The sequence below is a fragment of the Delphinapterus leucas genome, chromosome 8, assembly GCF_059928025.1.
Source record: "Delphinapterus leucas isolate spDelLeu-1000000601 "Yukka" chromosome 8, BTC_Dleu_Yukka2, whole genome shotgun sequence".
Classification (NCBI taxonomy): domain Eukaryota; kingdom Metazoa; phylum Chordata; class Mammalia; order Artiodactyla; family Monodontidae; genus Delphinapterus; species Delphinapterus leucas.
Window position 1 is genome coordinate 71,141,993 of NC_143136.1, and position 288,358 is coordinate 71,430,350.

The 288,358-nt window shown below is 41.1% G+C and overlaps 2 protein-coding genes across 13 annotated transcripts; one reads left to right on the plus strand and one right to left on the minus strand.

The window, feature by feature from the left end:
* The first annotated feature begins 6,141 nt into the window (after positions 1-6,141).
* Positions 6,142-219,825, plus strand: RBMS1 (RNA binding motif single stranded interacting protein 1). Of its 12 annotated transcripts, none has more exons than XM_089916779.1 (15): positions 6,142-6,644; positions 124,817-124,989; positions 176,624-176,682; positions 182,078-182,169; positions 191,800-191,957; positions 193,979-194,058; positions 205,445-205,560; positions 206,412-206,461; positions 206,588-206,681; positions 209,164-209,211; positions 210,112-210,162; positions 213,581-213,691; positions 214,695-214,808; positions 216,090-216,174; positions 217,205-219,825. In XM_089916779.1, exons 1-14 carry the CDS (start codon positions 6,570-6,572, stop codon positions 216,165-216,167), a joined length of 1,299 nt encoding a protein of 432 aa, XP_089772905.1. In that variant the 5' UTR covers positions 6,142-6,569; the 3' UTR covers positions 216,168-216,174; positions 217,205-219,825. The 12 variants fall into 12 exon arrangements, with proteins under 12 accessions (XP_089772905.1, XP_089772904.1, XP_089772906.1 ...); XM_089916778.1 differs by having other exon boundaries at positions 6,143-6,644; positions 124,814-124,989; XM_089916780.1 differs by lacking the exon at positions 6,142-6,644 and adding an exon at positions 88,668-89,100 and having other exon boundaries at positions 124,814-124,989.
* Positions 219,826-229,147: 9,322 nt separating this feature from the next.
* LOC111172950 (zinc finger protein 786-like) lies at positions 229,148-231,772 on the minus strand. Its single transcript, XM_089916775.1, is given in 5 exon segments — positions 229,148-229,255; positions 229,258-229,749; positions 229,752-230,348; positions 230,351-230,393; positions 230,395-231,772. Coding segments are annotated over 5 exon segments (2,091 nt in total). The 5' UTR covers positions 231,253-231,772; the 3' UTR covers positions 229,148-229,154.
* Positions 231,773-288,358: the final 56,586 nt, after the last annotated feature.

Genomic DNA, 288,358 nt, shown 5'->3' on the forward strand with positions numbered 1-288,358 from the left:
TGTTTTTTATAAATAAGTAGAGATCATAACTACAAGTTAAATATATAGCATAGTATGACTGTCAGCTAAAATCACCTTTTTCTTCCTTCCTTCCTTCTCTGTCATCCCATTAAAAAGAAATTTATCAGCATGAGTTCCTTTCAAGTTCACAGGCAATTTAGTTCATCACGCTAATGTTTCTGGTGAAGATGTTGGTGGCACTAGTGGTGGAACAGGTGGTGAGGGTGATGGTAGGGGTAGGAAAAGGAAGAGGGAGAGGAGAGGAAGGAGAAGCTGAGGGCGAAGAAAAAGATGAGAGAAAGAAAGCGATCAAAGGAGAGAGAAGAGAAGGAGCAGAGAAATATAAAGGAAACACAATCTAAGTAAGAAGATAGTACTGAACAATATTTAAAAATAGGGCTTTTAGCATCAGCAGTCCTGGGGTTTTACCCTAGATTTTTAACTTACCATAAAGAACTACCTTAGTTAGGCCAATTACTGAATATCTCTTTTTTTTTTAATATATAAAAGAATAGTAATTAATACTTTTATAGTGCTAATTGTGTGCCAGGCGCTAGTTTAAATGCTTTATGGATATCAACTCATTTAATCCTCTCATAAACCTCATTTTATACTTTTCTAGTCAGGGAGGGGAACAGCCAGCTTTAAACCTGGGCAGTCTGACTCTGGAGTCTGTGCCCTTAATAACATCATCTACCTGGAAGGATTTCAGTGAGGATCAAATGAGGTAACTTATGTGTGAGGTTTTTGTAAACTAAAAAGTAATTATGGGGAATTCTCTGGCGGTCTAGTGGTTAGGACTCCATGCTTTCACCGCTGAAGGAGGGTTCCATCCCTGGTCGGGGACCTGAAATCCTGCAAGCCACAGCCGTGGCCAAAAATAAACAAATAAACAAAAAGTATGATGTTAAAATAATTTCAAAATAACTGTGATGGCAATGATGCTGATAAAATGTAGGTAAGACTACAGGAAGTCTTAAGAACAAAAACAAAGTATTGCTAAAATTCAACTACAATTTAGATTCGGAAAATTTACAAGTGCTAAGGAAGCTAAAGATGATGCTTCCTTTATGTGTTTCCTTTCTTCCCCAGCTTTCTAATTCCACAGCACCATCAAACAAATAGAGTTACCAGTGCCTTCCCCCTTGACTTGGCTGATCACCTATAATGCCACAGAACCCATACCCTGGTAGATAAAAATTGATAGAATTTACAGTCTTAGGCTTCTATTTTTATGAAGTATTTCTATGTGGTCTTGAAACACATATTATATCTTTTCATTTCAGTACTGCATTGAAGAGTGTATGTATGTATAGACATATATGTATATACATATATAATATATATACACACTGCTTGGTTAAATCTCAGCTTTTAGGACACTGTATCACCTCATTTAAAATGCTTTTTAGGGCTTCCCTGGTGGCGCAGTGGTTGAGAGTCCGCCTGCCGATGCAGGGGACGTGGGTTCGTGCCCCGGTCCGGGAAGATCCCACATGCCGCGGAGCGGCTGGGCCCATGAGCCATGGCCGCTGAGCCTGCGCGTCCGGAGCCTGTGCTCCGCAACGGGAGAGGCCACAACAGTGAGAGGCCCGCGTACCGCAAAAAAAAAAAAAAAGAATATTTCATGAGCTCCTTCCCCCACATTTAATAAGGATAAAAAACACATTTTAAGGAATTTGTTATTGAAAAAGAAGTTTAAGAGCAAGCTGATGTGGGTTTCTTAGAACAATAGCTAATCCAGGTGCGAGCATGAGCTGTACAAGGACCCAGGACAATCTTACTATGCTAGAAAGCAAAACAATCTATCAAAGACTCTTGGGGTCTGGTAAAAAAAAAAAAAAAAAAAAAAAAGCCACAAGAAACAATTTGAAGGGTTTCTCATTAGCTGAAAATGGGACAGTTTGAGCATCAACAAGAATAATGATTGTGGTGGACTGGAATAAATCAAACATATAAAAATTCACAAGTTCAGGATGTTGTTACTTAAAGCTGGTTAGCTTTGGAGTTTCCTATGGCATCAACTCATTATTCTGAAACTTGGTAAATAGGGGAAAATTTATCCTGCTCTTCCTGTGCTAATTGTATTTCAAATTAACCAAAGAATTGAAGAGAGAAAAATTCTTCTCCATAGACAATTTCCAACTAATAAGTAAAGAAGGAATGAAGAAACTATGAAAACCACAATTTTGTAACCCCTAATGAAATAATGGATTGAGGTAAGTTATGAATATTAAAACCATGGAACTTTTTTAGGGGATAAATCGAACTGATAATACCTGAATTTCTGATCAATCTTAACATCACTAAAATGAGACAACCAGATATTATGTGTCTCTCTTGATATGATGTGATGGACATCACATCACCTATGTGTGTTCAGCACCATCTATGAAGCGTCCTTTGCTAAAAACAGTGAACCAGCATGTAATTAAACCTCTAGAGCTAACCATCAACTTTAAATGACACCATGAGGTTGCAGTCAGCCATGTGGGAAATTCTATAGGACAGATGATTTCTTTAACAACTAACATCAATTTAGAAAGTGAGTGGGGGTGAACGTTTATATATTAAAAGAGGCTTAAGAGATATATCAACCAAATTTAACATGCGGACATTGTTTCATCCTGATTTAAACAAATGAATTACAAAAAGCGATTTTTAGATAATTGGAGAAAAATGAACAAGAACTGGGTATTGATCTTAACAAACTGTCATCAACTTTGTTAGAGGTGATCATGATATTGTGTTTTAAAAAGTTCTTACTTGTTAGAGGTAGGTATCAAAAGTGATGCAGGTGAAATGATACAGTGTTTGGGATTTGTTTTAAAACACTCCAGAAAAATTAAAATGTGTGTGTGAGAGAGAGAGCGAGAGTGAGGGAGAGCGAGAGGAAGAGAGAGAGAAACAAGAATGACAAAATGTTGATAAATTTTGGAGCTGGGTATTAGGAACAGAGGAATCATTATTCTCTCTGCTTTGGTATATGTTTGAAAATGATCATGAATAAAATTAAAAGCTGAGTTTTGTTTTTAAAATGTTTTATTATGAAATACAGCAAACATACAAAAGTCTTGGAACCACTTAAAGGAAAGTATTGAAATATATTTTTATATATCCACAACCCAGTGCAAAACATGGAACATTACCATCTCTACAAGTCCCCTTCCAACCCTCCGTGAACATCTCACTCTTCTCCCTCAGAGATAAACCACTATTCTGAATTTTATGTTATAATCCCTTTGTTTTTCCTTATAGTTTTAAAACAATTACTCATGTAACTATTCTTACACAGCATACTGTTAAGACATTTTTTTTCTGTTTTTCAACTTCATGCAAATGGAATCATGCTTTATGTTGACTTGCTTCTTGCAACATCAATTTTGAAATGATCCGTGTTGCTGCTTTTACCTATAGTTTATTCATTTTCACTGCTGCAAAATGTTCCATTGTAGGCATATACCACAGCCTTTTTATCCATTCTACACTTGGTAGACATTTAAATTCTTTTCTGTATATTATGAACACTCCTGTACATTTCTCTTGGTACACAGATAGACGGAATTCTCTGAGGTAGATGCCTACAATTACTGTGCCATAGCATACATGCAAATAAATTGGGGAATAGCAAACTCTTTTCTAAAGTGGTGAATGTACCAATTTACATTTCCTCCAGTAAGCAGTGTTTTTGAGATTTTCCCCTTTTCTACATCTTCACCTACTCTTAATATTTTCAGAGTTCTTAATTTTTGCCAATCTGGTGAGTGTGAAACGGTATATTATTAGTATTTTAATTTACATTTCCTTTATTACTAATGAGTATGAGTATCTCTTCATATGTTATAGGGACATTTGTGTTTCCTCCTCTCTGAAATACACACGTTTAATCTTTTATTCATGTTTTAACATGTTGTTTTTCTTTTAAAATTGATTTCAGGGAGTTCTTTACATATTCTCTTAGGCTTTTGTAGTTATATGGATTACAAATAACTATTTTGTGGCTTGCTTTTTCACTTTCTTTATAGAATCCTTTGATGAATCAGTATTCTGAATTTTAATAGAGTCAAATTGATCAACCTTGTACTCTTGGTCACCTTATTAAAGAAATCTTTCCCTACTTCAATGCTATCAAGATATTTCCTATATTATCTCCTAACAGCTTTGTAGTTTTGTTTTTTTACATCTAGGTCTTTGATTCATTTGAAATTCTTTCCTCCCCTTTTGTGAAGCAGGGCTCCAATTTCATTTCTTCCATATGGATAGCCAATTTGACCCAGAATCATTTATTGAAAAGCTCATTCTTTCTCCACTGCTCTGCAATACCACCGCAGGCATAAATCAAGTGTCTACATAATTGTGGGTGTGCTTCTGGGCTCTGTAAAACAGACTGAATTTTCATCATCCAGAAAAAAGTAGAACAGTCTGAGTTTGGTAATTTCTTTTATCAACTCAGGCCTAGAACTCCTGAGATGGTTCTTAACTTGTTCTCTTCCTTCCGTCACTCCTGTAAACCATCATTCCTAGTCCTCCTAGGTTCTTAACACAGGTTAGTGCACTTGGTTCTCTTATCAAATGCATTCAAGAGTCCCACACTGAAACAGTATAAAGAACTATTTTTAGATCCCCTAGCTAGGCAATGGACCACCCCGACCTTCAGATTGACATTAACCTCAACAGGGCCCACCATACAGCAGAAGCTCAGCTGTAGGATTTCACATGGGTTAACTGTTAATTTTTTTAAAAGAACGTGATTTGCCTCCTGGCACATCCAAAATATTCTCATATGAACTTACATTTGTTTTTTCAAATTGTATAACCTAGAAATTTGTCTAAATCATATAAAGATGATAAAGGTTTCATTTCACTATTGCATCATTTTAAAGTATCTTACTAAATCTTTTGAAATGTAATCAAATAAAAATGTAACTGTTTGACAAAATCATGCATTCCATTTCATTTTGATTTACCTCTGTGCTATTATGAAAACAGACTCTCAGAAAACCAAAATGACAAAACAGAGTAATCAAGGTCTATTTAATAACAAATTAATTTTTCATTACATTTTATTAGATGCGCAACAACTCCAATTTGAAGGTGCTTTCTTACTTATTTGTACATTTTTGGTACTATCTCTTGTGGAGCTACAATATAAAAGTCTTCTACAGGCAGCTTCAGGGACCAATTAACTCCATTAAATTATATCCAGTTATGTAGTGAACTGAACCACTGCTGTCTGGGGCTGTCTGCAGCTGTGACAATTAGGAGATGGAGAGAGGCAGAAAGGGAGAGATTGATTTTAATATGTCACTGAAGCACACTGCAACAGCGTGTGTGACTTTCAAAATGGCCTTAAAATATTCCAAACTCAGGGAGTTTCCTTGTTCCTGAGTGGGAGTTGTCAGACTGTCTGGCAGCATTAGAAAGAGGCAGAGAAAAGCTGATGTCTATATTGTGTCCTCTAATAATAACATTCTGCCTCTTTGCGCCGTCTCCCCCTTAGAAAGATCCGTCTATTTGTTGTGAGGAGCGTGTGTGTTTGAGTGCTTTGCCTCCTCTTGTGCAGAGGGCATGATTTCACCTCTCATATCTCACCAAACTCACCAACCCGAAGGACACTAACCCTCCCAAGGTCACCTAGAAAATTAGTGTTGTGGCCTGGGGGGAACCGAACCCAGGTGTCCCCACTCCAGCCTTGTGGTTGGGCACTAAATCATTTTCCTTCTCTTGTGAAAAAAAAAAAAAATCATTGGGCGGGGGGGGCGGGGGGCGGGAAGTGAGAGATGAATCAGATTTCCTCCTCTTTCCCCCTTACCTCCCCTCCCCCTTAAGGAGATAAAAACTCATGAAAGCAAACAAGGTGTCCACTCTGCAGTTCTTAAGTGCGTCCCCCCAAAGAAGGTGTCCACTCTGCAGTTCTTAAGCTGGGTCCCCCCCCCCCCAGTCTACCCCCCAACCCTCCACCCCCAACACAAAGCGATTCGGGCTCCCAAGGCTTCTGCCCGTCAAGCCTGGGAGGTGAGGAGTGGTTAAAACTCAGCCCTCACCTCCAGCCGGTCCCGGCTCCGCGGCGCCCAAGCCCCGCCCCCGCCCGCCCTTCCCCCACGGCCTCGGCACGCCAGCCCCTCTCCCCTCTCCCAATCGGGCGCACCCACCCCAGATGCCGCCTGGCACCGAGCGCAGCCGCCGCCGCCGCCGCCGCAGCAGCAGCACTTTCCACTTGTATTGATCACCTCCCGGCCCCGCTGAGCCTGCTTGCCGCAGCGGAGCGCGGCCAGCGCGCCAGCCCTTGGCAGCCCCGGAGCACTCGGGCTCCGGGAGGCAACTCCTTGCGAGCGCCCTGTCCGGGGTGCCCTCTGCGCTCTGCAGTGTCTTTCTCTCTGTCTGGGAGCAGAAGAAGGAGGAGGAGGAGAGGGAGGAGGAGGAGGAGGAGGAGGAGGAGGACGTCTGGTCCGGGCTGAGAGGTGGAGCAGCGGCAGCAGCCGCCGCCGGAAAGGGAGAGGCAGGAGAGACCGAGACTTGGAAACCCCAAAGTACCCGCGACCCTGCACGGCAGGCTCCCTTCCAGCTTCATGGGCAAAGTGTGGAAACAGCAGATGTACCCTCAGTACGCCACCTACTACTACCCCCAGTATCTTCAAGCGAAGGTAAAGGGGCGCCGGGGGCGGGGGCGCCGGGGGCGCGCGCGGCTCCGGTCCGGGAGGGGCACGCGGCGAGCCCCCGCCGCCTCCGGTGGAGTTGATGGAAGGTTGCTAACTATAGCGCTGGCCTGGGCGAAGCCCGGCGGCGCGCGGGGCGGCGGCTGCCCGCGGAGCGGAGTGCTGGGATCGGGTTACAGAAAGCCGCGGGGGGAGAGACTAGACAGGAAAGAGCCGCCGGCCCCTTCCTGGCCCGGGAAGCGGGGAGGGTCGCGGGCCGAGCGGCGCCCCTCGCCGAGCCTTGGCTGCTCGGCCGCCGACGCCTGGGGCCCGCGGCAGCACCCGCTGGCGGCGCGGATCTTCGACCCCTTTTCCTGGGCCTCGCCCGGCGAGCAGTAACTCTCGGCTTCCCTCGGAGTGCCGCGGAGCCTCCCGCCCCCCGGGGACGCCCCTCAGCCTTCCGCGCGCGAGACAACTGGGGCTCGAGGCTGGGGACGGGACTTTTTCCTCCCCGCCTCCGGCCCTGCGCGCCCGCCCCTCGCCTTGATCTTTGTGCGGTGTGGCACTTCACCTGGTTACTGATTTCTACTTTTACGCTGTTGTTTTGGGTAGAAAAGTGGTCAAAGTTCACTCAGCGTTCATTGATGTCCCTTTTAATCTTCCCTGTAGCTTCCGCAAAGGAGGGACAATGGGCAGATTTCGATGCAGAGAAAGAAGTGACTTAGTATTTAGTTTAGAGACATACTACCGTATATGTTTACCACAGATCGATTTCCAGTGGTGCTTTCTCAAAAACGGCCTTGGAGCACGCTTAGGTAACACAGCGGATGACATGTAGTCATACAAATTGCGACTGGCTTTCCAGGGACCCTGGGTACGTTGTTAGTGGGCCTATCCTATTTTGACAATAAGAATTTGATGCCTCCTGAACTCAGGAAAAAAAATATTGGGTCCATGAAGAGTGAGGGTTTCACTGCTTTGGAAGCTTTTCCCCACAGTTTGGGAGGGCAAAAGTTGGATGCACCAGACTTCTTCAGCAATTAGCATCTCTTATCTTGACTCCTGGTGCCCTTCTAGATCACAAAAGATGCAGCCTCTGAACTTTCTTTGGGAGGTTGTAATCATGCCCTGCTTGCTGGCAGAGGGCATTTCTGGCCTGGTGCAGAGAATCTCTGATTCAACCTTGATAAGCTTTTCTTTCTCACAAGTGTGTGTGGCCCATGTTATGTACCTACATCATAGTTTTGTATGTGTCCATGTAAAAAGGACACTTGTTAGCATAGAGACCTGAAATTTCTTAGCCCTCAAGGGCCTCATTTTCACCCCCCTCCCCATTTTCATTTTACTTTGGGTCGCCACAAAGCGGCAAGATGGTAGCAGCAAGGGTACCCATCATTCATTCTTGTGTGGTCGCTGCTGTATTTGTTTTCAGGGAGTGGAGGGAGGTACCCGTGTTTTGGTGAGCTACACTGTAAATATAAGTTGTTCAAAGAAATTTTGAAGTGTAATCAATGCTCTACCTTTTAGATATCATATATGTTTAATGCACTTGTTTAAATTATGCAGCATTGGGTACCTAAAGGACAGCCTATTCAACACTTAACTATATGAATAATAAATAACATACACTCAGGTGAAAAAGAAAAAAAGGCCATGTTTCTACAGGCATATTCACCTTAGTAATTTTTATGTACCATTAGTAAGTTAGAAACCAAGTACATAGCATTTAATATAGCTAATGCAATGCCATTTGGCTCTTTTTGCCCCGTAAATAATTGAAGAGAGAGACAAACGGCAAGAGCCTGCTCTAGTAATTAGGGTCAGATCCCAGAAAGCTTTAGGGCCCATTTTCTGAAAGTGTGCTTCCTGCGTAAAGCATTTAATATTGATTTGTGTTACGGTAAATGACATTCTCAAAACATATCTTGCTGTTTCTACTATGAAATCTGAAATCCTATTATTCTGAATCTCTTTGTTTCCGGAGAAAGACACACATACTCACTTGACCTATATAACTTGGTATTAAAGTTTGATAATTAAATCTAAATTCCCTGTTGTAAAGTATCTTGATTATCTCAGGAAGAGGCACCTCCTAAAATGTAAAGCGACTAGATGCAGATTTTAGGTAGCATAGTTCAGGACACATAGCCCTTTTTGTCTCCCGTATCTCATCTATCTCTTGGTCACATGGTATTGTGAGTCATTAAAAAAAATAGAGACCTGATTTGATTTGTAGTCAGTTTAAAAACAAGTGTTACCTAATCTACCTAAAGAGTTAATAAACTGACGTAGAATCTGTTGTCTACAGTGATGATCCTTGCCTCTGTGTGTGTGTATTTTAACCTTCCTGAAATATGGGATAGAAAACATCACTGTTTAAAGTACAGTGATGTGTTTGCTAGACAGAGTTGTTTTGAAACTTCTGTGTGGAAGCTCTATCAAAAACTGAGGGATGGCACGATCGTTTACCAAGTGATATTTGACTTAAACTTGTGATCAAGAGATGGATGTGTTTTGAATTGAAAAAGAATAAACGGATGGGATTTCTTTTCATTAGAAGGAATAGATACCAATGAAAATGGCACTTGAAAATGAGTTTTGTTGCCATACCATAGAAAGTTAACGTATGTCAAATCATTCTTCGTATGTTAATCATCCAGAGTCTTTTCAGAAAAATTTAGTAATTTTTCTCTATAAAAATATATTAGTTACTTCTGCATTCTACTAACAGTCAACAACCAAAGGAGCCTGTGGAGCTGGATTACAGTGTGTTACCATATTGGTATGCTTTGTGCTTTGACAGAAAAAGATAATTATTAGAAAAAGTAATACAGCTGCATTAAACATAAAGTAAAGTTGAGGATGTTATAGAAAGGCAGGACATGGGTGGAAATGAAGGAGATTGCGAAATTTTTATAATGCCTTAGCGTAGAGTAACAGAGATTGCAAGTAACCTGATTTTACACGCTTGTTGAGTTTTTTTGTATTTCTCCGTTAAGGGTGGTCTTATCACAGCAGGGTTCTCTTTATCACCTGACACATTCATTCTAAGATACAGGTTGATGTAGCTTCATAAATATAAGCATGTATTGTTCTAAAGGATTTTCTAAATTATTAAGTGACTTATGCCGTATTACTAAAAATTAAATTTGGTATCTACTTTTCAGATACACAGGAAAAATTCTGGTAACGTAACATTTTAATTAACATTTTGTGTGTAGACATTTTCACTTATTGCAAGGCAACCCTTGAATTCTGTTTGTTTCAAAGATATCATGATGTACATTACTGCCAATATGTGTATGCAAATATTTATGGAAATCGAAATACTTATTCTAGTTCTTCTGAAGAAAGGGAAGTACAAAATGTTCTTTACATGGTTAGCTAATATTTCATACCAGCTACAAGCAGTTTGACACATTTCTGTCTTTATTCATAGTTATATTGTTTTGTGTACTAAAGAAATGTTCTACACTAGAGAAATGTTTGTTTCTAAAACAAATGTTTGTTTAAAAGCTATTTTTGTATAAGTGTATGCCAAAGAACATACCTGAACCTAGCTTCAAAATCTGAAAAATAATGAGTAATATAATTTGGTATTCTATTAATGAAGCTACTAGAAAAAAAGCAGCTTTTCTGAATTGAATTTTTGGGTGCATTAACATTTTGTTGAATTCCTTAACTTTTCCTTAGTCATAGTCAAATGAATATTGTATCAATCTGTTTCTCCAGGAATGAGAGATCATGATTTGATACGTGGAACTACTGAGTAGATTAAGGTGAATTGGAGGTACAGTGGCATGATATTAAAACTTGGGTTGCTCTGTGTCTTGAGAAGTAAGTACGTTTGTGAGATGAATAAAGTTTGCTTAAATGCATCCATACAGTAATACAATATTTTACGTGATGAATACACCTTATTTCCTTAAGTGAGCGGGGTATTGTGGCTATCTGGAAGTGGTGTTGGAAGGCTCAAGATCACGGAAATGCTAAAATCAAGATGCATTATGATGAAATATTGTAGCACCCTTCCCCTCAGATAGCCATTTCTTTTGAATTTCCATAATGCATCTTATTTTTTTATATGTTGGGAGACAAATCTTATGCTCCTAGAATGGAACAGGGAAAGATAAGTGAAGAGAAGTAGGAAAGTATTCAGCCATTTAGTATCAGTATAACTAGCTATACCTTACATGTTTGGCAATCTTGGCTTCGAATTTAAATTCAAATATGGGCAATTTCCATGTAATACACTTTCAGGAAAAACATTTTTTTAAGCTTTACTGATGTATCTCTCAGACTTTGTATTTTGCTTAACGGTTTTTCGGAACTTTTAAATTACCCCAGCTTACTTAATGAGTACTGAAATTTTAATAAGTCGTAGGTCTTTACACTAAAGACAAAAGGACCTTTTTCCCTTTTCTTTTTACTAAAGAGGGAGTTGCCAGGAAATAAAATTCTTTTTTTTCCCTATGTCTGCTTAACCAATAAAAATCATGTGAGGAAGATCTAGAATGGAGATAAAAATGATATGGACACCTAAATGTTGTTCATTCTTTTTAAAGATGAAGAATTTCTTGTCTAGTTTGTTTTTTATTGGATGCTCAGTTCCCTAAAGTTTATTTTCCCCAAGCATGGTGTCCTTATCCCACACCAAGTCTCTCTTCAAAGGCTATCAGCCCTCCCTATTTCCTTGCTTGATTTGCAGAACAGTAGGTGCTAAATAAATGCTTGTTAGTGACTATTATTATTCTGAATAAGTACATGCAAAATTTTTTTAGACCAGAAAAAAATTATAGACCAAAATCTATAAATATAATAACTCAGCCTGATTTTCTAATGAAATCTCAATATAGTTTGATTTGAATGTTAATTTATTTTGTTCCTATAATGAAAACTTCAAACATTTTATGAAGTGAGTAAGATCCCTAAGATGAATCACATATCAATTGATCCGTGTTTAATTTATGGAATCAAAAGTGCCTTTTTTTTTTGGCAGTCTTTATTAAAGAATATGGTGCCAGAAAAAACAACTCATAGTATTATATCAAAGAGGGAAATGTTACATGTGATGAATTGGTGACTCAGCCTGTCTTTGCCTCTTATTACTGGCCCCCACCAACAGGATTCAAACTTTTTTCTGCTTAATTTTCAAGAAAATCCTTATTTTTCAGAGTATTTCAGATGTGGTAAAAACATTTATTCATTTAATAGTTAATAACTAAAACATAAACTAGCCTTAAGGTGTTCAGAATTATAATTATCTCTGTTACTGAGTGTTGTATAACCCTAATATGACATTCAGCCACCTAGCTTTTTATCTCATTCATTGGGTATTATAGGAATATGCAGGAACATATCCAGTTGTTCTTACGTGGAAGTGTTTTATCCAATGTAGGACATTCAGCCACTTAGCTTTTTATCTCATTCATTGGGTATTATAGGAATAAGCAGGAACATATCCAGTTGTTCTTAAGTGGAAGTGTTTTATTCAATGTAACATCACTTATTTTAAAGAAAGTGTAGTAATGATATGTCAGTGATTTAAATGCAGTGCCATAATATTTGGTACAAAATTAAACCATATATTCAAAATTGAACATTGGGCTTGGGGATGTTATGTGGAATGAATGTAAATGTTCTGGTTTCTCTGCTGTATCATTTTAACGAGTAAGTAGTAAAACCTGGTGGAACTCGGCTATTCCTCGGGAGAAGCAGCACTTGGATGATACAGACATTTACCACCGGGAGTTTCGTCAGATGGTACACAGCAAAATGTCTTCTTACATTGTGTGTGTCAAACACACATGCAAATTTGAGCATGCACACAAATTTGATAACAGAAACCAAATAATTTCTTAATCAGGTAGAAATGTGGGGAAAAGTGTAAAGAGAATGGTGACAGCCAAGCCAACAAACTGAATGTGTATCTCACATATTTGAATTCCTTATTTTTGCTTAATGCATCTAGTCTCCATAATATAATTATATGAATATTTAAAATTTTCAAACAAACATTGGAAAATAAGTGTGTCAAAGATGGTGAGAGAGAAAAAGGGGGCAAAAATCAACATCTAGACCTCCTAGAGGAAAAAATGTTCAGTCTAAAACTGAACATTGTCATTCTCCATACATTGTCTTTTAGCTAATTCTTAAATGGATGCATTTACCATTTTAGAGGATGGAAAACAGTCTTCTGGATGACAGATATGAAAGCCTAGATTCTAAAAGAGAGATTAGATGCTTATATCAACAGCTAACTTACTTATAAAAACACACAAAATCAATGTCTGGTGGATGATTGCCTACAATGGCTGTAAATAACATCTGTATTCTGGAATTAGGCTAAATTTTAATCTGGTGTTTGTGGGAAATTGCTGAGGCTCATGAAGGGCTAAAATACTAACTAAGCGATCGTATTTCCTTAGTGACCCCAGAGCACCATTCTCTGCACTTGATATTAAGAAAGGTTAGGGAGTGTAATATCTGGTCCCTGCTCTCCAGCTGCCAGGGAAGACATAATAGACACAATTCAAGACATAAGCAAAGAATATCTACAAAACAGTACATCCAGGAAGGCAGCATACCAACCAAGGGTCTGAGTGACAGGAAGGCACTCAGATCTATATGTGGGATTAAAAACAGTGCCATGTGTACTGTGAGAAAAAGTAAAGTGCTAATAAAAGTTCCAGTAAACCTGGGAATTTTAGAAAGAATTCAGCTTTAGATGAATGAATGAAAATTTCTTGAAATGATAATCACTATTGTTTTGTATATTTTCTGCTCTATAATCCTTTTATGACTACTTAGAACTTTAAAGAATATCACCTTTTTGTACTTCATGTTAACTCCTTCTCCTCAAAGTTTCATATACAATTACCTTATTTTACATTATTATTTTTCCAGTTTTATGCTTATAAGTGTGCTATTAAACCCACCTATTAGGGTTGTGACAGGCCGAGAATATAATCCTTAAATGATGACATAATGGTTATATCGAAGTATTACATTTATTGTTTAAACCATTTGAAGTGATGTTTATTTCTCCTAATTTATTAGCCTTCTTTGGAGTTTTGTTATATTGCTAATTACATCTTTGTGTGCCTGCAATCTACATCTTGATAATGTGTCTATTGTGAGCTAGCATTTCTTCAGAAAAAAACAGATTTTTTTTATTATTCCTGATCTTTCATGGTTATAGCTTTTTATTCTCTTTATTTGGTCATTATCTAGCTTTCATTCTTTTAAAATAAGCTGTTTACTCTGCAATGGAGCTAAGTCCTTCAGGAGTCATATTATCCTCTGGCCTCAGTGTGAGACACAGAACCCATCCCTCTGGCTACCCATTGAACAACAAGTGCTATTGCGCTGCTGGGTCCAGAAAAAAAGAGCAATTTCAGGGAAGGTTTTCGTGCAACAAAACTAGATCACTTCATTGATATGATAAATAATTTTTACTGATCTTGAAGGAAAAATGCATCATCTTCCCAGCTGTGCAAGTGGGTGGGCCTTCTTTACATGATACTAGTTTTGTTTTTTATAAGTTGAAAAATTTACTAATAAGAATGGGCAGAATTAGATGGATACATCATGGAATTCTGTGCTTTTTCTAAACTTGAGTTTCTTGGGGCGGGGAATCAAAGTTGCCGAAAAAGAATTTTAGATTATAAACTTACATTTCCATTATACTTAAGCCCCTCAAATGACACTATGCTATTTCCCCTGTTTAACACTTTTTAAACATGATGATTTTGAGACTTATAATTGGGAGTATGTTTGTGCTGGAAAACCGCTTAAACCCTTCCTCACCTGTAGAATAGCAGTGAAATATTTTCGCAGTTTGAAATAAAGTCTCAGATAAAATATTTGGTTACAAGGAAAAGTAAATCATATCATAAATTTGTAATACCACCAACTTTACCCTTGTCTTCTCAACAATAACTTGGATTCATCACCAAACAGGTTTTTGACAAATGCAGACATTTACAGAAAGAAAAGTTTTTATTTTCAGGTCATTAACTGAAATACTCCCCAAACCCTCTCTGCTTCCTACAGAGCACAGCTTTGATTAATTGCATTGCTTTAAAAATGGAAGCCTTAAAAAAAAAAATTCCTAGTCTCAGTTCTTAGGTTTTATTCTACATGATTATTTGCATACCTTTATTAACAACAACAACACAGAAAGAACTGGCTAGCAGAGAAACTTATATAGCTGAAATTCTATAGCTGGGCAAATGATATTTTTTAGAGCGCTATGTGATTTGTTCTGTGACTGGGTATACCTTATCTTACAAGCGAATTGTGTTTCCAACAGGTTTTGTTCCAGAAAGTTCACTTATCAATTATTTAGAACTTGAAACTCATCTAGTATATTTCATATATAAATTGTTATCTTTAATGATAGGGTCCCCAGCCAACCCATAAGAGCTTGTGAAAGTAACCCAGTTTATAATTCACACACACTTGTTCTGTACTGGTCCTACCATAGAACCAAATCATCACACAGGGACAATGTTTCTTGGAGGAGGGGGGTGAGTATTCAGAGTTGGAATTCGGGGAACCCATCTTGGCCCCCTTTAGGGGACTGAGGAGTTTTCCCTAACTCACCTGAGGGGCAGTGAGAAGATGAGTTCCCTTAGTCCCTCAGAAGGGGCTTTGAGCTTCTAGGACTGGGGACCGGGTTTCAAGAAGAGATGGGAGGTGTGGCTTGTGGAGTCACGTGGGTCAGGGATTTGCGAAGCTGGGAGTTGTGGGTTCAGGAGCTTCTCGCTGAGTTAAGGCCCTGGGAGACGTCCTCGCTCCTCGCTCCTGAGACTAGCTCCCTGCTTACTTGTTTTCTTTCCCTGTGTTGGCCTCACTGATAATCTCTTGTTCCCTTTCCTCCTAGCCCACCCTCAATTTTCATAAAGCAGTCCCCGGCTATCTAAGAAGTAGGACTTTTCATCCCTAGCTCATCACTGACTAGATTACTACAGCCTCACAAGCTTTCCTTCTCTTCTCTAGCACGGAATCAAGCAAACAGCTCTTGAGACTGGTAACAAGAAGGATATCAAAAGACAAAGAAAACATTGTCCAATACCATCACTTCTCTTATTTTCACCAAGTCCTGGTCCAGCAATGGTTCATAACTCTTAGGGAAACCTCAAACCTTGAGAATCTGAAGATGGCACATTCCCATTAACCTCAGATTTTTACTGAGACTCAGCCTGTAGAGCACAGGTTAAGAATCCTACCCTGAAAGGAGGGCAAAAATGGAACCAGTCTATGCTTTAGAACACGGCTCAGACCATAGATCCCTTGGTATTTTGTTTCTGGATTGCGGCTTGACTCTGGGGTGAAGAGCTAGACAAAGCCCAAGGGCCTGCAAAGTAGGAATGGCAAGGGTCCAGGGGGTTGGGCAATCTCAAAGTGTGCTTCCTCTTTCCCGTCTCCTTTTCCGCCACTCCTTCCTTCCCCTTTCTCCTCCATTCCTGCTTCTACCTTTTCTTCTTGCGCAGTAACAGTAGTGCCACTGTGGACTGGCTTCTGGCCAGCTACACGTTTGTGTGCCCAGTGGTGAATCTGCCAGGGTGATGGCTGCATACAAGCTAGTCCCACTGCGTCTGCCCAAGTCAGGGACCAAGTGGGTCTGACTTAATTTGGCTAAAAAAAAATCTTTGCTACCTCTTAATGCTACAGATTATGATTAAGAATTTGCTAATTACAGTTCCCTCTTTGAATGGGATTTTCTTTCTGATTCCTTATCCAATTTTATATGGAAAATTTAAATAAAATTGTATTTGGTAATGTATAAGTGTTATAGAAGCACAGGCATGATGTAATACTTCGAACAAAAGAGAATATAATTAGCATAATAAAAAGTGTTTTGATGCCAAATGTGGGCTCTTAATGAGATTGGAACTTTAAATATGACATAGTGAAATGGTAAGCTGCATACAATTTTTCTGTACCCATAATAACATCTAAAATCATATGTAACCATTTTTTTCTGTTTCTTGAATATTTCACACAACTATTCTTTAAAAAGAACCACGATATATTGTGTTTTTCTGCTTGGCAAAAGACTAAAAAAAGGTGTGTTTCTTACTTGGTAGTAGTCCCTCAGATTTTAATTTTAATAGCAAAAATCTTAAATGTTGATTTCGATTGCTTTTTTTAAAGAGTAGATTATATCTTAACGTATAAATAGGATTTCAAATGACAGTGTTCTTTTCTACCCCTCTATCTCTGTCACCAAATTCAAATTCATGTCTCAGCAGTTCGGGATGTTCTTCGGTGCATATCCTTTGAGCCTTCAAAATTTGATTTGACTGTGTGTTCTGACGATAGCTTGTTCAGATAAGCACACGGTGATCGTCATCTGTGTGTCTGGGCCCTAATGAACATCTGCTTTCTAGGGCGCCACAGGAGCACCTTTCTTTGTTTCCTCTTCCTTTGCCTTTTTGATTTGAATCTTGTTAAACCCTGCAAATGGGGTTGTTTTTCAGTATGCAAATACTCCCATCTCCCTTTTTGGAAAAGAAAAAAAAAGCGCCAGATATTTTAAACATGAACGCGTTGGGAATTTAAAAGGAGTCTGCAGGAAGCAAGTGCCCAACTATAGTTCTACTCTTGACCACTCAGACATGTTGTACTAAAATCATCTAGCTGAGATCATAGAGTTGGAGCTACCTGGTGGGCAATTTAATTAAATTCAACAAACACTGAGCAGGCATTGTATTAGGCCCTGGAAGGTGCAAATATGTAAATGAGGCATGATTCCTGCCATTGTGGAGCGCGAGATAATTTTATTTACTTGTTTATTTAAAATTTTTATTTTAGGTAGAACATATATATAGTATAGCGCACACATTTTAAATATATAGATTGTTATGCTCATGTAATGGCCACCCAGGCCACTCTATGACATTTCCAGCACCCAGAAAGCACCCTCATGCCCCTTCTCACAGTTTCCTCCCCAAAGGTATCCGCTAGTCTTACTTCTATCTTTGTAGATTGGTTTTGCCTATTCTTGTACATCATAAAAATGAAGTCCTGGGCTTCCCTGGTGGCGCAGTGGTTGAGAGTCCGCCTGCCGATGCAGGGGACACGGGTTCGTGCCCCGGTCCGGGAAGATCCCACATGGCGCGGAGCGGCTGGGCCCGTGAGCCATGGCCGCTGAGCCTGCGCGTCCGGAGCCTGTGCTCCGCAGCGGGAGAGGCCACAACAGTGAGAGGCCCAAGTACCGCAAAAAAATAAATAAATAAAGTCCTGTCGTATGTATCCTTTTGTGTCTGGCCTCCTTAGCTCATCAACATTTTGGTTTGATTCATCCATGTTCTTATGTGTAGCAGTCGATTCTTTTTTTAATGCTATGTAGTATTCTATTAGAGAATATATCACGATTCATGTATCTGTTCTACTATTAATGGGCATTTGGATTATTTCAATTTGGAGCTGTTATGAATAAAATTGCTGTAATTATTCTTGTTCATACCATTTGGTCAACATATGCATTTAGTCATAAGAGAGGAACTGGTAGGTCACATGATATGTGCATGTTCATCTAAAATGGTAGATATTACCATTTTCTAGTCCTACTGACAAAGTGTGAGAAAGCTATTTGCTCTGTATGTCACTAACACTTGGTATTGTCGGTCTTTTTGATTTTAGCCCTTCTGGTGGGTGGTATCTCATTATGGTTTTAATTTGTATTTCCCTGATGATTAATGATGTTGAGCACTTTTTCATATATTTATTGGCCAATTGGATCTCCTCTTTCGTGAAGTGCCTTTCAGATATTTTGCTCACTTCTTAAACATAACAGCTTTATTGAATATAATTCACATAACATAAAACTCAACCTTTTGCTCGCTTTTTTTAAAAATATCTTTATTGGAGTATAATTGCTTTACAATGGTATGTTAGCTTCTGCTTTATAACAAAGTAAATCAGCTATGCATATACCTATAGCCCCATATCCCCTCCCTCTTGCATCTCCCTCCCACCCTCCCTATCCCACCCGTCTAGGTGGTCACAAAGCACCGAGCTGATCTTCCTTTGCTATGCGGCTGCTTCCCACTAGCTATCTATTTTACATATGGTAGTATATATAAGTCCATGCACTCTCTCACTTCGTCCCAGCTTACCCTTCCCCCTCCCCGTGTCCTCAAGTCTATTCTCTATGTCTGTGTCTTTATTCCTGTCCTGCCCCTAGGTTCTTCAGAACCTTTTTTTTTTTTTTTTAGATTCCATGTATATGTGTTAGCATACGGTATTTGTTTTTCTCTTTCTGACTTACTTCACTCTTTGTGACAGACTCTAGGTCCATCTACCTCACTACAAATAACTCAATTTCGTTTCTTTTTATGGCTGAGTAATATTCCATTGTATATGTGCCACATCTTCTTTATCCATTCATCTGTCAGTGGACACTTAGATTGCTTCCATGTCCTGGCTATTGTAAATAGAGCTGCAGTGAACGTTGTGGTACATGACTCTTTTTGAATTATGGTTTTCTCAGGGTATATGCCCAGTAGTGGGGTTGCTGGGTCATATGGTAGTTCTATTTTTAGTTTTTTAAGGAACCTCCATACTGTTCTCCATAGTGGCTGTATCAATTTACATTCCCACCAACAGTGCAAGAGGGTTCCCTTTCTTGCTTTTTATATGGGGTTGTCCTTTTTATTGGTTGTAGGTTTTTAAATAAAGTCTGGATACAAATCGTTCATCAGATATATATGTGTGAGAGTGTCTCCTCCCAATTTTCAGTTTTCCCTTTCATTATCTGATTACTCTCTTTTAATAAATAAAGTTCTTAATTTTAATGAAGTTCAGTTTATGATTTGTGTTCACCAGTTCTTGTGTCTGTTTTAGAAATCATTGCTTACTTTAAGGTCATGAAGTTATATTCCTATATTTTCTTCCAGGAGCTGTATTTTATCTTTCACATTTAGCTCTGCAATCCATTTCTAATTAATTTTTGTGTTTGTGGATAGGGTCAAGATTCATTTCCCTCCCATATGAATATCTAACTGATCCAGCAGCATTTATTGAAAAGACATTTTCATTTTCCCCTTTGAATTTCAGTGCCGCCTTTTTTGTAAATCAGGTGACCACATTTACGTGTTTCTTTTTCTGGACTTTTTGTTTGGCTCTCTATGTGTTCTTGTGTCAATACTACCTGGTATTAATTACCAGAGCAATATATTAACTGTGTATTCTTCAAAGTGGCCTTAACTATTCTAGATCTTCTACCTTTTAAAATAAATTTTAGAATAAGCTTATCAATTTTCATAAAAAAAGAAATCTGATAGAATTTTTATTGGACTGACATTGTCTATACATCAATATTGGGAGAAATGATATCTTCCAGTCCTTCTTAATCCTCAGCAATTAAGTCAAGTTTGGGGTTTGAGAGGGAGTGGTGGTGGTAATTATGACATCACAAGTACATTTGGCAAAATCAGTTCTGATTTTCGAAAGATTTATCCAAATATATCATCTTTTTAATGTTATACGAAAGATCCTTTATCCTATGATTTGTTTAAACCCTTAAATAAATTGCACTTTAAAGGATTATAAATAATCCATCTAAAAATTCAAGTTACACACCTCAGTGTTGGTTACTATGCAGAGAGAATGTTATTGTATATAGTTTCATGTAATCTGTAAGAAGGATATCTCTTATTTATTTATGAACTTACCACTTTTAAGTAACTGATAATAAAACACAATGGAAAATTATTGTTTTAAATGCTTATTTCTTAAATACAGCCAATGATTTCTTCAAAATTTATAGTATGATAGTTGGCATAGACTCTAAGAAAATAATTCTTTTGAAGGGCGAGAGAGAATATTCATTATCAGGTAAAAATTAATTTTGAAAAGTAGCTTATAACTGAAACTTCCCCCTTAAGAACAGATGACATGCTTTTTGATTTTTCTTGAATGCATCTCAAAATGTAACTGTTTCTCCTTTATATTCTTTATTCTCCCTTTGAGGCTTCATTTATTTGATGATGTGTCATCCAATCACCTTGTCTGATATAAGCATGATAATCAGCTGAAAATTAGTTTGTGTTTGGAGAATTTACTAACATCCCCTGTGATTTTTTTTTTTTTTTTAAATATACCCTGGATATTGTGAAAACAAAGTCTGGGAATAGCTGTGCTTAGAAAGCAATAGGACATGCTGCTCTATGGGCTTCTGTTCCTTCAAACTTTTTCTTAGATGCTCTAGAAATCTCATATATATTTTTTTCATGCTTTATATTTAAGGTTTTTAAGCTTTGATTACTGCCGACTTCAGCCAGCCAAAAACAACTACATAGAACTTTCAAAGCTTATTAGTTCTGGCTAGGTTAGCTTGGGTTGAGTAGGAGGTTGAATAGGTGACTTCTAAATTTTATGATTCTGGTAATGTATAACATCCAAGAATCACAGAATGTTAGAACTAGAAGGAACTTGAAGATAATCTGATCCAAGCCACTCACTTTCCAGGTGAGGAAAGCTACCCAAAGTGAAGAGACAGGAGTAGAGGTCCAGAGTCAGGGGGTGGGGAGTAGCGGGGGGTGGGGGGAAGGGGAGGGGGAGTGACAGGAGGGCCAGACCTCACATGACTGGCCAGTGCTGTGACCTGAAGGAGGGAAGGAAGGAAGAAGGCAGGCCACACACAGCTTTAGCAGCTATTCCAGGAAACTTATCAGAGGTTGGACTGGGGTGTGAATGGGGCCAGCGTCACCAGCTGGTTTCTGACTGGAAACCAATTGTGGTCACCCTGCCGGCCAGACTCCTGCGCTTCCTTCCCCGAGCGCGGCCCCTCCTCCTGGTTTGCCACAACAGTGTCCAGATCTGATTCTGCTTTGTTCTGTTTTTAACCCTACAGGTTAGCTGGGTAGTGCTACCGTAGCTGGGCCCTGCTCATCCTCCATGGCTTCTGGCCCATTCAAGGCCTTGTCTCCTTCTGGATTCTTCCTTTACCACATTGCTAAGGGTCTTTGTTTTCATAGCCCTGGGTCTGGGGCCAAAACCCTTTCACTTTTTCAGCACGCCTGGAGCCTTCCCACACTAGAAGGATACACTCCAATCTACTTCATTCTCGCTAAACTTTCTCCGTCCTGCCATCACTACCTGCTGTAACCTGTTTGGTCACCAAAACAACAACAGTACAACCCAGAGAGGCTCTGATTAAGCACCTCCTTTCGTTGTTGAAGCCAACCCTCTCATTCAGCACTCTGATGGGAACCACTTTCTTCCTAATGCCAAGCACTCCACGTTGGTCTCTAGTATCTTGTTTTTTTCATGAGTTGTTTGAACATAGTTGACAGCCTTCTGCATTTATATAGGATCAGGTTTCAGGAGCTCCGTTTTAGTCAATTACTGGAAGACCTCAGAGAAAGAAAACACACAGTAGGAGGCATCAACAGATCCACTGTGCTACTTGGATACAGCTTTTCCCTCATGCTGTTTGGATCATGTACTCATTAAATACATTAGCTGGAAAGAACATGCCTGGCCATATGCCTCACTTTAGGGAAATCAAATACAGGAGAAATTGGGATATAGTAAGCAAATAAGAGAGCATGATTTTCCTACAGTTTACAAAACGTTCTCCAGTGAAAATGCCTCCCTAAGTTCATTTACATATTTCTAAGTCTTTGACAGAAAGTATAATTTAAAGTTGAGCCATCAGGAGCCATGGCCTATTAAAGAGTAATTAGATATTAAGAGAAATAGTTTGTGAAATAATTTCTTAAGTCAGTTGGAAAGGGTGAGTTTATTTTGTCATATTAGATTTACAACCAACTTCTGAGGAATGCATGATTGAGCAGAGGTACAGCTGTAGTAGCCTTTTGTGTTTGTTTTGTTTTGTTTCTCACTGCTTCAAAAACCCTCAGTGCTGATTGGTTCAAACCTTTTGGTTTTCCTCCTACTAGTGTGTGTAATCATGACTGGTAAACTCTGGAAGCCATGCCATGCACAGAAGGAAATGACAGAAAGGCCTGTGGGTGATTTAAAATCATCATATTAGGGCCTCTACATTATCTGTAAGGAAAACAAATTGTTTGTGGACCATTATTAGTTGATAAGGGTCACAGTCAAGGTTTCCAGGGTGGTGGTGTTTTTAAAGATTGGGGAGAGACGTGCCTTTTTAAAACATCTTAGGGTGCCTCTTTTACAGAGCAGTTGATTTCTTGGACCAGAAAGTTCTCTCAGGTGGAGTGAGTGAATCATCTTTAAACAACATGTTGCAAAGCAAAACGAAACGAAACAAAAAAACACCATGTTGCTCCAACATATTTGGCTATTAATAATGCGTGTGTGTAAATTGCTCTGAGTCTCTCCCAAAACACAGCGGTAGCTTTGTGTTTGAATTTCCTTTACTTATTTAATTATTGCAGGAAAGATGGGCCTGCTTGACACTTTAGAAGTCATGTACATTGTTCGTCTAAGTTAAAAACATATGTATTCCATCAGAGTGACTTAAAAGAAAGTCAAGTTTCCAGTAAGCACAGGAGTAATTATTATCCTTAGAAACAGGGAATTTTTTTCTGATCCAAGTTTACTTCCTAAACTAAATGTTTCTGTTTTTAGTAACCTTTTATCTAACTTTTTCAATATGTCAGGAAGCTTTTGAGCAAAGTTTACTCACATTTTAAAGAATGTACAGGCCTATTAAGGCAGATATATCCAGTTCTGCATTGGTTATTATATGCTCACTCTTGGGCAGCTGATAAAATCTCATTTTTAGGATGTTTAAAATATGGGGACATAAGAGTTTACTAATTTGATCTTTCCTCATTCCTTATTATATGTTAACTTTCACTAAGTGGAATTTCATTCAGACTATATGTAATAAATTTACATTATAATGTAATATAATTTACATGTTGGGAGATAAGATGGAACAAGTCAGAGAATATCAGGAAAGAAAAAGCATAGCATGACGTTTTATGTGTATTTAAACTGAATTTAGTAACAGTTTAATGTATCATTTTGTTAACAGTAATTTGTGTGTATGTTGTCTCCTTTATAAGCATGTAAGACTCTTAAGACAAGAAATATACCTTGTTCATTTTTGTGCCTATTACAATGCTCTGCACATAGTAGGTAGTAAAATAAATGTTTATTAAATTGGATCCATGTCTATTGTTTACTAATACGCTAAAGAGAATTATGAAGCGCAGCCAGAATTCTTTAGGGGTGAAATGCTAATGCTTAAAATACACACGTGATTAGGATAAAAACGGGTTTTTAGTCTAAATGACCTAAATAATTTTCTCAATCTGTAGCTTTACTATTAGACTCCTTGTGTGTGCCTAGAAGGCCATCACTGCTATTAAGCTAGTTTGTCATTGTCATATAAGCATTTCATGAAGTACAAAAACAAAATATTCAAGTTAAATATAACAAATGTAATGTGTATAGAAATGAGAGGCCCGGGCTTCCCTGGTGGCGCAGTGGTTAAGAATCTGCCTGCCAATGCAGGGGACACGGGTTTGAGCCTTGGTCCGGGAAGATCCCACATGCCCGTGCGCCACAACTACTGAGCCTGTGCTCTAGAGCCTGCGAGCCACAACTATTGAAGCCCGTGAGCCGCAACTACTAAAGCCCGCGCGCCTAGAGCCCGTGCTCTGCAACAAGAGAAGCTATTGCAATGAGAAGCCCGTGCACCACAATGAAGAGTAGCCCCGCCTCGCCACAACTAGAGAAAGCCTGCGTGCAGCAACCAAGACCCAATGCAGCCAAAAATAATAAATAAATTAAATAAATAAATTAAAAAAAAAAGAAATGAGAGGCCCATTAAAATGAAAATTTTACTTGTAATTTTTTGAATAACATATGGATGGGGCATTATTGAAAAGCAATTAAATATTTTAAAAGGGCTACATTTCTAAGAACGATATTTTTTAGGATTAGCTGGAGGTCTCTAAGGGCCTAGAATTGTGTCTGGAAGGGTTTGTGATTATAGTTGTCAGGGTTTTGACAGGAAACATATCGCATACTCAAACTCGGTATTCAAGAGATGTTTAATAAACAAGGATATTTACAAATGTGTTGGCAGGACTTAGGGAAACCAAAAACGGATAATGACATGTTCTGAGGCCAGCAAAAGATGGGTATTTTTACTACACAGGGTCTGAAGGGCTAGAGGTGGGAGCAGTTCCCAGAAGCTAGAAGGGTAAACCTGCGAAGAGGGCTGCCTGAGAGGAGCGGTGACCTTAGCTGAGGACCAAGGCCAACCTAGGCTGGGCAGACATCCCTCACTTTCCTCCCATTTTTGGATCTCCTGAGAGTGCCTCCAATTGGAAACCGTAGGAAGCCAGAGGGAGGAGGATCCCTCTGATGCAGGGCATTATGGGTCAGCTTCTCAGGGCACAGAATAGGGTAGAGAAGGTGGAGAGGCAAATGGAGGAATGGGAATCGGTAAATATTTGTCAAATAAATAAATGGCTGCTTACTACTTAGTGAATAGCTTTCTTTTTCTTTCAATTAACAGTGCTACTTATTGCCTTCTTAAAAATCTGCATTATTCCTTGATTGAGATAAGCAGTGTTTAGTAGAGTGCCTACTATATGCAAAGCATTTTGCCAGGCCTGTTGCTATCAATAGCAGATAACTTTCTAAGAAAATTGTCTGCTAGTGGAGTTGTACCTTGCTTTACACAATAGATATTGAAAACAACTGAACAAGTGTTGACATTAAATACTTTGAAATGACATTATAAAGTAACCCAAAGCACCTCATTTCAAGTAAATTTGGGAAGCTTGCTCTTTAAAGCAGTCCTTTAGTGCAGCTCTGTCCAGTAGAACTTTCCACAATTATGGGAATGTTCTATATCTGCATTGTCTGATGCAGTGTCCACTGGCCCCGTGGAGGCTACTAAGCACTTAAAATTTGGCTTGTGTGACTGAGACGCTAAATTAAAAATGTTTAGCCACATGTGGCTAGTGGCTCTCATATTGGGCAATACAGCTGTAGTAAATTGTTAAGGAAGTATGGGCTACCTGATTTAATTTTTGTGGGAAATCCATTTTGAAGTAAGAAGTTGGATCCTGCATTTACAGATTTTCAGATTGCTAGTCTCCATGTATAGGAACCCTGCAAATACTGGTGACCAGAATGTAAAGGGAAAAGAAATCAAAAGCACCCAAGATGGAGTTGGTCCTAAAGCTTTTTGGCTAGTAAAAGTAAAGCAAAAGATGCAAAAACCCTTTTATGTTATATAGTATATGCTTTTACAAATGTAGGTTATGTTTATTTAGACTGAGTTATGTTTAAAAATAGACCATTGTGTCCAGGTTTCTCATCATTAAAAAATCTACTTCAATTACAAAACAATACATTTATTTCCATAATGTAGATATTTTGTACCATACTAGTTGCTTCCATTCTTAGCCAATTGGTTACAAAGAAGATATTCAAAGACTGAAGCTAGGAAGTCTAGTATGTATCCAGCTAGAAGAAAATATGACTAATGATATATTAAAAGTGTATATATCTCCTCTTTAAATCTTGATATTTAGAGTTTCATTTTTTGTTTATTTTCTTGGGTTTACTGTGTATATATATATATTATATACATATAATATATCATATATATTCAGCTTTATGATAAAATCTGAGATTTTTCTTGGCCATTTTTATAAAGTTTTCTTCTTTTTAGTCTGTCTTTAGAAACCTGCATTACACTAAGTCCAGAATCTGAAAAGACAATCACTTGAAGTTCATAATTATTCCATAAGGAAAAACAGGTGATTACATCATGGATATGACATATTACCTGTAATGCAACTGAAAATATTTTTCAGGGCATTAAGTTCATGGATATTTGTTTTCTGATTATTCTTATTCTATTCAAGCCTACCTTTCGCCTGCCTTTTCCACATTGTGCTTTATTTGATTGGTCTTTAGTAGTCCATAAGAATTATATATGAGACTGTGCCTTTTGAAATGAACAAGGTCTAAGGTCATTATGACAGATTTAAAAAATGACTCTTGCTGTACAAACTCAAGAATGTTTTTGTTTTGTTTATTGTGGTGACATATACATAACATAAAATTTACCATTTTAACTATTTTTAAGCATATAATTCCGTGGCACTAAGTCCATTCACATTGTTGTACAACTATCACCACTCAGGAACTTTTTTCAGTCCCTAATATTGAGAGGTGACGTTTCCAGTTTCATGGAGATTTTTTTTTTTTCTCTTCTAAAAAGAGCAACAAAATCATCCCCAAATTCTTGTTTGTGCCAGTAAGGAAACATCTGCTAAAATCCTATCAGATGGCATTGTGAAGTGGTATTAAATTAGCGTAGCTACTGTAAACTTGTTCATCAATATACAAAAAGAAGTTGTTGGAGTAACTTTTAAAATGAAACGGCACTTTAAATAGGAAAATGCAGTTATTTGGCCTCTTTCCATTTCAGTTTTTTTTTTTTTTTTTTTTTGCCGTATGCGGGCCTCTCACTGCTGTGGCCTCTCCCGTTGCGGAGCACAGGCTCCGGAGGCGCAGGCTCAGCGGCCATGGCTCATGGGCCCAGCCGCTCCGCGGCATGTGGGATCCTCCCGGACCGGGGCACGAACCCGTGTCACCTGCATCGGCAGGCGGACTCTCAACCACTGCGCCACCAGGGAAGCCCCCCCATTTCAGTTTTGAAGGAATTTTGTCAGAAACCCAACAAACACTATAGACCAATGATATGGTGTGTGCTGAAGAAAGGTGTGATTTAATGTATGGGATGTGTCACACTTTGTGACTCACCTTCCTTTAATGTATTTTTCAAGTTTGTATAATAACATCCATACTTAAGCTTCCTTTCTTTTATTCCTTTAATTGAGTTCTTGAGATGATACTAACACAGTAATGAAATTTTAACTCACTTTTATGTGTGATAAAACGCATAATTGACTCATAATATTTTGGGAAATTATAAAAGATAAAACCAGCTTTCTTCCACAACATGAGTTCTGCCTACTTATCTGTTGCCGTAGTTACCAGGTAAACACTAATAAAACCAAAGGGGCCTCAAAAAAGTTTCTCACATCATTTGCATTGAAAATTCTTCATAGGACCTTTTAAAAATATTATCTGGGTAGGGGAAGGAAAGATTTACATAATGGAAGAGAAGTCAAACTTTATTTGAATATAGAAAGAGAGTTGAAGGGGTAGAAATCTGTATTGCTGAGAAAGGAGTTTTCAGAGCAGACTGTTTCTGGTATTTTATACCAATTATGTGCAGCTATTGCTTTGAATAAATTTTGCTGCCCTGCTGAGATTTCCTTTTTACAAATCCTGGAGCAATTATAAGATGGAAGTCTGGAATGTATAAACAATGTCCTTTGAACAGTAAATGAGACTCGTTCTTATAAAACTCAAGGGTAGGAATGTACTACCTTTTATTCTGTTTCTCTGCCTTTCCTTCCTCCGTAATCATTGCACAGAAACTTGTGTCTACTTTGAGTGGACAAAAACAGGAATTTTGACTAGAAGTTCTTTTAAAGTATCATTTCTATCAAACTAACAAACTCTCTCCATTGCTATAACGCAATAAACAGTATACTTAATAACTGTTCAGTATAGCTATTGATTATATATTTCTATATCTCCAACCTTAGCCCAACAAAACTGTTAACAGGTTACCTTTTTCTATAGACCTGGAAAACAAAGTACTGCTCCAAGTCAGTTTCATGGGGAGAAAAATGACACCCTTAGAGCATAACATTAGGCTGAGTTTCCAAATGTTAGCTTGTTTTATGTGACAAAGCAATCTGCACTAATCATGGCAAACAATATATCAAATCCTAAAGAGAAGTCAACTGTCACTTGGAATTAACTGTAAAAAGCCTGAACTCCATTATTTTGCTGAACTTACAGACCTTATACAATGTTTACAATAAGGTTTGGAGAGTTGCCTAGCGTTGGAATATATACAATTAAACAACACAGTGGAACGGCCCTTTTATGTCAGCACTGCTAAAAGACCGCCATTATGCTCACATGATAGTCATTCTTGGAACTCTTAACATAAACAGGAGTAGAGAACATTCATTTGTAATTCTGTCTAAGTGCATGTGGGATTTTATTCACATAAACCCCCATGGAAACTAAAGATAGCAATAATAAAGAGATCACCGAGTGAGAATTATTTCTTTGTCAAAGAATGTCATACTTTTATTCTGTTGGCAACTGAGCCTAAGTACTTAGGTCTTTGGACTTTTATGTAAGCTTCTATAAACAAGGCAGATTGTGTTTAAATTGATTACAAAGTGAATTTATTTGTTTGAAGATACTTTTACACTAGAAATTAATACAAAATGCAGCTCCTGGTTCCCTCTTTCAGACATCTATCAAAAATAACAAATGTAAAGAGGCAACAGAATATCATAGATTAAAATGAAACCAAACACAGGCTGTGTTGAATCCACATCATGTTTCCTTGAAGTTAGATTAGGTCAATTTAATAGATAAAGCTAGACCAGAAGGGTTGATCCTTCAGTGCAACCACAGGAGGGAAAGATACACAACTGAAGCAATTTCTTGTTTTTGGAAAGTGGAAATATTTAAGATATTGATTTAAGTTCTGTCTTTCAGTAATATAAATATATATTTTTAATACATGTATTGGATTTTCCCTGTAGTATTTTTTTCCTATAGGCTTCCCAGGGATGTGTTTGGCTTTATAATTCTGGAAATTAGTTTACATTGATACCAGAATAAAGCATAGCTGTAATCACATGACTCAATATCAAGAGGAAGATTTTAGCTCAGTTTAGATGACTGGAGCCAGTGGCTCCAGCTGTTTTTGCCTCTGTTTTCTAGTCTGTTGTCTAAAATTTGGGAATTTGTTAAGCATGTTTCCAGAGAGGTTTGAACTGCTTGACAGAAACTTGACCTGTTAAATGGCCAAAGTAAAAAGGACTGTCAACTTGTATATGAAAAGTTTGCAGGATATTTGAATGACTGAGTGTTAAAGCACCTCAGAACATAAAAGGTTATCTGAAATATGATTTTTTCAGTAAAAAAGGAAATGTTTGCCTCTCCCTAATCCTGGCCTGAAATTTGTAGTTTAGAACCCTCAATACAGACCACTTTTTGTCCTTTACTTTCGCTTGTAGTATGAATCCTTCTCTCCACTTCTCTAAATACCTGGTGGGCCTCCACTTATAATTAGAATAAGTGAAAGATTATATTGAATTAGACTAAGGAGTTCCTAAACATGGTTTTGACCCTATTTGGACAGGGTCAACCAGATGCCCCAAGTATCCTTTAAATAACCAGTGAATCGATCATCTGTATGACTAGACTGTCCTTGCACCCATTTATGTGTTTAAGGACACTCAGAGCAATAGGACCCACATACATTTGTGCAGTACTACTGGACTCCTTTTTTTTTTTTTCAAGAAAATACACATTTCAAATGTTTCCTCTATTCCTTTCTTTTCATAATTTCAGGACTAAGTTTGGTTTTGATTTTATAAACTTTAAAACTATCTCTTTCAAATTAATATTTTTCCAGAATGAAGAATCCTAATTTTATATTTCTTTTCTTTGAATCATTTTAGTTGATAATGTAGTTTAGTTGTTTGGAAGGGCAATAATTACAACTTCACAGAGTGACCTAATGCACTTGAATTTTGTGCATAGTAACATTAGATTTTCGATTGTATTTCTATTAAATAACTCGCCATGCCCAATGTTAATTGCTCCTTGGGGTTACGGTTCATGTTGAGCTGCCACCTTTCAGGTGGTCCAAAATGACTCCCAGATACCGTTCCAGTTGCAGCTGGTAGTTTAGTGGGCTGTGTTAGTCTTACTCATGGATATTGAAGATCATCTGTCACCTTTTTGATTCACTTTCCCATTTTCTCAGCCTCATCAGCACAGTATGTGTCGTGATGAAAGGAAAGAGTGGTATATGCAGATGTGGCATTTCAATGCGTGCCACTTCTTTCAAATTTGATATAAAAATGTTAAGTTAAGCTGGACATGAGTCTGACAGAGACCATTCTTAGAACTTAAAAGAATTATGTCATGATTCTCATGTTGGTTTCTTGTTACATTTCCTTCCTTTCTAATGTTCATTGCACAGATACTCTTACTCAGGCATATGGAGGATTCACAGGTCGGAAGACATATCCCCACTCTTGGAGAGAGTACAGTACAACTCCGGGAAATAGTAGGTAATTAATAGCCATTAACAATTTGAGTTGAGGGCTGTGGATGGTATGAGGAGAGTGGTCTATGGGAAGGTGGAGAAATAGACTTCACTTCAGGATAAATCAAAAAAATCTCTGTGGATGGGGCAACGTCTGTGCTCAGCTTTTGATAGCAGGGTGATGATGATCAGTGGTGTCGGTGGCAGAATAACATTGGTATGTTTGGGGCGGACTAGAAGAGCAGTGCAGAGAGCCTAGCATCCATGTAGGAAGACAAGGCGAATGAAAAGGTCTTGCTTTATCCTTTGGGCAGTAGGGAGCGATTATAGGTTTTAAGCTGAGAAACAGCAACATTTCAGGGAAATTAATCCAGTAGATGCAAAACAAATGGGTTGGAAGTGAGGGGAACTCTAAGCATAATAAGGCTTTTTCTGTACATATTTTAAAGTGGATTCTGTGGCTACTGTGTCAGAGATTTCTTGAAAACCCCTAACTAAGAATATAGACAGTACCTAACGAAGGTACTGTCTATATTCTTTCAAATATTCTTTCAGTGTTAAACAGTTCTTTTCACTACTGACCACAAAAATATTTAAGTGCAAAGTCAAATGTGCCTGTGATATGTACAAAAGACATCTAGGCAAAGTGATTCTGTGTTTTTTCCTTAATTATTTGAATTTGGAATCCCACTTTATAAGACTCAAGTTCTATGTAAGTTCATCCTGCGCGACTGCAGGTATAGGCTATGAGAGAATTCATTGTAGTAAGGTAAATTGTTTTGAACAACAGTAACAAAAATAATAGTGATAATGATTACAGCTAACATTTTTTGAATATTTACTATATGCCAGGCACTGTTCCAAGAAGTTTATGTGTATGCAAATCACAATTGTTAAAATATAATATATAGTTAAGTATGAATGGGTCTCATATTAAACAATAGGAAAATGGGAAGAGAAAAACAAATTGGTGTGCTTGATAAATAGAACAAATTTAATCTATAAATATTGTCTCTTTTCATATAATCAAGAAAACACCCATGCACTAGGCCCTATGGGAAATGAATGATGTCACTGTTTTATACTGACAATTGAAAAAATCTATAATATAGTTAATTAACATATGCTAGAAAGTAAAAATAAATTGGGTGAACAAAATAATATTTGGGGAGTGTGATGTGGAGCTATTCCAAGCAGAATACCAGCTTGGATTTGTTTTTCTTTTACATCTACACCCGCACAACAGCCTTATGGATTTAAAAATAATTATGTGCAGTTTTATCGTCTTGGCTCTGGAGCACTGCACTCAGTGATCATAGTTATCTGCGTTAGGAGGCTGCCGATGCAGCCTGAGCATCTTTTATTAAGAATCTTGTCTCATTCTGCCTTTCAGAAATGTATAGCCCCGCCCCCTTCATTGTTTTATCTCTTCACCAAGAGGTCAGCTTTTTGTCTCCTTAACTTTATTCCTTTTTTTGAAATCTCTCTTTTACTCACTTGTGGAGTTACAGTACAGAATGTGTATCTCCTATAATTATATATCTTGTGACAACTCTCTTGATGCTTCCCAAGAATAATTTCTGAGTTGTTTGCATAATCCTGTGGCTTGAGTGAGAGTTAGTTATAGGGATACCAATAAGGTCCTGAGAGAAAACAGAGGGCCAGATATAAATGCTGAGATTAGTGGCTCCCTGAAGAAAAACACCCCGTGGGAAGGTGGGTACCAATGTGGGCAGTTAGAAAGCTTTGGATAGTGATTCTGGTGGAGGGTTGTCCAACGTGGAAGAAGCTGAAAACTACTAGAGAAATGACGAGCTTAGAAAATGCTGGACGTCCCCGGGGCCCCGAAGCCCTGAGTAGCCATCAGGGGCCACATAACTTGCATGGGCAGAGTCCAAGGAAGCCTGGAGTCAGGGCTATGGTGGGAGCAAGTACCCAGGGGATAAGAATCAGACCCAGGCAAGAACCTCTGGTTCTTTCACGTCCAGGGAGGTGGACAGAGAGGATTCTGGTTTAAGTTAAGGTTGAGAATGAGGGTAGATTTGGAAGAGAGACTGAAAATGCTATGGAAGAATGATCTGTCTCTGTAGATGTCACTTATATGTGGAATCTTAAAAAAATGATACAAATGAACTTATTTACAAAACAGACATAGATTCACAGACTTAGAAAACAAACTTATGGTTACCAAAGGGAAAAGCGGTGTTGGGGGGTGGGATTTGGGATTAACAGGTACACATTACAGTATATAAATAAACAACAAGGACCTATTGTATAGCGCAGCAAACTATACTCAGTATCTTGTAATAACCTGTAATGGAAAAGAATCTGAAAAAAATATATATAAGTATAACTGAATCACTTTGCTGTACACCTGAAGCATTGTAAATCAACTATACTTCAATTTAAAAAAAAAAGGAATGATCTAATGTGTAAACATGAGCCAGGCCACGTGGAATTTGAGAGTATGTATCTGTAATATGTCTAATTTGTATGTAGTTTATTCCCTGAGATTCTCTTTAATGTTTGCTTGTAAACAGTTACCAAGTCAATCATTTTGTCTATTTTAAATGACTTTCTGAACATGTGGTACTTCAGAGTGGGAACGGAGGGCATTGTAAGAAGAGTACAAAGGCATGAAATCAAGTGATTTTGTCTTAGGAGGAGAAACCTGTGTTCCTTCAAATGATGGTAACAGAACATTTCCCATGAAGTGGCATCAAACAGAGACCTTTTGTTTAAGGGTCCCCAGGGTCTGGGTTTTGGCATGTATACATGTAATAATCCCAACACAGGTAAATACTGACTGTATCATGGGTAAGGGCAGAACTAATGCTAACAAATAATTTTTTCAGTGGGCTGTCACTAAGCTAGCCCTGCTACCTCTTTTCATGCAAGAGTTCAAATTTCTCGTGGCCAATAAATTAGGTGTTCACTGTTCAAAGCTGAATTAATGAGTAATAGTTGCTTCAATGATTTCTTACAGTTTTTTTAAAAAGGCTTAAGGATAAAGTTCCCTCCAACTTTCCTGCCCAAGATAGAAGTTAATGTGCCACAGCGGGCTTCCCTGGTGGCGCAGTGGTTAAGAATCCGCCTGCCAATGCAGGGGACACGGGTTCGAGCCCTGGTCCAGGGAGATCCCATATGCTGTGGAGCAACTAAGCCCGTGCACCACAACTACTCAGCCTGCACTCCAGAGCCCACGAGCCACAACTACTGAAGCCCGCGCTCCTAGAGCCCGTGCTCTGCAACAGGAGAAGCCACCGCAATGAGAAGCCCACGCACTGCAATGAGGAGTAGCCCCTGCTCACCGCAACTAGAGAAAGCCCACGCGCAGCAACGAAGACCCAACACAGCCAAAAATAAATAAATAAAATAAATTTATATAAAAAAGAAGTTAATCATATTTACTTATGCTATATATTTTAACCAAATGATCAAAATTGCATGTCCCACATGCTGTACATAATACTGTTATTTTGTATGAGAGCTAATCAAAGTTATCAGGAAGTAGTTTATATATTTTTTGTTGAAATTGGAGGAATGAAAATAAGCTTACTTCTATTAAAGCTGTTTATTTGTTTGTTTGTTTTTTATTGAAGTATAGTTGATTTACAGTGTTTCAGGTGTATGGCAAAAAAGCAGACTAAAGACAACCTTTCAATGCTAGACCATAATAAAACAGACCCAAGAAGGGGGGGACCTGTGCATTTACTCCTCTAACCATTTGGGGACAGCACTCTAACCATTTTGGGACAGCACTCTCACCATTTTGGCAAAACAATCCCAAAGTAAATCAGATAGAAACATGAATCTTTGTTCCCAGAGAGACTGTTAGTAAGCCGCTTGCAAGCATGGGTCATGCCTTCAAATTGCTTTGAAACCTCTGTTATACATATAGTGGATACATACGAATAAATACTTGTCGAGTGACCCAGATCCATATATAATATCATCTTATTCTTTTTAAGAAAACAGCTACTGCATTTCCTTAATTCCAAGTGTACACATTTCCCCCCAATACTTAACCTTCCCTGAAATCAGAGTGCATTGTCTGGTTGGTGGCATGTTTGAGGGGTTGCCAGCCTGGGTGAAAGTCCAGTTCTGGAGGGGATTTGTGGATTTGGGTTTACTTGTGATAGCCACCTGGGGACACTACCAATCTGAGCCCACTTGAAATTAAATCTGCTTGAGGTTTTGTTGTGCCACACTGGTTGTGTGGATATCGTACCAGCTGGTACTTAAAATTCTTGGAGGAGGTTTTTTTTTCTTCTCTTCAGCTAGTCATGAGCTTGAGACATGCACATTTCCTTGCTGTATCTTTCAGTGCAGTTAAGTTTATTTCTTGTTTGCCCTACTCCAGATAATGGGACCCCCTTTCTCTCCCCATTTTCTATAGAGTTCTTCTATCAGATTCCTCAGTTTTTATTTCGAAGTGGTATGTAGAATAATGGTGTATCTTGTTGTTGATGGCATCTTAGGTTTCATGAAATACAGTATTTGTTCAGGTTGCAGTTATCCAGCTGATCCATGGCACTTGAAAGCCCAGACAGAGGTTCTGCCGATTGGCTGCTACTGGGGCCAGAAAGCTTATTTTGTGTAGAAGATGGTTACAATACCCTCGTGGATCTGAAGGTATGAGCCAATGTGGATGACAATTAATGTCTTAGTGTTAATTCTGCTAAGCCTCTTTGGGGTTTGGGAAACAAAGTCCCACTGTACTTCATCATGGTTCCTTGCAGGTGGCACTCAAGTGATACAGTCCAGAATCCAAGAGGTATTTAATCAAAAGCCCTCATTCTTCTCATTAGTTCTGACTACATACTCTTTCTTTTCCTTTATGGCTAAGTTTCCACTTTACAAACTTACTGGTCAGTTGCATCCTTTTGCATTTCTCATAGTAATTGATCCTTGCCCATTTTTCTGCTATCACATGTGCAGAGTGGAATGGCCTCCCAAATTGTAATCTCCACTTGTTAACAGACTATTCATTTCTCTCCTTCATGATTGTTGCCAACACTTTCTAAATGCTTCTTTCCCAGGTGATTCTCTTCCTCTTTGGGAAAAGAGACAGGAGGAAGAGAATGAATATTTATTTATTGCCTACTATTGTCAGGTACTCTATGAAATTATTTTCTTTAATCCTGACAACAACCTGTGGAAGATAATTATTATTATCCCATTTTACGTAAGAGAAGACTGAGGTTCACAGAGGTGAAGCACCTGCCCGAGGCAATGCAGGAGGTAAGGAGTTGAGCCGGGATTTGAAACCTGCGTCAGACTTCAAAGCCAAACTATTTTCACTCTACTTCATCTTTTCATTTGAGGGCAGAGCTTCATGTAGGTTTTTTTGTTTTGTTTTTTCAACTTCTCTTAGGCTCACTGAAGTGATTTATTCACAATAGAGATTGAATACACATATAGAATTCCACTAAAGCAGGTGCTGCATCTGACTGTATCATAGGTGTTGGCCCTGAAGCTCGATATTTGGGCTTTTGTTTTGTGTGTGTGTGTTGCATACTTGTTAGATTTTGGTTACTGTGCTAACATTTGAGAAATGAGTGCTTTTACCTCAGATAAAAATAAAACTGAGTGCTCGCTAATCTAATTCTCAAATTTAAAAATCTCAAAATTAGTCTGATATCTGCTTTGGTGTCTCATTCTTCATGTAGGTATCTAATTTAGAGTTTTTACTCTTTAGGATTTGGCAAAGCATCAATTGAAAGCAAATAATATTTTGTATTTACATTTAGTTATGTTCTGAGACGCTCTATAACTTACTACTGCATAATTTATTGAGTGAATTTAATGTCGTAAAAGAATGATTTTAGAAACTTTCATTTTTAAAGGTATGATTGACAGACATAATGTAACTCACTGGGGATGGCAATAAATTGCAATAAGATTATAATCAAAGCACTTTGAGTGTGTATGTACCATATGATAATAATACATGAATATGCTTTAGGCTAACACAGACTTTTCTGCTAAGTGTGAGAATTACCTAGAGAGGGAGGTTTTATGGAAGCTAGATGACATTCATAATTACTAGGTAAAGACAAATTCAGGAGTGTGTGTGTGTGTGTGTGTGTGTGTGTGTGTGTGTCCTCTTGTTTCCCACCGCTTGATCAGACCCAAGCATAACTTGGGTAATCTGAACTAGGCTTCTAATCTGATGGGTTCTACTGTGAACTTTGATGACTGATGAGCAGTCTCAGGAGAAGGCAATAGAGAGAGGAGAGAATTCTGTCCCACAGTCCTCACACTTGGTTCCTGAGGCAAGCCTGCTTTAATGATTTCTTGCTGGGATTCCTTATTTCTTTTTTTTGCGGTACGCGGGCCTCTCACTGTTGTGGCCTCTCCCGTTGCGGAGCACAGACTCTGGACGCACAGGCTCAGCGGCCATGGCCCACAGGCCCAGCCGCTCCGTGGCACGTGGGATCTTCCCGGACCGGGGCACGAACCCGTGTCCCCTGCATCGGCAGGCGGACTCTCAACCACTGCGCCACCAGAGAAGCCCGGGATTCCTTATTTCTGATACTGGCTATGATTGGTTAGTATCTGACTTTTTCTCACCCTTAGACCTGATCCCTCTTTGAAAGTAAATAATAGGGTTGCCTGACTACAGTTGTGAGGGCTGACAGGTGATGACTGAAAAAGTGGTACCTTTCTCATCTTTATCAAATAAAAAAGGTTGAATGAAAAATGTAGTATCGAGTTTGGCAGGAGTAATAATGTTGGAGTTAGGCCACAATATTGGGACCTGATTTTTTTCAGTGTAGGTAGGTGGTGATGTATGTTTGTTTTGCGAAGACTACGCAGCTACCTTAGAGAAAAACAGGAGAGACAAGACTTTGAGTTTTGAATTTCTACAGAGTTGAGTCATAAAATGTTGGACGTGCTGTTGTAGTGTTGCAATGACTATGCCAAAGTCAAGTTTTACTGCATCACATATTGTTGTCATTAGTAGTGACAGGCTGGCCAATTAATCTGTCTCTTTGGAGAAAGAAAGATTAACTTACTTGTCTTTTTGTCATTATGATTGTCTGTCTGATAATAACTCAACTTTGGAACATCTTCAAAACTCATTTGCTTCAATGCCCTTTGAAGAACTCTTGGCCAGAAGATAGTTAAAGATAAATATTGACAATTATATTTGTGGAACTGTAGTACTATGCTATTCTGTAAATAAGTACATTGCAATTACTCTTGGGAAAATTCAGACCTCATGGAGATCCTTCCTTATTGTACATAGCAACCTACGTTGTGGAATGTGACACAATTCCTATTAAATAGGATCAGTCCATTCATGTGGGCCTCACAAGGGCAAGGATCTTTTCTTGTTCTTCATATCCCAGAATTAATGACACGTTCAACAAATATTTGTTGAATGCATGAGTATATGGGCAATTGAATGATTTTAGAGAACGTGTATGACTTTTAAATAAAAGGTATTTAAAGCTATACTGTTTTAAAAAAACAACCTCCAGAAAGCTTCAGAGAATAAGAACCTGTATATCTACCTTAAAGTGTTAATAGTTATTAACATTTGCCATATATGCTTTACCTCCTTTTTTCTTCTTAATCAAAGAAATAAAATAGTGCCTTCACTCCTTCCTCAGAGGCACCTCTCACCATGAATGTTGAGACTATTCTTCATGTTTGTGTCCTTATACTTTTCCTACATTTATGTGTATCAATAAAACAATATATAGTAGAGGATTATTTTGAGTTTTTACATTTGCGATATCATACTATGTGTATGATAGCATATCATTCTGCAGTTTTGTTCATTCACAGGTTACATTTATGAGAACTGTCAATGTTGATTACATATAGATCAGTTTTATTCATTTTATTGCTTAGTAGTTTTCTGTCTTATACATTAATTTGTCTACTCACTTTTTGATGCATATTTAGATTGTTGCAGGTTTTTCCACTGTTCTGGAAATGTCTCCACGAATATCTCTCTATGGGTCCCTTTGCTGCGCATGTGTGGGAGCTCCTCTGAGGCCTGTTTCTGGCAAGGGGGTGGGAGGTCTTGGTGTGTCCTGTGCTCTCTGAAAGGGCTGTCTTAATATATCCTGACACCAGTGTGCAGGAGAGTACCTTTCCTCCATATTCTTTCAAACAGGCTTTAGTATTTAGTTAGTAAAATATGCAAAATGGGTTCTTTTAAAGTTCACGGTAGATGGCTTAACTGTTACTTAATTTCGCAAAATTCAAATTCTTTTTCATAACCTTAGAGGAGAAGGAAGACAACATAGTAAACAAAGCCTTGTGAATGAAAAAAGGGAATAGCCATGGAATAAAATAGGAGACATTAAGTTAAAAACCCTTTGGTTACCCTTCATTGAAGGTTTCTGTTGAACCACACTGAACTGCATCTCATTCTCAAAGGGGTGGTGACTAACCCCCTCCCCACTTCCCATGACAATCCTGGCTGAAAAGACTCCATAATAATCGTTTTTCAGCCCTAAACACTCGGTCTCGTAGCAGCCTGAACTGATGCTTTTGAGAGGCATATTATAAAATGAAAGTAGATATCTAATGAGAGGTTCTGGATTAAGTAGCTTAAGTGAGTAAGAATCAGCTTTTACAGTGATTGGATTAACCATCCTGACCAATCTGAACATCTTTTTGAACCTCTTTTTTCCAGAAAAGATATCATCTCTTTTATGTGGAAACTACTATTAGCAGAAATGAAACCCTGGTTTTGTCTGGAAAAAAAAAGCATTATGACTAATTTTATGGATCAAGTTTTTTTTCTCTCAGCTCCTGTGTTCTGTTTTCTTCTCATTTCTGCAGGAAGAGCCCATTTCCTTGCCACGCTTTTGCCTTTAATGTATAAATAGCAAGTGTTAGATGGCCTTTACCTCAAATCTCTTCCATTCATCTCAGGTTCTCATTCTTCAGTTGAAATGGCCCGCTAAATCTGGCAAATGACCATGATTAATATGTTCTTTACCTTTTGCCCAAATTCTCTGTTTCTCTTGCCAAATATTCTTATTGTTGAGAGTATCGTTTCCACTTACCCAGTTCTAGAGTCTCCAAAATCACCTGGTTGTGAAGTTTTCCTCCTGAGTACCGCTCACTGCCCTTGCCATCAGAAAATCAGCCTTTTGTCTTTTGTCCCTTTCTCTCCTACCCTCATCTGACCGGTGTGAGATGTTAAATTCTAGATTAAAAGAAGGTCTCCTCGGGCTTCCCTGGTGGCGCAGTGGTTGAGAGTCCGCCTGCCGATGCAGGGGACACGGGTTCGTGCCCAGGTCCGGGAAGATCCCACATGCCGCAGAGCGGCTGGGCCCGTGGGCCATGGCTGCTGAGCCTGCGCGTCCGGAGCCTGTGCTCCGCAATGGGAGAGGCCCGTGTACCACAAAAAAAAAAAAAAAAAAAGAAGGTCTCCTCAGGGCTACCTTGAGATGCCTGGGCAAAAGGCAGGCCTAAGAGTAGAGGGCAGGAGTCATGTGCTTGTTTTTCCTATATAGTACTTAGCACGTTGTGAACTCAGTAAGTCTTAAGCACAAACTCTTTAGTGTCTGCTTGCCAGTTATTGTGATAAATGGCACAGAACAGATTGGTTTTCCTCAAAACACAGTATGCTTTCAGGCCACTTGAATACCCTCCCCCAGATGAAGCTGGTGCACATCCAAGTTTGGGGCCCATTGGGCTAAGCAGAAGAGAGCTGGGGAAGGAAATTGGTGGGGGCAGAGCACATAAAACAATACTAATAGCTGAAACAATAATACTAACTGGTGTTATCTGTTGTTCAGGGTCATCTGCTCTGCTCCTTGCCTTCCGTTGCCATAGAAAACTGAAAATTGATTCAATTTATTAAATCAAGAAGATGACAATGGTGATTCCATTCAGCTGCCTATAAACCTGAGGGATTCTTTCACAGCTAAGCAAACAGCTACATGGCTAATGCCTAAAAGAAAATAAGCAGCAGGTCCAAGGGAAATTAAACTCTCTCCTTTCGCTGACTCCCTTTCTATTATATTCTACTGGAAACGTGTATCCGTGAAGAATTTCTGAGTCATTTGCTGTAGGCAAATACTTGTGTGGGCCTAATGGAGTATAGAGCAGTGAAAACAGAGGTCATAACTCAGGGAGGAGGGCGGGCAGTGGCGGTGATGGATGTGAACTAGGGCGGGGTGTCTTCTGCAGCCTTCGAGGCCCTGTTGCACTTGCCACGGTCCCAGAGCTCTTATAAAGCCACACCAGCCACAGGGGCTCTCCTTCCAGAGGTGATGGAGGTGCAGGCTCGGGCCCTTCAGCGACCACTGTGCTGACTTTACAGAAGTAAAAGGAAAGGGACAGGAAGTCACACCCTGCCCCACACATACTTGAATTGAGTGAAGTAAGTTCTAGAACTGCAGACGAGACCACAGCCACCCTGCCTCTCTCTGAGGTTTGTAATGTCACCATTTACACTTTGTTCCTTCCGTCAGAGCATTGTCTTTGGTTCAAAAAAGAAGCACATTTTCTGAGAGGGATAATATTAAGCTTCATTGCTCATCTCACTCTTATTGTAGCAGACTGGATGAAGAACAAAGAGCAAAGAGCATGTCTATAGAAGAGCTATGGTCACCAGAGCAGGGGATGGGGGATGATCATTCCTCAGGGAGCTTAGGGACCAGAGAGAAACCCACCCCCGCTCAGTGTGGTTGTCATATTAGTAAAATGAGGATAAGGTGAGTCAAGGGCAGCCTTCAAGGAGCAAAACAACCAAAGAGAAAAATAAAGAAAAAGCAGTGGGTTGTCTGATGACCAGAGCAGCAGCTCTGGGACTTCCTTCTCCTGGTACCTCACCAGCCCATGACCTGTGGCCAAACCCCAGTGACCTTAACCGAGACTCAGCCTCTCTGAGCTGCAGCGTCCTTATCAACGAGTTGTCCTTTCTGGAGCCTGGCTGTTGATTCCCTTACCTCCTGGTGACATGCTAAATGTTGAAGGCCCCCAGATCTGGTCACCACCTTCTCCTCTTACCCCTCTCACTTTGTGCTTCTCAGAGTCATTAAGTGGCCTCAACTTCTATCCCCACAGAAAAGCCAATGCATCCCCAAATTGATGACCAGAAGCAGGACATTCACCTTGATTGCCTCGCCACAGGTCAAAGATGGAACTTTTGGGGGTGGGGTAGGGTCATCACCTGCTTCAGGGAGATTCTACCTCCTTTGGGCCCAGAGATTTGTTTTAACTTATCTACAAGGTTAATGGATTTAATTGTGTGTTAGATTATAAGTAAGGATTCTTCCCAGTTAATGATGCTGGTGTAGGAAAAGCTATAAATTCTCCCATGGCTCAGCAAGCTTAGGCTTGAAGCAAAATAGTGTTTAGACCTTTTCTCCTAATATATGCTTCTGTGCACATTGGGTTCAATCAATATTGACGAACGGGTCTCTTAGAAAGAAGATGGGTGCATTAGACCTTATCTCATCTATCCAGTAAGTCAGTTGTTGCGCTTCAAGTATTAGTATCAAGCACTTTTCTGAAACTTTACTTTCAAAGTAATGGAAAAGTGGAATAAATTATTTATTGAGAACTTTGGTCATGAAATGCCCTGGTCTCTTGAGGCAGTAAGATTAACCGTATAGGGCTTCCCTGGTGGCGCAGTGGTTGAGCGTCCGCCTGCCGATGCAGAGGACACGGGTTCGTGCCCCCGTCCGGGAGGATCCCGCGTGCCGCGGAGCGGCTGGGCCCGTGAGCCATGGCAGCTGGGCCTGCGCGTCCGGAGCCTGTGCTCCGCAACGGGAGAGGCCGCAGCAGTGAGAGGCCCGCGTACCGCAAAAAAAAAAAAAAAAAAAAAAAAGATTAACCGTATAACACGTGAAATAATATACAAGCTGGTCCACAGTTAATAATGATTAATGAGTGGAAGAATGAGGAAAATGTTTTAAAATAGGTCAGAAATGTAGTGCTTATGTTGGTTCGTACTTCTGTTTGAAATTTTTAAAGATTGGTATATGTATCGTTTTCAGTTATTTGAAATATGCCATTAAGAATTATGGATATAGAGTTTCCCCCAAATGCATTTAATCTTTTAAGCATTTGTACTATTACAAAGATCGTGGAGGATCCAATGAAAGCATTTTAAATGGAAATCTTATAAGAAGGAAGAATGGCAGCACTTTGAGTGGTGTCCTGTTTACTTTTCTAAGATGAAATTAAATGTCATGTATTTGGGAAGCCCACTACAGTTTTTTTTTCTAAGGGAGACAACAACTTTGTAACCCTAAGAAAGTAGATGCTTATGGCAAATTGGAATAAACATGCCAGTGTTAGAAAGAAGACCAAGAAAGCTCGAATCTACATGAATGGTAACTATCTAAAGTGCCATAGACACTCTATTAACAGGATTGTTTGGGACATGAATGCAGACCAACTGTAGGTCAAACAATCTCAAAATGTAATTGCATCCAAAAGCAATTAGACATGGTGGGTGTTAGGTCTTGTCTCTGAAGCAGTCTCGTAAAGGTGCTGCCTGAATTTCTAAGGAACTATGTAAGCTGGTGCAGTTTTTGCCAGCGTGCCTCTGATTGGTGGTTAGAAAAGCATCACAGCAGCACACAAAGGCTGTGTGAGTCTAAAGTGAATGAGACTTACAGATCTGCCCCAGCCAAGAATCCCTTTCTTCACAACTGTGCACGTAGTGTATATTATGGACCTTGTGCTTAAAACATTTCTCTGGAGATTTCTCTCTGTCTGAGTGTTTTGAGTCCCAGGACCCCAAGATGTGGCCAGCAGTTCTTACTTCCTTGCTTCTAAGGAAGTTCTTGGGGTGTAGTTGCCATGTGAAGACCTCTCCACTTTGGGTAAAGACCCTGGTAACTTTAAATATTAGTAAATTGGGAAGAAAACGTTCTTTAGTGTAATTTCACGTGTGAAACAACTTCAATGGAAAATTTCTTGATCCACTTATTTTTTTTTTTTTATTTTGCGGTACGTGGGCCTCTCACTGTTGTGGCCTCTCCCGTTGCGGAGCACAGGCTCCAGACGCGCAGGCTCAGCGGACATGGCCCACGGGCCCAGCCGCTCCACGGTATGTGGGATCTTCCCGGACCGGGGCACGAACCCGTGTCCCCTGCATCAGCAGGTGGACTCTCAACCACTGCGCCACCGGGGAAGCCCTTGATCCACTTTTTAAATACTGATAATTTTAATGATCATTGTGAGTAAATGAAGGTACATGTTAATGCAATTACAATCACTGTACCTAAGTAAATATTCAGGCTTATGTACCATAGAAAGAGTCACTTCCACCCTGCCATCTAGTATAATATGTAGCACAGAGTATCTGTAGCAGAGTATCTACTTAATAAATATTGGTTAAAGAAATAAATGAATTGGGACAACCAGGCTGAAATAGAATTAGGTGTAAATAGGAGAGATAAGTGCCATTTATAGCATCCAAATAAGGTGTCTGAATATGGTCATCAGTAAAGCTTTAGTGTGATGATATGCAAAAATTAATGCTAACAATGTTTTTATTCTAAGAGATATTTAATGTGTATTAGAGAAACCTATATTTCTTTGCAAAGTTGTTTTACTCTTATGCAATTAATTGCTCGAAAGTGGTGGGTTGCACCCAGAAGTGTCAGGAAATCACTGAGGAAGTCACATGATGTGTCAAAGCGTGACATTCAGGCCGGTACTGATTAATGCGTAGGCAGCACTGCCCAGCTAGCTGATCAACTGTTGTATGTTGCCTACTTAGCAATCTCTGGTCTATGCTCTGAATCATGATTTCAATGTGTATTTGTGAAATTATTCAACACTTAGCACACCTTAAAGGCATAAAGCAAATTGTGGCTATTTCTTGAGGCCATCGGTGCTGCAAGAAATGTTGTGCTCCCCTCCCCACCCCACCCCGCCCCACTTCTGTTTGTGGCAGTGAAGCTTAGGAATAAGAAAGACCATGTTCACATCAAAGCTCTGTTACTTATTTGCTGTGAAAGCCTAATATTTCTAATATAAACATATAATAGTTGTTAGCCTCAGTTTACCTCTCTGTAAAATGGGGCTACTACTACTAATTCACAGGATTGTCAGTCTTCTCAACCTCTGTTAAGTTACACAAAGTCCCTTGGAACTGGCCAGCTGAGGGGTGCTGGAAAGGAAGTGTAGTTGTCTTGGTTTGGCTGAATATCTCTATTATTGTTGAGAAAATAGCCCATGGAGGACAACTGGAGGCTCAAGAGGAGGTTGGAGAAGCAAGAAGCAGCTGAGTTAGTGGAGAGGGAGTGTGAGAGGCAGATTCCTGCTAGAGCTCAGTACACTGACAGCAGCTAAACGTTACAGTTGGTAACTTGGCAATGAGGGACTAAACAGAACAGAAAAAACTGGAAAAACTCAAAGAGACTTCTGCTCCCATTTGGTATAGAAATGAATAGTCTTACATTTTTTAGTATCTCTTGAGGTTTGCTATTAAGGTAAAACATGATAGCTAATGTTCAAATTATGCTCAGTATATGGTGAATTATTAAGAGAACTTTATCTGTAGAGATGCTCAGGATATTGTGTTTAAGAAAGATAGAAAATCTAAACTATTGCTTAGAAAATTTTTCATTAAAAGAGTTAATATAAAAATCTATAGTGTATCTTATTTAAACTCTTGTCTAGATTAAAAGGAACACCAAAACTTACCTGGAATCCATTTGCAAAAAGCTCCAGTCAGTTGGAGGTGACCTCTCATTCACATTTTGGCTTCGTGATACTGGATTTAGCAACGGTTTCCTCATCTTTCAAATGGAAATAAAATTACCACCCACTTACAGCTGGTAAGAGGTTTAAAATCAGATAACCCCTGGAAAGCACTTAGCACAGTACCTAACACAAAGTATGTGCTAAACAGAGGTTAGCTTTTATGATTGGTGTTCTTACTATAAGTGTTACAATTACTATTTTACCATTTCAAGATTCTTTTTCTGAAACTATTAAGACCCACTTCTTTTACATTAGCTGAAAGTCTTTGCTTTCTACTCCTTTGCTTGGTCTGGATTTCCTTTTCTTTCATTGATTTTCCAAACATTGTTTTGATATTGGGTAAATCACTGCCCATTAAAAGCTTGGGAAAGGAGGTTATATTGCATTGTGTGTGCTGGTTATAATTTTTCCTGTGCTCTCTTTCTTTTCTTGTCTTGGCTGGATGTTGGATATTTCTTTGGTGTCCTCTGCAGGCATGTTCATAGTTTTCTTTCCCAAGCTCTAAGTAGTGCCCATGGGACATTGTGGCTTGCCAGCCAAAATCCATGTATTGAAGTGTGCACATGTGTGTTCCTGTTAGTCCTTGTTCACCCTGCAACTATATTTCTCTTCCTCCTTACTCTCCCTCTTTCTTTCTTTTTTTTTTTGCGGTACGCGGGCCTCTCGCTGTTGTGGCCTCTCCCGTTGTGGAGCACACAGGCTCCGGACGCGCAGGCTCAGCAGTCATGGCTCATGGGCCCAGCTGCTCCGCGGCACGTGGGATCTTCCCGGACCGGGGCACGAACCCACGTCCCCTGCATCGGCAGGCGGACTCCCAACCACTGCGCCACCAGGGAAACCCTCTCCCTCTTTCTGGTTGTAATATTTCTTTCGGTTTAACAAAATGTCACAAGAACATTCTAAAAATGATGCTGTGCATTATCTCCTTTTTGTGACATAACTGTAACTTGAGTGAATTTGTTCTCAACGGAGAGAAGGAGTGTGACAATTCTAAACAAACAAAAGTAACAGCCTTTACTGTTTCTTATATGCGATTCATGAGGCCGCAGCTTAGGTAGAAAAGGCCAAGTCTTCAACTGAAGTTAAAATGAAAAATTTGAGTTTCAATCAACATCAGATACTAGTCTTTATCTTGACAAGAGGCTTTAAACTCTTTGGAAAGATAGCTCTGATTAAACATTTGTTGGCATGGACAACGTGGCATTCCAGGAACCAGGATCTGTACTGTAACTTCGTATATGTGAAGTATATTTTCAGAGAAACAAGAGTTACAGGGGTGGCTTGGGTTTAACTTCTGAGTTTGATCAGAGACAAATATTTGACTGATGGATATAATATTTGATGGATGTTCAAATAACTATTATCCCAAATGTACTAGAAAATCAAATAAACTGAGAACTTTTCTTTCTCACTAGTAATTCTACCTAAAGGAATTTTAATTCCTCACTTCAGAGTGGTATTTTAAAAATGTAAATCTGATCCATTACCACGCATCCCTCCCAGCACTGCCCAAAATCTTTAATGGCTTTTGGGTGCCCTTAGAAGACAGTACAGTCTCTTTGATGGAACCACCACGTCTCAGAGGTTCTGGCCCACTGTGCTCCTGCTTCACTGGGTTCCTGGCTTACCGTCCTTCACTTTCTCAAATGCTCCACACTGCCTTCTGTCTCAGAGCCTTCCAGGACATTTCCCCTTTGGGAATTCTCTTTCTCCCATTCTTTACACGGTTTATTCCTCCTAAGCCTTCACTTCTCATTGTCACAATTACTTTCTTAGAGAGGGCTTTCCTGGTTCCCTGATTTAAATTAGAGCCTCAAAGTTGCTGTCTTACATGGCCTCCTGTTCTTTTCCGTTATGGCACTTATCACAGTCTGTAATTGTATATTTATTTGTGTTTCTTTAGCATCCATCTCACAAGTAGATTGTAAGCCGCATGAAGACAAGGATTCTGTTTTATTCACAGCTGTATACATGGTACCTAGCCCGGTACCTGGCAGATAATGAGCCCTGGATAACTGTGAGCTGAATTGTGAGCTCAATATGTAAGATTGCAAGAGAAGGATAAACAATTGAAATGGTTTGCATGTGTCATCTTTGCTTCTTTTCTACCTCTAGCTTGCTGTAAACAATCTGCCTCTCATGAGATTTCCTCAAAGAAACCATTATAATATTATTTTAATTTGAGTAGCAATGACGCAAACGTTTATTGAGTTACAAGCTGGGTGCTTCTGCATGCAAGGTAAATTAGACGTAGCTTCTACGTTAATGGAACTCATAATATAAACCGAGAGATAAACATTTATCTAGCTCTCTGGAGGGCAATATGGGGAGAGTTCCCAAGGGCTTGTGTTTGGGGGAGAGGTGGACAGGATGGAAAAAACTTTCATAAAGGAGATGACATTGAAGCTCACTGCGTTTGGAAGCAGTTGTAGAATGTTTCTAGATGGAGAATGTTGAAAGGCTTTTCTTGGTGGAAAACCTAAAATGGGCTAAGGCAGAGGGACATCAAAGTACATGCTGTGAGAGGTTCTATGTGGCTGGGAGTGGGTGTGGAGAAGGGTGAGTATTGGAGGAGAGTGGCAGGAAATGACGTCGGCAGGATAGATTGGATGTAGGTCCTGGATCATTGGGGTGATTTTGCTAAGAGGTTTGGATATTATTCTGTAGGCCATAAGAGGCCATGAAATGTTTAAAGCAGGTGAATGAGAGAGCAGATCTGTGTTTTAGAAACTTAATGCTGGAGTTCCTTCTGAAGACCTGTCCAAGAGAGCTGTTTTAATAGAGTGATGGCAATGTGTTACTGAGTGCGTGGGAAGGAACCGAAGGGGACAATGAATAATAACCAGGCTTTGCAGAAGCTAAGTTATAAGGGGAAGGAAAATAATGATGGGATCTCTTTTAAAAATCTTTCTTTTTAAAAAAATTATGAAAGTAATACGTGCTTAATAGAATTTGGAAAATACAGAAAGTTATAAAAAAAAAGAAAGCAAAGATTATAGCGTGGTTTTGGAAGGGAAAACAGAGTCTAGGGAAAATGTTCTTAGGGAAGCCTTTGGAAATGATCTGGAAGGATCTTCCCCTGTAGAGATGACTTAGTTTGTTTTTTTCTTTTCTTTTCTTTTTTCTTTGCAGGTTCTAATTCTGTCCATCTAGAGGGGCCTTTTGGGTCTCAGGGCTTTTGCATATACTTGTTCCTCTGTCTGGAATAGCTTCTCTTGCTGTCCTCCCTTCCCCCCTTTGACTTCGTTAACTTACTCCTTCAGGTAAATAATAGTAATAATGAGCATCATAATAATAGCCATAATTTAGAAACATATATTGATCACTTTTTAGATGCTGTTCAGTGGTTAGTGGTTTCATTTGTTATCTACTTTAATCCTCACAAGAGTTCTATATGGGTAGGTACTATTATTATCCCATTTTCTAAATGAAGATGCTAAGGCATGGCTAGATTAAGTGACTTGAACAAGTATAAATACCACTAGTTATTTCCTCAGGGAAGCTTTCCACACCCCCGACCGAGTTAGGAACCCCTAAATATGATCTCATAGCTCCTAATTTCTCCTGGGAGACTTTTATCACATTAGTACTCATTTGATAAATGTGGATCTTGCCTATTAGACTGTATGTCCCATGAGGGCACGTTCTATGTCTTGTTCCTGGCTGTACCCTCCAATGCTTAGCTCTGTGATTACGTGGCATATAGTAGGGTGCTCAGTTAACCAATCACTTGACACTAAAGATCGCTACTCTTGTAGTGAGGTCAGTCTAAGCCTGTGATGCTCTGACCTGGTAAAAGCACCTATACTGGAAAAGGGGCTGTTTCTTAGCTGGGCTCCATGACAGCCCTGGGGCCTTGAGATATGAGAACTTTGGAATTTCCTGGGGCTTAGATGCCTCTAGATCAAACTGTATATCTTTTTTTTCCATTTCCTCTCAGTTCCCTTTCTTCCATGGAGCAGTCTCGTAACTGATCTGATTTTCTAGGCCTTGAACTAGATCACGTCTTCATGCAAGTCTAGACAACAGGGACTCCTGGCCTAGGTTGATACTCAGATTCTCTGAGCAGTTTCCTTTAAGGGTTTGAGTTTGCTTTTATTCAGGTTTTATGCATCTGATTTTCACTGAACTTTTCAAGCTTTATAATTTAAAAAAATAATGAATTAGGTGGAGATTATAGAAAGATGATTTTTCAAGATAATGCATTAAAAGTTTCATTTTTATATTTTGTCGATGAATTGGCTTTAAATAGATTTGAAAATCACCAATAAAGAAACTGAGGTTTATTTAGTAAAAAAGGTAAATTATTGATTTTTTTACATTTTAATTCAAATGTAGGTTGCGCTGTACATTTTAAAGTAAATATATTTTTGGATTGATTTTGGACCTGCTGCTTTTTTATTCTATTTATCAAGCAATAAGAACCGTGAAGGCACTAGAATTTGAATACTCTCATTTCAGGAGGTTTTAACCTCTCAGGTATTTTGAGCACAGCAACCAACATCCACAGAGCAAATGTTTAAATTAGTTTTGACATAAATAAATTTAAGGATCCTGACTACTTCTTTAACAGTTAATACAAAGTGTCAAGAAAAGAAGCACACATTATGAATTTTTTTCCCTAGTTTTAGACAGTAGAGTTCTTTTTGTTTTGTTTTGTTTTTTCCCCCCTTAACAAAAAGTGGTCACAGTAAGGCATTTAAGGCAGGTCAAATTGTTTCAAAATATTGTCTTGGGAACTACTTTAGTCTTTATCTTTGTCTTCCTGTTTATTTATAGACTGGAAAAGGAACACAGCCTTTCCTGCTTTTTCAGTTTCCTCATGATGATATCTCAGTTTGTACTGAATTAATCCAGAGGAAGAAGGCATTCTTTCCACCTCTACAGAAGAAACCACCTCTGTGAAAAGCTGGGGTTAGGGCTGTCAAAGTCAAGTGGTTTAGCGATTTTCACTATTATACTTTATTTAAAAGGTAACACAACTTTCAAAAAATTTCTTAGCCCTAAAATGTATTAGAGCTGGTATTATAGAAAGAATATAAGAATTGACAGTATTATAAAAGGATATAAAGATAGTAAGCCAGAGTAAAACTAACTTTGTTGGCATTTCATGGCTGGTTGTGATATCAAATTTTGTTACTTTGGGTATGAAATGAAACTTAATAGGGCCTATGTTCTGATTACCCTATTAAAAAATATTTTACATTCATTCATTCAGCAGACACTTCCTAAGAGTGCTGAGTGTTAAGAATTCAGAGATAGGTACGACCTCATTATCAGACAGAGGGAGTCTGGGTCCATGAAGGATTGTGTGCAGTTCACTCACCCACCTTTAAACAATGCCCCCTCCAAAATAATACTGGACTGTAATATAAATGAGAAATAAATTTTCATTGTGTTAAATCCCTAAAATTTGAAGGTTACTTTTTATAGCAGTTAATCTATACTGATTAATGTACTCGCTGTCTACTGTCAGAATACCTCCCCCTAGTAAGCATTAGTTAGTGAGAAGGGGAGGAAGAGTGTCCCAAGTGGAGAGTGGCGTAGGAGAGAAAGAAAGGTTGGAACTTTCAGGAAGCAGTTAGGGGCTTCCCTGGTGGCACAGTGGTTGAGAGTCCGCCTGCCGACGCAGGGGACATGGGTTCGTGCCCCGGTCCGGGAAGATCCCACATGCCGCGGAGCGGCTGGACCCGTGAGCCATGGCCGCTGAGCTTGTGCGTCCGGACCCTGTGCTCCGCAACGGGAGAGGCCACAACAGTGAGAGGCCCGCGTACTGCAAAAAAAAAAAAAAAAAGAAAGAAAAAAAACCAGTTTCTCACAATAGAGATAATTTTTAGTCATGGTCGTGCTTAGTGGGTTTTCCAACATACAAGGTCTCCAAAAGTTTGTGATTATAGACCCCCTCTATTGATGGTAATGGACATTGATAGAACATGAGCCAAGTGAAGGAACTGAGAGTGTTTAGCCTGGAAGAGAGGGAACTTGAAAGACCATAATCATTGCCTTCAAGTGTGGATAGCAGATGCAAGAGGGTTATACTTGACTGAGTGGCCCCAAAGGCTACTTCAGACAAATAGGTGGAAGGGTAGGGAGACAGATTTGCGTTCAACGTAAGGAAGAACTTTCTGTTATAATTGCCTGAAGAGCAATCATTCAGTCCTGGAGAAGACAGCCACAAAGTTTTATGAACAGAAAGGATTGGCATAGACTGGCTTCACAGCTTGGAGGTATTGCCGTGCAGGTGGTTCAACTATTGGATGAGATTGAGACGAGATACCTTTTGAGGTCTTTGCTAATAGTCTCATGTTCTTTGATATTGATCTGAAGTTTAAAACTTTATGAAGGCTAACTACTTAGATTTGCCCTGATTTCAAGGTCAGGGAAATGTGTGATATAAGGGTTTAAAAACTTCCAAAGAGAGGGAAGACTATACTTGCACAAGTGTCTCTACCCAGAGCTAACCATTTGGCACTTAATACATACTTTTTGTTGGAGCTGATGAATAGGCATTTTGTCCAGTTCCCATGGCTAAATGACCTTGCCTTGATATCACTGAATCGTATCTCCAACAGAATGTCAACCCGCAACAACAAGGCAGTGGGGTGAAGGAAAAGACAGATACTATCTTCCTCTGAGATATTGGGGGAAGAAATTTTCCCTTAACTCCCTTATTTATCAGAGCCAGATAGCTCAGCTGTTCCTCTGAAACTGTCAGGCTTTCTCACATTGCTGCCTCTGAACTGATGGATGGGGATGGATGGATCTTGCTTACCAAATGTGCATTGTAGCAAGACACAACTTTATTTAAAATACCATTAAGATGCAAACATATTATAGCTACTCTGAAGGCCTTCTCTTACAACATGAATTATTCAAACAGCTTCTTAATAATTGCATTGATTTCCACAGTTAAAAACAGATCAGATTATGGAATCTGTTCAATACCACTTAAATGTTTATAGATGTTAGAGCTGACAAAGACCTTTTAGACACTGATAATTCCTTTCACTAGATCGGAATGCTAGAGATTTTGCTCTGTGATTATTTTTAATAAATCAGAAGCATTGTAACAGCAGCCATTAAGGTCTTCATTCTTATTCCATTTTATTCCCAGAGTCATTGCCTGAAAATCCAGTTATGCTAAAAATCTGAGCCAAAACTTTTACATTTATATTGATCAGAAGCTTTTATGTTTCTTTTGCAAAGATCAATATAGTAAACATGCCTTAACCTGCCTGTATTGATGCACGTATTTTAAAAATCTATGAATATTTATTGTGATAAAATCCAATGATTGCAGCTTCTCAGATGCTTTTAGTACCCTATGAAAGAGGGGCAAGTTAACTAGTATGAAAAGAAATTATAGGTGAAGCAAAAATTAGATCTTATGTTCTTTTTGATTTTCCCCTTATTTGGAAGTTTCTGGGAAGATGATTTCTGTAGTGTTTTAGTCTGTGCAGACTGCCACAACAAGATACCATAGACTGGGTGGCTTAAAAACCAGAAATTAATTTTCTCACAGTTCTTGGAGGCTGCAAGTCAGAGGTCAGGGTGCTAGCATGGTTGGGTTCTGGCGAGAGCTCTTCTCTTTTTCTTTTGAAAATTTATTTTATTGAAGTACAGTTGATTTACATTGTTGTGTTAGTTTGTGGTCTACAGCAAAGTGATTCAGTTTCATATATATATATATATATATATTCTTTTTCATATTATTTTCCATTGTGGTTTATTACAGGATATTGAATATAGTTCCCTGTGCTATACAGTAGGACCTTGTTGTTTATCCATTCTATATATAATAGTTTGCATCTGCTAATCCCAAACTCCCAATCCATTCCTCCCCCACCCCCCTCCCCCTTGGTAACCACAAATCTGTTTTCTATGGCTGTGAGTCTGTTTCTGTTTCATAGATAAGTTCATTTGTGTCATATTTTTAGGTTATACGTATAAGTGATAGCATATGGTATTTGTCTTTCTCTTTCTGACTTGCTTCACTTAGTATGATAATCTCTAGGTCCATCCATGTTGCTGCAAATGACATTATTTCATTCTTTCTTATGGCTGAGTAATAGTCCATTGTGTACGTGTACCACATATTTATTCATTCATCTGTCAATGGACATTTAGGTTGTTTCTATGTCTTGGCTATTGTGAACAGTAGAGTTCTTTTCTTGATGTGCAGATGACTGCCTTCTTGCTATGAGCTCTCATGGTCAATCCTTGGTGCTCACAAGGCATGGAGAATAAAGCCACCAATCCTATCGGATTAGGATCCCACCTTTATAACCTCATTTAACCTTAATTTCTCCCTAAAAGCCCTATCTCTGAATACAATCACATTGGAAGTTAGGGCTTAAATATAAGAATTTTGGGGGGACAAAATTCACTCCACAGCACATAGGCAGTGGACCCTGGAGTCAGATTGCTTGCGTTTAAATGTGACCTGGAGCAAGTTACTTAACCCTCTCTGTTTCTCAGTTTTGTATAAACTGAGGATAAAGAGTGATGATTTCATAGCTTTATCATGTTGAATAAATGAGTTAAAACATGAAAAGTACTTAGTGCGTGGCATATACTAAACATTCAATAAATGTTAGCTATTATTATTGAATATCTAACTAGGTATTTATGCTTCAGCTAATAAGACTTTTGTGATTTTATATATGTATTATACAAGTATTCATGTTTACATGTCAAATGATTACTAGCACTGGAAAGTCAAAGCATGCCTTGAAAATTTTCCCTCTGAAATTTGATAGATACTTAACTATAAGAGAATAAAGTATATTTTATTTTATAAAATTCTTATAAAGAAGTTGTTCCTATCAGTGTTGATCTAGTCACCCCCTTTCTCCCTGTCTTATCCTGTCTCCCAGCGCTGGAGAATGTCTGCTCTGCAAACAGACTCAGGACCTTCTCTGTCTATAACCTAAAGATTTCAAGATGACACTGTAAAAACAAATAGCAAGGGTGGAGTAACTTTCCTAGTGACTGAAAAAGGAATTCTCTACTTTTCCTATTTTTCCACTTAAATCTTTTACACACACACACACACACACACGTACTCACTCACTTTCGTACACGTACAATAAAAAACAGAACACATGGTTGTATACCTTATTGCTGTGGAAATCAAGAAACTTCATCCATAACAAGAAATTCGATAATCTTTGGACTACCCTAAAGGGAATTTGGGGTAAAAGCATCCCCATTTAGTTATTGTCTTGGAAAGCTAAACAGAAAACAATTGACAACTTACCAGTAGCTCTATAGGTAATATACGGTTGCCTAATTCATTGGCTAATATTCCATTCCCTGTGTTAGACTGAACACTGACTGGAATTTGAATTGAGTTAAAAGGGTAGAGAAAGTGCACTTAACTGATTCTCAAATAATAAATTATTTTTTAAGATTTGTAGCACATGCCATCAGACAGTCTCCAATCCTTCATGGCTCTTTCTGAGTCTAGAGAAGGAGCTATGTTTTCTGTCAGCATCAGTCATTTCTATTTGGCAGGTAGGCTTAAAAACAAAAAGGAAGGAGAAAAAGCATGAAAGACAATGCCCATGAGTTCTCTTTGCCCCCTTCCTAGCAAGCAGTTCTCTTTTCCTGCCTTCTGAGTCCATGTTGCAGGCATTGGACCTAGAGCTTCCCTCCCTCTCCCATTTTGAGTCCATGAACAAGTCATGGATATATTACACTTATAAACGTTTCGTTCTAGACAGTTGTACTTACGAGTCAAATTATAAGACTTTCACTAAAATTGGAAACCTAAGAGTCTTTTTATATCTGAGCTCCTGCTTTAAAAAAAATTAAAGTGAAATATTTATGTAGTGCAATCTCTAGCTGCTGTAGGATGTACAGTTTAAGTGATCTATCTTTGTAATACTTTTCAGTGTTAGGATGGCCAGTTCTACTAGAATGTTGAATGCAGTAGAAAATAAAATCAGCGTGGTATGGGCATGTACCACTTATATGCAAATTAAGGCATTTATAAATTATTTTTCATATGTACTGGGATGCAACTATTTCGCAAACTATGGTCAAATATAGTGTCAAGAAACAGTCCTTTTGGGGGAAGAAAGTGAACTTTCACAGCTATCTCTGTACTACAGAATTAATTTGAACTGAATCGTAGACCCAAATATAAACTCAGAACCATAAATCTTCTAGAAGACATGGGAGGATGTCTTTGTGACCTCAGAGTATGCAAAGGTTTCTTGGATACCACACAAAAAAGCACATCATAAACTTTAAAAAATTGATTAATTGGATATCATCAAAATTAAACATTTTTGTTCACCAAAATATACCTTTAAGAAAATGAATAGACAAATACCACCTGGGAGAATATTCGCAACACATATATCTGACAAAGGACTTAAAAATACAAAACACATAGAGAATTTGTACAAATCTATAAGAAAAAGACAACCCAATTAAAGACTCGAACAGGTATTGCACAAATTAAGATACATGAATGGCCAGTAAACTCAAAAAAGATGATCAGGATTGTCAGATGTTGGGGAAATACAAATTATAGCCACAATGAGATGCTATTTCACATCCACTGGAATAGCTGAAGTATAAAAGACTGCCAGTGCCAAATGTGGGGAAGGATATGGAGTACCTGGAATTCTCAGTCGATGGTGGGAGTATAAAAAGGTCTAACCACATTGGAGAAATGTTGGACAGTTTCTTACTCCTTTTTTTTTTTTTTTCTTTGCGGCATGCGGGCCTCTCACTGCTGTGGCCTCTCACAGGCTCCGGACGTGCAGGCTCAGCGGCCATGGCTCATGGGCCCAAGCCGCTCCGCGGCATGTGGGATTTTCCCAAACCGGGGCACGTACCCACGTCCCCTGCATTGCCAGGCGGACTCTCAACCACTGCGCCACCAGGGAAGCCCCACTTTCTTACTACTTTAAACAGACATTATATGACCTAGCAGTTCCACTCCTAGGTATTTACCAATGAGAAATAATAATATATGCCTACAGAAAGAATTGCATAAAAATCTTTGTAGCAGCCTGATTCATAAAGCCAAATGCTAGAAACAATCCAAATGTCCGTGGAAAATGGATAAACAAATTCCTTTATAATGGAATACTACTCATCAATAAAAAACACTACTGATTTAAGCAACAATACTGGTGAATCTCAAAAACATGCTGAATGAAAGAAGCCTTCCTGTTGCAAAAACAAAACCCTTATTCTATGATTTCATTTACATGAAATCCAAATACGGGCAAATCTAACCTATGGTGATAGACTTCAGATAGTGGATGGAGAGGGAGGTTGACGGGAAAGGGGCATGATGGAACTCCTGAGGGATGGAAATGACCTATGTCTTGTTTTGAATGGTGGTTACGCAACTGTATACAGTTGTCAGAACTCATGCACTAAACATTTAAGATCTGTGTATTATATCTCAATTTTGTTTAAAAAAAAAAGAAGAATCTGTCTTCCTCTGTCAAAACTTTTGCAGACAGACGAATAATCCAAGATGGGAGCCTAGAGAATGTGAGAAAAGTTATATGTGAGATTTCTTGGAAGAAGAAGAGGCATTTGGCTGCCTCCAAAGTGTACAAATATGTCTGTGCTACCAGAATCCCTCAAAAGAATGTTAGAAAGGAGGACCTGGAGTCAACAACCTACTGAGGAAATGGAAAGCGCAGCTTTCGGGTGCGAGCAGATGCTAGAGACATCACTGAAAAGGCCATTTTAGAGTGAACAGATTTTGGTGAGGGGGGGGAGTGGGGGAAGGGGGGGTTGCCAGCAGTAAAGATGGCGACTTTTGTGCTTCACCTAGAGGGGAAGGTGGTACATGGGGATCCTTCCAAGGATACTTCAGGTGTTCCTCGGCTTGGGAGTCGACTGACCGAAAGACCAGTTAGTCAGTCTGCCTTGAAGGTGGAGCTGAGGCATCCATCCTAAAGCCAGGGAAGCCGGATTGGTTTTAGGTGTCAGAACTGTCCCTTAGACGTGGTTTCTTAAGGCCAGGAATGTTGGGTTCTGTCCCAGGGAGGAGACCAGATCCATCTGGTCAACCTTCCTGACGGAGAACGTGAATCCATTTATGTTCCCAGTTACCAGAGAGCATTGATCCTCCAAAGATTGCCTTTCGTCTGCATAAACAATGGGCTTTATATAACTTGATTCCCCTGCGGAATCCCTTAAAATGATCTCAAAGAGTATTCTTGACTTCTGAATGCTTTGACTGCTGCTGAAAAGCAAAAAGGACTTGATGGAGATTCAGAGAGGGCATCAACATCAAAGTAACTTCTTCTTTTCCTGCAATGGTAGGAACAGCAGGAACCTAAGGCATTTCTTATCTCTTGTCCAGGTCCTGTCAAAAATCTCATCTGATCACAGTAGTAAAAGTGGTATGAACAGGGTGATTCTCCTGCGTTTTTGGAGTCAGGCTCTTGAAAACTGTTTTAGAGAAGTTTATCCTTAATCCCTTAAATAGAGAAGTATGTCATATTGCTATTATTGGAAGTTTGTTTTAGAAAAACTGGGAAGTATGACTTGAGTCCCTTAATAATCACTGCCTCTGATTTTTCCTGAATGACAGAAATGTATATTGCATGTGATACAGACTGTTCCTTTGTACCCACAGCCCTCACAGTTTGAATACTTCTTATGTTGTGTGTTCTAAAGATGCAAAAATGTTGTGAGATGATGTCCATCAAACACTTGGGAGATTGACTCAGAAGGAAGCATCATATTCATGAACTGCCTTCATATGGTTATAGGCATTTCAAGATTCGCTTTGTCAGCCACAAAATTGGTCATATTTCAGCATCTGTAACTCCTGCACTTACTGATAGAAAGATGAAGATTCTGTGCAGTGAGTACTGCATTGGAGTGTTGGCATTTCTGACAGAACTGACAGTTTTTCACATTGACTGAGGCATTAGGTAGAGTTTGCTTTCTGGATTATATTTCACTTTATTATGGATTATATACCATTCTTGCTAATTGTGCTAAACTGGGAGCAACTGCAAGAGAAATGAGAATAGTCCATGCTTTGCACCCATCCCTCACCCAGAGGACTTTTAGAAGGGCTCAGGTGGGAGCCACAAACTAGACAAAAAACTAAGGAGGTGGCAGTGGTAGAGCTGAATCAGGTGTCACTAAGGGTAACCATGAAGGTCTGGGATGATGGCCTTTAGGATAGTAGTTGCCAGTGTGCTGTTCTATTTTTGTGTAATTTCTTTTCCCCCTTAACATCACTCAGGGTTCAGTCTCAGTGGATTGGGAATGCTAAAGCAGGTTTTCCCTTGGAGAGTGTCCCCTTTAACATTTTAGACTCCTCCAGCTATTCAGGGTTTTTTTTCATGTCACTCATATTTATTTTGTCTATTAAAAATATTTTCCGGGCTTCCCTGGTGGCGCAGTGGTTGAGAGTCCGCCTGCCGATGCAGGGGACACAGGTTCGTGCCCCAGTCTGGGAGGATCCCACATGCCGCAGAGCGGCTAGGCCCGTGAGCCATGGCCGCTGACCCTGCGCGTCCGGAGCCTGTGCTCCGCAACGGGAGAGGCCACAACAGTGAGAGGCCCGCGTACCGCAAAAAAAAAAAAAAAAAATTTTCCCAGCATCATTTCATTCCAGGGAAACGAAGCAGTCTCCTCCACAATCGAACAAGATTAATGTGCAAACTTAGCACTTATCTACTTATGCTTTGCAATGATTTAAAGTTCTTATCCTATCGTTGAATTAAATATTCATGGTAAAAAAGAAGAGACAAGAAATAGAGTGGCGGCGGGGTGAAATTCTAGGTTGTACTTCAGAGACAGACAGCCGGCTGCTTGATTTCAGTTAATCTGGCTGTTTTTCTTCATTACCCTTCAAAGTTCAGTTGAAAGGCCTTAGCTGAGGATTCTTTTGCTAAACACATTCTTTCAGATCAGTGTAAAAATGTATGCTATAGTTTTCCAGGAACCCAATACTCTGTTAGCTCCCATTTTATTTTACCTTCTTTTTGTTAGTGTTGGTAATAAGTATGAGACCAATGTAGCAGGAAACCATGGGGATAAGCTTTCTCTTTGGGTGAGCCTTTTCCATGGTAGTAATACCCTTAGAGATGCTCACATTCAGTCACATTTGAGCTTGGGTGAAAATGGTCAACTCTACTTCCGAGTTATTCCCTTTATTCAGAATAAAAAGTAGAGGAAGGAAGTTTAGCAATGAAGTATGGAAGAGATAACTTAATAACTCAGCCCAAAACTGCAAAGCTTAAAACAACAGTAATTTATTTTTTCTCATGATTCTGTGGCACAGGAATTTGGACAGGGTTGGCGGCTCTACGTGCTGTCAGCTGAGGTGGGGCACTGGGCTATACGCAGCTGGTGGCTGCGATGGGCTGGAAGGTTGTGAAGGTTTCACTTTTAAGAGCCAGCGCCTCTTGCTTTGCTCTTATTCTTTCTTCTCCACCTGGGTAGCTTGGCCTTTCTCACAGGACATAGTCTCAAGGCAATTGGACTTCGCTCACATGGAGGCTCGCTTCCAAGAGGCAAGGTGGAAGCTGCCAGGAACAGCATCACTTCCACCACATTTTGCTGGTCAAGTTACATGTCAGCCCAGATTCTATATGAAGCGAGACAGACTGCACCTCTTGATGGGTGGAGTGGCACTTGAGTACAGGAAGGCGAAGAATTGATGGTGGCTGTTTGGAGATTATCTGTACAGTTATTTACCTGTGTAACTTAAAGAGAAGGGACAATGTTAGAAAAATTGCTAATTTTATTTGTTCCAGTAAGGTGGACTGCTACGATGAAGATTATGAAAGCTTTCTTGACGGGTTGTTTCATAGAGATGACTTTATAAATCCAAAAATGTTGATCGAAACTCCTCCCCCACTCCTGCATCCCCCTTAATTTGTCAGTGCTCATTAAGTAATAACTTGACTGTGTGATGGAACCTTTATTTACACACTGTAACTAAAACCTTGGGATGCTGTAATGAATGAATTCTTGATTCTCAGGAAATTTGGACAAAGAAGTTCAACTTAGTCTAGATCTGAAAATAATTCCAGATTTCCCATTATTGTACTCCAATGGACCTTAACTCTTCTTGGTTTTCCTCCTACTTCTGGAGGAGTAGCGTATGTCCATTTGTTCACAGCCAGAGATGATCTTGAAAGTAAGTGCCTTTTTTAGAAGAAAAACTAAGGCTACACTTCTAATATTAAAATCCTCCCAAATATAAAGGTTAGTCTACAGCTTGGTGAATGTTAAAATCTGTTCCCGTTGCACTCCAATTATTAGACAGTAAAATGTATCGCATGATTATTGTATACTAAATATTCTGAAGAAAGGGTCATAGAGTCGGCGTAAGAAGATTGATGTTCTCCTCACCTTTGGCAAGTCACTCAACTTGGAGCCTTTTTCTTTTAATCCCAGTTCTTTCTTTTATTTTTTATGATTTAAAAAAATTGAAGTATAGTTAATCTACAATATTGTGTTAGTTTCAGGTGTATATTATTTTTCAGATTCTTTTCCATTATGGGTTATTATAGTATATTGAATATAGTTCCCTGTGCTATATAGGAGGACCTTGTTGTTCATCTGTTTCATATATAGTAGTGTGTATATGTTAATCCCAAACTCCTAATTTATCTCTCCCCCCCACCATCCCCACTATCCCCTTTGGTAACCATAAGTTTGTTTTCTATTTCTGTGAGTCTATTTCTGTTTTGTAAATAAGTTGACTTATATCATTTTTTAAGGTCCACATATAAGTGATATCATATGATATTTGTCTTCCTCTGTCTGACTTATTTCACTTAATATGATAATCTCTAGGTCCACCCATGTTGCTGCAAATGGCATTATTGCATTCTTTTTTTAATGGCTGCGTAATATTCCATTGTGTATATATACCACATCTTCTTTATCCATTCACCTGTTGATGGACATTTAGGTTGCTTCCATGTCTTGGCTATTGTAAATAGTGCTGCAGTGAACATTGGGGTGCATGTATCTTTTAGAATTAGAGTTTTCTCCAGATATGTAAGGCCTTTTCTTAATCTATAAAATGAGGAGAATAATTCCTACTCTGCCTTCCTCAGAGAGTGTGAGATTTAAATGAATAAGAGTATTCAGGGCCACACATAAGGTATGATAACTGGTGATAAAAGAAGTGTTGGGATACCAAAAAATGAGAAAGAACTCAATTTAGAAAATATATGTATATATATGTGTATTCCCTCCAAGGGGCTCAAGTCTCATTAGAGAGCATTTCCAGTAGAGTATCTAGTTAAAGCATAGAAATAGTTTAAGGTAATCCCAATGATTTCCAGAGAGAGTTAGCAAGACCCTTTTTTTTTTTTTCATTCTGTCTCACTCTTCTAGCTATGTAGAAAGTTTGGGTCAGGCTAAACTGCCCTAGCCAGAATACCAGTCCCTTTAAATGTTTAATTCCTTTTAAAAGCTGGGTAACATGGCAGAACATTAACTACAGGAATCAGGACTGCGCTTGTCCTTTCTGCCCTGACATTCTGTGATTTCTGCCCTTCCTTGACAGTACTTTTACTTATCTATGGTTAAAGATCCTTTTCATGATCAATTTAATAAGGATTTTAAAAGATCATCAGATAATCATCAGATAAAAATAATTCTAGATTCCTGCTGGCCATAAAATAGTTGCCACATTTAACTGATGGTATATAGGCATACTTCATTTTGTTGCACTTGTTTTTATTGCACTCTACAGATATTGTGCTTTTTACAACTCGAAGGTTTGTGGCACCTCTGCATCGAGCAAGCCAATTTTCCAACAGCATTTTTCTCACTTCGTGTCTCTGTGTCACATTCTGGTAATTCTTGCAATATTTCTAACTTTTTCATTATTATTATATTTGTTATGGTGACCTGTGATGTGTGATCTTTGATGTTATTATTATAATTGTTTTGGGGCACCAAGAACCATGCCCATGTAAGATGGCGAACTTAATCGTGTGTGTGATCTGCCTGCCCCACCAAGATAAAACAATAACCTGAGATGAAACAATTTTGAAATTAGGCCAATTAATAACCCTGCAATGACCTCTAAGTGTTCAAGTGAAAGAAAGTGTCACACATCTCTTATATTAAGTCAAAAACTGGAAATGATTAAGCTTAGTGAGGAAGGCATGTCATAAGCCAAGATAGGGCAAAAGTTGGCCTCTTGTGCCAAACAGCCACATTGTGAATGTAAAAGAAAAGTTCTTGAAGGAAATTAAAAGTGCTACTGCAGTTAACACATAGATTATAAGAAAGCAAACATCCTTATTGCAGATGTAGTGAAAGTTTTAGTGGTCTGGACAGAAGATCAAACCAGCAGCACCATTCCCTTAAGCCAAAGACTAATGCAGAGCAAGGCTAACTCTCTTCAATTCTGTGAAGGCTGAGAGAGGTAAGGCAGCTGCTGAAGAAAATTTGAAGCTGGCGGAGGTTGTTTCATGAGGTTGAAGGAAAGAAGCCGTCTCCATAACATCAAAGTGCAAGGTGAAGCAGAAAGTGCTAATGTAGAAGTTGTGGCAAGTTATCCAGAAGGTCTAGCTAAGATAATTAATGAAGATGGCTACACTAAACAGATTTTTCAATGTACACAAAACAGCCTTTTATTGGAAAAAGATGCCATCTAGGACTTTCATAGCTAGAAAGGAGAAGTCAATGCCTGGCTTCAAAGCTTCAAAAGACAGCCTGACTCTGTTGTTAGGAGCTAATGCAGCTGGTGATTTTAAGTTGAAGCCAGTGCTCATTTACCATTTTGAAAATCCTCTCATAAGAATTATGCTGTATCTACTCTGCATATGCTCTATAAATGGAACAACAAAGCCTGGATGACAGCACATCTGTTTAAAACATGGTCTACTGAATATTTTAAGCCCACTGTTGAGACCTACTGCTCAGAAGAAAAGACTCCTTTCAAAGTAGTACTACTCATTGACAGTGTCCCTGTCACCCAAGAGCTCTGATGGAGATGTACAATGAAGTTAATGTTGTTTTCTTGCCTGCTAGCACAACATCCATTCTGCAGCCCATGGATCAAGGAGTAATTACTTAAGAAAAACATTTTGTAAGGCTATAGCTGCCATAGTGATTTTTCTGATGGATATGGGCAAAGTCAATTGAAAACCTTCTGGAAAAGATTCACCATTCTAGCTACCATTAAGAACATTTGTGGTTCATGGGAAGAGGTCAAAATATCCACATTAACAGGAGGTTGGAAAAAGTTGATTCTAACTCTCATGGATGACTTGGAGGGGCTCAAGACCTCAGTAGAGGAAGTAACTGCAAATGTGGTAGAAGTAGAAAGAAAACCAGAAGTGGAGCCTGAAGATGTGTCTGAATTGCTGCAATCCCATGATAAAATTTTAATTGATAAAGAGTTGTTTCTTATAGATGAGCAAGGAAAGTGGTTTCTTGAGATGGCATCTACTCCTGGTGAAGATGCTATAAAGATTGTTGAAACGACAACAAAGAATTTAGAATATTACTATTTGATAAAGCAGCAGGGTTTGGGAGTGTTGACTCCCATTTTGGAGGAAGTTCTACTATGGGTAAAGTGCTATCAAACAGCATTGCATGCTATAGAGAAGTCCTTTGTGAAAGGAAGAGCCAACCAATGTGGCAAACTTCATTGTTATCTTATTTTAAGAAATTGCCACAGTCACCCCAGCCTTCAGCAACCACCACCCTGATCAGTCAGCAGCCATCAACATCGAGGCAAGACCCTCCACCAGCAAAAAGATTATGACTCACTGAAGGCTCAGACGATGGTTAGCATTTGTTAGCAATGGAGCGTTTTTTGTTCTTTTTTTTTTTTTTTTTTGCGGTACGCGGGCCTCTCATTGTTGTGGCCTCTCCCGTTGTGGAGCACAGGCTCCGGACGCGCAGGCTCAGCGGCCATGGCTCACGGGCCCAGCCGCTCCGCGGCATGTGGGATCTTCCCGAACCGGGGCACGAACCCCTGTTCCCTGCATCGGCAGGCAGACTCTCAACCACTGCGCCGCCAGGGAAGCCCAATGGAGCGTTTTTAAAATAAGGTATGTACACTGGTGTTTTAGACATAATGATATTGCACATTTAATGGACTACTGGATAGTGTAAATATAACCTTTATATGCACTGGAATATTTGCTTTATTGTGGTGGTCTGGAGCCAAACTTGCAGTATCTCCAAGGTACGCGTGTACAATAGTTTGCTTCTTCTTTTTTCAGGGATCCAGTAAATTATAGGCCTGTGCTGTCGAATATGGTAGTCACTAGCCACATGGGACTATTTAAATTTAAGTTAATTAAAATAAAAAATTCAGCTCCTCAGTCAACACTCAGCCGTATTTCAAGTGCTCACCAGCTACCGTATTGGACAGTACAGATGTAGAACATTTTCATCCTTACAGAAGATTCTAATGGATGGCTCTATTAGAGACTATTTTCTAACCCATTTGTTGCTGTTTTTTCTTCCTGCTATCTCCCTCAAAGTCTTGCTCTTTCATGCTTGTTTGTTTCGAGTGAGCAATGGGAAAAAAAGAGATCAAACTCCTGTCCAATGTTTCTGTGTTTTAGTAGTGTTGATGAAATAGCTGGTAACTGAATGAGCTGAAACTATTGACTAGAGTAAGATTTTAGAAATACCTTTGAATTTAATTTATATGTAGCACCCAAAGAAGTGGTATAGAGGTGGCTATATTTGGTTTTTAAATGGACTAGTATCATGTCTTTGCTAAACACTTCTCATGAGCTAGTGACTACACTTTTCCTATTGAGTGTTGTTTCATTATCTGTAAAACTTTTGTTTTATTACAGACTCCTTTAGTAAGTGAAAATTAGGCCACTATGCTCATATCTAGGCCATTTCTCAGTTTAAACAAAATTTCTGATCCGAGATATGTTCGGATATTGATATATGCCAGTTAAAATATTGACTTTAAACAAAGAGGTCATAAAAAATATGTGATTAAAATGATTAGGAGTTGAGTCCTTATCATATAACACAAAGTAAATGAGGGTTGCATAATTCTGTACTTAAGAGGTGCAGCTCCATTGCACAGGCATGTTCCTGGATATTCCAGACTGCTTTTAAATTATAGTGCTTCGTGTTGAGAGATTGATATTAAAATATACGTGGGAATTAAAATTCACTTTTGTTTAAAAAGCTTTAAGATAACACCGTGGAGAGCTTCCCTGGTGGTGCAGTGGTTGAGAGTCTGCCTGCCGATGCAGGGGACTCGGGTTTGTGCCCCGGTCCGGGAAGATCCCACATGCCGCGGAGCGGCTGGGCCCGTGAGCCATGGCCGCTGAGCCTGCGCGTCCGGAGCCTGTGCTCCGCAACGGGAGAGACCACAACAGGGAGAGGCCCGCGTACTGCAAAAAAAAAAAAAAAAAAAGATAACACCATGGAGACATGGTGTTAAAAAAGAAGTCTTCAAAGCCAAGCCACATTTCTTCGGATCAGAACCAGAAACATTTGTGTAAGCAGTATATTTACCAAATGGATCTCCAGTAATGGAAGCCCATTTTTCACTTTAACATTGATGTAATTTATGCAAAGACAGGCAACAAAATTATATCTTCTTGTTGCTTAATGTTTCCTACATGGACCAAATTTCGGTCATTTTTTTATTGTGAAACCAAAAATAAAGTTTGCTGCTGAAAACTTGAATTCTGTGAACAGGCTCGTTTTAAGCATATTTTCCTATCTTCATATCCAGACCAGTGAGAATAGGTACTTACCCAGGAGATTCAGTCAGTTAGCCCGTAGCCATGAACCCCAGAAGGGAAGAGTAGTTTATCGCTCATCTAGTTGGACTTCCTACATGATGTGAATTGCTTGAGGATCGGGCAATGAGGGTGATGTCCCAGGTGTGAACCGGCTTTGTTCTAGGCAGCTGGGCAGGCTCCTTAGTAGCATATCTTTCCAGAATTCCAACTCATTAAATGAGATGCTTGTTTCCCAGTCGCTGTGTCATGACACACCAGTGAGTCACAAAGATTTCCCTGCAGTGTTGCAGCAAGCCTAGCTTTCCCCAAATCTCTGCTTCCTTCTTGGACACATTGCCACTAGGCTACCAGCATGGCCTGCACATTCTGTCCCCAGTCCCAAGGGTTTTACATTCTTTATGTCTGGATTTAGCTAAAGTCTTTTCTTGGCTAGGGTTGGTTTGCAGTTCCTAATCTGAATTCCTCCACCCATGCCAAGTTGTTTTTGCAAGGGGTTAAGCCAGTCTCTACACATAGGTCTAACAGTTTATCGTTCAAAATGACATTTCTTTGAGTTACTCATTGCCAGTGTCCTATGAAACCGCCATTTCTTTTATTTCCTAGAACTGGGAAGGAATTTGAGACACCAGGTGAAAAGGAAGAGTGAAGAAAGAAAATTGTGGGGATGACAAACGCTTGTGAACTTGGCTGTTTCTTATGGGCCAGAAAAACATTTGTGTCAGCCTTGCCCATTCTTAGAAGCCCTTTCAGAATGTTTTCCTCAAAGTTTTCTGTAGTCACTATGTGGTCAGTCTCCTTCTCCCTGTTCTCCTACTGTGTATTGTTTAGATCTCCGCCATATTGCTACTGATCAGGTTCTGCTTTGTCACTTGGTCATTTGTGCATGTCTCTTATTGAAATAGTCACATTCTTCTTTTTATCATCAGAAGCATCTATAATATAGTATGATATAATATAGTATAATATACAACGTAAAATAACAATATATAAGTTTATACATAGATAAATATTTTTTAAGTTCCTTAAATATAACAGATTCATATTCAATACATAGTATTGAGTACTTACTCTACATTGTACAAGACACACTGGTGAAAAAACAATGAACAAAACAGGTATGACCCCTTCTCTCAAGGAGCTTCCATCAGAGCATGGACATTAAATAATAATTTAAATTGCAACTTGATGAGTCCAGAAAAGGAGATGTACAGTGTGCTCTATGTAAGATGATGTAACAGGAGGGCCTAGCCTCTTCCGGGGGTTGCAAGGGGGGATTTTCTGGTAGAAGTGCCTTGTGTGTTGTAAGCTGACACTTGAAGGATAAGTGGGAGTTAACCAGGCAGAGGTAGAGGAAGAGCATTCCATGCAGAGGGAACAGCATGTGTAAAGCACGTTGCTGGATAGGTTGCCTTGCAGATGTGAAGAACTGAAAGACCAGTATACCTGGAACATAGTGGGTGAGGAAGAGAGTGGTGCTAGAGGGGTGGATAGGTATCAAATCTTGCAAGTATTTGTGGGCCATGTGTGGAGGGTTTGGTTCTTTACCCTAAAATCAAGAAATCACCACTGAAGGGTATAAAGCAGAAGATGCTTAATCCGCATATTTATTCAATTAAATCCTAACAGCCTTCAGCTTCCGGAACTTACACTGGCACTCGTTGTTCTCATTTGCACTTTTACTATCTGGGGAAAAGAGGAAGTAGTATGACATACAGGTAATTGGAACCTCTCTACCAAAAGATAATAAGATGCCTCCTCGAAAAGAAAGAACTACCAGTCTGGATCTAAAGCTTTTGAAATTTGAATTTTATTCTATCTTAGACGTGGACCACTCAGTTTATTCTGAAAACCTGATTTCTAGCAATCATCTTCTTCCCAGTTTATTCTTGGACTCTTGTCTCAGTGAATTAGACCATTCTTGAGTCCTGAGACCGTTCCCCCTGCCGCAATCCCCTGCCCCACCCTGCCCAAACACTTAGCCATTGAAGGGGAAAATCTCAACGGTTTTTCTCTTGCTGGAGCCGTGTGTCCATATCAATTATAAGCAGTCTCATGGAAAAGCAGTCTCATGGAAAGCTTGGAGGAAGGAAAGGAGGGGAAGAGGCATCAAAGGACCTGGGGCTAGGTGCCCAATCATTATTTTGCTGAACTGGAGCTCAAACAGATATGAGAATTGCAAAATTTGTGAATGTAGTGAGAATAAGGAAGGCAAGAACTTTTACTTTTTTTTTTTTTTTTTGGAGGTATAATTGACCCACAGCACTATGTTAGTTCCAGGTACACAACACAGTGATTCAGTAATTCTATACATGACAAAATGATCACCACAGAAGGTAAGAATTTTTAATGCGTGTTCTCAAATTTTAAAATCCAGTTTATTATATTGCTTGAAGATGCCAGTACTTTGTGCATAGAACCTTTAAATGATTAACGGTTCTTAAACATCACAACAAAACTAGAGGTGTGCATAAAGAGGCATAGGTTCCGAAAGGTTATTTTTTGCTTTTTGAATCCTTAAGACTAGTCGAAATGAAAAAAAAAAAGTTCGGATTAATCAGTTCTTACTAAAAAGAAGCACTGGAGAGAGTAGTTTTTAGTCAATTGCTTGATTATTTGATGATCACTACTATACTAGATACAAAATAGAAAAATAGAGATACAGTGTTTTCTTATGAGAAACATATCTCTGAAATAATTTTGTATTTGCTTTTAAGCACTCTCAACTCTTGGACAGAGTATTTCACCTCTGACCCAGTTTCCCACTGCATGGTAGGGCTATAGGAGCCTATGGTTGTGAAAAGGCTTTTAAAAACTATAGAGCACATACAAATGTATATACTAGTATTATTGTTCCAGTTATCTATTACTGAAGAACAAACCATCCTAAACTTAAAACAATGATTTATTGTTTTGCACAATACCCTGGGTTGGCTGGGATCTGCTGGGTGGCTCCAGGTGACTTTGGGTCACTCATGCAGCTGCATGCAGTTGGGAACTGAGCTGTGGATAGAAGGTCTAAGATGAGTGCATTCACGTGCCCCCCAGGTGTCTGGCTCTTGGCTGGAGTGCCTCTGTGCCCTTCACCTGGCTTCCCATTCTGCAAGACCTCTCTCTCCATGTGGTCTCTCTACCTGGGTGCAGACCAGCCCAGACTTATTTACGTGGCATTTTGGCTGAAGTCTTGTTAAGTTACTCAGCAATGCTTTTACATTCTTCTGGTCCATTACAGGGCCAACCCACATTCAGTGGGAGGAAAAATAGATTCCAACTCTTGACGGAGGAGAGCAAACTCACATTGGGAAAGCATACACAGACTGGGAGGGATTGTGGCAGCCATCTTTGGAAAATTCTATGACAATTATTAGGTAAAGCTTGATAAGTTAAAATATTCTACTCTCAGTGAGTAAGCAATTAGAAACAATCTCTTGACCTACACTACTTCCAGAGATTAAAAAATTTTGTCATTTTTAATATGTATGCATAATAACCATCAAATATATTCACAGTAGTTATTCTAGTTGAAGGGGAAAATGTATCCCCTAAAAACCCAATTCCTGATTTAGTCTCATTGTTTAATAACAAAGAAATATACTACAATCATACTTTTTATTGTTTCAGAAGGTAAACGCACTCTACCCATTTATTGATACAAAGGGAATTTGGATCTCCCTCTAGTGGCAATAGGTTTTCTTTTCTTTTTTTCAGAGCTTGCTTGAAACAGTAAGATGGCTGACATATATAACAGAACACAGTTTCAAAAATGACTGGTTTTAAAAAAAAAAAAAAAAAAAAAAAGACTGGTTTTCACCGAGATGGATGCTTTCTCCTGTGTGAGTTATGGTAGATTCTTTCATTTCTTATGAGAAATGTTCACCTTCCTAAGAAACAATCATCATATTATATGACAAAAAAAATTGAAAGGAGACTTCCTGTTAACTTTTAAAGTATAAAAACTGTTCCCGTCAATCAAGGTCTTAAGTGAAAATGATTATATTTTGACAACTAAAATAGCTTGATCCTTCACTGAAAAAATAAATTGGATTTTTAGTTTTTGTCTGAAGAATTATTTTTGGAGCAGATAAATGTATTTAATTGCAAAGATCTTTAGAAAGAGAGCAATAGGTAGTTATTGAAACGTGAAGCTTGAGAAACACTAATAGCCAAACCAAAAATAAATAAATAAAAATAAAAATAGAAGTGCCAAAGCCAAGTTCGGATAGCTATCTCTATCATTGTATAAAAGGAAGCACCACGTCAAAGGGTGGGAATAGAAAAACAGCTACAGCGGAATTTGTAAATGAGGCTTTCCTATCCTCACCCCACCACCCAGGAGAGTTAATAATGTTCATTAAGTTAGTCTCTTATCTGTCCATTTACAGGCAGAGCTATTCTGATTCTTTAAGAAAGGACATTTTCTGTAATGCTATCAGAAAAGCCATTCTTACAAAATGCTGTTTTCTCAACTATTTGCTGAAGCTGATCCAAGTTACTTATACTGCATTGTCTTGTGTGGCAGGCTGAAGCCCTCATCCCTCTCTTCTCCTTCCCACAAAGATAGCAGGATGGACAGGGATGGTAGATAAGAATCCAGAGATTTTTCTTTTTCTTTTTTAATTTCCAGAAAGTAGAACCTAGGATTATGAGAAGAATTCCAGGATATTTTTTGTTTGGGAGTAAACTATGAACCAGTAAGGTTTCATGAAAATAATTAAACCATCCAATGAAAATTTAGTGTTTCGTTCCAATACCTCTTTTCAGTTCTATGTGTATAGCCAAGTATGTGTCTCTTGTGGTCTCGATTACATCCGGTGTTTTTAGCTGGCAGCATTTCCTCTGTTGAGGCCCCACTTGATTTGCCAGGCTTCATTTCTGTGAATATAAAGAGAGAAAACCAAGTTGTATGAAAGAGTGAAATTTAAGAAAAAATTAAGTGTTAGGATAACATTGATTTTTGAAACAAAAAATGAGACACTAAATCTGTTATAAACAAACTGGTCCTCTGATTATGAAAAATATATAGGCTACAAAAGTACTTGGAAAGTCTTATAGCCATCTTTTAACCACGCTGTATGTTTTCTTTTGAATATTTATAAAAACCTGATTCAACTAACAAACAGAGACCAAAGAAGCCCCTCCTATGTAGTTAGTTGCACACATCTGGAATAATGAAAGTGAATTTGCAATTCTTAAAATGGTGTTTTCTTCCAGTTCTCATAGAAGTGTTTTTGGAGCAGTGGTCTATACTAACAGCTGTATTCAATCTTGAGTAAAAGTCACTTCCTGAAGAGAATGAAATTCAACTTAACATTCGAGCTTGCCCAGAACGTAATCCTGTGGGGCGAGTGTACTATGTGATTATGAAACTGGACGTGGGTACCCTGCTGAGGTGATTTCTTGTAAATAGTACCCAACAGAAACCGTTAATCAGTGCCAGTGCTTTTAACTGAAGATTTAATCATCTAAAAGCATTGCTTATTCATTGTCAATTAAGACAAAACCATCTTAATTTTCAAGAATTTTATTCTTTGGTGTTTTGAAAATATGATTCCCTTCTGAAATTGTATTTGTATGGAATCTGTATCTTTATCTATCTACACATACTCATATATATAGATATGCACACCTACATATGTTTATATATATTTAGACTTCTCAGGTTTTTTAAATTGCTGTGTCATACTTGAGTTTCAGGCAAAGTTTATTTTCGATTTTTAAAATTCATTCATTCATTCACTTACTGTAGTGAACCTAATTTAAATAGAATTTTTGTTCCTGGCCTCATAAGGTTAGTTGATTTCATATATAGATATGAGAGGTACAGTTTTAGCTATTTAATATCGAGTTTAAAAATATCTTTTAGGTAGGTAGTACTGACTTTCACTCTCCTAAATATTGTACTTATTTAAAAGAAAGAAAATGTTGTATAACTTGGATATTGCTAAATCCTAATGGAATCATGGTTTAGATGGAAAAGTTTTTACTGAATCAGTTGTTTTCTTTATGGATCACTCTTTTGTTGTCTAAACAACGAATGCATAGTTTTCAATCAAGACTACCAAATTGAAATAAAGTCTAACACATTAAGCCAGAATTAACAAACAAACATATATAAAACTTCCAGCCTTCTCAATTTGTAGAAATCAAAACCATTTCCCATTTTACTTTGGTAACAAAGAAGGAGCTAGGCTTTTTTCATTCCTTGACGAAATCTCTGAGTTGCTTTGAAGACCTTTGTTTATAATGGCTTAGTGCATTCTTTTCTTCTTGACATGCTCCCCTCCCTCCAGTGAGATACTAATTAAAGAGAGGCCACTGTGACCCTAGATTGTTTAAAAGTCACCAGGAATGAGGCAGCAGCACAAATCTGGACAGGAAGTGCTCATTCCTAAAATACAACACAACCCTTAAGACCATCTTATCAAAAATCTGTTGGCTTCTAATAGCAAAAGAAAAAAAAATGCTTCCTTTGATTTAAAACATACACATTTAAAACCAAAATAGAATCTCTAAAACTTATTTAGACAAGACATCATATATACAGTTTTTAGAAAAATTTGCAAAAAATAACATTATCTCATATATTAGATGATAGTTTAGTTTAGAGACATTGAAATAGATAAACATTAAAAACATATTTTGAGGGCTTCCCTGGTGGCGCAGTGGTTGAGAGTCCGCCTGCCGATGCAGGTGACACGGGTTCGTGCCCCGGTCCGGGAAGATCCCACATGCCGCGGAGCGGCTGGGCCCGTGAGCTATGGCCGCTGAGCCTGCGCGTCCGGAGCCTGTGCTCCGCAACGGGAGAGGCCACAACAGTGAGAGGCCCGCGTACAGCAAAAAAAAAAAAACAACAAAAAACATACTTTGAGTTTGATGGAGAATAGTCTAATTTGTATGTGGTGTTTTGGGGGGGGCAGGGAGAGGAGCCTATATCTTGTCATTCCTTTGAAAGAATTTGAGACAGCTCAGATTGTATATGAGAAGCTTGGCTTTCTCATATGCAGAAAATGGCAACACTTTAATTGGGATGATAAGAAAGATGAATATAGTACCAGCTGATCATGTAGGCAATTTTGTTAATACTAATGATTTGAAAGAAATGGAAATAATTTAGTAACTTGAATAAGCAGGTGGTACTGCCTGACATCAAATTATTTCCCTCTTGAAATGACTTGCTGTTGTTAAGTGCTAACTTTCAAGAAGAGTTTCTTATACAACTGTTAGTATTTGTTTAGCAAGATGCTTTTGATTGCACGTAATAGAGACCCACTACTGTTTGTGTTCATTAATGGGAGTGGGATTGTTTTGAGAATATATAGGGGAATCAGAATCTCTGTTATGAGACCAGACCTCAAGGGAACCCAGGAAAGCTGCCTTACCAGGCCTCGGGATTGGCAGGACCATAGTGGCCATGGGCCTTGTGGAGGCCAACTGGATGATTGTTCTCAGTTCAAGGCACAAATTAAACAGCAGGAGTTTTGAATTTTCCCTCTTGAGCTTTCATCATTTCTGTCTCCCAGTTGCTCTTTGTTTAGCTGCTGAGTCTAGCTCCTTTGTTTCTTGCTGTCTACTGGCAGCTCATTCCTCCACTCCTGTGAGTCTCAGTGTTGAGAATCCTTGCCCTGTGAGTCACTATTACAAGTGATGATTCCTCTGTCTCATTGTTTCTGTGTCTTCCCAACTTCAGCTTAGTCATGGCCCCTCAGCTGCCTCATGGCCTCCCTCTCTGTGCATAGTACCTGACTGTTTGACTACAGTAGGCTCTCTGTAAGTATTGGTTGAATGAATAGATGAGGACTGTTAGGGAATTACCATCATCTTCTCTTTTAATCAAACTTTTAAGGAACTAATAAGATAGAAAATAACTAAAAGGCAGGTGGAAGAGAAAAGTTATTTTGAGAATTTTTAGAGACCTGATTGCGTTAAAAAGAATTCACTGTAGTAGTAGTAAGAAATTATTTGTTTATGCAGGCACTGAAGAAGTGAATGTGTTTAAACTTGAAAGTCCAGACTATCCCATTGAAAGAAAGAAGTACCTTTAAAAATCTCCCACTTCATGCTGCGCATTCAAGCAGCTATAGGTACTATCAGGAATGGAGATAATTTAACTTCAGGTGTCAGGAGATGAAGTACTCATTTTCTTGACCATATTCCACCCAGGAACCAAGATTAAGGTCTCTAATGTAGGTCTGAAGGCTTCTTTTGGCCTTCAGATCTGAATCTTTATTATTTGTCTGTGAAGAGACGATCAATTCCTGATTTTCTCAAGGCAACCGTTGTCCCCTTTTATGCTTGTTTTTTAAGTCCTCTACCTTCCAATAGCTGCTCATCTTTTAGCTTTTGGTTGCTCAGGGTAAAAAAATAAACACCAGGACAGAGTTCTCAATTCTTTATTTCTTTGCTTGCTTTTTTTTTTTTAATATGAAATTGAAGTTCTGAAGTTTATTTTATAAAATCTTTCCTAGATTTTGCCATTTGTATAATAGTATATGAGTAGATGGTAGGCATAATTAGACCCAAATGGGTAATTATGTTTTTCATTTAAAAGTTTTCCTCTAACAACTGGGTTGAAGAAGAACCTGAAGAGCAGCTTAAGATTCAATAAAATAAATTTAAAAAGAAAAAAAAAAGATTCAGTTGCTCAGCTTTCCCTGTTAGAGCGTGGCTATCCAAAGTTGCCAGTTAATGGGGCTTTCATTCCTCCTGCACTCTGCAAATGATCAGCATTCCCAAACACATTTGAGAGTATTTTCCCTCATTAGAGAATAAGTGCTTTTCAGATTCTGAGGACTTTCTGTGTGAAAACAAAAACAAAATAGATAATAAAAGTGCTACATGAGTATAGGGAAAATTTTCTCTTTAATTTTATGAAAATGATATATTTTTTCTTGGACTCATATGCCAATACATTTAAAATAACTTTTGTTTGTGGAGTTGCAACTGTGTGCAAGGCATTGAGCTAGACCCCTAGCTTTTAACAAGCGTACATATTCCAGTGAAATGCACAGATGGATATAACCAAAGTACACTACAAGTGGCCATAGTAGGGAGCATATAGATTTCAGTGGTAACACGAGAGAGAGAGAGAGAGAGAGAGAGAGAGAGAGAGAGAGAGAGAGGGAGAGGGAGAGTGGGAGAGAGGGAAAGTGAGCACAGTGAATGCTGAGCAGGGAAGCAGAGGCTCGAGGCAGTTTGGACTATGGGTCTGGATCCCTGGAGAAAGAAAGAAGAATGCCAAGAAGAAATATATATATTTGAGAAAGAACTGAGGAAAGTTCGTATAAATAATTTCAGATGATCTCTATGTTATCATTTAGCAGTGAAGAGTGAGATTTAGAGTTTCAGGAAAAAAAAATTAAAGGTTTGGAATTAATTCTGGGGAGGATGGGGTAAGGAGCCACTTGGAAACAAGTAAAGTGAACATTAAGCTTAAGTGATTTTTTGGTGAAGCCAATGAGCATGGTTATGATTTGCAGTCATTAGCAATGCAAGAGGAGGAACAGAAAAGTCTGATGGTGGAAAGTGCTTGTCTGTAAGACAGGACGAAAGGCTGTGGATACTGGATACTGGAAAGAACAAACTTGGTGTCCCTGATTCGGGGCTCTAGATTAGTTAGGAAGTGAACTGTGGGGAGGAGGTGCTGTTGGTAATGGTGGTGATGGTGTGGCCTGATGGAACAGAGGAATGGAAGGATAAAGAGAATGAAGGGGAATCTTACATTTTCACATCTGGAATGGGAAGAATAATGGCGGTGTGGGGATTAATGAAACAATGCCTATAAAGTACTTATAACAATGTCTGGCATATATTATGCACTCAAAAATGCTAATACTGTTATCTTTATTAATGAGTGCAGAAGTGATGGAAGAATGGGCATTTCAGGACTTGATGGCATGTAATGGTGTTAGTCATTGAAGTCAAACAAATATGCAAGTTTTCTTGAAGTGGAGTTCAAGGACCTACCTCTAAGGTTGGGGTTTTAGGTTACATGATATCACCTAGGAAAAGCTCTTAGCTATGTGCAAAATTATCTTTATGTTGAAGGTAAATAAATGATAATAACTGATCTTTGTAATTTAACAAACTGAACTGTCTTATTTTCTTCTTCCCAAAACTCCATAATGGAGGTATTGTTACCTTTTCCCTTTTTACAGTTAAACAGATTTAGCTGAAGATTGCTAAGTTATCAAGTGGTAGAATTGTCTTTCAAACCTGGAAGTTTTATTGAAAGCCCCTGCCTTGTCCTCTACTCCATACTATAAACGGCAATGGCAATCTGTAGGTGATATAACGAGATAGAGAGCATTTCTAGGGCTGTACTGTTTAACATTGAAGAGGAACAAGGAAGAGGCAGATGCCTCTTGGTGTGCGGAAGACAGAAGAATCAACCATTGGAGTTTCACAAGAAGTCGTGTCATGAGGAGAAAGTAATTTTCAGCTGTGTTAGTCATTCTAAAATACATTTTGGTACCATGATGGGTTTTAATAAAATACATCCTTACCTGGAAGACATTTCATCCATCCCAAGCCCTCTTAGATCAGAGGCTGTAATTTTTATGTATCTTATAGTAAACCTTTTTTTTAATAGCAAAGCATTATATTCTATAATATATGTTATATAGACATATCTCTTATATCTATATAAATAGAGCTGAAGTTAAATGTGTATTTTTTCTGGGTTCTTGTAACTACTCTCTGGTTCATTCTTTATAACAGTGTTTTTCAGATAAGGACGGGAGTGTGTGTCCTCCTCATTTCTGACCTAGAATCATGTAGAAGTAAGCTGCAATGACTGATGGGAATATATAGTATTCCTCAGGTATGCTGGACTGGAAAAGAGACTGAGAACAACTGATTTATGGTGAAGCCAGGCCAATAAGTTCTTGCTGAGCTCTTACAGGATGCCTTTCGATGTAGTAAATAGTGGAGAGTACATGGTAAATCTTGACCATGGTTTCATCAGTAGAGGAGTTTACAATGTAAAGACATTAGGTTGACCTAATTTAGGCATTAATACAGTCCTTAGAAAATGTAGTGAGAGGTCTTGGAGAATAGATGAAAGTAGGAAAAACTCAGAGGGGGTGGACCATGAGTTGTGATTTCAACAGAGTAAACAGAGGGAGGGATGAATGTGGTTTGGCTGATGGAAAAACAGAGGCTGTTTCCTGGCAAAACTCAGAGCCAGAAAAGAGTGAGTTCATCTGTAGCCAAAACACAAGTAGTAGCCGGAAGAGAGGTAAAGGGGGAAAGGAGTTAGAAAGAGTGCTTTACAAGTGGTGTTCAGAAATTTGCACTTGATGTGGGAGTTTTAGGAAGCACGGTGATACGGCCAAAGAAGTCATAACAAATTATTTTAGAAGCAATGTACACAACAATTTGGAATAAATAAGGACTGGTTAGAGGGAGAAACAGAAGAGGTTCCAGCAGTTCCAGTTTAAGGAAACTAATACATAAAAAATATGGAAAAAGAAAAGTCAGTAAGGAACATAGAGGTGCTGCTAATTTAGAAATAGTGCATTTTCACTGTCGATTGTAGAAATTGGCTAAATCCTATGTTTAATCACTTGAAATTATATAGCATTTTCCAACAGATTTGCTGTCACCCTTGTACTGTTCAGACTGTAGCCTCATATCTCAACTATTTAAATGTTTTTCTTTTTCTTTTTTTAGAAGAAAAGAATAAAATGGACAAAGTAGTTATTTAAAAGAAAACTTTCTAGATGTTGGAGCACCAAGAATCAATTTGCCTTGGTTTCTGGAATCCTCTGAAAACCAACCTCACAAGGCTTTTAGTACACTGTATCATTTAAAAATTCTTTAATTATGAAAATTTTCATATATACACTAAAGTAGAAAGAAGTAGCGTCAACAATTATGAACAATTTTCCCATTCTTATGTACTGATAGAATTTTTTTAAGTGTTATGTGATGGAATGAAACAATCTATATGATTTTCAGTTACAAGAGTTTGTACATCCAGTTTTGAAAAATATGGTAGTAATCAAAACTTAAATTACGATTTTTTTTAAATAAAGGAGACAGATATAGAGATGGGAAAAAGTTTCTACAATGATTTGCAATATTTTGTAGCCTTCTTTACCTAAATGATATCTATGGTAAACAGCTTAAATGAATTCTAAATCTTCTTAAAAGAGCCCCTAGATAGAATATATTTTCAAATCACTCAAGAAATTATGAATTACAGAAGCTGGAAGGATATTCTTTAATACTGAAGAAGTTTGGCTACTCAATTTGAATTTATAATTTGTCATTGAATTAACATATCAAACTAATAAGCTTGTTTTACTTCTAGGACAGAATAATATCTGTTTCAATAGGACTTGCATGCATTTTGAAGGTATTGTTTATTTATTCATTAAACCAATATTTGAATGCCTAGTGTGTGCCATGCCCTGAGTTGGGGCTTGAGATATATTGGTGGTTTGACATGTTAATAATTTCTATAAGATAATATTCAGTGTGAAGTCAATTATAATTTTCTCTTATAACAAGGGAAACATTACAGATAAATGAAATTCATAGATAATTTCCAACCTTCAGTTTGACCAACCTCGAGTCAGTTAATAAATTGACCAGTTTGTTTCACTTTTTCCTATCGGTTTTATCTTCACATCAGCAATGAATAAAAGGAAAGCTGCATAAGGAAGGAGGAGGAAAAGAGACCAGTCAGTTCCTGAACAAATATGAACCCTCAGATACCAACAAGTACTAACCATTTACATCTTTTTCTGTAACTGGGTCATCTCACCTGCTAAGTTATTGCTTTTGATTCACTTTGTCATTTCATATCAATTTTAAGGGTTGTGATAACCATTTTAGATATATGTCTTTTTATCTGACTTCACATAAAAAAACTTTTATGATTCACATAAAAATTACTTTTCCGATTGGAAGTCCTAGGAAGACTGAGAACTGGTACTCCAGGCCCTGCAAAAAGGTAGAAATCTGTAAGACTCATAGGTTGGAATTGATGCTGTGTGCCAGAACAACACTGAGTGATCTTTTGAGAGTGCGTGTGTCCATGTGCATGCATTTGTGTGACTTAAAACTTGATAAAGAAGTAACAGTCCAGGATGAATGTTCTCAAGTTATGTTCGTAACTGGCAACTTTAAAGCACTAATAACAGGAAGTGTGGAGTGGAGAGGTCTGATAAATATCTACAGATTTAGGCTCCTCTCCCTGTAACCTTTCTTATCATATAAATGCACTGTATATCTAAAACACCACGGGTGTAACTTGAGGTGACTGTGAGGAAATGGCTGAGGAGGGAAGCTGACAGCTCAGTTTGCTCCTTTGTGAGATTACGGTAGAGTTTCTCATTCTGCCTTGTGGAGACTGCGCACTGGTATGATACAGTCAGATCTTGGAAGAACTGAGTGTGTGTCATTTACTTGTAATCACTCAGTAGCTCTGGGTTCTTTAGAAGATTAAAAATGAGTGTTTGAAAAATATATTTCTGGAGCCTAGGCTATGAATAAAAAGAACATGTGTGTGCATTTGTATGCACTGTGCTCATGTACCTGTGTGCCATACTACACAGATGCCAAGATTCACTTTTTTCACATTTCAGCATTGCTGAAATCAGAATGCATCTTTTAATTTATGATGTCCTATAATTACTGTTGTCCATTTTTTCAAATGTTAACATCTCAGTAATTGTCAAGCATATTATAATCAGTGGCATCTTAGATTGCACGACATACAGTTTATATCCAAATATTTACAGGAGACTGATCTCAGAGAGATTTGTAGGACATTTCTCTTTTCCCCAAAAAGTAAAGCAAGAAGATTTATTCTGACAGTAATAGTTGAGGTCAAGAGAGAGAAACCATTTGATTGTGGAATACCATTTCCTTAATAAGTAACATACAAATGCAAAATGCAACATTCATTACAACACCTCTTAGGATCCCAAGTGATCTAAAGATTAGGACGCAAATTCACCATGTTTAATATAATCTGTAAAATGTAGTCTTTAAGATTTGATCACTCCATTTCTTACATTCAACTCTTTCTAATTTCAAGTAATCATCATTTTGAAAAGAGGATGCAAATCATCATTTCTGTCATTTGTGTGTGTGTGTGTGTGTCTGTGTAAGAAAGCTACCATTCCTCATCCATTCATGCCTCCAAAAAAATTTACTGTGTGTAAGACAGTAGGTTAAGTAACTCATTAGAGATTTACAGACTGTTTAAGCACTCTTACAAGGTTGTTAAGGCTCAAAATAAGATGACTCCACCCTCACTTTTATGGGTTGGACAGTGTAGAATACAGACGAAAGCTGTATACAATCTATAGAAGGCATAGACTCTAGTCCTGGGGTAGGAATATAATGAGTAGGTTCAGATTTGGAGGCTGTTTAACAAAGAACCTTCTAATAGAAATGACTAAATATGGATAGATTGAATTTATTGTCCGTTGTGGTGTCCAAGGAGAGACAGTAGCATTCATTCTATTATTGTATTATTTCTTGAGTGATTATTATACGTCAGGCACGGGAACTGGCTTTTAATAATTCTTTCCAACCTTGAGGTTCAGCTTCATGACTCAGGTCAAGTCGTTTAACCTACCTGAGGCCCACTCTCCTGTTTAAAAAAAGTGGAGGATACCTGCCCTGCCTCCTTCCCTGAGACTTTAATGAGATGTACAATAAAGCCTTTTATAAATTGTAACATTTTATAATATGCTATGATATAATATAATATGATATATATGATAGGTCTGAAAAATGTCTTCAGCTATTATCTATTGCTTCCTTCTAGTGCTTCCTCCAACTTAGAAGAATTTAATAGATTTTAACATTCAATAATCCTTTAGTTGAAACTTCATCACATCTGCCACTAGATCAAATATTAGATTGGGAGGTGAAGGAAGGGTGGTTCTGGGAGGATCTGTTTAATGTGCTGTCAGCATTCTCGGAGTGTTCTTCATAGTTTGGAATTAGGAATTGCTGATGTCATGATCAGTCACATTGTCATGACAATATCAGAATTTCCTCATTTGCCTTCTCTTCTCTTGGGGAGTATCAATTTGCCACAGGTCTGTCATCAGTTTGTCCCATGTGTTAAGTGTATTAGATAACCCAGAACTAGTCATTCTTAAAGACACTTCGGGTGGAGAATTTTTAAAAGCTCCTTATGTAGCCCACTGCAGTACTCTTAACTAAATATTCTACTGCTGGAAAGTTTGCCTTCATGTATCCCCAACTGAATAGAAATTTACTTCTAATTCTGTATTTTGTTGTGTGAACCTTCACATTTATAATTCAGGGGAGAATAGAAAGCTTTTCAGCATCCTCATTTACTTAAAGGATGTTATTAATTATTCTGTTATCCTCCTCTTCAGGTGAAATAAACTAATGTAATGGTCAGCTTAGCAGCTAAAGAGAAAGGAAACTGTTTTATTGGGGTTTTTTCTCTGTATTTTGAATGCTTTAAATCCTAATTTGTGCTCTGGATCCCAGGTTTTGCATAGACCTTAGTTATGTCTCCCAGACATTTAGGAATGTCTTATACCTTTTATCATTCTTGGCTTATACGAGGTTTTTGTTTGTCCAAGGTATAGTTAGTTGTTCAGTCTGTACTATCCAAATTTTCTAACAGTTGAATTTTACTCATGGAAAGGACGCAGTTTTTCCAGGTTTGAATTTTGTTTTTCATGATTTAGAGGTTTGGTTTTTTTTTTTGGCTCTAGTTTTCCAAAAATTATGTTGATTTCCTAAGTATTTTCTGTCTCTTCCCAAGTCATGTAGCCAGAGGTGGATGTGATTAGCTGTTTCCACAGCACATCAGCCCCTCCCTTCTTTATCTCAGCTCTTATCCTTTATACATAGTTTGATCACTACAGTAGATGATTATGTTACTTCCATCTCTTTAGATAAGCTGTAATTGCAAAAATCACTTAATATCTTTCATAATTTGTAATTTTACTGTAATTCATGGAAAACTCATTGAATTATCTCAAAGTATTTTGAAAAGAAGCACTTATTTTCTTATAGGCTTGCTAAAGGATGGAGAATAACAGTTCTAATACTAGATTCCCACAGTCAAAGAATGTAGAGGATTGAGGCATCCATCCAGGTAAATTAGGAAAACAGTAATCCACAATAAATGCAAAATGGAGCTTCTCTTTCTCCTGGCTTCCCAGATAGTTGACTCTCCTTTATTTTGTTATAGAATTTGATCTACAGATACAAATTCAATATAGTGTACACCAAACGAAAACAAAAATCTTGAATTTTTAATTCATATAGCTACCCCCAAGATTTTGGTTTTTGGAAAGAATAAGGACCCAAGTACTTATTTTTATAGAAAAACATAGGAAAAGAAGTTTAACGTACAGAGAACCACTATGCCAGAAATTTGAGTGAGCTTTGAATTTTATTAACTATTTTGCAAGAACAAGGCTGTAGCTAATTTATGAATAGATGACATCCAAAATTTTTTGAGTGTAAATTATTTGTTTGGAATTTAGAGGATGTTTTGCCACAGAGAGAAATATCCTAAATGATGAATAGGATGTTAGTTGTCCGATAAGCATGTATGAATCCCATAATGAAACTAATCTCTAATACGATTTTCCACTATTTTTTGAGTGAAATTATATTCTCAGTTTCAGTTCAGGATTCTGGAAATACCTTTCATCTAATCACCATCCCAGCTTTTAGAAGATAGTTCTTTCTGCTTCTCTCCCAACTTCATCCCACCAACTATCCCAGAAAATAAAACTGGTGGTTGTAAGAGAGGAGTTATATTTTAGCAACCATCAGTTAAATGAGATTTAGGAGCTAGGTTGGGTCAGAATATGTATTTGTACTATTAACTATATGTTCTAATATTGGAAATTTTGCCTTTATAATCAACTGAATGGAAATTCAATGTAATTTCATATCTTTTTAAAAGTGACTTGCCCAGGGTCATATTCATGGTAATTGAAGCTCAGATACACACCCAGGATTGAGCTCTTATGTTTTTCCCTATGGGGTTTGGACTTGAACCATAGATCATAGTAATAATAACGATCACGAGTGTCATTGGAGCTTAGAGACTTGGAGTCAGAGAGACCTACGTTCAAACCTCAGCTCCATTATGTATTGGATCTGTGGCCTTGGAAAGGTTGCTTAAGCCTCTGAGCCTCAGTTTTCTCTTCTATAAAATGGGCTAATCGTTCTCTCATGGTGGGTGTGTGTGTCTGTGTGTTGTGAGTGAATGGGGGGCGGGGGAGAGGAACCTGCTGAGAAATTGCCTAGAATATAGTAGTTACTCAATAAATGACAGGTATTTATTAGTCCATTCAGAGAAGCAGCAGCAGGGCAAAGCCTATTTCTTCTGTTTTGTTCACCAGGATAGGTTTAAGAATCATTAGAATGTTGCTTTTGGTAAGACTCATCAGAATTTGGCTTTGTTTATGTTGTTCTATATGCCTTCTAGGATTATAGCTATAGAGCTATAGTTTTATTACAGTGGTTTCATTTTTATATACATGTGATTTTATATGTATCCAGGGAGACTTTAGGTCTAGAACAAGAATTATAAAATTTAAAAAAAGCAAAATAGTAAATAATAGAAAATATTGCTGCTCCTTTAGAAACAAGACACTTTATCAACTCTATTTTGTACCAGGAAAGAATAGAAATTTAAAGAATCTGCTGACCTCATAATTTTTTTTTTCTTTTTCTGTTTTGCTGGGAGCTAGAGGCTTGCGAGCTTTTAAACATAGGTACTCTCAAATGTAAACAATTTTTTTAGCGTGAACTGTTTACACTAACCAATACTATTTGGTTGTATTTTATTCCTTAAAGATTGTAATGTGAAGTAATGTTGGATGAATTCTTCCTCTTCATTCTTTTCTGTTTTTAATGTGATCCAAATAAAAATGGGTGCTTGAAATTATTTAGCAGTGATAGAGGGATAGACCCTGCTACAGGTCTATTCTTTTGCTGATAGAGGTGTTCTATTTTTATCTCATTGGACATCTTCTCTCCCCCTATTTTTTTCCCTTCTTTCAAAGCTTAGCTTTCCCACCACACTTTCTTTGTAGTAATTTTACTCAAAGGCTTCTCTCTTATATGAGGTTCAGTAATGCATGTGTTGGAATGGGGGCTCTCCTAGCCTTTTGATTTTGCTGCTGCCTTCAAGGAGCTCATTGATTAGTGATGATTTCAGCAGCAATCACCCCAAATCTACATCCTCTCTCATACCATCCATCTCTCTCCCGCTCTTTTTGTTTTTCTTCTCATCTTCACAGTGCTTCTTTCTGAATGTCCCTCAAACAAAACATTTATACAGCTGAGCTCCCCACACCCATGTTACATCCTGTATTGATCTCTCCCTGCAGTGGACTGGCATAGCACATGATTGTCTAGACCACTTGGCTGGCACTTATCACTTAATGCCTTGCATTTTTCGTGTCCAGCAACTCGGTGCTGTACAGGTTACGAGTACTCACCTGGGAATTGTAGCATTATTTATAAGGCTTTTTTGAGTCCACAGCATTATAGTGTTGAAGGAGCACAGGACAGGTCTTTTAACCCTAGCTAAGCCTAGGTTTAAACATTTACTTGCTACTTCCTTGCTCTATGGTTAAGTCAGTCAGTCTTAACTTGTTTTCCTCTCATCTGTAAATGAAGCCTAATAACCCTTCCAACCTCATAGCGTTGCTGTGAAAGTGAAATGAGATGTGAAATTTATAAATGAAAGTCTCATTTTCAGAATGTTTCTGTGGGACAAATATCTTCTCAATTCAAGAGTCTCAGATTGCAGTTATACAAACACTTGGGAGTAGCCAAGTCTCATCTGCTCTACAAGGCTGCAGGCTCCTGCATGTACTGATGGCTCCATCTTTATTATCCTCGTTCATAGCCCCCTCCTGCCTCACAGTGTGATCTCTGATACCACTCACAGTCTTCCCATTCATACAGAAATGGCTCTGGTCCAACACACAACCTCTTTAAAGGAAACAGGACAAAAACAAATGTGGGAGAGAAACTTGAGTTCACCTAGCTCTTGAAACAGACCTTCTGTCAGACTTTTTTTTTCTTAAACCTCTTAGAGTTAAGCCTTAGAAAGCATCTTCATTCAGCCATTCAACACACAGTTCTCCTTACCTAAATTTGCTCTCTTTTTTACTTGTCAATTCCAACTACACCCTTGCTCCTGCTCTTGGATGGTCAGCCAGCCTTACTAACATCAGTTATTTACACAGTATACCCACTTCAGTCTACAAACCACCACTCTGAAACCTGGAGACGCAATAATAACAGCTGTCATTTATTGAGTTTGGTACTTTTGTTGGAGTACCATAGATACACTTAAGACCGTCAGGGAGGAGTCTGGGACTCAGGTTAACTGACTTGCCCAAAGCCATGTGGCTAGTAAGTGGAAAGCTGAAATGTGCAGCCAAATCTGTTGGGCTGTTTTAATTTTGTTCCTTAGATTGCAAAGTCCAGATTCACTTAAGCTCTCTGAAAAAGAGGGGTGGGGCTGGTTAAGTGTACACACGGAGAGGCCGTTGTCAGTCGTAAGAGCCAAAGCAGCTTCAGGGACTCCATCTCACGGCCAAGTGCTCACCCGCTCCTGGCATCTGCTTGCCTCTCCGCTTGCTGCCAGTCAGCTTCCTGTTACTCATAGTTTCTGCTTCCTCATAACCTTGGCTTGCATATGGTTTTGGGCTTTTTGTGGCCTCAACTCTACCCCCTGGCACTCTTGCAGTTTCTGCCCCTTTCCTAACTGGAGTTTTCTGAATTAAATTCCCAAGGGTGAGGATCTGATTGGCTCTGCTCATTTTTTCAGTCCCAGCCATGTCATAGGTCACTGGCCTATCTGTGGATTGGCTGCCCCTGGGTCAGATTCCCACAACTTTACCCACCAGCTGAGCTGCGGGAGGAGGATGTTGTCTGACCGCCCAGGCAGCAGTCTCAGTTTCCCTTGCAGGAAGATGAGCATCTACAGGGCAGATTCCAAAGCCCTAATTCTTACCATGATAACTTCCAGTTTCTCTGGAATGTTTCCTTACTTTGTCTTAAAACATATTTGTTTCAAAGGTCAATAAACTTTCCCAGATGAATCTCACTAGGATCTATTCCTATAATCACTTATAACTAAGCACTTGTGAATATCTATAATTGAGTATATATACATATATGGTTTCATGTTTCTGTTATTTCTCTTAGGTTGGAATTATTTGGGCTTTAGTGACTTTGTTACATTTTATATTTTATAGTCTTTGAGGGTGGAAAATCTATCTTCTCCTTTCTTTGCAATGCTTTACCTAGTTAAGTGCGTAGTAGCTACCTAACTCTGGAACTTCTGAACCCTGGCTTGTAGAATTGTTTTTAAAAATATACACCTTGAGTTATCTCCTTTTATGTCATACACTATATAGAACACTTTGTTTTGTTGCTATTTAGATATCCTTTTTATTCTTAAAAATAGTCCTTTTAATATTTTTAGTATTCTTAGTATATTTTAGTATCTAGTATTAGAATTGCTTTTGTATTCCAATTTAAATTTTATTATCACTTAAAATCATGTCTTATCCCTGTAAAACAATTGCAGGGTATCAAATCAAGTCTTCCCATTCTAGAATAGCACAATATCCAAAGTATCATGACCTTAGAGAAGAGCCATAGAAAAATTAATCTATGCTGTTCTTTTGTGGTTTAGACTGTGGTTTCCTAAGAGACCAGTCATGACAAGTGAGGTTGTACATGGAATTTTTTCCATAGATGACAGGTTTGAACTGCTGGGGTCTTGGGCATTAAGTTCTCAGGAAAAGGCATCTATGACTTGAACAGTTCTACTTAAAACCTTATATTTTATACCTGTGGTTGATAACTTGTGGTAAAAGGTCCCTGTGAGAGGAGACAGCAAAGGGGCAGCCCAAACAATCGTAAATGCATGCAGTAGCCCGAAATAGCATATATATTAACACAGAACTGAATGTTAGTTGTATTGTTTCTATTAAATCATTTTAAAGAACAAATACGTTTCTGTGAATGTTATCTAGCAAGTTCGTACTTGCCCATTGTGCACCTAGTACTGCACTTAAAGTTTGCTGCTGCTTTTTTTTTAAAGAGTTAAGAATTATATATATATATATATAGTTTGTGTATATAGTTGTTTTCAATCAGGTGTGCTTGAGAATGTTGGGAGCCCTTCATCATATGGAGGTGGCTCCCTAGGTCAGCAGTAGGAAGGATATCTAGGATGGATATTTTTTAGTTCCTTGTTGCTGGAAACACCCTTGAATGGTCACAGCTTTGCTAGAAGACTCGGTTTCCATAGGGGACACTTTGTTTTCCTTATGGCAGCCAGAAGTTGAGAGCTTTCACTTCTTAGCCGAGTTAGGATTTTTCATTATCATGGCAGATGGCCCTTTCCAGGAAGGCGTTAGAGGCCAGAGGCCAAGGAAGAACGCTGTAATATTGACCGCTTAGTGCGGTAATATAACCCTGTAATAGTCACTGCTGAACAGGCCAGCTGTCCCAGTGGCCCATCCACAGACCGCGGGGCTCTTGCCGGTGGGACTTGCTGTAGAGGACGTCTGCCTTGCACAGGTTCTAGGCTAGATACGCTAACGAACGCAAAGGCGATCCAGAAAAAAAGGCGGGGGGCATCTTGAGTCGCCTTAATTTCAATTGAAAAACAAAGGAAACTACCTCCTCACTTTGTCCCTGTTTTGCTGTTTCTGTGTCCCTTCAATAGAACACATTTGTGTCGCATCTCATAATTAACATATAGAAGGATCACACACTTCCAGTTTTCGGGAAGGCTTACTAAACCGATGGATTGAAATGATTTTCGCTATATGACTTTGGCATCTTGAAGGTAAGCTTGCCAACTCTGGCATAGGAATGAAGTACGAACTTTACCGTGCGTTTTTGCGGTTAGGGGGTGGGGAGTGGAGACATTTTCTCTGCTAAAATTTTAGCGTGCGAATTGGGGGAACGGGGATTTGCAGAGGTTTGATGGAAGGCTGGTTTGTTCGTTGAAGTAGGAGTGATTGCCCGCACCTTTTCTGGGAGAGTGGACGGTCGGGGGGATAGTTTGGAAGGGTGAAAGAGAAAAAGACTTGGGACCAGTTGGCTTCCTACCCAGGTGTTAGCGTGATCCCCGGCGCGGTGCCCTGAAAAGGGGCTTCGAGCCCGGGTGCAAAGCTGCCGCGGGTGCTGAAGCCAAGAGCCGAGGGGGAAAAAAGAAAAGACGAGGGGGGTGGGTACTCCAAAGAATGTGCGGCATGCGGGGAGCCAGACCCAACCATTGCACCAGAGCGGGGGCGCCGGTGGCTCCCCGGGCCGCGCGGCCCCCGCTCCGGCCCCGAGCCCGGGAGGGAGCGCCCGGGGGCCAGCCGGCCGGCTGGGCGGCGGGCGCGGCGCCGGGCGGGAGGGCGGGGAGGCGCGGGTGGGCCTGGGCGCGGCGTGAGGCGGTGCGCGGCCGCCTCCCCGCCCCCGGCCGGCGCGCTCTCGGGGCGGTGGTTGAGGCCGCGGGAGGTGGGGACGCGGCGGCGCTGCTCCTCCGCTGCCGCCGGGAGAGTCCGCGGCGCCGCCAGCTCCGCGCGCGAACTCCCGTCCATGGCACGCAGGGCGGCGGCCGCCGGAGCTGCCAGAGTCCTGCCCGCCGCCGCCGCGCCGCACTTTTAGGAGAGTCCGGAGGTCGAGGGCGGAGAAGTCAGCCCGGAGCTGCAGCCCCCGCCGGCCGCCGCCGCGCGGCGAGAGGGAGTTCCCAGAGCGGCCGCGGCCCCGGCCGGCCCCCTCCCTGCGCCCTCCCCCTCGCAGCGAGGCTGCCCCGCGCCCGCGCCCGCCGCCCGCGCCCGCCGCGATGATCTTCCCCAGCAGCAGCGGCAACCCTGGGGGCAGCAGCAGCTGCAGGACGCCCTATCGCAAGCAGGTGAGGCGGCGGCGGGGATGCCGCGGGGAGGCCGGCCGCCCCGCTCTACAAAGGGTGGCAGCGCTCGGCCGGACTCCGCGGTCGTCCTCGGAGGGACCGGGCCGGGCGGTGACCTTGTTTCGCAGGAGGCGGCCCGCGGGGACGGCTCGGGCCGGTGACCTTAGCCGGGGAGATGCCCTCGCCCCCTCCGGCTGGGCCGGGCGGGACGCGGAGGAAGGGGAAGGGGCGGCGGCGCGGCGAGAGCAGGAGCGCGCCGGGGGCTTCGCCCAGCTCTGCAACAAGTTTGGGTTTTTTTCCGGAAACCTTTGTGTGTGGAAGAGTACGATAATAAGTCTTAAGATTGGGATACAACAATCTTCACTTGGAACCTCAAAGAACCTGCCCGATTCGTACGAAACCCGGAAGACCTGTGTGTGTGTGTGTGTGTGTGTGTGTGTGTGTGTGTGTGTGTGTTCGCGCTCGCTCCCCCTCCCATTTATATATTAAAAAAAAAGAAAAGAAAGAAAAAGAAACAGGAACTTCTACTGTCACTTTCTCAAGGTTTTCAGTTTTCAGCAGCACAGGGAAATCCTGTGACATCCTAGTTGCAGAGATACTTGGATAAGCCTGAGTCATACACATGCCTTTTCCTATTTTAATACCGTTTCATACATTTTTTAACAGATTGAACTCCAAAGGCACTTTAGTGGTTAGATCAAAATCCCCTGCCGGGAAAAGGAGTGGAGCTGGAAGCTTATAGTCATGGCCTTTTGTTTTGTTTTTCATCTTTGTTTTTAAAAGAAGGTTACTGAAGCCATGTTGTGGTAAATCTCACGGAGGCTTTCAGCAGCAGCATTAACAAGACCTAGCTTTAAATTATGTAAAAAATGTGCAGGTCTGTTTAGAAAAGGTTAAACTGATTTAGAGGTCAGTGGCAAGATGCTTGTTGAGAAAACAAAAACACGATTGCAGATATTTTTCTTCCATAATCTCTTGTCTACATCCTTAGCCACTGAGACAAATCAATTAAGTTATTATCCCAATAATGATTCAATCAAATTGTATCCTTCCATGCAGACCATGGCTCTGTTAGGATCACGACAGATGACAGTGATGCCTGGTGGCTTTCCTAAAGGCGTTCACAGGATTATTGATTATGTTTAGTCCTTTTTGTTCTCAAAGTCATTTTGGGGGGTGGGGTAGGGAGGGCACTCTTACTATAAGTATATCTGAAAATGATGCTAATTTTCTGATACGATGACTGTCAAAAAGTATTGTTTTCTGGTGTTTGGTTCTTTCACTTGTTAGCTTTCCCTTACAAAGACAGTAAACACACCTGGTCTGTGTGCCCTTGCTTTCCAAGTCAATGGAACTTTTACCTGGTTTAAGAAAAGCCCCTTCCTTTAATTAAAAAAAAAAAAAATCTGCATTTGTGACTTGGCTGAAGTATATACTAAAATTTGTCAAGATTCAGAAGCTGGCATCTCTAAAATCTCTTCATGTGGCCTCATTTAAAATAAATGCCCTCAGATCCAGTACATTTTCATCAACTTCATAAATGAAGCAAATTTACAATAAATATTCTCCTGAATCCTCCCCCCACCCCACCTCCCTCTACCTGAAAAGATGGCTAATTATGTAAGGGCCTTGTGTATTCATTTATTTGTTGTCGGAACCCGGTGGGGTGTTAGCTCTGAAATGGGGAAAAGGCTCTGAGGGCGAGGCCTTTTGCTGTGAGGGGCTGGAGGTTTTGTGTGTGGAGGGGGACAGCCTGCTGGTCTGGAGCACGCTGATAAGATGCTCTTCTTTTCACTAGGCTCTCCTTAGATTCAGAGACTAAAAGGGCTGACTGAATCAGAAAAACAAACAGACTTTCTTTTTTCTATAGGCAAAGAAAGAAATGAATGTGTAGGCATTATACAGACACAAGACCCCGGGTACCAGTGGTATTTGAGTCAAAGGTTTCTTTTGTTAGTATTTAGCCATTCACTGGGAAAGCACACTTCCAGCAAGGGGACCTGGTTACCATGAGTGACTTTGTGATCTCATCCTGGCTTAGTCTAAATGGGAAGTCTAATTAATGCTTTTTATAAGATTTTGTGACATTAAGCTTGCACCTTTCAGTTCACATTAGTTTGTTCATTTTGATGAAAGAATAGGTCCATTTTAGGTGTATAAGGCAGTTTGATTTTAATCTAGAAATATATGATCAGCTGTTAGAGCTGATTTCAGATAGTTTGCCTGAGGAAAACACTGAATGTGAGGAATACTTAAAAATCACCTTTGGAAAAAAAAATAAGCTGGAGTCACACTTGTATTATACATATATATTACTAGTGGCAAACCATCACTGAGCATCTTATAGCCTGTGGTTTGCTGAGAACCACCCAGCTGTAGGTGGGTTAACTCATTTAGTCATCTTGACAGTCCTGTGAGGTAAGTAATGGTAATATCTCCATTTTACAGTTAAGAAAACTGAGGCATAGATTAAGTACCGTACTCAGTCTGTATGACCCAAAGTGCAGAGCCAGGCTTTGGCAGTCAAGCTCTTAAGACAACCACGCTACGGCAGCTTGCTTATTACGTGCACATCTCAATGAAAACTCATACAGAGCTTCTCTGCATCACTGCCCGTCACCCTTCTAGTCTCAAAAGTCTGGTTTAGGGATTCCTCCCACCTATCTGGGCCATGGACAGGTGCAGGGAGGTGGTGGTGAGGAAGGAGTTGCAGGTGAAGGAGGATGCTGTGAATGACATGGACGGTGGGTTCGTGATATTTGGGATCGGCATTGATGTTAAAGGATTGCTTTACAGAGTGATTGTACGATTTCTTCTTAAAACTTTACAAATATAGGAGTCAGCCAGTTTCAGTTAAACAGAGGTGGGTGGTGCTCATTCCCCTCCTGCCCCACGTTGTGTATGGAGGACGTCAAGCAGCACTGATCTCCGGCATCATTTAGGATTTTCCTGCATCACAGGCCCATGAGCATGTTAGAAATACATCTGCTTGGCTCAGGTCAGAGTAAGATGCTTTGAGTGGGTGATAACCCAGGAGGCAATATCTAGACAAAGATTGTTGGTTCTAGTCTCAGTGGAGAAACGTGTATGGCCTATGGTTGTTGACTGTGACGTGCAGATACAGGATATTCGTTAAGCAAATCCAGTCTGTATGAGAACACCGCCACAAGCAAAATGAAAGCCCTTTAGTAGGACTTCTGTAGTTGTGAAAATATTTTTAGTATGTCTCAAAAGAAAAAGTGCTTTCCTTTAATTAGAGAAGATAAATATTTCCATTTTATTTTGAATTCTTTTATTAGCTACTTTCCCCTTCCTGTTTCCTTACTTCCATTTCGGAACTGCTTTTCTTGAAGTAGTTGATTCAGTGATGTCATATACTTGGTTTTTACAAATTGAGGTGTGTAGCAAGTACTTTTTTGCCTAGTGGTTTGCAGTGGGGTCTTTGGGGTAGGGGAGTGCATATAAGAATTTTCGTGTGTGTGTGTGTGTGTGTGTGTGTTTTCTTTTCAAACGATCTTGCCAACCAATAGCTGTACTTGTTAAGTGTTGCTAAAACTTTTGATGAGTGAAGTACTTATCTCCCCAGTTTAAATAGATTTACGTAGTTTGCTGCTTTCTTGAAGATTAACTGGGTGTAGCTGCACGTGAAGAATTCAACAGTGATTCAGTGTTTGGCCTTGTTAGAGGATGACATACAAAGCTGTTGATTAATCCTCTTCAAGCAGTTTCTGTTCACAGCAATTTATGTGTAGTAGATTGGGTTTTGTTAAAGTTTGAAGATTAAAGTGTTCAGAGAAATGTTTAAATGAACACTGTCTGAGCCAGTCCCAATTTGTTGTCGTTTTAAAAGAAGGTAAACCTACTCAAGCCACGGAAATTGGAGGTTTAGGGGAAATGAGCAGAAAATTAAATTGGTATACATAAAAAGGTCTTGTCCTGTTTTGGGATTAGGCTATTTCAGTGTGTTTGTGATTCAGTAGTGCTTGTGCGTCAAGGTAACCGTTTGAAATATGTAACCATGGCCGTTTGAAAAGTACGGAATTCGCCATCATCAATGATCATCCAGTTTTTCCGCTAGGCGTCCCTTTTGGCATCTCACTACATTTTCCATAGTTCGCTTCAGGTTTTGAACACGTTTCTCGTTTTTGTTCTTTCCTTCCTTTTAGAGGCTGCTGTCAGCTGGGCTCATCATATATTGGTAATACTTTCTGAGCCCTTTCTTGGGGTGGGCGGGGACAGGGGGAGTCAGTCTTTCCAAGTTTCTGAGAATATATTTCCAAAGCACTCTGCCAATAAATAAATATTTAAAGATGTATATGATATCCCTTCCCAACCTCAGCTATATTTAATCTTCACAACATCCATATAAAGTGGGAAAAGGTCAGGAATTTTGAGGCAGTGAATTTAAATGGCCTAGTTGGTGAAAGCTCAGGTCTCTGGAGTCAAGGGTTCTGTCAGCTACCAGAAAAAAGAGAAGGAAGCTCAGTCAAGAACAGCTGTAGCCCCACTACACTTCCCTTTACTTGGCCTCCCAAAGACATGTGGCACACAGAGCATCCCAGATTTCAGCTTTGGGAATTGTAGCTTTGTAATTTATTAGTGTTTTTTGTTTGTTTCATAAAGGCCTTTGCTCTAGGGTTCTCAGATAGCGTACGGGACACCAACTTAAATTGGAATTTCAGATAAACAATGAATAATATTTTAGTATAAGCACGTCCCAAATATTGTGCGGTACTGTGTGTTTTTATTTGCGAAATCCAGCAATCCTATCTGTGGGGAACCCAACTCACTTTTTAAAACGAGTTATAAAAGAAATCGTAATTATAAACCATATTATTCCCATGTTTTCCTCCAAAAATCTTGCCTCTTAGCATATTCCTTGAGCCCTGGTAACGCCGATTTCACATCTTAACTTCTTTAACCATCACTCAACCTAATTGAAAGGGACCCCATCTTAAGTTCTGGCTCTGTGTCTTGCATGCTTTTTCACTTAACCTCCCAAAGCCTCACTTTCTGTTAAATAAAGATAATAGTGCCCACTCCACAGGGTTGTTGTTGTTAATCCTTCTAAGGTGTTGTTATTATTAATGTCCCAACAGAGCAAGCAACAGCGGGTGGTCCTGGGAGGCTCTGTGTGATCCTGGGAGACCTTGACACAGCCTCTAAGAATGGACTTTGTTTAGAAAGTGGGGGCAGCCCCCAAAAGGGTAAGGATCTGGAGCTTGAAAACGAGACTGTCAACCACATATAAAAAAAAAAAATCCAAAAAGAAATAGAAAAGAGCATCCCACCATATTTCAGAACAGTTGTTCCTGTATTATGCTCTTGTTAGCAGAGTTTGCCTTCCCTTTGGGGAAAGAAAGCCTTTCAACCCTCTGTTCTTTATTTTATGCAAATATATGATTGGAGAAGGAAAAAAAGAGCATTAATCACTCTTGTTGATGAAAAATGCTACCTTTTAATTTGCTCGAAAATGGACGGATTTGATTATTAGTATATGCGTGATGATTTCCTGAATTCTTTCCTTTGTCTTGTTGGTTTTCAAAGATGCCATCTTCGCCTTTCTCAGAAAAATAAACATTGTTTTTCTCCTTGGACATCTGTAGGTGTTTGGTGGGTGTTTGTTTTTAAACTCGCATCTGTAGAGAATGCTTTGCTTTAATACATTCTAAAAGCTTAGTAAATTTTAAAATAGGATAGACATACCATGAGGAAGGAAGTAATAAGCTTTTCCTGAAATTAGGACAAGGTGAAAAAATTAAATGGAGCAAACTAAATTCTGTATTAAAATAATGAATCAATGTAGCTATTGTTGTTTAACACTTATTAAATGGCAGCAGCCACAACAGAACTTGGTGTTAAACATAGCAGTGCTCTAATAAATAGAAATGTACTTTGACTCCACTTTATTCATTTAAACATACGGACTTACAAAGCAGTGTAACGTAAACTGGGGAAAATTGTATTTGCATTTGTTAATTGTGCACCCAATACAACCTCAAAAAATGCATGAATAAAAAAAGACTGGAAGGAAATATGCCAAAATATTAAAAAGTGTTTTCCTCTGTTGGTAGATGGAATCATGAATGACTTATTTTTCATGATTCTCTTTACATTTATTTTTCGGCCTTCCAGTCCCCCTTGTTCCCCACCTGAACATGCAGTCCCTTCGGTTATCAAGAAAAAGATAAAGTGAAAAGAATATAGAAAATTGTATTATTTTTAATGTTTAAAAATTGCAGTGAAAACCCAATTCTCATGTCATTGAGAATTTCAGCGTAGCATGTAGGTGTTACTTGTTTCTGTGCCTGAGCTTTGAGATACAGTCCTTTACTATTCTTTATGAATTTCTGTTTTTATTTTTACTGCCAATTCCTGTATCACATTTTTGGAAATCACCTAGTTCTGACAGATAGTTTTTGTATTTATGAACTTAGTATTTTCCCATTTTATACATACTCGACAGAACTTCTGTACTTTTTAAAAAACATTTTTAAGACACCAACTTATATGAGTCAGCAAGGAGAAAATGTAGCTATATGTATGGAATTTCATATGCTAAAGTATTTTTCACGGAAGGAGTTATTTTAAATATTGAAGAATTACCGCTGTTTTCTCTGTTGTCATTTGACTTACACGTGCATTTAAATACAGCTGTTTGGTGGACAAATTCCCCCTCATATAATTTCTGTATTGAACGTGAAAAACCGAGACTGTTCTACCACTCATGTCATAATCCTTTGGATTTATTTTATTATGAATACCCATAGCTGCCTTCGTCACACACGTCCTTTTCATTGTAGCTTTTTGAAAGGGCAGTGGGGTGAGAGGTGTGGCTTCCTTACAGGCAGCTGTAACTTATAATGGGACAGTTTCTGTAAGAAACACACAGTACAGATCATGTCTGCACTTTAGAAGCTGTTGTTACTGTGTAACCCAGGGGGGATTTTCAGTATATCAGGGAGTTTTGGGTGTGCTCTGTAGAGGCTACAAGACTTCAGAGTGAAAGGAGAGAGCACTGAAGGGAGGAAGAAAGAGGTGGGGGGGGTCTGAGGGAGAGAGAGAGAGAGAAGGAAAGCAGTATTGCTTTGTTAGCTTCTTACTTTATTAGTTGACGCGCCACTTTACAAAATCTGTTTGTTTCATTGTTTTGATGCCCTGTAGGTTGGGTGCCGATATGTAGCCTCATTGTTTTGTATTATCTGAGATTCTTAGATCCCATTTTTTTCTGCATAGTATTCCCATCACCTAGAATTTCCTTTCAGCTCTGTTCTAAAACAAGATCTCTGTCTCTCCACTTCCAGGAACTGCCTAAAAAAACATCACCCTTTTGGAAGACCATTAATGATCAACCCAACCCTATGTATTCAGATATTCTAGAAACAATGTTGTCTCCACTTTCTCTGTATTCTCAGTTTTATAAGTCAAATGCCCAACAGGCCAGCTCCAAGGGAGTGAATATGTCCTTTTGTTTAACTGAAAGTTTAACAGTGACTCAGAAGCATTGAGTCAAATAATTACTGATTGTGTAGCATAAGTTAAGTTGGGAATGTCATTCTGGAGGAGGTAAACGGGTGACACGCAGAAGGTACACTGTTGCTCGTTAAGGGAGAGGCTGGGTGGGGGGAAGCCAGTTTAGCTAGCACCTCAAACAGCTGAGAGATGGTGAGGACCCAAAAGAAGGCAGTTACATTGTGGACAGGAGGAACAACCAAATTTTATAGACATTGGAGGACATAAAGCCCCTAAAATTGTATGTAAAATGTGGCGTACATCCGTTGTTTCCTGAGGAGACGTTCGTAGCTTTCATCAGTTTGCCAAAGGGATTTGCGCCCTCCAAAAGAATTTATGACTGCATGTGGAAATGGAGGAGGACAACTTAAAGATGGTGCCAAGATTTCTAACTCAGGAGGCAGGTTGCATCATGGAAGGTGACGTTTCAGGTGGAAGGAACATTACAGCAAAGATTTGAAGATAGAAGACATGGGCTTTTCTAGGGGAAGATTGAGAAATTCAGGTGAGCTGTACTGCAGGGTAGAGGTTGGAGGACAGAGCAGGGATAGGGTCAAGCTTGCTGAAGTGGATGCAAGGAGAGCCTGAGTTTAAAGGTGTTGTAATAGTTGAAGTAAAGCTGTGAAATGGAGTAACGGCAGTGTGAATGTATTAGATGGGGTGGATTCAAGTTATGTACAGAGTTGGCGATTGATTGGGTGGGGAGTGGACAGTGTTCGTAAAAAAAGAGTCCTAGGTCTCTTGTCTGAAATGATTTGAAAAATAAAACGTTTCTGCAAAATTACTTGCTCTGGTCTCAGTGATTAGGTAGAATCCAGCCATTCTCCTACAGGGATCGTCTACATTTTTTTAGGCGTTAAATTGGGGGCAGGGGAGTGCTAAATTCTACTGGTATTCAAAGTCCAGACACCAAGAATACAAAGGGTCCTTCTGTATCCATATTAGTCTCATAAGGAAGAATCGTCCAGCCCTGAAAGGCTAGTAGCACCCAGTGCGAACCACATTAAATACTCTTTTTGGATCCAGGAGATGGTTGTAAATATTTTTTTTACTGCTGCCCTGGGATTGTCTTAAAGTCAGTATAGAGGCTGTGTCACATGGGTGTGTAGATTTCCATGTTTGGCCTGGATCCTCACATTCTTTGGAGTGGAGTACTTATCCAGCAGATCTTTTTCTTGATAGTATATGTCATCGATAACATCTGTAGTATAACAAGTGCATTGGTTATATTAAATACTCCCACCTCAACAGGAGTATGAAAGATGGCAGGTTGGATGGTGAACGGGTTAGAGAATTCACCCTACCACAATAAATTAGTTTCTGAGGAAAAGCCATAAGCTTGGTTTGGCCATTTTAATTTGGCCACGTGAATCACACGTTACCACCCTTCCTACCAACCAAGTGCAGGCAGGAACTTCCAGCAAGAAATACAGAACTAGAGTTTTGGGCAAGAAGCTCAGGACCTCCTGCAACTTAATAGGTGGCACATTGGGAACAGGTTAAAGCAGTTCAGGAAGAGAAGGTGTCCAGAAGAATCTGGAGAGACCTGGGGAGCATAGATTCTATAGTGGGAAGGAGGAAGAGCCTTAGGCAAAGACGGGGAAAGAAATGGCAAAATGCTGGGAGAATCAAGAGAGTATCACAGAAGCCCAAGAAGAGCAGAGTTTCTAGCAGAGCTGGTCAGCTCTGTTAAGTGTTGCCTAGAGGTTAAGGAAGGTAAAGGCGGAGTAGAGGCCATTGGAAATGTCCGTTGGGAGGTCTTTGAAAGTCTTTGAGACAGAAGTTTCAGTAGAGTAGTCTGTGTGTGGTGGGCAGGGAAGGGAGCAGGGGTGAACGTGGTAGAAAGTACATTCCAAAGGGTTTAGGGAATGCATGAGTGAAGAGGGTGTGTCTTTAGAAAAACTGGGTGTCAAAGGAAAGAGTCCCTTCAGACAATCTTGAGGCAAGATTATCTTAGCATCTGACTGGTTGTAGGTAGAGCAAGGTGATAGAAAACAGGGACTAGTTGGAACTAGGTCTTTTTTTTTTAAAGAAAGATTGAGGTTAGTCTTACAGGAAAGGAGAGAGTTTCCTGACAGTGATACAGGAAGGAGGAGATTGATTATGCTAGAGATGTTAGGAGGAGTAAGGAGGCCAGTGAAGCTCAACCTTTTAAAAGCCTACATTTCAGTAAAGAGGTTAGGTCGTCTGTTATGATTAAAAAAAAAAAAAGAAAAGATTCTAGGCCTAAAGAGTGTGACAAAAGATTTGGAGTAATCGCTCTTGGGAATTTGGTGAGCATTCAAATAGAGACGAGTAAAAGGATGCCTAAGCCGTAGCGAGGGCCCCTGGGAGTGCAGGGGTCTGAGTTGGCAGGGTATTTTGACCCTTCTCCCACAAGAAATGAGGGAAAGCATCTGAGTAATGAATTTATGTAGGGTTTGGCATTGGTAAAGGGATTAGGTATGAAAATCGAGAGTATCCTGATGAACATTAAGGAGACAGGTGAATATTACTCAGCCATAAAAAGAAACGAAATTGAGTTATTTGTAGTGAGGTGGATGGACCTAGAGTCTGTCATACGGAGTGAAGTAAGTCAGAAAGAGGAAAACAAATACAGTATGCTAACACATATAGGGAATCTAAAAAAAAATAAGGTTCTGATGAACCTAGGGGCAGGACAGGAATAAAGATGAAGACATAGAGAATGGACCTGAGGACACGGGGAGGGGGAAGGGTAAGAGAGTGGCACTGACATATATACACTACCAAGGTAAAATAGATAGTTAGTGGGAAGCAGCCGCATAGCACAGGGAGATCAGCTCGGTGCTTTGTGACCACCTAGAGGGGTGGGATAGGGAGGGTGGGAGGGAGACGCAGAGGGAGGGGATATGGGGATATATGTATACATAGAGTTGATTCACTTTGTTATACAGAAGAAACTAACACAACATTGTAAAGCAAGTATACTCCCATAAAGATGTTAAAAAAAAGACAGGTGAAATCAAGAGAGACACTGAACTTTGAGAACAGGGAGGGTCCTGGAGATTCTGATAAGATAAAAAGGAAAGTCCCTGGGAGTGAGGGAAGGAGAGTGATCAGAGAGGAAACTCCATGGTCAAGATCTTGAAGGTGTAGTCGTTCCAGGATCTTAACCTTTTAGAGTTATTGGGATGATTAAATGAGATGATACGGATGTGTCTGCCTGGTATGCCAGAAATGCTCAAGTGGTGATAATTATTAAGATGTGGCCCTCATGTAATTTATACCTCCCTATAACCATTGTTCAAATATTCGTGTAAATCAAATCATATTTCAAGCAGACTTCAACCACGAACCAAAATAATATATATTTTTTAACTGCACCACAAGCCCAAATTAAGTTTTAAAATATACTATCAAACTATTTCAAAACATCTTAAGTTGCTTTTCAAGAAAAAAAAGGTGGACAGGGGTGTGGATCCCAGCTTCATCATTTATTAGTTCTATTACTGTGAACACATTTCTTAAATTTCCTGCGTCTTGATTTCCTCAGTGACAAAACGAGATAAAATAATTAATGTTATTGAGATGATTGGATGAAGCCCTATATGTGACAGCACTTGACGCATCATCTGTCACAGGTGCTCTGTCTGCTTCCCTTCTTCCTTGCGGTGTCGCCTAACAAGTCAGTTCACACAAGAGGGTCTCGGCGGATGGGTCACCAAATGATAATAGTGGCAGAAGATTGTGATCATTCTGTTCCTGAGCAGAAAATACTTTGTTACTTCCTCTCGAAGGGAAACTCAGTTCTCATTGATAAATGGAAATGATTCTTCCATTGTCCTTGACTTCCTAGAGTAAAAGATCGAGGAGTTAAAGTAAGATAAAGTGCTTTGTGACAGACAAACACTACAGAGATGTTGTTGTGGATTCTGAAATGGGTGCCCTTAAACTATTACATGAGTATTTTGTTTCCTTCAGCGTGTGATTTTAAGTTTATGAAGTCTATTGTGCAAAGCCAGTTTTCCCAAATTGTGTTCACTAAGATCCTGGGATTCTATTAAATGTTAAAAGCGTTCCAGGAATTGAAATATTCGGTGTTCACAGAAACTTGGGAAACACTACAAACTATATAGTATTGTTGTCTTAGAGAGTAACAGTGGAAATCGCATTTAAAAGTCTGAGAAATCCTGCAGTACAGACATTTGTCCAACTTTGTGTATCTCATTGTTTCCTAGAATTATTTGATCATGGTACCTAGAATATTTACTAGCTATATTCTGTGGAACAGTTTGGGAAACACTTATTTAAAGGAACCTTTTGCATTTTAGAGTTGGAAGGGACCTTAGAGATCATCTAGTCCAGCCCTTGTAATTTACCCCTAAGGAAATTATAATCCAGAGACATCGAATGATTTGTTCAAAATCTCACAGCTCAAAAAGCCTAGGTCTTCTGACCCTGAATCCTCCATCATTCTACCTTCAGAGTCTTGGCTTTTCCAAGTGTGGCACACCCTTGCACCAGTGTTTTCAGAATTGCTTTCATATGAGGTGTTTTATTATTCTCTGAATAACTAAGTCCTTAGGGATGGTATGTTGCATGTTACTTTCAGACAAAATAAATTATCTGCCAACTGTCATATGTTTTGTTTTTAACTTCTCCTCTTTTAAGGTTAGTTTTCCCACCTATTTTATTGTTTCTTAAAGCATTTATGAAATCTAGATTACTGACTTGGAAGTCAATCTAGTTTAAAATATCAGTGATCTAGAAAACCCACAGGTTCTAATTATTAATGGACATTCTTTTGCCCTCTAAATTTGTTTTGTCTTTTTCACCTAATTGGCTGTGGGTAGACAAATTTACATATGTTTAGCCCCTTCCTGCCTGACTTACTACAGCATGCAAAATTTGCTCTGTGGTTTCTAGAGTAAGTTCCTGTATAGAAGAAACCACAGTTTAGACTTTACATCCCTGCTGTGTGCTAAAGGCCCCTCTAGGACACACTGAAATGTGCTCTTAAAAAATCTGAATGACCAGTTCCTTGCCCTTTGTTACCATTAAGATATTTCAGGTACTAATAGTTCACTTGGATACTTTCTCTTTTTATGTATCTTAAGGTTCGTAGTTGCTTAGTCTCAAGAAAAGTGGGTGGGTCCCTGTCAGAGACTCTCACTGATTCTTTCTGGTGTCTACAACATGAAAATTTATTCTGAATGAATCCTGTGATGTGATAACTAGTGCTCTTTATGAAGTGATATGAAATAATGTCATGTGTATCACAAAAGAAGCATAGAATATTAGTGCTGAAAGGACCCTAAGAGATACACTTTTGTAAGTACTCATTTTAGAGTTGAGGATGTTTCAACATCACACAGCTTATTTGTAACAAAGCCAGGACTAGAACACATGTATCCAGGCCATAGTGCAGTTTGAACCTTTTCAAACAAATCCAGCTTGGATTATTATTCATTCCATCAATATTTTAGAGACCAGTATGGGCCAAGCACTGTGTTAGGCCCTGAAGGGAATAAGAAATTGATGATTTTATTTCTCAATGTTATAGTGAAATAGGGGCTGTGGAGCAGGTGTGTAAATAACTATACAAGGTAGAAATGAATCAGTGGCTTAAGAGGTGTAGCTATTTAAGAAGTGCATGGTGTAAGAACATGTCTAACCTATAGCTATCATGCTCCGATTGACCTTAATTTAGATGATTTGACTTTTAGGTGCATTTGATTTGATTCCAGATAGAAACAACGTTCTCAATTGGCTGATCCATTTTGTCACTGTGTTGATTGTCACATTAGAGTTACCCTACCCTTTAATTGACTCTATTAAGCTGCTTATTAGGGCATAAAGCAGAGAAGAAACGGAAGTATGTCTTCCACATTCTTGGCGTTAATTCATTGCCAAATTTAGTTTAGTTCTCTAAGAGGTGTGGAAGAGCTAGAGAGCACAAAGAGAAATTCAGGCAAAAATGGTACTATTTCAGTTTCTAAGAGGCTCTTCTTTTCATTGTTCACAAGTCAAAGGTATGAAGTAGGGTTGGAAAACATCACTTGTGGAGCTGGGATTGTTGACAATCAAGGGAAACAACAGATAAAGGTTTACCTAAAAATTGCTCGTATATTTCACAGACCACCTACAACTGGGGCCAGCATACGGTTGTCTGTGAAGGGCCCGATAGTAAATATTTTAGGCTTTGCAGGCCACAAGGGCTCTGTCACAATTACTTAGCACTACCTGTGGCTTCAAAGCTGCCATAGATAATGCATTCGGATAGGCTGTGTTCCAGTAAACTTTGTTTACAAAAGCAAGTGGCAAATGGGATTTGGCCTCTGGACAGTAGTTTGCTGTCCAGACCACCCCTGTTTTATGGAATCCTTTATTCGTTGTCTCTTTTACCAAAAGGTGCACAGAACCAACTGAAAGAAAGTGATACTCAAACCAGATAGTAATGATACTTATTAGCACCATCAAAATAGAGTAGACAGAGAGTAAAACCAAGTGAGTGTAGGTTTGATTCTTAGCTTTGATCAGAAGGTTTTGGATTAAAGGTTCAATCTTTTTTTTTGTTTTAAATAAATTCATTTATTTTTGGCTGAGTTGGGTCTTTGTTGTTGGGCGCGGGCTTTCTCTAGTTGTGTCGAGCGGGGGCTACTCTTCGTTGTGGTGCACGGGCTTCTCATTGCAGTGGCTTCTCTTGTTGCAGAGCACGGGCTCTAGGCACGCGGGCTCAGTAGTTGTGGCACGCGAGCTTCAGTAGTTGTGGCTCACAGGCTCTAGAGTGCAGGCTCCGTAGTTGTGGCACATGGGCTTAGTTGCTCCTCAGCATGTGGGATCTTCCCGGACCGGGGCTCGAACCCGTGTCCCCTGCATTGGCCACTGCACCACCAGAGAAGTCCTAAAGGCTCAGTCTTGACCAGATATTTTGTTTGGTTGTATTCGGGGAGGCTTCCTTCGTGTATCTATGTAATCAATACTACCTTGGTCTTTTTTTTTTTTTTTTTTTTTTGTATTTTGAATCCCTAAATCTTGGTCATAATTCTGAAATGGTGAGACAAGAGAGCCGTGATAAAATAGAAATAGCATCCTAGGAGTAAAATGTTAATTTTTTTTTCTTTAAAAATATGTTTGGCGTAGTTTGCTAGGGCTGCCATAACAAAGTTCCACAAGCTGAGTTCTTAAACAGTAGAAATTCATTTTCTCACAGTTCTGGAAGATAGAAGTCGAAGACCAAGGTGTTGGCAGGGCCGTACTCCCTCTGAAGGTGTTAGGGAAGAACCTATTGAGGCCTCTCTCCTAACTCCCGTCTTCACATGACATTCTCCCTGTGTGGATGTCTGTCTCTGTGTCCAGATTTTGCCTTGTAATAAGGACACCAGCCATGTTAAGAGTCCACCCTAATGAACTCATCTTAACTCCATTACCTTTGTAAAGACTCTATCTCGAAATAAGGTCACGTTCTAAGATACTGGGGGTTAGGACTTCAGTGTATGTGGGGTTTTTTGGGGGGCGGGTGGGGGAGGACAAAATTCAACCCACAACAACCTGGTACCAGACATTCCTTCATCTTGAGTGAAGCTCATCAGTTGGGTACCCTGGTGGACCCCAAATAAAGCTAAAATGCTTCGTGACTCACTCGTGGTCACTTTGGCTTTCATAACACAAGTGTTACACTGGTGGCCCTCTTGTGCATAGCATATAAGGAAATGTTTTATTTTGTTGTTGTTTTTCACCTGTAAGATAAAAGATACTTCTTTACAGAAATAGCTTAAACATGTAAATAGCTATGGATGCGTCCATTTCCAACCATAATCGTCAAGGACCTTGAGGAACTAACTGCTCTGTCCCTGATCTGCTTTGCTCAAGTCCATACCTGCCATTCCAGTCAAAAGTACTTTCCTTGCTTCTTGAAGTCTGTTTTTCCTTCCTCTCCTCCAGTCTTTTGTTAGGCTATCACAGGTGGCCATGAAACTCCACCCTCTCATCAGCAAAGCTCACTTTCCTTTCTTCTGGAAGTTGAAGTTCAAGGTCTCCCTCTTCCAGGAAGATAATCTCTGTCATCTCCCTTTTCTGCAGTTCCTGCTATTACATTAGAGCAGAATTTTGATGTGATGGTTTTCCATTGACCGCATCTCAGCTGGGATGTGTATGTGGTGGTGTGGAGAAGCAGTAATGCCCTTTATACTCAGAAAGGGATGAATCGCACCGTTACCCATTAAGGCATCAGGTTACCTCTAGGGACTTGGAATGGAAGTGAGTTCCTGAAGTTATTAGGTAAGTCCTTCGGAAGAGGGAGATTCTTGCCATTTTTAAGTTTGTTTTGAAAGCTATCATAGAGCTGTAGTTCTGTAAGAATGTGAAGCCGTATCAAAGCTTCTTGAGTCTTATACAAAAAATTTAAAGCTATTCATACATTCCATTAGAGGTGCCTCACTTTTGTTATTCTTTCTTTCACTTTTTCTTTCTTTCTCTGCCTCCCCTTTTTTTGACAGATACTAAGGGCACATCTTGATAGCACCAATTTAAAAAAAAAACAACTAAATTAGTTATTTCTCTTTACCAAAGTATTCTTCATTATATATAATTGTTGCTTATTTGCTGAATTGGTCTTTTTGTTTGGGTGTGTTTCTCATCACCAGCTAGGTTGTTTTAAGGTCTGAGCACTTGGAAACTGTATTTCTTTGCAGCATAGTATTTATGGAGCATAGCGTTTTACATGCATATCTGGGGCACAGTATTTGCTGCTTTCATTTTCAGGTTTTCTTTAAAAATCCTATTTCCTTACTGCATCCAGGACATGGATTTGCTCATGCAGAATTTTTCAGAACTACCTCAGCGTGTGAAGTTAGGCATACTTATCAGTTATTATTTCGGCAAGAATTTATCAGTGACTGGCAGTGCTATGTGCCGGGGAAGGTACATTTCTGCCCAGAATGAGGTCATTGGATTTATAAAAGCAGCCACTTTCTGAAGTTTGTTTGTTTTTCTGCAAATAGTCACATAAAGCAAAGTAAGGATTGAGACAATTTGTAAAATGAACACGTGTGGAATTGACTCCCTGACTCCGAATGGGAACAGAAAGATGTTGTCTTGTAACTGTGTAGGAGACGCACTGTGGAAGGCCTCGTCCCAGGGGGTATCCTCTGAGCCGATGAGTTGACATTTCTTTGTACCCAGTGAAGTGTATGTAGAGCTGGGCATTCAGCTCTCTATATGACTGTTGGTGAGAAGCCACGAAAACCTCTCACATCTGAGGGAGGGTTAGTAAGAAGTGTCAGATCAGGGAACCAGAAATTGCTTGGATCAGCTGATGGAAAAGAGAATCTAGAGGGTGTGACTAGAGAGTGTGCAGTTTTAGAACCGGAGACGCCTCTTCCTGCCGGCAAGTCCAAGGATCCAGTGTCATTTGGAAGAGCTGAAAGATAAACCCTGTGGGGAGCAAGGGGACAAGATGGCGGCTGCTCTGCGAGTAGGATGGTCACAGCCAGGGTGCTGGGGCGTAAGTGGGTAGGGGCCTCAGTGCCCTGAAGACTCAGATTAGCTGTAGAGGCCATAGCGTAAACCTTCCAGAGTAGGAGGGACACCAAGGTCTCTGAGTCTCAGAGATGTGCTCTCTTTGTTCTACTGTTTATGTAGGCATTTCCTGAAGTGTGGTCCCTGGCATCAGAATCTCCTGGGGTGCTTATTAAAAAAGGTAAATTATTGGGTCCCACTACCTCACTTTCTCAAACACTACAGGGGCATTTTAAGGTCTCTAGGTGACTTAGAAGCTCACTGAAATCTGAGGACCACTGGGTGAAATATTCCTCAGAAAAGCTCTGCCTGTGGGCATCTTCAGTGACAAAGAATGAGCTAGCTTATAAAGCAGTGATCTTTTAAGTCCAGGGGTGATGTAGGCAGGAAATGTAAATGGGTACCAAGTAAGAGAATGACAGATGTATGAGAAACTGAGTCAAAACTGGGTCCAAAGAAAAACTGGGATATATCTCCCAAGGCTGACATCAGAAAAGCTGACAGCACGTGTCCCTTGCAACCTTGGTTGGCCAGAGCACTGGACCGGCTGGGCTGATGCATTTGAGCCATTCTCCCTTCCTATAGAAAACTGGAAACGGTTTCAGAGGTCAGTCTGTAGAAGTGCTGAGCCAGCTAAGATGCCAGGGCCAGCCGTGAACCTCAGGGACCAGATGAAAATCTTCAAAATGTAGTACACAGAAAGCTGTTTCTTTTTTTCCCCCGGTAAAATTTTTGCCAGGCATGTTTTTTAAGCAGCTGCCTAGGGTGTATATGTGTGTTGGGGGGGTGGGAGGAGGTGCATATGCTGCTAGTTCTGTGTACTTGTTGGGGGAGAAGACATGGCAGGGAGGAGAGATCCCTGAGCATCTCATAGTCTACCTAACTGTATGTGTATGATGAGAGTGGGTTTCCATTTTATTTGCTTTGTTGACCCTTTTTCTCAGCATCTCTCCCCTATGCACTGAGTGGGCAAGACTGCCATTGGCAGCAGGGATGAGAAAGGTTCCAGGTCTCCCACCATTGCTGAGACACTCCCTTCCTCCACAGCTAGACAGCTGTCTAATCAGAAGCAAGCAAAGGACCAGCTCATCAGACAGTGGCACCTGGCTCCTTGCACTTCCACGTGCATCTTTCCTGCTTGCTCAGCCACAGCCCACAAACCTTGGCAGTTATTGTTAATTTTAGGAAACGACATTTGGTAATTAAAAGCTCTTGCTAATAAAATTTAGAGATCTACCCGATTTTTATTCAGCCCTCTTAAGGGAATAGGGCAAAAAGAACCATTAAGAGAAAAAGAGTAGTAGTGTAATCTCACTTGCCTCAGTGTTTTCCCCATCATGGCCGCCTCCCCAGCCCCATTTCCTAAAGCCACGATTGGCAGTCTTTTGATATTTGTAACTTTGATATTGACAATCAGACATAGCTCTGTCTCTAGCTAAGAGGGAAAAAGCAGCCCGGAAAGTCAAGAGGTGGGGGTAGCCTTAGGATTTGAAAAACCAGACAGTAAATATCCTGAGATAAAACTTGTTGAAAGCAGCAACTTGTACACCACGTAGAAAACATGCTTCTCAATTCTTCAGGTGACGTCCAGCTGGGAGGAATGGTGCACTACAGAGAATATCAATTAGCAGAAGGATACCAGTATACTGGAAGATAGGCACCAGTTAACAAAAAGAGGGTTAATGGGAATAATCATAAAATCGTGCCGCTCAGTTAAAAAAAAATTCTGAGGGAAGTCGAATACGTCCAGCTAGGTATGTGAAAAGGGCTGTGTGGTTGGTTTGACCCCACATGAATTAGCCAGCTGATTAAGCTGCTTAGACTGTTGGTGTCGTTTTACCTACAGTTAATAAAATTTGAGTATTTAGATTAAGAAATGAAGTCATCCTACTGCATGAGCATTAAAAGTTCTCATCCAAAAGTTCATCTGTAAGTTGAAATTTTAAAAATCAGAACACTTTTTTTTTTTCTCATAGAAACATCGTATTTGGTGAACTGGTTCCTAGGTTTGCCAGTCGAAATGTTATTAATAATAGCTAGATTCCTCGGTTAGCCCCAAAGCCCATGGTCTTCTAATGGAATTTTAGAAATGACATTGCCACCTTCAGTTCTGAGTCTCTGTTGAGCAAAGGGTTATCGTATAGTACGTTCAGTAGAGGAAGAGAATGCCTTTCTCACTTCTAATAATCATAGTGAAAAACGTAAATTGAGTGGCCTTTTGCACTCTGCCTCCTCTCTCTCTGAAGGTTGAAGATAACAAAAGTTAGGCACCTCTAATGGAACATATGCACATCTTTAAGTTCCCTTGTGACGCTCATCTCAACTGTTTTAGGTGATGACTGTTTTACCACATCAGATTCAAGAAGTTTGGGGATTTTAAAAGAGGGGCCCTAACCCAGATGCACCTCTAGTTGGAATTTTAAGTGTAAAACTCACCCAAATGAAAAGGCCCAGGGAATAGGAAAATTTTGGTTAGCCAGCCTTTCCAGGGAGCCTTTCCTGGGGAATCAGTTCCTCCAGTTTCCCTTGCCTTTCGCAGCATCTTCCACTTTTGAACCCACAGGGTCATTTTCATTTTCAGTTTTCTCCATTTTCTTCTTTACTGTGGCTTTGCAAAGGAGCCTCAGAGTAGGAGGAAGGGGGATTGAGAAGCTACTTACCTGTATAAGTCAGTTTCAAGCTTAGGACTGGTGGTGTCTGTACTGACCAGAGCCCTCTTGGCCATCTGGGTACCAAGTTGCGAGAGGAACACTGAGAAGGATGGACTCAAGTGTAGCTGGCAGTCACTAAGCGCTTCTTCCAAGCTTTGCATTTCACTAGGGGCCCAGCAGTGATTAGCTTGTGCTGCCTTCACAGCTACTCTGTGAGCTAGCATAGACAGTGTCATCCTTACTTTACAGATGAAGAGATGAGATTCAGAGATAATTTGCCTTAGGTCAAGTTCAGTGGTAGATCTGAACTTGAGGCAGTCTGATTTCAGAATGCATCCTTTCAACCGTAATTGCTTTACTACCTCCTTAGGAGTTGTCTAGGTCAAAGAAGTTGTTCGGTTATTGTTGCTTGTCGGGAGGTTTAAAGGAATAACTTTGGGGGGGTGATAGTTATCATTAAAGATTTAAATTTGGATAAAAGAAGGGGAGACTAGACTTGTATGCTGTGGCAACTAGAAGTGGTTTAGAAATAAACTGGGGCATCTGCTGTCTTGTAATGGCCCCCCACCTTCACCCCCCATCTCTATGCCATAGAGAGAAATCTTCCTTTGGATATGAGGTTGGACAAGATGACACATAAGTTTCTTTCTGGATATAATTATGGTTAAAGAATTAATCGGTGTTATAGTGGGTACAGATGTAAAGTAATTCTCTGTACATGTTCTGATTACATAAGTAAGTTTAGGAGAAGTAAGGTTAGGAGGGTCAAAATCGGCCTTCAGAGAAAGTCACTGTAGTGGGTTGAATAGCGTGTCCCAAAATTCGTGTCTAACCAGAACTTCAGAATGTGACTTAATTTGGAAATAAGACCTTTGCAGATGTAATTAGTTAAGGGTCTTGAGATACAATCAGAGCAGAATTAGAGTGGGCCCTAAGTCCAATGACTGGTGTCCTTCTAAGAAGAGGAGAGACACAGAGAGTTGACCACGTGAAGGCAGAGGCAGATTGAAATTACACTACCTCGAGGCAAGAACTGCAGGAGCTGCCAGAAATTAGGAGAGCAGGAAGCAGTCTCCCTTAGAGCCGTCGGGGGAGCATTGCCCTGCTGACACCTGGATTGCCGACTTCTGGCCTCCCGGACTGTGAGGCAATAAACGTCTGCTGTTGTAAGCCACTAGGTTTGTGGTGATTTGTTACAGCAGCCTTAGGAAACTAATCCAGCCATTTCCCACTTTCTCCCCATTTATATTTTAACTTCGGTATAGCTTAATATACAAATGTAACATTATAGTTACTATACAAATCTAAGTTTTAAATTTCCTGACAGAAACTAGTGACATTTGAATTGTATTAGGGTGGTGATACTTATATTTAATTAACTTTTTTAAAGCAATGCAGTTCATTTCAAGGAGTAGCATTTTCTCTGTTCTTCTAAAGCCATGCTGCAGTTGAGGGGGCGGTGGGTGTGATTTGTGGTTCATCCGAGAGAATTTTCTCAAAATACTCAGATGGCTCCATTAAGAAGTTAGTCCTCTAAATAACTCTCTGTCGTACACTTCTCTAAGGTTAAAAATCAATTAAAAGGATTGGAGTGAAGGTGTCATTTTTCAATTGAGAGTCTACTAAAGCAACTCCTGGCAAGAATGAATAACAACTGCCTGACCAGATGTGGCCGTTACCAAAGGCAGGAGGATCCCAGAGTGATTATATCTTCTTGAAGGTTTATAGTAATTCTGATTAATCTGTTTTGAAAAGACAGATACCCACATATCTCAGGTATCCAAAGGCAATACGATTAAGATTATTAGGACTCATCTTTTTCTCTGAATTATAATTCTCACTATCAATCATAATTTGTCCAGCATCCCTGGTGTTTTTGAAGTCTTAAACTAGGAATTTTAAAAGTCCACCTGTCATAGAGTTGGGAGATTGTTCCAGAGATGCTACAAGTCTGGAGAGGAAATATAATAGATTTCAGTGAAAATAGAGATCTTGTTTCAGCTACGAAAAGGGTATGATTGATTCATTTTGCCCCAGATATCAAACTCCTCTCTAAGAAAGACTCTGCCATCATCCAGCCCTGGCCAACTCCTCTCACCTCTTTATACCCCAGAGCTGTTCAACATACAGCAGTTAAAGCCCTGCAACAGTTGCATGATTTCTAACATATGTCAGTCCATGTTTTTTCCCTCACCACGTACATAAAGTGCTTGGTCCAAGCTCTGTGCTGTACAGGGTGGGATAGTCAGGCAGGATGTGGTTACATGTCCTCAAGGGGCTTACAGGCCAGGGAAGCAGATTTATTCCTTAATTCAAATGTAGAAATAACCATGTTAGTAAGTGTTAAACTTTTGTTTAGATTAAAATACCATGTACTGAGAAGATCTAAAGGAAAGCATGTTGCCTGAGTGTTTTCTAGAGATATTCCTACACAGTCATGCTGTACTGTTGGGATCGGGGTAAAAGGGAACTTATCACTAAGTTCCACTGTTTTGCAACCAGTTTCTTGAGCCAAAAACCTTTTGGTTATGTTTTATTGATGGGTATTAGGAAGATTTTTAGTAACCATGACATAGGCAGAATATTCACGGCAAAGGTCATTTTTTTAAAAAAAGAGTCTTTAGGTAAAGCAACTGTGTATCAAATAAGGCCCCCAATTCAGTGAAACTCAATGGCATACCCCTCCCTTAACGCCTACTTTCTCTTCCGCTTAGCTCCTGAAGAGGTTGTCAGGCAGACCGTATTTCACATCCAGACGGCCACCTCCTCAGTGATGTTGGGAAAATCTCTTAACTTCTGTATTCTCAGCTGTAAAATGGTGAAAATTATACCTCCCTTATTGTGATTAAATGAAAGAATACATATAAAGCACCTAGCTTGGTACCAAAAGACACAATAAATGCTCAACAATGTTAGCGATCAGTACGGTGAATAACACTCAGTTCTCTAGAAAAAAATGTTTGCAGTAAGCTGTCACAGTTTAAAATGGTGTTCTCCCTTTAGCTGTTGCTTATTTCGCTCTTTTTAAAGATTGTCTAGGTAAATTTGCTAGTAAAACAATCACAGATTACAGCCCCAACTAAAACAGGTAAACAAATGGCTAAGCCTACTCCCCTCAATTAAGAGAAAAGTATTATTCTTGACATCTTGTCTCTTTCTAGAAAGATAACTGCTAGCGAGCATTTGCACATCAGCTATTATCGCAAGGTATGTTTGGATTTTACAGTAAGAAAGAACGAAGATGAAGTTAGAGTCTCCGATGTAGGTGATGCAGGCAAAGTTTCCATGTGTATTTCTGGGGACAGCGGAGTGAGATAACCTGTCTAAGATTTTAATTGATAAATTCTGGCTTCAGTATTTACAATTTACATACTACCTTTCGAAAAATGTATTCAGGCAGGATTAAATTGTTTTTTAGAACTGCATCTCTTCCTAATTTGCTTGGTACTGGAAGTTCTCCTAAAACTAGGATGATGGTGTAATTTGAATAATTCTTATGTAACTGGGAGCAGCTACTGGGTTGCAGAGACAAGCAGAGCAGGGGCTGACTGGCACCCTCCGTGCCTCGAGGTGAGGACCTCCTTCTCCAGCTTCCCTGGCTGGAGTGTAGAAAAGGCAGTTTGCCCATTCATTCCTAATTTTTCCCCCCATACTAGAAGTTACAGTGCCTGGTTCTGGTCTTTAAAAAAAAAAATCTACAATTCTTCTTAGTTCATTCTTTTGTTCTGTGTCCCGAGTTTTAAATTGGGCAGAGAGTACTGTTTTGAGATTAAATCTAGTCCAAAATGTAAAGGAAATATCCAAAGACTTGAATTTTAGGATTTTTTTTTGAATTTTAGGATTTTTGATGTCTGTATGGAGAAATAGAAATTTTAAAACTGTTTTTGTCCGCCTCCTGCATTTTTTCTGTTTCAGCAAAATGATTTGGTAATGCACAGGTTCCCTGAAGTATCCTTGCTGCTACTTTACATTCACACAATCCGGAGAGCTGCTACTTCACATTCACACAATCCAGAGAGCGTAGGAGATCCTAGGTGGCTTGCAGGCCACACCTGGACCATTCCCGTCTGCTCTGTCAGGACAGGGGTTCACAGCAGTGTTTTTCCCTTTCCTGTGCCGGCAGTGCTCGTTGGCTGCTTTGGTTTAGGTGGGGTGGGTGCAGAGAGCTGGCCCCTCATCACTGGTCATTGAGTGTAGAGTCTCCTGAAGCCAGTTTCCATTTAGGTACAATTGTCTTCACCACTGTGTTTCTTTGTCGATGGGTGGGAAGAGATGATGTCATTTTCTTGTGCATTTAGAAGGACAGAGATTTATGAAATCCAGTTTGGGTACCTGTCACTAATAAATTAGGTTAATCTGGGATCATGATTGAGAGTGAAAGATTGCATGTTTGATTTCATGAAGCAAAGGTAAAGGATATTTTATATGTTACATAGTGAAACTAAATATAAGGAGAGGAAAAGGGGATGGACAGGCTCAATGGAGCTGTGCTGCTGTGGGGTGTGTGACCCCCATACCCGACCCCCCAAATTCACAGAGGTTCCGGGTCTCCTTTCTACCGAGAGCTAGAACTTGAATCACACTGTCCCAGGTTTCTTGGAAAAGAAGGTCCCTCTGAAATTTTCAACTTTCAATCAGTTTCAAATGAAACTGATGCTTTGTGATTAACTTGAGCAACAGAAAATAAAAGGTCTTCAGGAAGATGAATAGCTTCACTTTTTTTCTTCTTGAGCAACAATCCCTACTTTAAACAAAGAGTATTGTGAAATAATTTTTCTTTTGAAAAAGAAGTCCTGTCTGGCTTACATAAATACTGAAACTGTTTCCCAGATTCCACTTACTGCAGAATGAAGTTGTACGTTAGTTTATCTACTTCAGAAAAGATGAAGAGAGGAGTGAACCTTGCCAGCACTTGGGTTGGTTACCTTCCAAGGCACCCAGGTACTCCAAGGCTGATACCATCAGTCCTGAAGTGATTAGACAGCAGTAGTGCATGGGCTGGCTCCACAAGAGAGAGGAGAGTCTCTGGGCTGCTCTAAGCAGTGGATATTCAGTCTATATATACAAGAGAAATCCCACAGGGAAGAAAACTTGTTCCTGCAAAAAAAAAAAAAAAAAAATGAAGAAATGCTTACTCAGGTCAAAAGAGGAACAGTTCTTTAAGTATACTGGTGAGCTACTTGGGAGCAGCGTTCTCATAATTTTGGGGATTTCTGAAGGAAAACCAGCTCGTCTTAGAGAATGAATATGAGTATAGCCACTGTGAAGCTTTAGGATAAAACCAGACACTGGAATACATGAAAGGAAAATCTTCCAAGTCTCTAAGTTTCTTTGTAAGGAAACTGAGGGTTGAAGTTTCTTGGTTTAAGTGAGTGAATGTGTGACATACATAGGGAGACTAGAGAGTGGGTGGACAATTCTAGAGACTTTTCAAAGGTTTCTAACCTAAGCTTATTAAATTGCCATTTGACCCTGAATGTACTTCTCTGACAGAAAGGCAACGAACTGCTATAATTAATCTGTTTGATTTATGTATCTTCTTGTAGATGGTACAGATAATGATTGTATTATTCACAAATTTTTAATATAAACACAAAAATAGAGTGGTGGCATTCACAAGGAGTTTTTAGGAAGTTTGAATTGTAAATTTAATAGATGGTGTGAGTTTCCTTTTTTTTTTTTTTCGGTAAGCAGGAAATTGGATGTCTAGCATACACTTGGACATCCAAGTAAGCAATCTAAAATATGAGGTGTAAAAGAGGCAGTACAAAATACATACTTTTTCTATGATACCTTAACAAGACTAGCACATCAGTTTTCCTTTTTAAGACTCATTGAGAAAACTTGGCATGTACCATTATAAGTGCTACAATCCTTGTAGCAAATAAGGGCTGGTGCCTTTTGACAGCACTGGTGGGAAGGGAGACCTAGTCCTGCCTTGAATTAGCTGTACAACATTGGACATATACATGCTTTGACTTCTTTGGGCCTCACAGGGATTTCCTGAAAAGTAAGGTATTGAATTAGATCAGTGTTTATCAACATCTTAAAAGTCAAGCCTTCTTGAGTAAAAATAAAAATACTGCCCCTATCTCCACTCCCCACCCATCTCTTAATATTCTTTTATACTTCCAGTTGAGAATTACTAGACTGCATGATCTCTGATGTCTCTCTCAGCTCTGGAAAGCAGATGAACAGAGGTTTTCATTTCATTTTATGGATAGATGCACCTTGCTCCTTCTTAAAGTTGGAAAGGGCCCTTTCCAGAATTCATTGTCACTCACCAAGAGTATTTATTGCCTTGAGTCCTTCCTGCCTTATGCATGGGCAACACCCAGAAGCTTGCTAGAACTGCAGAATCTTGGCTCTACCCAAGTGGCTGAGTCAAAATCTGCATTTTAACAATGCAAGTGATTCCTGTGCGCATCAAAGTTTGAGAAATGCAGCAGAGCACTGTTTTGTAACCTGCAAGTGGCAGTATTAGTGGGGTGTGGAATCAATTTAGTAGGCCGCTACTAAGTCGCTACCAGCATTTCTTATTTAAGGAAATAGGCAAGAAAAGGTACTGTTAGGGTACATTGCATAGGGTAAAGGAAAATAACTTCTAAGTCTTTGCCTGTATGTGTATACAGTGTTTCAATCTCAGGCAAAAAATTAATTTTTTAGGTGGATCTCAGGCAAAAAAAAAAAAGCCACTGTGCTTTGTGTCTCAGAGACAGTGTGTCTCAGAGACAACCATCTGCTTAATCCCTTCTACTTGCTCACAGACATTTACGTAGAAATACATACACAGAGATACATAATAAAAAAGCTGTCCTACACTAATTATCCATATTGTGTCAGATGTAAACTGCTAAATTGTACCATGAAAAAGCAATAAATGTGATTATTAATTTTTTTGAGTTGTAGTAACTCAAAAATTTTTCCTGTTGATGTTTTACTTTGGCTATATACAAATCGCAACACGGTCAGATACGATTTCATTTTTTGTATTATTATTATGGGAAGATTTCAAATACTTGTTCAGTTTCCCGAAAGTACAGATAATGCTTTTTTCTCCAGGGACTGATTTGTGAAACCCATAATGCTGCAAGCTTATTCACATGTCCTTTTGCATCTTGGGGAAAAAAAAAAAATTGAATAAATCCATTTGGGGTTTTTTGGGGGTAAGCTGGCTCATGTTTTTCTAACTTTATGTTTAGTTAATCACTTTACAGTACTTTCAATAAGTGTTGTGTAGTGTAAAGAAAGTATATTTTTAAATAGGTGATTTCCACCCTGAGGACTTTGCAATCTCAGCAATAATTCTTTACTTACAAAAAATGCTAGAAGATACAAACTGTACTATACATAGAGTTTCAAAAACAGCTCATTAGAGAAATGCAAATCAAAACTACAATGAGATATCATCTCACACCGGTCAGAATGGCCATCATCAAAAAATCTAGAAACAATAAATGCTGGAGAGGGTGTGGAGAAAAGGGAACACTCTTGCACTGTTGGTGGGAATGTAAATTGATACAGCCACTGTGGAGAACAGTATGGAGGCTCCTTAAGAAACTACAAATAGAACTACCATACGACCCAGCAGTCCCAGTACTGGGCATATATACCCTGAGCAAACCATAATTCAAAAAGAGTCATGTACCAAAATGTTCATTGCAGCTCTATTTACAATAGCCAGGAGATGGAAGCAACCCAAGTGTCCATCATCGGCTGAATGGATAAAGAAGATGTGGCACATGTATACAATGGAATATTACTCAGCCATAAAAGAAACGAAATTGAGTTATTTGGAGTGAGGTGGATGGACCTAGAGTCTGTCATACAGAGTGAAGTAACTCAGAAAGAGGAAAACAAATACCGTATGCTAACACATAATGGAATCTAAGAAAAAAAAAAGTCATGAAGAACCTAGGGGCAAGATGGGAATAAAGACACAGACCTACTAGAGAATGGACTTGAGGATATGGGGAGGGGGAAGGGTAAGCTGGGACGAAGTGAGAGAGAGGCATGGACATATATACACTACCAAACATAAAACAGATAGCTAGTGGGAAGCTGCCGCATAGCACAGGGAGATCAGCTCTGTGCCTTGTGATCGCCTGGAGGGGTGGGATAGGGCAGGTGGGAGGGAGGGAGATGCAAGAGGGAAGAGATATGGGAACATATGTATATGTATAACTGATTCACTTTGTTATAAAGCAGAAACTAACACACCATTGTAAAGCAATTATACTCCAATAAAGATGTTAAAAAAACAAAAACAGCTGGAAGGAGGTTGACCCTGCTGGTATCCTAACTCCATTGGGGTGAGGCAGGAAATTCAGGCTTTGCAGAGGTGTTCTGAGCTGTCATGATAAAGGTAATGCTGCACTTCCCTTAGGAAATTTCCTTTTTTCAATTTATTTTGAGTAAAAAGGAAGAGTTTGTTCTTGTCCCTTTGCAGGGCTCTGTGTCAAGGAACAAAACAGGTGTGGATTTGAAAATTCTTCATTTGAGACCCAAAAAGAGAATAAAAACACTCTCTATGCACCTGCATTCAGAATCCAGGAGAGTAATCAATTTTGTACCAGGAGTTTGGCAGGATTTTCTGTTTACCGTGTTCCAATAGCTGGTTGTTATGAACTTTCTTTTAAGGTGGTTTTGGAGCTATTACATGGTCTTTTGATGTATAAGAGATTAAATAGAATGTGAAATGCAACTTTTTACTGATTACATGTTGAAACAGAAAGATGTGAGGCTGTTAACCAACAAAAAGTCTCAATAGGTCCAAGTTATTCAGCTATAATATTTTCATCTGAAGACCACTCTGGCTATAAGAACTCTGAATATTATATCTTAAAAAAATTTTTTTTTAATTTGTTTCTTTAAACTTTAGTTGTAGTTTTAGTATAGCTTCTGTATTTACTGTATTTCCTCATAAACATCTGTGGCTAAATAGAGACTCTGTGCTTGGCTTAAGTGGTGTAGGGAGGTGAGACCACAGCGCAACTCCTGTCTTCTAGCTGCGCATGTAGTTGGGTGAGTCTTCTTTCTCGGGTCTGCTGATTCAACCTCTTACTCCATTTCTCTGGCTGTTGGTGCAGGTAGATAAGAGTACCCAGGAGCCTGGCTGGGTTCTGTCGTGATATGCCTTAGCTGGAGACAGCCAGAAGCATTATCCAGCCTTAGAATTCGGAAATGGAAGGGAGCTTAGAAATCACCCAGTCTAACCTGCTCATTGCCCAGGCGAGGACCTTGTGCTGCCCAGAAATGATGCTCCAGGTACTGGCCAAGGCAAGACTGGACTCCAGATATGCAGATTTTTCCATTCAGTCATTTTTCTTTTGTATGTAGAGAGGAGGGGGGAGAATTTCCTTAGGTTTATGTCCTCCACAAGCTACGCTCTTCATTTATCATCTTAAAATTTTCTATTCTCCCTGTGAGACTCTGAACAGTCATGTGTGACATTATATCCATATTCTATATCGATTTCTAGGTACTCCTCCTACCTTTCTAGTGTCATCCCCCCACACACACCTTCTCCTCCCCAAACATCAGCTTGTCCTAGCATACCCTTGAGCCAACCAAGGGAAAAGACAAAGGAAAAGAGGTTGGTCTTTTCCCTGGCTTCATGAAGAATGATGCTTCCTGTCTGTATCTTGGTCGGCTCTTCTCCTCTGCCCACACACCCACCCCTTTCAGGACTGCCTTTCCTCTGTTTTTAATGACTTGCCGTTAATATCCAGCTCCCTCAGCCATCTACTCCCTCAGTGAAGCCGCCTTCAACCTTTCTGTTCCAGGCCCTCTCATCCCTCTCATCTCATCTCAGGGATGAGCACTTGGTTGAACTCTTACTACTTTTAGAAACCATACCACACCATTTTACGTGATGCAATTAAGGGTAGATAAGGCCAGGAGCCCACTGTTAAAAGCTTTTCCTTCCTAATGAATGTGCTTTCTGGTAAGGAAGTTTTGAACCCGTTGCCTTAAGCCCCTCACTTACTTTCTTGGCCTTCCAGTTTTCCGGTGAATAACATACTTAATGCCTTCAGTGCGGAATCTTTATGTTGTTTTTTGTTTTGCTTTTAAAGATTTTTTTTTTTTGACGTGGACCAATTTTAAAGTCCTTATTGAATTTGTTACGGTATTGCTTCTGTTTTATGTTTTGGTTTTTTTGGCCGCGAGACGTGGGACCTTAGCTCTCCCACCAGGGATCGAGCCCGCACCCCCTGCATTGGAAGGCGAAGTCTTAACCACTGGACTGCCAGGGAGGTCCCTGTTGTTTTGTTTTTTAAAGGCTTTTTTTAAAGAGGAGTTTTAGGTTTACAACAAAACTGCGAGGGAGATACAGATTTCTCACCAACCCCGGGTCCCACACACTTATTCGCTTCCTCCGTTATCCGCATCACTCACCGGAATGGTACATTTTAAAATTTCAGTGCACGTCTGAAATTTATTTTTTTTTATCTGATGGACTTAGGTAAAGAGATTTCTATGTAGAGATTGCAACTTTACATTTAAGGATGAGATTTGATAACTATCTTAGTGAATATTAATTACGAAGCCTTGGGAATTTTTAGTTTTAGATTTTTAAAATAGCCAACATAACAACATGGACCTCTCCGCTTCGACAGACAGAATCCAGCAAAAGAATGCTGAATAACCTATTGCTCAGTTTCATAGTTTGAGGCTACAAAGTTTGTTTCCAAACAAGGAACAGTGACAATATGAGACCCAGTTCATTAACTAATTAGCTATGTGATTTTAAGCTTTGATATCCTGGCATCCAATGGGATTACCTGATATCTGCCCATTTGTCCTCCTTCCCACATGATGGGTGAGTAAGACTCTGCATGTGTGAAGGGGCACCATTGTTCTGGGCTAATGTCGGTGCTGTCCTTTCGCCTCCTGGCCTACCCGGAAGAACATCTGCTTCCTGGCCAGCTTCTCATCTCTCACTAACTCACCTCCCACTTCTCAGCTGTGTACTTTCCCAGCTCCCTGTGCCAGGAACTTTATCTTTCTCAGTTATTATTCCTAGCCCTTTTGGAGCCACTCAGATGTCTAAATGGAAACAAACCAACAAAAATGTTCTGACTGTGACAAAATTGGCCTATTCAGATGATCTGCCCCCCCCCACCCCCGTTCCATAATTCCCCTAAATTATTAAATTTCCTTTGTATCTTGAAAGCTTTGGGAGAAGAACCAGTATATGGCATTAGTTTGGTAGACAGTGCTTTTGTATAGTACTCAGTTCACGCCAGGCTTGATACTATACTATTTCCTGGAGAAATGATGATGCCCATGACTTCTGTCTGCTCTCAGGAGCAACTGTAGTGATTATTTTGCTTCTGGATAAAGGAAATAGTTGATGTGGTAAACCTCCCTGCTGTTTGGTGGTGGGGTGTATGTGTGTGTGTGTGTGTGTGTGTGTGTGTGTGTGTGTGTGTAGGGGGTGGCAGGGTGGGGACAGGGATTATGGATTATAACCTTAACTATGAGGATGACAGCCTTAAAGAAGACTTGAGGGTAATTAAAAGGCAGATACTAGGTTTCCCTTCCCTTCAAAGTATATTCTTAGGAAAGTTACTAAGTGAGGGGGTGAGGGAAGAACAGCTTCAGCTATAAGATTGGTCAGAGCACTATTCTTGAGCCTATTAGAAATAGGAAGGAAATAGGACAATAGAATTTATAGTGACAGGTCTTTGTTTTTTAATTGTTCATTGCTGAATAGAAATCTACAACAATGTACATGATTACTAATATATTTTTAGTTCACACGTGGTTAATCCCGTTTTTAAAAGAGACTTAGATTTGCATTTATATAGAAGAGACTTCTTAATGTGCATTGGGGTGAGGGGTGATGTGATGGGGAGGGAAATAGATTTACCGTACGTGTAGTTGCTGCGTGTCTGTCTTTTGGTGTAGGAGGTGAGTGGGCTTTCCTGGTGGGATGGAGGCATCAGAGCTGTCCACACAGGAAGTCTTCCCTGAGTGCTGTCCACACAGGAAGTCCTCCCTGATTGTGGTCCACACAGGAAGTCCTCCCTGAGTGTTGACAAGCCCTCTTCCTGCTGGTGCCCACACCCACTCCTGCAGGGAGTGCAGAGAGGCTCTGCTAACAGAGCCACCCATTTATTCACCACCAACTTTATTTTTCTATCACTTTAGGCATGCGAATTCAGCCTAGTTAAATGTTATTGTGAAAACTGAATTAGCTTGTTTTCCCTGCCCTTGGATAGATAACTTGATAGGTATCTTGTTTACCTGACCTGAAGCAGTGAGATTAGGCCAAAGAAGGCTGAGCTACAGACTCCTAGGCTCTTGTGGGATGGGTCAGTACTTAGCTGTGGTCATTCAGCCACGCAGTTCCTTAAATAAATAGGTTGAATTTGTGAAAATTGTCCACATGCTTCATCCAAGGGGTGGAAGGTGGGGAGTGTCTTTTCAAATTCTAGGGCAGCTTAGGGGTTTTTCAGAGGCAAAATGTAAAAGGACAACCAGTGATGAAAATGGAGTTTGTTAAAATATCGTCCACTTGTGAGCTTTTTTTTTCTTTCTTGTTTTTTTTTTTAAGTTTGCGGTTCATGCTGTTGAGGCACTTGACTACAAAGTGTAATTGCTTTAAATTGATCAGGGTTCTGAAGTTGTAGATAAAGACTTGCCAGTGTTTGTGTTTCAATCTGGGAGTGAGGGTTTCATTCTTCACTGGTTAAGTGGAGCCTTCCTAAAATGGTGACTCTGATGTTCGGCTGTAACGTGCTGTAGCTTTCCAAAATTGTTTGCAGAATTCTTTTAATGAAAAGATTTATAAGGTCGAATTTTAAAAACTGAACTTTTTAAGGGTTTTGTTAAAAAAAAAAGCACAAGTTGACTGTTGCTCATTAAATTAACTTAAAGGCACCTTGGAATTTTTTTTCTTAAAAACACTTAGCCACCAATGGTATTAAGTGTCATATTTCAGAAAAACTTCAGTTTCATAATTTAAGTTGCAGGAAGAATGGGCACAGAAAAATGAAATAATATTAATAGTTCATTTAGGATATAGACAGTGTTTTGGGTGCCATTTAGAGTACAGATTAAGGGCTCTGGCTTTGTTGTCCAGCAGATCTGAGTTCAAATTGCAGCCCTGCCGCCTACTAAAAGTGTGACCATGGCACATTACTTAACATCTCCTGAGACTCAGTTTCCTGATCTGCAAAATGGGAGAACAATAATGCATCTGTCTCGTTTGGATTAAGTAAGATGATGCATGGCACTGTGACGCATGGCACAGTGTCTGGCACATATGAAACATGCAGGATATGACAATAATTATTACCCTGCTCTTAACAATTATCATTAACCCATCCTGAATATTTTGGAATAAACTCCTTTATTGTGTTTGCATTTTCTTCTTTGAACATGAGGAAGTCTTTATCAGGATTTAAATTTTTAATTTCAATGAGTTCTAAAAACTCAATCTTTGATCTAAAATTTTCTGTACCAGAAAATGGAATATGGACAACTTGGACTAATTTAATGCTTCTTGTCTTTAGTCATCAACTATTTCTGAGAGTTGATAATAGGATTCATTTGAATTTAACCTTGGTCACCAGGACTCACCAGAGACCAGTCACCCTCCTCAGGATGCATTCGGGACCTCCCTTCTCCCAGGTGGGATCGGAATACTAGGAGATTTCTTTCCCCAAAAGAGTAGGTTAGAGAGAAAGTGGGGAGGCACAGACTGTATATGCTCCCCACCTACTTCCAGCATGGGAAAATATTGCTGTCATAAATATGGAGGCCGGTCAAAGATGCATTCCATCAGCTATGTAGATCACGGCTCTGCTTCTGCCAAATATAGATACATAAATAAAAGCCTGCTCCTTCATGTCCAGGAGATCTCCAGATAACTCACACATCCACATGTTTCTTTTCATTGTGTTAAGTCTATGCCCGACACTCCACTTTCCACCCCAGAGAAGAGCAGAGGTGAGAGCTGAGGCAGACTTGGGATGCAGTCTTTCAGATGCCTGCTGGTTCACTTTCTTTGGGTGGTGTCATCCCACTGCAAGGTGGGCATGGACCCAATCCACAGCTTCTGTCAGACCCCTGCAAGGCTTACCCAGGTGACCACGTTTCATCCGCCGACTGCAGCGCTGAACACACCAGGTCCTATGGTGAAAAGCTGTGTTTGAGGCAAGCACAGGCTCTCGGATGTGAATCAGAGGCGATTTAAGAAAAACTACAGTCTTGCCTAGATGTCTACAACTGTCAGTTCTTTGTGTAAATCGAAGGCTAGGGACAGGGTGGCGATGTATGTGTTAACTTCCCAGCCCCTCTGTTCTTCACTGAAGTGAGAAATAGAGGGTGCCTGGCTGATTGGAGGTTGCAGCTAGCAGTTATATTGAGTGACTTTGGAGAAGGGACATAGACCTCTGTGTGGCACAGCTGAGGGGTCTGAGGTGCCAACAGTGGCAGAGCGGGAGAAGGGCTTAGTTTATACCTGGAAAGCTGTTTTTATCCCTTAGAGACAAACAGGGATGAGAGGAAAGGATTTGAGTTCAACTGCTTATTAAGGGCATAAATCAGATAGACTTGATAGGATATGATCTCAGACAGGTTTTGTTTGGATTAAGCTGTGCTGATGTTCCTGGTTCAAGTTCAGCCTTCATTTATACATTGACTGTTGTTAACCCTTCTTGCACCTCTCCTTTCTGAAAAAGAATCCCTTGAGATAAAGTGGTGTTTGGACTCTGATTTTAATTTAGCAAGGGCGCTGGGCAGTGAGAAGAGCAATCTTCATAGTATAGGCCATGAAGAAATGGTTACATGTCTAGATTCATGAGGTGCCCAGCGCCTCAGGATACTGTGGAGTTAGGGTGGCCGTGGCAGAAACTGGGTGCAGAGCCAGATAATCTGTCCTGGAAAGTTGAGTTTGCTGACAAGGTCAGCAAGGTTATATTTATTGCAGGGGGTCTACGTTTTGAACTTTCTAAAGTGGAATTTAATTGTGTCCTAGAGATGCCTCATTTTCTTGTTTATGGTAGTAAAAATCAAGCTGTAAGATTTGAAAATTTTGTTGAATGTCTAGTGACTAATTTTACATCTTCAAACTGTTACTCAGTGTCAGTGATGCCCTTGGTTAGTCTACTTATTATTTAGAAGATGTGAAGTAAAAAAAATTCCTGTCCTGGTGTGAAACTGCAGAGCATTTGCTGTGAGGACACTTTGGGGTGTGCTGACTTCCATGTCAAACTGAACCATTTAACTTCCTCAAAGGTCATGTGTGTGGCATAGGGACAGAGAACTGTGGTTTCTTTCGATTGGTTAACAATTATCTGATGTGAGTACATTTTCAGACATTCTTCCTAGGTGGCTGCCGACTGAAACCACACTGAGCCTGGCTTGCAGGCTTTGTAAAAGTTACCTTGGTTGCTGCCAGGCCTGGGAAGGTTTCCAGCTTCTACACCATTCTCACAGGGGTTAAATTTCACAAGGTTAGCCAGAGCGAAAGGTAGCCGACCTGTGAATCTTATCCAGATGTCTCAAGGAAGCCATGGGCCTGTCTTAGAACTAGGTGAAGTCTTCCTTATTTGAGCCTCTTGACTGAACTCTAACCTTCTTACAGTTGAAGAGTAATCTTTTTTTTTTTTTAATCCCTAAGAATCATCTCAATAAAATTGTCAGCAAGTTTCAATCAAGTGTCCTTCAGAATTTGAAAACCTTTTCAAAAGTCCAGTGATTTCTAAATGACTGTAGATTAAAATGATATTATCAATAACTTTATGCAAGTTCGTTTTGAGTGTCAGATGTGTTCCTTAAAGTATTTGAATAAAATCTTACAAAAACTTAGTCCTGTTTCAGGTGTAGGTAGAGAATATTCTGCTGAGTAAAATCCTATTATTCATGTTGAAGGAGAGGGTGTTTTTGTAGAATGAACAGATCTTTTTTAAGGTGTAAATTAAAATCTGCGGTAAAGTAGCTGAAGATAAATCTGTATGCATATCTTGGTAACTTCGTCTTGGTTGGGAGGTCATACAGCCTCTGAATGGTGCCGAATCGGTTCTGTCTGGCGTTCTAACGCTGCCGTCTTTGTTTTCCAGCAGTCTCTGGTCCCAGCCCACCCCATGGCCCCTCCCAGCCCCAGCACCACCAGCAGTAATAACAACAGTAGTAGCAGTAGCAGCTCAGGATGGGATCAGCTAAGCAAAACGAACCTCTATATCCGGGGGCTGCCTCCCAACACCACAGACCAGGACCTGGTGAAGCTGTGTCAGCCGTAAGTAGAAGTCGTTCTTGTGTTTAGCTCCTAAATATCTCCTTGATCATATTACAGAGTGAGATAAATTGTGTTATAAGAGAGGTTTAGTACAAGACAAATCTGTGAATGCTCATTCTGGTCACAGTTGACAGGGTTTCTAAGTTTTGAGTCCCTGGATGCTTTTTCAGTCAGCATGACGATCAACAGAGTGCCTATATAATAAGATAAATTGGAGCATTTGCTCAGTAGAATTTGACTTTATTGGTGCATGAGAAGCAGGCTATGAATTGTTTAAAAACACGGCTGGTTCCTTTTTGAGGAGTGCTCATATTTTGTGGAAGCACCTCTCGGGGCCATTCTGTCTCATAAGAGAAACTTTCGTCGTCACCGTTTGTCAGAAAGGTAGTTACCGTCTAACTTAATCCTAAATGGGTATAAACGCTAATGCCAGGGGGGCAAAGGTAGTCTGTCTTCACTCACACCTGTAGTTTTGTGGTCCGGGTTGTTCACGCTCAGCTCTGGGCATTCTTTTTTTTTTTTTTTTAATTTATTTATTTATTTATTTATTTTTAGCTGTGTTGGGTCTTTGTTGCAGACTTTCTCTAGTTGCGGCGAGCGGGGGCTACTCTTCGTTGCAGTGCGCGGGCTTCTCGTTGCAGTGACTTCTCTTGTTGTGCAGCACGGGCTCTAGCGCGCGGGCTTCAGTAGTTGTGGCACGCGGGCTCAGTAGTTGTGGCATGCGGGCTCTAGAGTGCAGGATCAGTAGTTGTGGCACACGGGCTTAGCTGCTCTGCGGCATGTGGGATCTTCCCGGACCAGGGCTCGAACCTGTGTCCCCTGCATTGGCAGGTGGATTCTCAACCACTGCACCACCAGGGAAGTCCTCAGTTCTGGGCATTCTTATGCCCAAAGTTCCTATTCCTCTTCTCACTGCCCCCCGTGCTGTGTCCTGAGATGAAATGTGCATACATGTATAACTTTGTTCCAAAGGAAATTTGCATTATATGCTTGTCGATAAATAGAATATAAGTATGCTACTTTGCTGCAATCACATTAACTAAGGAAGAAAGCACCAGTTTAAACCAAGGAGCCAGAAGCACTGCACATTGCGAAGATCACAGTGTAAAGACTAAAAGCCTCCAATCACTTTAAGCTATAAAAGCCTACACGTACAACAGCCTCTTTTATTTTTCCAAAGACAATCATGGTCCCTCACAAACAGAACTTTATATAACTGTGGAAAAGGACGTCCACTAAAGAATGTTTCCTGTTCCCTGAAAAGTATTTCCATTTCTAAACATATGATTAATAGCATCTTATTTTTGTTTTACTGGGTAAAGTATAAATTTATTACTTCTTGCTTTAAGAAAAAAATTTTTTTCAAAACTTACTTGGGCAGCGTTTGCAAACTGGAACTAAAAGTAACATCTGGCCTTCCATCAGGAGCACTGGTGGTTTTGCTCTGTTGTGTTTTTAGGAGGGTAGGACACTGGGAGGTGGTTCGTCAGCATCTGGAGAGCCTTCGGAAGGCCGCCACCCTCAGGACCCTCCCTCCGCCTTTCCCGTGTTACCCTTCTGATCAGCCCCTTTGGACTTTGTCTGCAGCCTTTGCTCCCAGGGCAGTGAAATAATGTCCTGTGCTAGGGATGACTTTGAAAGCAAGTCCAGCTCTTGGGGTTTGTCATGCCTGACCAGAGTCGGATGGAATTTTACCAGGCACGCCCTGCCCTGTTGCAGCTGTTCAAGACCACAAATAGGCCTTTTTGCTATCTTGTCTGCTGTTGACCTCTACAGGCATCTCCCTCTGCTTTTGCAACATAATTACAGGTAGATAGAGCACCTGAAGTCTAAGGAGCTAAAAATATAACTTTGTAGGACACAAAAGAATGAAATGAACCCTCACATCCTTGAGGTGTAAGAGAAGGGGAAAGGATTTCAGAAGACAAATTGTTCCTCAGCTAGTTTTGAATCCTGTAAGGTGAGTTGTAACATTAAGGGGATAGAGTTAAACAACCATAAAATACTAGAGTAATACCATGTTTTATATGCAGTAAATACGTATTTGAAAAATTAAACCAGCAGTTTTTTTTACTGAGTCAAATCATATTCCAAATGCAGCAGAAGAGCATTTGATCATCTTTCCTGAAAAATTCATCGCTTTGTTGTTGTTGGTGTCTTTGACATACGTGGATTTTCTCAGCATGTGTAGACATCGGTCTCTTTGCTGTTATCAATAGCAGCAAATAATGCTTTGCTACTCACTGTCTCCCATCATTTGCAGAACCCCAGGTTTGATATTTAGCTCTGATGATATAGTTTTCTTTATGTATTATACAGAGGCAAGACGTACAGTAATAGAGAACTCTATGTCAGTATCTGCTGAAAGCTTTGTTCCATTTAACACAGAGCATCTAATAAGTACCAGATTTGTCTGGTTGACACTTCTGTGTCTCAAAATGTGGAGAGAGCAAAAAGGAGCATTCCTGTTCCGGACTTAATTGTTTCCAGTAAAGAATAGCTAGTTGGCCACATGGAAGTGACAAGAACCTTATGGAAAAGTGACTCATCCTAGAGCTTAAAAAACTGGACATAATTAGAGATTTTTTAGAAAAGTTTCAGAAGCTTCTCAGCAAAGATAGGTGTAAATTCATAGCTCTAAAAATATATATATATTTTAGAAATAAAAATTTAGCACTGTAATTTACAAATTAACGTGAATTGTAGGAGGGGCAACAATTGAAACAAGTAATTTGGGTCTCTAGGGGACTTGGATATTTTAGAGGGTTATGTAACAGAAAAATGGAAAAAGATACCTAAGAATGTTTGCAGCAGGGACTTGATAACATACAAACAATGCGTGAAACCTGAAGGCAAGAATGACATGAGGATTGTGAAAACCGGAGAGGGAGACAGAAAGTATTTTTAAAAAGCTATGTTTGGAGTAGAACATACAGATGCTATAATGTTAGAAGAAATGACAGTGAAAAAGCAGATGTCAACACAAGAGATGGCAGTGAAAAAGCAGCCTTAGCCCAAGTCAGAGAGGGACTTGGGACACTGGAAAGTGTAGGTCAACATGGCTGAGGGAAAGGGGGCTCACACTGGAGGGTGGTCAGTTTCGGTGACTTGAAGGACACTGGTCTGAAGGACTGGGCAGGGATGTGACAGTGGTGATGGTGGTCAGGTGATAGGGAGTGAAAGGAGATCAATTTTCTAAGCGGATTTGATGAAAGAAGCTGACCAGCTCTAGCGAACTTCCGCACTGTGATGTGTGTATATATAGGAAGTCTTGTTGGGACCTCGTGACCACTCTGGCTGCTGCAGCTCTGCGCCCTATTTCTAAAGTGTTATCTGCTCAAAAAGAAGACATCAGTCCAGTTAACCAGCACATTTAGGAAATGGAATGAGCTGGGTGACAGAAAGGACTCATCTTTTACCCCCTGACCTTTAGATAATCTTCATTCTCCGCCTTCTCTAAAAGCAAGCCAAACCAAAAATTTTGCCTGACTGTGTTGCCCTTCCAACTTCTCTGGCAGATTTTCTAGGCAGATGAGCCGACGGCTGTTGGTGCTGCCATTTTCTCACTACCTTAACCCTTTGCATTTTCCTTTCAAGTTTCAGCTGAAACTGCATGGCATCTTCCATCTCCCTTATTTCCTCTGGCTTGTTTTCACTGTTGTCCACATCTCCTCAACTCCTTGCTCTTTTTTTTTTTTTTTTTTTTTTGCAGTACGCGGGCCTCTCACTGTTGTGGCCTCTCCCGTTGCGGAGCACAGGCTCCGGACGCGCAGGCTCAGCGGCCATGGCTCACGGGCCCAGCCGCTCCGCGGCATGTGGGATCTTCCCGGACCGGGGCACGAACCCGCGTCCCCCACATCCGCAGGCGGACTCCCAACCACTGCGCCACCAGGGAAGCCCAACTCCTTGTTCTTTTGATTTAAGTTTTTTTGGCTTGTTCCTCTGCAGCCCCATCCTCTCAGAGGGTTAGTCTCCACTCTTTCCAATTTTCTGCAGATTTTTCCACTTGAATATCTTACTCGCACCTCAGATTCAACACTATCTCCTTCCTCTCCAAACCGTCATTTTTCCACATTTACTCTCCCCAGGTTGAAGCTTTGGAGCAGTGTTGGCTATTTCCCATTATCCTCTTAGTCACCAAGCCCTGCGGCTTCTTCTTTGGCCTGTCTTCATTCTCAGAGCCGGAAGAATTGGGTGGTTCCTCCCTCCCTCCCTCCCTGAGGGGTGACAAGCAAGAACCGTTTGTTCCTGCTGCTGCCTCCCCTCGGGCCTCTCCGTTGCCCTTTCTTTTTTTTTTTTTTTTTTCCTGCGGTACGTGGGCCTCTCACTGCTGTGGCCTCTCCCGTTGCGGAGCACAGGCTCTGGATGTGCAGGCTCATGGGCCCAGCCGCTCCGCGGCATGTGGGATCCTCCCGGACCGGGGCACGAACCCGCGTCCCCTGCATCGGCAGGCGGACTCTCAACCACTGCACCACCAGGGAAGCCCCGTTGCCCTTTCTTGATTTTCCAAGGTCGAGTCTAAGCTCCCCCTGCCTCCTTCATGCGTGGACGACGCTAACCTCTCCATATTTATTTTTATGCATCCCCACCTCCCAGTCAGCATCTTACTTCCATACATTTCTGTTCTCCAAGGGCTTGTTATGTAGCAGCATGTCTGTGACTGTGTGTAATGCTGACAGCATATCATCTTCACAGATTTCTTACCTACAGTATAAACTCATGGTGGTCAGGGTGGCAAGATTTTGGTGCCCCAGAGTTACCTACCACAGTGCTAGGCAAGTGCCTTATTCTCAGTCAGTAGCCTGTAAAAGGGGTCAAATAATGCTTATATCATGAGGTTGTGATTCAAATTAAATCAAGTAATATAAGGAGAGGAGCTGGTGCACAGTCCAGGTCATTGAGCAAATATTAGTCTCCCCATGCCTGAGCCTTTACTCCTCAAAATCCTCACTACTAGAATAAATTTAAGTTATATGTAATCCTACATTTTAAATTAAGGAGAAAATACCAGATTCTGATCCTGAAAGCTGGGAAAGCCAGAGAATAGGTTATATTAACATGAACCACCAACCTTCTCTCCCTGAGGCGTTTTTTGGGGGGGACAAGGGGGGAGGGCCGGGGGGTGGGAGGAGAAGCACTTCACTCACAAAAGACTAGTTTTATCCTCATGCCACTCACCCCTGATTTATTCCTTGTCATAATACTGTAAAATCTTTTGTTGTGTCGCAACTAATTTTTCTGAAAATTTAAAAACAACTTTTGGTCCAATAAAAACAAACAAACAAAAACAGTATCTGGGCGCAAGGTTTGGTCCATAGTTCTTCCTGGTTTGCAGTAGGAGCAAATATGTGGGTCTCTGTTGGCCAAGGATGGACATTTCTGTGATACTGACATCACATGAAAAGGTCTGCATAACTCAGTGTATCAACAGCTTATTTTAAAGGAAAAAGTCTTATTGATATTAAAACAAGATGAGGTATTTCTACTCCTCCCACCTTCTACAACCTTTTTCTCATTCCCAAACCAATCCTTGGTCAACCAGTTTTTTGGGTTTTTTTTTCCCCTTTCATTCAATAGATATCTGATTCATTTCAAAGTACAGTAAAACATGATTTTTATATAAATGTGAAATTAAATCTAGCCTATAATATTATAGCCTATTACTAATTAAAAGGAAATATTTTTGATATAGAATGTTTCCTTGGTTGTAATATCCAGTATATTTTCATTTCCTAGTGCTTTGTTTTCTGTTTTCTGCAAGTTTTCCTTATTCTTTTGAATATAAAGCAACTCTTAAAAAGGTGAAGCGGAAAAGCAACACAGATCAACAGAGGCAGACATAAACAGCCAACCCTAATTTAAGACAGAATAAAGTAAATGTTATAATCAGTGCAGTGTTCTGGGAGGGGTCGGAGAAAGTCTTCGTTAACCTCGATACCAGGGGATAGCTTTTGGGGAGGAGATGATTCTCAACCTTAAAGGACAAGGTAGATTTCATGTGGGGTGGAAATGATAGTGTCCTCCAGGCCTCCAAAAGGGCCCAAGAGATGTGAGCGTGCTTGGATGTTTAAGAAAGCACAAAGAACACTTCTTGGTGCGAAGCTGCCATTCAGCAGTTGTTCGTTAGCCAGGGCTCCTGGTGCCCGGAGTGGAGAGTGTGGATGTAGAGCAAAGAGAGGCTGAGATGCAGTTTGGGAGCATATCGTTAGCACTTTGAATAATAAGCTGAAAAGTTTGGAGTCTGTTCTTTAGTTACAGAAAAGTTGGCCCATGGAGTGGAAGAGAAGCATAATTCAGTGTTTTCTTTTTTTCTCAGAATGGTAATTACAACAGAAGTCAGAAGGTTGGCTTGGAGAAGAGGGCTGTCATAGGCTGAGCTGACGCGACCCTGAACCAGGGTGGTGATAGACGATGGAGGGGAGAGGCACTGGGACGGCAGGGCGCCTTAGAGATAGGAATGCGGGGACTGAAGCATGATTAAAAATGACTGTAAGGTTTTAGCTTTGAATAAAGTGAAAATGTGAGTTTTCACTAACTGAGAGAGAGTGCACAGGAAGGGCACAGACTCTCACTGATTCTCAAACCCTAAACTCCAGCCTCTCCCTGTGTTCCCCAGATGTGGCCATCCTTTTATTCATTCATATAAGCCATAAACAGGGCCCACTGAACTAAATATTTTTCTGAAACCACTAGTTGTTTTGTTGAACGCTGACTTTAAAAGAATAATATAAGTTCTGACTATAGTAAAAAGTCAGGGCAACTGTTAGGAAAATGGACAACTTGAAATGATAAGGAATAATTCTTTATACATTTCCATTTATCTCTGTAACTCTAAAATTTCTTAAGCAGTTTATCTGCTGAAAGTTCTTTTTTCTCTACCCTGGAATAAAATGATCATCCCTTTTATTTCAAAATCATTAGGCTACTTTTAAGGTAAATTTGAAAGTGAAGGCATTCTAGTAAGATAAATACAGTTTTTTATGCTTAATTAATCAACCTTTAACCCTAATAGGAAGTTAAACCTTAAGTGTTTACCCTGAAAGTAACAAGGGCCTGACAGATCCACTATTAGGAAATCCCAGGTATATATGAAATCCTTTGGAATTTATATAAAGTTCAAGAAATGAGAGTACCTGAAATTGAAAACAAAACAATGATCCTGGGATGAAGTAGGAAAAATCACTCCACCCAAAAGTGATCTGATTCTCACTTTCAAATTGAAGAGAGACTTTAAAGCCAGGTAACCCAAGGCCATTCAGGTATCCCCAAATGACTCAGTCCAAGAAGACTGAACATACCCTAAGTTATTAATACATTTACTTTAGGAAAGAAACACAGCCCACATGGATGTATGCTGGAGTATTCAGACAGCTGTACAAACATGAAAGACATGGACCAAAAGATTTTATTGCCTACATTCAGTATTATTCTAAAGTCAGACTTGTGAATCTTACAGACCCATAGCTCTTGATATAGTGTTAAATTAGAAGCTGACATATCTCTTTGAGGCATACTTTACCCTTCAATTGACGTTTCTGGGCAAGTTGAAGTAGTGTCTTAGTGGTAGCGGCGGTGGTGGTCATGGTGTATTTAACTCACACACATCAACAATGAAAGACCCACAGATTGTTTTTTCTTTGGTATCCACCACCTCTAGGATAATTGAAATTTGGACATACTGAGTTGTATTGTATTCCAAAGCCATTTGAGCTTTTAGGTTTTTTAAAATTGCATTTTACAAGGGTACTGAAAACTGTATCTAGCAAAATTTTATTAGGTTCCTTTGAAAGACAGTCAGAAAAAGAAAAGTTAACAGAAACATAGAGTGATAAAAAAAGAGTTCTCTCATTAAATGTGTGCCTTAACAAAAATGTTTTATTGACTGGAGTACTTAAAAAAAGCTCTCCCCAAAAGTGAAATTGAGTTAAGATGATGTTTGCCATAGATAATCATAGCAAATGCATGCCATTTTTCTTTCTGTTGCTATTATATAGCTCCTTGCGCATATATGCATTTTATTTATATGGTAAATAATAGGATTTCTTTTAAGTTCCAAATGTTTTTGTTCTGTAAAGCAGCTAATTTTTATCCTCTCAATAATTCTTTCTTCATCGATCTAGAAGATTCTCAGAATATAAAATACTATTAGCAATAGTTTCTCGGACTTGGCTTCTTTTATTATTACTAGCATAAGAGGGTGACACATAATAATTCAAAGCGGGCTTAGACCAAGAAAATTGGGCATTTTCTGAAAAGTGTGATCTAAGATGTGAAGTTTTCAGACTTTATCTCACTCTTTTAAAAAGGTGTGCCAATCTATTGCATCAAAATATTGAGTCATTAATTGTAATTTAACACTTTCTTCATGGACAGTATTCCAGTCAGGGTCTATATAGTCAAAGAGTAAAACAGGATGCATTAGACACTGAGCAAGATATATATCATCTTTGTGATCTTTTTTTTCCTCTAAAAATGGAAGTCAAAGCAGATTTCAGAGTTGAGGAGCAACAGTGTGTATTTAACAGTGTGTATCTCCCTAGTCATCTCTTGGATAAGCTATATAAAATCATTTATTTTCTTGTTCACGTTAATTGCTTCCTTTTCCTTCTTGGTATGAAAGAATTCTGGCACTTTAAGAAATACTTTGTGTGCAATAGATCTTTGACGTACCAAGATATAGTCTGAAGACTTTTGGAAATCCCAGAATTTCACAAAAATAATTTCAGCATCAAAAAAATTCTCCACAACTACCTGCTTTCCAGTAGAGAACCAGCTCTTTCTTAGACCTCTCTTTGCTCTTTATTTTTATCATTAGAACTATCAGTTGGCTTTTTTTAGGGGGTGGGCAATTTTCAAAAATTAACACAACATTTAATCCCTTCTTGAGAGTTACTGCTACACAATTAGAGCAAAACCTTCTTGAAATATGGACCCTGGGTGATGGGCTACGCTTCTTCACTGGCTGCATGACTCACTTCCCTCTGTCTGAGTGCCCATGATTCAAATACATACCGCAGCAAAATTTTAAATTACTCCAGGTCAGAGACTTTCAGTGTCATCACAAGTAGTTGAAACCTCAAACATTAGTTATTGCCAAGTACCTACTGCATGTATGCATTTGATATTTTGGCAGAAAACCTCAATTATGTCTATTTTCTAATTTATTCTCTGTGTAAAATCTGCTGGTAAGCATGGATATTTAGAGATTTAGCCAAGCCTCCTTACTGTCAGTTGACCTTTTTCTTAAGGGTTTCGTTTTGTTATTCCTAGACATGATTAAGAGCCTTCTTCCCTGTATTGCCCAAATACTGCACACACTGTTGGCAAACCAATTTCAATGTTAGCCTTAGCAGAAGTTAATTGGGAACCCAACACTGAAGATAATGGCCAGAATCAGAAGAATTTTTTCAAGAGCATCCTCTCCTTCTCTGTGAGAGCAGATGGAGTTTACTTTATGTTCATCCCCTGTTCCTCTGTCTGAACCTTAGGTTTCTGTGGCAGCAGCTTGGGGGTGTTTAACCATTAAATGAAGTTGAAGGTATCATCAGGAATAAAAGCCTTAAGTCTATATTTGGCAATTGTGCTTGGTTTGACTTAGAATTTCCTTAATGGGATAGCATGAATATTAGAAATTTACAACCTCTCCCTTCATCTTTCCCCATCTTCATTTTATAATAAATATATGGAAAACATTTCTGCATAATGTGTAAACACCTGAATAATGCCAGCAGCTAACCTTTGACAGATATTTCCTGTGTGCCAGGGACTGTGCCAGATGTTTTATTATTTAATCCTAAGAACAACTTTATGAGCAGTATTGTTATCCCCATTTTATTCTTTTAACTTCTTTTAAAAAATTAATTGATTAAAGTTAATTTTAATTAATTTTTTAAGTTAATAAATTAAAAAAATTTTAATTTAAATTATTTAAAATTTTGGAAAATATATATTCTTTTTTTCAGATTCTTTTCCATTATAGGTTATTACAAGATATTGACTATAGTTCCCTGTGCTATGCAGTAGGACCTTGTTGTTTATCTATTTTATATATGGTAGTGTGTATCTGTTAATTCCAAATTCCCAATTTATCCCTCCCCCTCAGTTTCCCCTTTGGTAACCATAAGCTTGCTTTCTATGTCTGTGAGTCTATTTCTGTTTTGTAAATAAGTTCATTTGTATCGTTTGTTTAGATTCCACCTGTAAGTGTTATCAGTCTTCTCTGACTGTTATCCTTATTTTAAAGATGGAGTTGAGAGAGGTTTCCTTCTCTTATTGCTCAGGATAATTCAGCTGATGATGGTAGAGCTGGGACTTGAGCTTGGACAGTCTGACTCTAGAGCCCATACTCCGAACCACTGTGCTTTCTACTTCCCCAAACATACTCTGAATGCCAGTTCATTATCTTCATCCTCCCTTCATCAGTGCCCACGTTCCTCTGTTTACCACAAGCTATAAAAAGACTCATTTCTCCGGGATCCTAAAAGAGATATTCAGCCATGATAGATTTAACAAGATTTTGTTAGAAAAATCAGCTTTCTTTAAGTCCCCTTGAGTAGCCAGCAGAATCAAAAGCTCAAGGTAAAGGCGGGAGGATAGAGGAGGAACTCATCTTTCCTGACACCTAACAAAGTAATCCCTTCTAATGTAGCTGGTTATACACAACTCAGCTCCTGGTTAGCTGTCTAGTGTGCCGCTCCCCTGAGATTACACAGCACAGAGAAGGTATGTCATTTGCTTGATGCCTGAGGGGCTTAGTGCATTACAAAGAGAAACATTCTTTTAGGGATCCCCATCTAACAAATCCAAACAACAGTGCTTTACAGAATGGCCTAACATAGCATTCTAATTTTACTAGAAGTATAAATCTGATTAAAACATAAGACCAAACCTCTTCTGAGGAGAAATTAAAGTAGAAGTAAGTGAGTTGTTAAGCATCGTGCCTTTGATTTTGCTAGATACTGCACTGGGTAAGGCACATTTCCTGCCCTCAGGGAGGTTCTTGTCTTATATGGAAAATAAACTTCACACATCATGTAGACCAGAATGTGGTGTTGTCACGTGAGAGACAGAAAGTGCTATGGAGATTAGAAGATAGGGCGTGATTGCATATGATTGGGTGGGCATCAAGAAAAGCTTGGCATTTGAATGAGTCTTCAGGAATGGGTGAGCAGCTCAAGCCCAGGTTTAAAGCCAGTACTAGCCTGGCTGCCTGCCTTGTCTGGTCTTCTCTAGGACCATATCATGGGGTTCTCTAATCCCAGAAGAAGGCTTGTACTTCACTGGGAGGAGAGTAGGTCCAAAGAGGAAGATGATTTGGTGAGTGTAAGATTTTGAGTGTAGGAAACTGGGAGTTTGGTACCATTAACAGATATAAGGATCAGGAGGAAGAGCTTGGTTTTTATTCTTGCCGGCAAATTCTCATCTACTCTCTGCGAATTCAAATTGAGTACCTGTCTGCTTTATGAATTTGTGTGCTTTTGATATGGCTATTAAGTGGAAAGAAACAACACGTCAGTTCCAGACTGATGCCTCTTCAGTGCAGAAGAGAGACTAGTAATTAAACCTGATTATTTGTCAGCTGGAATACTGTATATTGGAAACTTTCTGCCGATGTAGCCCTTATGGTCAACCCTTCGATCTATATATTCCTCCAACATGTCATTATTTTCATAAATTTTTATAGTTCAGTTTTAGGGGCTTACACTTTTTAAAACGTTGCTTTTTGTTTAATAACATGCTCTGCAACTCCCTTGATAGGACCGTTTGGCTTCAGACTGGAGACTTTTGAGAAGAGATTTTGTAAGAGAGCCATGGGACTGAGTGGGAGGAGAGGAGGACAAGTTTCCCTAAATGGGGTATCTAGAATTAGAGAGGAAGTGCACTCATAACACAAACAAACCTGGCCAAGTTCATGGCTGTGCCAGGGGACGTGGACTCTTGCTCCTCCTGGCCGTCCTGGCCGTCTGTGTCCTCACTGACCTGGCCACACCAGGCTTAAACTTGTCTAAATTGGTTAAACTTGCTTATGGAACCAGGATCACTTGTCTTCCTCGTTTTCTCTTAATGCCATAACATCTTTCTATTACTCAGACGTCTGTGAGGGAATCTGTATGAAAAACTAAGATTTTCTGAATGACAGTAAGTCCCCTACATACGAGCCTTCAAGTTGCAAACTTTCAAAGATGCGAATGTGCCCCGGTACGCCAGCTGTTGTACCGTACCTTTCAAGGTACTGTACTGTAAGATTAAACATGTTTTACTTTTTGTGTTTGTTTTTTATGTATTATTTGTGTGAAAAGTGTTATAAACCTATTACAGTACAGTACTATATAGCTGATTGTGTTAGTTGGGTACCTAGGCTAACTTTGTTGGACTTACAAACGTGCTGTCAGAACGGAACTCATTCGTATGTAGGGGACTTACTGTATCAGCACGTACGTGCAGAGTTCCATCTTTCCAAAGGCCACTCTGGTAGTGTAAGGATTGTTTCTTTAAAGATGAAACAAAGAGGCAGTTATCTGTGATCCTAGGAACAAAGAGACCTCTGGCCCATTTGGATGGGAGCACTGATACTTTCCAAGGGTTTTTCCAAAATGTTTCATCTTCACCCCCAAATCTAAGCCAAAAATTATGAAAATATTATTGTTACTGCCCATTTATAGGCTTAGGTTTTACTCCATTACGTAATCTACTTAAGTAACCCTGTGTAGTCTGTCTACTTAACTAGCTAGATAACATTTTGTTTCCTAAATTTTTCCTACTCTCTCTTTATTCATTATCTTTTTTGTTGTTGTTTGATACCATGGAATTTAGCTGTTAAAAGCCAAACCCATTTAATTTTGACTGAGATCTTTGAGGCCAAAGAATTTGAGCATTTATTTAACTAAAAAGTCTGTGGCACTTTTTTCATCTCCAGGCTGAATTACATTTCTTCTAGTTCAAGTGGCTGTGAATAAGGAGTGCTCACCAGAATCAAAATTTGCATGTCCAGGCCCTTCACAGTAGATTCTGAGTCAGAAGATTCAGAGATACATACATATGGAGAGAGTCAGTGTAACCTGCAGTTGTACTAAAGAGCACAGGCTCTGGGTCCTTCCACCTGGCTCTGCCACTTAATTGGGCAAATTTCTCAACCTTTCTGTGCCGCAGTTTCCTCACCTGTTATAGCACCTACAACACAGAGTTCTTTTGGGGACTAAACGGGTTAATACATGTGGAGTGCTCAGAACATTTCCTGGCACGTATGAATGTTACTGCTGTCATTATGTATTTTTTAAAGCTCTCAGGAGGTTCTGATGTTCAATCTCTGTTAACGAGCTACTGATTTAGTCCCTTCATGTTATAATTGAGAAAGCTGCGGTTCAGAGAGGGTTCAGTGACCTTCTTGGAGTCAAAATTAGGAAGTGGCAGGCCTGGGAAAACATCCCATCGTCTCCCCCACCACCCATATCTTGATTTCTCTCTTTACTTTTCAGGAGTGAATGAAACTCTACACTCATCTCTGCCCTTAATCATGAGTATGAAATATCTGTACTTCAGTTTCTTGCCAAAGAACTCAACTTTGTCCTCTCCACTGCAGCTCTTGTCAAAAGCTGTTGGAAGAAATCAGATTTATGAAAACTTGCCAGAAGGATTTGTAGTTCCTTTGTTCATCACAGGGCTTCCCAACCTTGTCATGGCACACACAGGAGAGGATAGTGTTTGTATTCGATTATATTGGTATCGTATTAGATTAGACTGGTGTATCATCACCTGGCAAGTCTGCTCAATGCTGGAAATGATGAGCCCCACCCAATCTCCAAAGGTTGACGGGATCAGTATCCCCCTATCTATAATAGGACTACCCTAGCCAGAGGGGGTTTTGAAATTTTTTAGTAGAAAAGGCCTTCGGTCAAATGAAATTTTAAACAGAACTACCTATACAAATACTTCCAACCAGTATTTTTTTTAGTATGTATTTTATAAATGCAGATTTGTAACATTTATAAAATTCGTCAGGAAGAATGATGAGGCAGTTTTGATGAACTCAAAAATTTGAGATTGGGACTTCTGACGGTTGCAGAACAGTATCAGCAGCTTCACAGCTAGAATATTTCTGTTTTCCATTTTGGTGGTATAGTATTAGGGAAAAATACTTAACATCCATAAGTATTAGGGAAAAATATTTAACATCCATAGTGTTAGGGAAAAATACTTAACATCCATAAGCAGTTGCAGAGGTATCAATCTTCTAATAGCTCATTTTATCTTCTTAGTATCGTCTTGAATTAGTCTGATCCAAAAGCTAGAAAGAACCAGAAGTTTTTTTGTCTTGACATTGAATTGTAATACAGCTATTCGCATGCCTCATGATAGGTATAAAGGTCAGACCAGGGGCACCTCAAAGTACGGTTGGGACCAGTCTTAATGATGTTACCTTGTTGTGATTCAGTGCTTATTATTGTACAGGTGGCTTAATAGCCATGGTCATGGTGAGGGTGTATGCCAACTAGTTGTACCTGCTCCTGGCCTGTCATTTGTTTGAATGTGATGTATGTGTAGGTTATTTGTACAATTTTATATGAATGGACGTGTGCAGGCTTGAATTTCCAGAATACCAACGCAAAATTAGAACTTTCCTAATCAGTGACTCATTTTTAAGAAGTTCAAATGCACAAGAAGAGATGGCAGGAGACACATTGACCCAGAGTCTGCCCTTGAGGAGACTTAATGTGTGAGGGTGGTTATTGGTGTGATAAAATGTGTTGTGCTGTATATTTGCTTGTGTTTCCTGTTTGGTTTTCTTGGTGGGGTTTTTGTGGGGGTTGTCTGGTGTTTTGTTTTTGTGTATTTAAAGGCTAAGAAATGGAATTCCAAGAGAAAATTGGTAGAACTCCGAAAGCACCTCTTTAGAGCGCAACTTGATAACCACTGTTCCAGGGAGTGTGGATTTTATCTCTGGATGCTGCAGAGTCAGCAGAGAGTGTAGTATGGTAACCACAGGGCCGTTTGCCCTGGTAGAATTGCACACGCCACCGGGGTCCTCGGGCGCCGTGCTGTCATCTGACCTGGCTTTGCACCTAACTTGTGGCCTCAGGAAGACCTACAGGAGGAGGCTTCTTTTGGCCTCAGAGCTGGAACACACAGGACTTCTCCTGAGCCCTGGACTTGCTTTTACTGACAAACACTAGTTTTGTAACTGTTGTATTTCTTCTCATTTTGACTGCTGGGAAGTTCTAGGCCAAATTTGCATCCCCTGTTGGCAGTTCTGTGGGACTTCACTTTCTGGTTCGCATGTCTGTGTAGTAACTCTCCTCCTGGGTTTATTTTCCCTTCACCTTGAATTCCATATCTATTTCTATCTTGTGGTGTTACTTATATTTCTGCCAGCAGTCTCAAGCTTTTATGGAAAGAAATATAAATAAATGTTTCTCGTGCTCTCTATTTGACTACCCCTTTTAAAATCACAGTAGGTGAGACTTTGCTGGGTCATCTTCTTTTATCAGTTTGTACCGCAATCATTCTTATCAAAGTGGCTCTCTCTAGAACGCTGGTATTTTTGACTATCCAATGGCATTTCCATTGGAAAGGAAAACCTCTTCATGGCCCTATAAAGACATAAAGACATAAGTGGATGCACAGCTGTTCCCTGATTGTCAGTAAACATTAAAATCAGCAAATACTCAAAATCCTGATTCCCAGCAACTCTTAGCTTGGTTGACATCTTTAAGGAAAAGGAAGGCTCTTTTTTTTTGGCTGCGTTGGGTCTTCGTTGTGGTGCACAGGCTTCTCATTGCGGTGGCTTCTCTTGTTGCGGAGCACGGGCTCCAGGCATACGGACTTCAGTAGTTGTGGCTCGTGGGCTCTAGCGTGCAGGCTCAGTAATTGTGGCGCACGGGCTTAGTTGCTCCACAGCATGTGGGATCTTCCTGGGGCAGGGCTCGAATCCGTGTCCCCCTGCACTGGCAGGTGGATTCTTTTTTTTTTTTTTTTTAATTTTAGAATTTTATTTATTTTTCTATACAGCAGGTCCTTATTAGTTATCCATTTTATACACATCAGTGTATACATGTCAATCCCAATTCATCCCGCCACCACCCCCCGCCGCTTTCCCCCTTTGGCATCCATACATTTGTTCTCTACATCTGTGTCTCTATTTCTGCCCTGCACGCCAGTTCATCTGTACCATTTTTCTAGATTCCACATACATGCGTTAATATACGATATTTGTTTTTCTCTTTCTGACTTACTTCACTCTGTATGACAGCCTCTAGGTCCATCCATGTCTCTAGAAATGACCCAGTTTAGTTCCTTTTTGTGGCTGAGTAATATTCCATTGTATATATGTACCACATCTTCTTTATCCATTTATCTGCCGATGGGTATTTAGGTTGCTTCCACGACCTGTCTATTGTAAATAGTGCTGCAGTGAACATTGGGGTGCATGTGTCTTTTTGAAATATGGTTTTCTCTGGGTATATGCCCAGTAGTGGGATTGCTGGGTCATACGGTAATTCTATTTTTAGTTTTTTAAGGAAACTCCATAGTGGCTGTATCAATTTACATTCCCACCAACAGTGAAAGAGGGCCCTCTTTTCTCCACACCCTCTCCAGCATTTGTTGTTCGTAGATTTTCTGATGATGCCCATTGTAACTGGTGTAAGGTGGTACCTCATTGTAGTTTTGATTTGCATTTCTGTAATAATTAGAGATGTTGAGCAGCTTTTCATGTGCTTCTTGGCCATCTGTATGTCTTCTTTGGAGAAATGTCTATTTAGGTCTTCTGGCAGGCGATTCTTAACCACTGCGCCACCAGGGAAGTCACAGGAAGGCTTTTTTAAACTGTGCTTTTCTTATACCCATTCTCACTTAGAATTCACTTTGGCCTTGAATTAATTGTCCCTCTTTTTAATGTTTGCAAACAGGAAGCATTCAGAAACTTTACTGGATATGGATTTGAGCTATAGAAGTTTATTTCACCTGTGTTTTGGTGGCTCAACAAATCACAGTTTAAAATACTTGATTCTGGCTTCTAAACCTCCTGTGGGCTATACAACTGCTTTATTCTCTATCTACTACAAGTTCCTGATAAATTCCTAGGCTTGAGCTTGAAGGAACATTCTTCTTTCAGAAGTAGGCCATCATGCCACAGTTAGTTTCCTGTCTCCCTCCCCTCTGCTTTCCTCTCTTTTTGGATGTCTCTTCTGACAGCACCGGCCTTTACTGGGCTTGCATAGACAGTAATGATATGTCGGTTGTGAGTTTTTCAGGATTGGTTTTATTTCTTCATAGGGTTCATTTATACCCCAGTCTTACAACAGATGTTCCTCAACATGCAGTGTGGGATTATGTCCTGATAAACCCATTGTAAATTGAACATATCCTGAGTCAAAAGCATTTGATACACCTAACCTACTGAGCATCATAGGTGAGCCCAGCTTACCTTAAATGTGCTCAGAACACTTACATTAGCCTACAGTTGGGCAAACTCATTTAACACAAAGCCTGTTTTATAATAAAGTGCTGAATATCTCATGTAATTTATTGAATACTGCACTGAAAGTGCAAAACAGAATGGTTATAAGTGTATTGGGTGTTTACCCTTGTGATCGCGTGGCTGACCTGGAGCTTCAGCTGCTGCCCTGCATCATGAGACGGTATCATACCACATATTGCTAGCCTGGGAAAAGATCAAAACTCATAATCCAAAGTACAGTTTCTGCTGAATGCATATACCCCTTTTGCACCAGTCAAAAAAGTGTAAGTCGAGGGCTTCCCTGGTGGCGCAGTGGTTGAGGGTCCACCTGCCGGGTTCGTGCCCCAGGCCGGAAAGATCCCACATGCCGTGGAGCAGCTGGGCCCGTGAGCCATGGCCGCTGAGCCTGTGCTCCGCAACGGGAGAGGCCACAACAGTGAGAGGCCCGCGAACCGCCAAAAAAAAAAAAAAAAAGTGTAAGTCGAACCACTGTCAAGTCGAGGACTGTCTATATATAGATTCAGTGGTTTTCTGACCTCTGATACTTGCCAGACCAAGGTTTCCTCTGTGGGTCCACCACTTACAAATGTCCAGGAAGAATTTTAATACCACGTTGAAGAGAAATGACGAGATGACACTTCATAAATGACCTCAGACTCCAGCGAATCAGGCAACCCCTCACTCTCCATTTGTCTTGCTCTTGCTTTCTAAACTTTCCCAGCAGTACGATCTCAGGAGCACTGCTGCCACACGGGCACAGTTGCCAGGATGTGTCACAGTCCGAGCATGTCTTTTCACGTTATGGACCGATATGAGCCATAAAGATAAATATCTTTGGGCACGTTCCTAAAATCTGTGTACCCTGCTGCTGTCCACATGTGCACAAAATGTACAGGTCGGCCCTGTCTCCAAAGACACGGAACTCAGTCATCCTGGCTTGCTGACCCCAAGTGGCTTTTTCACTTTACTCATCATTTACAAGTCTTATGATGGCTGCAGGATCCTGTACTACCTGCCTCCCTCCCCCATTATTTTTCTGACCTTATCTCCCCTTATTCTCCTCTGCTGCTTTCCTCCAGCCATGGTGGACTCCTTGGTATTTCTAAAACGTACCAGGCCTGCTTCTGCCTTCCAGCCCTTCATTGGTTTTTCCTCCTCACATAACTGCCTTGCTCCTCCCCAGATCCTCCTGACTCACCTCCTTCAGGACTTTGCTCAGATGTCACCTTCTCAACAAGCCTACCCTGGCCACCTTTTTAAAAATTGTAACCTGCCTCCACTTTACCTTGGCATTTGATATCTCAATCCCCCTTGCCTTGTGCTATCTAATTGTTATAATACCACCCTCTAACATACTGTGTAATTTGCTTATTTTTGTTTATTTCTTACAAGCAAATATCAGTGAATATTTCTGAATGAATGAATAAAATGCTCCTTTATATGGCACAAAGGAAAGCTGAGGTATGAGTCCAAATCTCAGAGGCCTTGTTTTCTTTTCTTTTTTTAAATTTTACTTCTGTTTTTTTATTATCAGAGAAAAATATTTATTTCTTCCAGATAGCTATGACAGAACTAATAACTTTTACTGTACATGAATTCATTAAAAATCTCCTTTTGAAGCATATTATTGCCAGTAATTCAAAGTACAGTAGCAAAATAAATGGGCATTGGTTCTTAGAGGCCTTGTTTTCTTGATAGTCAAACTCAGGACCTATTCCTGGGGTGCATATTTGTCACACACACACTCACATTCATACTCACATTCGCTGGGATGAGCAACTAAAATATCAATTAATCTGGATTACCCAGTGCTGGGAAAGGCCATGGTGAAAATGAAGGCTTTAGAATTTGCCACAGGGACAAATTTTATCCTCCCCGTGATATATATATATATTTATGTCTCATCCTGTTTTTCACATCTCTTTATTATGTGTATTTCTGTAGCATGTCAAATAGTTTTTATAATAAGGCTAAAATAAAGAGAAATGGCAAATAAGTAGCCCAGCACTTTAAGTCTCCAGTTGCTCACTGGTAACGTCAACAAATTGAACTGAGATGAGGAATAAAGCAAGTAAGCAGCAATGTACTGCCTCATTTCCTCTTCCCTGGCAGGATTTCTAATAAATAGATGAGAACACTCTTTCCTGATGGGCCTGGCTGGTCCTCAGAATCCTTCCCTACACGACACAACCACTAGCAACTCTTCAGTGTTGGCATGTGAGATGAAAGCTATTTGAAACCCTTGACAGATTCCTTCCAGCTCTGTGATCTAAGAAAAGGGAGAAATAAAGGGTTATTCTTTGTCTTTCTAGGGACCTGGAACCTTGCTTGTTTCCATTTTTTGGGGTATTTAATATCCCTGCATAAAACACATTAATAAGGCGGGAGCTTGTATCTCCCAAGTAATCAATAACTGGGCTCTCTTCCAGTTTAGTCAGGAAATAGATTATATTAATTAAATTTTCTGATTATAGAGTTTTATATATTTTATCTGAATTGTCAATTTTCAACGCAACAGGATACAAGGAAAGAAGTACATTTTCTTATCATGATGCAGGTTACACTTAACAGTTGCATTTCAGAGTTATCATTAGGGCCAATTATCATTGAAGTATGCTTGTGCCGAAGAGCTGCTTATGATAGATTTCTTGTCAGTCAGGTGCTTGATCTCCAGGTAATTTGCTGTGTTTGATCAGTGCTGGTTGATAGTCATTAGACAAGCTCTTCAGGCTTAACCACTGATGAGAAGTCGGGCACTTGAAACAATTGACCTCTCTCAGTTAGCCATTTTGCTCCTGCCTCATTTTCCCTTTGTCCTGTGTTCCTTGCTGTTGATTTTGACCTTTATCTTGTAAGGTATGCCTTTTTATTAACTTCCTGAAGGCCTTTCTAGAACAGGACAGCCAGTACACATATTATACATATATGTATAGATGTATATGCATATATATACACATATATACACACAAGCATCTTATATGTTTGGATGCATAAATAGATGGATAAATGTCATTTTTACTCTTGTGAGTAAAATAATGAGAAACATCAACTAGAAATCTTTTTATTCCTCTGGTGAAGAGGATATTTTGAGTGAGTCACCTTTTGAAATGTCTTGTAGGAAACATTTGAGTGTCAAATGCATATACACCCTATTATAAAGAAAAAACGTACCTAGTATTGATTTTGGGTAGATTTATGTAATGATTTCCTTTCACCTTACATTTTCAATGCGATAGATGGTATTCTTTAATTGGATCACATTTAGGAAAACGTGCTAAAGGTAATAAAATTAGAGAAAAGGACTGTGCAGGCCATTGTTCTGTTCTAGAATGGTCAAAGCTCAGGAATACTGCCCCTGACCATTCTCCACGCAATGGATGGTGTCTAATTTGTTACCATTTATTTTAGCCTCCTTTCTCAATGATGAACTCTAAATTATGATTAAGGTAATGAATATGAAAGCACTTTGTCAAGGATAAAACAGTCTACTCAAACATAAGATCAGGGATATCAGGACCTCTGCTGGTGTCCTGTTGGGCTAATTTGAGACATTGCCATGAAATGCAGCAAAATTCCTTAGTTTAGAAATGTTATGATTCATGTGATAATGTAGGTGACAGTGCTTTCATATGGTGTTAAAGAGCAAGAAAAATGTTATTCTCAAAATTGTGTATTCTATGTACAAAATTAGTGGACAGACCTCTGAGGTGTATTCAGGGTTGGTTATTTATACTGTTAACTTGATGACCTCCAGTGAGGAAACAGATTAGCCCTTCTGCTGTCTTGGGTTCACCACCATTCTATTCCAAATAATTTTCCAGTTCTATAGTTTAAATTGGTCTCCTGCATCACGAAGTCCATTATTGTGACTATCCTCTTTTATCACTGGATAGCACATGGATGCTAAAAATGGGGATAAAAATAAGGTTTAAAAATGGTGTTTAAATAAAGAAGCGCACAGCGTGGCATTATAACTATTATGTGAAAATTATTGTTCAAGAATCTTACATTTTTGCAGGGTTGTGTTCACTGTGGTGGTTATGTGTTTGAAATATCTTGTGAGCACCATGCCGGGTTGTTCATTGAATTTTTAAACCATTTGAATTATTACAGCTACAGAGGCAATAGAATATTGCTTGAGTATTCTAAACAATTAATTGCTGGGCCTTAGACAGGTAAAAGGTATCCATGGTCCCACCTCTGCATTAATAGTAAAAGTGATTTTATTCCTCTAGTTCAAAGTCATTCGTGTCTCTGATGTTCACTTCTTACATTTAAGTTAAAGCACAGACATTCTCTGAGAGCCGTTTTGCTCTTATTTTTTCACCGATGATAAGAAAAGATCTCTTTCTCATAGTACTTACAGAAAAAGAAGCAATGAATTTCCTTTTGTAACCATTATTTTGCAAAGTTTGCTTTAAAAAAGAAAAAGTAGTTCTGCATAATAATTACATTTAGTTTGAATTGATTAAGGGACCTAAATAAAAAATAAGAGTTCTCTGGTGTTTTTTGAAGGTAGCTTTAAGAAATTTTATTCAGAACTCTGTAGTGTTTAGAGGATTTTATTATTGGACACAAGACTATTAATTTCTGTTCCTTGGTTCTTCCATCGCATTGTATTGCCTTTGAAGTCTTCACTTTTTTTTTTTTTCATTTTAATGAAACATTTAATACTCTGTTAAACATGTAAGTTTGCTTAGTTTGATATCTTATCCCTGTGGTTTCATTTCCACAGGCTAGCCCCTCTCTAACAATGACACACATTTGATTAGCACCTACATTTTACAAAACATTTTCATATATATGGTCTCAAATTTATTCTCCTCTTTTCCCCCAGTTTGCTGTTAAGGGATTTTCCTTGAGTCAGTTAGTTGGTAAGAATTAGAACATGGTTCTGTTTCCAAAACTTAGCTTTATTCATTGCCATTTATCTGTCCTAAACAGTGTGCTTGTGCAAACACATACACTGACTGTCACTCTCTATTCTTGAAGTCTTCACTTTTAAGAATGGCTTAAAACAAAGGAAGTTTCAGTCACACCATTTATCATGGAGAGAGTTAATGTGTAACATCTCTTGCTTGCTGGCTGCTTTCACCCTAACCCCATTCCTGTGTTGGTTAATACAACTTTAGGAGGAAGGGACAGAGAACGGAAGCTAGCTCAAGCCAGTTTTACAACAGGTCAACTTAGGTTAAATTTAGAAATAGACATAAAGGAGTTTTGGGTATTTTCTCTGATTTGTCTGTATTTTAAGGATATGATCTGATTCTCATTTTATATAACTTTGACCAACAAAGTTTTCATCTTAGGAAGACAGGAAAGCAGGGTCACTATTCTGAAAGAATGAATGATCAGGGTGTCTGAGGGCTGCGTTCAGCACCTGGAGGGCCCCCTGGCTGCTGCCCGTTCTGATTGGTCAGTGCCTGTGTCATACCAGCAGTTAAATATTTTTAGCATCACATCCGTGCTGGCATATCTGAGTTAAGGACTACATTCTTTTGTGTGTGTGTGTGCGGTACGCGGGCCTCTCACTGTTGTGGCCTCTCCCGTTACGGAGCACAGGCTCCGGACGCGCAGGCTCAACGGCCATGGCTCACGGGCCCAGCCGCTCCACAGCATGTGGGATCTTCCCAGACCGGGGCACGAACCCGTGTCGCCTGCATCGGCAGGTGGACTCTCAACCACTGAGCCACCAGGGAAGCCCTAAAGACTACATTTTGATGGTGAATAATGTTGTAGCTCATCTCTGACAAGAAGTGTAAAGACCCACACCAAAAGAGGTCAAAAGCTGCAGCTCTAATTAAATGTTTTTTCAGAATGGGCAGGCATGGGAGATATTCCATGATTGAGAAGACTCTGAAGACTGGAGAAGGCTTCCCAGATTTGGGGAAATTTGTTTATCAAGTAATTCAGCAAATATCTATTGAGAGTGCTTGCCATGCTGGGTTCTGGGAGATCCAAGGTAAAGTTAATAACACAGTCCTTTACTCTGAACAGTCACTGTCTGCTCAGGATGCTAATTATGGCACCATATTTGACATAGCCTGGACTGTTAACGTGATGTCCATCCTTAAAGTTTTACACATGGCATTATGAGGGAAGATTATCCCTACCACCCACCACCTTCTTCTGGAGTGAGAGTCAAAATATTTAACAATTGAAGCAGACTCTAACCAATCAGAATAAGCACTGGCAAACTGATTTATTTATGTTCTGCCCACCCATGGGGAACTTCTCTAATTTTCTAAGGGGATTTTGAGGACACGATATACCTGGGCTGTGTTCTCAAAGTATAAGTAAAAGACAGAAGACCTGATTTCAGGCCCTGGTCCTACCCGTTCCTAACAAGGGTTGGTTATAAGTCAGCCCTTAGGAATGCACTAAATATTTGAGTTTCAGTTTCTTCACCTTTAAAATGGAAATGATGTCATATGGAATGTGAATTTCTAACCCCTACTCCAAGTTTCCTAACTTTCCACAGGAATGAGCAATTTCAGTTCTCCCTTAAGAAACCTCCACAGTGTCCCCTAAAACAGGACTAGCTTCTCCATATGGGCTACTCTTCCTGCCTTTAAATGCTTATAACTCACTCTTCCCTCCCTCTTCCATATTTTTACCTGCTCTCTGTAAACTGATCATTTCTGGTGTAGCCCTCTTTTCTGAGCTGCTTGCTATCTTATGTTTCTGTTTACCAGCCTGTAAGACCTGACTGTCCTACAGGTTACTCAATTTAGCATTGTGGGTTTTACAAACTGAAGGGAAAGTTCAGTTCTTCTGAAATTACTGTGTAAACTTAGACGACTTTGCCTGAAACTTAGTGTCCCTTTTTGTAAAATAGGGGTAGAATACTAACACTCTAAGCTTATTTTTAGGAGAGAGAGAGAGAGATTACCAAAGCTGTTATATAGACCATCTAACCCATGGACACTCACAAATGGAAGTTTCTATTCATATGATCATTGTCATCATATTGTAAGGTAAGGATCAACGATGTATCACTAACCCAGTCAAGGGAATCTCTGCGTACTAGGTTCAGTTTAATGAAGTTTTATTTGAGCATCTGCTGTGTGTCAGACACAGTGTTGAATGATAGGATACAAAGACGATGCTAAGCCGAACAAGCAGAGACCCCTGTAGCCCACTGCACCTAACACATACCCACCTGTATTATTATTATACCTCTCTAGTCTAGCAGCTGGGCTGAATGCTAACACATAGTAGGCACTCAGTAAATAGTTGTGAAATGTCATAGCTGTGAAACATTTTGCCATTGCAATCTGATCTCTTCCTTTTGAATAGATTATGTTGCATCTTCCTAGTACCCATCAGTGTTTCCATATATTGTTAAGAGTCATAAATTAAAGTGCTCCTCAAGTCAGGCAAAGCATCATAGATATGGAAAGGAATACGAAAGCCTATCTGCCCCTGTTCTGCCTTTGAGTAAGGATTCATTGAACTTATCTCAGAAAGGTAAGTGTGTGATCTTAAGTTACAATTTCTAGAGGAACAAACTGTTATCTTTTTAGTAATACCCGCTGCTCCACCCAGTATTTCTGCTTACAAGTTCCCCATTTTACCTACTTTATTGCCTATTGTGAGGACTGTGAGATCATTAGTAATGAAAATATCAGAAATAGTTCAATTTCACTGATTTCATTGACTTTTTGAAAATATAATTTTCAGGTTAAAAAAAAAAGACAATGTGCATTTAAATGGTAATAACTGGTTCCTTAATTCCAAGTTGTTCAAAGCATTTGGCCAATAAAGCATAGGACAGGAAATAGATATGTAGTTTTAAAACATACATCAGCAAGTCCTATAATATTGTTTTAAATGTCCATCTAATTTCAGTCAGTGAATCCAGTTTCTTTAGCTCATGTTCTTGTACGTTGAAAAATATATAAAGAATTTGCTGAAAAAAAGAAAAAAAAAGAATTCGCTGAATTAATAGCACACGGGAAAATTAGTATAGATACACCGTGGTCTCACCTTCCGGATGAATTATTTTTAGGCTTTAGAAAGGGGATGAGTTATTATTTTTCTAATGTCAAAGCAAAAACTATAAGATAGTATTTTGCAATCACAGATGCCTCACAAGAAGCCATTTTATATCATCCTTACTCATATATTCTCTGGTTGGTAATTAAATTTTACTCCAGGTGACACACAGCAGAGGTCAGAACTTCCTATAATGACAATAATGCACATTAATAACTGTGTGGTAGCCAGTAACACAACCCTTAATTAGAACCAGTAATCCGATAGGCTTCCTAATGAAACAGGAGGCCCCACTGAACTTGTTCTATTTCCATACTCAGACCTAGGACAGAGCCACTGCTAGGATTTGGCTATAATAAGCCAGTAAAATGTGGCCTAATGCTAACTAAAGTCAGATTGTTATTTTAATGTGGATTTTACTTTTTTTTTTTTAATGTATGACATTCAAAGAGCATTTCTGAAGTGCTGAACAGCTATTTTTTGAAGGTACAAGTAATGAAAACTCTTGATTTTACTTTTAAGAATATTCACTAGAAATAAGGATCTGTCTTGCCTAAAATTCCACAAAAAGAGAAATTCCTGGGCTTCCCTGGTGGCGCAGTGGTTGAGAGTCCGCCTGCCGATGCGGGGGACACAGGTTCGTGCCCCGGTCCGGGAAGATCCCACATGCCGCGGAGCGGCTGGGCCCGTGAGCCATGGCCGCTGGGCCTGCGCGTCCGGAGCCTGTGCTCCACAACGGGAGAGGCCACAACAGTGAGACGCCCGTGTATCGCAAAAAAAAAAATGAGAGAAATTCCTCTAACCCTGTAAGAACTGTGCTATGTCCCTCCTTGGATATAGCACTTGACTAAAGTGAGCATTTTTAACCCAGGCAGTAATAGCCTTCTTCCTGACGTGGTGTATAATGGGAAAGTCACCGAGGATCATAGTTTGGTTTGGTCAGTAAGTTTCCACGAGGTGTGTTTTGTGCCATGATGGCTTCTTAGGTCCCTTATTTCAGTTCTTAGGAAATAATCATTTTTTCGTATATCACTTGAAGATCCCCAGTTTGGATTGTAATAGGGTGATAACAATATAAAATTTTTCCTTAAAAATTTTTTTCTTCTGCACCAATAACTTGATATGTGCCCCTGAAGGACTCTGATACGAGCAGATGATATGGATGCTTCAGGGTGGAAGGAGTGTCTGACCCCTAAGAATATGCTCTATTCCTGCTCTAATGCTGATTTAACAATCTTAAGAGGAAACTTTATTGTGTGAGCATTGAAGTAAATAGGCAGCTGGAGCTATTAGAAAATGAATGTTATGGGTTTAAAAGAAACCTTTTTGGTTGGGTTTTCTTACTTTACGTTACACATTTTGTAACTTTAACTATGAGGGATGTCTATTTAGATGTTTAAAACATATATAGGAACACAGCTCTCAGGTTAGTTTTAAAAATTGAGATACAAATTGCATATAACATTGTATTACTTTTAAGTGTACAATATAACGATTTTATATATGTGTACATTGCAAAATGATTACCACAGTAAAAACGTTAATCACCACACAGTTATAATTTTTTTCTTAGGACAGAACTTTGATGATCTACTCTCTTAGTAGCTTTCAGATATACAATATTATTAACTATAGTCACCATGCTGTCTGCACATTATATCACCAGGACTTATTTGTCTCATAACTGGAAGTTTGTACCTTTTAACCACTTTCAGAAGAAGATTTTGCCTCCCAGTGTTTCATGATACTATGCCAAGCATTAATAGAAGTCATTTTCTTCGAGGAGAAGTGGTCAGATGTTTAAGACAAATTTCTGTAAATGACAGTAATAAAACAGCTGCTCAGAACTCAGGATGTCTTAATTAGCCCTTTGAATAATTTGCTACTGTCACTTGATTTCAGAGGCAGTTTTATCAGGTTCAAGATCAAACATTAGGATTGTGAAGTGAAACTTATTTATAAATGATTTAAGAGCAGTCTCACCAGGTTTACTGAGCTTTTCTTTTGGAGAATAAGTTTTTTATTGAGTTTTCTCAATATTATTAGTGGACCATATTAAGTGTTTTAATTTAGTTGTAAATGTTTGAAAACGTATAACTATATTGGAGGTAAAAGTTCAGCTTCAGGCCTTGCTCAAATTCATCTATCCTCTGAAATACTTATTGTGAGATTTGGAATGGAAGGGAAATTAAGATGGGAGATAAAATTATTTGGACATTTTAATGTATCTTGCTGGTTTAATTTAAAACAGAAAACAGATGGCGGTATAGCTCAACTTTCCTATACCCTCTGCATTTAGCGATACCCTTTTCTAGGCATCCCTTAGAACAGGGAAAATGTTCCCACATACATCTAACTAATATGTCTCTTCTTGTGGCAGTGTCACTAGATTTATGGTTTGTGGGGTTTTTGTGGGGTTTTTTTCCTGGTTTCTTTCTCCACCCTTAACACTCCCCACCTCATAGTAAACATGGGGTTCGCCTGACACTTTGGGGGTGTCAAGAGGGAGACTTTCTCTTCTTGACAGTGGTAACAAGTTATCAGCTTCAGTGTCAGAGCACTGGGCCTCAGGGCTCCCTGCTGGACAGAGAGAAGGTAATTTACGGCACTGAAGATATCAGTAAGAGAGTATTTATCACGGTGCCATTTGTAATATTAAAAATTGGAAACAACTTGAATGTTCCAAAGTAATTAATGAATTTATAGTGTATCCATTAAAACATGTTATAATCACTGTAGATCTTGTTTTTTGTTTGTTTGTTTTTTAAACATCTTTATTGGAGTATAATTGCTTTACAATGGTGTGTTAGTTTCTGCTGTATAACAAAGTGAATCAGCTATACATATACATATATCCCCATTTCTCCTCCCTCTTGCGTCTCCCTCCAGATCTTGTTTTTGAAGAATATTTAATGGCATGCACAAAACTCACAGAATATATTAAGTGAAAAAGATTTAATAGTTATATATTCAATATGATCTCAGTATTGTTAAAAAATTTTAATTTTCTATCCAGCCACTCACATACATTCATCTTTTAAAACTCTTCTAAGACAATTAACAATGTTTCCAATTTTATAAGAGCATCTGCCAGTTTTATAACCAAAAAAAGGCTGAAGACTTCACAGAAGGATAAAAAATGACAAAAATGAGAGTAGACTATGAAAATGTTCCTGATCATTGGATTAAGGATCATCATTCAGGGTGTGACACTCTCTGTGATAATAGTTGGGTAGTTGGGTATTTAATCACTCCTCTAACACTCGTATGTTGTAAAATAGCAAGTTTTTAAAAATTTATGTATTTTCTGACATACCTATGAATATCCTAGTTTTCTAAAACATTAAATTGGAAATTTCACGGTTTCATTAAGGGATGGACATGTACTACTAATTTCTTTAGCTCTGAGTTAGAAGTGTTTTGCTTTGTTTTCTGAATGGTGGTAACAGCCTACTTTTGTAACTTGGATCAGAAAATTCTGGCTGTCTCCATTTTTCACTGTTGATTTTTCACCTGCTTCAGATCTTTTCCAAGAGCTGTTCACTCCTCACACTCTCAAGCCTCCTATAATTTCTATCCTTGTTTCCGTAGAGAGCTTTCTTTCTTCCTTTTCCCTTATGTACCCTGAGGTCAGTTGGTGTGTTTTTGCTCTTAAACAGATTACTCCTTGGGAAACCAGAAGTCAGTGTTGGGCCTCAGCGGACTATGTTTTGAGAAATTCTTCCTTCCAGTGTCTTCCAGAGTCTCATATCCACTATAGCAACACAGCCCAAAGATGTCCGTGTTTAAAGCTGTCAGTGGGATTCAGCAGAATTGGAGCTCGTTTCAGATGATTACTTCATGTGGCTATTTTACTATTTTGGCTGACATGCTTTAAATAGTGTTGGTCCATTAATAAATCACAGCAAAGGAAATGGCCTTTTTTAGTATTTTCTTAAAAATAGTATTTGATCATAAAGAAATGAAAAAGTATACAAAAGTTTAGAGAAGAAACTAAGAATCAAAAGTTAATCCCTCTGCTAAAGAACCCCTCTCCACAGTTTATTGGTTGATGCTTAAAATATGTCTGTGTAGTTAACCTAAACTGGTTCATTAAGTTCTGCACGACAGAGTACCAAATTTACGTGGGCGAGAGAACGAGGGAGAGAATGATTGATTGAAACATGACTCTTCTGAAGGACGGGATGTGGGGTTATGGGGCACCCTGAATAGTGTTGTGAACATTAGATGAGCACTAATGATGGTCCAGACATCACCAATCCCAGGATAAGATAAACACCTTTAAATATATTCATGTGTCATAAGAAAATACCTACAAACTAAGAACTAATCTAACATTTACAAACTATACCTTATTACAGTTTACTTTAGTTACAAAGGCTATTTCACACACACACACACACATTTTGTAAATTGCATCACACACAGACACACACATATGTATAAAGACATGTGCATATTTGTGACCACCCAGAGGGGCGGGATAGGGAGGGTGGGAGGGAGATGCAAGAGGGAGGGGATATGGGGATATATGTAAACATATAGCTGATTCACTTTGTTATACAGCAGAAACTAACATACCATTGTAAAACAATTATACTCCAATAAAGATGTTAAAAAAAAAAAGATGTGTGCGTACACTGGGCATTATATATATATATATTCATTTTGTTGTTTTGGGCACTTTACTAAGAACCTTATTTTAGGACAGTCCACAGTATGTAATAAAACACCCTTGTGTTTCAGTTCCTGGCACTGTGGGGAAAATTAATTTACAGATACTGTTCCCAGAACTTGTAAATCACCACAAATAATTTTAGAGCATCAACATAGCTTTGACATCTGTTTGTTTCCAACTACACCAGAAACGCAGGAAAAACAATGGGTAACAAAATCATTGTTACCATAAACTTCAAAGGCTTAAAATAATTTGTTCTCCTGGAATTTTATGTTGAATATGATTAAAGTAACTTGGCCATCAATTTAGAATTTATGCTCAGATTGTAATGTTATTCATAACGAAAGTAAACTTATTTCAGTAGACTACAGTGAGATGTGTAATCAATAGAGGAAAAAGGAGAAAGATAACTACCCACTTGGATAACGTAGCACAGAATTTTCCTCCAGAGTCTGCACAGCTGGCATCTTAGCCTTTTCTTTAACAGGTCCTCCCCTTGCGCTGAGGGCACAGGCAGGCCTAGTTCACTCCTGGCTTCCTATGTTATAGCTGGGTGATCCTGGGCAAGTTACTCTCTCTCCTTTCTGGCCTCAGTGTTCTCAGTCATAAAGTCAGGGAATTAAGTGAGATAACATATGAAATGTCCTCCCCCAGGACTTGGCACAAATAGGGTGTGGAACAAATATGGTTTCTTTGGTTCTTTCCCTTGCCTTCCCTTTTCTAAGTATGGAGTGGTTATTGGATATTCTTTGGTGCTCGCCCTATTGTCTGTGCCTTATGGCCACTACCTCTTCTTCTCTTTTTTCTTTTCTTTTCACAGTTAATTCATGTTAAATTAGTTCAAGCACTGCTTATTGAGCACCTACTATATGAAAGGCACTCGGGGTAGATAGTATAGGACATATGAATGAGTAAGGCATGGTTCCAAAAATAATAATAATAATAAGGCATGGTTCCTATCCTAAGCAAGGTTATAATATATATGAGAGAAAAAAGATGGATGGGTGGATGGATGGATAGGTGGGTGGATGGATGGATGGATGGATGGATATATAAGATGTGTTAACTGCTTTCCCAAAGTAGAAGGAATATCCGGTTTGGTTGGGGCAATGAATGAGTTTAGTTTGAAGTTATTACACATTTTCATTTAGATCCTGTTTAGATGGAAAATAGAATGTACTGGAACTTTTTTTGTAGCACATTTATAAAATTAAATTGAGTATTCGATATTGTTACAGTCATGTTATTGTAGCAAAGGAGAAAGGAAAAAGTGTGTGATTAATAAGTTCCAGTTATATCATTAGGTGGATTCTCTCAGCATTATCTATTATGTATCTTAAAAAGATTTATAGAAAACATTTTATTAAATTTACCATGTATTTCTTCATATTAAGAACTGCCTTAACCTTGGAAACTTTAATTTCTAAGTTGTATATATATAACAATTTCAGTTTTTGAAAATTTGGATTTCTCCATATTTTCTGCCTCACCTGTCTGTAAGGAGGGCTGTCACCATTTTGCAGTATTTAAAAAGGATGGAGTTTTGGGTACTGATGCATTGAGCTCCTTGCTCTCTCCAGAGCTTGCTATCCATGTCTGCTATTGTGTGCCAAGCTGGGAAATTGTTCCCAGGACTCCCATACAATTGGGGATATTGGCATCTACATAAGAAACGCCTAGTTAGTGTGGGTATGGGACTGAAATCCATCTCAAAGTCGGTCACCAAGTTCTGTACCTGAGGGATTTCCTCCTCCCACAGAGGGTACCTTTTTTCAATTTGTGAGAAAGGTGTCTTCAAGGCTGGTGGTTGCCCTGGTTGCTCCCCTAACCTCGTGGTAGTAAATGGTTAAAATGTGATACCTGAGATAAGTAAGACCGACTGATGTCAGATTTAGTCGGTTCCTTGTTTCTAGACTGTGAGTAAATATGTGGTTCCCCCCCCGCCTTCTTTCTTAAAATGAGGCTCATCAAACAAATGTACCATTCTGACATGCGATCCTGTCGTATGTTATTCATTCCACCCAAAGGACATGACTAGAGGTCATTCAAAGCCCCAGGAGTTGGGCATGATGAGGGAAGAATTATAGAATGTTCTGCTGTGTATGTGCCACAGGACTTAATTTATATGGTGAGAGTAACTATAAAACCTTACCAAGTAAGTCAAAAAGACAGTGCTGTCAGGGCTTTTGAAGTATACCTTGCTGTTCATATATTCTCAAAGATTAGCCCCAAAAGGTGAATGCATATTATCTCCCTTACAGCCAAGGTTAGAAAAATAACATTAGCAGTGCAAAAGTTGTATGATTGCCCTAATTTGTGCACACTCTAAAGCAACTACCGGGACTTCCCTGGTGGTCCAGTGGTTAAGTCTTTGCCTTCCAATGCAGGGGGTGTGGGTTCAATCCCTGGTAGGGGAGCTAAAATCCCCATGCCTCACAGCCAAAAAAAACCAAAACATAAAACGGAAGCAATATTGTAACAAATTCAATACTCTAAAAAAAAATAAATGAATAAAGCAGCTACCATAAGCAATCTAAAATAGTAGTTGCCAACTGCTGTAGCCATGATTTAAATGGTGCCAGGCTACCATTTCCCATAGCAAGGGAAATCTTAAACTGCAGAAGACACAGCAGCCCATGAACATCTAGGTCTGCACAAACAACACGAAGACCAGCAGCCACATGTGAATCTTGAGTGCTTGTAACATGCCTAGTCCAAATTGAGGTGGCTGGAGTGTAAAATACAAATGGGATTTCAGATACTTAGGAGAAAAATATATTAAACATCTCACCATTTTTATATTGATTATATGCTGAATTGATGATATTTTGGATATGTAGGGTTAAAGAAAATATTAAAATTAATTTTCCTGTTTCTTTTTACTTTTTAATGTGGTTACTACAAATTTAAGGTTACATATATGGGTCACATTTGTGGTTTGCATTCCACATATTTCTATTGGACAGTGCTGGTCTAGGTATTTCAAGAGAAAAGATGGGGGGATGTGTCTATGATTTCTTCATAGTCTGTATCTCACAAAATACTGGCTCTCTTGTTCGCTCTGTCCCACAGGCATGGGCTGTCTCTGTAACAAGGACATACAGTATCATTGGTTACATGTCTTTTTCATCCCATGGCTGTTCTGCAGTTTACTTAGTATGTAGATTATTTACAATCATTCTGTGTAACCTCTGCCGCAGAATCTTTGTGCACAATCTTAGTAGTTTCCTTAGGAGAAATGGTTTTCAGCTTTTGCTCCACATTACCCTCCAAGTATTGGGTTTGGCCAAAAGGTTCATTTGGGTTTTTCCGTAACATCCTACAGGAAAACCCGAACGAACTTTTGGCCAACCCAATATGACCAGTTTGCTCTTAGCAGAGGTACATGCCTCTTTTGCCATTTTTCTCTCCAACCTGGGGATTTTCTTTTTTGTTGTTGTTATCTTTGCCAGTGTGACAGAGAGTGTGTGTTATCTCTATTAGAAAAGGAAAAACAACTAAATTTTACACTCTGACATGAGCTGCTCAGTGTAAAGTAACAGGAGAGTATGAGAAAGGACAGTGTATCCTTACCTGCTTTAGATAGAGGTTTGAGTTAATTTGTAGTCTCTGCAGAAGTGTATCAGACTGGGTGACCATTCCAAATTATATTTTTCATGACTATCCGGTCCTCTTTGCCAGCATGAAGACCTTAAGAAATAAATCATTTAACCTGGCAGCATGAGTCAGCCCATACATGTGCCCTCGAAATGAAAGAACACCAAGAGCAGTTAACATCACACATAGCTGTCCAAGTACATAATGAAGATCCTGGGGGAAAGCATCCTTCTTGACTGGGAAGTTTTTAATTGGCCTGGCTACCTGGGATACAGTTACATCAGGACTGCAAGTCCAATTAGCCAAGAGTTTACAAAAATCCATCCTGTGCCTTCTGCACTTGAGGAGAACAAATGAAAAAGAGCCCTGAACACACACACTCTTTTGCTTTCCTTCTTTTCATTTGCTAAGTGTAGAACTGGTTTATGTCAAGAAATTGATCGTCACTGTTGTCTCTGGCACATTACCATTTTTCACACACAACAAGTGGATGGAATAGTTCCCTAGGAGGCTGCTGTCCTGTAATTGTCATGTCTCAGGTTTGCTACGTGGTTGTAACAATAAGAGAGGCTCAGCCACTTGATGAATGGATGCTCCTAGACATTTGTGCTGCTTTCTTTCTCCCTGCTACTTTATATTCTGAGAAAAGCTTGACAGTACTGCAAATCCTTATATGCCTTTGTTTTTTTTCCCTTGGTTGATTAGTTTGATAATAAAATACCTACATTAAAAAATATTTTTTAACGCTCCACACATTCTCTTATCCCCTTTGCAGGTGATGATAGGCCACATGCCATTTGCTGAGCTTATGTGTGTAAATCATATGCTTTACATTCTAGACATTTCTTCCTCCTTCTTCTGCACAGGGGATTGGGATAGAATTTAGTCCTCATTACTCTGCTTTTTGTTATCTGATTAGCTGAAAGAATCTGGCCCTTTCTTTCTGAGATAAATATCTTTTTGTTTTCCCCATTTCAGGATAAAGTCTTCAATATACATTATAGCTTTTTCATTTGGCTGAAAGACTATAATTTGGGGTTGTTTCCCACCACACACCCCCCAATCATCTCAAATCTCTACTTTTATTAGTATAAATTTTTGATTTGTGTTTTAAACTTAGCCTGGAAGGGTGACTAAAAAGATGAATTTTGGATTTAAGTGTTTGTGTTTCATTTCCCTAAAAGAAGATTGTGCTGCGTTATTTCCTTGGCCCAACACACTCTTCATGGCTCAGGTCCAATCCTGGCTTTCTTTAGTAACGATCTCTTCCTGCTTTAGCCAACAAATTTCCTTAACACACATTTTCACTGAAGTGGCTGCTTAGCTGCAGGAGGAGCCTGACTCAGATTCATTTTAACTAAGCATCTACCAAAGAGCCTGGTTTCCTTTTCTGATTCCTTTGTATTGGCTTGTCCTGGAAAGATGAGTCGCTTTCCCCCTCAGTCTCAGTTTCCTACCTCTGTAGCATAAGACTGGTCTCCTTTGCCGGGTTGTCATGAGGCTTGGATGAGATATATGTGTGAAAGCCCTTAGAAAATGTCAAATGTGACAATTCTTTAAATGTTTATCCTGGAAATCAAGCACTTGTCCTAGCTTCTCTCCTGGTTCTTATCTTAACTGTCTACATGTTCATTGTACACTCGTTAGAAATACAAATTCTCCATTCATTAGCTAATTGTTCACTCAGAAATATTTTGTTGTGGACCTGAAGTACATTACTACATCTTCTTCTCCTTTTCTACAAAATCTCCTTGCGTAATGTTGTGTCAGAGAAATGGAAATCTTTAGGTACTGTAGATAAGTGCTCTGTGAGTAGTAATGGAGGATTCCTCATTGAACAGGATGAAAATATTTTTAGAAGTGAGCCCACACAGTAATCATCATTGCCAAAATGGATTTACAAATGTGGGCATCTCATTACACGTGGTGCTGGAATAGGTGCTTTACTCTTCAAGTTTTCATCTGTTTAAAATGAATGTACTTTCTATCTCTGTTTTCCTTAAGGTTCACCATTCAGGGTTCATGCTCGAGTTGCATGGTTTTCTTGTCGGTTTTAAAAATACTGGTTTGTTACTGTCTCCTGAATTTCCATTGCAGCTTCTAATTCTTCTGATTATTTCTTGTGTTTCACGTCCAGACACTAGAAGGAAATGTAATTTTTCATTTACTGGACCTAAAAGTGCTTATTCCTGTCCACCAGTCATCCCCTGCTTCACTTGCCCTGCCTTCCGTCCCCATCGCCTTTGTAAATGAGGTGCATGGTTTGGGAAGGGCCTGGAGTCAGTTCTAGAAAGTGAGCTGCAGCTTCAAGCCATTCCCTGCTTCTTTCTGATCTCGGCTGTTTGTAAGAGGAAACAAGCAGGGGCTTGGAGCAATTAGTGAGCCCAGTGTAGGCCTGGGTGTCAAGGGGGCAATTATCACCTTCCTCTGGATACAGTTTGGAACTGGCTCTGGCCTGGTGGGGGCCACCCAGGTAAAAGAAAAACAAATATTTTGATAAGCTGAGCTTTGAACAGTTAAGTAGTGGGAAAGGGTACTTAATATTTACTAAGGACTTTGTCTTTATTCTACCTATGTGCTAAAGCAGATACCATGTTCCTTACAAGAGAGTGGGAGTGTGGATTATTAGGATCATAATATAGATTATATGTAACGTGTATTTGGCAAATAAGCACAGGAGAGATAATCATGTCATATCCCTCACCTCTCCCGTACTCTCTCGTATTCCCTATTTTCATTCTCAGCTCAGAAAAAGCCCACCTGTCCTTCCCATCCCACCCACACCCAGTGGCGCCTGGGATGGGGCCTGGGAAGAGGGATTTCATCTCCATCCGGTTGCCTTTTATTTGCATCTCATGTTAATGCCAGAGATGTTGCACTTTAAAATATAAAGAGCTTTACACTTACCTAGAAAGAACTCTGTGGGGGGGGGGTGCGTGCGCACGTGCACACATAATGTATGTGTTTATAGATGTAAAACTGTGTTATGTGATAAACTTTCTGGTTACTTTCTTTAACACCATGTCTTCAGTGATTCTCTAATATCACTAGGATCTCAGCTAGTACCGCGATTTATTTATTTATTTTGCGGTACGCGGGCCTCTCACTGTTGTGGCCTCTCCCGTTGCGGAGCACAGGCTTCGGACGCGCAGACTCAGCGGCCGTGGCTCACGGGCCCAGCCGCTCCGCGGCTTGTGGGATCTTCCCAGACCGGGGCACGAACCCGTGTCCCCTGCATCGGCAGGCGGACTCTCAACCACTGCGCCTCCAGGGAAGCCCGTGATTTATTTTAATACCACTATTTATTTAATAGCAAAAGTGTGAGAAGTCCACTTTTGAGGATCCCTTGCAGATTGTATGAGGCCTTTCTAAGGATCTATAAAGTGCTGCGTTTGTGTTCAGGACCCATTTTATCTTGACTGTTTAAGCATACAAGTTTAATTTAAGTACGCCCTGAATGAAGCAGGAAGTCAGGGGAGCTGAGGGCTCATTTAGCAGGAGAGTTAGCAGAAGTGTAAAGAGACACCATTCCTGGTGACGACGCCCATGTCAGCTGCATCCTAGAGAGAACTAGAGGGAGGTAAGCTAATCAGAAGGCTTCTCCCTGTTCTCACTTTTTTCTTATGTGTATTTTTATTGGGGGCATGGTCAGTTCGTACACAGTTTTATAGAATTTTATTGGGCTGTTTTGACCCAGTCTGTAACTTGACATTAAAGTAAATGGAATGCTGTGTGGTATTGGTTTTTTTGGTGTTGTTTTTTTTTGTTTTTTGTTTTGCGTTTCGCGGGCCTCTCACTGTTGTGGCCTCTCCTGTTGCGGAGCACAGGCTCCGGACGCGCAGACTCAGCGGCCGTGGCTCACGGGCCCAGCTGCTCCGCGGCATGTGGGATCTTCCCGGACCGGGGCACGAACCTGTGTCCCCTGCATCGGCAGGCGGACTCTCAACCACTGCGCCACCAGGGAAGCCCAGTTTTTTGAAAGATGTTTTTGCCTTTATTCTTTTCGCTAATGATTCTGTGCATGTAACCATTATCCTTATTGACATTAATCTAACTGATCACCCAGGCCAGTCTTCTTTTCAAAGCAGGGGTACCAACCTCCCACTCACCAAACTCCCTGTATTTTAGTGGTTCCCCAGATTTTTGGATTTTAAGGACCAATACACTAAACAAAAGTAATTAGGGTTAGGGATCTAGTATCTTCTTAAATTTTTATTTTGTCAGAAAGGACACAAACTAAAACAACGACCACCTTTCATCACTATTTCATAAAAATACCCAGGGGCTTCCCTGGTGGATCAGTGGTTAGGATTCCACCTGCCAGTGCAGGGGGACATGGGTTGGAGCCCAGGTCCGGGAAGATCCCACATGCCGCAGAGCAACTAAGCCCGTGTGCCACAACTACTGAGCCTGCTCTTTAGAGCCTGTGAGCCACAACTACTGAGCCCACGTGCCACAACTACTGAAGCCCACACGCCTAGAGCCAATGCTCCATAACAAGAGAAGCCACCACAATGAGAAGCCTGCACACCTCAACAAAGAGTAGCCCCCACTCGCCACAACTAGAGGAAGCCCGTGCGCAGCAACGAAGACCCAACACAGCCAAAAGTTAATTAATTAATTTTTTTTAAATACCCAAAGTGTTTTATTTATTTATTTTAATACCAGTATTTATCTAATACCACTACTTATACAATACCAAAAGTGTGAGAAGTACATAATTTTAGATTAAAGCTAACTCTTTGAAAAATTCACTGCACTTGTTTTTCTGTTTACCGATTGGCGATCATCTCTTCCTGAGTTGGTTTTTGTGAACACCTCCTATGCAGCCGTATCCCTGACCCAGGTCGCCTCCCAGCCCTGCTTGAACACTGCTAGTGGTGGCAAGCTCTCTACGATAGTTTTTAGACAGGATTTCTTTATAGTTTTTTCTTTTCCAGATGAGCATCTGCAAGGCTGTCAGCCATTCCTTCCTTGGAGGATATGATTTCTAGACCTTTGTCTACCATTCTCACTCTTCTTCAAAAGCGCTCAGACTAGGTAAAAGGAGATGTTTAGAACAAATGCGTTTAATGTAGAAAGCACTCAATGAAAGCAGGCTGTTGTTATTCATCTATTCCTCCACTCCTTTCTCCTGAATTTTGGCTGTTTATCATTTGTCAGGCACTATGCTGGGGCCTGACAAAGAGGAAGCAGTCCAAGGACGCATATCTAATGGGGCCGCAGATATGGAGGTGATGCAGCAGCGCGCTGAGGGCTGCACAGAGAGGCGGTGTTGACACGCCGCCATGGGCAAGTGCAGAGGGAGCCCTTAGCTTGGTCAGGGAAGGTCAGAGAAGCCTTGCTCCTGCTGGAGAGGAGCATTAAACTGAGGCTTGCAGAATGACACTGAGTTTCCCAGGTGAAGTAACATCTTACAGGTCAGAAAATAAAGATGGATCAGGGCAGATGCAGGGACCTATATAGGATCTACAGGCAAGCCGGAGCCCTATGAGTTGCCTAGGGCTGCTGTTACAGAGTACCACAAACTGGGTAGCTTAAGATGACAAAATTTCACAGTTCTCAGGGCTAGAAATCCAAATTAAGGTGTCAACACAGCCATGTTCCCTGTGAAAGTTGTAGGGAGGATCCTTCCCAACCTCTTCCAGCTTGTGGTGGTTTGCCAGCAGTTCTGAGTGTTCTGACTTACAGCTGCATCTCTCTCCCCCACCCCTCCCCGCACTCTGTCTCAGTGTTCACATGGCGTTTGCCCTGTATCTCTATCTGTGTCCAGATTTTCCTCTTGTAAGGACAACTGTCACATTGGATGTAGGCCTACGCTAATGACCTTATCTTAATTTGATTATATCTGCAAAGACCCTATTTCCAAATCAGATCCCATGCATGGGTACTGGAGCTTAGGACTTGGACATGTCTTTGCTGTGGCAGGGGAGCACAGCTCAAGCCATAGCAGTGGGTATCAGGGAATGGTGAGCCAGGGGGCCGAAAAGCATAATTTCTTTCTATAGTCAGGATCATATATTTTCCTCAGTACAAACCTAAATCATTCAGAGAACTTGAATTTGTTCCTAATCAAAAAATCCAGGTATTTTCATGGCTTTCCCTAAATTAATACAGTCGATTTTTCCGCCCTTGTAACTTATATGTAAAACTTTTCCCTATTAAATATTATAGTGTTGGCTTTGGCCAAGAATTCATGCTGGCCTATTGAAATAATTTCAAGTATTAATTCTGAATCTTACATTCACCATCCCCCCCTAGCTTTGGGACATTTATGTATTTAATAAGTGAGCTATCAGTGACCTGATTTATGGCATTTTTAAGTGTTGAAAACGTGCTGGCCAAGAACAGGGCCCTGTGGCACATCACTAGATGCTTCCTTCGTGCTGACTGTGACCCTGACCATCTGACTAACTCAGTCACTTGTTTAGCTAGCTACCCACTCATCCAAACCACATTTCCTCTTCCCAGATATCCTCGTCTAATCCATGAGCAAATAATGATTTTTATTTAGCTCAAATCAAAATATACTATGTAGCATTTCCAAGCAACCTGACTTCCTCACCAACCCCCAAAGGAAAAAGGGCAAACGTTAATGTGCATGACTTGCCCTGAAGGACTTCACTGGTGCCTATTCTTTTCACCAGTCTTGCTAACCTTCTATTTCACCAATCCATTCTGGAAATTTCACTTCAGATCAGCATTAGCCTTACTGCCTTTCATTTCTAGAATCTAGTTTTCTGTTCTTTTAAAGAATCAGAATGGTATTTTTCCTTTCCATTAGCACCTCTCCTATTATGCAGGTTTTCTCAAAACAACCAAGATTGGAAAATCCTTACTGATTAGGTCATGTAAATAAGAAGCACTTTTAGCCCCAGTCTTCATTCACAGCCCCCTTACTTGCATCTTCTGGAAAATGCAGTAAATTCAAGCTATCTTGAGAGTGAGGCATATTACCTTCATTTGAAATACGGTAATATTGTAAAACTGATACTAAAGTAACTTACAGCACGTGACTCTTTGGTTCCCTTCTTTCTCATAAAGATAATTCCTCTCTGATTTTCTTAAATTTTAAGACTGTAAATTTTTAGAGCCATACTACTCTGTCTTTGGAATGACTGGTTATCTGCAGTGTCTAAGGACAGTCTTATTCAGAAGCAAACCAGTAGGAAGCCAGTGTGGGAGCCCTGTTTATCCTTTTCCATCAGATCCGCTCTTCAGAGACGTGACCACTGTCACAAGTGACCCTTGAACGAAATATCTAAGTTTAGAAACATCAACTGTGCTGGCAGGCTACATTAACATTCCCTTGCCTATCAGCTCAAGTGTATTTTTTTACTAACAATACATTTATATTATATCCCCAGATTTCTTAAGAGCTGAAGTGAGTAAAATAGATATCATTTTCCTTTTCATTCTGTTCTTCAGGCGGGCTTTTCAAGGTCATGGGGCAGTCAGGATTTGTTACTTAAAAAAAGGATGGCCTGACAGCATTTGGAAATTGATATGCTGGTGCCGTGTTCTGGATCAAAGCCAACATTAGTGTTCAGTCTAGGAAATGTCCAATTTGACGCTGTCCTTTTTTAGCTTGTGTCAGAATCAAGAGAAAGTTCTAGGTAATTTGCACACTCTGTTTTAATAGTTTCAGATAACTCTGTTTTGCTTCAGAGAGCATGTTTACTTTTACTCTCTGTCATGCTGTTCTTGTTTTGAATGAAGCAATCATTTATGGTTTTTGGTGTTGAAGTTTAGTGCATTCAGTTTCTACAGACTCTGAAACAGTTCTCTGGTACTGTGTGTGTGTGTGTGTGTGTGTGTGTGTGTGTGTGTGTGTGTAAAAGCTTTCTAGTTTTGATTTCTTTTAAAGAGAGCAGAAATTTAGAGATAGTCGCAACAGGTCTGGGAACCAAAACTCTTCTCGGTGTTTTGGTTTTTTCCCCCCAGCAACCTTTTACAGTTTCCTTTTTGGTAGCAATTTTTAATTCCATGTTAAACACCTAAATTACCTTGCTTCCCTCATTTGTTTTTATAAGCTAAATTGGGATAAAATACAAGGCGCCATGTTCATTTTCCAAGGCAAAATGTAGTATTTCCCTGCTCCCTGCAACTGCCAACCTCCCTGAATTCCCCACACCAAACACTTTAAGGGGAAAAAATGTGTACTCCATGTTTATGTTTCATTCACTGAACCAATATATATTGAGGGGTTTCATTATGCAAAGATCTGTACTGAAAAGTAACCATAAAAATGGTAGGCCTGGGCTTCCCTGGTGGCGCAGTGGTTGAGAGTCCACCTGCAGATGCAGGGGACACGGATTCGTGCCCCGGTCCGGGAAGACCCCACATGCCGCGGAGCAGCTGGGCCCGTGAGCCATGGCCACTGAGCCTGCGCGTCCGGAGCCTGTGCTCCGCAACGGGAGAGGCCACAGCAGTGAGGCCCGCGTACCGCAAAAAAAAAAAAAAATCGTAGGCCTACAGTTTCTCAACATTTTGTGGCTTAGGACCATGTCATTATGAAGGTGAGGAGAGTAGTCTAGTGCTCTCCAGTGGTTAGAATTGGAAGTGCTGTTATTCCAAAGAATTCTGGGGCCGGGGTGAGGGGGCATGGGGAGAAAAGGTTAACATTTATTTGTTACCAGACATCTGTTATGTGCCAGCACTGTGCTGGCCCCCTAATAACGGTGCCGTGAGTTAGATGTTATCACGCCCTAGGTGATAGGTATGGTACAGATGGGGATGCTGAGGCCAGACACCCACACCAGAAGCACAGAGCTGGTTATTGGCCGAATGAACACTTGAAAAGAGCGCTCTCTCTCTCTCTCTCTCTCTCTCTCTCTCTCTCTCTCTCGACAACTCCATCTGCTTCCCAATATAATATTGTCTTCCTTCTCGTAAAGTACTAGATCGTCCTGAAGGTGAGATTGTTAAAGCAAAGAAAATACATTACAGGTTTTGTTGGGAGAGGAAGAAAATTTTTTAAATGCTCTATCATTGTCAGTTCGTAAATTCAACTCAGAACGAAAAGACCACTTTATATAGTTAAATTACCTTTGTTTTAAAAGTTAGACATTTATCAGTGTTTTGAGACTTTTCAGGACTCATTTTTATGTTAGATAATCTACGTTTTACTTGCAAAATTCTGGGTTCCATTTTCAGCAAGTATTATTTTCCTCTGACATATTAGTACTTGGGAGCACTAATTTGGTCCTGACCATCTGTGACTGCATCTGTAAGTGCTGCAGTACAGTGACTTGTGGCAAAAATACTGTCAGAAGATAGTGTCAGTGACCCTTTGTGTGCTGTGTGCTCTTAAAAAACCAGAAAATACTGTAAAGCTACTTTACCTTGATTGCAGATCATAATAGACTGGATACTAAGCTATAATAGCAGATTTGTATAATAAATCGAATGCTTTATAGTGTTCTTTTCGTTTAGAAGAGAGGTATAAGTTTTTCATAGAATATGGCAAAAAGTGCATCTTAGCCATTTCTAATGAGGTAGTTTTAATATTCATTCTATATGAATTATTTAGTTCAAGCCATACATGCAGTACACAGCATCAATTGTTACTTGTGTATAGCATTTATAATAGATTAGCTGTGCCAGCAGGAATGTTGAAAAGGCAGGGTAGCAGGAGTGGTTCTGCATTTAGCCAGAAGAGGTTATATTCATCCCCAAATCTGGGTGTAAATTACCAATTTTATTTGTGTTCTGAAAGAATGTGTTTATCTTAAAATTTCAGTGTTTTGAAAAACTAGATACGTAGATGTATATGTTTTCTCTTGAAAAACATGATACTTTGTCCCAAAGCTTCTGTCATTTATTCTCCAGCAGCTCACATGTCGTAACGCAGCCCGTCTGGCCGAGGGCTGGACCACCTGAGGATGGTGTGCACTTCTGCTAAATTAATCTGCAGGCTCCAGGTCTGGGACTGGGGCTGAAATTCACTGTCCTTTCCAGGGTGGTTCAGAAAAGTGAACCATGGTGATTCCTCTTCTCCGTCTCCTCTGCCTTCACAGAGGCAAGCCACTAGCTTTCTATAACACAGATACAAATAACATAGGTTATTCTTCTCAGATGTTAAGTTAGAGCATTTGAGGCTAGTTAGAAGAAGTCCTCTGTCTTAAAAACTTTCCTGTCTTCTAGAACCTTTCCATTCTTCTCCTAGCTCTCCTCAGCCCTCCATGGTAACTTCTTGAACTTGAGTGTTACTGCTTGAGTACGGAGAGCCAAAAAAATTAAATAGTAATAATAAACCAAAAATGTGACATCTCTCTTTGCTAATTCTAGCCACAAGATTTTCATTAATCTTACTAAAATCCTGCTTTCACCATATCATTCCGCAGTTGCGAAACCTCCAGCCACGTTCTGTTCCCTGACTCCTCTTCCTAGAACCCGAGGCCCTCTAGGACCTTTTCAGACTTGATATCCGATCTTTCCCACACAGCTCGCATTAGACACATTCTTCTGTTTATTGTCTTCCGTGGCCTACCTGAATTTCTGTTTTCCCCAAAGTCTTTCTTGCTGAACTTGACCTTCATCCTACGTTTATGCTCCTTTTATTTAGCATTCATCATACAGGATCTCAATATTCTTAATTATTTTTTAATATTAAAAATTTCTTACATTCCCCCCACACACACAGTTATCCCCCTCAGTGGCAGGAATGGCATCTTACATACTTTTCATAGGCCTTGGATGGTGAAGGGCATGCTGGAGACGTGCTGTAAATATGTGAGGCTAGATTTGATTTCTTGGTCTGGCCTCCTTCTTGACTGTACTTGTCTTTCCTGCATTCCATTCACCTTCAGCACCAGGTTGGGTTTTGACCTTTAGGGCTGTAGCAGCTTTTCCTGCCAAGCATTTTCCTTCTTCCAACCCTGACTTCCATTCCAGCCGCATCAGGTGCAGCTTCCTGTTCCATTCCATATACCAGGAGTCCTGTATGCACAAAGCACATCCAGCCGTACCGCACGAGTGGAAGGGGCAGTTAACGAATGTTAGGACAAATACCGTATGCTAACACATATATATGGAATTTAAGAAAAAAAAATGTCATGAAGAACCTAGGGGTAAGACAGGAATAAAGACACAGACCTACTAGAGCATGGACTTGAGGATATGGGGAGGGGGAAGGGTAAGCTGTGACAAAGCGAGAAAGAGGCATGGACATATATACACTACCAAACGTAAGGTAGATAGCTAGTGGGAAGCAGCCGCATAGCACAGGGAGATCAGCTCTGTGCTTTGTGATTGCCTGGAGGGGTGGGATAGGGAGGGTGGGAGGGAGGGAGATGCAAGAGGGAAGAGATATGGGAACATATGTATATGTATAACTGATTCACTTTGTTATAAAGCAGAAACTAACACACCATTGTAAAGCAATTATACTCCAATAAAGATGTAAAAAAAAAAAAAGAGTTAAGCCAAAATGACTGGAATTAAAAATGGAATATCTTTCTGTACCTTTAATTTTTGTACATCTTAGAAGTCTTACAGAAACAGTGAAACTCTTCAAGGCCAAAAAGGTGAAGTCTTAGAAAATCTGTCTGATATTGATTGCCTAATTTTAAAATTTCACATACATATACCTCATCCTCAAATGCTTACCACTTCCTGTACCAAGTAGATAAAGAAAATAGAATGAGCTGAATTATTCAAGGTACTGAGGATTCAGGATAACATGGGTAAATGACTCCTTCTGCTAGAAAGCAGAACTGGAGAGCTCTTTTAGGCCTCATTGTGCAGCAAACTTTTCTATTAGCAAAATGAATGTAATTTATACTTTCTTTTCCTTCCCCTATTCAACCACTGTTAGAAGACCTAAAGCAAATTGTAGGAAATCCCCCTTTCCTGGGAGGCCACTGGAAAGATAAAGCAGCAAAAAAAAGCAAGTTAGAAAATGCATGTACAGTATCATCCGGGTGTGGGTGTATGTCTGTGAATTATTTTCCCTTTTCCCCCCACAAGTCCACAATAACAAAGGGCTCCTAGTTCCCAAATCCATTCCCACCAAATAGATCCCTGCATTACTCCTTCTAAGCTTTAAAGCCAGCCATGCCTCCTCTTCACTGATACATTTGTTCTCTTGGGCCTCTTATTCCAAATAGAACAATGTTGTCTACCCAGGAAGTCAGGGAACAACTTTCTGAATGCTGTCAGCATCTGTGTTAGAGGCTTTAGCAGTTCCAGGGTCTGCCCTCATCCTCATGCCACTTGTTTGGAACTGTGCAGATTCACAGTGGGAGCAGCTTTGAACCTCTGGAACAGTCTGTGGTTGGCGACCAAAGTTTCCACACTTGTCAGCATGATTGGCCAAGCAAACTTCTGTCTCCCTTCTTTGCTGCTGTGTAACGTTTAGTGGGTCCCTTACTCACTCCGCTCCTTCGTTTCACAACTGCAAAGTGGGAATAAAACTTCACCTACTCAAAAGGTCATTGTGAAGATTAAAATAATTGACCTAAATCGCATAGAACTGTGCCTGACATAACATAAAAGCTGTATAAATGTAATCTGTTAACTTCTGTTATTCCCCTGAGTTAACTCACTAGGTCATAGGCTTTCCCTTGTGGATACTGATTTGATAGCCCATAGAGGTTTTGTTTTTTTCTCATTTCAGTCCCCTCTCCCTCCTTCTTGCTAATTATTGTCATTTGCACGGGCACAGCCTCTCTCACGGTGGTAAGTTTCTTTGTCCTTCAAAGGCAGTTCAGCTATTAAAGCAAACAAAAGCAATCATCCTATATGCATGAGCAATATCCCACCCTTTTTCACATCGTTTTTTGTTTACATTATAGGTGTACACTTTTTCTTTCTGTTTTTTTCCCACACACCCATTGCTTTTTTCAGTTTAATAACGTTTGTAAAATAAACTAACGTAAACCTTGCCAATGACCCTATGGTGCCTTAATTGAGTTTCCAACTGGGATGACCAATACTAAAATAACTCGTCAACCCTTACCGCCATCTGTTGGTGGTGGGTGGAATGGACTCTATTCTCCAGAGCCTTGGCTTGTAACTGGCCATGTTCAAAAGTTCCAAGTTCCCTAGTAGATGAGAGAGAGGAGAAAGAGACTATGTGTGTGCGCCTGAGTGCCATGTGCAGGCACTTGTACGTGCACACTGGACAAAATCTGTAAGGATGGGCTTCCCTGGTGGCGCAGTGGTTGAGAATCTGCCTGCCAATTCAGGGGACATGGGTTCAAGCCCTGGTCTGGGAAGATCCCACATGCCGCGGAGCAACTAGGCCCGTGAGCCACAACTACTGAGCCTGTGCGTCTGGAGCCTGTGCTCCGCAACAAGAGAGGCCGTGATAGTGAGAGGCCCATGCACCACGATGAAGAGTGGCCCCCGCTCGCCACAACTGGAGAAAGCCCTCACACAGAAATGAAGACCCAACACAGCCATAAATAAATAAATAAATAAATAAATTTAAATTAAAAAAAAATCTATAAGGATATGCATCAATCCATTTAACATTTCGTATTCAGGACTTTATGTGATTCTAATATTTCAGTCTGCTTTTCTGTGTCTTCTAATAACAAATACGCATTTCTTTTGTAATTATGGTAAATTTTCAAAAAGGTAGAATTAACGAAGGACTAAGTGGTGGGGGGCAGGGGAGAAAATGAAGCTTTATTTTAGTAAGTGCAAACTAAAATATGCTTAGATTTTATATTATAGCAGATGAAAGAAGAAATGGAAATGGGGAAGAAATGACAAAAGCTGTGGTACAAACAAAAGAAACTTGGGTAGCTTGTAAGCGAAAGGTTTTATTAGCCAATAGGTTTAAATGTGAGATTTTTACTTGTTATCCTCTCCCTTTGAAATTCTCATTATTCTGTAGTCATGTCTCTTAATTACTCTTTATCCTTTTACTGTCAGAGCTTCCTCTGGAGTGGATTAATCTACTCTCAGCAAAGAATATTATATTCTGGGTAGCCAGGACTGTGCGTCTGAGCCTTGTTACTTTGAAGCTGGGTAAAACCCACAGAATCTTCATATTCACATTTTCCCCATTAAATTCTGCAGCTTGCTTTCTTGGGCATGCATCTCCTTGGTGTCCTTGGAGTGTGAATCCTGCCAGTGAGGAGGCCTGTTTTCTCCTCATAAATCCTATGTCCCTGTTACTTGACTTTTTTTTTTTTTTTTTTTTTTTTTACAAATTAAGTTGCAGATAGGAACAAGGGGAGGTGAAAATCTAGTTGCTTTATGAATTTCTATCCAGATACCTGTTACTCTTGCAGGCACTGCTGATCAACAATAGAATTAGACTAAATGTTAATCATCTATAATGACTTCTCCCCCCCCATCCCTTCCCTGCCTCACATTATTAAATCTTACTACAGATAAGACTAGCAGAGGGGAATTGCTCTGAACCCTGCTGCCCCCTTTCCTGTTCCTTGAGGTGCCATTTGCCAGACGGCTCGTCCCCATATTGTAGATCCTTTCTCATGTCATCAGAAGAACTTGTTCTGTACTCCATTCCCACAACATGGTGACTGCATCAGCCCCTGAGAAGCTAACTGAGTGAACAGCTCACAGAAAAAGATATTGTAGGAGAGGAAAAGGCTTCAAAACCCTGCCCCACCACCACCCCGGGTAACTCCAGAGAAGCGTCTCACTGACCCTCTGATTGCATGGAGGCTAGTATGCAGTAGTACCACAGAGTGAAAACTGTTTTGACTTTCTGGGAAGTCATGGGCTTTCAGTGTTAACCCACAAATCATAATGAAAACCACAATAGAAAGTAAAACCGATAAATTTCAGACATATTTCTTCTCCTACACACACCCCGCATCCCTCCTTCAACCATGAACCACATACTTATTTCTTGTGTCTAAAACAAACAAACAAAAAACTTGCTTTGGTTTGAAAGATAAATCTATTCCAATCCCTTAATAGATCTTCCCCTTTTTTCCTCACCTTCCATACTCTGAGTATGTAAAGGAAACATTGTTTCTCAAAATTATGTCATAGATAAATTGCAGTGAAAACTTAAATTTAACTGTTTTTGAGCTTTGAGGTTTTAGGCGAGATCTTAGTCTCAAAATTTCTATGAGCTTTTGTTTTCCCATTAGCAAAAATGGGAATAATAACAGCTACCTCATAAGACTGTTGTGAAGTTAAATAAGACCATACATACAAAGTGCCTAGAAATTTAGGAACTGAGTAAATGTTATTCCCTTTCTGGTTTCTTATAAAATCGCCCCCTAAATGGTTGAGGAGATTAGGGAGAGTTTCGTGGAAAAGTTAGTGTTACAACAGGTTCTTTAAGTCCAAGCATGGATAGAAGGGGGCAATGGAGAGAGAAGAGAACCGTGTTCAAAGTGGTGTTTAAGGCAGAGTAATGCAGCAGACTGGGTTGGAAGGACCAGAGGCTAGAGGCAAGAGCTATGATATGCCTTTTGTATAGGTGTAGGCACAGTGAAGGGAAGGAGTGAATATTACACACAACTCAGAAGAGTCATTGACTGACTGGATTCAGGAATGGCTGAGTTGAAGGTGTCTCAAGGACCACAAGCTTGGGAATGGGATGATGCTATTGAATGAAATGAGATATGAAGAGGAGACAAGGAAAATGCGTTTGAGGTTCTTTGGGGATGGGATTTAGAAAATAGTGGACATGAGGTAACATCTAACTAGATATTTAAGTATCTTAGTAAGATACTAAGATAGTTAAGTAAAAAGAAGACAAAAACTAAAGCTTTGGTTAGATTAAAAAAAAAAAAACAGGAAGAAATGGGCTTCATCAAAGAAGATGTATAAATGAAATCTGTGGCACTGGATACATTTCCTAGGAAAAGGAAGGGTTAAGGGGCTGATTATCAAATGTGATGAAAGTACTTGGTTAAGGAGAGAGAGGAGGAAGCTGAATGGGCCAAAAAACGCCACTGAAAGAGTGCCCGGAAAGGTAGGATGAGGTCCTGAGAGTGAAGGTCCTAGAAGCATAGGTGTGGAAATAAGGAGAAATGTCAGGTGTAGCAAAGATCAAAGAGAACCCAAACCAGAGTGGAGTGTGGCATGGATTGAGTCTAGTGCTCTCAGGAGCCTCTTCACTTTTCCTGCTTCCCACATCTTCCTCTCTCCATGTCTTCTTCCCCATTATTAATGTGGAGAGCAGAACCAGAAGGGTAGAAGGCCAGCCCCTGACCTTCTCTAAATTTGCTTTCTTCTGTTTGGTTTACAAAAGACCCTGAACTCTGTGACCGCAAGCAAAGTCTCTTAATCTCTATGACTCCCAATCCCCTTATCCTACATTGGAGTCATACCAGTTTTCTTCCCTACTTTTGCAAAGGGCTGTGATAGGGATACAGTCTAAAAGCGTTTTCAGCTAAAACTTGTGCAAAGGAGAGAGTGCTGGTACATATCAAGCTGTCCGTAACCTAGGTAGATAAATGGTTGCTATAAGGTGGTCTTTAAATCACTTATTGTTTCTGTTTTGCAGAGTTTAAAAAAAAATTTTTTTTGTAAGCTTAGTGACCTGTGTTAAGGTTGTTATAAATACTCAGAATCTCTACAGGGAATTGAAGGTGTTTGTGTAGCCTTATGCCTCTTGGATGTAATTGTCATTTGAACCTTAAATTATCTTTACTTTCATGTGCCCAGTTAGTAATCATTTGATTACATGATTACACAGAGTGAAGATTAACTGAGGGAGAGAGGTGGCCCAAGCCATTTGTTTCCTCTAGATAAGTGTCTTTCAGCTTGTTCAATACATAAAATAGAAACCTGCAACATTTAAAATGTTTTAAAGTGCTGCACAGATACTTCCATTTTCTAAAACTTTTAAGAGTCTTTTTAGTCCTCAGCAGAAATCACGAGAAAGTAGTATTAGAGAAAATGTGAAATTTTTGAAGTAAATACATAGGAAAGTAAAATTTTGGAATTTGCCACATCTAAATGGGGAAATGTCTCAGATACCTCAAGTATGTTATGTGCATTCCCCAAAAACCTAGTAATTTTTAAGAGTTATTTTTCAAAGGTTTTTCTTCTCCGTTTTTAGAAGACAAACATAGCGGTGCTTTGCATTGTGGTCTGGTCACTGTGAAAGGATGTAGGTAGTACATATATTTAAACTCTGCTGCCCCTTTGTTTCTGATAGCAGTGCCCTCAATTTTAATATTCTGAATTTTTTTCCTGCTTCTCCCAACTTCTGTTGTACATTAAGGAATTTGAACACATTTTTCATACAAACCCTCATAAAAGTAATGCTTAATTCCTGATTCATTGGTTTATATTTTTGCATTGCCTATTTCTTGCACACACGTGCCCACACACACATTAGTGAGTACACTGTATAACTATTATTACAGCATTAAAAGAGGTCTTAATAAAGGTATTTATAAACAGTTGTCAAAATCTTAGGTAAAAAAGACCTGTTTTAAATAACACATCAGGTGTGTTAAAGATATATACACATACGCACCTTTCTGTGGTGATCTACAGCCATGCAGAGCTGCCTGCAAAAGCAAAATGGATAGATATGATCCAGGCAGCTTTCCCACCATGATTAGTTCATAAAGGCTATGTTGATCTTAGTACTTTCCATTAACACTTCTGTAGCCTTGCCTTTGGGTTTGTATTTGACCACAGACATGGTGTTACTAGACGAAACTATTTTTATAGAGCTCACATTCCATTTTTTTGGTCCCAAGATCATCAGGTAAGTACCTGATTCCTCAAAGCTAAACATCAAACTGTAATCCAGAGATTCAAATGAGAGGCCTAGCTGTTCCCCGTTTTTAGTTTAGTTTGTGTTTAGAATTCTCATTTCCCGTCCCCTAGTAAAGAACATTTTGTACTTGAAAGTTTGCAGTTGTTTGATAAGTGTGTGTGTTCTCTGGACTTAGACATTAATAAAGGTTCCTCAGTTATAACTTCTTTTTTTCTCTTTTTTTTCTTAGATATGGGAAAATTGTTTCCACGAAGGCAATTTTGGATAAGACAACGAACAAATGCAAAGGTATGTTTCCTTGGCTGTTGATTTGCTAAATCAGGGCTTTAGAAAAATAATGGAATTTTAAACTTGATCTTTGGTTTCAAAACTACCTCCATTTATTAAAATCCAAATCTTACATGTCACCCAGTTTCTGTCTTGCACAATGTCAGCATATTGCTTGCGTTTGTCCCTGGTTGAGTTTTGGCTGGAAACCCAACAGCAGCTAGCCCTTTGCCAGAATCCCAGATTTGATGCCAGTAGAGTTAACATGCAAAATACCGGCTGGCATTTATCCCCTGCTCTTAAAAGGGGAGTAGAGTTAGAAAATAGCTTTTCTTTGCTGAGCCTGAGGAGATTAGAGCTGCTTACTGAAGACCATTGGACTGCACTAAAGAACTGAAAAGATTACATATTGTGCAAATTGGCTCTATTAATTAGAGTAGTTTTAAGCAGTACTTAATTACATGTTTCAATACTCCCAATTGTTCTCTGCTGAATGCCTGTTGACAATATTGGCAGCGGGGAGGAGAGAACCATTTTCACTGACCGAATTGTAATAGGGAGGGGAGGTCATACGCCCCTTTGAAATATGCTGCTGCATTAATTTGATGCACTGACCTTCAGTTTTCCGTGTAATTAGGATGAGCTCATGCGGCTCCATGAGCTGGAAGAGGAGGCGTCTGGAGTAGGCAGCACTGATGCTCTGTGGTTCTGACTTTTAATGATCCGGCATCTTAACAATAGGCATGTGATTTCTAGGAAAGGGGAAGAATGGAGTCAGCTGACTTTGAGTCTAACGACTGACCCCGTGAATTGAAATAAGGTTGACAGGAATAGGCAGAGAAGGCAAATCTCCTCATTAATTAGACCCCAGTTTTTCAAGTAGTGGTGATGGCTGTGGCTTAGCACAATCTGAAAAAGGCAGAGAACATAAATGAAGCCTCTGGATGGTATGGTAGGGCCTCGCCATAGAAGCCAGCCGTTTCCTTTAATCTAGACTTGAAGTGATTCATTGTATTTCTGTCTCTTCTTCAAAGCTCCTGAATTTAAAGGAGCTATTGTGGCAAATATCTAAGCCCATGTTTAGTCAACATGGCACATTCAGGCAGTTTTGCCTTAGGACGGTGAACAGAGCAATGCTTTCCGTAGAGTGGTACTCAATTAATATTTTCAGTGAATTAAACTGGAGAGAGTCAAATTGTAGACTGAAATGTCTACCCAGTTACCAGATTAGTCTTGTTTACCATATTTTTAAATGATTTGGGTGAGCAGGGACACAGAAAAAAACCTTTCGGTTTTATAACAAAAAAAAACGGACTCTTGCAGGTATAAAACAGGAAGCTGATCTCAGCATTTGTTTCAAACCAAGAGAGAAATCACAGTAGACAAGTCGTTTTATAACCTTACCCTTCCTTTCTTCCTCCTCACCTCCCCAACCCCCTTACCCCCCAAAAAGAAGTCTTCGCAGCAGATCAGTGTGTTAAAAAAAGCACAGCTGCCCTAGTTACGTGAGAGAGAGGACCCAGAGGCCTCCCTGGGTGAATTCTCTGCCACACCTCTACACTGGACACGCTACTGTTATACACTCTTTTCCAGCAAGACCCTATTGCCTGGAAGCCAAAACTCCACAAAATGCTTAGCATGATCTGGAAAAGGTACAAGTAAAGAAATACTAAAGCTAAACTGAACATCATAATACAAACCCATGATATTTGGGAAGGGTCTGAAGATAAGTGGAGAGATTTTGGGGGCTTCTAAATAAGGATAAGAATAATTCAGCACTGGTTTTCAATACATGTCTCCTGTAGATGTTCTCCTAAATTGAGTCTCAGGAGAGACTGCCTTATGTCGGGGAAGGGGGGCGATGAGAGAAACCTTCTGAGTCTCTTTGTGTCACACAGGCCTCTCAGGAAGAAATAGCAACAGATATCTGGGGTGTGGGTGAGTGAGTGAGGGCGAGAGAGTAAGCAAGAATGGGTTTATAAAATTCTGGGAGGGAGAATGAAAGAGCTCCTGAAAAATAGTAATTTTAGGACAAATGAGAAAAAATAACACAGCATAGCTCATAATAAAGACAGATAACATGTTAGCCATGTTACAGATAACTTGAGAAGGTGGGTAGGTGGATGGATGGATGAATATAGGTAATGCTTAAGAGGTTATTCGTATAAATGGAAAGTGCTTGTGTTGTATACAGTTTTTTGAGCATTGAACAGATCAAAGAATTTTATACCTGGAAATTAGAGACCTTATAGGTCATAGAACATTTTTTGGCACAAAACTTTTTTTTTTTTTTTTTTTGCGGTACGCGGGCCTCTCACCGTTGTGGCCTCTCCCACTGCAGAGCAGAGGCTCCGGACACGCAGGCTCAGCGGCCATGGCTCACGGGCCTAGCCGCACCGCGGTATGTGGGATCTTCCCAGACTGCGGCACGAACCCTTGTCCCCTGCATCGGCAGGCGGACTCTCAACCACTGCGCCACCAGGGAAGCCCCACAAAACATATTTTGAAGCCTCTCTCCAGAAGACAGAATTAAGCTGAAGGAAATATTGCTCTGAATAACATGTTATCTTAGTTATTAAATTTAAAAATTCACTATTCAGTTGCTCTTCTACCTTTCAATTTTTGTCAGTTTTTGGCCAAGAAAAGGTATTTAAATGCTTTTCAGCACTGGAATGTATGGTAGTTCAGGACCAAAAAAAAAAAAAAGAAGCTTACGACGGATTGATTGTGACACCCAACTGGTTAATTATCAATGTTTACAGAGTTGCATATAAGACCAGAAAACACACACACACACAGACATAAAATGGGTGAGGATAAGTCAGACCAAAGGGAAAATAGGGGTAAGAGCAGGAAACTTCATGTTACTATAGAAATAGCCCTGTATTTCTTAGTTGCCAAAGCAAAAATAAACATACGTATTCCCATGATTCAGTAATCACAATGTAGAATAAAATCCAAGAAGCAGGAATACCATAACTGTTCCTGAGACCTGAGAAGAATCCTCTTGGGGGTCCAGTGAGAGGATGCTTTGTTACTTAATTTATCCCACCTTCAGAAATATCTGTGTACATATTTATGTAATGAAACCCATGGAACCTGTGAAACTCATTTATATACTCTTATACTTACTTGAAAGTAGTATAATAAAGGAAATGAAAGAGCCCAGGGTTGCATGCTTACCTGTTATATTTGTTTTTCAGCAAATATTTATGAAACAGCTATGTAGTAGACATCGGGCAAGGCCAGAAAAGGTTATAAACAGTTAACTAAAAATGCAACCATTATGGATTTTTCCTAATAAGGAAATAACAGATAAAATAATACTAATATTACCTGAATGAATAGCAATTTCCACTACATGAATATCAAACCTGAGATCTTCTATTTATTGTAATTTATTGACAACAGCAACATTAAGGAGGGTGTCTTAACTATCCATCAGTAGAAGTTGCATCATTTCAGTGTAGTTGGGTGTTCATTTATGACCTGCTTAAATTGTATTTGGTTGTAAAATACGTATGAGAGTGAGAGAGTGAGTATGTGTGTGCCTGTGTGTACCTTCATAACGGGCTGCATGTTAGCATTAACAGCAGATTTCTAAAAAAATTCCAAAATACGTTTAACCTGGCTGTTGAGTAGCGTTCTTTGCTTTTACTTGGGTCAGCCTCTTCTTTTTCTTTCCAACCTGGCTATTTCTCCATTCACTGTCAAAATCAAATTAGGCCTTATTCCAACCCAATTCCAAGTACTCGAAGGAAGCTGCTGCTTGTTTCAGCTTTGACACTTCTGTCTCCTAAAACATCTATTTCTGTAATCCATAGTCTAGTTCACTAGTTTTGTTACCAGGCAATATTTTTGGTATTAATACTGCACACTCACCTTTGGACTACTTCTGAAGTTTCTGTTTGGTCTTGCTGATGCATATATTTGCCTATTTTGACACTTAGTTTCTTCCTGTCTAAATGACTGTAGCTTTATAATATCTGCAACTAAATGATAGGGCTGGCCCCTCTTCTCTGCAACCTCCAAACAGGGCTTTTCTTTTTCAAAATATTCTTCCTCATTTAAAATTAATTTGATGGGCTTCCCTGGTGGCGCAGTGGTTGAGAGTCCGCCTGCCGATGCAGGGGACACGGGTTCGTGCCCCAGTCCGGGAAGATCCCACATGCCACGGAGCAGCTGGGCCCGTGAGCCATGGCCGCTGAGCCTGCGCGTCCGGAGCCTGTGCTCCACGACGGGAGAGGCCACAACAGTGAGAGGCCCGCGTACCGCAAAAAAAAATAAATAAATTAAGAAAATAAAACTAATTTGATAATAGGTTTGAATTCCAAGGAAATCTCTGTTGGTATTTTTGCCTGGTACCCTGATCTTTTAAACAGTGCGCTAAATAGAATTGGACCTTTTCTCAGTAACTTAAGAGTTATAGTGACAAATCAGTGGCTGCCTGATTTAATACAGTGATGCTTATGGATCAGTGAAGTTCATGGAGCTGTTTGCTCATATGCTGCTTTAAGGCCTGTTCTTTGTATAGTTTTCCTCTTTTCTTGATTGCTATTCATTTTCACTAATAATTAGCATATGGATACCATCCATGTGATTATTTTGTAGCAGCTCTACCCTCAACCCGACCCTTTTTCCCCATTATTTCTTGCTTTTGATTTGTCGTGGCCAGGCAGAATAGCTGACCAGCTTATTTAAAATGTTTGAAAAGCTGTGGATAAATAAGCTTTGAACCAGGACCTCTCTTAGGAGGTTATTTATTTATTTGTTTTATTATGTTTTGTTTTTAGACTTTAGGACATGAACTGTTAAAACAGCTATTTTGGGTTTCTGGAGCCATCCCCCCCCCTTTATTTATTTTGAAGAGCTCATGAGCTCTGTTTTAGATAAATAATGATACTTTTAACCAAGTTCTAACATTTAGATTATTTTATATTTGGGGTATCCAGTGGTTGTACTTAACTTATTTGAAAAATGTAGTCTGCAGAATAAACATACACTTGTAAACTCTGTAGGATAGCACAATCTTTCTTACCAAATTATTAAAAATGCTACTTTTCTGAAGTTGATTTTTTTTTCCTTTTTTTTTTTAAATCTTGGTATAACTCAGATGTCTTTTTTTTTCTGCCAGTAAGTACAGGACACCTGAGAAAAAGATCTGGAAAAGGAAAAAAACTGTTTGTTTGTTTCTTCCTTTTTTTTTTAAACTTTGAAGGGAAAGTTGCCTAGCCCGTGATAGATGGGGAAGGACAGCTCGAGGAGGATGTTGCATTGCGGCTGTAAAGCTTGAGACATGTCAGAACGTCAGGGCTTTCATTTCTGCTGCCTGCATCAGAGACCAGATGGAGTCATCCTTTTCCTCTATGTAATCATAAAATAATGGCTTAAACACTAAGTGTTTTTTGCATTTCAGGTTATGGTTTTGTCGACTTTGACAGTCCTGCAGCAGCTCAGAAGGCTGTGTCTGCCCTGAAGGCAAGTGGGGTTCAAGCTCAAATGGCAAAGGTGAGTTGAGAGCCAGTACTCACTTCTGTGGTCTCTGGCTTTGGTTCTGAAGCTAGATTCGTGGCTTTTCCTGTCACCATCCAAGTTCTTCCTTCCATCCCAGTGAGCCACAGTTACCTGTGGACACTTGTCCCATGCCTTCGCATCCTCAATGGTAGCTATTTTGCCAAAGACTGTTCCTCATAAATTTATATGTGAAGAAGGGTTTTATAACTGTATAAAATTTTACATAGCAGATTATGTAACCCCCTAAGTAAATGGAGAAATAGCACCAGATTTTCTCAGGTAAGTGGGTACTTGTGGGCTGAAGCTCTGTACTGTATTTTTTTAAATAATTTTAAAATATCAATGCTTAAGGAATTAATACATTTTAGAAACACTTCCGAAGGTAATTGTGTATAGAATGTCATATTATGAAAGAATAACAAAATACAATCACATATGTATGCGTTGTACAAATATACTAGTAGTTTTAATGCAATGTAAGCTACAGATACTATTTCCCCTGTGTAAAAGTCAGTGATTTTTAGACATTGGTTATTTATGGATTATAAATCTTCTCTTTAGTAGTTCTGCAGTAGCTTTATTCAGGACTTGTTTTGATGAACTCTTAATCACTGAGGTGGCATTTATGCTCCAGTCTTATTGCCTAAATGTAAACTTGGGTTATATCATACCTAGTGCCTAAAGTGCATTTATTAAGATACTCATACAATTATGTACATATTTTTTTACTTGTGGTTTTTGAATTGCTACAGAACATATTTTCAAGTTTGAAACTTGACAGTTTGATATCTTGTATATTCTTTTCAAAAGATCGATAATTTTATATTATCTAGTGTCTTGCAGTACGGAGGAAAGTAATTTTGTGCTGTCCTCTGCTGCTTCTGAAGAGTAGCATGTGGTCATTCCCTGAAGGGTATTCCCATTTCCATAAGGAAAGAAGATTTATGGAAGTTAAAGAACCCTGGTTGAGATAAGTTACCTGCTAAGACCGTAAAACTGTTGAAGGACATATATGCAGCTACCAGGATAGAGATTTACCTTGACTAAAAGATCAGCATGGGGCTTCCCTGGTGGCGCAGTGGTTGAGAGTCCGCCTGCCGACGCAGGGGACAAGGGTTCGTGCCCCGGTCCGGGAAGATCCCACATGCCGCGGAGCGGCTGGGCCCGTGAGCCATGGCCGCTGAGCCTGCGCGTCCGGAGCCTGTGCTCCGCAACGGGAGAGGCCACAACGGTGAGAGGCCCGCGTACCGCAAAAAAAAAAAAAAAAAAAAAAAAAGCATGAATAAAGATTTCAGGAATTGATGAAAGGGATCACCTTTCTAAAGTAATCCTTGACTTTTAATATTTTTAGACCTTTGGATTGAGTTGGACTTATTTCAGATGTTTTTAAACTCCAGAGGAAGAAGCTAAAATAAACAAACTGTAAATACTAAGCCATGATTTTTAGATTACTTGTGCATAATATACAGCAGTTTCCTGTGGTATTGTTGAAAGACGGTGATTATGAGGCTTGAAATATATTTAATTGTGAGTATGCAATACCTAAGTTGTATATGATTTACAGAATGTTTAATACGCCTATGTAAACAATGGGTAACCATACATTTTCTAAGCAGGACTTTTAAGGCACAATTGGAAAAGGGCTCTATTTTTCCCTCTGTTCTGTCCATTTCCTCTACTCTGTGAAGCTCCTGTTTCTTCTTCTCATGGATAAAATCTAGGGCAGGTCCCATGACTTTTCTGGCTACTCTCGCAATTTTGAAAAGTTCCTTCAGTTGCTTCTTTCATTTCAGGTCTTTCTGGTTAATTTTTTTCAGTAGAATGCCCCTTAATTGTTTTCATATCCAAATTTCAGGGAACATAATTGTCTTTCAGTACATTTTCAGCCTTTCTATATGTATTTACACCAATCTCAATACAATATTTTAAGCAAGATTGAGTTAAGGGGAAATCTCAGGTTATATTCCAAATACAGTTTGTAAATGTCAGAATTGTGTAGAGGTTTCGAAAACTCTGCTGAGAGTCAGCAAAAGGGATGTGTGTCTTGGATGCCGCTGGTGCTAAGAGAAATGACAACTTACAAAGCAGTTGTCTGCTAACAACCATATGGATAATTTGGTGATCAAGAAGTGATATTTTAGGGCTTCCCTGGTGGCGCAGTCGTTGAGAGTCCGCCTGCCGATGCAGGGGACATGGGTTCGTGCCCCGGTCCGGGAGGATCCCACGTGCCATGGCCTCTGGGCCTGCGCGTCTGGAGCCTGGGCTCCGCGACAGGAGAGGCCACAGCAGTGAGAGGCCCGCGTACCGCAAAAAACAAAAACAAACTGATATTTTAAAAGTTTACATCCCAATATAACCAGGTATTACGTGTATACAGACACACGTACAGATGTGTAACAAATGTATTTAGTTGCATTTTAGGAAATTGGGGGTTGTGATTAATGGTAATACATTATATACTTCTTACTTGAAATAATATGAAATAGGCTCCTGGTTGACATTTTGATGCTGAATGTCTGATTTTTTTTTTAAGAACACATTTCCAATGCTAAGTGTGTGATACCTATAATTAAAATGTCCAATCCTGTTTATTTGACAAAATTTTGAGTGCCTTATAATATTAAAACTTCTCCCTTCCCCCAGCTCTGGTCTGCTCTAAGTAGTAAGCTTGTCCTGGGATGGGAGCATGGTTAGTTTCTTTCCTGTTTCCCAAATGTGTGTCTTTCCCACTCTTCCATAGCTAGCTGTGGTTTCTAACCCCTCCAAGGTTGGAGCAGTGGCAAAGGATGGGAAAGTTTCTTGACCTGACAATTATGCGATATGGTGTTGATTTCTCTGGGCAGACAGAGAACTGATGCTTTCCTTAGTAGTATGCTTTGCTCTCTCCCCTGTAGTTCCTTCAAGCTAGAGAAGACGTGTCCTCAGGCTGTTAGCCTCAGCTCCTGAGAATCTAAGGGTCAGCCTTCAGCCCCTTTCTTCTAGGACCTTCTTATCCTTCAAGACAGCCTTCCTGGAAGGCTCTAACACAACCCTGGGCCAACTCTACCTGTGTGGCCCACATTGATGTGTTTGCCAGCTGTCTGTGGGAGACTAGTTACCCCCCAATTGCACTTATAGGCCCCTTCAACCAGCCTTTGCCTTTTAGATTCCTCAGGCGTAAGTCAGACATTGATTCATTGTATCCACCGAGCTCCAGAGGTCACAGACCATGCCTCCTGAGGGGTCTGTTGAAGCCCCCCTTGCTGGACTGGCAGCGATGGGGGAAGCAGCCCCTGTGGCGGGACTCAGAACACATCAGCGGTTCTCTCCACATGCGTGTTCATTCCACACTCTCCAGTCCCTCCCCCAGGCAGACGAGAGGTGGGTGGTCAGCTGAGCCTCTCAAGCCAGATCTCAGCCACTCCTATGCAGACTTTGTGTAGGTGGTCTGGTTTCTCACTCTGGAACGTGGGCATGCCTGAAACCCATTTTTTGGTGACTTCTGCTGAAACAAAGTTAGAAAGAGGGCTATTTTAACAACGTGCTCCAGGTAATACAGAGGCCTTTTTTAGAGCGGCCCCATGAGCACTTACCTAGGCATCTTTTCAGTGCCAGTGATATTGAGTAGCATAATATATTAAATATATCCTGTCTGAAGAAGTCTTTACAATGCATTTAGTCAGAACCGGACTGGGCATAGATTGGCACTGTACGTTGTGTCAACAGTGCACTTTGAATGCCAGCTTTCCCGTGGACTGTTAATGAGCACTGTTCAAAGACCTCCTTAGGTGGCTTGGACTGTAAATTGGCTAGGAAAAGTGATCCCTTCCTACATCATCTGTAGGGAGGGAACAATGCACGGGTTCAGAGATGCTGGCAGTGTGCCAACATTCTGCACGGTGTGAATTTCTTCGGGTCTCTGTAGGATGACTGAGTTTCCTGGACCTGATTTCTTTTTTATTATATCATTAAAGTTACAAAAGGTATTTTAAATGCTAGAGGGTCCATTGTTCTGTGCCACGGAACCATGGGTTTGAGTATCAGGAGTTGACTTATCCCCTTTATGCTGACTGGATAAAGGAGCATCTGGCATGTACCTTTTGTGGAGACAGTTTATAAAAGTTTAGGTCTGGCTCCCATGTTTGGGTGATAAGGGACCTGTCACTGTCCACTTTCCTCTAGTGAATTAATCTGGACACTATAAAGTTTTGAAAATTCACATTGCCACATACTAAAGGCTTGCTTTCTTACATAATCAGAAAAAATTAAGGGACATTCCACTAGGCGAGTCTGGGGAGTGGGGGAGAATATAATATTGTTTGACACTTTGACTATCTGAGTTGAAAAAGAACTCCACAAATATTCAAAACTGAACTATAAAGCTACAATTGGAGAACGTTGGACAACAATGGTTGTTTCTTATTCGTGTTTTAATTTCAGTGCCTTGCTTGGTACTTGGCCTATGGTAGATATCAAATGTTTGTTTTATTGATGATCAATGAAGCCAATTAAGCAAGAGAAAAACTTCCCAGTTTGGGCAGATATGGAGAGATAGCAATGGGACATTTAAAAATTATATTTATTGAGTCTATCGAGTACCCTGATGAAATTTACCAAAGGTTTTCCAAAAGGCTCAAGGTTAAACTTGAGCCATGTATGTTAAACTTGGCATTTGTTTCAAATGTGTGCACTTTTCAAAATAAAAGACTCAATCTATGAAAAGAAGAAAAAAAACTCAGATAACGAGCTGAAAAGATATAAAACTCAAGTCAACATTGGTGATATCTGTTAATAGAGTGACTTCTGTAGGCCTTTCCGCAATACCTCTTAAGACCTGCTGGGGGTCGGCGGATCGCCCTGTGTTATTTGCCTAGCGGTATGCTCGCACTTTTTTCAGTAAATAGGCAGTCAAAGGAGCAGGAATTTAATCGCCCTTCCATACAGAGGTCTACCATGCTTCAAGCAGTTTGCATTCACATGCCCATAAGCAGCTATCTGCTGGTTGGTGAACCTACTCAGTACAAGAGAAAACAGATGTCTGGTCTTCCTGCCAGGTCCCTTTCTTGAATTTTAGGAACCATTCCACACGCATAGGGAGGTTTTTGTTAATTTCTTTCAGATGATGACTGAGTGCTTTACACCATGAGGGACCTCCAAGCCCCACTTTTCTACTCAAGTGAGCATGAGTGGCCATTTATCCCTCTCATGGCCAATGTGGGATCCAAGTGTTCTACCTGTTAAAGAAGCCATTGAACACTTTCCATGCCTAGGGATATAAAGAGGCCTGTTAGCCCCATTTTTATGTCTGACCACCCATGATTTACAGAAAAATTGTTTTTTGACATAGCATTGTATGTAATAAAACAGAGTTACGGTTGTCCCTGATTTTAAAGGGGCGAAATTACCCTTATTCAAGAACCACTCTCACGTAGTACAAGTACCGTATGTTCCGTTACTAAGAATGTATGGTGATAAGAATGCATGGACCCTTTGGTGATCAGATATTCTTGCGGCCATTGCTGCCAGCTTGGAGTTGCTTCTCTTTTTTGTTTTTGTTTTTTTTTTTTACTTGCAACTTTGTATGCAATGTGTGCAGGATCAGTTGACCATTTGAAAAGAAGGATAAATAATGTTAGCCCTATAGGTCATTCCAAATGAAGAGAGCTAGTTGACTGTTTGCTATTGAAAAAAAATGCGTTAAAATCACAGGAAATATCTACCTGTATTTAGTCTATCTTATCTCACTATTCATCATAGAGTGGATTAGCTCAATTTCCTGATTCTGATTTAGCACTTTTTATTATTTTTTTTCTTCATTGGTAAACATTCAAGTTGAATTAACATTTTAAAGAATAACTTTTTTTTTTTTTTTGCTGCATTGGGTCTTCATGCAGGCTTTTTCTAGTTGTGGCGAGCGGGGGCTACTCTTCATTGCGGTGCACGGGCTCCTCATTGCGGTGGCTTCTCTTGTTGTGGAGCACATCGTCTAGGCACAGGGGCTTCAGTAGTTGTGGCACGCGGGCTCTAGAGCGCAGGCTCAGTAGTTGTGGCACACGGGCTTAATTGCTCCTCAGCATGTGGGATCTTCCCGGACCAGGGCTCGAACCCGTGTCCTCTGCATTGGCAGGCAGATTATTAACCACTGTGCCACCAGGGAAGACCCAAGAATAACATTTTTATTAATAGTTTAATAGCAACTAAACCACAGATTTAGAAAGTACTTAGTTACCTACATAGTCAGCCCTTTTGAAAATACTTCACAGATGACAAAGTCTATGAACATTCTTAAATATTCTTAAATGTTAGTCATTTAGATTTTAATAATTGTAACTCAAAAGGAAAGCTCACGGGCTTCCCTGGTGGCGCAGTGGTTGAGAATCCGCCTGCCAATGCAGGGGACACGGGTTCGAGCCCTGGTCTGGGAAGATCCCTCATGCTGCGGAGCAACTAAGCCCGTGCGCCGCAACTACTGAAGCCCATGAGCCTAGAGCCCGTGCTCCGCAACAGGAGAAGCCACCGTAATGAGAAGCCTGCGCACCGCAACAAAGAGCCCCCGCTCTCTGCAACTAGAGAAAGCCCATGTGCAGCAACGAAGACTCAACGCAGCCAAAAATAAAATAAATAAATTTATTTTAAAAAAAAGAAAGCTCACAATATTTATGATACATGTTCCTTATGTAACATTTTTTATGCCACATCTTTGTCCAAGGTGTGTTTTAATGCTCTTTAATTAGGGAGTTCCCAGCTTTATTCTGAATCTGACTAAGCATGATTCAGAAATCTTTCTAATAAGATAGACTTGATCACATCACTCCCTTGCTTCTGTGCCTCCAGAGGCTGCAGATTTTTTAGGGCGTGGCTTTCTAGCTGCAGCACAGGGACAAGGCTCCCCCTTCCTCCTCCTCCCCTCACCCAACAAAGTATAACGCCTGAAATCACAGGATAAACATGGCTTATCTTAAGACTGCAGTGTCAGTATGACTCGAAAGTATTAATTCAGAAATACTGTTTCCATATGAAACAAACTCAAATAGTTAGGGAGTAGATTGCAACATTTACGTGATACTTTTTTTTTTTAGATAAAATACAAGCCTTCAAGGAAATGTTGCAGCTCTGGCAAGGCTACTTTATCCTTTGTCCACACACTCTTCAGGATACATAGTCATTCTCTTTCGTGCTAGCATTGCTTAAGTGGAAAAGTTTAAGCAGTGATAACTGACAAATAAAGTCATACTCCTTGGATAGCTTTTCACAATCTGGTTTTCAGCCTCATGCCTTATGCTTGTTTCTCAAGTCTCAACTCAATGTCATGCCCTCTGTAAAGTGTTCCCTAATAAAGACAAGCTCCCCTATCTGTCCTCCCATTGTGATTTGTATACATCTCTGTTACAGCATTCATTACATGTGTTTTTATCTCCCCAACTCACCTATAAACGGCTAGAAGACAGACCTGGAGTCACAATTATTGTATAAGAGGGTCTGGGATGTACAGGATGCACTATAAATGTCATTGGACTGTATTAGGCTACAGGACCCCTCAGTGTACCCACCTTCAGAGAGAAATAACCCTATCTGTGTTCACCAACTAAGGACCAGACTTCCACAGGAACAAATACAGTCTTGTGCACTCCAGGAAAGCTTCAGGGACTTGGGAGGTTAGAGCCAACATGAGATAGTTAATTGAGGAGCTGTGGATTAATTGGGTGAAGTCAGGGAAGGTAGTGAATAAAGTGGAAATAAGGAATTAAAATTTTAGCTTGTAGTCCACCTGAGAAGAAATTGAAAAATTTAATACCAAAGACCATTTTGTTTTTCCCTTTATTCTGAAGCATTTTATCTGTTACTGTCATGCATTTATTAAATCGCTTTACAATTTTTGTACATTAAAGATATGCTTTATGTAATTTTCAGTGGGAGGTTTTGCCCGGCACAAGGTAATCAGTGGTACCACACTGACTTTATCTACTTTCAGACAGAAGCAAAGGTAGTTGCCATTTTTGTTTAGTCTGTCAAGGGTTAATGAAGTTAAGTTTCTGGCTTGCTACTGAGCACTTGAAATTTTTTAATTGTTTTCCTGGACACAACCGCACTGACACCCCTGAGAGTCTGGGTCACCCAGGTTGGGAGCTTCTGCTCCATACCTTTGGGACTGGCCTGGTAACAGGCTGCCTTCTGTCAGAACCAGGAAGTCATAGGGACAGTACTTTCTGCCCATAGTTTCTCAGTCTTTGGTAACTTTAATTCTTGGGACTACCAGGGTATTTGCCATTCCCTAGGATACCAGATTGTTGTTTTAAAGCTTAAAGGTCAGTTACTTTTACTTGCAGATCATCTGAAAGGAAAGGTTTTATTTCAGGTTTAATTAATGCCAGGATACATTTGAAAGTAGAGACTTTGTACAAATATGCGTATGTTTCACATATATTTTTAAAGTACTGTGCATTTTGGAAATTTAAATATGATGAGTGCGCTGTTCTGTTGCCTAAGGCTAAGACATCGGTTAATGACTTTGCTAATAGTGCTTGTTAAAGAAAAATCATAAACTTGCATAGTTCAATATGTAAAGATACAAGTGGTAGTAAGATCAAAGGAAAGCCTGTTTTAAAGTTAAGATCATCCTGATCTCACAGTTGCCGAGATGACTTTTTACTTGGTCAGAAAATATTCCAGATAGCATATAAGCTTATTTCCTGATGATTTAACACCAGACTCAGTAAATATACATAGCTGTTACTGGTTCTCAGAAAACTCAGTTGCTATCTTTGGTTTCAGCTGATTTTACCTCAGCAGTGCAAAGGTGGGTGGGAAATGATCTAATTGCTGCTTTTTGAACTTTCATATGCATTTGTACTGCCTGGAGATCTTATTAAAATGCAGTTTCTGATTCTGTAGGTCTGGGATGGGGCCTGGAATTCTACATTTCTAGTAAGCTTGCAGGTAATTCCATCCCTGCTGGCCCCTGGATCACTCTTAGAGTAGCAAAGATTTAGCAAAACTCCCTTCCCCCATCTACATTTGAGTTCAGCTTTATCCAGATTCTAAAACTTGTACTGCCTTGAGTCTGTCATTTTGTATGACTTTGTGGGGTTTAGTTTTTGTTAATTTAGGAAGTTCTCTATTTCCCATTGGTGATCACAACTCAGAGGTAGTAATGACTCTGCTGTAGAGCAAAAGAAGGGAATTTGGGCAAAATCCCACTGGACTTTAGTTGACTTAGTCCAGAATCCGTCGTGTGTTTCTGGATTGAATTATTAGCAGTGACAGCCATTTGTGCAATAGTGTGCCCAAAATGGGCTCCTAAAAATAGTAGTGGAGGAGAGGTTAGTCATTTTGTAGAACACTGCAAACAGCTGAGAGTTTTGCTTCCATGAGGGCATCCTCTCCAACCCAGCGACTCCTGCCAGCGCTTCTGCTTCCAAACCTGCCAAGAATGGTTTGGTGGGATCGTGTCTGACCTGCACAGATTGTCCAAGCTTCAGACACTGTTTTCAAGTGTTCATGGTGACTCGGGTGTTCTGTAGTTCCCATGATCTCACTTGTTAGTACTTTCAAAGGAACTGAGCTAAGAGAGTGGCCAAGTAAAAGTGTGTTCACATATCTCACCTTCTGCTGGAAATTAATAGACAGTTCTGTGTTCGGTTTTAGCAACAGGAACAAGATCCTACCAACTTGTATATTTCTAATTTGCCACTGTCCATGGATGAGCAAGAACTTGAAAATATGCTGAAACCATTTGGACAAGTTATTTCTACAAGGATACTACGCGATTCCAGTGGGACAAGTCGTGGTGTTGGCTTTGCTAGGTAAGCACGCTGCCTGTCTTCTTGTCAACAACAGTAGCTCTGCTATATCTCCTGGAAAATAAAAATTGAGCAAGGAGAGAGAATTTAAGCCAGGGTTCTAGGAGCCAGTTGTACCATGAACTTAAATTATGCATAAAAAATCGTTTGCATTTTTCCAAATCTTTTGGAAGCTCATTAGGATTCTTGAACCTGAGGACACTAAATATTTGGTGACCTAGGGGAAGGAAATACCACATGAGCAGTAGTTCTGCAAGTATGTTTCCTTAATAATTTGACTAATTAGATCAAGATGCCTAAACTTCTTAAAAACAACAATCTCAGGCTCCTAAATTTTGTAAATAAATTGGTATTTTTGTCTCATTAGATGGAACTTTGGTTCATCATCAGTAAGGCCAGTGAATTAGATGTTTAAGTGAAATATTTCAAACGCTCAGAAAAGTACAACAGACACCTGTCTAACCCCCCCAAGTGTTACACAAATTGTAACATTTTACAGTTTTTGCCTAGATTTTTTTTTTTAAGAAGTAAAATGTTGCAGATATCTAAACTACCCTCATTCCTTCCATCTTATTTTTATCCCTTCCTCCCCAGAAAGGATACTTCCGTGTAATGGTTAGTTTGCTTCCTTTAAAAACCTTAAACAAAAGAAGCTTTGGCTTTTGACGTAGTTGCAATCTGAAAGCCTGCGTACAAAAACTGATTTTACATCATTTAGCAACCTATTAATACTGTGCAGTAACCGATAACGTCTACACGTCTTAAGGTATTGACTTTGGTTTTGGAGGGGAAATTGCTGACGTTTTACTTTCCTATACATTATCCTATTTGATGACAATCGCATCTACCTCAGGCCTGTGAGACCAACAAAGCAAGCACTTTCCACTCTTTCACATATAAGAAAATTGAGTTAAAGAAAGGACTTTACCATTGTCACAGGGCTGCCAAGCAATGAAGCAAGGTCTAGTACCTGGTTCTTCTGACTTTCAGTCCATTACTCTTTCTGTTAGGCCAGACAATTTTATAATAAAACGAAGGTATTCTACAGGTGGAAAGCCACCAAGGCCAGCATCCCCAGTGTGCACTTCATGGGTTAAGAGGACCCAGGTGAAACAGTGAAAGGCCCAGCGCCATCTGAAAATCGTTCCTCTGTGGGTGTTCCTCTGAAAGCAGATCAAGGACTTTCATTTCTGTATCCAAAGATAGAACCCAATTAAATTCTATTGCTTTTAAAAACTATTAAAAACCACCCATTAAAACCAAGGTGCAACTCTTCTGGGCAGTCCAGGAGTGTAGTGCATTTTGAGCAGATTATTCAGTGTTTTTTCCATTAAAGAAAAATAAATCAAAATGATTTAATTCCCCTGAAAGGTTTCTCAGGCGTTCTTAGCCACCTGCAGATGTGGAATAAGTTGTTAGGCTCCATCCTTTAATTCCTCCTCTAAAGCCAAGATGACAAAGAAGGTACATAATTGACTTCACTAATTTAATTTTAAACTTCAAGCTAATGAGAAAAACCGGTAAGACACATCCTCTGATTAACACCAGTTCTTATCATGACTTTTGAGTCTGTCATTTTTTTGAATATGTAAAAGGAAAGACCATCTTTAAAATGACCAATATCCCAGCAGCACTAAATACACTAGTATTTTAAACTGGTATTTTTTATTTTTAATTCACTATCATGACTAACAAAGCTATTGTGTATTGATTATCAGTTTTTCTACAAGTGGGAAAAAATTATACATTTCCTATGCTTGATATTAAATACTCTTTGTATAATTTATTTCTTTTATGATTCTGTGAATGTAGTGTGTGGTTATCAAGTTTTTATTTTACTATGGAAGCACACAAACAACAGTTAAATAAAAGATAGAATAAACCCACTTTTTCCTATCATTCACATTTTTGTTAGTTTTCATTTGTATCCAATAAACCTATAGGATTGTATTCATGTGTACAGGACAAAATGAAAACTAAGATATCTCTGACTATTTACGTGTTTTATTTTTATGTATAAATAGGATGGAGTCAACAGAAAAGTGCGAAGCCGTTATTGGTCATTTTAATGGAAAATTCATTAAGACACCACCCGGAGTTTCTGGTATGTTGCTTGTCTAAAATTGTATCAGTAGTCTTTTGTTTAGGATGTGGTGCCTCTTATATCAGGAACAAAACCCTCCTCATTTAGCTCTTTAAAATTTATTTCTTTGGATCTACAAATAAGACTTCAAAATTCACTTCTCCCAACTGTTTAAATATGAATGGAAGCATAGAGAAACAAACTTATGGTTACGGGGTGGGAGGGGGCATAAATTGGGAGACTGGGACTGACATATACACACTACTATATATAAAATAGATAACTAGTAAGGACGTACTCTATAGCACAGGGAACTCTTCTCAATACCCTGTAATGACCTATATGGGAAGAGAATCTAAAAAATAGTGGATATATGTATATCTATAACTAATACAATTTTCTGTACAGCAGACACTAACAGCATTGTAAAGCAACTATACTCTAATAAAAAATTCTTCTAAAATTCAAAAAAAAATGAAATGTAAGCTTAAGGGAAAAAAAAAAACTATATATATATATATATATATACACACATATGAATGGAAGCAGACCCAGTGGTAAGGAGGTGTGTGACTTGCAGAGCATTCAGAAGCCACTCCTCCTTGGATGAGGAAGCCGTCCTCTAACTCACCTCATCACCATCCTCAATAAATATCCTGTCAGTCCTATCCGTTGAGGACTGTGGTACTTTCCACCCCAGCTCGCGCCTTCTTTCTGGAAGATGTCAGCATGTGTTACCCCTCCCCCTTACAGTGCCTGGACTCAGCTTCTGTGGCCCCTCCATCCACTCCTCTGTGGACACTTCCTCCCATTTGCTCTGCCCCGTGTTGTCTTGACCAAGAAAACACCGCACCTCAGGAGCTTTTCATTCCAACATTACAGCCCCTCTAACTCCCACTAAACCTCGTCTGAAATACAGTGGGCTCCAGCGTGATCAGACCCTCAGCATCACTGGTCCTCACTCAGCCTCTCACCGTTACCTAGATAGCGATTCTCAGTTTTCACCAGCCTGCTCAGCCCTCTCCCTAAACTGCCCCCACACCCCAATCCTAAGGAGATGACTTCACTTCCCTTTAATCAGGCTGTCCCGTCTTGCCCTTTCAACAGCTTCCTCTGCTGCCATTGGGTTACTGTCTGCATAGCGCCCTGAGGACACCCACCTGTGCGGCAGCATTTAACATGTTTACACGTGTCAGTGCACTAAACTAAGCTCCTCGAAGGCAGAGGCTGTTTTCTTATCTTTCTGTTTTCATGCCTAGCTCAGTACTTGAACCATACTGTTCAAGCACCAGTAACTGTTTGTTGGTTTTGCATAAATTTCACTTCACTATTCACCAAGACAACACTACCTATTTGCAAGCTAGCGTGCAAGCGGCTGACCACAAACTAGAAGACGTTTCCATTTGTGCATGTGTAACTAGTGTTCAGTATTTATTCTTCTGTAGCTCCAAGGTTCCATCTTTAACTGGATGGCTGATGATTGTGATTAGGGATCCACTTTACTTTTCTGTGTCCAGGTGAGTCTCACTTCATAGAGAATCTATTTATAAGTGTGTGCGATACCACGGACTAACTGCCTCCTTTAATACCAAAATCTGACAGCATACAGTTTGCATGGCTGTATGTGAGCTTGAGCTAAAGCATAAAATACAAGGCCCAGAAGTACGCTCTTCCAAGGAACTCAGCCCTGTGAAAGAGCTTCCTTTTCTGTTTTTTAAGTCAGTTTTGTTGTTCCATCCACAACACTTGAGTTGAAAGAAAAAAAAGAAAGAAACGAGAGGGGAATATTTTTACCTTCCAACCAAGTAAAGACAAGGGAGAAATTTCATACGTGGGAGGCTTCTGCCAGCCTTGCCCCGCGGGGCCTTCCAAGGCCCCTGCACACAGCTGCCCCCCGTGTTCTCCTCGCTTTCCATGCCATCCTCAGCATGGGCAGAACCCCGGAGTATTATATTAGTCCCTTCGAAGGGCTGCTCACCCAGCCCACCTGTGACCTCGTTACTTTCTCAGCTCATTCTTACATGCAACAAGGAGATTTCGAGAAGGAAAAACACCCCAGCACACATTTGTTTTGATGTTGTATCAAAGATAAGATCTACCGGCTCCCTGAATGAAATAGATCTCAGGGTGTCACGAATTGAGGTTGGACAGTTTCCTTTTTTCTCCAAAGGACTTCGTGGTTGTGTCATTTAACTGTTTCCTTTGAAGTAGGTTTGAAGACTCTTGGTCACACCCATTCTAGGAAGAAAAAGACCTTGTTTTCCAAACCACACGCAAATAATTGTAGGATTCTCTGCACCTTTGCAATGAATAGTTTCTTCCAAGTAGTGCTAAGGGTCAAAGCGAGCGTAAGAACCAGATGGGTTCCTTCTCCATGGAGAGCATCCGGGCAGGGAAGACAACCAGGACTTAACTTTATGCCATTTTCTGATGTTTGATGATCTCTCACATGTTTTAGTCTTGGTTCCCAACTAGACTGCATGTACTTATCGGCAAGGGCTGTGTTTTATATTTTAATTTTGTGGTAGGCACCAAAAACCTGTGCATCACCCTATACCAGCAGAAGTCACCAAGCGGTTTCCAAGAGCATTTTTCACATAGAGCTCATCACAAGAATCGTGGCTATTTTGATGGCCTTTTTGTATAGCTTTTGCCTTTAAGTGAGGTCGAGCTACTTTTTGGCAAGAGTTTGAAACATACAATGCAGGATTGGGAAGCATGCTATTCCAGTGAACCCAACCTTTCCCCAAAACAAGTCTCCAGTGGACTTGAGAGCCCACAACAGAATTTGAAACCATTTTCAACTTCTCTGGATTGTTTTTTGTGCACACGATACAAGAATTATCCTTGACTACCTGTCTGTCTATTAGATGCTGCTGTCTCCCTTCCAATTACCTGAATGGCTGCTGTGACATGGGTCTCCCCGTGGAATGCATATGATCATTGTCAGTAGAACCAGGTGAAAAACAAAAATATTGTCAGGCAAGGGTAAATTGAATGGGCCTCCACTTTAACTGTTTAAATAATGTAGGCTCATTGCTAGGCAGACATGACATTTCATAAATACAGTCAGAGGATGGTTTATTTAATGATGCAAGTTGTTCAGCGGGCATAAGCAGAATTATCCAGGATGGTTTGTGTCAGAGTACTCCGATTCTTGCACGACTGGCGATTTGCCTGTGACACTGGAGCCAAGTATAGGAAAGAAACCTACATTAGACACAGTCCCCCAATGACACTTTCTTTTGAGGACTGAAAAGAAAACGCATCGCGTGAACAGTGCGATGAACGGTAAACTGAACGTAAACTCATCGCATGACACTCTTAAGAAAGTCTCTAGATGGCAAAGCAGAGAGGTCAGCTGTGCACATGAGTTGTCACTTCTCAGATGCCACCCATCCATCTGCCAACACACTCTTTTCATACCAGGGTGATGTGGCTGGCTTCCCCCATGCCTGGCATACCCCACCCTGGCCTGGGGCCTGGTGCATAATGTAGTATACGTTTAGAGTTCCGTAAAGATCCACTATACCACATCACGATTTTTTATACAATCTTCTTTCTGAAATCACTTTTTAAAAATCTTGTGCTTTTGTGTCTGATGCTACCACATTTTCAAAAAGGCTTTATCTTATGGCAGATTCTTCAAGTGTACATTATAGTTGTGTTAAAAAAAAAAAAAAGTTGCTCAGAAGGCCGTTCCTTCTGTCCTTCCTCCCACTCAGTCTCTCATTTTTCCCTGAAAATGTTGAAATACTGTCCTTTGCTTGGATTTACCTTGATTTCGAGTGCTAGCTGGTTTGCAGAAAGTCAGATTTGCTTGGAAGGACCCCAACAAGGGTAAAAGAAGCAATGACTTCTTTGTGAGACAATCTAGGTGAATTCCACAGAGGTTTAAAATAAGTACGTCCCATTTGCTTGATAAAAATTCCATTATGGAGAAATAGGATGGTGGTGGTTTCCCGCACAGTGAACATTAGAAACAAGAGATGGGTAGAACTGATGTCCAAATTAGGAGACGTGCCCAAGGCAAAAACACTGTCACTCATGGCCATGATTCAGGGATTTGTCTGAAAAATATTCTTCCAGTACCTTCCTGGAAGAGAGTACAGTCTCCAAGAAGACTCATGCACATGGCATGTTAGCTGGAACTCTCCTAGGGCTGCTTGCCCTGCACCCGTTGTTTCTGCCTCTGTGGGAGATGCACACGACACACACACCCCATGGATAAAGGCCACGTGTATGTTCAGTGCTGCAGGAAGCAGTATGGCCACATCTCTCTTTCTGGACCGCTCCATGATGTGAATGGAGTCTGCCCTTGTGTGCTAAGGGCAGAGAGTTTTTAAAGAAAAGAAAGAAGTGTCTTTTCACTGGATATGTGAGCGCCTTTGAGATGCCCAGTATGGTGCGGACATCATTCTGCCACATTGCCCAAAGCTTTGCCTGTGTCGTGGAGGAGCTCTGTCGTGTTGTGAAGTGCATATGTGACTGCTGGCCTACTCCATCCAAAGACCTCAGCTTGTTTTACATCTACTTTCTGTGTTGCTTTGACTTTTCAGATTGGGTACATGCCCAGTAGGGCTTGAAAACCGCTCTTACATTCTGGAACGTTCTGTGTATAGGTAAAATTATTAGAGCCTTGTCCTATGCCAGGAGGCAGAAAAGGTAATGTTTAGGGGAAAAGTTACAAACCTAGTAAAAAACCTGGAAATCTTTCAAGGGTTTTTATTGCCCGTTTCATTTCCCGAATGTTTGGCTTAAGCATTATTAACTCTGTTAAAAACAGAAACGTTTGGCAACCCTAGGACAAAAGAAATACATGTGGAATGTTCCTGACCTTTAAGACAATGTGATCATACCTTTGGGATCGTGATGTGTTCATGTCTGTCTCACCCAGTATGTACAGTAGAGCAGAGTCTGAATGCATGTATTGTTGAGATGTTCCAGCCAAGGGCTGGAATCTTATGAGTAAATCCTTGCCATGAAAGCAGAAGTGCTGGAACCATCCTGGGAGGCCAGTGGGGTGAGGGCTGTCTTGCAGATCCCAAACTCCAACTCGTTCTCTACCAAGGAGGGGGAAGTCTGGTTTTTAAAAAGTGACAAGGGACCTCAACTAGAAGTGACAAGGGGCCTCAACTAGAAGTGTGCCAGTGTTTGTTCTGGCTGAAGATCCGTTGAGTGCCCTGCCAGGCTTAGGAGGAGGCTACCTTCAGACAGCTGTTACCACCATGGATCACACCCAGCCTACAGCAGGCCCCTTCCAATCAGTTTTACACCTTTCCACTCTCAGGTTCTGCCAGAGAGGAACAATAAATAGTGGAGTAAGATTTTATAAAAGCATAAGGATCTTGGGTGGAAGATGTAGGTGTTACTATGAAAACAGTTTTCTAAAAGGCATTTGCCAGTAACTTCATCCTTAACTACAGCTTGAACATTTCTTTATCCTATGTGAAGCCAAGGCAGCAACTATAGCCAGCTCTTAAATCTCACAGAATCAAATTCCAGGGAAAACAGGCCGGTCCCTAAAAATGTTTATAACTTCTGAACCAGAAGTTCCTCTCCTGAGAATTTATCTTGATAAGTCAAAGGTAAGAGGAGGGGCCACAGCTCAAAATTTGAGCTCCTCCTGTTGTCATAGTGATAAAATAATAGTAACTAATATTCACTGAACTGTTCTAGGCACTTTATATATGTTTATGTATGTTAATTGTAACAATCTTTTGTACAATCTTAAGTACTCTTATTATCCCCATTTCCCAGATTATGAAACCAGAGACGTGCCTGGAGTCACTAACTAGTAAATGGCAAAACCAAATTTCAAACCCAGGGAGACTAATCTAGAGCCAGTATTCTAACCACCATAGAATCTGACTGCCAATATCGCGTGGGCACTGGAATCAAAGAGATAAAAAAGATAACACACACAGATGTTCATACGGTGTTACAAGAACAAAGAAACTATACATAATCCCTTTTCAAATAGAACATTATGTAACCATTAAAGAAAAGAAAAAATTCTATAACAAGGTAGAGAAAGGTCCACAATGTAAATGGTAGAAGAAAAGGCCCTATCATTGCAAAAATGAAAAATATAGACTTAGAAGAGTAGTAAATATAGAATATTAAAATATTTATGTTGGAGTGATGGGGAAGTATTGCGTTTTTGTTTTCTATTTAACCTGGCTTGAATGTTGTTTAACCATTATTTTACTGATAAGTAAAGCTGAGTGGGAGATGGAACTACTCTATCAGGGTCAGGAAAGGAGGAGAGATAGAACCTAACAGAGCAAGCGTGGGAGGGTAGGCATCTGCAGAGAGAAGCCGGAGCTCTGCCCTGTGGTAAGAGGACCGCAGGGTTTGGTTAGAAACAAATAGGGGGCTGAAACAGGAAATGATGTCGTGCACACAAAGAAGGGATAGTATTTATTAGATCCTTGGGTTGAAATTTTTAAAAGAGCCCTGGATAGTTTCTTGCATGTCCTTAGTTGAGGGGTCTTGAAAGTAGCCAACAGTTTCAGAAAGGAAGCTAATTACAGTTGCTGAGTGGACTACTTTTCTACAACTGATAGAAAAGCTTCTCTCAAGGGCAGTTTATGTGTTAGAGACTGTTGATTGGGATAAAATACTGCATAGCTAGAAAAATGGGAGTTGGGGAGTAGCAGTTTCTCCAGCTGTTAGAACTTGGTGAGGAAAAGTTCCACTTCGTTACAAATACAAAGAACTCATAGCCCTCTGAGTGGTTGGATTAGATAAGTGGGGAGGATGTCTGGGAGGTCTAGTCATGAACTACAGTGCTTAGTCAAAGCAGGCATTCTAGAAGTGATGCTTCACGTGGGTGTCCAGGGAAGACAGTTGAGCGCAAATTACTGTAGAGTTTGAGCTTCAGAAGATGGGTAGGGACACGACTTGGTAGAGATGTGCAGTGAGGCATCGTGGGCATCACCCCTATGGCTCACAGTCCCTTAGGAGGGACTGTTAGTGCCACCAATCAGGCACTGGTAAAAGATCGTCCCTGTCGAGGGCACATTGGAGAATCCAGTAATGCAGTTACCTTAGATGGCTCTTAAGAGATGCCGCCCCAAAATATCAGATCAGTGCTTGCATGTGGCACTGCCTACTGAAGGCTCTACCACAGTAGTTAAGTTTCTGGAGGTACATGTTCTTGTTGGTTCTGATGAACAAGAAAGTAACTTCTCTGTCTTGGCTAGTAAGGACGAGAATCTGACCTGAGAGATTTCACAAGACATCTGAGGCACACCCTTTACAAACCCCAAAGATCCTGATTCGTTAAGGGAAATTCAGCCTAGAATACTTTGCATATTTGGCAGAATCAATCAATAAGGGGTAATTTTATGAAACATTATATCATAAATGTTTTTGTTAGAACTCTTTGCAATTATTGTTTTGCTCAATAAGGTGAAGAGGTAGTAATCTAGAAAATTACCATATAGAGGATATAGGTTGACGGTTAGAAACTAATTTTTTTTTAAGGTTAATATACCCAAACTTACCTGTCGATCACACTCATATTACTAGTATTCAGGGCACGTCCTTCTCTGCGTGTCAGGCCTCCTCAATACCTCCCTTCTACAAAGAACAATCAAGGAGGCCACCTGAAGGATCTGTTCTGTAGAAAAAGCTGACATCACATAGCATCTCCCAGTCTTTAACCTGGAACCCTGGATATTAGGCTCCAAATGCAAACTAGAGACTATTCCCTGGTCGAGTAAGCCGCAGCATATGCCAGTCGAATAAGGAACTCTCATTTTGTAACAATCTTGTGCTCACTTAAAAATAAGTGGGCCATGACACAGATCTGGGTATGTAAGTTTGGTTTTCGATTCAAAAATCTAACTGAAGTCCTCTGACTCTTTCTCAATCTAATGGTAACATAAATGTCTTAAAGAAATCTTCACATAGTTGCTTTCATCGCACACATGATACAGTCTTTGTAATAAATAGGTTATCAAGAATGCTTAGGAATGAGCTGTGTCTCATGTCATCCAAGTTCAAGGAGCGGCAGTGTAAAAGAAATATAGCCGTTCCTGTATCAGAAGTGTTTCACTTCTGCTGGCATTCTTATTAAAAACAAACATTTCAGTAAACAGTGCTCTGTCCCATAAATGGCTAAATGGCCTTATAAGATTGGGGATGCTCTCGTCCCCATTAGACTGCAAGAACTATGAAGTAAGACCCTGTTTTATTCGCCACTGCATCCCTAGCTCTTCACACTATATCTGGCACATAGTAGGCACTCAGTAAAACTTTCAACTGCTAAACAGACCAGAGAAAATTGTAATAGAGGGAAGAAGCTGTTAGAATTTTATATTTCGTCACACACACAGAATACTGGGGTATTCCTGTTCCCCAGAAGCAAGGAACCAACAACTATCTAAAGACTGTGTCATTTCTACTGGTTATAATTCTTTAAAATAAGAAATTGATTTTCCTAAGATACGGGACACCTGCTAGTAGACAAACTGTCGTAACTACTTACCTTTTTGGTTTTAGAGGAAGGAAAGTATCTTAATGACAGCACAAAATCAGGTAGCAAATGTAATTCATTTTTGAAAGATTCAACTACATTCCGTTCCATTTGTTTCATTTTAAATGATATATTTGCAAACATGTCATCGCTCACTTTATGTTTACCTCCTCATTACACCGTTTTTAGCAGGCTTGATTGTTGCCTGAAATTGCTTTTTCTTTGACGGAGCTTAGTGTAGATGAATGAAAATGTGTTGGAAGCACCTTCCCACGGATAGGGAAGGCCTGTTTGGCCTCTCAGCAAATGTGCAGCCCTGGCACTCGCCAGGGATGGCTACCCAGCTGCTTCCATTCACGCCTGCCTGGGCAGCCCCGGTGAACTTCCAGAATGAGTCCGACCTGGTCGCCTTCTTTCTCTGCTAATAGAGGAAAATGGTGCATTGGCATCACTTGCTGTGCCAAGTAAACTTTTTTTTATTCGAATTTCAGTCTAGGAGCTCGTCTTTATATTGCCTCTAGATAGAAGCAGTTCCCCAAAGTGAAGCCCCACAAAGTGTCAGCACCACAGAGTTTAATCTCTCTCTCTTGTTCCACAAGGTTAGGCAGATACCTAAAACCTCAGACATCATTGGAGAAAACATTTGATGCCATAAGGACCTTTCTAGGTCGGTGGAGAGTGAGATCTTGTTTCCAAGTTCTCAGTTTGTCCTTAGAAGTCAAGGATGAGGCATCCCCGGCCACGGCAGACAGGCATTCTCCTTCCTTCCACTTGAATGCTGTCTTCTCTCGGCCTTCATTTCCATCTGGCCCTGAACGGCCCACTTGTAGAGTTAAAAGCATCTTCAGGGGTTAGAAGGCTCTCTTGTTTCACTGCATCCATTTACTTTACCTTCTGTGATTGTTAGTGAAGGTGGAAATTTCCAAAAGTCAGTATCTTTTTTTGAAAAGACAGAGAATGTAGGATTTGGCCCCTGTCCATCTTCCATCACACCCGGTTTGCCTTAAATGGAAGAATGGAAGTTCCTTGTTCTGGAAATCGGTGGGTGGGGGAGGTGTAGGAGTCAGAAGGGAAGCCCGGGGCATCTCACCAGACACATGACAGTTTTGCTCTCACCTCCTGGCACCCGTAGTACCACAGCTGCCATTCAGAGAGCTCACATGCCAGCCCATCCCTCTGGAGCGGTTCACACCAGGGAGAGGAAAAAGGAGTGCCAAACCATGGCCCCGACAGCCTCGAGGAGGAATTGCAGTTGGGTTTTGGGTGCATTTTGTGTTTCGTCAGAGGAGTACTGAGAGGCACTGTTACTCCCACCCTGTCATTAGCGGGTGGGTAATAGTGATATAAAATAAGAGGTGAATTAGGATAATAAGAGGCAAAGGAGAAAGGAATAAATTTTCCACAAGTAATATTTTTCTTTTCATGGTTATTGAACTTTGAAACAGAACTTGAAAGTAGTAATCATGGTTCCACGGTAGACAAAGGACAGAATGTGAGAGTCAGACAGGAAGGTGTGATTGTCTTTATTACATTAACTAGAAACATACAGAAACAAGCACAGCTTTGAGGAATACACTGCTATTTTCATTCAAGAAAAATTTTTTTAAAAAAAGGAAAAGTCATGGGTGGCCTACTATGTCATCGCCTTTTCTTTTCTTTTCTTTTCTTTTTTTAACTAATGAATATGTATCCCTGGTAAGAGAGTCTGTGCATCTTATACATCTTTTGCTTTTCTTTGTTAGTTTCTTGGGATCATTTTTTTGAGGCAGATGCATAGTAAAGCAACACCAAGTGGGATGATTAAAGGCCCAGAAAAACCTTTAGATAGGGTGGGCAGGTGTTTTCAGCTTTCTCACAACAGCTGTCTTCCATGTTGTATCCCCAAAATAAACAAATAAGACCTATTTGTATTCATTCATTGATTCAGCCAAGATGTAGAGAGCGCTTGCAACATGCCAGACACTTACTTGGGCACTGGGAATAACAGGGATGAACAGAAGCCACTGCTCCCACGGAGCTTCCACTCTAGAGGGGAAACAGACACCAAACAAATAGCCACACTCACAAAGTGTGATAAATGCTCTGAATAAAAATACAGTGTGAGCAGTATAAAGGGGGGCTTGTTTTCTACTGGAGGAAGTGAAGACTGCTCTGAGGAATCGTAATGGAAAGCTATGGGAGCATTTTTAAGTGGCGGAGGGGAGGGTGACATAATCCTGTTCACATTTGAAGATTTACTGAAATGGAATTGGAGAGGGCCAGAGTGAAAAGAAGAGTATCTGCACCTAAAGAAGTACAGAAGTGAATCCAAAAATGCCTTTGCTTCCTCGAAATAGCTCTTGAAATGTTTCATTACATTCTGGTTTGAACACCATAACTAATATATTTTCTGTACAGTATTTTTCACCAGTGGATCATCTCCTAAGGGTCTGAGTAAACTTTTGCCTTGAAGTATTCTATCCATTCCCTTAGAGCACCAACACTGCTCCTATTAAAAAAGAAATTCAGGGACTTCCTGGTGGCGCAGTGGTTAAGAATCTGCCTGCCAATGCAGGGGACATAGGTTCGAGCCCTGGTCCGGGAAGATCCCACATGCCGCGGAGCAACTAAGCCCGTGCGCCACAACTACTGAGCCTGCGGTCTAGAGCCCGCAAGCCACAGCTACTGAGCCCGCGTGCCCCAGAGCCTGTGCTCTGCAACGAGGGAAGCCACCGCAATGAGAAGCCTGTGCACCGCGGAGAACAGTAGCCCCACTTGCCACAACTAGAGAAAGCCTGCACACAGCAACGAAGACCCAGCGCAGCCAAAAATAAACACACACACACACACGTATATTTTTTTTTAAAAAAAAATTCAGTTACGTTTTGTCACTCGTACACACGTAAAGTTTTGGTTTCCTGTTATTTTTCCCTGTTTACTCAGCTCCTACAGAACCTTTATTGTGTAAGTTTGCGGATGGAGGACAGAAGAAGAGACAGAACCCAAACAAATACATCCCTAATGGACGACCGTGGCATAGAGAAGGAGAGGTGAGACTTGTAAGTCCTCTCTTGAAACTTCCGTGGGGGTGTATGATCATGAAAGCTACGTGAATGGTTACACAAGCAGCATCTTGACTTGGCCGCCACGCTTCTAGAATAGGTGCCAGGATTAAAACTTTATAATGTCACATAAAACTCTTCCCGGTGGATACCGTGCTAAGAGTGGTGATTCTCCCGATGGACACATAGATGATGGAAGCAGCTGTGTTTACCAGTTAGCTACATAAAAAGTAAAAGAGCATTTTAAATTGCTGTAAGAAATGCACGAGTGTTTTTTTCCTCTAATGTCGTGGTTTCTTAGGTTTACGTTTTAAATTATTCAGAAATTACTTGAAATATTATTAAAATAAACAGTACATTTGTCATTGAGGATTTTTTGCCTAATAATAATGGTCTTTAGGAAACAAAGCTCAATTTCTTAATAAAAATGTTGGCCCATCATTCCCCCATATTTATCATAAATGGATTGTTCTTTTTGTTTTTTTAAGTAACATACTGGTTCAAGAATGTCTAGGGAAGTGCCGTCCAGTAGAAATGTTCTAGAACCTGTACTGTCCAGTGATGATCACTAGCCACTTAAGGCTATTTATTTGAGCACTTGGAATGTAGCTTGTGTGGTAAAGGGACTCAACTTTTCATTTAATTTTAAATATAACAGCTACCATATGGGACAGTGCCGATCTACAGCTTAATTCTCGTGTTGAGTTTATAATTACATTTGTCTAACGGAAGCTCTCAATTTTATCAAATACTACTAAACTATCACTGTTTTATGTTGCCATGACTCTGAGAAATGGAATTTTTAATTTGTGCCTTTGCAGATGAATGTTTCTTTTTCTTTCCCATAGGCTGGAATGACACTTACTTATGACCCAACCACGGCTGCTATACAGAACGGGTATGTCATTAAGATAAATACATAATGGCTAGAGGGAAAATGTGAAAGTGGAAAATATCAGATGTTTGTTCCGTGAATGATTCTATTTAAAGGATTACTTAATAAAGGCTTTTGTGTTTGTTCTAGATTTTATCCTTCACCATACAGTATTGCTACCAACCGAATGATCACTCAGACTTCTATTACACCCTATATTGCATCTCCTGTATCTGCCTACCAGGTTTGTACCTTTAGGATTCATCAAGAGTACGACAACTTGCCGACCTTGAATCACTGCTACATTTTTATGTGTCTTAAAATTTTGAACATGTATAATGAAATTTTAAGTCAAATGTTATGCAGCTTGGATACCCAATTTAGAATCAGGTGCTTTTTATTGGACAGAGATTTACTTTTATGTTTAGGAGAATGTGCAACGAGGGGAAATGCTTGTCAGTTGTCACTCCTTGAAACGATAGCATTTTAGAATTGGGATGAACCCAAATACTTCCTCCACAACAGGCCCTGCTGCTGGACACCATGTGTCCCAGAAATTGAAACGGAAAGAGAATTGCCGTTAGGTAAAATACAGACTAGGTGTGCACCCTTGCCTTTGTTAATTTGTCAGCAGGAACCAACAAAAGAGCAAGTAAACATGTTAATAAATAAAGACGTGTCTCTGTTAGGTAACATGAAATGAGCAATGCAGTGAGATTTGAGGCCAAAAAAGAGAGGTGACTCCCTGTTTATGTTATTTTGTGAAGAGGCTTTACCCTAAACTCCCAACTTAGAACCAAGATCTCATTAAGCACCTTATTGTCATGTTGATTTGGTTTTATTGCAGGGGTAGCTCCTGTTCTCCATGAACCCCATGGTGGTGCACATGTACTTGTCCTCCCGTATCAGAGTGCCTCTCACAGGGTTGCCGCCTTGGCCCAGACAGGGGCACTCTAACGGAGTCAGTTACAGACATGGGAATACACTTCTGTTGACTGTTGAGATCCTGTGTGACTAAACTAAACTTCTGTGTATTCTTGTTTTTAAAATAATTGAGTTAGTTATCAGAGCCCTGGTTTCTGGGGGTAGGGGACGACAATAATAACTGTGTTATTTCACTTCTGTAAGCCTCAGTTTCCTCATCTTTAAAATGGGGATAATAATAGTTTCTGTCTCATAGGCTTATGATAAGAACGAAATGAGATTATCTATGTAAAGGGCTCACCACAGTACCTGGCATATCGTTAGCACTCAGTAAATGTTAGCTATGATTATTATTATCATCCTTTACATCCAAGATTAACTGGCTGGTAAGAGTATATCCATTCTGCTTTTTTAAAATAATGGATTGGTCAATGTAAGCAATATCATAAAGGTGGTTCTGTCGAAAAGCATAAAAGTAGCTCTGGATAACAAAGAGACGAGATTAAATGCACTAAAACTGAAGTTGTAAAGTAGCATTCACAGCCTCCCTCAGCTTCTAGGTTCTTTTCACTTCCTTTCTTTGAGTCGTCACTCATTTCCTTTTATCTCTCTGGGTTGTTAAGTTACTTAACGCTGGTGCTTCAGTTTGCTAGGCATAGCACTCACTCATTTAATGCCTTTTTAATGATTTTGAACTTAAGATTTCTATGTTTTCCTTTCCTGTATGAGATTCAATGAGATCTGCTCTAGTGCATTTTCCCTAATTAACAATTCCTATATCTGATGTTGAAAAGTAGTCTTCTTTCTTAACTATCTGAACTTGGAAACCTCTTTATGTATACCACTAAAAATAGAGACAAGTAAGCTTTTCCTCAGACAAATGAAAGATTGTGCATATTAACTTGGATGTACGCAGCTATAGATATTTACAGCTATGAATGCTTCTCCTCACCACCTCTTTTTCTCTCTTTAGTCTAAAAGCAGTGAGCATTTTGGCCACAGAATTATTTCATAGAATAGAAAAAAATTAGGAGACCAGGGTTGTTAATAGATTTGATAGACTTAACTGGAAACAACTTTTCATTACAAAGGCCTGATTTCTTCTCCTAGGCAATCTGTGTTTCCCTAAAATACATGTGGAAATTCATTCCAGTTGCCTGGCACTCAGTGCCATTACCTTTTAGACTGATTCTTAACCCTGTAAGTTCAGGAACCCAGTGGGGTCAGCAAATAGGCTTTAAGTGGTCTGTGATCCTCTTAAATTGTTTGCAGAATGTTGCTTGTATGTGTGCAGTCAGTTGGGGGGAAAAGGTCTATTTCCTTCATCAGGTTTTCAGAAGGATTCATGATCCGAAAGAGGACAAAGAACCAATGGTAAAGAATTCACAGAACATAGATTATTATTCCCATTTTATAGTTAGGGAAAATTGAGGAATAGAAAGTAACAGCAGCATGTTTGTTGCTTAAGAAAGAAAATTGTATTAGATGTCATGGCTTCCTAACCCCGTAATGATATAAGCTATTAGGTTATTAGGACCACTGGAATTATACCCAAAATGGGTGCATCTGGCCCCAATTGGGGTCTATAACGGGAGCTTCTCGCCTCCCCGTGATTTATTCAGTGAAGGCCTTGCACTCCTGTTGGAGCAAGCCTTTCTCTGCTAAACCACTATATGCTCATACAATTGGATTTGAGAAATTGGCATCTGCAAGAAACCACCAATATCCCGCTGGGGAAAGGCTGCAGTCCAGATAACTGAAATGTTAACAAGGCAGAAGCACTTAACTTTGGTCTGCCTTAGGTGGCAAAGGAAACCAGAGAAAACAAGTATCGGGGCTCTGCTATCAAGGTAAATCATAATACATTCTTCCCCCATGACTCTTCCCCATATCCTCTCTGTAGAACCTCTGAAGTTAACAGTAGCGGATGAGATACAGGAGGGGTTTGTTCTCAAGAATTAGAGGCAAACTTATTTTGAAATCACATAGTCTCAGGAAAGCTCTGGGCATCAAGAAACGGGCTGATAGTCTTTCTCTGGGGTGGCAGAGACTACACATGCTTTCTTTCCTGCCAAAGAACCTGACTCTCACGTCTTAGACTTCTCGATCCAGAGGGTCTACTGTATAGATGCCCTTTTGACTGTAGATGTCAGGATCTAGTTACTGAAGTTTAATTTCCTAAATCTGGATTTCAGATTTTTTTGTTTCACACACTAACTAGAAATTGTTGACTGCCAGACAAGATTTCTGAAATTTAATGTCCTGGGTATAAAAAGGGGGTTGAATTTGATTATTCTTTTTAAATAAGCACATACTTTAAGGATTAGTTTCTGATAAGATGTGCTGGAATTCTCATTCCTCTGTATTCCTAAAGCACCTACCGTTCATATCTTGATTGTAATACTTTTCACTATTTCTTTGAGTTGTTTACTTGTTTATCTCCCTTGCTTAGACAGTAAATTTCTTGAGGGTGGGACCTATGTCTTCCTTTTTCTCTTTGGTGCTTGATACTCAGTAAATACTTTTTGAGTGGGCAAATGGAACTTGGTTTTAAATAATCATTTCATCCTATTCAGAGTGACCAGTTTGTCAAGAACTCTTAACTGCCTTAATCTTAATCTTTTTAATCATTGATAGTATTGTTTCCTTATTTTCCTTCTGTAGATCTTAACATGATTAAAAGAGCTCTAGAGAAATAGGTAGCACTCTAATGGAAATCAATGTTTCTTCCAAAATCCTTCCTTTTCCAGGTGCAAAGCCCTTCTTGGATGCAACCGCAACCGTATATCCTACAGCACCCCGTAAGTTTTTCATCTTAACGGCTTTGTAGTTTATAAGTAAGCTATGTATACGTTAAAAACCATTCTCTGGGTTTAAACCATTTGCCCAAAGATGGTGTAGGATTTGGGAGATTTTAAATATCAAATATGAAAATGAGTTCATTATAAAACTTTCACTCACCTTGTGTTAAAATAAATCGGTGGTTGACCTTAAGTCAAATTCGCAATCCATGAGAATTTAAACATAGGAGATTGTTCCATTGAATTTTTAAATTTTAAAGTTTTAAAATTGCTAAATTTTTAACCATACTTAGGATGAAATAGCTCTCATTTTTTACATTCTGTTTAATGCAAATATAAAGTGTTCAAAATTGACCTAGAGTTTTTCATTAGCGTTAGCCTCTCCATGGAAATTATAAAAAAAACTAAAGTAGTAACACCGACCTTGGTGAATAACAAAGGTGATTTCTTTAGTGACACGAGCGTGTGTTGTACTTATGTATATATTACATGTTTTTTAATTGAGTTACACTTCACCTTGTTAGGTAGTATAGTTAATGTATTTTTCAGAGATACATAAAATCCAGTTTGTGGAATTAAAACATGGGTTTAAAAGTTGAAAAATAAAGGTGGAGAACAAAATCACAAAAGAGACTAAGAATGCCTAATGAAATAATCTAGATGCTTGCCATGAGGCGGCCACAAATTTGGCCTAACCTTTCTAGTAACCAATGCAAAATGGGAACCTTAATAAGCAATACAGTTCACAGTACTTATAAAACCGATCAGTTGCTTAGGAAAAGCACACTGTTCTTGGCCTTAAAATGAGATAGGAATTTCTCTCAGGACAACTTCCTAAAGAGGACACTGTGCAGTGTTAGACCAGGCATGTGAAACAGCAGAACAGGGACACGTTCTGAACAGGAAGTTGCTGAGATGACTTTGAAGAAGCAGACAAAACATGTTTAGTTGATGACACAGGAGAAGAGCTCTCTGATGATATAGGTGTGTGTGTTGTGTGTCTGTATAAACATACACACCTGTGTTTCTACACACACACATCTGCACACGTACACCCACAAAGCCACACAAACGCCTATGGCAGTCTGCATCCCGGGTACTCTATGCTGTCCTATTGGAGAATGCTGGAAATCAGCTCACTTTTCATTTGGGGGCTTCCTAGTGCAGTAGCTCCTACAGATGAATGAGGGAGAGGAGCAGGAAGCTCCTTCTGCATATTCTGGGCTTTTGAGTCATTTCCATAATACCACACACTTTTGTGTGTGTGTGTGTGTGTGGTACGCGGGACTCTCACTGTTGTGGCCTCTCCCGTTGCGGAGCACAGGCTCCGGACGCGCAGGCTCAGCGGCCATGGTTCACGGGCGCAGCCGCTCCGCGGCATGGGGGATCCTCCCGGACCGGGGCATGAACCCACGTCCCCTGCATCGGCAGGCAGACCCTCAACCACTGCGCCACCAGGGAAGCCCACCACACACTTTTTGATGATGCACATTAAAAATTTTAAAGGAAAAAATTTCTTAGGAAATATATTAATAACAAACTACTTCTGACATGAATCCATATCCTTTGTGGGGGGAGGGAGGGGTCAACTATTAGAGACAGAGGCAGGCACATCTCTGAGTTGAACGACTTTGAGACAGTAGTGGTGTGTGCAGAAGGCTCCTACCTGAGGATTCATTCCTTCTCCCCACCCAGATTTAGACTGCCTGCAACCAGCATGAACGCACCTGCACACCAATCTTTGCCCTCAATTGTGTATCAATTTATCAGTAAATAACAGTGTATTTAAGGGATGAGTCAGGTACACTGATACCAAAAACCTAACATTAATATTTGTAGGGTGTATCAGAATAATTGCATCCTCAGGTAATCGGGTGATAGCAAAAGTGAGAGGAATGCTATAATCCATAAGAATATTACAATTGGATAAATTAGAGAAAATGCAAAAATCCAGAAATAGAACTAATTGAGTTTCATACACAATTAATGTACCATTAAGTAATCATTAAAAATGATGGGCTTCCCTAGTGGCGCAGTGGTTGAGAGTCCGCCTGCCGATGCAGGGGACATGGGTTCGAGCCCTGGTCCGGGAAGATCCCACATACCACCGAACAACTAAGCCCGTGAGCCACAACTGCTGAGCCCATATGCCACAACTACTGAAGCCCATGCGTGCGCCTAGAGCCTGTGCTCCGCAGCAAGAGAAGCCACCACAGTGAGAAGCCCACGCACTGCAACAAAGAGTAGCCCCCCGCTCGCTGCAACTAGAGGAAGTCCGAGTGCAGCAACACAGCCAAAAATAAATAATTAATTAATTTAAAAAGGAAAAAAAAAAAGAATCCGCCTGCCAGTGCACGGGTTCAGGCCCTGGTCCGGGAAGATCCCACATGCCGCAGAGCAGCTAAGCCCATGCGCCACAACTGCTGAGCCCGCGTGCCACAACTACTGAAGCCCGCATGCCTAGAGCCTGTGCTGTACAACAAGGGAAGCCACTGCAATGAGAAACCTGCGCACAACGGAAGAGTAGCCTCTGCTTGCCACAAGCAGAGAAAGCCCGTGTGCAGCAACGAAGACGCAACGAAGACCCAATGCAACCAGAAATAAATAAATAAATAAATAAATAAATAGAAGCAAAACCCAGGATATGAAATAGTTCATGTGCCCTGGTTGCAACTCTGTAAAAACATGCAGAGGCCAGAATCTGGACAGTGCTACCCTGACCATGCTAACAGCTGTGTATTAGAGACAGGCTGGGTTATACGGGTGATTTTTTTCACCCCTCCTCTCTGTTTTTAACTATATTTAATTTTATTTTTGATGACCAGAATTTTTTCAAATGAAATCAAAGATTCTAAAATTGGATTATTAACCATATCTGAATCTGCTTCCCTCCCCTGGCACCAAATTGCAGTTGAAAGTTCTGAGAAACACTGAGTGAATGAAGAATGTGATCTTGATACTAGCAGCCTGAACCTTGAATCAAATGACTATTTTTTTAACATTTTTGAACAAAACACTGTATTTATAATATTCAATATAGTATATTGTTTTGTGGCTGCATGAAACATCAACTGTCATTTACTTTAAAAAAAAAAAGTAAGCATTTTGTAACCTTGGCCAGCCAAAAGTAGTTTGCGTTTCCTGTCCCACCCCATAGTTCTCCTGCGGACTAGCTTGCTTTACAGTTAAGTGAAAGGAAAGGGAGAGGTATTTAATAGAAGGATTTCTGTGAAGTGGGTGCTCTTTTAAAAGGTCTCAGGAAACACAATCTAGACCATTTATAAGAAATCATGACACCATTTGCAATTTTAGCTTCATGTTCCTCAGTAAACTAAGGCATTTCCTTTGCAAAAGGTTGTTCCAGAATCTGCACTCCCTCCCTAAGTTTGTCTCACTTCCTCTGTCTCCGACTCCCCAGGGTGCCGTGTTAACTCCCTCAATGGAGCACACCATGTCACTACAGCCCGCATCTATGATCAGCCCTCTGGCCCAGCAGATGAGTCATCTGTCACTAGGCAGCACCGGAACAGTAGGTGGCAAATTAATATCATGTGTCTCAGCAAACAGAGGAGGGTAAATGAATGCAGCCTGTGTCTTCCTTATCAATTATAGACTCTGTAATGTCAGAGATTATGTCTGATCCCCTCTCTCCTCCCACATTGCCTTTCACATAGTAAGTACTCAGATATTTCTTGATTAATTGATGAACTAAAAGTCCTCCCACATTGCCTTTCACATAGTAAGTACTCAGATATTTCTTGATTAATTGATGAACTAAAAGTCTGTCCTCTGGGTATCTATCTATCTCCCCTTTATCAGAATATAGTATCCGTACAAGACCACTTTTAGCCCTAATGACGAGTATCGTTCATTCACACTGGCAGACCTGGTCTCATGAAGCAAAAGATGAAGGTGATTCATGGTAGTCAAGGCAGGGAATTTTTACTTACTTATTTCTTCTTGTATGGATTTCGGGGGCACTGAATCACAATCTTAGTATTGACTTATTTCCTCCAAATCCAGGGACTCGGGAATTGGGGTTGAACTAATCCCAGATTCACTTCCAGGGTTGATATGTGTAGTGTTTAGATGGTCAGATGGCCAAAGGCTTTTAACTGAGACCATATCTATGGTAGCTTAAAAGAACAAAGGGTAGTATTTTCCTGGCTTACATTCCCAGCCAGCAGAAGCAGCCTGTAAAGGCTAAGCCAGGGCCACACACATCCAGTGAGAAACCTCTCCTGCCTTCAGAGAAGGATGGCTGTCGGCATCAGGAAAGCAAGGGTCCATTTCCCATTTTTCAGTGACGTGCTAAAGATGTAATAAGTCATTTACTTCTTGGGGCTCCACCTATGGAAACAATTCTAGATACTGGTTCAAGGGGCTGCTGGAAACTCATGAGGTCCTTTGAGGGAGAGACCTTCTAGAATAAAATAGCACGTTAGTGATGCTGAATTACCAAGGACGAGAAACTGTAGTGACCATCACCCATGGCTCGTCGTTGGCCACGCTGACTGTATTTTTCTTTCCAGTACATGCCTGCCACGTCAGCTGTGCAGGGGGCCTACCTGCCACAGTATACCCACGTGCAGACGCCGGCGGTTCCTGTGGAGGTTGGTATAGACTGTCCAGTGGCCGTTCTGGCAGTGAGTAATTTCAGAAATGGGTTAACTAGAACTCAAAGAAGAATCAATCGAAAGTCAAACATTTGCATGAAGAATCGAGTTGAGAGGGAGTCTATGCCTAGACTTGTTTTCAACTGTGAAATATTCTCTGCATACAAGTTAGTAAACAGCATCCAAGCCACACCCCCAAGACTCCCAGAAATACTGATATTTTCTAGGCTGGTAGCACATTTCATACCCCTTCAAGGCTCTGTCTTGTCTCCTGTAAAATGACGCTTACAGGCAAATTAAAACACAGGTTCTTGATAAAGCTGGAATTTGCAATACTAGTACCAAAGATTATATCAGTAATAATAATTACAAAAATTAACTTGTTATCACTAAGATACTTGAAAAAAAAAGTTTCAGAACTGTAACAGGGATGAGGAACACACCATACCTGTTTTTATAGAGACTTAGTAGAGCTAAATAACTCTTAGTTCTTGTTACGGAAGATACTGTTATGATATTGATATGGAAGTCTGACATTTGAATTCAAGTTGGGCAGAAAGCATAGTGTTTTCCTGCAAAGTACCCTTGAAATTCCAAGGAAATTCATCAACCCAGTCGATCCCCCCCTGCTAGGCAGATCCCATAGGTACCAATTCCAGAAACAACCCTAGGACTGTGGCTGGATTACAGGGGAGGTGGGATGTGTTTTGTTTGCTTCTAAATGATTGAAATTTGTGCAGTTATTGATAGCCACAGTTACCAGAACCCCTTATCTGCAATGCTGGAACAAACAAATCTGAAATGAAAAATTTTCCTTGTAACTACTTTAGCAAAACACCTGACCTGTGACAGAACCCAAGCTGAACTGATGTAAGACAAGATCTTTACCCCATTTACACTGCATATTCATACCTTTCAGCACAGACCTATTCATGTGTTTGATTATGAGGTACAGCCCTAGACCCCACTGGGTATAGTCTCTGATATACAGCATATGCATACCATGTTTCAGATTCTAAAATCTGAAAATACTGAATTCCAAGTCACATCTGGCCCCCAAAGGGTAAGAGATTTGTTTGGTAAATTGCAGCTTGATATGAAGAGGCAACTCATAAAAGTTAAAGGAGGTTCTTTGGGTCTATCAGACATTTTAACTTCTTAGGGAAATAATTAACTTTGAAGGCTCTATATGACATTAAGAAAATCACTTTTAAGGAGTGCTTGTTTTTAAGATGTGGGACTCAGTCCAACCTGGGTAACAGAGTTTGGATTTCTTTGCTCACATGTCTCATCTGTTCTGCTTTGTTGTAGGAGGCGAGTGGTCAGCAGCAGGTGGCTGTAGAGACGTCTAATGACCATTCTCCATATACCTTTCAACCCAATAAGTAACTGTGAGGTATGAGAGAAAGGTCTCCATCACTATAGGGCTCAAGTCAAGAAAAGTCTATGATTCTTGTATCAAAATGGTACTTTAAACAACTCAGGTCTGGTCACACTGCTTCAGTCATGGCCAGGGAATCCAATGTTACTGGAGTGTTAAAATCAGTGATTTTGGGCTTCCCTGGTGGCGCAGTGGTTGAGAGTCTGCCTGCCGATGCAGGGGACCCGGGTTTGTGCCCCGGTCCGGGAAGATCCCACATGCCGCGGAGCAGCTGGGCCCGTGAGCCATGGCCGCTGGGCCTGCGCGTCCGGAGCCTGTGCTCCGCAACGGGAGAGGCCAAACAGTGAGAGGCCCGCGTACTGCCAAAAAAAAAAAAAAAAAAAATCAGTGATTTTGTGGATTTGTAGATGAGTATTCTGTCCAAAAAGAACAGTGCCTTATATTGAAGTCAAATGTATATTTATACTCTCTTCCTCCCTACCCACCCCCTGCCAAAAGATTGGTAACATAATCAGACAATGCCAGGTACCAAATTTGTCCTACAATACATTTATATATTTTTTTATATTATATATATATATATATAAAATATGTAATATATATATATTGTTTTAATGCTCACAAACTAAAGGAAATATAGCATAAGATTTTGCTTAATCTAGCATTACAAGATTAGCAGTATCTTGACTATGAATCTAATATGACTATCCTTAGATTGAGAGATTGCTCTCCCAGCTCCCACTTGGACCACGGATCTCAAAACTAGTCACTCTGCCATGCAGATTGCAGTAAAACAGCTCTGTGGAACTTACAACACCTGGGTTTCTGGATTGCTCTGGTGAAGTATGTTGCAGGTCCCAGATTTGAAAGGTGGACTCGGGGCATAAAAAGTGACCTCAGTTCCAGAGTTTGCATTTACTGGCCTACCACCAGCGATGAGCAGAGCCTTTCTCAAACACATATCTTTAAAACAAGAAAGAGATGACAAATCTCTGGTATATTACACCAAATGTACAAAAGCATTTTTTTTTTTTCTCTCTTCCAGATGTACAGAAGGGTGTGCTTAAATGAAGAAGGTTGTGAAGGCTGAACAATCATGGATTTTTCTGATCAATTGTGCTTTAGGAAATTATTGACAGTTTTGCACAGGTTCTTGAAAACGTTATTTATAATGAAATCAACTAAAACTATTTTTGCTATAAGTTCTATAAGGTGCATAAAACCCTTAAATTCATCTAGTAGCTGTTCCCCTGAACAGGTTTATTTTAGTAAAAAAAAAAAAAAAAAAAAAAAGAAAAAGAAAAAAAAACCAACAAAATACAAAAAGATTTTTATCAAATGTTATGATGCAAAAAAGAAAAAAAAAAAGAAAAAGAAAACTTCAATTCTCTGGGTATGCACAAAGACCATGAAGACTTACCCAAGTGCATGACCAGATTCTTGTGGTTTTGTCCATTTTGTGTTTTCGTTTGTGTTTTTTTCAGCTGTATGCAATGGGCTTTCTGATGTTTAAATAGTCCAACTTCACCCCTGGTGTCCTGTGCTCGCAGTGTGAGTGTTGCAGCCAGCGTCTCTTTTCTTAGCTTTCCTTTTTCCTTTCCACGTAGTGTGAAGTGTCTTATCCTTTTCTATGAATTCCAATTTGCCTTAACTCTTTTGATGCTGTAGCTGTTTCAGTAAAAGTTAGTTCAAACTAATGATGTAGAATGCTTTGACCAAATGGGCTGGTCTATTATGCCTTGTTAAACAGCAGCATAGGGCTTTTAAAAGGTAGTCAATAAAAGTTGCTGAAATTTTGGCTTTTTTAAATATGTAGTAGGTGTTTTTAATGATTTTTCACATAATGTGTAAGGTAGTGAAATGCAAGAAGGGAAAACTGTTTTGTGTGAAACACATTTTCTGACTGGGGAACTTTTAATAGGGTAAATCGTTTGTAAGGCTGTATGCCAAGAGTTTCCTCTGATAGTTTGACTGATTTAGGATATCTGCTGTATGATGCAATGTAAAGTCTTTTTTGCCTTTTTTCAGGAAAAAAAAAAAAAACAACTAACTTGATGTTCTAGATTTAGTGTAGGTAGCGTAGGGGCAGGGGGTGGGGGGAGGGAAGGGAGTCACCGAATGTTTTGTCCTTCCTTTATACTAACGATAGTGCTTTAGAATGAGAATGACGCCTGAGATCTGGCAAACCGAAAAAAACCACAAATGTTGCTATTGCAACGAAATGGCAAAAGCTAAAAGTAAGGATTTATCTTCAAACATAAGCTGAGATATGAATAGAAGCGAAACGATTGGCTACTAGCTCTCTCTATCACGTAAATTTGAGAAACAAAAATTACTTGGCACTTTTAAAGGTAACTTCACCAAAGACCGAAGAGCCAGTAACCAGTAGCTCCAGCTTGTCTCAGCATCACATCTTCTGTGCTCTTTATTTTTGCCGGACCAGTTTGCGGTTAGGAGAATGTGCCTTTTTTGTACCTTTGGATTTAGGTTTTATAATTTTAATTGATGTATGGACACACACAAACAAAAAAGCATGAAGGAAGATTTGGATCCAAGCAGTGCCACACTTTACATCATCACTACAAGTGTTAAGTGTAAAGAAAAACCAATTTTGAAACTATGAAATTCCTGATTCATAAATACACAGTTATTTCTACTTTAGTACATATAAGATAATTCACTGTTATTAAAGCTCTTTTATTAAGACAATTGCATACGTTTGAAAAGCAATGGTAAATTAAGTTGTCTTCCAAAACTGTGTACTTGTCTGGTCAACTGTGTGTGATCAGTTATCTACCTCAGAGTCTATTTTCTTTTGTGCTGGGACAGGTTGCTGGCCCTCCCTGTTTCCACAGACCAAATCCTTCCTAGCTCAGGAGCTAGGCCTAAGCAGTTATTTCTTTCGAGTATTTTTTAGTTCTTAAAATTTATGCTTGTGTTTGATTATAGATGTCAGTGATATTTCATAGTTTCAAAAGTCCTTGCTGCTCTGAGAAGTGTAGATTCTAGTGAAAATTACATAGTCATAAGAGAAGTGTGTTTTTGTTTTTGTTTTTGTTTCCTTTTTTAAAGTTGTGGTATTATTGGTTCTATGCTCCCTGGAATATTACTGCTTTGTGAAAGTCCAGACTGAACGCAGCACCCTCTTTGTACCTAGTACATTGTAAACCTGGGTCTCTCACTACTTGATATTTTTGCATTAGTTAAGACAGAAATTTGATAACTCAGTTAGAGGGGAGGGGAAATCTGCTGCTAGAAATGTCTGAACTAAGTGCCATACTCGTCTGGGTAAGATTTGGGAAACATAACCTCTGTACATAAAAAAAGAAAAAAAATCAGTTAAACATCACATAGTAGACAGCCATTAAATTATAAAAAAAATTAATTTATGAAGAAAGACCTTTTGTACAGATTGAAAAAAAAAGATTTTCATAGAGATATCTATATGATCAAGAGAGTTAATTTTTTATTTTTGTTTTACTAGTGCCACAAACTTGCCAGTGGTAACTTATTTGTCCGGTTCAAGATAACTCTGTAGTTTTCTTTCCTAGGACTTGTTGTTAAACGCCAAAAAGACATTTTTGAACTGTACATTTGATCAGATTGTTAGCTTTTTCTGTTTTATTTCTTTTGAGAACCTTTGAATAAAAAACATCTGAAATTTTATTTTTCCTGTCAATTTTTTTTAGATTAGATTCAATGTATATCAGAATTTCATTTCATTTCTGATCTCTTCTTTCAGCTCAGTGGATTGGTTTGAAACTGAGTTGAAAATTATTTTCAGATTCAATATGTACTCGAAATATATTTCCTTTAAAAGAACTGGAAAAAACCTTCCCACCCTGTTGTTTTTGGTTATTTCAGTTCATGTACAGGGACAAGCATTAGCTCACCGTGTTTCCTCTCAGCAAAGTCCACCTTTGGTCTGTTCTAAAACACCAAAGAGCCAGGCCCCTCTCCTTCCTCCTTCCTCACTGCTACCTTTGGACTGTGGCACTGTCATTGCCCAGCAAGGAGGACAGAATAAAAACAGTGTCCCCATCTCCGGTAAACAAGCTCACGGGTAAGGATTTCAAGGTGATCTTATCCCTGCCTTGATGCCTCGGGCCTCCTTTAGTGACCTTGTTTGGCTGTTCCCAGTAGGAGGCTCTGGTGCAGCGTTCATGGGGCAGAGACAACAGCTCTCTTTCCCACACTGACATGCTTTATGGGAGGCTCTCAGTACAAGAAATTGACTCTTACCCAAGGTAAATGAAATGTTTCAGTGTAGTTGTAAAGGTTTCTTTTTCTGCTGCCCAGTGGCTCTGTCCTGATGAAAGGAGTGGGCGAGAAGGACATCCATAGCCTCCATTTCTGTATGCCTCCGCCGCAGTGTGGACGATGGGATCTGTGAATTAGATACATGGGGTTTAGAGCATTTACCTTGCCAGAGACGAGAAAGCCCCAGTACTCACTGGCTCTATGAGAAAATGGAACCCGGTCCTCTAATGATAACCAGTGCTTCAGAGAGAAGGATGTCGGGGCAGGAGCAGAGTGTAGCCTCACTGAGACACACGCAGGCTGCCAAGAATGTAAGCTATGTGAACTCATGTTCTGTCCCAGCCTCACACTGTCCCCATGCTCCTTCATAGGACCACTGACCAGAGGCAGGAAAGAAATACTGCTGGGCACCTTAGGTTTTGTTAACCTTATTTTTGTTCTCTTATTTTAAGACGGCTTATGTCATTGGAGTCCTGGGACATCCGGGGGCTCTCGTTCACACAGAAACTGATAAACACTTTTTCAGAGCACCTTTTCTGTCTGTGCAACAGGGCTAAGCAAGCCAGAATGCTGATGGATAAAAAAGAGCTGTCGCTCACACATAGAAAGAGGACCTGTGGCACCTTTGGGGATCAACCCCACCTTGCTAAAATGTTGTGGTTCCTCGGGTCATCGTCAGGGGCCAGGACTCCCTCTTTGTCTGAGATGGCCTGGGTCCAAGGATCGGGGAGGAATTCTTGCCTAGAAAAGAGGGAGGAAGCTGGCAGCGACAACCGGGCGTGCATATTTCTCTCTCTGCATGGGCTGGGATGAGGGAGAGCAGTGGGTGGACAGGAGCCCCGTTTTCTCCCCACCACCCATGCCCTTCAAGAGCATCCGCTGGAGCATGAATTCCGCCTCCTCTCAAATTTCACAGATGCTAGTTAAAAATTCACTAAGAGAAAGGTAGTGCCTCCCAGCCTGAGGAGGGGCTCAAAAATGTTCAGATCTGACAACGGTCGTCTCATTCCACCAGAGTAGCCGGAGGAAAAGATGCAGCTGCCCTGGGAGAAAGGTCACAGACCTGTCACCACCACCTTCCTCCACCACCCCCAGCCCCCCCGCCCTTGCCTGAAAATCTTCAGAAGATGGCAAGTAGTTAGGAAAATTCAGCCCAGGGTTAAAGAAAAACCGGGCAGCTTCTTCCCCTGCAATAGCAATGTGATGAAATATGCACCCCTCGGTAGTGGCGGGGAGCGGGGGAGGGGTGGCCGCAGGCAGCCCCGGCAGGTGGCGCTGGGGAGCAGGGCTGCGGGGCAACGCTCCCGGGGCCCAGCGCAGCGTCCTTGGTAAGGCTGGGGAGGCGGTACCGTGCGCCCATCCTTCCTGTGGATGACCTTGGCCAGGCGATGGAATTTCAGCCCTGTGGAATGGCTCCGGAGGAGTGTCTCCTGTCTTTGGACGTCCTGTCTTGACGCTCTGGGTCTTTTCAGGGCCCGGGCATGTTCTCACTTGAGCCACTAGAGGGAGGATTTTGTGGCTCTTCACCTGCAGCTGTGAGCTTGAAGGCAGGCGACCCGGGCCTCGCAGGGGGTGCTCCTGGTGGAAATCGAGGATCCCCAGGCACACACCTCTGGGGATAACAGGGTACTCGAACTGCGGGTTAGTAGTAAGAACGTTGCCCGATGCTGTCAGCTCCCTCCTGAGAGCATTGTTGCTCAGACGGGGAGTAACTTATATGTGACTTTTAAGGCTCAAGGAAGGGCTTGGGGACAGGGAAGGAAGTCAAAAGCCTTGCCAGACTTCATGACTGCAGGCACAAGAAAGTGCTGGCAGGTCTCTGGGCTGCTCAGAACTGAAAACAGGTGGCTTTGGATTAAATACAAACTTGAATGCTATTATTCCTTTTGTGTGTGTGAGAGAGACTGAGATTTGATCTAGAATATTCCACTGCTCATTGACACAAAATATGGATCATAAACGAGACTACAGGTATCTCCTACCCTCTAGTATCCCTGAAACCACTTCCTCTCCTTGAATACCTCCAGTGACTGGGCACTTCCCACCTCTCTTGGCATCCTTTATCGTTTTTGGAACTGCTCTCAAACTTGCTTATGGAGTCAAATTTGCATCTTTGTAATTTCTACTTGTCAGCCTTAGTTCTGCCAACTGAGATGCCACAGAATAAGTCCGTCATTCCCATTCCTGAAAAGACAAAAGCATAGTGACAGACAACACATCAGTGATTGCCAGGAGTTAAAGGGAACAGGAGGATGTGACCATAAAGGGGACAGCACAGGGGAGTTTGGGGAGAATGATTAAACTGTTCTATATCCTGATGGTGGTAGTTACACAAATCTATATATGAGCTAAAATTCATAGAGCTGTATACCCAAAAATTCTATTTTAATGTACAGCCATTTATTCAAAAAACTTTTTTTAAAATGAGACAAGTCAGTCATTTCTCAAATGTGGAAAACTCCTGGCTCCACAAATCTTCTCTGGGTTGAACACTCCTTGTAGCTTTAACTGTTACTCATCAGCTCTGGCTCACCATCAGGTCACCCTCCAGATGCACCACAGGTGACTCAAGATAAAACCCAGAACCGCAGGAATAGCCTGGGCCTTCACCTGTCTCCCCGGCTCAGCCACATCTGTCTGCTGCAGGTGAAATGGTCTCCTTATTGACTTCCCAGTTCTTAAAGCTTGTAGCCAATTAAAATCCCTATTCCTTTCTTTCTTCTTTTTTTTTGTCACAATGATGAATTATAATAGACATGCAGTGGAATATTACGTAGCCATTTTTAAATGAAGACATTTTCACAGCATGAAAAATACTCAAGATATAAGGTGAAGAAAACTCTCAGGCATAGAACTGTAGATATAGTATGCTTATAATTATGAAGCAGTATTTAAGTATAAAAGATGGGACTTCCCTGGTGGCGCAGTGGTTGAGAATCTGCCTGCTAACGCAGGGGATACAGGTTCGAGCCCTGGTCTGGGAGGATCCCACGTGCCCCAGAGCAGCTAGGCCCGTGAGCCACAACTACTGAGCCTGCGCGTCTGGAGCCTGTGCTCCGCAACAACAAAGGCCGCGATGAAGAGTGGCCCCTGCTTGCCACAACTAGAGAAAGCCCTCCCACAGAAACGAAGACGCAACACAGCAAAAATAAATTAATTAATTAATAAACTCTACCCCCAACATCTTAAAAAAAAAAAAAGATGAGGAGGTACTTCAAAGTGCTTAGCTATGGGTGAAAGGGTTATGGAACGTTTGTATTTTCTCAGTTATACTTTTCCAAATTTTTCTAGTTGTCTACAATGAAGACATTTTATAATCAGGAAAAATAAAGTTTTAAAAGAATGTTGTCAGATCATCCTAAAATTATGCAAGTTGCTATGTTCATTATATTCCAGTTCAGCACATTCAATTAATTTTCTTTTTCCATTTAAAAGATACTGCACCAGACATCAGAAGACACAAAGAGGACATGATGTGGTCCCAGTCCTCAAGGAACATTCTTGTGAGGAGACGGTGTATAAATGACAATAGTTCAAGGAGAAGTAACAAAAGTGTGATCTAAATAAAGAGCTTTGGGAGCGCTGTGAGGGGCCCAGACGGCATAAACACTCTCCTGAGGTTCTTGTCATTTTCACATTACCAACCAATTAGTTCCTTTCTTACTGGTCAGAATTTACTCCAAAGCAGCCATTTCCTCACTAGTTCCTCTGCCTCCTGACAGATGAAATTGTCGGGCAGACAAATGAAGTCTTTGGTAGCTCTGCCCTTGCCAGAGGCTTGGAGCAGATGTCCAAAGAGTTGACTTCTTTCGTCACTCCTGCTCTGAAAATATTGGGATGTGTAACAAGAAAGTGTCATCTTGTTTTGTTTTGTTGTAAATAATCAGGGTGTAGGATACGTTTTCTTAATAATGTCATCTTTAACCTACCTTGGTCAGATGATCTGCACACACCATATTGTGGATTTGCAAACACCTGTGTAGTTTTCTGACTGCCTCCCCCGCAACCTCCACTATAGTCTTGAGAACTCATGTTTATTACTTTCTTCACAGAAGTCTAGCCAGCAATCTCATCATACCCACTTTGTTACACATTGCTTTGACATGTGCAGGAATAATACGTATATTATTTCCCTCAGCTTTCACTCTCCTAGCGATTCGTCTGTCTGTCTCTGTTTGTTTTACAAACCTTTATTTTTACAAAGGTTTGAAGCAACTTACCAGAAACACAGTAAGATAAATGTAAAATTCAGGGCTTGAGAAGTTAACAGTGAAAAGAGATAAAGAGAGCACAGAATGTAGCTCTGCAAGCCAGAAGGCCTCCATCATCCCTATACTTGAACCTCAATGATTTTGAGTCTCCTGGCAGCCAAGGTGAAAAGGGATAAAGGTACATACATCTATAGCTTTTATTTTCAAAGGGAGCAAAGACTACCAGATCCTCTGGGAAAAGACAGTATTTACTAGATTTCGATAGGAACTCCTGCAGGCAGCACAGGACAGTGTCTTCCGCCACCTTTCTCTGCCAATACAATCACACTTTCCCGAGGTGGTTTCAGGTAGGGCCTCTGAATGAAAGTCAAGGGCAGCATCCCAAATCACCACTCCATGAAAGTTACTCTGGAATGCTGTAGACTCGTAACAGACGTTTTCAGTTACGCCTCTTCTCAAATGTTCTTTGGCGGTATACTTCATCCCTCTCACCAAGCCTACTGCTCTACTTCTGAAGGACAAAAGTCTGTTTTGCAACAGCACAAACATTCTAGGTGCACCTTTCACTTCCACATTCAGATCCTCAAAGGAAAAAGAGGTGCCAGGCCCAAGTAATCCTGCGGCTTACGGAGCACTCCCAGTGATGCCTAAGGCCCTGTCCTATTTCTTCCATTCCACTGGAAGCAGCAGCTCGGGGGCAAGTGTCTGGGCTGGCTCGTTTGGTCAGACACTTGCTCCTCTGTGGCAAGACCTGTGAGTTGGGAAGCAGGATCATGGCACTTCCCATTACCTAATACTGCAGCTTTCCAAAGACTCTCAAAATTAATAATGCTTCTCAAAAAAAAAAAATAAAAAATAATGCTTCTCTATTTTTTCATCAAAGGACCCTTGAGAGGTGAGGAGAAAGCGTAGGGAACTCCAGGGATGTCGAAGCACAGCTCTGTGTGGCCCACCATGAACACAAAATTTCTCATGTTTTCTCAATGGAAAGCTTGTGTTTACTTTATAACATCTTTCTCTTTTCCCCCGAAATGGTTGTGCCTTTGAATTTATTTAATTTTTTAAAAAGTTTTGAAACACAAAAATTGCAAGTACAGTACAAAAAATTAAAGAAAAAAAACTTTTATCCTGATATATTTGAGAGCAAATTATCAACCCAAAGCTCCATGACCCTCTACAAACAAGGACATTCTCCCATATGACCACAATACAACCATCAAAATAAGGAAAGGCACGCTGAAACATCACTAATTATTCCAGTAATGTCTTTGGAGTAAAAAGATCCAGTTCAAAAATCATGCATTGCCTTTAGTCGTCGTGTTCCTTTGGTCTCCTTCAGTCTAAAATATCTCCTCGATCTTTAGTTGACTTTTGTGATTTGGACAAAATTGAAGATTCCAGGCCAGTTATTTTGCAGAGTGTCCTCAGACTGGTTTGTTTGATGCTTCTGTGTGGTTCTGCACCTTTTGCAGGAATATCACCAAAGTAGAGCTGTGTTCTCCTCGCTGCGTCCCGTCGGGAGGTGCGTGATTTCAATTTGTCTCATTATCAATGATATTCCCTTTGCTCACTTAATCAAGGTGGTGTCTGCCAGGCGTCTCCCCTGTAAAGTTACTCTTTCCCACTTTGCAGTTATTAAGTAGTTTGTGGGGAGATGTTTTGGAACCATGAAAACGTGCTGAACTTCCTCAAACTCGAATTTATTCATTTACTTATTTCTATGAGTATGGACTCAGGGTGTCCTTTCTGTTCAATGGATGCGAATCCGTAATCGGTATTTGTTTTGATGCTCAAATTGTCCCTAACTTGGCCTGTGGGAACTCCTGCAAGCCACCTTCTGTGTTTTTAAAGATGTATCCCCATTATTCTTCAAGAACCTCCTTGCTTGCTGGCCCCGCCAGATGTGCCAAGCTTGCCTTGTACTTTCCCTGTTCCAGTCCTAGATTCAGCCATTTCTCCGAAGAGTCCTGGTTCCTTTTAGCAGAGAACGGTGTTTAGAAGGTAAGGTTTGGGCACTAGACATACTCATTGCTACTGACATGTCACTGTTCTCCAGGCCCGTCAGTAAATAGGGATAAGGAGTGTGTGTGTGGGTATAGGCGTGCAACACACACACTTACATCTGTATTTTCTCCATGATCTATACATATTGAAAAACATACATCTGCATCCATACCTCCAAGTCCTTTCCAACACGACAGCATTCATTTTCCCTTATTTGTAATTCTCTTTGCTGACACCAAGGAACCTGGCTCCCGACATCCTTGATCCTTGTACTCATTCGATCAGATCCCCCGTCTGTGACCAGCCTCCCATCTCTGACACCCCCTCAGCAGGACAGATGCCTCAGACTTACTCTCCTGCTTAGGCTCTCACACCTCAGTCTGCGTGGGAGTCTGGGATGGCGAGGAGGTTAATTCTCCTCCTACCCTGCCCAGAGGGAGATGAAACCTTATGTCAGGGGACAGGGGTCATTCTGCCATAAGAGGGTGAGTGCTCTCCAGAGGAAGGGGGCCTTTTGTGATGCCGTAAATTTGCCCCAAGAAGTCTGCTTTCCTCCCACTGTCAGATGGAATGTGGTCAAAGTTTTGAAACAGAAAGTTGAAGAACAGGAATGGTGTGGAAGTGGAAAACCCAAAAAGGAGACATAAAAAGAGACATGGAAGGATGGCAGAAAGAAGAGAAAGAAAGGAAGAAGAAAAGAGCAACTTAGAAAGGGACCTAGGTAGGAAAATGAATATTAGACAGTTTGAGTGGAAGAGAAAAAGAAGATAAAAGGAACTCCGTTGATTGACATCACCCTCGCAAAGCTGTCCCCCAAGGGCCTGGTAAACACGCTGGTCTCTCACAAGCTCTCAGCCACCAAATTTGATGTGTATTAAATTAAAGAAACAGAGATGTTTCTAAGGTGCCTGCACTGACTTGCCATCTCTGAAGCCCCAAATCCAACATTTTGCAGAAACTCCAATGCAGCAGCCCCCTGATTTCCCCAGATGTTTTTCCAGCGCCTCACAAGCGAATTTAGTCCAGCATCACAAAACGCGGGGTTACTTTCTTACCAAGTTGAACCATCTCGTTACCCATGAGTTAATTCTGAAGTCTCTGCAATAAATGCCTTTGAGTTTTTGAGAATAGAAAGAGCTACAGCCTTTTGTGGTCACGGAGAAAGAGTGAATTCACCGATCTAAACCGTCTCATGTCTCTTTTCCTTCAACTGGGCCTCCCTGCAGCAGCGGCCAGGGTGATGTCTCCACTTCCCTGCCTCCAGTCCCACCTCATCCTACCGCAATCTGGGCTCTGCTGCCAGCTCTCCACTGCACCATTCCCATCCCGGCTGCACAGGGACCTCCGATTCCCAAGTCAGAGAACTCTCAGTCCTGATCTGAATCAACTCTTGGCTGCATTTGTCACTGTTGACAGGCCTCCTCTTCTTGAAATTTCATTCCCCAGCTTGAAGTTCTTCCACAGTCCAAGTCTAAAATGCCTGGCTCCCCCAGGACCTCATTTCCACTGGCTTTGGGACCTCACCTCCAGCCACACCCAATCTTGAACTTTAAAATCTCAGAAGCGGGGCTTCCCTGGTGTCGCAGTGGTTGAGAGTCCGCCTGCTGATGCAGGGGACACGGGTTCCTGCCCTGGTCCGGGAAGATCCCACATGCCACGGAGCGGCTAGGCCCGTGAGCCGTGGCCTCTAAGCCTGCGCGTCCGGAGCCTGTGCTCCGCAACGGGAGAGGCCACAACAGTGAGAGGCCCGCGTACCACAAAAAAGAAAAAAACCAAAACAAAATAAATCTCAGAAGCGTTCTGTACTCTGCACCTTTTTTTTTTTTCAACCTAGCACCTTTGGTTTTATTTTCTTCAACCCAGATTAATCAAATTTTGCTTGAATTATCAGCTTTTCCTTAAGAGTAACCATGCATAATCACTATGAAACCTGCTGTGAAACTTCAGCATTCACATAGACAAACCATGAGTCGGAGAACTCATTTTGTTGCTATTAGCTGCAAATAAGTCAAAACCAAATCCTATCATATCAGGCCTGCAACAAAAGTCGCTGGGTTAAATCCCCTGCTTATCATACTATGAAAAAAAAGAAGAGTTGACATTTAACAGTCACCCCATCCTTTTAGCTTTGAGAACAGCACTGGAGGGATTTCCTGCTGTCTAAATTCAAGCTGGGATTTCAGAGTTAGCTTATTAGCACATTGGGGAAAATCACCCGTTAAGATGGTGAGAAGAACAAACCTATCTATTGTTTCTATCCACTGTTTTCTATCAATGGATAGAAAACACAGCTGGTGATGTTTTAAATGAGAATCTTTGTGGTTTCTCACATGCCTAACCTGTATCACATTCTTGCTCAAAAAAGGGCCCCTGTTCCTTCCATCTGTCTTACCAGATTTTGGGTTTGGCTGCGCTGGCTGTGGACTCCCTGGCAACACCGACTCTGCTGACCGCTTTGGGCGGACCAACTCGGCCTCAAATCCAGTCGGCCTCGATCACCGCAGGGCGCCCTACTCGGCCTCAACTCCAGTCGGCCTCAATCATCGCAAACAGTTGGCTGAGCCTTTGCTTAACGTCAGGCTCACTGGGGGCACGACAGGACTTCGTGTGCACTCTGATGGTTCGGCGAGTTTCGACTTGTAAATGAAGCCCTTGCCGCAGTCTGCACAGGTGAACGGCCTGTCGGGCCTGTGGATGCGCTGGTGCCGAAGCATGTGGCCCCTTTCCCTGAAGTTTTTATCGCACTCGGGGCAGCGGAAAGGCCTCTCACCGGTGTGCAGGCCCTGGTGGCTGAGCAGCTGCGCCTTCAAGCAGAAGCTCTTGTCGCACTGGGGACACTGAAAGGGCTTCTCGCCTGTGTGCGTCCTGATGTGCTCCACGAGCTTGGACTGCTTGGCGAAGCCTTTGCCACACTCGCAGAAGGGCATCCGGCCGCCGTGCAGCAGCCGGTGCGCCTTCATGTCGGCCTTCACGCGGTAGCTCTTGCTGCAGTCGGGGCACGGGAACGGCCTCTCGCCCGTGTGCAGGCGCTGGTGGCTCCGCAGCTGCCCCTTGAGATGGAAGCAGCGGCCGCAGTCGAGGCAGCCGAAGGGCCGCTCGCCGCTGTGCACGCGAAGTGCTCGGCCAGTTTGGACGGCCGTGTGAAGCCTTTGCCGCACTCCGCGCACTGGAAGGGCCGCTCGCGGCTGTGCGGGCGCTCGTGCGCCTTCAGGATGCCCTTCAAGCGGAAGCTCTTGCCGCACTCAGGGAAGCCGAAGGGCCGCTCTCCGCTGCGCACCCGAAGGTGCTCACGCAGCTTGCACGGGTGGGCGAAGCCGCGGCCGCACTCGCCGCAGGAGAGCGGCCTCTCGCCGCCGTGCCTCCTCAGCCGGAAGCCCAGGCCGCACTCCGGGCACGCGAAAGGCTGCTCGTCTGAGTGCAGCCGCCGGTGCAGCCGCAGCCGCCCGTGCTGGCGGGAGGCCCGGCCGCACTCGGCGCACCGGAAGGGCCGCTCTGCGCCGTGCACGTAGGTGTGGTCTAGAAGCCCGCACTGCGGGGAGGAGCGCCGGATGCACGGGCCGCAGGAGGCCGGCCTCTCCGCGCCGGGGCCGGGCTCGAGAGCCTCTGGGCGTTCCTCGCCAGCCGGGCTCAGGCCCGGCTTCTCTCCCAAGCGCGGGAGCTCAGCCTGCTCGGAGGCGGCCCCGGCACCCTCTCTCCTGGAGCCGGGCCTCTCCCGTCGCAGCCGGGGCACTGGGAAGGCCTCTGCCCCGAGCGCAGGTGGTCGGTGGGTGTACACTTCACACTCGCTGCCTGGCAGCTTGCTCTCCTCGCGGTGGATTGCCAGGGGTCTAAGCAAACACGACTTCCGGCGGAAGCCCCGCCCACATTCTGGACAGCGGAAGTGCCTCTGGCCCCGAGGGATGCTCAGCGGCTGTTGTGCGTCGGTTTGTTTGCGGAACTGATTCCAGGCCCTGTGTGGTGGGTCCTTCTGGCTCCCCTGGTGCTCCTCTGAGAGGTTCTTCCAAAAGCCTTCCGCACAGACGGGGCAAGGGTGCTGGAGGCCCTCCCCAGAGGTTTCCTGGAAGCCTGGGGGACCGAGGGTCCTGGGACTTACGATTGTGTCTCTTTGGGTGGGTTCCCTGGAACTGTGGACTACTGGAACTAGAGCCCGAGTATCGTATCTTTGTGGATTCAGGAGGGCGACGACTTGGTCAGGCCTGAAGGAAATATCTTCACTTTTTCCCTTCACTTTTAATAAGGGTTCAGAGGAACGCTGACTCTGAAGAGGATCTACTTGGAAATGGCAGTGGGCTTCTCCTGGTTTCACAGCTTGCTGGCTTCCCACAAACAGTTGTCCCTCAATAACTGGATCCAAATGCAAATCAGCAGAGGTGCAAATTATGTTTAATGATTTCTGTGATTCTCCCCAGATCCTGAAGAGCTCTCTCCCCTGTTCAAGCCAGGATATTAGTTCTGGTTTGGGAAGTCCATCATCTAGAGAAACAAGAATCTCATAATTGGTTCTCATTACTTGCTTGTAAAGCTCCTTCTGCCATGGCTCTAGATCCCGCCATTCTTGCTCGGAGAAATAAACGGCCACATCCTCAAAAGTCAGAGGTAACGGAGCCGGCTCGGCCATGGGCCCTCGCGGTCCCACCTGGCCCCGGACCGGGTTACAGCCAAGCCAGGAGTCCCGGCTGCCCGCGGCACCTTCCCTGCGGCAGCGGCGGCTGCGGCCTCCCACCCCGCCGCTCCTCGCCGACCTCTGTACTCTGTACCTTTGCCCCTTCTTGTGTCGCTCCTAGGATGGTCTCCTCCACCTGGATAACTCCTATTTATCCTTTAAGAGTCAACTCAGTACTTAAACTCCTTGAGAATAATTAGGCAATAAATAACTGCTTTCTTTTTAACTTTTTTTTCAGCTGTGAAATAAGCTTAGAAAAGTGCATAAACCATAGATGTACAGCTCAAAGTGTTGTAGCAAAATGAGTACCTGTACCTCCACCCGAGTTGAGAAATAGAACATGGCCCCCTCCGTAGATGCCCCGACAGCTGTGCCTCTTGACAGTCATCAACCCCTCTCCTTCAGCTCAGTAGGTAACATTCCACAGACTTTATGTTATTCACCTCCTTGCTTTTCTTTATGATTGTATCACCTAAATATGCTTCCCTAAAACCTAGAGTTTAGTTTTGTCCATATTTGAACTTTCTATAAGTGGAATTGTGCTTTCAGTATTTCGTTGTGTCTGGCATCTTTTGCTCAATATTATATCTTGAAGATTTAATCGTGCATTTTTGCTTACTGTAATTTATTTTTATCATTGCATAGTATTTCATTGTATAAATATACCAAAGTGTGTCTATTTTATTTTTGATAGACGTGGGAGCTCTTGACTATTCTGAACACGCTATGATGAAAATGCTCGGTGCATCTGTGCCTGTATTTCTGCAGGGTATATGCCCAGGAGCGGAGTTGCTGGATCATGGGATATGCCTAGCTTCAGCTTTACAGGATAATGCCAAAATGTTTTCAAAGTGGTCATCACAGACCCTAAGATTAAATGAAATACCTGTCTTTCGTGCAAAGAATACCCCTACTTGAGATTTAAAGCAAAACAAAACAAAAACAAAAACTAGTAGTAAGGGTCCAGTGGGTGAGAGGTGAATATTGACAAAGATAGCAGGGAGGATGAGGAGCCACAGCGGAGGGGTCTAGCCCTCACGGGAAGGGGAAGGTGCAGGGCCAAGGTGTAACCAGTGTACAGTCCCACGTAGACTTGTGTTGGCCTCCCGTGTAAACGCTGAAAAAGAGCTCCCCTCCTTTCTCTTGAAAAGAAGGAATGGGGCTTGACTAAGCAAGGATGCCATTCCTTGTCATGGTGCTCTGGTGCTGTGGATGTTGTTTCTGCGGTGTCCATGGACACCCAAAGCAGCTGTGGATCAGACCGGGTTGCTCCTGGGCCAGCCCCCCTCACCCTCCACCCTACTTCCCACTGGCTCCCACCCCTCAGCCTCAGGAATACTTCTCCACTCCTGGCCCAGCAGTGGCTCTCATGGGTCTCTCCCAGTCTCAGCCCTTCCAGCCCAACAGCAGCCTCATGTTGCCACCACCTGAGTGGGGTGTGGAATGTTCTCCTTCCAGACCTTTCACTTCTCAATCACCAATAGCACTCAGCGATCACTGAGAGGGTAGGGCAGGTGGAGGTTGTTCCTCCGGGCATTATTCTGAAGCTGAGGCTGAGGGGGTACCCAGGTGTCCTCCTCTTCGCTCTATGGAGAAGTTGAGACCATGTCTTAGTCTTACTGGGTCCTTCCCTTTCCCCAGACCACTCCAGTGCCCAGCAGAGTTCCTCACACACAGCTACCTAACCTAAGTTGGTCACTTACCCAACCAGCAGCTTTGTAACAACTGGGGACACAGGAGGTACACTGTTCCTAGAACTCCGTACTGCACCTGCCAGAAAATGATCAAAATGACCATACAAATCTACAATGACTATGCGAATGGCGCCCCCGGAGTTGCGTAGAGCACAGCTTTCTCGCCGTAAGCCGCATTCTGGCTGATGGATAAATAAAATCCGATGCTTATATGCAAATCTCATGTTTGTCAGTAATCCCAAACTCTTAAAATGGGGTTACCAGAGTGCTAACAAGGAATGTTTATCTAAATGACATTAATGGCTCCCTTGAGGTGGAAGATCCACCAAATTGTTACTTAAGTTCAAGTCAGCCAGAAAATGCCAGCAAAGGGGGGTTGATTTAATAAAAGAGGCAGTGATAAATTCTTCTGTAGCGTAATGAGTCTTCCCATGTGAACTAGAGGGAAACCAGTTCGCAGGGTATAGCAGAGACAACATCAAAATCTATCCTTCCATTTCTTCATGATGAGGGGCTGGAACGAAGGGCTGTTGGCTTCTCGACTCTGAACCTGAGTCCGTGATAAGGGTGGCTCCCCAGGGTCCTGCAGGGGGTGCTTCGCTGAGGACGGCGAATGGTGAGCTCATAAAAGGACCGCTCAGTCCAGCTGAAGCCTCCTTTCTCCAATTTGCCCACAGGGATGTCTTTTTCTAATTTTTGCAAGGACCAGCGCTGTGTAAGATTTTCAAACTGTTTCCACAAACCCAAGCCTCGTAAGAGCATTTCTGTGAAACTAGCATCTCTTTTGCAATCCACAAGGCCAAACACCCTGGTTTATCTGGCTTCTTTCCTTCTTTCTATGTTAGATTATTTATAACACTATAGGTCAACGAAATCTCTGTTTTCTAAGTTCAGCACTGCGAGCTGGGTGTTCTCTGTTTGCTCCTCCAGATTACTCTTTTTAACTCCTGTGTCTCAGGAGACTGACCTTCAGGATGGCATCAAGCTGGCTCCCTTGCCTCTGGCTTCCATCTGGAGTTGGCCAGTGTGAGGTACCTGCAACCAGTGGGCTGGAGGGATGATTAATCAAGGTTTATTGCCCAGGCTTCCTCCCTGTGGCCCGCAGATTGGCAGTGTCCCCATCACGGGTTGAATCGTGTCTCCCCTAAATCCATATGTGAAGGCCTGATCCCCAGGACCTCAGCATGTAACTGTATTTAGAAATAGGGCCTTTAGAGAGGTAATTAAGTTAAAATGAGGTCATTAGGATGGGCCCTAATCAAATATGACTGATGTCTCTATAAGAAGAGATTTGGACACAGATACATGCACAAAGGAAGACCATGTGAAGACACAGGGAGAAGACAGCCATCTATAAACCAAGAAGAGACACCTCAGAAGAAGCCAACACTGCCAACACCTTGATCTTGGACTTCTAGCCTCTAGAATTGTGAGAAAATAAATTTCCGTTGTTTAAGCTGCCCAATCATGGTACTTTGTTAGGGCCTTCTACCAAAATCACAGGTGCAGACCATGCTCCCTGTCGTAGAGCCACAGTTCTCTCCCTGGCTTGTGTTACTGCTCCCTCCCCGGACTCCAGGCTTAGGGGAAGGAAGAAAGGGCTCCCTGCTGTTGCTGCTCTATCGTGGCTGGTTTCCCTTTGCTTTTATTATGATATGATATAATATAATATAATATACCGTCTTTATTAAACCCTCTTCAATTACCCCATTTGTGTGCATCAGCCGTTACTTGCCGGAGCTTAGACTCATCCACCTGTTTCCAGCAATTTGTCTGGGTTGTTCCTAAAATGTAATCCTACCCAGCAGACCCAGACCAGAACGGTTCATCAGGTGAGATGAACCCTCTGCCATCTTACCATGTGAAAAACATTTTCTGAAATTTCCAACGGTGACAAGAAGCTATTAGAATATGCAACTTAGTGGTGAGCTCTTCGTAAATAAAGATGAGAAATCGGTCTAGCCCAGGAAATGCTGACATCGTTGTAAGCAGGGAGTGAGAAAGTGACTGTTCTGAAAAAGAAATTCATGCTATGGAGAGAACACTCTGGAAATGGATATTTAGAATTGTTTCCACCATTGTGTAAATCGTTTCTGAAAACAATGTTTTCTCTGTTAAAAATTCCGATAAATACACATTTTAAAAACTTGGAAGTAGGAGTTAAAGAAATTATTTAAAAACCTTTCAAATGTATAATTTCAGAGAGCTTTGAGCAGATCTCTAGCTATCTGCTATCTGCAAAAATGGTGCTTCAATGAGGCTTCCTTGTCTTCTGACTTTCTCTGGGTTTGGCCAATTGGAAGCACTTTTTCATTAGATTATAAGAGCAATTGATTGACTCCAAAAAAGATGGAAATTTATTAATAAACTTTCATCAGAATCTTTGCCTAGATAGTGGATGTGCCCCAAAACATGTCAAGATGGAGTCATTACAGACAACAATGTACTTCTTGCATATCTTTGTAGCATTGCTTTTAGACACAGTAGTCACTAATCAGGTACCAAAATAAACTGTGCTTAGAATCAGACTTTTGAATCAAATCACAAAGTGGTAATGGCCGCTTTTCGAGTGAAGCATATAAATATAAAATGAGCATACAATGTGAATAGCTAATGAAAGCAAAAAGGGCTTTTTTTGCCATCCAGAAAACAATGCACTTAATATTGTCTCACCTTAAAAAGCATTCTCTGTTTGTTTTTAATTACTAATGTATTAGTTCAATAGTACATGTGTACCTATAAACAAATAAGAGTATTGGGAGTATCTGCTTAACATCTTTTACTGATTCTGGTGAGTCATCCAAAATGTTGGAGACCACTGAGCATTCAAGCATAAGGGGCTGCAAAATAAAAATCCTCTGTATCTGGAATCTTAGAACTTCAGGTTCACAGTTCTATCTCGTTCAAACTGACTTCAAAGCCAGCGAAGGGGGAAAGCACAAAGGAATGCTGTGCCCGAGGGACAGCCAGCGCCACCCAGCCTCCCGCCCGAGGCAGGGGAGTCCGCTCCAGGGGTAGAACTGCCACCTCTCAGAGAGTTTGGAAATATTTGGAATGTAGTGGGAGGCCCAAGGGACCACCCAGTAGTAAAAACCCGGAGGAAAGCCTTCCAAAAACAACAGGGGGTAGAATGAGGGTAGCTCCTCCCCACTTCCACCTCCTGGCCAGGCCCGGGCGGGAGCAGTCCATCTTCCTGCATTCCTGACTGTCACAGAGGCTACGAGCCTTGGAAATAATGCTATCACAGTTGCAATGTTTGGAGATGACAGAAAACATCCTAGTCGCGTCAGAGAAAATAGCTGTTTAGACTAGACTGCGGGAAAATGCCCCTGGCACTCAACTCAGCATGCCTTCTCTCAAATGCCACCAGCAAAACAAGAGCCCAGCTCTAGGCAGAGCTCTGGACCATATGTACATTTATTGCCTGGCCTTTCAGGGAAAAGGCTATGAAGATACATTGATGGAGTGGAGATGTCATTATGTGATTTTGAAATCAATGCCACTTCCCAGCTGTTTTTTGTTACTGTTTTTACAGGATGCCTCAGTGATTAAAACTAAAATGTGGTTACAGTTCAAGGGACCCAGAGAGCTGTTCATTTCTCTGCATTCCTACAAATGCATCCTGCTGTTTCCAGCTTTTCTCCTTAAAGGCAGGGTGAATTTAAATCGGCTTCTCGGCACTGAAGGATGCACCAAGCAGTTTCATCTCCCTGTAGAAGCCTCTAGAGGAGATTATCTGAATGCTTGAAGAAGCCATTCTTCTTTACAGTTATCCCAAAGAAGTCAGGTGGTGTTAACAAGACATTCTTTCTGCTCCCCACATTCAGAGTTGTAGCTCTGTGTCTTAGATGCTGGTGATTTGTTGTAGTTTTGTCTTTTAAGTCCATTCAGTGGTGATCTGAGTAGAGATTAATGGAATTCTGTCATCTAAGTGAGGTGAGCTCATTCCTGAGTTTTGCTAAACTCTACTCTTCAGCCTCTTGCTCAGCTCACGGGGGACCTTCTAAACCCCAAGAGCCTCCCGCTGAGTGGAAGCACAAACACTGCCCCGAGCCACACTCGGTGGCGCCAAAGTTGGCAGATGCTGCCATGTTACACGACTGTACCCTCCAAACTGGATTTTCCTTCTCTTCACTCCTACAGAGAATAAGAAGGCCACGTGGTCCCAAATTTTCTTCCAAGATGACCTTCCAAAATGGATACCTGGGGCCTCCAAACGCCCTCCTACTGGGAGGTGCCTTTCATTTTCTCCACACACCATGCTCCAGCAAAACCAGACTTCTCACCTTGAAGAATGAAGCACATATTTTCATCCAATCGGCTTTTTGAAGAATGAAGCTGAGACCTTGATCTACTGTGGTTTGCCTGCCCTGCTCTATAATGCCAACAGATTACTGGGCCTTGTGGCCACCTTGTCCTTCATGTTTTGTGGCCAGGGCCATTCCTGTCTTGGCTGGAGAGCTAAGAGTGGAATTTTAACTATGAATTTCCTTGTGTTTAATAGGCTCACGTCAAAAAGCCGCATTCTGCCTCAGATATGCATGAACAGCTTCCACTGGTGTTACTCATGTATCTCTGAGTTTAGTTAAAATACTCCAACACTTGGGCACTATTGAAAAACATTCTTGTTTAATTGCTTTAATGTGCATGTGGGAGGGTGAAACAGCACGTGGAAATTAATCAAAAATTCACTCCGTTCTAGGTAATGTTTGTTTTTTTAAGGGAACAAAGCCATTTGGACAATCCCGCTAATCAATTCCATCATTGTACATACCAGCCACGGAGCCCCTCCAAGCTACTCTTGGAGGCCTCATTAGCCCAGACCCATCTGGTTATTTAAGGGGCAGCTGTGGTAGAATGAAGCACACCACAGGTCTGGACTCAAAATAGGCAAGATCAAATTCCAGCTCTGTTAATATTGTACCGACTTGGGCAAGTCACTTAATCTTTCCCAGCATCTATTCATCTGTAGACTGTTGAATTTACAAGGTTATTGTATGAATTAAATAAATAATGGGTGTTAACTTATGGAGATAGTAAGGAGAGACTGACTTATGGTCAAACAATGGTAGAGCAAGCGTAGATTGGTATAAATCCTTTGGAAAGTAGTTGCAATGCATACCGATAACACTAAGCAGATAAAATTGTCTTCTTTGATCCAATAATTCTACATATGAGAATTTGTCATTGGAAATACAAAAAAAAATAAATAAATAAGGGGAAATCTTTGTGTGTAAAGCTTTTCTTCATGGCATTTTCTTTTTATCATGGGAAATAAGTGGAAGCAACCTAGATTTTAAGTAAATAAGGAAATGTTTAAGTACATCATTACATGCTTAGATGATACTTAAATGATCACATACAGAATCATTTGCACCAAGAAAACATAAGCATTAAAAAGGACTGGAAGGAAATAGGACCGAATTTCCAACAATAATGGGTAGAAGAAAACCAGAAGATGCTTTGGATAAAAGCACGGTATGAGCTTTTACCCCTCTTTGCATTCGTAATACCTTATACATAGATGACACTCTGTACATAGTAAATGAATTTTTTTTAAGTATTATACCTTAGGTCCTAATTAACTAGAACACTCGGCTCAACTAGCTTTCCAATTAATCAAAGCTTTCCCTTAATTAGCCCTGCAAAATAGTTTTGAAATATTTTTTTCTGGTGGTTTGTTCTTATTTTTCCGTCCAGCTATCTGTAAGATCATAGATATTCAGGAACTAGCACATTGGCATTTGGTCAAACAGCAAAAGCTTGGATTCAGTGATTGAGTGTCACAAGGCGCAACATCAAAGGAATTTTCCAACATTGCTCCCCACATACAGCTGGGCCCATGTCACTTGATCCTAAAGAATGCCAAGCAGTGTGCAGCGGGTGGTGACCACTCATGGCAGGGGAGCCAATGTATATGTTTCCCTCAGAAGGAAAATGGGTGCAAGCCTAAAAAGCCAGGGGGGTGGGGGGGTGGGGGGAGTGGAACGGGGGACACTTTAAGTGTAGACAGCAGTTTTCAGAGAAAGTTCATCGGCATTATCATAGTGAGTTATGTACAAGGAGGGAATGCAATAAATAAAACCTCATTCATTTACAGAAATAGAACCAAAGCACCCCAAACAGGCAACTACATGAATATTCGGTTCTCGGAGCCACTGGAAGTAACATTTATTGCCTTCAGATGAGAGCCACGTTTAGTGGCTTTCTTTTGAAATAACATTATAAAATACCATTTTGTATTTCTAGCACGTCCTGTGGGCCTCTCTATGGCTCCTTTGGGAACAGAGAGCCAGGTTCAGCATACAATAGAGTAGTCCACCCGGGAAATGGAAGCTAGCCTGTGTTGGGGCGGTCCACAGAGGAAATGAATATTGCAGAGAAGGAACAATATCTCTAGGGCAGAAATTAACTCAGTCCTTGAATTTCAAATAGAAGTGTTTCCTCGCTGCTGCTGAGTTCGCCTAAAGAGCAAAAGAACAAACTTGCACCTCAATTACGGGAAAGGAAAAGCCCCTTGAAGGCTCATGGGATCACAGAGGTTAGAAATGAACAGTACTAATACTCCACCACACACAAGACACACATAGATGAGGAGACAGTTGGAAGAGGTTAGACATTTTTCAGAGATCACACAGCCAGTAAATGGTAGAGTCAGGATTCGAATCCAAGTCTCCTGGCTCTCCGCTGCTCTGGCTTCTACACTACTCAAATACCACAGGGCTTGCAATCCGCCAAACGACCACCAGTACTGTTCATCAGACGTTCAAGAAGCAGTGTAGCACCATGGCAAGTGCTTTGGAGTCAGACTGGAGTTTAAATCTTAACCCTGTCACTGACTAGTGTGTGACCTCGGGCAAGTCATCTCTCTGAACGTCAGGCTGATCTATAAAGCAAGATCATAAACCCAACCCCACAGTGTGATGGGAAGAATTAAGTGAGATCATGCACCTCAAGCACTGAACAGGGGGTTTGAACCACCACGGGGACTCAACGAACAGTGTCTGTCATTACTATCCTACCCCTGTCCTTGAAGGCAGACCCAAAGCCCTGAACAGTCAGCTCAGCCACAGAGGAAGAATGTGGTCTAAACACTTCATCCTTCTTCACAAAAGCTGTATGGATGTCTCTTGTCCTGCTCTGTGCCCAGCAGGAATAAATCAAATCCAGTCTAGACCATTTAGTGCTTGTCACCATTTTTGATGCTAACCCCATCAGTTTTTATTTTCATTTTCTAGTTTACCCAAACCAGCCATTTTCAGAGGCTAGCGACTTTAAACCAAGGTTACCCATAAATTAGACTCATCTTCAAAACACCAGGATCCTTCTGAGGGAATATAAATATAAACACACACAATACAGGGAAAAGAATTTTTTTAATTTATTTTTTATTGAAGTATAGTTGATTTACAATGTTGTGCTATCTTCTGGTGTACAGCAAAGTGATTCGGCCTTATAGATATATATGTATATACATATATTCTTTTTCATATCCTTTTCTATTATGGTTTATTACAGAATGTTGAATGTAGTTCCCTGTGCTATACAGTAGGACCTTGTTGTTTATCCATTCTATATGTAATAGTTTGCATCTGCTAACCCCAAACTCCCAATCCAACCCTCCCCAATCCCCCTCCCCCTTGGCAACCACAAGTCTGTTCTCTATGTCTCTGAGTCAATACAGGGAAATTTGATAGGAGTTTGGTCATCGGCTTGAATGCCAACTCAACTCTAAATTTGCCCAATACTATTTTGGGGTATTAAAATCTATATGTGCTTAATACCCCACCACCCTGCCGTCCATGAGGTTTGAATGTCCTTTATAGAATGAACTTGATCCTCCCGTCTTACTTTTGGTCTCTCTCCAGAGAAGCTAACACACTGGCATAGCTCTGCCATTTGTCAGCCAGAAGTCTGGTTACACATTTGCTCGTCAATCTAAACCTAACCTATTCTCATACAAGCACTTGGGGTTTCGTGTAAATCAACCAGACGTTCTGTCATTCACCAGCAGTATCTCTCCATACTGTTCTACACCCATGTGCCTTCACGAACTAGTTCACTATGTTTGTGGAAGAAACATTCAAATGAATGTGCTTTTTCAGGAATAGTGACACCAGAATGTTATAAATCTGTTCATTACCACAACAAGGATAAGTGGTATTTCTGCCAAAGACTTTTGATAACGGGTGCAGTAATGCATCTCAGCACTTTCTGAGATTAAAGGTCTGCCCTGAGAGGTAAGTAGGATAATGCATGACTAACAAAAGCAAACCCAAATTTCGGACCTAAGTTTTCCTTGTCAGTGTAACTGATCGTTTCGAGCAGACACTGCCTTAGAAAGTTCATAATGTTATTTCTCTTCTCTTCATCTTAAAGTCCAGGTGAGGCTGACCCCATGGTTTGTAAAAGGGCAGATCCTTATTAACGTAGCATGCTTTATTGTGATGTTTCTTATATTGGAATTCACACATGTTTTTAACAGTTGTGCTTCAAGAATCTGCTATGGTTTAAGGATAATATTTCACAGAATTATTAGTTCATCACTTATTAAAATACTTTAACATTCAGTTGATTAGTCTCTTAAGAAGCTTTTTAAGATATTTGTTTCTGATTAGAGTGATTAATTGTTAACATTTTTTTAAAAATAGGTGATTTGACTCTAGCCCTCACTAGCTCTTTTAGCATTTGCAAGAGGCACAAAGGAACTAAGGAACTGGAAATTTAAACAAGAAAAATAACAGTTCTCATTGACACCCGCTTTGCGTTGGGCCAGTTAACTTCAATGTTTCTGGATTGTAAAATGGTGTTTAAATGTAGAGCTAATTCATGAGAACTATGGAGAAAATGAAGGGGAAATCCTTCAATCTAGGATGTCTACAAAGAGCACGTTTTATTCCTACAAGTGTCTGAAAATGCCTGGTGTCATTACTATTCACTTTGAGCACTTGGAAGTATCAGTGCTGTAAAAAAAAATCCAACATCCGTGAAAGGTTATTCATCCAAATAACATGTCCTCTAAAGTTAAAGCCTCAGATAGAGCTATGTCATATTGGCTTTCAAGATTCCTGAAATGGACAGAATATAGGTTCTGGTCAGAGAGCAATGGCTGTTATTTACTGTTTTGGATTCGGAACAGGCTCAGTAGATCACAGTTAAAGTTTTGGGGTACAGGGTTTCAAGTCACTTGGTGATAGTATAAAGATTAGCGTCTACCTAAGTAAAATTCTGAGCCTCGGTGAAATGGAGAAACGTCTTCCTCCCCAGCCATCTCTCCTCTTCATTCCTTTCATTCTCATGGTAGCCTTTTTCCTCTATCTGACGTACTCCCTCTAGCGTTTCCTAGATGAAGTACAGAGCTAAAGCTCGATTTGCAAACAAAAAACATTATTGCAGCCTCACAATATTATCCCCAGTTACCATACACTAAAACAAACTTCCCACCAGATGTTTTGACGTGAACTTTAAGTGATTGCCAGAATTTTTCATCTGAGCGTCTCAAAGTTAGATTCTTGTATTCCAACTTCAGATCCCAAAAGGGGACATTGATTCCTACTCTGTTAAAGTTGGATTCCTTCCCTGCCTTTGAATCCTTATATTCTAATTTACTTTTATTGAAACATGTGGGGAGGCGGTAGGGAGAGTTGGGGGGAGATTCGGTACTGAACTAAAACATACAAGCAGGCATTTCTTCGACCTATTTTCCAGGGGTAGAACTTACACTGAATGCTCCTAAGTTACCCAAGAGGTTCAAGGTATTTTGACTCAAGAAAAAAGTGATGAATTTTTTTAAATGGTTTTACGGAAACCATGGGCATATTTTCCACCATAGAAGCCCTTAGTCAACCAGAAAGAATAGCTACTTGGGAAATGTATTGCTTATAAGCACTTTTTCTTGACAGAGAAGAAAACCTGTCAGCTGCTGTTGCTGCTACTTTGGAAACCAGCCGCAGCTGACTGTGAGACCTAACTATAGGCCAAGGTCATCTGGGGATCCACACTGCTCACAGGAATGTCACCCACACCTTGCCGGCCAGTTCAGCCAGTCCAGCCCGGAGAGCTATTTTCAGCTGGCCTTCCCACAAGAAGGCCCTGGACTGTCCTTCTTGCCACCGGCATCTAGTTTTATACTTAACTATTCTGAACCATAATCTGATCTCTTCTCTCCTTCACAACATCCTACCTTTTTGACACCCCCATAGCAGGTTGATAGCTACGTCAAATTTTAATATTAACACTGACCTTCTGCTTAAACAGTACAAAGCTCACCCACACAGATAGCTCTACTATATCAAATTACTTCAACCGAGTGCCTGAGCAGGAGACCTCAGCCTTATTTAGCCTCCTTCATCTCTACAGCCATCCGCCACCTCCCATCACTGCCAGGCCTGGTCCATTCAGATTCCTAAGGATCTGTTGTTGATCCGCTCCCTTTCCATGTTTACTGTCATTACATTTCACCCACGTTTGCCTAGACTTCTGTAATAGCCTCCTAGCCAATCTCCCCACCTCCAATTCACCAATATTCTACCCTTCGTTATCTTTCAAAATCACAAATCAGAATGCATCACTCTTCTGTTTAAAATCCTTCCATGGTTCCTCATCACCTATGAGATAAAGCTACACACACACACACACACACACACACACACACACACACACACAGCTCACACAAACATTTTGGACTCTCCAGCTAGACTATGAGGCTTTTAAGGTAGGCACCTTTTATTATTGATTTTTGTGTTCCCATTATTTAGAGCCATACCTCAATTGAATCATAAATACATTTTGTTGTATTAATTAATAAAAATATAAATCTCATGAACAAATCAGCCAGTTGCCTTCAAGAAAGTATATCTGAATCCTATGCCCTTCACTAAACAGAACTTGACTTACCAGGTTTGAAGTTGGGTCGTAGTCTAAGGACCCATATCTGCATTACAGAAAAATGGATGCTTCTACCAAGAGATGACCTAGAAAAGTCTTGTGGGCTAGGGAATTAGGTCAGAGAAAAAGAGGTAGGAGCAAGATGTGTGGGGCTGGGGCTTGTCACCTGATGTGGACTGTCCAATCCTGGAAGACTTAGGAACCTAAGAGACTGTTAAAATTGACACAGACATCATGCTTGTGTCTTATCCATGGAGCGCCTCTAGGCTGTCTCTTCTTTACTTAACATCTCTGCACTCTCTGCTCATCTATGCAAGTTCCCAGCTTGGGTCTCAGGTTTAACCTGGTAACCTTGACTTCAAGATCAATTACCAGCACAGTTTCTACCTTTGCCATTCCAGGTTAGTCATTTCCCCCCATGCAGTTTTCCCCAAGATAAATACTTCTTTAAGAGGTTTCCGAGGTTTAGTTAATCATGCCTATCGTGGTGACATTTGGCAACCACAGTTCATGACCCACGGTCTTCTTGGCATCTCCTTATCACACCAAGTATTGACTCTGCTTAAGTTCTGCTCAAAGCTCAGGCAGACGTTGATCCCTCACCAGCTGAGAAAGATTGACTCCCAGAAAAATATGTCAACCATATAGTTCTTCACAAATCTGGCTAGCCTTCATATCCAAACCTCTCTAACTCTTCATCTATACAAACTCCCTATTTTTTCATTATATCATTAAAAAATAATTACTGAGCCTTTATTTGCCAGACCAGGGATGGAGACAGTGAACAACACAAACACAATCCTTCTCCCGCAAATCTTGCAATCCAGCCATCTCTCCATTGTCCCTTGAATCCTACCTTTATACAGGACTCTTTTGTTTGCATTGAATATGCTCCTACCTGCCATCCCTCTGGGCCTGTGTGAATCCTTGTAATTCATCAAGGCTCCATTCAAGTCTTCCCACCAATGTCCTGTGTAGCCTCTCTCTTACAGCGAAGTGGGTATTATGAACTGATTAAAGGACCATATCTAAGGATGCTGTGTGCAGAACCAATGCGGATCCTAAGGAGGCTTCTAGAAGTACCTCCAAAGGCTCCTTCATACCTATAATTTGTATCCGTTGGAGGTTTTGATATACATAGAAAGTACATGCTTACTCCTTGTGTGAACAACATGAAGTTGGATGGGAAGAATGATATCCAACCACAGACTCAAGATGTATTAGTCATCTCTTGCCACACAGCAAATCATACCATAACCGAGGGGCTTAAAACAACAAACATTTATTATCTCACAGTTTCTCTAGTGCAAAGAACTTAGACTATCCCTGTGAGCAAAGAGGGAAACCCCTCAGCCTTCATTGGGGAGCCTCCCATCCACTTGCGGGAAATGGAAGGACAAGATGAGCCTGAAGAAATCCAAGGAGAGAAATGGCAACATACTCCATGTCATGTAGGGGGAAGAACAGCGCTTTAGAAGTTTTTTTTTAAAATTGATTAATTTTATTTTTGGCTGCACTGGGTATTCGTTGCTACGCGCGGGCTTTCTCTAGTTGCGGTGAGCAGGGGCTACTCTTCGTTGTGGTGCGCGGGCTTCTCTTGTTGCAGAGCACGGGCTCCAGGTGCGCGGGCTTCAGTAGTTGCAGCACACGGGCTCAGTAGTTGTGACTCACGGGTTCTAGAGTGCAGGCTCAGTAGTTGTGGCGCATGGGCTCAGTTGCTCCGCGGCATGTAGGATCTCCCCGGACCAGAGCTTGAACCTGTGTCCCCTGAGTTGGCAGGCGGATTCTTAAACACTGCACCACCAGGAAAGTACAGAAGAATTTGAAAATATACTCTGGGCTCCCATTTTCACTTAGCAATAAGGCAACAGGGCCCTTGGTAAGCAGCTGCTCCCTTGTGATAACCCATAATCTCTAACTGGACTCAGTCCTCACACTGCCTTGTAGCATCTCCAATTGTCTCAACACTGAATCTGCTGTCGGTTGCCATTTCAATCGGCATTTACCCTATTGTCATCTTATAGAAGGGTTGAGGAAAATATCCCTGTCTCTTTTAAGAATGTGAAAACCGAAGATAGACCAACAGGGCTCTGACTTTGTGAGGGAAAGAATATTCTTGTGTATTAAATATACAAGGAAAACCGATGTGTATAAAAAAAAATTATCTTAAGATGCTATTATGAAACAGCTTCATTCATTCACTCATTCATTCATGTTGCCCCCCGGCCCTGTTCTCATTTGAATTTTCCACTCTTCCAAGCAAAGTCTTTAATAACTTGTAGGATTTCACTTCTGGCTGCACCCTGCCCTTTGTAAAAGATGGGAGGTGGTGAGCGCTGCCAGCAAATATTTGATCGATTAACTGATAGGGTGGGTCATGTTTCTGGGAGAGAATAAATTTGAGGGCAAGGTACCCCCTTCCTCATTTGGAGAATATTTTGTCAAACCCAAATGGCCAGTTCCTATCTCATCAGTGTATTTTAAGCAGGGACAGCTGGAGCTTACTGCCTGCATCCTGCCCAGCCTTTATTACTTCAATAAAGGCAGGAAACAGCAGGGCTCTGCACACAGCAGTCACAGACCCTCATCAGAGACAAACCACTGACATGGGCTCTTAATAAGAACAGCCTCACTGGCCCAGTGTTGGCTTTGGGGAGCCACATGCAGGCACACACCAAGGAGCGCTATCAGCATCCTTCTCCTTCCCTCCTTTGGGGGCCGAGGGCTGAGGAACAAGCCTCCCTCCGTTTTGTAACAAATGACCTATTTCAGTGAAATAAGAAAGGGAGGGCAGCCGTGCAGTCAGCCAGTCAGTTATATGCCACGTTGTAGCGATGTTAGTATTTCATGCCAGTAATTCTGTCTAACAGAAACTCATCTTGGCTTTTTCCCATTCCTTTTAGCAAGATTGCAGTTGTAAATCAGCAAGAGTGTCCTGGAGGCTGCTTCAGGTTGGCTGTCGGGAGCGGTCTAAGGGGAAGAATCTTCAGAATAATTTAGAATCTGAGTCTAAAAGGGAAGGTCAATTTTGCTATTTAGAATCGGAGCACTCTGCCAAACTTGGCTTCGAAGGGAGGCTCTAAATGTCAGCCTTGGAATTTGAATTTAGAATATCTAAAAACACAATTCATACTTTCACCCCCATGCGGCTTAGTTCAGGTTCTCGGTTCTGACCTCTGAGCATCCTCTGAATTTGGGAGGCCACTCTAATAATAATCCCTTTTGGATTGGTAAAATCCCTTTTTAGGTGTAAGAGCAGTTTTATTTGTAGCTCCAAGAGGAAGATAGAGTGGGTGTCTTTCTGATCTGAAAGGCATTATGAACAGAAACTGAATTTGCTGGGAGAGTTCAGGTCTTGGCCCTACTTTTCTTTAACCAGTCTCTTCTTATTTCCCTTTTTCCCTACCCCGCAAGCCCCTGGCAGCCACATTTCTACCTCTGTCTTTATGAGTTTGACTTTTTTTTTTTTTAAGAGTCCATGTATAACAGATGCCTTGCAGTGTTTGTCTTTTTCTGTCTGGCTTATTTCACTTAGCATAATAACCTCAAGGTCCATCCATGGTGTGGCCTATGGCAGGGTTCCTTCCTTCTCATAGCTGAATAATATTCCATTGTTTATATAGATCACATCTTCTTTGTCCATCTATCTATTGATAGATACTCGGGTTGTTTCCCATCTTGGCTATTGTGAATAATGCTGAAGTGAACACGGGGGGTGCAGATATCTTTTCGATGTCCTGTTTTCATTTCCTTTGGGTAAATATGCAGAAGTGGGATTTCTGGATTATAAGGTAATTCTATTTTTTATTTTTTTGATCCTATCTCTTAATAACAGTGTGGTCTTAGGCAAGTACCTTGACCTCTCTGGGCCTTTCCTTCTTTATCTCTAAAATTAAGAGACAGAGCTATTCAGAGGAATAAATGAGAAAGATTTTTTTTTAAGTGTTAAGAAAGTGGAGTTAGAAACTATGGTGCGGGGAGTTAAATGGCTCAAGCCACTCAACTGGCAGCTGCAGAATAAAGGCTGGAATCTATGCTTCATGACCCAGCACTCACCTAGCAGCAGCTGGTTTGTTAACTAAATGCAAACATGTCTCCCTCTGAGGTCAGTCCCTCTAAGCTAAGGAGGGACTGGTAAGAGGCCCAAATTAAGTAGAGCATAGAAGGATGGGTCAACTCACTTCCGAGGGCCCTCATGTGTAGACTGCAACTACTGCCAGATTTATCTAACCCCTGGCAAGTCACAGACCAATGCATGATTTAGTAGGCATTCCTTGATGGAAAGAATCTAATGCAGGAATTGATTATGGCCCCGTGGTTGGGAAGCATGAGCGAGGAGGGGACTGGGGGATTTGGGGACAATCCACACAAATAGATACAATCCATAGATGTGGACTCCACTGCAACTCCCTGCCTGAAGCTCCTGCTCTGGCCCCGGCCCTGTATGCTATGAATGCTTCCCCTCAGTAGGGTCACTACTGAATTACACAAGAGACATCTCTCCCCCACCACCACTGCTATTGCACAATAGTTCCCACTCTCTGTGGAGTTAAAGAGGAAAAACTGAGATCCCTGGAGACAAAAAACAACCCCCCTTCCATAAAAGCATCATTCTTGGCTAGCTCCACCCTCGCTTCTTCTTACAGAAGCCACTGGGAAAGAAAGAAAGACCTCAAGTGATATTTAACTCTGATCACACTGTTTGTTTTAATTATTAACATTTGGCAGCCAAAGGAAACAAACAACAGCACTTCATCCAGACACTTAAGAAAGAAAAAGGAACAGCTCATATCCTGGTCTTTATGTTTGAGCAATCGCTTTGAATGGGCACATGCAGTCTTCATACGTATCAGCAAATGCTCCAAAGTGGGATGACTGATTCATTCACTCTGCAAATATTTATTGAACTGGCACTGTTCTAGGTGCCGGGAATATATCAGAGAACAAAACAGACAAGAACCCCTGTTCTTGTGGAGCTTATATTCTAGTGAGAGGTAGAGGAGGCTCATTTTTTTCTGGAAGTATAGTTGATTTACAATATTGTGTTAATTTCAGATGTAAAGCAAAGTGAGTAATATATATCTATTCTTTTTCAGATTCTTTTCCATTATAGGTTATTACAAGATATTGAATATAGTTCCATATGCTCTACAGTAAATTCTTGTTGCTTATCTATTTTATATATGATTGTGTGTATCTGTTAATCCCATACCCCTAATTTATCCCTATCCCCCTTTCCCCTTCGGTAACCGTAGTTTTGTTTTCTATGTCTGTGAGGCTATTTCTGTTTTGTATATAGATTCATTTGTATTACTTTTTAGATTCCACATGTAAGTGATATCATATAATATTTGTCTTTCTGTGTCTGACTTACTTCACTTAGTATGATAACCTCTAGGTCCATCCATGTTGCTGCAAATGGCATTATTTCATTCTTTTTTATGGTTGAGTAGTATCCCATCGTGTGTATGTACCACATCTTCTTTATCCATTCATCTGTCGATGGACATCAGGTTGCTTCCATGTCTTGGCTATTGTAAATAGTGCTGCTATGAACATTGGGGCACATGTATCTTTTCAAATTAGAGTTTTTGTCTTTTCTGGATATATGCCCAGGAGTGGGATCGCTGGATCAAATGGTAGCTCTATTTTTAGTTTTTTAAAGAACCTCCATATTGTTTCCCTTAGTGGCTGCACCAATTTACATTTGCACCAACAGTGTAGGAGGGTTCCCTTTTCTCTACACCAGGTCCAAAATGTATTATTTGTAGACATACATATGGCCAATAGGCACATGAAAAGATGCTCGACATCGCTAATTATTAGAGAAATGCAAATCAAAACTACAATGAGGTATCACCTCACACCAGTCAGAATGGCCATTATCAAAAAGTCTACAAATAACACATGCTGGAGAGGGGGCAAACATATAACAACACAACAAATAAGGAAATTATATAGTATGTTAGGAGGCAAGAGAAAAATATAGTAGGATAAGAGGAATAAGGAGTGTTGGGGGTGAGGAGTCCTATTTTACATGGGGTGGTCAATGTTGGCCTTAATAAGAGGGTGAAATTTTAACAAAGACCTAAGGGAAAAGAAGACGGCAGCCAAGTGGATATCTGGAAAGCAGTGCTATAGACAGATAAGAGTAGCCAGGGCAAAAGTCCTGAGGTAGAAGCCAAAGTGTTGGCAGAACATCAAAGAAGCTGGTTTGTCTGGAATGAAGTGGGTGAGGAATAGAATAGAGGAAATGAAGTCACAGAGGAAATAGTGGCCAGATAAGTGGAACCCCGTAGGCTCATATATAAACTTTGCTTTCCTTTAGAGAGATGGAGCCACTGGGGCCTTTGGAGAAGAGGTGTAACACTGCCTGCTTTGGGTTTTAATAGGATCCCACTCTGGCTCCTGTGTGGTGTCTTCATTAAATGCTCAGTTAAGGCCAGGGGTAGGGCCTTTGCCCACTTTTACCTCTTCTTCTCAAAGATGTTCCAAGTTGGTGGATTTCCACGCTGACACATCAGCATCCCCCGTGAACTGAGCTTTTCTGTGGCCTCCACCATGACTCCCCGCCCCCTGGAAGCACAGTCCCAGCATATCACATCCCAGCATCACGTGGAGATGGATAAAGAAAGGGAAGCATCTTCTCTTCCCCTCTGTTTGCCGACTTCTCAATAATTCCAGCTCCACCTAGCAAGATCCATTAGAGCTAATTAACGACCCTCCTTTCAGGAGGTGTCTCTTCATGATGATTAATTCTGGGTCAGAGACAGAAAGCTTGTTCCATTATAGTTCTTTTTTTAAAAATTATTATTATTCAGGCTTCTAATATTGGCATGAACTGCGGGTGAATTTCTGAAGTCATGTTACTTAGCTGTCACAACCAGTAATAGAAAAATTCAATTTATAAAGAATTAGGAGAGGCAGGAGAGGCATGCTCTTCGGTTTGGAACAAAGGAGATCAATCCTGACACAGTGGCAGCATGACATTCGTGGACTTTGAAGATTCCAGGCTTCCTCTTCATTAATTAGAGAGAATCAGGAGTGCTGGTGGTTATTTGCAGAACTTGTGCTCTGCAAAAGCAGATGCCAACTCACTCCAGCCACTTCCAGCTGCAGCTCTGCATGATAATTAAACTGCGTGTCAGTCCTAAGCTCTATCTGGGCTGGCAAATAAACCCTGGGATAGCCACTGCCATCCCCCACCCCTCAGGTTTAGTGGGAGTCATGGGACTTCCTGGCACAGGGGCCCCAGGAGGCTGACACTGTTCTGAATGGATTGCCCTGGATAAGTAGTGCTTTTAAATCCACATCAAGAAACATAAGATCAGCAAAGGAAACCATAAACAAGGCGAAAAGACAACCCTCAGAATGGGAGAAAATATTTGCAAATGAAGCAACTGACAAAGGATTAATCTCCAAAATTTACAAGCAGCTCATGCAACTCAATATCAAAAAAACAAACAACCCAATCGAAAAATGGACAGAAGACCTAAATAGACATTTCTCCAAAGAAGATATACAGACTGCCAACAAACACATGAAAGAATGCTCAACATCATTAATCATTAGAGAAATACAAATCGAAACTGCAATGAGGTATCACCTCACACCGGTCAGAATGGCCATCATCAAAAAAATCTACAAACAATAAATGCTGGAGAGGGTGTGGTGAAAGGGAACCCTCTTGCACTGCTGGTGGGAATGTGAATTGGTACAGCCACTATGGAGAACAATATGGAGGTTCCTTAAAAAACTACAAATAGAACTACCACATGACACAGCAATCTCACTACTCAGGCATATGCCCTGAGAAAACCATAATTCAAAAAGAGTCATGTACCACAATGTTCATTGCAGCTCTATTTACAATAGCCAGGACATGGAAGCAACCTAAGTGTCCATCCACAGATGAATGGATAAAGAAGATGTGGCACATGTATACAATGGAATATTACTCAGCCATGAAAAGAAATGAAATTGAGTTATTTGTACTGAGGTGGATGGACTTAGAGTCTGTCATACAGAGTGAAGTAAGTCAGAAAGAGAAAAGCAAATACCGTATGCTAACACATATATACGGAATCTAAAAAAAAAAAAAAATGGTCATGAAGAACCTAGGGGCAGGACAGGAATAAAGACGCAGACGTAGAGAATGGACTTGAAGACACAGGCAGGGGGAAGGGCAAGCTGGGACAAAGTGAGAGAGTGGCGTGGACATATATACACTACCAAATGTAAAATAGATAGCTAGTGGGAAGCAGCTGCATAGCACAGGGAGATCAGCTCGGTGCTTTGTGACCACCTAGGGGGTGGGATAGGGAGGGTGGGAGGGAGGGAGATGCAAGAGGGAGGAGACATGGAGATATAGGTACCTGTATATCTGATTCACTTTGTTATAAAGCAGAAACTAACACACCATTGTAAAGCAATTATACTCCAATAAAGATATTTTTAAAAAAATTCCAAAAAAAAGAGAGGAAACGTAAGATCAAAGTTACCTACAATCTGCTCTTACAAAGTATATGTTTGGCGGGGCGGTGGGGGGGCGTCGAGGAAAGTTCAGGTCAAGGTCAGCTGGTGCACTTGGGTTGTTGCTGCTGTTACCATTGTTGTTACAGGGTTGAGTAATCAATTGTCTTAAAAAAGAACTTGAGGGCTTCCCTGGTGGCGCAGTGATTGAGAGTCCGCCTGCCGATGCAGGGGACAAGGGTTCGTGCCCCGGTCTGGGAAGATCCCACATGCCGCAGAGCGGCTGGGCCCATGAGCCATGGCCGCTGAGCCTGCGCGTCCGGAGCCTGTGCTCCACAACGGGAGAGGCCGCAACAGTGAGAGGCACGCGTACCACAAAAAACAACAACAACAACAACAACAACAAAAACACAACCAACTTGAATTGTTCTTAATTACAAAAGTAATTAAAAGTATACATCCTTCGTATCAAACTCAAGCATTGTAGAAGTGTACACGTAAAAACAGAGGGCTCGGGCTTCTCTGGTGGCGCAGTGGTTGAGGGTCCGCCTGCCGATGCAGGGGACACGGGTTCGTGCCCCGGTCCGGGAAGATCCCACATGCCGCGGAGCGGCTGGGCCCGTGAGCCATGGCCGCTGAGCCTGCGCGTCCGGATCCGCAACGGGAGAGGCCACAGCAGTGAGAGGCCCGCGTACAGCAAAAAAAAAACAAAAACAAAAAACGGAGGGCTCCTCTCTGCCCCCTTCCCACCCCACCCTCCGAGAGAACCCCGATGAGGTTTGAGACATTTTCTTCCAGACTTTTCCTAGGCTTCAGGTTGCAGCCTTTGAATCCTCTTCTGATGAGCCAGATCCCAACGACTGGATATGACATCTTAGCACCTCCGCTGCTTCTCCTGTACCCCCAAGACTCCTTTTTGTCCTCAGTTTCTGTTTCCACAAAACTCAGTGGCAGATTTAACATAAGGCAATCCCGGTTTGGGAGTCTTGCCATTGGATTTGACTGCATGGACCGTCTAAGAATGCAGAGACTTTGGTTCTTATTTGTATGATCTTAGTGTTTCCACGCAGGAGACAAATGGTAAATCTGACAAGCCCACTGCGGTGTTAGCAAGGCATCCCAACTCAATCTGTTGAGCCCAGTCTTTAATTTGACCACAGATACTGTTGGAAAGAAAGTAGAAGAGCATATGCATTATAAAAGCTGTCAGCCCTGTTGATGGGAACAGATGCCAGCGGTCTGCTCACATCCACTGGGGGAGGGGAAACAGGACGCAGTGCTGGTCTTCCAGAAATAGAAATGCAGTGAAGTTAGCCCAGGGCCTCCGGTACCCTCGGTAAGGCAGCAGGCAGAGCCTCGTCTCTAACCTGCCCTTTCAGGCATCAATTTCTTGGGGGGTTTATCCAGATGATTTCAGATCTCAAGCTGTGGAGGGCCTTGGGTATCTGATTGGCATTCAGGAAGAGCCACGGGCGGCGGGATGAGAGTGGCTTCCTGGCAGGCCTTTCCCCAAATACCCAGTTTGCTTTGAGTGGTTTGATATTTACTGGCATTAAGACCCTTTGGCCATTTCACAGTCCATTTATTTAAGGTATTTGGAACTCTCTCTGCAGAGCAGCTAAGGTTATAATATTAGCCTGGCTGACATCAGACCCTCTCTCGGGTTACCAAGGATATTCTGAACACTTAGAGGTTATCCAACTTTAAATAGCAGTAGCAAGTTTTGTCCACATCTTGATTACAGCATTTATTACACTCCTTTGTAAACTATCTGTCTACCCGACTCTCTCCCCAACTAGAGAGTTACCTCCTGAGGGCAATGAATGTGCTGCCAGCTCTTAGCTGGACATGGGGTACAGGTTTCAGGCTAACTCTGTCTTAATGGGCTTTTATTATACAGTATTTGTTTGTTTGGTGGCAGGTTTTTTGGTGGTAGTGGTGGTGGCTGTTGGTTTCAATGAACATAATCTGACACAGGATGTAATGGTTAGTTTCGTGTGTCAACTTGCTAGACTATAGTACCCAGTGATTTAATCAGACACTAATGTAGGTGTTTCTATGAAGATATTTTGTAGACGGAATTATCATCTACAGCCAGTTGACTTTAAATAAAAGAATTGCTCTCAATAATGTGGGTAGACCTAGCCAACCAGCCTTAAGAGTAAAAACTGAGGTTTCCTGGAAAAGAAATTCTGACTTAGGACGGCAGTATCCAGTCCTGCTTGCGTTTCCAAGCCACCAGCCTGCGCTGTGGATTTGGACTAGCCAGCCTCCACAATTGTGTGAGCCAATTCCTTAATATAAGTATCTTTATATAAATAAATAAAATCTCCTATTGGTTCTGTTTCTCCGGAGAACCCTGACTGATACATATAATATACACAAGTTCATGTAAAACACACCATTTATCTATCTATCTATCTGTCTATCTATCTATTTATTTGGGCCACTCGACAAATATTTTTTGAGTACTTGCCATGCTTCAGGTATTGTACTCAGCCCTAAGAATAATGGTAGGAAGAGACCGTCCCTGAACTCAAAAAATGGTTTGATTTAAGGCAAGTCCAGGGCTGTGCTGGAGGTTTCCTAAAGAAACAAACCCAGCCTAGAATCTGCAGGAACTGGACTCAGTGAGTCACCTGCAGCTGCCTTGGCCTGGGGCAGGGCCAGCCTGGACTGGCACAGAGCCAAGAGCGAACAAAACACATTTGCCCAGGCATCCAGGACACCTGGTTTTGTGGTGCCAAAAAGGGAAAAAGAAAAGACACCAAGCCAGGGGGAGGGAGAGATGTTCTGGGTGGTTTTTCTTGCTACAGGCAACCTTGAGGCTGCAAAAACTTTCCCCCCTACAAGCACCAATTCCCAAGAATTTCCCTTCCTGCCGCGATGCGATGACCTCACTTCCTTTCCAGGAGCCCCGGGGATTTCTCATCAGCCCAGAAGCTTCCGGGAAGGGCTGGCTTTGGGCTCTGTCATTACACCTTTGGCCCAGAGGAACGGCTGGCGGGGGGAGCAGAAAGAGCCTCAGCTCTTTGCAGCTTCTCCAAAAGTGGCACCTTTTAAATGAACCTTGGAAAGAATATGCAAGCCTGATGTTTATGAGTCTCAGAAGATGTAGGAGAAAGCAGAGTGAGCACAAGACCAGCCAGAAAGTTCAGAGAAAAGGTGTTCAGAGGTGTGTTAGCCTTTCGATGAGCCAGGTCTTGCTCTGACCAGGTGTATGCCCTGCAAGCCCCAGGTCTCTCTCCACAGGGAGAACATGGCACATTTTTCCTCCTCCTCCTAGGGGCTAGTAGCAAGAAGCGAAAGCAAGGCTCAGATTAGGTATCACTGCTCCTGTGAGCAGTTCAGGGTTCAGGCAGTACTGAGTGAGCCCGCATAGCATTGTTTATGAATGAGAAAAAATGACACCTTCCTCAAGACACATGACTGTTGTCTGCCATAAAATGGTCTCCATCAATATACAAATCTCCGATGCAGAGGACTGAAAGATCATCTCTGGAGCTCTGCAAGGCACAACCATTCACCTGGCCCTGGGACCATCTAGGCTTCTTCTTGGGAGCTCTAGCCTCGAGCCATTGTGGTTTCCTTTACCTCAGGGAGCTGCTGTATTTGGGGACTTGCCCGATTTAACTAAGAGACATCCACAAGCCCAGATCTCTCCCTAAAGGGGACTCAATCCTCCACGGCTTTCCCTGAGGCTGAGGATGTCGGTGCTACCCACCTGGTAACCTGTGGTAGAATTTTCCAGGTTCCCACAATCATCTCACTCTTGCTTGCAAGTGCTTCTTCTATCTTCCCAGCATAGTTATTTATCTAAGAATCTCAAAAGACGTAATACTTCCTCGGCTGAAAAAGATGCTGCTAATTTTGATGGAGTCATGTCAGCCCAGGGTGAAGCCAGAGCGGTGACAGGCAGACCGGGTGTCCCCGTTCCGCTCCCTCTTCAGGGGCTCATCCTGGGGATGCAAATGGTGGGTGAGTCACGCTCCGGACAAAGGCTGTGGCTGTGGACGAGCCTCTTAGACTCCACTGGCCTCCAGCGGCCTCAGTGCTGAGGACACAGGCCCAGAGATACCTTCCTCTCAGTTTTGACTTGATCAGCCTGGACCCTGTCACCGTTCTCCTTCTGAGAGGGAAAAAGGGCGCTCACCTGGTCTTCACCCCACACTCTGTTACCGATGCCCATTTATGTGATGTGAGGTGGAGGAGGATGCCTATCATAGCTCCAGAAAGACCCCACTCAGTGTTAAGGGGGCCCCTTTCTGCGAGTTCTGCAGGCAGGTCACCACCAAACTTCCTCTCTTTCTGGCTGAGTCTTTGATTATCCACAGTTCTCCCCTGTATTGTCTTCTATTCCTGGCCTGACAGGCTTCTCAGTAAAAGGAAAAGAAAAACTACCTGGATGCATGTGTGCCCTTGGCAAAATGCTGCCGCCTTCTCTCTCCAAATACGCAAAGCTGTTTTCTGTGCTTTCAACTCATTCCCAGGAGGGGCCTTTCCCCCAGGCTTCTGGAAGGAATTGTTGCAAAGGAGTAGCCACATGAAAGCCTTACCACGTGGCTGGGAGAGCGCTAATGGGTCCCGGTACGATTTTTGAGCACCATCAGGAATGGAAAGGCAACAGCGAGGTGAATTGCTCACTAACTGGGTGATTTGAGATGTCAATCAGAATTCCTGCTTCATAAAGTTTCTTGAGAACTTTAAATGAGATGAGGTACTTGAAGTGCTTGGTGCACAGTGGGTACAAAATGAGCACTGATTTCACTCTTAGCGAAGTTTCGTAAAAAGCCAAGCGACAGAGAGGCCCGTGTGGCATGCGTCACTAGAGTGGGGGGGTGGGCTAAAAGCAGGGCTCCTGGGGACAGAACCCTGAGCTCAAAGCCCTCGTCTGCCACTTCATAGTGGTGTGGACTGCGTAGATCTCTTAACCTCTCTGCGTATTTTTTTTTTTTTCGGTACGCGGGCCTCTCACTGTTGTGGCTTCTCCCGTTGCGAAGCACAGGCCCCGGACGCGCAGGCTCAGCGGCCATGGCTCACGGGCCCAGCCGCTCCGCGGCATATGGGATCTTCCCGGACCGGGGCACGAACCCGTGTCCCCTGCATCGGCAGGCGGACTCTCAACCACTGCGCCACCAGGGAAGCCCAATCTCTCTGCATTTTGTTTCCCCATCTGTGAAATGGGACCGATGGTGACAGTGCTTTCCTCACAAGAATTTTTGTGAGGATTAAGTGAATCCTAGAGCAGTGCCAGGTACGGAAGGAAGCACATACATACGTTGGTGGCTATTTTACTGTGTTATTACGCTACTGATGACTATTCCATTTCTGTGTGTGCATGAGATGCCATGTCATCGCAGTTCATTCCTTATTTCACAAATATTCTTGCACGCATCCAAGATAACATTGTAAAATTATGTGCTGCAGGATTGAATTTTTCAGGATATTAATAGGTGCTTTGTGGGAAAAAAAGTAGTTCGGCAAATAAATATGTGATCCTTTGGCTTAATGATGCTAAACAGGTATTTTTACTGCAGGATTCACGGAACACTTAACACGCTGAACACACTCCAAGCAGAAACCTTTTCTCCCACAGTCCCTCCCAGGTCTGGTGTCACCAGAACACACTTTGAGAAGTGCTGGCCTAGGATCAGGTAAAAAATAAGTCAGTAAGGGGATTCCCTGGTGGCGCAGTGGTTGAGAGTCCGCCTGCCGATGCAGGGGACACGGGTTCGTGCCCCGGTCCGGGAAGATCCCACATGCTGCGGAGCGGCTGGGCCCGTGAGCCGTGGCCACTGAGTCTGTGCGTCCGGAGCCTGTGCTCCGCAACGGGAGAGGCCACAACAGTGAGAGGCCCGAGTACCGCAAAAAAGAAAAAAAAAAGTCAATAAGCTTCTCTGGCTGTAAGTATAGCAGGTAGGGACATACGAAAGGTGCTGTTGGAAACAGCAGAGAGTCGAAGCGTCAGGAAAAGCCAGGCTGGGAAGAACTTGGCAGAACTAGCCTGGGAAGGATGCTGGGAGTTAGCAACACCCAAAGATAAAGCAGGCTGTATCTCAGAACAAGTAAAAACTAAAAGTAAGGGGGACAAGAAGGTTGTGTGAGCTATCACTTCATTCTTTCTCCTAATTCCGAAATCAACTTTTTATTGAGCATATACTGTACCCCACACACTGTCCTTGAAGCGGAATGCCCTGCATGCCTAGGAGGACGGCACACTCATGAATGGAGCCAGCAGGGAGGGAGACAGGCTCTATGGAAAGAGCAAAGGATAAAGAGCTCTGGGAGCTTGGGAGGGGAACATGCTCCAGGTGGGGGGGTGGAGAAAGGCCTCCAAAAGGATGTTCTTTGAGCTGAGTCTAGAAAAATGCTTATTATGTCAGGCAGAAATGATAAGAGGGGTGTTTCAGGTATAAGAGGTCCCTTGAGCAAAAATGAAACAATACTGGTGGGATTCGGCGACAGATGCACCATGAACTTGGTTAGGGTGTGTGGGGACAGGGCAGGGACAGCCACAAGTTCAGGCTGAAGAATATTGTCCAGACAAGATTGTGGAGTGCCATGAAGGCCACACTTACATGCCTCATTCATTCATTCGTTCAGCAAATATTTATTGAGCACCTACTATGGGCCAGGCGCTTAGGGATAGAACAGTGACACAACAAAGCTCCTGTTCTCCTAGAACTTATAATCCTGGTGTGGAGAAAAACCGTAAACAAATAAACATATAACACAACATCAGGTAGCAATAGGTGCTATAAAGCAAAATAAAGCAAGACTGGAAAATAGAGAGTGAATGAGGTGCTATTTTAGACGGGGTGGCCAGGGGTGGCTAAAAGGAGATGATACTTGAACAGAAACCTGACTGAATTCCTGAATGAAAAGAGGGGGTCAGCCAAGCAAAACAGAAGAATTATGTTCCCAGCAGAGGAGACAGTCAACACAGAGGTCTGAGGCAGCGGGTACATGGAGGGTCCTGGAGCAAGTCCCATGGGTGGCTGGAGTGGGCTGTGTGAGGGGACAGGAGGGAAGGACATCACTGAGGCCAGAAGGGTCACTGCAAGAACCCTGCATTTTATTCAAGGTGTAAGGGGACCTTGGGCTTTATTTTTTAGTAATCGGGGTGTTGAAGGTCTTGGACCAAAAGGGTGACAGAGTGATATGATGTGAGCTGTTTTAGGTCAGTGGTTTTCCAGTTTGAAGGGCAAGAAGAAATCTCACACAGAGACGTCATACTTCAGTCTGAAATCAAGGGACACTCCAGCTGAAGTGGGGATGGGAGTCCAGAGCCCCAACCACTGCCTACTTCTCTTGCCTTCCCCAGGGACCCCTTGGGACCCTCAGAACTTGGTATCAGTGGGGTGGCTGGACTAGGTGTGTGGAATGCCTATGAGCTACAGACACTGGAGGCAGGACAAGAGATTGAGGCTTCTGCAATAACCCAGGGGAGAGAGGCTGGTATCTTAGGCTGGGGTAAAGGGAGTAGAAATGGAGCAGAGTTGATGGAGTGAATCTGGTCTATTCTGCTTACCCCTCTCAGCTAATGTGCTGCGCATGCTGTGCACAGGTAAGAAATAAGCATATCCATGCCAAAGAGATGACCATCTTTAGGATTTGGCAGGGATGGTTTTTTACTGGATGAGTGGTCTGCACAGAGATGAGGAAAGCTGCAGAGTAATTTCTACTCATTGGGAGGATACTATCAGATGGTTGGAATGGTCTCCTCTCCCCTCTCCCCATATAAGGCAAATATTAAATATTGCCTCTTGGAGAAGTCAAAGATGACACAAACAGATGGAGAGATATACCATGTTCTTGGATTGGAAGAATCAACATTGTGAAAAGGACTCTAACTACCCAAAGCAATCTACAGATTCAATGCAATCCTTAACAAACTACCACTGGCATTTTTTTACAGAACTAGAACAAAAAATCTTAAAAATTTGTATGGAGACACAAAAGACCCCGAATAGCCAAACCAGTCTTGAGGGAAAAAAGCAGAGCTGGAGGAATCAGACACCTTGACTTCAGACTACATTGCAAAGCCACAGTAATCAAGACAATATGGTACTGGCACAAAAACAGAAATATAGATCAACAGAACAAGGTAGAAAGCCCAGAGATAAGCCCAAGCACCTATGGTCAACTAATCTATGACAAAGGAGGCAAGGATATACAATGGAGAAAAGACAGCCTCTTCAATAAGTGGTGCTGGAAAACTGGACAGCTACATGTAAATGAATGAAATTAGAACACTCCCTAACACCATACACAAAAATAAACTCAAAATGAATTAAAGAAGACCAGAGACGATAAAACTCTTAGAGGAAAACATAGGAAGAACACTCTTTGACATAAATCACAGCAAGATCTTTTTTGACCCGCCTCCTAGAGTAATGGAAATAAAAACAAAAATTAACAAATGGGACCTAATGAAACTTAAAAGCTTTTGCACAGCAGAGGAAACTGTAAACAAGGTGAAAAGACAACCCTCAGAATGGGAGAAAATATTTGCAAATGAATCAACAGACAAAGAATTAATCTGCAAAATATATAAACAGCTCATGTAGCTCAATATTTAAAAAACAAACAACCCAATCAAAAAATGGGCAGAAGGGCTTCCCTGTTGGCACAGTGGTTAAGAATCCACCTGCCAATGCAGGGGACATGGGTTCGATCCCTGGTCTGGGAAGATCCCACATGCTGAGGAGCAACTAAGCCCGTGTGCCACAACTACTGAGCCTGAGCTCTAGAGCCCACAAGCCACAACTACTGAGCCCATGCACCACAACTACTGAAGCCTGCGTGCCTAGAGCCCGTGCTCAGCAACAAGAGAAGCCACGACAATGAGAAGCCCGCGCACTGCAACGAAGAGTAGCCCCTGCTCACCGCAACTAGAGAAAGCCCGCGCACAGCAATGAAGACCCAACACAGCCAAAAATAAAATTAATTAATTAATTTTTTAAAAAATGGGCAGAAGACCTAAATAGACATTTCTCCAAAGAAGAAATACAGATGACCAAGGGGCACATAAAAATCTGCTCAACATCACTAATTATTAGAGGAATGAAAATCAAAACTACAATGAGGTATCACCTCACACCAGTTAGAATGGGCATCATCAGAAAATCTACAAACAACAAATGCTGGAGAGGGTGTGGAGAAAAGGGAACCCTCTTGCACTGTTGGTGGGACTGTAAACTGATACAGCCACTGTGGAGAACAGTATGGAAGTTCCTCAAAAAACTAAAAATAGAATTACCATATGACCCAGCAATCCCACTACTGGGCATATACCCAGAGAAAACCATAATTCAAAAGACACATGCACCCCAATGTTCATTGCAGCACTATTTACAATAGCCAGGTTGTGGAAGCAACCTAAGTGTCCATCGACAGATGAATGGATAAACAAGATGTGGTACATATATACAATGGAATATTACTCAGCCATAAAAAGGAAAGAAACTGGGTCATTTGTAGAGACGTGGAGGACCTAGAGACTGTCATACAAAGTGAAGTAAGTCAGAAAGAGAAAAACAAATATCGTATATTAACGCATGTATGTGGAATGTAGAAAAATGGTACAGATGAACTGGTTTGCAAGGCAGAAATATAGACACAAATGTAGGAACAAACGTATGAACACTGGAGGTGGTGGTGGGGTGAACTGGGAGATTGGGATTGACAAATAGACACCAATATGTATAAAATTGATAACTAATAAGAACCTGCTGTATAAAAAAATAAAATAAAATAAAATTCAAATATTAAAAAAAAAATTGCCTCTTGGGTTTTATTATCTTCCATTTCCCCATCATTTTTGCCAGCTTGGTTGACCTCCTCCATCCTTCTTGACTACATCAGACATGCTCCTGCCTCAGGCCCTTTGCATCTATTGTCCTTTCTGCCTTGGAGGCTCCACTTCAGAAATCCGATTGGCTGAGCCTTCACTGCCTTCAGGTTTCACTCAAATGTCACATCTCAATGAGGGCTTTCATGTCCACTCTACCTCCTTGACAATTCCTAGCTCCTTTCCCTGCTTTGTTTCCTTTATTCCTTAGCACTTTTTAGTGTCTAATGAACTCTATAGTTCATTTTTCAATATCATTTATTGTCTCTCTCCTCTTATTTAGGATATAAGCTCTCTGAGAGTAGGGACCTCTGCCTATTTAACGTCCCCAAGGCCAGCAGTAGTGTTTCGCATAATGGAAGTTTCATAGAGACTTATGGAGTGAAGGAAGGATTTTTCCTTGCATGAGTAACTGTCACAGGGTCTGGAACCAGTTAAATAATTTAATACAAAGGACTTGTTACTTATATATTTTTTAAGGCGGCAAAACACATTTATTGTGGGCCACGTGGTGATCAGAAAATCATTATTTTATTCCCTGATTTGTTAAAAATACAAAACATATGCTAAACAAGGGGTATGTTAGTCCACTTGAGGATGTGAGACTTCTTTTGACAAACATTTCCCCAGAAATACCCAGTGGCCAGTATTGTGCTAGGCACTGGGGTGCAGTGATGAGTGAATTTGGTAAAACATTCAATTCCTTGAAGCAGTTCTAAGATGCATAACCTACGTCTGCAACTCACTCCCGCAGGGTCGCTGTACTCACAGACAGCCTCCAACTGACAAACAGGTTGCGTTCTTAAGACTCACTTTTAATTCAACTGATAGAACTTGGAACAGATTGTCTTATAGAAACTGCATGATCAATGGAGGAGAGTTTCACAGGCTGGGCTACAAAATCGCATTTAAGAATAATGCAATTGACATATCATAAATTCAAGATGAAAAACTGTATAAAAGGATATTGTTGGATTACCAAACAAACTATAACTTGAGTTCGAAACTCTGTTTTTATGTATGTTGGGTGGCCACCCTTGAGAAAAGCACTCGAAGATGTTGAAGAAGATCTTTGGCTTCCTCAAGGGAAGCTGAATTCTGGATTTTAATTTGGTGACCTCACACTGGATGTCTCATCCTCAGTGCCCTTTTCCCCCATTCCTCCCCTCTCTTGGCTTTTCCTCGGTCTTTTCATTCCCTTCCCCTTTGGCTGGCTGTGTACATCTTTATTTATCTCTGTCTTCTCTCTCTGAAGGTTGATGCCTCTCCCATCTCTTTACTGAGCATACAGCCTTAGTAAAATCTCCTCCCTTTTTTTCCCCTTACAATAGAAAAAGGGCCACGGGAAGAAAACCTATCAAGGTCACCTGTTTGGAAGGATGTGGTCTTTCATATGGATTCCTAGAGAGAGAGAGAGAGAGAGAGAGAGAGAGAGAGAAACGTTCCCCAGGTCCTTCAAAAACTGTGGCAAATTCAATACTTTGGGAGTTGTTTTTTGCTTTTCTGATTTCTTAAATTCATGTTATAAATAATTGTCATGACTTAGGTCAGGGGATAGAATCAAAAGAGTATAATGGTTTATACCTACTTTTCGCCTGCATAATGTTCAAGGCAATGTAATAATGTACTATGTTGTAATGGGGTTCAGCTCTTCTCAGGAAGAAAAGCTAAAGATGTCTTAGGTCCTCACTGCTTCCGCTCTCATAGAAAGAAACTTTTACGGGGACCAGGAGACACCTGGTCCTGTCATTATCAAGATGAGTCATAGGGTCAGTTTCCTAGGACTCCATTTCCTTATCTTTAAAATGTGGATAGTAAATCTGTACTTCCGATTTCATTAGACTGTTGAGAGGAACAGATAGCCCAGTAGAAATGAAATTGCTCTTTAAGACTTGAAAACCCTAGAAGCCATGGTATTATAAATTATCAAAAAGTTAACTCTGGCTATCCCTGCAACGTTATGATAACCTGGATAATTTGGAAAGTCTCAGCCTTCTTACCTCACCCAGGGAAGTCCCAGGTTTTACGCAAGAAATTACTCAGGATCTGGTATTTGTTTTGGAACCATTATCAATAACACAAGCAGGCAGTTTAAGTCTTAAGTGCCATGAAATGTATTTGCAAAAGGAGGGGCCAGGAAGAATAAATGCTATATTGAGTGAATGCTAAATTTCATACCTGCATTTTTTTCTACTAACTGGGTTGGGCCATTCCCACTTCAGAACTGGGAAGCAGGCACAAGCGTTTAGAATATGCCCTAGGTGAAAATCTTTCTGTGTCAACTGAATCTGCAGTTAAATCTCAGGAGACTTTCTTCCCCTGGGGCCTGACTCAGGTGTCTAGAATGTATACTTGCTCATACATAACAGGAGTATTCAGCTTTGTGATTATTTTTCTCCACTGGGTTGTTTGGGGATTTCAGTTCACTCTGGGTAAATGATGAGTGTGTGTCCTTGTCGAATAAATGCTATGATGTATGAGGGCACTTCATTAGGACACAAGCCATTTGTACCATTTCCTAGCCAGCCAGAGACCAGTATGGGTACGGCATCTTTTGCTCTAAGACTCACTTACACACCTGGCAGAGTGTTTCAGTTCATCAAGACCCTTTGTCGGAGGCAAACCTTGGTGCAGACAGAAGATACTGTGTGATGTTTTAAAGGATCAGTGGGCAGGGAATCAGGAGCCCAACATCCTTGTCCTGAGCAAGTGACAGTGTGACTGTGGATGAGCCCCTTGTCCTCTCTGTGCTTCAGTATCTCATCCATAAAGGGAGAGGACTCTTCCAGCTCTACAAACGTCAAGAGGCAAAGTCAGTGTTATAAGGACTACCTGTCCAGTTTACCACCCATCTCACCAGCTGGGCTTTACATATACGGGTAAATCAAGAGGTAGGAAACTGAGGCCGAATGGGCCAAATAGACCTAAGGCAGATTTTATAGGCCGTTTATAATGCTTATTAAAAGTTTTATTTTTTTGCAAATCTTTGAAAATCAGGAGACCTCCTATAAGAACCTAGATTTCTGGTTGCTCTTGAAAAATCAAAAGATCTGGCCACATTGGGCCCAGATTCCAAAATAGCAACTGTTAGCTGGAGCTGAGAGGTGGCTGTTCCCTTTGGATCAGGCACATGCTCTTCATTTTGCCGCAGTCCCTACCACTCTCTATTGCCACCGACACGTGGTCCACCTTACGGTACCTTTCTGACGCCTGTAGACATTTGAAATAGTAATAGTTGCCCTAATATCTCTCCCCATCCCAGATGTATTAACTTCCACTTTCAGTACCTTTTCTAAAAGGAGATTTTCTGCAGACTGAGAGAGGGGGGAAGAGACAGAGAGAGAGCTCATTAACACTCTGGCATCAAGTAAGTGAGCAGATCACTGCTCTCCAGACAGGAGGATCTCAGAGTCTTGGGGAGGAGGGAGAAGGGCTGAGAGGCCCAGGGTTACCTGTGGAAGGGCAAAGAGTTAGGTAGAGCAGCTCTTTACAATAGAAATATCATGCAAGCCACAAATGCAAGCCAGATATGCACCTGAAAATTTCTAGTAGCCACATTAGAAGGAAGTAAAAAGAAATAGGTGAAACATTTAACTGAACATACCCAAAGTATTTTCATTGCATCATGTAATCAATTTTAAAATTATTAATGAGAAGGACCTACTGTATAGGGCAGGGAACTATACTCAATATCTTATAATAACCTACAATGGAAAAGAATCTGAAAAAGAATATATATACACACACACACATATATATATATATGTATAACTGAATCACTTAGCTGTATACTTGAAACTAACACAACATTGTAAATTAACTATACTTCAATTTTAAAAAATTATTGAGATATTTTACATATTTTTCACACTAAGTCTCTGAAATCCAGTGTATATTTTATACTTACATCTCTTCTTGGTTCAGACTAGCCACATTCCAAGTGTTTATAGACACATGTGGGAGTGGCCACCATAGGGGACAGCACTGAGGCAAGGAACCCCCTTCCAATTGTTGCCCAGAGCTCTTGCTAGCTACCGAATGGGATTCAAAAGGGAACCTCATGTATGAGGGTTCACTATGCACTATACAAAATACAAATATGACTTGCTTTCTTTTAGTTTGTGTGTCTCACTAAAAAAGATAGCTAGAGCTAGGGAAACACCAGTGAAACGGTATTGCAACTGGTACCCAACTCTGTCTCCTACCATTGCATGTCCCTGGACTTAGTATTTTTTACCTTCAGTTTTCTCATCTCTAAAGATGAGATGTATTTACCTTAAAAGATTATTGAAAAATTCATGAGAGTGCTTTACAAACAGTAAATAGCTATACAGGTTTAATAAAAAGAAAAATAGCTATATTTTATTGAATGTTAGCCTCTGTGCTAACACTTTGCACGTCATTGTAATCTTTATAATACCCTTATCAAATGATATTATTATGCAGACTTTAAAAAGAAGAAACTGAAGTTTGTAGAAATTAAGTATCTGTGCAAAGTCACACAGGTAGTGAGTGGCAGAGCCAACCATGGCTTTGAAAATAGGCTGGATTATACTCACGGTATTACTCTAGTTAGAGAGAGAGCAGTGAGAGAGAGAAATAATGAATCCTACCTTTCACTTTCTTAAGTGTTTTCAAGGTGAAGAAACTGGGCTTTATAATTATATTCAAATCACACACGCAGCAAATTAATGGCCCTGGTAATTTAGAATTGAACAATATCTAGAGTTGTCATTCTGGTTTTAAGTCCACTGAACCTTCTGAGCCAAAGGAATCTCCTGATCTTTGAGGTTATTTTTAATTCCAAAAATGAAGAGTTAACCCCTTTGAGGTCGAACCTCTTCAGTGGAGGAAATGAATGCGTAGGCCCGGCAGGTAAATTCATTATCACTTGTTGATTCTGCCTCTTCTTTGCTCAAGTGACTTCAATAATACCAGTCCATCCCAATTCTTCCTACTTCCCGGGAGGTGAGTTACCACTTCCATAATGAGATGATTTATCATCAACATTTCCAGCTCCGGCCTGACTTATGCAAATATAGATAAGAAAGATCACTGGTGCTGAACTTCCTGCACAACTGCATGCAGACTCAGTGTGAGCTGAGGCATTATTGGCTCTAAAATGATATTGTTTTTATCACAGCAAATGACGTGACTGGTGTTAGTCTACATTTTTTTCAATGCATCCCCACCAAACCTTCTCACCAGGTGGGCCCCTCTCCTGCACAAACACTAATCCTTCCCAGTGAGGTCCCCTTGTAGGCGCTGTTCCCGCTGCCTGGAGTGCCATGTCCCTCAGTCTGTCTCATCCAAATAAGTCTGTCCTTCAAGGAGCACTCAGCTGAGGTCAGGGATCTGATGATTTCCAGTTGCATTGTTTCTATGTCATTACTTCCAAGCACATATTGCCTGTACCTCTCATTTTAGCCCATCTCATGCTCCACTGTGTTTTGTCACTGAAGTAGTTCGTGTGTATGTTTTTAGCCAATGAGATGAAGATTCCTTGAAGACAGGCCCCTCGTATCTACAGTGTTTTACACTTCAGCAGCACCCAAAGTATTTTATTTACTGACCCCCTGAATATACTTATTCTGTATAATGGTGCTGGGTTATAAGAGGTGTGTAAGATCTGCTGAATTAAATAAACTTTACATTAGGAAACCATATAGAATAGTGAGTTCTTCCAGTGGTTACAAAGCTCTGCCATGATGTCAAGGTTCTTTGTGTGTGTGTGTGTGGTACGCGGGCCTCTCACTGTTGTGGCCTCTCCCGTTGCGGAGCACAGGCTCCGGACGCGCAGGCTCAGCGGCCATGGCTCATGGGCCCAGCAGCTCCGCGGCATGTGGGATCCTCCCGGACCGGGGCACGAACCTGTGTCCCCTGCATCAGCAGGAGGACTCTCAACCACTGTGCCACCAGGGAAGCCCTGTCAAGGTTCTTAATTGTCTCATCCTCCTCCCTCTCTGCCCATCTCTTGAAGGTGAGATACTAAATCTTGTGGTATTTCCATTTTTTACATCTATTTAAGAGTACTTTGATAACGCTACTCCCCACTTACAATATGTGTTATTAGTATCCTCCAGCAAAAGACTGAATTATCTTGTGAAATATATGATCAGAGTAACATGGAAAGCAATAAAATTGGTATGGATATAGAAAAACTTTGCTCCAGGTGAAATGGAAAAACTAATTGAAAACTATGACTCAGCCATCTGCATTTTTCCTGGTTTAACAAAACAGCACAGAATGTACAGTGGCCGTGAATAAACTATCAGTGCCCTTCCAGGTAATGAGTAACTGTGTGTGACTAAGACAGGATTAGGAGAAAGTCTCGGACCTTGGGAAAGAAAAAAGTTCCCCTGACTAGCTAGATAACTGGGTACTTTCAGTTCTGGGAAAGATGATCATATCAGAGGCTTTAGGGACATCAGTGTCCTTGTTTGTCAATAAGAACCCGTAAGGAAAAGTTATTGTCTCTAATTAAAAAATAAGTACAGGGATAAAATTCAGAGGTCTGTAAATTCCTTGAGGTCCAGGGGGCCCTTATTTCATTTACCCTTTTGTGGGGCTTTTCATATTTTCATTGAGTTGTGTTGTGAAGTCAGCAAACACCAGGACACAGGTAAAGCCAAATGTTCCTTTGGGGTCTGGGTTTTCAGGTCCTTGGAGAATAGACCGGGCTGGCAGCCTTCATGAGAACAGACACACGGGTTTACCTTTGAGTAATACAATTAAATTCCTAGGTGAAGACTGTTATCAGCAGTCCCTAAGCCCAGCCCAAACCCTGAACTCTCCCTCCAGCCGTCATGGATATTTCAACAGGTAAACAGAACCACTGGCTACTTTAACGCACTCTACCTGCCTTGGGCTATGTTAAAGTTATTTGACTCTCTAGCCTCTGGAACTGGGGCTTTGGTTTGCTTTCAGAAAAAAAAAAAAATTCAGAAACTAAATGATTTCTTCTAGCAGGTTCTCTTCTGAGAAGACAGAGAGAGAGAGAGAGAATGAGAGAGGGAGAGAGTGTGCTGGTGTCCCTTTTTCCTCTTACAGAATCAGCCGCCCTCTAGATACGTTGACAATCACCCAGGTCCAGTCCACCCATATTCCACGCTGTGAGGGGCTTCCCTTGCCAGTCTAGGAATTCTTCTGATGTTCCTCAGTTCCTCGCTCTCCATGAGTTGCTGATCTAAATAATCAGCAACTCATGTCAGCTCTACTTCCAAAGACCCCAAATCTGTCGGCTTTCCAGATCTGATTCAGTCACCCAATCACCGTCCGATCCCATCTGTCCTCCCACATCAAACCCTGCCCCTTCTCCCTGCTCCACTAAAATCCATTCTTTCCCCAGCAGCCTAAGTTATCCTTTTAGAGCATAATCAGATGATGTGGCTCCCCTGTTTCCAACTCCAACTGTTTCCATTATGCCTAAAGCAAAATATGAATGTCTCTCCTGCCTTACAGAGCCATCTGCCATCTGGTCCTCTCGTGCAGACAGGACCGACCTCTTCTGGCACCACTGTCCCCTCCCTAGACACCCTAGATTCTTTCCATCACCAGATCCCACAGAGCTCGCCTCTGCCCACTTTCCTTTGCTGCTGCTCTGCCTGGATTCCTCTTTCCTCTGATCTCTGCATTGATGGTTCATCCTTCTTTCTAATCTCGATTTACTGCCATCTCCTCATGGAAGCCTTCCCTGGTGTCCCACTACACCAGAAGCTCCACGTCACCCTAAATCAATTCTCTGGAGAGCACTTATCATAATCTGGTATTTTCTTATTTATCACCTTAAATGCATTTAGCATTCATCTTTCTCCATTAGGATATTTTTTCTTACTCACCCTTATATCTCCAGTGTCTAGAACAGAGCCTGTCACATAGTAGGTGCTTAATATGTATTTTTTGAATGAATGACTACATAAATAGTAAGTGTCATGGCCAGTGGCCATTCTGTAATGGTATCTATTGAGCATCTACAGTAGGCAGGGTCGTAACCTCACATTACGATGACGTGGCCAGTTGCAATTTAGGTATAACTTTCTCCACGTTGTCTCATTTGATCCTCGTGGGAAACTGTGGGGAAATTAATGAAAAGGAATCACAGGACCTTGCTGCCAAGAAGCTATAAGCTGCTTTCTAATGTCAGAGAAAGGAATATGCATGTTAGACGTGTAGTGCTTTGCTTGTTAGACGCTCAGCAGGACCCACTGGGCCTAAGTGGAGATCAGGCACATGAGACCAGGACCCACGCATAGTTTCCAAGTATTTATTTGCACAGCTGAGCTGCATCATCTTGTTTTTCAGCTGAGGGAACAAGGAAGAGTTTAATGAATGAGGGATGGATGCTAAGGGAGAAGTGGGGGAAAGAGGAAGGGTAGGCAAGACAGGGAGGGAAGCCTAGCCGGGCTTGAGCCCTGAGGGAGGACAAGGCCAGAGCCAGAAGCTGAGGAGCTGTTGGCACGAGAGGGAGTTTTGGTTGCTCAGGCAGAAGCAGAGGGGCTTTGGGATGCAGAATATAGAGAACGACACGGGGCAGGTGAGGGCGTCTTCCTTACCTCTGCAAGGAATGTGGCCTGGTCGCAGCATGAGGAGGGATCACAGGAGACACAGAGCCGGGGCGCTTGCAGGAGGTGCAGGGGCCAAGGCGCAGCTTTGTGGCACTGGAAATCAGGCCGAGTGAGGGCGTTTCCGTGGGGAATATCACGGCACTCTGCTCTGAGCAGCAACAGAGTCCCAGGTCCACTAAAAGCATCCCAAGGACACTGAAGAGGTCTGCATGGCCTTGGCACTGAAAGCTCACAGAGGCCCCAGCCAGCAGCTGTCCCCTGGGACAGGTAGGGCCAAAGCCAAGACTTGGATCCCCAGTAGAGGGGTTGGCACACAGGGTACCAGCAGAGTGGCAGTTTCCAGTGACCAACAAGCCATGACCAAGCATGAACTGTAAACTGTTTTTTGAGCACACTCAATACATCCTGTGGACCCTCCCCAAATAAGTAAAGAGATTTTGAGAAAGGGGAGGCATGGAGGGCTGGCGTTATGGGCGGGCATTCAGCTAGCAAAATTTGAGTGAAAATGTGATTTAATTGGCCTCACAGGTGAGTCCTGGGGACATTTGGTTACATCCCTGCCAAGGAGCTCAGTAAACAGGTCCAGACCTACTCAATTGGGAGGCAATTAAGTACCAAGGCCAAGGGGGAGCCAGAGGCAATGATGGGCAGAACAACGGCCCTGTTGTGGCACCCAGCCCTCCGTGGGCTGCCGGGATGGCGCTCCAAGCCCGCCAGCTGCTCTACTTCTGCACTTAAATAGACATTATTAATAACAAGAGCTAATTGTAATCATTTCTGCCCAAGGGCCACAAAGTTTACAAACTAAGTTTACAAACTATGGAAAAGAGTTTCCTGCCCTGTCATGGCACTGGTAACTCCCACAGAAAGTGCCCCGGATTGTCCAAAAGGTTTCCATTCAGATTGGGTCTGTGAAGTCACTTACTAAGGGGTTAACTATAAACGTATGTAATTGCCTTCCACGTCGCTAACAAAGAAACTCAGCTTTCTTCCTTAGGGGGCAGAGACCGGAACTTATACATTTTTAGTTTTTATTTATTTATTTTAACTTTTATTTTATATTGGAGCATAGTCGATTAACAATGTTGTGTTGGTTTCAGGTGTACAGCAAAGTAATTTAGTTTACATATACATGTATCTTGCTCTTTTCCAAATTCTTTTTCCATTTAGGTTATTACAGAATATTGAGGAGAGTTTCCCTGTGCAATACAGTAGGTCCTTGTTCATTATCTTTTTTTTTTAAATAGATCTTTACTGGAGTATAATTGCTTCATAATACTGTGTTAGTTTCTGTTGAACACCAAAGTGAATCAGCCATATGCATACATATATCCCCATATCCCCTCCCTCTTGAGCCTCCCTCCCACCCTCCCTATCCCATCCCTCTAGGTTGTCGCGAAGCACCGAACTGATCTCCCTGTGCTAGGCGGCTGCTTCCCATTAGCTATCTGTTTTACATTTGGTAGTGTACATATGTCGATGCTACTCTAGACATAGAGAATGGACTTGAGGACACGAGGGGGAAGGAGGAAGCTGGGATGAAGTGGTTACCTATCTTAAATATAGCAGTGTATACATGTCAACCCAAACTCCCAATCTATCCCTCTCCCCACCCTTTCCCCCCGGTAACCATAAATTCGTTCTCTAAGTCTGTGAGTGTGTTTCTGTTCTGTAAATAAGTTCATTTGTATCATTTTCTTTTAAGAGTCTGCGTATAAGCAATATCATATGATATTGCTTATGATATGATATGATGTGTCTTTCTCTGACTTACTTCACTTAATAGCATTATGCATTTTTACATCTTCAGAAGCCTCACGGGGATCTTGCACATAGTAGGTGCTGAACATCTGTTGCGTGAAAGAAGCGAAAGCTAACAAGAATGGAGTGTTCTTTCTAACTTTGAAGTGCACCTCCAGACGTAAAGCCCTGGAGTGTGGTGTGCAGGAGGCACGTCCCTAATGACATGGAGAGAACCAGGTCCTTTCCCATCAACACCCCCAGGAAAAAGAAAACAATGTTACTTAAACAGAGCTGAATTCTAAGTACAATAAGAAGTTAATGCAACGACTCTACCTTTCGTGGTGGTCTAGCTGTCCCCACTCAAGAAAAGATTCTCACATTTGGTTTTGTCCCATTGATGGGGAACCTGTGAGTGTGTATGTGTGGATACGGTCAGTGAGGTGTGTGCGCCCATGAGTGTTTGTGTGTTAAGTTACCACAGGATAGAAATCAAGACAGCCTAGGGCCACAGTGGTGAGCCCTGCGAACGCCACTGCTAAGTTCACCAGTGGGCAGGGTGGGCACTTAAAAGCTAGCCTAAAAGCAATGGGCTACTGCCATCATTGAGTAACCCAGAGACCTCTGAACGGTCAGAAAAGAAAGCCCTGGGTCAGTGTGGGATAGAGCGGAGGGTTGGTTTTTGTGACTAAAGAGGATGAAAACGGTCATAGAGTGGCAGATGTCTGCTGCAGCTGAATAAGGAGCTCACAGCTACACCTCACTTACCCCTCCTTAGATAGGCCTCCCTGGGGCCGCTCAGCAGACCAGCTGGTCACTTTGGTCCCACGTGGAATCCAGGCAGCATGGCCACCAGCTCTGGGAAGTCTGCCTGTCTCAGAGTTGACTTCACAAATAGATCTCCCAGGGATTGTCAGGCGAAGGCCTTGGACTTCAGCATCTCGGGGCTATCTGGTGCACTGCAATCATTATTGTTGCATCACTACAGCTGCTGTTACCAGGAAGGCAATGTATGCTTTAGGAAACATATCAGTCCGTGTAGGGTAGCCCTCCTTTTAAGAGTTCAGGCAATTCCAAGACCCTGACTTCAAATTCATATGACTTTTGGCAGCCATACATCCAGGTTTCCCAGAATACCCCCAACCTCTGATATCCCGCTCCCTTGCAGGCTGGGTAGACTTTGTGAATGCCGGCGCTTCCTATGGGTTGGGAAAGTATAATTGCCCTAGTCAGATCACAAAACTAGCTTCTTTCCATCAGCTTTTCCTTCTGAAATGATGGTGATTTATCTGTCCCCACCACCTTCGGAGCTGAAGGTGAATCATCACGGAGGGGAGATGGCTATCCAGACCCTGAGGGCCTGGGTTGGGAATGAGAAGAGTGAGTCAGACACGACAGGAACAAGCCAGCTGTCCTTAGCCACCCTCTCAGAGCTGAGCCACGTTAAGCTTTAAAATAAATGGAATCCAGTTTTTCTCCCACCACTGTTCACTTTTATTTATTACTACCCATTGAGCCAGAAGCAGAACGGTCAAAACATTTCCAATGAAGCTGAATTTTCAGGGTATTTACAGTCAGCCTGGAAGCAGGAGGAAGAGGGATTTATAGGTTTGTATTACCAGGCAGGCAATCTCCCAAGCCTCAGCATTTGGACTTGTTTTTAATTAAATAAATGTGCAGGCTTTAATCGGACCGGATCCCTGGAAACCTGGAGGATCTCCCAATAAATTGAGATAAGATCCTTAACCCAGAGACATTTGCATCCCCTAGAGAATGCAGACAGGTGGGCGTTCCAGAAAGTGGGAAGGATGATTGCAGTGAAATACATTCCTGGGAGGTCAGAAAGGACTTGGCAGGTATGGAAGGTGCTGTCACATCTATGACTAGGCTAGAAGGGAAAGGTTCTTGCGGCATAATGAGTTTTTTCAGCAGTGGAGAGGCAGAAGCCATTGGTGATAAAAAGCATGGCTCATTCAGCTTGGGTTCAAATCCCAAATATCTCCACCAAAGGTTGCTATCGGCAAACCTCAAATGGCCGCTGATTTAAAAGCCTTATCTGCATACATCGAATCTCACGTTACTCCTCTGCTCAAAACCCTCTAACGCTTTCTATCTCATCGAGAGGGAAACCCAAGTGCTCTCTCGGACCTTCAAGGTCTGGTCCCCTGCTAGCTCTCTGCCCCACCTCCATCACTCTCCCCGAACCCATGGCCCCAGCCCACCTGACGGTCCTGGCACACAGAGCGGCCTGCATGCTCCAGCCTCAAGGCCTTCGAACTTGTTCTTTCCTCCTGAAATGCCCCTTACCCCCGTGCACTCCTCCTCTAGGGTCATTTGAGATAAAATGTCAGCTCCTTAGAGAAGACCACCCTGACCACACTGGATAAACTTCCCCAACACTCCCTGAAAATCTGGTGACTGAAAGACAGCAGGATCTCAGCATCGCCCAAAGGTCTCCCAGATATTGCCCAGGTGTTGGCTTCTGAATCTGTGAGGTGTGTAGTTATGGCCACAAAGACAATTAGCATCTCTCATCCCAGGGGCCCCCTGGTCCCTCTTCCTCACTCACAAAGCTACAGGCAACCTCTCTGCCACCAGCCATCCTGAGGTGGGCAGGGTTCCTGTCAAGGGCGCAACGGCCACCCGATCCCGAGGCCCACAGTCCTCGGGGGCAGAAGAGTCCCGGGTGCCAGGCAGAGAGGAGAGGGACTCCTTCCCCAGTGGCTGTCACTGGGCCCGAGGCAGTTCACTGACCACACTTCACCTCCTGAGGCTTCCTGAGCAGCCTTTATCTCCTTTGGACACCTCCCACCACCCCCATGACCAGAGTTCGGAGTCCTCTAAGCAGGAGGAGGATAAAGAACACACCAGTTCCCTCCTCCAGCAGCTTCTTCCCCAATTTCCCTCCCCAAGAGGAAAGAAAAGAGCTCTGTGCGACGACTGTATATAGACACCAATAGACGCGAACAGAAATCAATAGCGGGGCATGTGTGTGAGGAGGGGCGTGATCCAAGGAGACTGATAGTACCCATGTGGTACCTTTATGCGAAATTAGAAAAGAAGGGGCTTCCCTGGTGGCGCAGTGGTTGAGAGTCCGCCTGTTGATGCAGGGGACACGGGTTTGTGTCCCGGTCTGGGAGGATCCCACATGCTGCGGAGCGGCTGGGCCCATGAGCCGTGGCCGCTGAGCCTGCGCGCCCGGAGCCTGTGCTCCGGAACAGGAGAGGCCACAACAGTGAGAGGCCCGCGTACCGCAAAAAAAAAAAAAAAAAAAAAATTAGAAAAGAAGGTACCCCTTCCTCAAGACACTTTACTTTTATCTCTTAGGAAATTGTCACAATAATTAGACAAATCTACAATGTCAACAACGGAATTGTTTGCCCAACTGCCCCACTATGCGAGTTACCTGAATTAAGCAGGCACCTTCATCCAGTGCCTGAAACACTGTGAGCAACCTTTGGATTCTTCAATTAATCATGTCCATCGACGTCAGGAGCACAGTCAACAACCTGGCCCTTCCCACAATTCTCAGCCGTCTGCAGATGACTGATCCTCCCAGCCTCTCTCTCTCAATCTATGAAATGGGAACAAGGACATTGTGAGGGACATGAGGGTTCTGCCTGCCCCCAGACCACTCCCAGCCACCTTCCAGGTGTCAACCTGGTCATCCCACCTAGAGCCAGGTGGGGTAGGAAGCAGGGGCTCGAGGCGGAGGGCAGGCCGGGTTAGGCCTGGAGCATCTTTCCGCTCCCCTCCAGGCTCTGCTGAGGAGTCGGCAAGGACGGTTCAGGGAGGGAGCAGCGGGGCTGGGGCTCACCTCCTTCCCCATGCCACCAGTCTCAGCCTCACCCACAGCACAGGCCTCCACGTCAGACCTGCAGTAAACTCCCAGGCCTGGAGACCGTGGCTGGGAGGATGGACTGTTTGCATTGTTCTGCTTCTTTGGTTTGAAGAAGGGCCTTCCAGCTATGAGGCTAAGCAAAACTACATCACCCTGGGCTGGCTTAATTCATGGAGGACCAAGATTTAAAGCCTCAGCTTCCTTCTCAAACACACAGGCCAAACACTTGGGAGCCCCCAGCAGATGCCAGCGCCTGCTCACTCCTGCCAGGCGTGCCCCCTTCCCCTGCCCCGGGCTCCTGGCTGTCCTGAATGCACATGCTCGTGCTCCATTTCTCTTCACGTGAAGCAGAGAGAACTCTCAGGCAGGGCTGCAAAGTGCTTCCTGGGATGCCAGGTCCTGAACTCTCGACATGGCAGGTGTGGGCACCAGCAGCAGCTGGACAGGCCATCTCTCTGGCCCCAGACCGGGCTGCACTCATGCCATCGACACCACCCACTCCCTGGGCCTGCTACCCTGCACCCAGAGTGGCGGGAGAGGGGGGTGGGGAGAGCAGCCTTCTGAGTGATGACACAGGGGGATACAAAGGAGAGAAGTCCTCGCAAAAGTGAGCAAAAATGAGACCCCAAATGAGAGTTATGACCAGGGCCCTGGAGTTAAAGGGGGTTCTGAATCCTGACTTGAATTCAATTATTATCAGCATGACATTGGGCAAGTTACTTAATGGCTCTTAATACCAAGCATCAGCTATCTTATTTATGAAAGGAAAGGAGGAGAATATTTACCTCACTGTACCAGGTGGAGTCCCAGCAGGAGACAGAAACTACACCAGTTATTTCAACAGAAAGAATTCACTATAAGGAACTGTTGACTGGGTACAAAGTTTCTACCTAGACATCTGAGAGGGTAAAAAGTTACTACAGTATCACCGAGGTAGCAACAGCAGGAAGTAGCTCCCACCCTTACGATTGGGAGAAAAAAAGGAGGGATCTGGGATTATTAATTTAGAAATTTAAGGAGGGTTCTCAAAGGGCCAAGACTCAGAGCTCTGAGGAGGGGCATTGCTGGGCTGGCACTGGGGTCTCTGAGTGAGCGTGAGAAGGCTGGTTCTGCCTCCTGGTTCTGAGTGTTGAAAAAACAGCAAACTGGATTCAACCCTCATCATTGCAATGAACTCCACTGCCAGGGCTGGGAGGTGCTGCTTGGGAGACTCTGGAACAGGAATCAGACAAGAAGAGGCAGGTCCCTTCTCCCTCCCCCGGCCCTGCAGCCTGCCTCCATGGCTCCTGTTGGCAGAGCCTAACACGAAGCAGCTGGCAAAGCAGAAATGTGGTTTGCAGAGTCCTGGTTTCAGCGTTGCAAAGCAGGGTCTAGAGGGCTGGGTCTGGAGTTCAGAGACATTAGTTTAACAAATGGCCCATTCACAGTTAGGATTAAATGAAAAAATGTACAGTCATGCCCCCCTTATTCTCAGTTTTGCTCTCCACAGTTTCAGTTACCCGTGGTCAATCCCAGTCTGAAAACATTAGATGGGAAATTTCAGAAATAAGCCATTCCTCAGTTTTAAAGTGCGTGCTCTTCTGGGTAGTGTGGTGAAATCTCATTCTGTTCTGCTCTGTCCCGCCCAGGATGCGTATCATCCCTTTGTCCAGCACATCCCAACGGTTAGTCATTTATTAGCCATCTTGGTTATCAGATCAGATCAACTGTGGAGGTATCACAGTGCTTGTGTTCAAGTAACCCTTATTTTACTTAATAATGGCCCCCAAGCTCGAGAGTAGTGACGCAATTCGGATACACCAAGGAGAAGCCGCAAAGTCCTTCCTCTAAGTGAAAAGGTGAAAGTTCTCAACTTAACAAGGAAAGGAAAAAAAAATCACATGCTGCGGTAGTTAGGATCTATGGTAAGAAGGAATCTTCTATCCATGAAATTGTGGAGAAGAAGAAACATGGTGCTAGTTTTATTGTCACACTTTAAACTGCAAAAGTTATGGCCACAGTGTGTAATAAGTGCTTAGTTAAGTCAGAAAATGCATTAAATTTGTACAAGATATTTTGAGAGAGAGACCACATGCACATAACTTTTACTGCAGTATATTGTTATAATTGTTCTATTTTGTTATTAGTTATTGTTGTTAATCTCTTACTGTGCCTAATTTATAAATTAAACTTTATCATATGTATGTGTGTTTAGGAAAAAACACAGTATATATAGGGGTCAGTACTATCCGTGGTTTCAGGCATCCACTGGGGGTCTTGAAGTATATCCGCCATGGATAAGGGGGTCTACTGTATACAAGATGCTTAGCACAATGCCAGGCATAGTAGTTGCTAAGTAACTACTATTATCATTTATTATGATGATAGATAAGTGGGCCTGGCAATTAGATGGAGGATAAGCAGACTCTGTGATGAGTTGATACTGAGAGTGGAGATAATTTTGGATTCCTTTTTGGAAGGTTCACTGATTTCATGTGTAATATAAAGGACAAGAGTTACATCAAATAGTAGGAAGTCTGTAAGTCAGTCACATGAATTTGATCTCTAAAATGTCCATCCCTCTTCACTCGCAATGCCCTGCGCTAGATCAGATACCCTCACCTCTTGCCCAGCCTCATTAATGCCCTTCTCCCACCTCAAGTCCATCTAAATCATGGCTCTGGGTCCAACAGTCATTCTTACAGCACTGTTGTCATCTCAGTAGACTCCCAACGCCTGCAGATGAAAAGCCAAATTCCTGTGATTGACATTTAACACACTCAGTGATCTGGTGGGAGCCCCAGAAATACTACTTTCCATTGGATCTGGTGCTGCCCTCCCAATGTCAGGGTCAAATTAGAAAAGTGAGGAGTGGGAAGGAAGTCAGGTTTGGTCTGACACCTGAGGAATCTCCCTCTGGTTGCCCTAATGTCAGCTCTAATTCAGAATGTCAGAGCAGGACAACTTTAGTAAGTTCCTTGTCATTGCTGAGATGACATCCTAATGCCCGAAGCCCATGAGATGCTGCTCTGCTTTCCCTCATTAAATTAGCAAATCCCTTCTCCCTGTGTTCTCTTTAATGAAGTCTTCTTTTATTGTTATCTGCATCGTCAGCTAAGGCTAACATAAGCTAACAAATAATTCCAATTTAGAGATTATCATACTAAGTGAAGTAAGTCAAACAGAGAAAGACAAATATTATATGATATCCCTTATATGTGGCATCTAAAACACAAAACAGATTATTTACAAAACAGAAACAGACTCACAGACGTAGAAAACAAACTTATAGTTACCAAAGGGGAAAGGGGAGGCTAAGTTTGGAGGAAAATTAAGTCATCTAGCTCCTTGCTACTATTCTTCCCCATATCAATTTGCCTTTTTAAATTTATATCCATTTCTTCAACAAGATGATAACCTGCTTTAGGGTGGGGATGTCTCATTAATTATCTGTTATAAAAGACCCTTGAGATATATTATCTCTAATTCTAACAACAACGTTGCTGGGTAGCAATTATTCTTCTTTTACCAGTGAGAAGATTAAGGGCTAGATAAGTCAAGTTATGAACCCAAGATTAAATAATCAGTAAATGAAAAAGCCAGGGTTTATTGAACACTTACTGTGTGCTTGAAATTGTGCTCATTCTCACTTCAGAAAAAAAAAAAAAGAAATACAATTTACTTAAAAAATAAATGCCACAACTTGAATATAGCTCGTAACAAATCCCAAATGAGTAATGTATTTAGGACTATGGAAATTCATGTAAGGCAGGCATTGTGGCCAAGATACTTAGAAAGAGATTGGACTTGAGCTTGGGAATTAAGAATGCACAGGATACGTTTAATCTAAGCAGATGTGGTGGATGAGTGCAGACATTTGCAACAAGGGTAAGGGAGTGAGCAGAAATTGGTAAAACTGGGTTGCTTGGAAATAGGGAAAAACCTGTTTGGCAGAAGCCATAGTTTTCATAGGAGAGTCATGCACAGTAAGTTATAACAATAGATCAGGGCAAAGTTATGGAAGGCTTTGAATGTCAGGTTAAGGTATTTGGAATTTATTCTGTAGGTTATGGGGAATCACCAAAGATAGTTGACGTACAAAAGTAGTGTTTTAGCCAGTTGTGTAATGGGTAAAGGGAGGAAAAAGGACTGGGAAATAAGAGATTACTGAAAGGCATCATAAAGTGGATTAAAGATTATTTTAATCGCTTACTCTAAGTGAGAAGTCTGGCATAGGGATGCGCAGGTTTGGAGGGTGATGGAAATAATATTATTGGTACTGGAGTTATTACTGCTGTTTGTGGAGGTGGGAGTTGGCAATGTGAAATATAAATATTTTAAGTTGTTTGTTTAAAAACAGACAGTCCTGTTTTCCTGAAAACATGTATGGAAGTTAAGGGTCTAAAAGCTAATGAAAATAATTCCTTGAAAGGCGGGGAGGGAGATTCTGTTCCCAGAGAGTTAAAAAGATTTATACCCACAATCCCATTCTACCTATCCTCTGCATGGTCTTCAGTGGTGTGCTTCTAATACATACTCTTTAATTTGGCTTTTTTCTTTCATAAGTAAACCTACAGTTCAGCGAGCATCCACATGAGGCTAAATATGGGCTGCCTTCTGCCTAATGGCTTCTGAATTCACGATATCTCTTCTTATCGATATTATCAGCACCTTTATTTTTTTCTATCCAATTCTTTGAAAAATAAAAGAGCCAAATTTACTTAATTTAACAAAATATTCAATTTGTTGCCTGAATGGGAATCAGTAGGTAGGGTAGGGATGTCATACCCACAATGAAGGTTGAATAAATGTTGAATTTAAGACGTATAGATCAATGCATTAATTATTTGCATACATTTCTTTAAAACTTTCTTTAAGAGTTTTTTGTTTTCCACCTTGGAATCATTGTTGGGACTCCTCTCTGGCCCCTCTCAAAACTCAGGGTCTCTCTTAACCTTGGAGCTCAGGAGGATCTGGAAGTATTGGCCTAACCAACAGCAATGGTAGTCAAAATTGACCACATAACTCCCAAATACTATACCTTATTCAGGTCATGCTTGTTTTACCTTTCACAGGGCCAACTTATACATTTAATTGGGTGATCCAAGAACAACTGTGTGGCCTGCATCTGTATATCTGATGTCTCAATCTCATTTCAGGGATAAAGGGATGGAGAACATTTCAGTGGATTTTTGAAGGTCTAGAAAAAGGGTCTTCAGCCAGCATGACTAGTTTCCTTTCCTTCCTTAGGGGTTCTGAACTTTTTTGGTGTGACATGAACCTCTTTGGCTATCTAATAAAACCTATGGACCCCTTTTCAGAAAAAAAATGTCTGAAATAAAATACATACAATTAGAAAGAAAGCCAATTAGATTGAAAAATAGCTATCAAGATACTGAAAAACAAATTTTTGTTATAGTAACACACATACCTCTTTACAAACACTTTATCAAAGCCCAGTGGCAGGTCTAGTGACTACTGTGATTTGGACACAATGATAAGTGTTGACAACATTTTAAGATACCTGCAACAACTGTAAAGTGATATGAAAAATATGTGTGATTCCTCTTGGTGAGAATTACAGGTACTGCTAATGACAGTGGTTTCTTGTCTACATTTATAATGAAGGAAATGTTTAATTTCAGTTTGTGATAGTGCAAATGATACAACTTATTTCCCCTTCCAAGGTCATGGACCTCGCCCCCCACCCCCCGCAAAGGTGCTGTTAAAAGATAGACCTCAGGTGAAGAACACATATATTAAACAATTGTTTCTAAGTAAAACATAAGCTATCAGTGCTCATGGGAGATCATCTGGATGTTTACTCAGCAATGTGGAGGTGACCCGCTGTCGCTCTGGGAAGCTGCTCTGTAACTAGCACCTAGCATCATGCCTTACCCAGGGTAGATGCTCAGTACAAATCTAGTGACTGACTGAAGAAAGGGTCGGAGAGACAATGGAGTGGGGTTGGACTTGGCTTTCTAAAGGCCCTTCCTGCTGCCCTAACATTCTGAGACTGTGGCTCTCTGACAAATGCAGAAGGAATTCAGCGAAGCCAGCTCGGAGCCCTGTGGCTGCCAGAAGTGACCGCAGGAGACAGTGCAGGCGGGGTGGGGGGTGGAGAAGCAACGCAATGCAGTGGGGCTGGAGTGAGTTGTAACTCTGTCCCCAAGATAAAGATCTAGATCAGAAAGTGGGGTTGCTGCATGCAATGACTGCAGAGGGTAACCAAAGGGCAGAGAAACAGCTGAGACTTTCCAGCTGTTTTTTCTGCTGCATGTCTATCAGCCTGGGCAACGGACAGGAAATTCATTCATCAGCACCCTGGCTCGTAATTCTCTTGAAGAGGAGATCATTTATAAGCTTAAAGTCCTTCAGTGTTTCTGACAAGTGTCATTAGCTAAAAAGTGTTGACTGAGGATGCCCCTCTCTCCTTAGCACATAGAAAACGTATACGAAAGGCTGAATTCAACCTTGTGAAGTTCCTGGCAGGGCTATAAGTTAGAAACTAAGAAGACCATAATATGAAGCAATTATTAAGGATAATAATAGTCATATAAACTAGGCATAGATGAATGAATTTATTTCAGTTGAGACATTTACCTAAGTTAACACTTTTGTAATGGGGGCCTCATATTGTGCAAAAGAGTAATAATAAAAAGGGCGGCTGTGTTTGAAACATGTCTAAGCCAGCATCAGGTATCTAATGTAATTTTATCTCATTTCATCCTCACAACAACGCTGTGTGCATTACCGGCTCCTATAGCGGTTTGAATGGTGGTCCCATCAAAAGATATGTCCACCCAGAATCTGTGATCTTATTTGGAAAAGGGTCTTTGCAGATGTAATTAAGTGAAGGAGTTTGAGATGAGATTATCTTGGATTATTGGGTGGGCCCTGAATCCAATGACAAGCGTCTTCATAAGAAGAGGAAAAGACACAGAGAAGGAGAACACACAGAGGAGAAGGTCATGTGAAGAGAAGGCATTGGGGTGATGAGTCTACAAGTCAAGAAATGCCAAGGGTTGCTGGCAGCCACCAGGAGCGATGAGAGAGGCATGGAACACTCTCCCTCAGAGCCTCCAGAAGGAAGCAACCCTGCCAACACCTTGATTTTGGACTTCTGACCTTTTGAACTGTGAGAGAATAAATTTCAGTTGTTTTAAGCCACCTGGCTTCCTCCAGAATCTATCTACTCAAGGCTCTGAGAATCAGGGAGCTATTGTCCTATTACTGAAAACTGCCCACGTGACTATGGCCAGTCCCAGACTAGGGACACCTGGATCAGGTATGCTCACCTCTCTGCTGCCTGAGCTGACAAATAACTTAAGAAATTCATGCTGAAATAATACTACTAGGGTAACAATAGACAAAGGATAACCACATGCCTGGAGTCAGACTGCCTAGATTTGAGGCCAACTTTTCCACTTAGTAACTATGAGACCATGGGTAAGTTATTCAGCCTCTCTCTGGGCCACATTTTTTCCTTTTGTATGATGGAGAGAATTCAAGAGGAGCCTGAGGAGATGTGACAACAGATGTAATGTGGTTTCCTGGATGGGATTTTTTTTTTTCAGATTCTTTTTCATTACAGGTTATTACAAGATATTGAATATAGTTCCCTGTGCTATACAGTAGGTCCCTGTTTTTTATTCATGGATTGGATTCTTCAATCAAAAAAGGACATTAAGTAAAAACTAAGGAAATTTAAATAAAGTTTGGACTTCAGATAATAATAATGTATTGGTTTATTAACTGTAACAAATGTACTATACTAATGTAAGATGTTACTAATAGGGAAAAAGAGAGAAGACTGGTGTGAGGTATATGGGAACTCGCCGTACTAATCTAAAACTCTTCTAAAATATTAAATTAAATTAAATTAGAAGTAAATATTATTTTTTAAATGGGGAAAATTTCAGTACCTCACAGTGTGTTAAAGATTTAGAACGGTGCTTGGCACATTGTAAGAGCCATCGTTAGCAATTATTGTTTTACAGCGAGTATCAAGACCGAGGAATTAGTATTTGCAGTGTTCCATGAAATAGGCTAAATAATTTTTTTAAAGTTAAGATGATGCTATATATATATTTTTATAAATCAAGAACCTTTATTAAACAAACTTTTTTTAAAATTTATTTTATTTATTTATTTTTCCTGCATTGGGTCTTCATTGCTGCGCATGGGCTTTCTCTAGTCGCAGAGAGCGGAGGCTACTCTTCCATGTGGTGCACGGACTTCTCATTGCTTCTCTTGTTGCAGAGCACGGGCTCTAGGCGCACAGGCTTCAGTAGTTGTAGCATGCGGGCTCAGTAGTTGTGGCTCACGGGCTCTAGAGAGCAGGCTCAGTAGTTGTGGTGCACAGGCTCAGTTGCTCTGCAGCATGTGGGATATTCCCGGCCCAGGGATCGAACCCATGTCCCCTGCATTCGCAGGCTGATTCTTAACCACTGCACCACCAGGGAAGTCCTGGATGCTATATTTTGATGCTATATTTTTAGGGTAAGGTTGTCCAAAATCTGCTACTAGATTCAATTTTTTTAAACACCTACATTGTATTTTACTTCTTTTTTGGCAAATCAAGCAGAATGAGTTACAATGACTCTGCTATTTTGACATCCCTCAAGGTAGACAAATTATGTTTCTTATATATTCACTTAGATTCCCATCTCAATGAAAGAATAGCACTTTTATTGTTAAAGAAGGACATGAAACTGACCATTGTAAGAAGAGAGGTTTTTCAGGAGAATGATGACATCAAGAGCAGAGATCCAGACTCAAGCAGACTGTTCCCACCTTGCCTGAAGCTGTGTGTCCTAAGACCCTGAGAAAGCAGGAAAGAAACAGATTTGTAACAAATTGTCGCACGCTTTCTCACCTGAAGAGAAGCTTCCTACCCAAAGGAGAGGATGCTGTTGTCTTAAGGGAACTACTCTTCTAGACCTTCTGCAAGCAAGATGGGTTGGTTGATAGACAGACAGATGAGAGCTTGAAGATGAGCTCAACAGCTCAAAAAGGAATAGGCAAAGGGTTGACTCATGCAGCAACGGGGTGTCCTCTGCCCAGGGGAGAGTGTATCATAGGACAGCAACATACAGCGGTGCTTGGAATCCATTTCACAAGGGAAGCTAGCCTAGCTTAAGACTGTAATGTTTGGGCTTTTAAGTAATCAAGGTCAAGACCTGGGTATGAGTTTAGCGATGAGTCATCACTACTCCAAGTACTTCATCTGAACTATCGTCTAAATGGAACTGCCCTCTGGACTTCCCTCAGAAAAAAGACTTTTCTCCAAGAAGATCCATCTTGAAAGGTCTTTGAATTGGATAATGCATTCACAATGCAGCAGGAAACAAATGAATTCGCATCAGGATTTTCTTAAGAAATCTGGCTACAATTTTTTTTTTTTTACAATTTTTTAATTGATTCTGGGTCTCCTTGACAGCAGGATAGGTAAAATTTCATAAAACTTTCAGTACATCTGTACTCTCTTCAAGCACCCCTGAAACTATATCAGGTAGAAATGCTAATAAGTACATGGAGGAAAAAAGGCTTACTTTTTGTTTAATTGTTAAACAAAGGTAAGCAATTTTCTTCACTGTGGGGCTTCTTATGGTGTTTAATAGATGAGTGTGTATCACCAATTTCTAATAGAGGAGATTTAATAGTCTATATTAACTAAACTATCAGAACATTTCACTTTTAGGGCAAGGAGTACAGTTTGGGAAATAATATTGATACATGATTATTATCTAAAGTCCATACTTTATTCAGTGCTCTTCCTCTAGGGACATACATAAAAATAAGTCATTCTGTAGGTTAACATTTAAATCCTGTCTTCCTCACCCTTGATTGCCTGAAGTTTAGGCTCCAAACCATTTCTATAGATTATACCATGCAGCAAATGGCCAGTAATCCACCAAGGTCTGGACTGAGACCAGGGCTCACGGCTGCATTTTCCATGTTATTGGACACGACTCTACGGGTGTCCAAGATACCATAACTTCATCCATGTGTAAGGAATATTTGCCCCCCCAGACCTCCCAAAATATATGCAACTAACAGCAGTTTTCTCCTGTCAAAAATTTTTCACTATATGTGTTTGGGTTGGAACTGTAAAACTTTGAACTCGATATGAAGAAAATTCTTTTTTTTTTTGGCTGCATTGGGTCAGTTATGGCATGCGGGATCTTTTCCTTGTGGCGCAAGCTCTTCGTTGTGGTGTGCGGGCCTCTCTCTAGTTGTGGTGTGTGGGTTTTCTCTCTCTAGTTGTGGCACACAGGCTCCAGGGTGCACGGGATCTCTAGTTGATGTACACGAGCTCAGTAGTTGTGGCGCATGAACTTAGTTACCCCGAGGCATGTGGGATCTTAGTTCCCTGACCAGGGATTGAACCCACATCCCCTGCATTGCAAGGCAGATTGTTTACCACTGGACCACCAGGGAAGTCCCCAGAAAATTCTTAATGAATGTTGAAACTACGGTTGAGTCGTTCGCTGCACCAGGCATGGGTTGAAACCCTGTCACTCTCCCGTCAGTGACATCTGGAAGGGCCATCTGCAAACACAGCTTCACCCAGAGTGGTGCTGAGACGACAGGTCGCAGGACAGGCGGGCGGCTGTCATACTCCCTCAAACTAGCCTCTCACATCTGACAGCTCACTGGAGCCACTTTTTGTCTGAAAGTAATTACACCCAGCAATATATAGATTCATTGCTTCTGTTGTATAAAAATCCAACTTACCTTTTAATTAGATGCCAGCAGAGTTTGCTTTTAAAGGTTTTTCTTCTTTCACCTCTTCTAATCCGGTTCATTTTGAATAGCGTTTTAGAATAATTTACTGTTTGGTCTTTTTAACGATTAGGGTGTTTGCATCACACTCAATCCTTTTCCCTATCCGATTTTTGTAAACGTACTGATAGGATTCAGTGAGTGGGCATCAGCCACAATCAGAGAGGTCCCTAAACTGGCAGTTGAAATAAATCATCCATGGACCTCCTCAAGGATATTCCTCAAACGTAATCATTGGTCACCATTTTCCCCAGTTCTTTAAAGAATAACAAGCTTGTTTAGTGTTGCGGCTTCATAAACTGCCTCTTTAAGGTGAAAAGAAGTCTGAAATCCTACTTTGCAAGATTCTTTTTTTAATGTAAAATATGTCCATCTCACCTGCCTTCCTACAGTGGCCTAATGAGGAATATGTTTTGTTTTGTTTTGTTTGCACTACGCGGGCCTCTCACTGTTGTGGCCTCTCCCGTTGCGGAGCACAGGCTCCGGACGCGTAGGCTCAGCGGCCATGGCTCACGGGCCCAGCCGCTCCGCAGCATGTGGGATCTTCCCGGACCGGGGCACGAACCCACGTCCCGTGCATCGGCAGGCGGACTCTCAACCACTGCGCCACCAGGGAAGCCCCAGGAATATGTTTTTTTTTAATCTGTTAGGACAGATTCTTTTGCTACTGAAGCTGACCCCAGTAGTCTACCTGTGCAGCCAGAGAGGGCTGCAGGACCACAGGGATATTGCAGATTTTCTTTTGTTCCCGCAAACCAAGTCACGGTGAATTCCAGAATAGAAGATGCCAGCTAATCACACTTTCACTGGACTGAAGGAATGCTGACAACACAAGCGTGTAGACGGTCTCACCCTAGAGCACTTCCTGCGTAGTTCTGGCCTTTGCTATTCTGCCACAAAACACCTTTTGCACAATTATCATTTCATGGGTTATGAGAGTTGACTAGAGCTCACTGTGACTCTTTTGATGGGCATGCACTAGACCACGTGTCTCTGACACACCTGGAGAGACCTGCTGGTGATGGTGGGGTTACCACGTGGGAGCCTCCATTACTCTTGGAGTCATCCTTGAGCCCCCGCTTTCTCTCCTTCCCTACAAGCAATCCATTTGTAAATCCTGTCTGCCCTGGGAGTATATCCAGAAACCAATCACTTCTCACAACCTTCCTCGTCCAAGCCTTCATCTTTGGCGTCAAAAGTTGAAATGGCCTCTGATAGGTCTCCCTGCTTCATCCTTGCTGCT

Excerpts from the sequence above, each read along its gene's own strand:
- RBMS1 (XM_089916776.1), top strand. The coding sequence starts at position 124,709 with ATGCATATCTTGGTAACTTCGTCTTGGTTGGGAGGTCATACAGCCTCT. Across the intron at positions 205,561-206,411 it reads GAGAAGGAGAGGTGAGACTT|GCTGGAATGACACTTACTTA; the intron begins GTAAGTCCTCTC and ends TCTTTCCCATAG. Across the intron at positions 214,809-216,089 it reads GTCCAGTGGCCGTTCTGGCA|GAGGCGAGTGGTCAGCAGCA; the intron begins GTGAGTAATTTC and ends GCTTTGTTGTAG.